Source organism: Lissotriton helveticus, chromosome 6 (assembly GCF_964261635.1).
Source record: "Lissotriton helveticus chromosome 6, aLisHel1.1, whole genome shotgun sequence".
Taxonomy (NCBI): Eukaryota; Metazoa; Chordata; class Amphibia; order Caudata; family Salamandridae; genus Lissotriton; species Lissotriton helveticus.
This window is the reverse complement of record NC_136067.1, coordinates 2,039,278,899-2,039,567,256: the sequence shown is the minus strand read 5'-3', so window position 1 is coordinate 2,039,567,256 and position 288,358 is coordinate 2,039,278,899. Positions and strand designations below refer to the sequence as shown.

The 288,358-nt window shown below is 47.0% G+C and overlaps 1 protein-coding gene across 1 annotated transcript; it reads right to left on the bottom strand.

The window, feature by feature from the left end:
* Positions 1 to 80,926: 80,926 nt before the first annotated feature.
* Positions 80,927 to 281,170, bottom strand: LOC144762974 (vomeronasal type-2 receptor 26-like). Its single transcript, XM_078648289.1, has 8 exons — positions 280,516 to 281,170; positions 183,196 to 183,323; positions 182,510 to 182,688; positions 172,672 to 172,963; positions 120,029 to 120,862; positions 115,589 to 115,816; positions 88,937 to 89,060; positions 80,927 to 81,846 (listed from the first exon to the last, which is right to left on the bottom strand). The coding sequence occupies exons 1-8, from the start codon at positions 281,168 to 281,170 to the stop codon at positions 80,927 to 80,929; spliced, it is 3,360 nt and encodes a 1,119-aa protein (XP_078504415.1).
* Positions 281,171 to 288,358: the final 7,188 nt, after the last annotated feature.

The window sequence follows — 288,358 nt, the reverse complement described above, 5'->3', positions numbered from 1 at the left end:
GCTGACTTGGCTGATTGCACGAGAAGATCGCTCGGCCCCCATCTCCGCTATACAGGCGGGCAATGGTAGTATACTATACTCCCAGCGTCAAATACACGAGGCATTCACGGCTTACTACTCGAGAATGTACCGTTCCCGAATAAGTGTCTCGCAGGCCGCCATAACAGAGTACCTCTCTGCTGTGCAGCTGCCCACCCTGACAACTGGACAACAAGAAGAACTCGGAGCGCCGCTGGACTCCGAGGAGCTCCGCGAGACCATCTTTCACCTCTCGAATGGCAAGTCTCCGGGACCGGATGGCTTGCCAGCTGAATTCTATAAAGCCGCCTCGGACATCCTTATTCCCCACCTGGTGAAGATGTATGCTGCGGCAACTGATGACTTCTCCTTGCCCCCGACGCTTGATGAAGCCACACTTATATCACTACTCAAACCCGACAGGGATGGGGAACAGATGGGCTCCTACCGGCCTCTAGCACTCCTCAACACTGACTATAAAATCCTTGCCTCCGCGCTGGCTCGCAGGTTGGCCCCTTTTGTTCCCACGCTGGTACATAGCGACCAGAACGGGTTTGTACCAACACGACGCACGTCACACAACATCCGCCGCTTATTCCGCATACAGGAATACGCCACACGAAGATGGCCGCGCGCCGGGTGCCTGGTTCTTGACCTGGAAAAGGCGTTTGACTCGGTGGAGTGGCCCTACCTGCAAGCAGTCTTGGACAAGTTTGAGCTAGGAGATGACTATCTGGCTATGGTTGGGCTGTTGTACCGCAGACCCATAGTTCGCGTCCGCACTGGAGCGCTGCTCTCTGACCCGATCCGTGTGCAGAGGGGCACCAGGCAGGGCTGCCCCCTCTCACCCTTGTTGTTCTCCCTGGCTATAGAACCCTTAGCGGCGATGCTACGGTCCCAGGGAACGGAGTGGGGAATACCGATGGCGGATGGACTTCATGTAGTGTCATTGTACGCCGATGACCTTCTTTTATATGTTAAAGACCTAAGTGAGGTTCCGGGGTCCCTGACTGACATATTCCGAACCTTTGAAGACATGTCGGGCCTAAAGGTGAATTGGACCAAATCAGGGGCCTACTCCTTTGACCCGAATGTTCCCGAGAGTGAGATACACATCGGGGGTGGGAGATTGCGGTGGTATCCCACGACGTTCAGATACCTTGGGATCCACATCTACCGTGACCCCGCAGATGTTTTAGATGGGAACCTGATGCGAGCGATCGCGTCTACCCGATCGCAGATTGGGTTTTGGAAAACGCTGCCACTGAACGTTCCTGGCCGTGTGGCCCTAACGAAGATGATAGTACTGCCACGGCTACTGTACTACTTCGCAAACATGCCGACCTATGTCCCAACCCGGGTGTTCCGAGACCTTGAGGTCCTACTTCGCGACCTGATTTGAAACAAGGGCCGGCCAAGGGTTGCGTTGGCGAAACTCTATATGCCTACTGAAGCGGGAGGACTGACTGTTCCCAACATGGAGTTATATTATCTAGCGGCGCAAATGCAGTGGGTATCGGGTTGGCTAGGTGGCAATAACCTAGGTGACACAGCCACAGACACCGCTGTCTGGTCCCAGATGCAGATCCATGTGTTGTTTCATCCGCTGACCCGCACTCCCCGTCCGCCACAACTGCTACTTGCAGTGGCGCGGAAGTGCTTCCTCCGCTGTTTGCGGATAACCCGAGCAACAACACCGTATGCTCCGACACTCCCATTATTGGGCACCCCGACCACCACGGGGGCCTTAACGGCTCTCCAACTGGATAATTGGACCTCTGCGGGGGTGGAAATCCTGGGAGATCTATACTCTGATGACGCCCTCCTCCCCTTTGTCACTCTAGCGGACGAGACGTCTCTATCGGCTGGACAATTCCTCTTACATGCATCACTCATCCATACGCTGACTGCCGCCTGGGGGGATTTGTCTGCCGAGTTGCCCACACACCATTTCATACAATATCTGCATGTCATGTGCAACAGCACACACGTAATTCATTGGCTAGCGCAAGCACTACTTCTTCATACCCACCCCACCACCGTGCAATTGAGAGAGAAATGGGCGACGGATAGAGGTAGGGAATGGACGGACAAGGAATGGGACATGGTCCTGGCAGGTCCAGTGAACGTCCCTCGTAACCCCCGCTTCAAGATTATACAACTATATATACTGCACAGCGCATACCTCACTCCAGACAAGATCAACAGATATTTTTCAGTCACCGACACTGCTTGCAGCCGCTGCTCCTTACTAGGAGCAGACCTTCTTCACATGCTCTGGCTCTGCCCTGCCCTCCAACAATACTGGGGAGATGTGACCACACTGCTCACACACTGCACTGCAGAGCAAGTGCCGAGAACATGGGAGGCCTGCATACTGGGACTGTACAAGCGTACACGGCTAAACAAAGTCCAGGCCCGCTTCTGGGACCTTGGACTGATCACGGCCAAGAGACTGCTTACCAAGCGATGGAAGGCCGATACTCCCCCGCATACCAAACACTGGACCCTGTCACTAGAGAATTGGGCGCGAGCAGAGAGCACTGTCCTGCGGCGAGAAGAGACAGCGGGACTTAGGAAATTCCCGATAGCGCAACACTGGGATGACATCCTACACTCCTTTCAGCAGAAATGCGTAGAGCAAGGGATCACGTGAAGCGACACATGCTGCCCCCCCCCCTCCCTGTACAGGTCGCACAGAGATATGTATATAGTTCTGTTCGCTGCCTGCACAGCCACGATGCTTTGCCTGACAGGTATTGATTGCTCGGCTGTCGCGTGATGGCGACTGCCTTACCCCTCCCACTCCTACACCACCAGACACGCTACAGCGAAGTGGGACCCGGTTACCGAGCTCCCCTCACGGGACATTGCATTGCACGGCCATAGCGGGCACGCCAGTGTAATGACGGCTCCCCCCTTGTGCACTTGGCATGCGGGTGCACTCCCCCTCCCTGCAGGCTCCCGCTACCCACTCACTAGACCACTACTGACACCTTGATACTACACTTCCCTCCTCGGACACATGGCTGTATCTACCCCCCTCCCTTCCCTCCCTGCTTCCCCCCTTACACTTTTTTGTTTAATGTTACAGTTTGTAGTTTGTTGACACTCCGATCCTAGCTCACTTTGGATCAAGACCTTGTAAGTTGATGATTGCACCAACTGCACCATGAGGCCTTCGGAAATGACGGTCATAGCCTAAGAGTTTCCACCTCAGGACCAACACAGGTATCAGACGCACATATCAGACTGGATGGGATGTGTGAATCCGCGCTCCCCGACGCATTCAGACACTGTACTGCCTCATCCCTAATCTATATCACTCCACGCCCACTGACAGACGATACCCGCAGACATTCTTTCGTGCACACCACACGTGTTATGGGAGGCGTTGCCACACCTGTATTCGCTGATGAGAGCCGGCCTAGCGCTGTGACGTTGAGCTCACATGCGAAATGAGAAATGGGGAGACTATGACACACAACAGAAAGGGGGGAAAAAAAGCAAAAACACCATAGACCAGTACCTTTCTCTTTTTACAGCATAGAATGATATTATGATTGTACGATATTGCCACACATTGATATACGCCGCCGAACCCCCGGGTTGTCGGCCTTCAGGCTGTGTTCTTCTGCTACACTATCAACACCGCTCATTACTGGCAGCTGGCCCGGTTGGGTTGTAAGCTAAATGCTGTGTACAATTCAAGGTAAACAATAAAGGTCTTTTGAAAGAAAAAAAAAAAAAAAAAAGAGAGATTTTCGCACGGCACACATCTGGAATGGATGTATTTCAATGTGCTCTCAAATGTGACAATGAAGGGAAACAAGGTGCTAGATGGAATGTTTGAATTAATCTCAGCCACTGCAAATTGTTTTGGGGCTGCATCCCATTCCATTGTTTTTCACTCACCACACTACCTCAGCCTAGACCCAGCCATATGCAAATCAGCCTTGACCCTGCTCCTCATTCATGGGAGCAGTCCAGTCCGAACTGCCAGGACAGGGCCTCCCTGAAACAGAATAGAAGCAAACCAGGGACAGTTTTGCACTTATTAGGGCTCGTCAGCCAGGTATAGCTTGGTTCCAGTGGCACTGGGAGCATGGGACCCATGTCTGGGCAGACCCGTTGCACTTAGGGCATTAACTGCAACAACAACAAGATGATGGATGGAATATTTAAACTAATCTCAGTCACTAGTAATCACTCGGGCATAGTGTGAAAAATCATTATTTTGCACACTATGCCACCTCAGTTTGGACCCAGCCACATGAAAATGAGTCTTGAACCTGCTCCAGTGGGAAAATCTAGCCCAAACCACCAGACCAGGTCCTCCCTGAGTCAGAATTCAAGCAACCCAGAACTGGTTCTGCTCTAGGTAGGGCTCATCAGCCAGGTAAAGCTCGGTTGCACTTTTTTGTACACTTTACTTTGATGAAGGAAAGTGAGACACAGTGAAATAAAGTAATTGCCTAGAATCACACAATTTGGTCAAGGGGGAAGCCCAAATTGATCCCAAGTTTCCTGCTTCCACATTGTGCAGTTCATTCTCAAAATGGGCCTCTCTTTTATGTCTCCTGTTTTACATCAAAAGTTAATGCTTTCTGTTTACAACATTGAGGAGCTACATCAGTAATCTGTGGTGAATAAATACAACTTATTAAATGCCATATGAAGCTGAAGCAAGATATGTTTCTTAGAACATCTGGAAAGTTAAGGGAAGGAAGGATATTGTGTTTTAATGATGTTGACACCAGCTTTTCATAACCTAATAAAGAGGCCAACTTTATGAAGCCAGGGACAGATGGTTCAACCCTTTTTTGTGGTCGCAAGCTGGAGATTGGCCCGTTTGCGACCCCAAAAAAGGTTTCAGGCATGTACAAATGCTATTTTGCGAGTCACTGACTTGCAAAATAGCATTTGCGACTCTCGCTATTAGGAAGGGGCGTACCTTCCTAATAGTGAGTCACAATGCTATGTACTGTTGTTTTGTGACCGCATTTGCGCTCGCAAAACACTTGCAGTGTACCACCTACTTCAAGTAGGTGGTAAACCACTTGCAAACGGGAGGGGTCCCCGAGGGACCCCTTTCCCTTTGTGAATGGGTTTGCAAATATGTTTAAAGAGCAGGCCGTGGTCCCAGAGACCACTGCCTGCCCTTAAAAAATTAAAGTGAAAAGTTTAATTTTTCTTTATAAAATGCATCCCGTTTTCCTTTACGGAAAATGGGATGCATTTAAAAAAAATGCTTTTAAAAACTGCTTTATTAAAAAAGCAAAACAACAGGACTGGGTCCTGACTCACACTCAACAAGGCTGAGCCAATAAGATAATGAAACAAAACAGTTGCCAATGCTGAGGCTTACTAACACTAAATTAGTGAAACTATCTCATGAACAAAAACATGAAATCAAGCTTTACAGATTGCTATTTATTTATATGCAAACTTTTTTCAAATCCTTGTTTGTTTTTTCAGATAGATTTATCGATAGTGCATTTAAATAGAAAATTGGACATACATACTACCAAGGGACAACAATATTTACAAATATAATACTTTTTCAACATAAATTACATACATTTGGCCAATAACACATTCCTAACACATTCATGCCACATCCATCCTACAAATCAAGAAAAGCAAAAGTTCCTTGCCACTTTCAAATTATATGTTAACACATTTGAAGCATCATAATCCTTTTGAATTTTCAATAAGTGAGAGATAAATTATTTTTCTTATATCAAAGGTCGGCTTCAAGAAGGCAAGGAAACAAGTCGGTCGAAGCGTTTCAAACCACTCTTATTTTACGGGTTCTCTTCAGGACCAGAAAAAACTCTCTACAAACAAAACAACAGAACAACAGTTTTAGATTCCCTATACTACAAAAGACCTTTGGCCTAAGGTCTGGGACCCATCCCTCCATACAGCGCTTCCCTACCTTCAGTGCTCCATATCAATTTGGAATCCTTGTCTCTCAAACTCATACGTCACAAATATCCAGTCACTGGAAAAGGAAAGAACAATACCATTCAAGAATAAATCAGACACAATTTCCATACTCAACAATTTTTCGTGTCCTTCGCGACGCTTACCGTGTATAGGACAGTTACCACTGGAGGAGGAATCACTCGTGGTATTGTCTCTTTCGGTCTGGTGCCCAAACAGACTCTAAGGGTGTACCCCACTTGCACCTAGAAGCAAAACGTGGGAAAAATACCACGCGTTCAATAACCTGTTCGTTTGTTAATCTACTTGCTTACATCCACTTAAACGGAGGCTTACCCCGTGTTGATGTAGTCGGGTGTGTGGGTTGTGCCGCAGCATCCGCTGCTTCCCTCGCGGGTCTTCCGTTTACCTATAAGATGGTCCCAACAATGCCAAATGTTAATTGCCAGTCCCGCTGAAAAGCTTATTCCAAAGATTCTAGCACGTTATTGTGCCATTCGTCTCACCTATTAATGGGGAAGATTCTTCTTACAAAAGTCACGGTGCATACATCCTTCTCATTCGAATTTCGGCGTTCGAGTGGTGTTGTTGTCTTGGAAGGGACTAATACTTCCTACTTGATCACGTGGTTGCCAATCGGAGTGCTGGGAGCTGTAGTCTTTTAGGTAGAAGTTGATCTACAAGTATCGTTACTCCGCGGGGGGCTACAAATCCAATTAGAAACAAACTACGGTTACCTCTCATTCTAACTAATGCGTCCACACGCACGAAAAAATTAATAATTGAGCTAGGCCTAACATGGTCCCGTCGGAACAAACTCCAACCTTGAGGACCATGTTAGGCCTAGCTCCAGTAACTGGCCACCATAAATGCGGAACGTGCACTTGCTGCGACCAAACTTTGGAAAACTCTATTTTTACATTCAAGGAGATACATTGGAAACACGAGGTGTTCACTAATTGCAAAAGCAGAAATGTAGTTTATGGAGTCTTATGCCCGTGCCCGAGTTTGTACATCGGCAAAACGACTCAGGAGATCAGACAGCGCATTACACAACACAAATCGCGGCTGCGAAGACAGGTTGAGAATGCACCGCTGGTGAACCACTGGATAACCAAAAAACACAAAGATAATGAGTTGAGATGGACTGTTCTATCTAAAATCGAAAAAGATCCTCGTGGAGGAGATTTTGAGGCACCTCTGAGCCAAAGAGAGGCTCTACTAATTATGAAATTCAACACTGCGACGGATGGCTTAAATGAGTTTTCCGAAATATTCGAACCTTTGTAAAGGTTTAAAAAAATTCCAGCTGTCCCCTCACCCTGCATCTGTAACCTTTGCTTTATTGGGGTGCCTTGGGTCTGCTGGTGTGGACGTTGGTTTGTTTAATTATTATTTTTTTCGTGCGTGTGGACGCATTAGTTAGAATGAGAGGTAACCGTAGTTTGTTTCTAATTGGATTTGTAGCCCCCCGCGGAGTAAGGATACTTGTAGATCAACTTCTACCTAAAAGACTACAGCTCCCAGCACTCCGATTGGCAACCACGTGATCAAGTAGGAAGTATCAGTCCCTTCCAAGACAACAACACCACTCGAACGCCGAAATTCGAATGAGAAGGATGTATGCGCCGTGACTTTTGTAAGAAGAATCTTCCCCATTAATAGGTGAGACGAATGGCACAATAACGCACTAGAATCTTTGGAATAAGCTTTTCAGCGGGACTGGCAATTAACACTTGGCATTGTTGGGACCATCTTATAGGTAAACGGAAGACCAGCGAGGGAAGCAGCGGATGCTGCGGCACAACCCACACACCCGACTACATCAACACGGGGTAAGCCTCCGTTTAAGTGGATGTAAGCAAGTAGATTAACAAACGAACAGGTTATTGAACGCGTGGTATTTTTCCCACGTTTTGCTTCTAGGTGCAAGTGGGGTACACCCTTAGAGTCTGTTTGGGCACCAGACCGAAAGAGACAATACCACGAGTGATTCCTCCTCCAGTGGTAACTGTCCTATACACGGTAAGCGTCGCGAAGGACACGAACAATTGTTGAGTATGGAAATTGTGTCTGGTTTATTCTTGAATGGTATTGTTCTTTCCTTTTCCAGTGACTGGATATTTGTGACGTATGAGTTTGAGAGACAAGGATTCCAAATTGATATGGAGCACTGAAGGTAGGGAAGCGCTGTATGGAGGGTTGGGTCCCAGACCTTAGGCCAAAGGTCTTTTGTAGTATAGGGAATTTAAAACTGTTGTTCTGTTGTTTTGTTTGTAGAGAGTTTTTTCTGGTCCTGAAGAGAACCCGTAAAATAAGAGTGGTTCGAAACGCGTCGACCGACTTGTTTCCTTGCCTTCTTGAAGCCGACCTTTGATATAAGAAAAATAATTTATCTCTCACTTATTGAAAATTCAAAAGGATTATGATGCTTCAAATGTGTTAACATATAATTTGAAAGTGGCAAGGAACTTTTGCTTTTCTTGATTTGTAGGATGGATGTGGCATGAATGTGTTAGGAATGTGTTATTGGCCAAATGTATGTAATTTATGTTGAAAAAGTATTATATTTGTAAATATTGTTGTCCCTTGGTAGTATGTATGTCCAATTTTCTATTTAAATGCACTATCGATAATTCTATCTGAAAAAACAAACGAGGATTTGAAAAAAGTTTGCATATAAATAAATAGCAATCTGTAAAGCTTGATTTCATGTTTTTGTTCATGAGATTGTTTCACAAATTTAGTGTTAGTAAGCCTCAGCATTGGCAACTGTTTTGTTTCATTATTAAACAAGCATTTACAATGCAATGGTTTCGCCTTTGGAAAAGTTAGAGCTATTGGCATTGTAAATGACAAAATTTGTATTTATGTGTTGGTTTTGAAAACAGATAAATAAATGGCATTGTCATTTACATTGCCATTAGCTTAATCTTTCGCAAATGTGAGGCCTATTGTAGGGCTTTAAGTGGGCCGGGTCTCACCAGGTCTGAGCAGCGACAGTTGCTACCAGACACCCTTGCCCCGTTAGATCTCCGTTGCAGATTCCTGCTTTCTCCCGTTGTGGTGGGGTTTCCGCCTTTCTCTTCCTTTCGCCATTGCGCGTTTTCCTTCGCTCACTCTTGGGTAGTGTCAGAGGAGAAAAAATAAATTGAAGTCCTAAACAAGCACCTACGAGGACACGGACAAATACACCATCTTCCAGCAGTGACTGTTTTTGCAGCTCACTATTACCAGATTCGATCGGCTGTGGCCAGAAAAGCTTCATGTGAACCACCCAGACAGGATGAAACATATAGCAACATTACTCCTTCAATAGCTTCAATAGAAGTCAAGAAATTGCATCTATTATAACTATGAAACTAAACAGCTTGGAATAGTTTGATATCTGAACAGCGACTGCACTGTCTTGCTGATTTTGAGAGGAACTCAGATATTCACAGAGTATAAAACTATTCTCAACCACAGCTTACCGATACTCTGTGTCACTCAAGTCAAGGCAACTACAGACAAAAACGCCTATGTCTTCCCAAGCTATCCCAGAAGCTCTGCCAATGGAATTAACGTCCAGTGGTACATTGAGTGGAATGTTAGTTATTACCCCTCACTGCCCGTGTACCTTTACTTGCGGCTCGAGCCAATAACTGGAGTGCAGGCCCCATAGTCAGTTATGCCACAACTTCAAGACATCTGACAAGGAGAAGCAGCACATAATACGAGCATAGCAATTAAAATGTAAATTATGTACCATATAAAACAAAATATGCACTACAAACACAACATCAGCAAACACTGAAACGTGATCAGTTATATTTGGTAATAACACTAAAACAAGCGAAATAAAGGCCATTGCAATTTTGTTGAAATTGAAAATGCAAGTGATACAGCTGACTAGTTCTACGCCATCACTCCCGGTTGTGAGTCTCAGATGCAGCAGGGAAGCAGAAAATGGGAAAAATCTGCCACTTTAACTCCAATGGTAACGTACAAGATATAAATATATGACTATGTACTATAAAAAAGGAATGCAATATGTGGGAGGATGCTAAGCAGGTGCTGTAAAGCAAAACAGCCTGCACTTCAAATCTTGGCTGTTGTCCTTGGGCGTGCAGTGAGAAGAGCCTGCCACAGGGCAGTGTTTATGCAAATTATGCTTGTACATTACAGAGAAACACAATCCCTGCGTACAATAACAACATCGTACAGTGACCACGCGAACCCTATGTCATGTGGCTGACGCACTTCCTATAGCTGTTGGGCATGCACCCTAGTTTTTCACCAAATCCTGTGTAAATATATTTTGAACAAAATGCTTTATGAAGAGCGGAGCAATGACTGAGTGAATTTTTTTTTCCAGTGTACTGGACTGGTCTTTAGGCGCTAGCCATGCTCCGTTACAAAGACCTTAGAGCGGGTCTTGGAGATAGGAGAACTGGAACCACTGGAGGCGGCTCCGCTACCCGGACACCAACGAGGTAGAAGGAGAGCACCGCACGGATAAAATGTTTTTTGCCAATATCAAAATTAAATAAATATGTGGGTTACAGGATTGGGGAGTTTCTTTTGGTGAAAAACAAACCAGCTAAATATTGACCCAATTTCTAATTTTCGCCTGAAATGGGAAATAAAAACGGTTCTGACGAAGAGTTTACTCAAAATACGAGTTAGATTAATATATTCGTCCAGGCCACAAGCAGCAAGGAACCCAGGCGCCTGAACGGAGTGTGCACGTATGTTCCTCGCTTGCATCACCCAGCAGAAGGATTTCACAAGTGCTGCAAAACCAGTAGGCATAGAAAACACAAGAAAGGCGTAACGAGGAAACCTTGTTCTCGACACTGACTCACAATCCGCAATCCCGCCAGACCCACACAGCATCTGCTTGCAGCCCTGGCCTCGGACACACGTATCAAATTGTAGGGATTGACTTACTTCTTAAACATACTGGCGGCCGCGAAATGGCCACAGGGGCTGAGTCAAGCATCTGGTACAATTGCAACAAGCAACGGAGAGTGGAAGGGGAGGGGGGGCGGGAACGGGCACACGGGGAGGGGGGCGGAACGGACACAAGGACAGCGGGATGGGGGGCGGGAACCTAAACTTACAAAGTGAAAACACATTTATAAACAAAATACTCCTTACCTGATCCCTGATCGCTTCGTGGGAACTCGAATCTTGAACTAACTCCAACAACAGACGCATGTAAAATGAAAAAAAAATGGCGACTCGAAAAAAAAAATAACACACACCCACCGCCGCGATGACGAACACAAGTGGGTGGAGAGGGAAAAAATTGCGGGAACGCCCCCGAATCTGGTCCGGCCTTGACGGACCGATCCGGCACCCAATGGCTAGCCTCCATTTATGGAGCTAACCAATGGGAGCCGGGGTACGGTCCCGAAGTCCTTATTGTAAACAAAGGATTTCGCCTGCGCCGAAAAGCTGCGCAGAGCGCAGCCTTCGGCAGGCGAAACCCAAAAAGCAGTCACAGCCATGGTGGTCTGCTGACCCCAGCAGGCCACCATCCCTGGGAGTGCCAGCCTTTCCCAATGGGGTCGCAAATTGCATGCCTCATTAAAATTAATGAGGCTGTCACAATTTGCGATTACATTGTGAATCGCAGTGTCTGAGACATTGCATTTTGCGACTCGCAAATTGCAAGTTGCAAAATGCAGTCGTCGTACATCTGGCCCTAAGTTACATGCATTAACAAAAGTCAGGCACAGCCCGTGGAATTGGCATTGCACGCGTGAAATGCACATATCAGCCGCCGGCAGGTTTTCATACCAAGGAGGCTTTTTGTACCTTTGATGACACCCTGGCGGTGCGGGCAGAGGGTCAGATGGGATGACCATCAATACCCTAAAGAATTCTGTGAATGTATTAACGTGCTTGAGGAGAGATGCAATGGAAGTGATTTTTCAAATCCTCTGCTTTGATAACAGACTATATCTAACATCATTAGTATAACATCCCTGTTCGAGCCCAGCTGCAAAACAGCCCCAACACTGTGCAGCACCGCGTCTGCCAATGGAGGGGCAAGAGGAGTCTTGTTTCCTGAAGATGGGGGCGGCAGAAGCCACACAAAGGCCTATTCCTTTCCGGCTCAAGATGTCAAGAGGAAGCCAATCGAAGCAGAACCCAGACACCTGGCTCAAGCCTTCGGTGTCCTGCCCACCTCTAGAAGAACGTCTAAGGATCTTCATGGCCAGAGATATCCAAGAGAACCTGGCATAGAATCATAACATTTTTGTGGTGTAATCAAGTGATAGCTCAGAAAAAATTAGGAAACAGTCTAGAAAGAACAACCTGAGCATTTTCCTCCAGTCGTGTAGATGTTGTTGGATTAGGCGAAAGCAACTCTGATGTTTTCTATTTACTAGAAGAAGTCGCCCGAGAGGCTATCACTGAGATTCTGTAATGCCTGTGTGGAAGCATTTTTACAAACCTATATTTTTGTGCAATAAATAATAATGAGTGGAAATAATTTAATGTTGGATCCAATATGCAAATGATGAGTTAACATGATTACAGTTGAAACAAGTTTAATATGATGTATGGATTTGTTTTGATTAATATGATTTAGTTATGCCGCATTTATGTGAAAACGCCATCTTGGATCAAATGGATGCTGTTTCTGTCTATCATTTCTGTATTCATCCCCTCCAATCTTTCTCTCCTGTGCATCCTCTCTCTTCACAAGTGTCGCATAGCGAAGACAGCTGATATAATGGTTTATTCCTTCTGTTACGAATACACAGCTTTCAATTAGTTTTCAAGCGTTCCTGTATGTTACGACTTCCAAGGCCTTTCCACTGTCGTTCTGCGGCATAGATGGGTCCTCTATTATGTGAAGTATGCATATGCATACGTTCTTGTAGGAAATGTGGGAGGGACGGGAGGAGTGGCTGGAAAATGGAGAACACTTACTACAAAATGGGAGATGTTTAGGGAGGGGTAAGGAGGGCTTAAGGGAGGGGTAGAGAGGGGTTTAGGGAGTGATAAATATCCACCCAATTGGAAGGCCATTGCTATTTACAAACTTCACTTACCACAGACAAAAAGGATCCAAAACAATAGTAAATCTACTCTAGCGCAGCTTTGGAGTAAGTCCAGCACCACTCATGATCACCCATAATAATATATACAAACAACAATAAATATGGAAATATATTGGAAACTAAGGGAACATAATTTATTTGTTTTATAAGCTTTTAAGGAAATCCTGTGCAATGTTTTTCAATGTTCTTAACATCTAATATTTTTTCATTGACACCTGTCCTGTTGATTTTTCTAACAAAACTTACAACACTTGCAACACACCTGTCATTGCAAGGAGTAACTGTTCTGAACTTCACCACCCCTCTACAGGTGAAAGGCATTTCAACAATAACCAATCACATCAAGGCTGACCGCAGAAGACGTTAACTCACACACCAAACAGCCAGCCCTGCCAAGTGCCACTCATCAGGGGTTAGACAAACACATTTTGGGCCAATCCTCCACATCACCGCTAGGATGTCACACAATTAGCTGAGCACTTAAGCCGATTCTTTTCCTGGCGCGTGGCCAATGCTGGGCCCAATTTGCTTTTCCTCAGTCAGGGTGTAGGCAATGACAAGCTCGAATTGGGCTGATTTGCTGTGCGGAACGATGGCAGGGGACCCTCATGGGGGCTGTTGCCTGCATGGAATGCATCTTGCATCTGGAAGGAAGCCCTCCACAGCAAGAAGTCACAGGTGGGACAGGAATGGTGGGAAAAGCAACCCAAGCCCTGCTGCTGAGAGTCTTGATTCCAAAGAGAGACACGCACTGAAGTAAGAACACGAAACACAAGTCTCTGATGACTATTTATTTAAGTTTAAGATCAAGCATCACCCGCAGTGGCCCCATGCCAAACTCAGCTGAACTTTGGTCTCATGGAATTGCATGTTGCTTTTAAATTGGCGCTTATCCTGTCTTGCTTGGTGTCCAAATCTTCTGTGAGCCCTCTCTCCCCTTGAGTGAACTGTGGCCGTTGTGCCTCGAAGGACAGTGCTCTTTTCTGTGCCATGGGTCAAGTCTGTTTCACATTATGTTGTATTTCCCTTGTTGCTGCTTGTTTTATCATGCTGTTGGTAACGCACAGTGAGCACCATTTCATGCATTTCTCCATTTATTTTAGCCCCCCACTCATCTTTCTATTCTGCCCCCTGTCTGACCTGGCCTGGGGAGTGGGTCTGTTCTTGGGTGGGGTCCCTGCTTCCAAAATTCTGCTTTCATTCGGGTGTCAGACACAGCCCCCATTTCTTTTTTTATGTTAAATAATTTTAATTGAGGATAATAACACAGGAATACAAATAAAGTCATTTGGTTCCTATGAAGGAAAAAAGTATATAGGTATACATACAAAGCATTAGTAGAATAAATAATATAAAATAGATTGTATAATTCTTATATTACTAGCCTTGAACATAAGACTTTGAAGCAAAATACATGAGAAGACTAGAACTAGGACATACACATTTGTATTAGTGAATTAAGAACCTGCATATAAATATGAAAAGGTAAACAGTATTTATGAAAAGCAATTACTTTTTTTATATAAATAAGGATAGAGGGGAAAAGAGAAGAGAGAATGGGGGGATAGAAAGAAAAGAAGGTAGAAAGAGAGAGAAATATTAGGCAATAAATATTATAAAAGAGAAAACTACAAAGAAGGTGAATCCGATGATAGAAAAGTAGTGAATGGTAGCCACTGTAAACCAGATTTAATTTGTAGATGAATTGAAGCAAGGGGCACCGAGGCAATTCTATGTTCATCACATATTAAATTCCACCAAAGTAGAAATTATAGTTTAGAGTTGTCTTTTCAGCATGTTAATATAACCTTAAAAGCTATGCCAATAAATCAAATAAAATTGATTTGGAGATAATTTGATCAAAGTCTGGGGACAAAGTACCTAAAAATACATTGTGAATATTACATTTAATTTTATAGGAAAAAATCGATACACATTTTTTTTTTGTTTAATAAAGTTTTATTGAAGATTTTTGCAAATAAAACAGAGTACATGCCATGAAGTGAAAACAATATGAACATGAATAGGGAACTACAATCAGGCATAGTAGTATACGATTGAATATATCAAAAAAGTATAGGCAGGGGATGAGGCAGGAGAAAAGAGAGGGAGAGAAAGGAAGAATAAAAGGAAAGAAAGAACGAGAAGGAGGAAAAAGGAAGAGGAGAGAAGAGAAAAAAGCAGATAAGACTCAGGTAGCTAGAGTAGTAGAGGAAAGATCGGAAGTAAAGGGGAGCCATAAAAGATCGGATTTTATTTTTTGAGGGATGGAGGAAGAGGAGACAGTAGCAATCCTATGTTCATCACAAATAAAGTTCCACCACATGAATAATGATAATTTGGAATTATCTTTCCAGGACGATAGAATGACCATAAAAGCTAGAGCGATAAAAAGGTCAAACAGTCTAGATTCAGATGAGGCTATATCAATATCAGGCGATAAGGATCCTAGAAACACATGTATAAATGATAAAGCGGTATTAAACTTAAAAATTGACATGCAAACCTTCCAAACTGAATTCCAAAAGGAAGAAACAGCAGCACATTCATATAATAAATGAATTAGTGTTCCTGTAGCATTAGAACAAGACCAACATAGGGGAGAGGAATTAGGAGAAAATTTGCAAATGCTAACTGGGGTAATAATAGCTCTATGATAAACAAAATATAAAGATTGAGTTATACGTGCAGCTGCAGAAACTTTATATAACTTAGACCAAAGTTTTTCCCACATAGTAATAGAAAAAGAAACAGATACATCATTTTCCCAAGTAACTTCAATAATGGATTTGGAACGAATTTGAGCATTAGATAACAATATGGTATAAACAAGAGCAGCCTTAGGTCTGTGGGTAGAGAATAAAGGATATAAAGGGTTCGAAGGTGTTATGGAGGGAAAGTCAGTTGGGAGTGTAAAAGTGGCTAAGTAGGATTGAATAGCTGTAGCAATAATAGTGTATTTGATGGAGCAAGAATTCGCACGTAGCGCGACTTGCTTGTACTCATGAACCTCGAATAACAATAATAGATTAATCCAATATGTTTGTCTTACTAATTTCCCCGTTATTCTGACATTTTGGGTGTCCCAGAGACGCTTGCCTATGTGTTTATTAACATTAACAACGCTTGTCATTAAAATGGCCGCTGCTTAGCGGGGTTTTCTTCTGCGCATGCGTTGGTCACACTCACGTGACGTGACGTACTCGCAGTTCTGGCGGGAAATGTTTGCTCATGCGCAATACAGCTAAAATGCCCGCTTTGTTTCTCATATGCTCCGTGCTTGCAAAGCTGCTTTCACAAAGTTGTTTGTTCCGCACTCACCCTAATGCTATAGTTATTATAAAGTATGGGGTATAGAGTAGCTATTCATGGTATACAGTGTATTCATTTTTTCTGTATTTCTAAATTGTTTTCGCTTACTTTTCATGTATCGTATTATTTGGGGCCCGAGGAACACTCGTGATTCCATATTGAACAGCCTTTCTGCGCATGACCGTCTTCTGCCAGTGACATTGAAACTGTGCCAATCCGAAGTCCCAGCCAAGATGTGCCTGGGAAGATGCACCTTCGCCTAGCAGAAGAAGCTGAACTGTTCTCAATGTATCATAATTCATAGATGCTCTATTGTAATATAGAAACTTAGGTCATGGGAACCCCAAATTCAATAGGCGGTCCCAGAGTATGCAAATGTGGTATTGTAGAACTTTGTCCTGGTTGGTGTGTTAACCTATCCTACTTGAGGACCAATCGAAATTGGGGATTCTGACACTTGCAACATTTGGGGGGTGGTACACTGACCCGAAAACAGTATAACTAGCCTAGGTTTAGCTAGAGAAATTATCCGACTTGTCCGAATAGCTGACCTGTCACTGACCCAACGCACTCAATAGGTGACTGATACAGACTGCTGCGGAGCACTCTGTCCGTAATTTCCAGAGACCCAAGCGGGGTTTTGGAAACCTTAAGTGCTGGCGGAGCACTTTGCTGGGGAATTCGATAACCCAATCGGGGTTCTGACTGATAGCTGCAGAAAGGGTGGAGCGCAGGCGTTGCTTCCGAACTGCGGGTGCTGGTCTTACCTTGGTGGTCCTGTCCTGATCCTAATCTGGTTTTCCTGTCCTGCCCTGGGGTGTCCCTTCTGCACCTGCTGGCCTACTGGCGACTGTCCTTCCTTGGGGTTCCTCCTGTGCTTAACTGACCCGTGGCCAGGGTTGGTCTTCACACCGTTCTAGGTAAATATAATTCTGAGGGAACCTGTCCATTTGCATTCTCTATTTCTTGCTTCGATTAAAATCGTACTTGCATATTGACCTTTTTCTTATCCTCCCGTTGCTGACAAATGTTAAAGTCCTACATTGTAGTTGTTATACTAGCATGTTCCAATTTTTCCCCATCCTATAAGCACTATTCTAAGTACTACTCAAACAATATATAGATGTTCTTTTTCTTTACCCATTCTTTACTCGGTTCAAGCAAATTGCACTGTTTTATTAGTATGGTCTATTCTTACTTTACCTATAGTTCCTCTTCATGGGGAAATAGTTCACTGTGAAATTCTAGTATTTTCCTTATTTTTCCCGTCCTTTAGACAGCATACTGAGTCTAAACCCTGAACTCTATATTAGCATGTTCCCTGTTCTTACCTTCCTTTAGACTTATAAATGGTTGGTCTCACTTACTTCCTTTATGGATACGTGCTCTTTGTAATCTTGGTTATTGATTGTTTACTTATTATAAATCTTATGCTTTCGGAATCTGATGAAGTTTAGATAAAGGTTTTAAAACTTCCCGTGTCTCTGGTTATTATATGAGTGCAAATAGAGTAAATAGTATTGTTGTATTTTGGCGTCTGCCTTTCTTTTCAGCTAGCTCCCTGATCCATTGTGATCATAGGTACCCGTAACGGTGGATTGGTAAGTCAGGTACAGCAGGAATAAATAGGAAGGAACAAGGGATACTGGTAGTAGAGTGTAAAGTCACCCGATTAATAAATATGGTAAATTGAAATATATGGGCCCGATACGTATGTGGTAAAATTGTTGGTCGGGTGACCTGCGCGCTCTATCAGTATTATTCTGGTAGCAGAGCTATGGTTAGGGACTAGTTAAAGTTAGGTAGGACTAGTTAAGATAGGTAGGTAGGTTATATGCTGCTAAAATTTATTTTGCTGATACGAAGATTGATCAATCGTATTGTTTTGAACTTGTTTTGAAATTGCTATGAAATGTTTTAAATTGTTTTTCTTGCTGCTATATTGATATATGTTCTAACAAACTCGTTAGTAAATTGTTATATGTTTGTCTGGGATCCCCAGGGAATTGAATAGCGAGTGGTGAGGAGAATCCACTTCGCTCTGAGGTCAGTGGCTCGAGGAAAATTAGTGCATGGTTAAGCAGAACTGGAAGCGCTAATTAGGGTTTCTGTATAAATAGTTGAATAAATGATAGCAACGAGTTCGCTAATGAAACTTCAGTTGTGATATAACCTAGTAAGGGTCACACGAGAAAGGAGTAGTAGGTTTATCGGAGCTTGGGTGATAGCAAAAGGGTTCGCTAGTGAAACTTTAGACTTAGTATATATCCCGGATAGAGTGGATGAGTCAAAGAAGTAGCAGGTTCTCTAATGCTTGAGTGAAGGGTAGGCGGAAGAGATCTATCCGTAGTATATGAAAAGTATATAGAAGAAGTTTACTTGCAGTGAAACAAATCTTTCCTTTCTAGACACTCGAGTACAGTGGTGAATGTGTTATGTTGTAAATTAATTAAAGCACTTGCACTTTAAGGGAGAAAGAAAGTTTCCGTTACCTTGTAAAGGAGGGAATCAGTTGCGAAGCTGCTCTGACGTCACTCTGTGCCGCACTGGGATTGGTAGAGACAGCGGGTGTGTAGCGGAGCTGGTATTGTAAAGGAGGGGTGAGCGCCAAAGCGTGAGAACTTGTCTCGCGAAAAGGCCGCGCACCCATTGGTCAGAGAATTTTTGCAACCACCGGGTTGATTGGTTGCTGAGGAAAAAAAAAAATAATAATAATAACAGACGCAATTGGATTGGAAGTGACTTGTAAACAAAGTTGCTTGCGGGAAAGTATATGTGGCATATAACTAACCCGGAGACTAGACCTGATCCAAAATATTTAGGGTTTGGAAAAGAAAAGTGGAAAGGTCGTAGATACGACATTATGTACGGAAACAAGAGGAAGATGACCTTAGTAAACAAGGTGAGGAATTATTTCAAAAAGGATAAGCCGATCAAAACTAGAGAAGGTGTTGTCATTCCACCGCCTAACACTCCAGCATCATTCATGATGTTTGATAAAGGGTACCACTCGTGTGTATGGTTGGAGAATTGGGTGGAATACACTAAAAATGACGGAATTTTGGCATTTCCGTTAGAAGGTACGTTTAAAGGCAGGATTCTGTTCAATTTGAGAACCAGAATGAACGATTTACATCCCAGACCCAGATTGACACAGTACGAAGCACTAGAGGAATGGGAGATAGAGGCTTTTGAGAGGGACAAACCCCAAATGGATAAAGGGTTAACCAAATGGTATCCTAAAGTGAAACCCGAAACTCGAGAGAAAAGAATGAAAGAGTGGAGGCATAATATGATAGTAGAAGGATTGTACCCTATGATGGCACCAGGAGACCCGGTGGGAGGGAAAAAGACAGAAAAAAACAAACATTGGGTAACCAGTGGAGATTCGGATGACGATTATTTGGAGGATTTGTTCATGAAGAATCCACCTCCTTATAATGAAGGACCCAGATCCTCAAGTGTAGGGGATGCTTGCCTGAGACCTCCTTAGCAGGAGGGATCTAGACCAGTAAATGTAAGAGACAACTGTCAAATACCTCCTTATCAGGAGATGCCGAGACCTTTAAGCACAGGAAATCCATTCATGAAACCTAATTATGGTGCGGGACCAAGTATGACACATCCAACCGCCCCAACTCTGACTCCGCAAATAGTACCTGAGATAAGCCTGGAAAGAATACTGCAGGAAAGAGAGCGAGAGGCTATAGCCAAACAGAGAACAGAATTAATTCTGAACATTTCCCAGTTAAACACAAGTCCTGAAGGCGTGGCTAAGCTAGCCAAGATGGCGGACGGACTCCCCTAGAGCTCCGGTCGGCTACCCGCCACGCCGACGATGAAAGCTACCGCCAAGCAACTCTATCGCTTCCAACTGCGGTAGGAGAATCCCGGGACCACCGGGGGAGCCTCGGAGAGTAACGGTGTGTCCGGGGCGCGCCCACACTGGCCCCTGACGACCCCGGCGGACCCTCCCCCAAAATGGCGGCGCCCAGGGACTGACACGAGAGGTCCCGGGTGGCCGGCGCGGTCCTCACCATCGCCAGGATCCGGAGCGCCCAGCACGCCTCGCCGGTCATCCGTCGCATCAGGAGTGCGCTACCACACGCAAGGTACAGCGGTATCCAGGGGGGAATCGTGGACCCCAGACCCACCACGGTAACATGGCGGACTGAGGGCTGTGCGTGATCCCGCCGTCGCGGGGAGCCTGGACGGGTGTGACCCCTGGTGACCCATCGCGGCAAACGCACGCGGAGACCGGCGCGGACCCGGCCGCTCAGGGCTGGACGCCGGAGAGGCCACCCGAGGATGATCCCAGGGGTTCCCCAACCCAAAATGGCGCCATCGGAGTGATTCTGCGAGGGAGACCTGCGGAGACCCTTGAACCTGGTGCCCGAAAGCCAACACCACAGAGTGCCGCCTTGGAGCCACGTGACGGAGGGTGCCAGGGAGCAATAACACGTGCACCCCAGGGGTGAGCTCCGATGCCCGACTCGGGCCCCCCGGCGCCAGATCCGAGGCCCTCTGGGGAACACTGACCTACTGTAGCTACACACGGCGGAGGGACCAGGAGTGGCGGTGGGGGAGCGCCCCAGCCGCCCCAGCAGCGCAATAAGGAAGCAGTAAGTGTGGGGTAATTCCACACGGAGAGCCTCCCACCTCCCCTATTGAGGACACAACACAGACCCCCCGCGGTCGGACGTCGGGGTGCCAGACTGGAAAAGCAACACTAAAACGGAGGAGACCCCGGAGGCCCGGTTTGCCCAGCGTCACTACAGTCAGGGGCTTGATTCACTCCGGGCAGGCCGGATCGGACCGATAGGTCACCCACGCCACCCATGGGGCGAACGCAGCGGACAGTGCCCGTGCCGCCGGCGCCAGCTCAGAGACGATCACCCTCCCCGGGCCCCTCACGCGGATCGAAGACCGGAGGACCTCCGCAGGAATCGGACATGTCCACGAAACTAGACAAAGTCCTGGCGGCCATCGAGCACTCCCGAGTCTCCATGGAAACTAAATTCGGGGAACTGGCCTCGGACATCACCCTACTACGCGACGATCATAGGAAGCTGGCAGATAAGGTGAAGCAAGAGAGTCACACGCTCCAGGAACTGAAACCTCAGGTCCAGCTCAATCGAAAAGCCATCAAGGACCTACAAGAGAAGGTCAATTTCCTGGAGCGCAAGACGGACGATTTAGAGGGACGCTCCCGTCGGAGCAACATACGTCTGATCAACCTACCGGAGGGAGTGGAGAAGGAAGAACCTATCCGATATATAGAGACCTGGATAAAAATGTTCACCCGGACCCAGGACCTAACGCCGTTCTTCTCAGTAGAAAGGGCACACAGGGTCCCGACTGGACGACCCCGAACTCGCCTCCTACCCAGACCATTCCTTCTGAAGCTGCTGCACTATCAGGACAGGGACACGATCCTACGGGCGGCCAGGCAAGCGAAAGTCCTCAGGGTGGAAGACAAAAACGTGATGGTGTTCCCGGACTATTCTCAAGCAGTACAACGCTAACGCGCCACATTCCTGGCAGTAAAGCAAGCCCTGCGCCAACATAAGATACAATATGCCCTCCTGTTCCCGGCCCGCCTCAAGATCATCTATGAAGATACAACACACTTCTTCACGGACCCCGCGGAGGTACGACACTGGTTGGATCATCGCAGTCAGCCCCGATCAGACCGCGAAGATACACCGTCGAGTTCTGTGTCCGACAAACGGCGGCGATTCCGTGCCAGAAAAGTCACTCTCACACAGATGAATCGACCACCGTCACCCAACGTCAAACGCGTCCCGGACTTGGAACAAATCATAGCAGACCGATGGAAAGCCATTCAGGCTGCGGCGGAGGTCAGGCAACTGGACGCCGAACAGGAGATGGATCGAGGCCCCCACATCTTTACATCCGAGGATGAGGGTCAGAGTGACGTCCGCACCTCCAGAGATGGTTCCGCCTCCCCGCCACTGGTGACCCCACAGACGGCGGATACACTCATCTGATGGCGACTGACACATCCAGCGGTAAGATTGGAACGATGGAGCACCCAACCGACGTGGGACACCGGGAAGACACGCCTAAGGTATGAGTGGTAGCATACACACACGCAGAGACACAATGCGGCGGGTGGCCTTGACCCGAGATCGGGGCTCCACCGCTTCACCACCATCTCACACCAAACGAACTAGAGACAGTACGAGATGTACAGTTTGGGCTCATCGTGCCTTGCAATGGGCCCCTTCAGTTGGGACTGTTTCCCATATGTTGTTTCCATGTTACGTCCCTTCCCTTTTAACCCTGATACCTACACGGGAGGTGGTACTCTGGTCACGGTGGAACCATATATGGAGGGAGGTCATGCGAGCGAGAGTGGCTCTGGATATGGCCGGGGGGTGACGGGTGCATCGCCCAACACGACTGACGTCCTCACATGACAAATCCCCCTAACACTGACTTTACCTTTATCACACTAAACGTCAGGGGGCTGCACACGGCAAGCAAACGGTATGCAGTCTATGCCTATTTAAAGAGACAGCAGGCGCATATAGCTCTCTTACAAGAGACTCACTTGACGACAGCGGAAGTCAGTAAGTTACAGAGAAAATGGAGGGGTATGATCTGTGCCACGGGGTATTCCGCATTTGCCAGGGGCACACTAATTTGGGTCAGACCAGGAGTCCCCTTCCGCGAACAATCCAGGGTGGTAGATAAGGAGGGGCGCTATGTATTACTGGAAGGACAATTGGATGGACAGTCTATCCTGATAGGCAGTATCTATGCCCCCAATGTGGAACAGAACGCCTTTTGGTCTCGCCTCACGAATACACTGGCACATCACACTCACACCCCTTGGCTACTGGGAGGGGATTATAACAGTATCTTAGACACAACCCTCGACCGGTCCCGCCCCCCGCCACCACGGTCACCAATATATAGACAGACGGAACTCTTTAATGAGTGGGTTCGACACTGGACACTGACGGACACGTGGAGAGCACTGAACCCCACGACGAGACTATACTCGTTTCACTCCATCCCACACGACCTTCACGTGAGACTTGATCGATTTCTTTGCTCACCTGCTATACACGCCAAAGCTAGACACACAGACTACCTAGGCAGAGTGCTATCGGATCATGACGCCCATGCCCTGACCCTCCGATGGACACCGCCCCACCCCCCAGTACCGACCTGGAAGCTCCCTCGGGAGTGCCTCACAGACCAAGCATTCACACATGATCACGGGGAACACCTGCAGGAACACTTCAGACTCAATGTGGGCTCGGCGTCCTCTAGTCTCGTGGAGTGGGGTGCACACAAAGTGACGGCGAGGGGACACTGCATTCAGCAAGTGCTAGGAGTGCGAAAGGTACTAGAACGCGCATTACACACTACAGAGCAGGAGCTAGCAACCATGCTGCAAGCGGATGACCGCGGCGAGGTGACCCAGCTGCAAATAGCAGAGGCTAAGACAAAATACGCTGAGACACTGCAGGACCTACGGAAATACAACTTCAGAAAATACGCCAGTAAGGTACACCGGGAGGGCAACAGGGGTGGCACACTCTTAGCATGGTTAGCTCGACAGGACCCCGACCTGAAACCTATCACGGAAATCACAGACCAGGCCGGTCACCTCCACACTTCCCAGGTAGCGATCATGCAGGTTTTCTACACATATTATTCGCACATATACCAGACTTCCAGCCGAGGCGACGCCCTCACGGTGTCCAACTTCCTACTCCTGTTGCCAATCCCCCAAGTCTCACCGGCGCTCCGGAAGGACGTAGACAGGAAATTAACACAGACCGAGATTAAGGCAGCGATAGGGACGCTTGCCAGGAACCAGGCCCCAGGCATGGACGGCTTCCCCCTCGAGTATTACCAAACTTTCTTAGCTCACCTAGCCCCACGGTTAACGACTATGTTCGAAGACGCCCTCAAAGCGGGAGTCCTCCCACGCTCCCTTAGGGAATCATTAATAGTGTCGTTCTTAAAACCACACAGGGACCCCCAGCTCCCATCATCCTACAGGCCGATCGCGTTACTTAACTCAGACTGTAAAATCCTAGGTAAACTGTTAGCGACGAGGTATGCCCAGGTCGTACCCCAATTGGTCCATCCCGACCAAAACGGATTCGTACCAAACCGCAACACATCCCAAAATCTCCGTAGGCTCTTCCACGTCCAAGACATAACTCGAACCCAGTTCCCGAATGCGGCTTGCCTCATACTAGACCTAGAGAAGGCATTTGACACCCTCCTATGGCCATATTTGTTCGAAGTCATCACCAAGAACAACTTTGGCCCCCGCCTAATCGCTTACACCAGGCTCCTGTACACACAACTCAAGTCCAGGGTCCGGATCGGCACCTATATCTCCTTGGAATTCACCGTAGATAGAGGGACTAGACAGGGATGCCCGTTGTCACCCCTCTTGTTCGCCTTGGCGGTTGAACCTCTGGCGATACGTCTAAGACGAGAGGGTGAAGACTGGGGTATCCCCATAGCGCACTCGTGGCACTGCGTATCTCTATATGCAGATGACCTCCTAATTTATGTTAGGGATGCCACGAGCGACCTGACGTGCGTCTGGGGGACGCTAGAGGAGTTTGCGACAGTGTCGGGCCTAAGGGTCAACTGGGGGAAATCATCCATATACCCGTTGAGCCCCAATATGGCCCCCTTCGAAATTCGAATGGGTACCCAATCACTCGCCTGGAATGCCGACGCCCCCGATACCTGGGAGTACGGTTGTACCACACCCCGGAAGACTTATACACAGGGAATCATCGTAGGACGCTCGCTGGTCTTCGATCAGCGGTCAACTTCTGGAAGACACTCCCACTGGCGCCTATAGGCCGAGTGGCACTGGCAAAAATGATTATGGTCCCCCGCCTGCTGTATAGCTTCGCGAATCTCCCGGTGATCCCACCTCGATCATTCTTCGGAGAACTGAACACTCTTCTGATAGAACTGATATGGGGAGGAGGTCGAAAACGGGTGGCGCTCTCCACACTCTACCTGCCTACCACGGAGGGGGGACTGGGAGCGCCGGCCTTTGAGGCATACTTTCTAGCGGCCCAGCTCCAGTGGCTGTCCTACTGGACACAGGGGAAACCATCACAGCTACTGGTCCTCTCCCGCAGGCCGCGATCGTCAGACTTTTGCTGCCAGGCACTAAAGCCCTGAGGACTCGACCCCTGCAGGTGTCAGTTGCCCGAACGTGCATGATGCGAATACACCGCATGTCAAAAACACAGCCGCCGTATTCACCGTTGTTGCCATTGGTGGGTTTCCCTCGCAGGGATTTGTATTATTCCCCGGGCACGCTTTGGGTCTGGACGGAGCTGGCGATCACGGAGGTCGGATCTCTGTTCGAAGACGGACAGTTGCAGACGTTCGAGCAGATGATGGATCGATACGACCTACCCCCGGGGCAGTTTTTGCTCCATAGGCAATTAGTAGATAGCAGCGGCACGCACTGGAACCCGGAGACCGGCGAACCCACGACACATCCAGTGATTCACGCGATCATGCACATGGGGGTGGGGAGACATTTAGTAACATGGCTCTACAGGGCGGTGCGTTCGTTACTCCTCCCATCCCTCCAGTCCCTACGCCAGAAGTGGGAGACAGACTTCGGTAGAGTGGTCCATGACGGGGAATGGAGGTCAGCCCTGGAATTTCCCAAAAAAGTCTCCAGAAACGCAAGGTTTCGCAACATACAATTCAACGTCCTCCACAGGGCCTATCTCACATCGAGCCGCCTCCAACGATTCTTCCCGGACACTCACTTCGAATGTCCCCGATGTCGAACCCCGGGAGCAGACTTCAGACACATGTTTTGGGATTGCCCCACTCTCCGCCGGGACTGGGACACGATCCACCGAACCCTAGAAGAGGTCACGACCATTGCCACCATGAACACATGGGAGGCATGCGCACTCGGAATTTTCCGCAAACGGAAAACTGAGAAAACGCAATACCGATTCCTATCACTAGCAATCCTCCTGGCGAAACGCAGTATAGCCATGCACTGGAGGGCCCCTACGGGACCACCAGAGGCAGCATGGATCGGCGCGGTACAAAAATGGGGTAAGGCGGAGGAAGAGATACTCCGGGAGGAGGAGGTACGGGGACACCGCAAACATCCCATATCCCTGGAGTGGGCTCAACTACTATATACCTTCACACAGGCGACACGTCCTCAGGAGTCACCGACAGCCTCACAATCCCAGGTACGACCGACGACACCGACCCCCATGCCTCCATAAACATATCATGGATTCTACATACCGGTCGTGAGTGACCACAATCAGCGACCTCCCGGCACCCAGACACGAATCACCGACGCTCGCTATAGGCCTACACCTAACGACCTGAGAATATGCACTCTGTGCTTGGACACGGAGACCTAGAAACCCCCCCTCCCGTCCTTCCCTCACTTCCACCCCTTCCCCAAGTTAATCGGTTCACCCCCATAGTTCCTGGGTATGAAGGTAAGCTTGATTTAGACAGAGTGCTACCAGTACATATTATTCGCTGATTGACTTCACACATAGAGACACCAAGATGCCGCATGTTATTGCGAATCACACCCACATACCTGATACCCATAGCAACACCCCCACAGTACCTGACACAACACGAGTTCACCCCCCCACGGGTGCAGTTGACAGACTAACAGGTTCGAGACGATCCCGCCCATGGGGGACGCATACGCTATGGTGGGATGCCACGTGATAGGTGCTACCAAAGCACACAGATAGGGACGATAGACAGATGATGACCCCGAACTGTGAAATACCTGACAGAATTCACGTCTCCAATTGTATCTCTATGACTTTAACTTTTGTAATGCTCGTTAATCTTGATTGATCGCTGTCGTATTGTTCATGTAAATGCAACCTAAAACCCAATAAACAAATTTAAACAAAAAAAAAAACACAAGTCCTGAAGCCTTGACAATCCCAGTAACTATTGGACCAGTGGTTCCATTGTACGGGGACAAACAGGGGTGTGCAAAGACTCCAATTATTACTCCAGCTGTAGTACAGCCGAGAAAAGAGCCCTTAATTGTAGATGACCAAGAAAGTGAATGTGAGTCTGTAATTTCCCTAATGAATTTACCGATAAGAGAACCAGAGAGGGGTTCCAGAAAGAAGAACACTCCTTTCAGTGCAGGAGAAGTACAGATAGAGTCAGCTTCCGGTACTAGAAGTGCTACCGTAGTGACTCCTGATAAAATTGAGAGATGGAGTCGAGAATTGGAGAAACAAAATCCCCAGACAAAACCCTTAGATATTTTCAAATTAAGAATAGAATTGGAAGAACTAATGGCTGGAAATGTGGGGTTAGACAGACTAAATACCTTTTCGGAAGAAGAACTGCTGTTTATCTGTAAGAGTATCACCCGTAATACCCGGGTGTTTCATGAGAAATTGATGGACACCGCGGCTAGTATTGGAATTGATATTGGGAAATCTAAATCATTGCAAAAACCCTATAGAGCAGAATTCTCGGATAAAGACTTAGAAATCATGAATGTGTCCGGGAAAAAGGTACAGATCAGGGAATTGTTAAACCTATTGCAGAAATGGGGAGAATTAGAAAAATGGATAGCCAGGTGGGCAAACAAAAAGGAGGAAATTAGATCAAAAGAGATGGCTTCAGAGTATGTCCTAAAGGAGGCAGACAAAGCAGAAAAATTATATCCTTTGCGAGAAGTGCCAGGTGGAAAATATGTACATGTTCCATGGTCCCGACAGGATATTGTGTCCTTTACCAATGACTTTCCCAAATTACGAGAAAAGCCTGTAGAGTGGTACAGACAGGTAGAAAGGTTTGTGAAAGTACAAAAATGCCTGTGGAAAGATCTGGATGGGTTTTTCGATATCGTAGTTCCTGTAGATTTGTGGACAGAATGTAAAATTGCTGTTGATTGGCCTAATAAGGAATACCCGAGGGACCCTCTCACAGCGGCTCCTTCTGATAATGTAATGGCAAAATACAACCAGGTAATGTTGCATCTGAAGGGAAAAGTGCCTGCAAAGGAAACTGACTGGACCCGAATAGATAGAACTACCCAGGATAGAGATGAAACTGTGCATTCCTATTATGAACGACTGTTACAGGTGTTCAAAACTTACAGCGGCATAGACAACATTGAGATAAAGGACATGACTCACTTCATTTACAGGTTTGTAAACGGTTTAAGACCTGAAATTTGCCAATGGATCAAAGACAACAAAATCTGCTGGCAATCTAAGAAAATTGATGAAGTTTTAAGGTATGCAAAATACTGCGAAGATGAGATGGCTGACAAACGAAAGGCTTTAAAGGAAAAGGTCATGTGGGCACAAGTAAAACTAGCTGAACAGCAGGAAAAGTAGTTGAGTAAAATGAATAACAATACCCAAAATCAAGGTTCTGGGGGTGGAGGGAAGCCCAAAGTAAAAATGAGCCGAGAAGAGGCCAAAAAGAAGTTCCCCTGTCACGGGTGCGGACAGATAGGGCACTGGAGAGACGAGGGTCCATACGCACAAAATGATAACTCCCAAATTAATTATTTAAATCCACAGACGCAGAATGAAAAGCCAAGAAAGACCCAGCAACAGGTAAAACAGAGTCAGTTGCCCCGTGCACCTAGACCGAATTTTAAGGGTAAAGCACAGCAGGGTGAAGACATCGAGGTATGGGGAGGAAAGGAGGTTAGAAATGCAGCAACTTCACAATTTTTGTTGAACGATACTTTCCTCTGTGATGAACCTTACTGACGGTGCCTGAGGGGGGGGACGAGGAGTGCGTACTTGGCGCCTCCTTGCCGGTAGACCAGTCAGGGCCATACATTGAAGGAAAGGTTGAAGGAAATGATGTCACCTTTCTGTTGGACACTGGGGCTACCCGTTCTACTGTAAGAACAGTAGACGTTCCAAACCTACCCCTCTCGGGAGAAGCGATCCAAGTAGTGGGTGTATCTAATCAACTGATTAGTACCCCAGTTACTGAGCCCATGGAGATTACAATAGGGAATTTCAAGGAAATGCATAGATTTGTTGTCTGTGATTCCAGTCCTGTAAATCTATTGGGACGTGATTTGTTGTGTAAAATGAACTGCACCATCTTTTGCACACCAAAGGGCGTCGAAATACAAACCCCAGACGAAGATGGAATATACAAATTAATATTAATAAGGCCTGACTCACAAATTAAAAGACTAACAATACAAGACTTACCTGAAGAACTTCAACAGACAGTGAAGCCAGAAGTATGAGACTTTACTGGAAAAGATGTAGGATTAATGGTAAATGTAGACCCAATTAAAATAGCCATAAAGGGAGATGCAGTTTACCCAAATACTAAACAATACAAAATGAGTGCAGAAGTGAAGGCAGGAGTTGCCATTGAAATAAAAAGATTGCTAGAAGCAAACATCATACAAGAAGTGTTGAGTAGTCCTTGTAACTCGCTCATAATCGGAATCAAGAAACCTAGTGGGAAGTACAGAGTAGTGCAGGACCTGCGCAAGGTAAATAAAATCGTTGTTCCTTGCTGTCCTATTGTTCCGAACCCAGCAGTGATTTTGTATCAAATTCCATGGAATGCTGAGTGGTTCACCGTAATTGATTTATGTCACTCATTCTTTTCGATCCCATTGCATCCAGACAGTAAATTTCTATTCTCATTTGAATTCGACAGTCACGTGTTCATTTGTAATCGCGTTCCTCAGGGGTATACAGAAAGCCCCTCAATCTCTAATCAGATTCTGAAAAAGTGCCTTGAATCCTTGATTTTACCTGGAGAATCAGTTTTGGTGCAATACATAGACAACCTCTTGGTGGCGTCTAAAAGTCAGAAAGACTGTGTCATTGACACCATTGCCTTACTGAACCACTTAGGGGAAGGAGGACACAAAGTATAACCTGACAAACTACAGCTCTGTACCACTTCAGTAAAATATCTGGGGCACCAGATAGAGAAGGGTATCAGGAAAGTTACTTCAGAAAGAATTAGAATAATTCGAAACATGCAATTACCAAATACTCAGAAAGAAATCAGAATGTTTCTTGGAGTTGTAGGATACTGCAGACAATGGATTGTGGGATTTGCAGTCCTAGCAAAGCCTTTGATAAAGATGACAAGGAAAGGAGCAAAGGACCCAGTAGAATGGGATGAAGAAAGCATGACAGCATTTACTAAATTACGAGAATGTCTATGTACAGCCCCCGCATTGGGAATGCCTGATTATTCGAAAGAATTTGCACTATTTTGTGATACACGAGACAATTGTGCACTGTCAGTCCTAACCCAAGAGCATGGTTTGACTAGACGTCCAGTAGCATACTTCTCTGCTACTTTGGATCCAGTGGCTGCTGGATTGCCTGGGTGTCTGAAAGCGGTAGCTGCAACTTGCATGAGTCTTGAACAGAGCGAATCCATCATAATGGGACATCCTGTAACTGTGTATGTTCCACATGCAGTTGTAATCTTACTGACCAGAACTAAAACCCAGTTTTTCACACCTAGTCGGCTGACTAAATATGAGAGGATTCTTGTGGGTGCGGCAAATGTAATCATTACTCGGTGTAACATATTGAATCCAGCTACCCTATTACCAGATTCACTGATTGCAGAAGCAAAGGGAGAGGTCGAGCATGACTGCATTGACCTGACTGAGTTTAGTACCAAACCACGCCCAGATATCAAGGAAATGCCCCTGCCTGTAGAAGATTACGAGCTGTTTGTAGATGGCTCATGTCTGAGACATGAGAAGGGAGGCCTAAGTGCTGCCTATGCTGTAGTCACAGTATCACGTGCTGTAGAAGCATCCTATCTATTTGGAATAAAGTCTGCACAAGTAGCCGAATTGATTGCATTGGCAAGAGCATGTAAAATTGGGAAAAATAAAAGAGTAACCATATATACTGACAGTCAGTATGGTTACGGGGTTGTGCATGACTTTGGCCAATTATGGCTGCAAAGAGAGTTCCTGACTTCTTCAGGTACTCCTATCCGAAATGGAAAAGTGGTACAGGAATTACTGGAAGCAATCCAGTTACCAAAAGAATTGGCAGTGGTCAAGTGTGCTGCTCACAAATCTGGTGATGACAATGTGACAGCCGGTAATCGATATGCTGACCAACTGGCCCAACATTGTGCAAGACATCAAATGTCAGTCAACATCAAATTGGGGGGATATGGAAACAGCTGCCAACTTATGGTGTTTGAGAATGTGCCGACCTGGGAGGAACTGAGAGATTTACAGAGTGCAGCAGGACCAAAGGAAAAGAGAAGATGGAGAAAGTTTGGTTGTCAACAGAGAAACGAGGATGGTGTCATTGTTTGCTCTGATGGTATGCCTGTGTTGCCTGACAGCTTGCTTGCTCCTATGACCCGGTTAATACATGGAGATGCACACATTGGTAGGGATGCCATGGTTCGTGTTTTCAAGCAGACATGGTTCAATTCGAAATTCAGGAAGATAGCAGAAAGACTCTGCCAGAGGTGCTTGACATGTCAGCAATACAATGCTGGGAAGAAAACAGTAGTTTCCCTTCGGAAAATTGGGAAAGCAGAAGGTCCTTTTATAAGGTTACAAATTGACTTCATTCAGTTACCCCCTTGTAGAGGAATGAGATACCTCCTTGTTTGCCTGTTTTCAAAATGGGTAGAGGCTTATCCGGCCAAGAAAAATGATGCCATCACTGTAGCCAAATTGTTACTGCGATAACTAATACCTAGGTACGGGGTTCCAGTCACAATTGAATCAGACAGAGGTGGGCATTTTCAGAATGAAATAATTGGTCAGATCTGTGAATCATTCAAAATTACTCAAAAACTGCACTGTGCATATCGTCCAGAGGCTTCTGGAGTGGTGGAACAACTAAATGGCACTATCAAGTCCAGACTAGGAAAGATGTGTGAATCTACTGGCATGAACTGGATAGAGGCTTTACCTCTTGTCCTGATGGGAATCAGAAGCATTCCAGACCGAGAAACAGGTCTGAGTCCCCATGAGATCCTGATGGGAAGAGTAATGCGACAAGCATGGGTACCAGGACACAAACTGATAAGCATTTCTGATGATTTGGTACTAGAGTACTGCAAGCAACTGGGTGACCAAGTGCGTTCTATCTCTCACCAGATTGGGGAAGACGCCGTCGCCAGCCCAGCAACTCCAGTCCATAATCTGAATCCAGGTGATTGGGTGGTCCTAAAGAAACACACCCGTTCAAGTTGCCTTGCACCGAAGTGGGGAAAACCAAGACAAGTGATTCTGGTGACCACAACAGCGGTGAAGTGTGCCGGTGTGCCAAAGTGCATCCATGCCAGCCATACGAAAAAGGTAACCGAAGACGAAGTAACTGACGCTGAAGGTTATCCAGCTGAGGGGTCTCCAGACGTTGGTCCTGAGGTAGCTGATGACGAACAACCGAGCACCAGTCAAGATGGATGGATACCTGTAATCGACCTGACATTTGATCCCATAAGAATCAGAAGCCAAACATACTCAGACAGAGAGTGGGATAGTGAGGAAGAGACAGGAATAGGAGGAGACAATCAGATTATCGAAGTCCATGTCAAATCTGATGAGGAAGAAGATCATATAGGGACAGAACAGGTGATCGACACACCTCCAAGAACTCCTGAGATTGAAAAGGGACAGGTAGAAATTAGGGCGAAAGTTCAAGCGGAAGAAAATCAAAGGTTCGAAGTGCTTGAACAGGATCAGATAGAATTAGACGAATGTGTTCAGGACACAGAAATTGAAACATCTAAAAGTCAAATCCAATCTACACCTGAACAAGGCCAGCTTAGCAACCAGGCAGAAGAAACTGAAATAAGACCTGGGACTAGTCAGATAGAAAGGGAGGAAACAGAAACAGAAGTGCCACAACAAAACGAAAATAAAAGAACATTAGAAGAAAGCCAAACCACAGTGCCAGTTAAAAGATTCAAGAAAAAGAATAGAGAACCAAGGTACATCAAAAGACTGAGACTAAGACTAAAAACAGTAGAAGAAAATATTGAGCAAAGAAAGCAAGGTTCCGGTAAAACAGAACGAACTGGTGAGAACTCCAAACGAAGAAGTGACAGAATAAAAGGACTGAACGAAAAGTATCGGGGTCCTGAATGGACTTACCTGGTGTTGGAGGAATTTGAGGATCTTGAGATAAGTGACGAAAGTGATGAAGAATTGACTGTTGACCAGTCTGCCGAAGAAGAAGAACCAACCTGAAGTTGCCCAGTGTAAGCAACTTGTGCAAAGTTACAAAGAGGGGTTGGAAAGCTTCTTTTGAGCGAAAATGTCTGATTCAAATGTGAATGAAAGACCGAGACGAAGTTGTTGTAAAACATGCTGCCAAGTATGTTTATGTAGCGTAGCAATAGTATTGATCCTTTGGATAGGACTAACAGTAACCCTTCCTTCTATGATGAGTAAGAACCCAAGTTTGTACCCAAATAATAATTTACCTGGCGACACTGTAGAATCACACACTAGAATTACACCACGAAGAGTAGACACTTTCGACAAACCACTTAGTCTGAAACGAAGACAGTTAGATTTAGAAGCACCAGATGAGGAAGTATTACACTTTAACAAGATTAAGAACAAGACTCATTTAAACGCTTTCGCAAACCTGTTATTGCATTATGTAGAAACTATGGAAATAGGCGACTGTTATGTCTGCATGAAGCTACCTACTTCTGTAGCTGAAGGCGTGACCTATCATCACTTGCCCTTAACCTATGGAATCTCCTGTAGTATACTAACTAGCTTATTTTACAAAAGAGGACCTTTACAGTATTACTATTCAAACTCTGACGTAACATTTTCTGAACTTCCTGTTCGAAGAAACCTGAACCCTGTACATACGACTAGAGATGTAGCTAAATTCAGGAGTGATTATTTTCTAACTGTAGGAAAAATTAATATAGATGATGCACATAAAAATAACTTGACCTGTTCTTTACATGAAAAGGAAAAATAATTCCTGGACATGGTAGAGAAGAGAAGAGAGAGTTTCCAAAAGAAGGCCAAAGACAAGAACCACAAGGTTCCTAAATGGGCAGAAAGTATAGGGAGCACCTCAAATGGTGGAGCAAATGCTGCTATGCTCCTTGATTTCGAAAAGAAGGGGAAGCTGTGTCTTAAAAGGGAAAAGACTAGTTATTATAACAATGTTTTCATTGGTTCCAGTGAATGCGAACATAATTACAAGGTAATTGGAGGTTGGGGTTTCAAAGATGGGACAGAGCCTGTGTTTCCTGGAATTTATTTTATTTGTGGGAACAAGGCTTACTTCAAATTGCCCGACCATTGGTACGGGAGTTGCTATTTTGGTATTGTCTTCCCAAAGATATACCATGTGGGGAAAATCACTGGAAGCACTGAAGAAACTAACCAATTAGTACGAAATAAAAGAGAAACTGCTGGAGAGATTGTAGGAGATATTTTTAGCGCAATAATACCTGCAGTGGGAGTGGTTCTGAACGCAAACAAAATTTGCAAATTGTCAACAGTAGTAGATCGGTTAATTACCGACACTGCTGGAGGTTTCCTGATGGTCAATACCGAAATGGTTGCGATCAGATCAATGGTTTTACAAAACAGACTTGCTCTTGATACTCTATTAGCAAAAGAGGGCGGAGTCTGCAGAATGTTGAAAGCGCAACATTGTTGCACTTACATACCTGATAAAAGCGTAGGAATCCAAAGGTATGTGAGGAACATTACAAATTTGGAAAAATAACTTAAACCACTGGAGGTTGACAGTGCCTGGAAGAGACTTAATGATGGTCTCTCTGCTGTAGGTCATTGGTTTGCAAATTTAGGTAGAGGTTTATTGTTTAAGGTACTGATGCCAATTGCAGGAATAGGTTTTATCATATTCCTCATATTTGTCTGTTGCAAATGTCGCAAACACCAAAAGAAATATACTGTGAACAAAAGAGGCGTGAAACGGAATGTGGATGAACTTGAATTAGAGGAACTGAGTAATCAGATTTACAAAAGGGTGAAGAATTCTCACCCTAACAAAGAAACTAAAGAGAAGTTGAATCAAATGTTGGAAGAGATTGAAATGGGCAAATTGTAAAAAAGTTGGCATCTGATTCTATTGTTTTGTGATGATAGTAAATATCATCAAAGAGGGGATTGATGGAGCAAGAATTAGCACGTAGCGCGACTTGCTTGTACTCATGAACCTCGAATAACAATAACAGATTAATCCAATATGTTTGTTTTACTAATTTCCCCGTTATTCTGACATTTTGGGTGTCCCAGAGACGCTTGCCTATGTGTTTATTAACATTAACAACGCTTGTCATTAAAATGGCCGCTGCTTAGCGGGGTTTTCTTCTGCGCATGCGTTGGTCACACTCACGTGACGTGACGTACTCGCAGTTCTGGTGGGAAATGTTTGCTCATGCGCAATACAGCTAAAATGCCCGCTTTGTTTCTCATATGCTCTGTGCTTGCAAAGCTGCTTTCGCAAAGTTGTTTGTTCCGCACTCACCCTAATGCTATAGTTATTATAAAGTAAGGGGTATAGAGTAGCTATTCATGGTATACAATGTATTCATTTTTTCTGTATTTCTAAATTGTTTTCGCTTACTTTTCATGTATCGTATTATTTGGGGCCCGAGGAACACTCGTGATTCCATATTGAACAGCCTTTCTGCGCATGACCGTCTTCTGCCAGTGACATTGAAACGGTGCCAATCCGAAGTCCCAGCCAAGATGTGCCTGGGAAGATGCACCTTCGCCTAGCAGAAGAAGCTGAACTGTTCTCAATGTATCATAGTTCATAGATGCTCTATTGTAATATAGAAACTTAGGTCATGGGAACCCCAAATTCAATAGGCGGTCCCAGAGTATGCAAATGTGGTATTGTAGAAGTTTGTCCTGGTTGGTGTGTTAACCTATCCTACTTGAGGACCAATCGAAATTGGGGATTCTGACACTTGCAACATTTGGGGGGTGGTACACTGCCCCGAAAACAGTATAACTAGCCTAGGTTTAGCTAGAGAAATTGTCCGACTTGTCCGAATAGCTGACCTGTCACTGACCCAACGCACTCAATAGGTAACTGATACAGACTGCTGCGGAGCACTCTGTCCGTAATTTCCAGAGACCCAAGCGGGGTTTTGGAAACCTTAAGTGCTGGCGGAGCACTTTGCTGGGGAATTCAATAACCCAATCGGGGTTCTGACTGATAGCTGCAGAGAGGGTGGAGCGCAGGCGTTGCTTCCGAACTGCGGGTGCTGGTCTTACCTTGGTGGTCCTGTCCTGATCCTAATCTGGTTTTCCTGTCCTCCCCTGGGGTGTCCCTTCTGCACCTGCTGGCCTACTGGCGACTGTCCTTCCTTGGGGTTCCTCCTGTCCTTAACTGACCCGTGGCCAGGGTTAGTCTTCACACCGTTCTAGGTAAATATAATTCCTGTCCATTTGCATTCTCTATTTCTTGCTTCGATGAAAATCGTACTTGCATATTGTTCCTTTTTCTTACCCTCCCGTTGCTGACAAATGTTAAAGTCCTACATTGTAGTTGTTATACTAGCATGTTCCAATTTTCCCCATCCTATAAGCACTATTCTAAGTACTACTCAAACAATATATAGATGTTCTTTTTCTTTACCCATTCTTTACTCGATTCAAGCACATTGCACTGTTTTATTAGTATGGTCTATTCTTACTTTACCTATAGTTCCTCTTCATGGGGAAATAGTTCACTGTGAAATTCTAGTATGTTCCTTATTTTCCCGTCCTTTAGACAGCATACTGAGTCTAAACCCTGAACTCTATATTAGCATGTTCCCTGTTCTTACCTTCCTTTAGACTTATAAATGGTTGGTCTCACTTACTTCCTTTATGGATATGTGCTCTTTGTAATCTTGGTTATTGATTGTTTACTTATTATAAATCTAATGCTTTCGGAATCTGATGAAGTTTAGATAAAGGTTTTAAAACTTCCCGTGTCTCTGGTTATTATATGAGTGCAAATAGAGTAAATAGTATTGTTGTATTTTGGTGTCTGCCTTTCTTTTCAGCTAGCTCCCTGATCCATTGTGATCATAGGTACCCGTAACGGTGGATTGGTAAGTCAGGTTTAGCAGGAATAAATAGGAAGGAACAAGGGATACTGGTAGTAGAGTGTAAAGTCACCCGATTAATAAATATGGTAAATTGAAATATATGGGCCCGATACGTATGTGGTAAAATTGTTGGTCGGGTGACCTGCGCGCTCTATCATATTCACCAAAAAGAGCATCAGGTAAGTGGTAGCGGAGTTGCAAATCATGGAAGGGAATAATAGTGAAGTTATGTAGGAATTAGTAAACAAAAGATATATCCTTCTCCTTCCAATACTTGTAGTAAAAAGATTTACCCTTATATTTGAGAAATTTATTATACCAAATAATGGAAGATAAAAAACAATGCAAGGGGTTTACATTATTAGAGAAGGTATCGAAGATGAGAGTTTGTGAGTATTTCAAAATGGGGTATTGGGATAAAAAGGAACAGTTGGACATAAATGCAACATGTTTGAAAGGAAAATCCTTCAAAAGTGAACGTTCAAAAAGAACCCATTTGGGGACCGGTATGTTTTGAAAGTCATAAGCTAACAAAAACGATTGTTTAAGCAGAAAAGCTGAATGGTAAGCTTTAAAAAGAGGAAATCGAACACCACCTTCAGTTTTAGGACGAGTAAGTTTAAGCAAAGCAATGCGAGGGTGTTTATTATTCCAAAGGAATTTTGTACATATAGAGTTTATTCGGGAAAAATACACATTGGGAATTTTGAGGGGAAGCATAGAGACGGTATACAACACATGGGGAGTAATCATCATTTTAATAGTGTCCAACCTACCCCACCAGGAAAGAAAAAGTGGGGACCACAGAAGGAGAAGGGCTTGTAGTTTCTGAATCAAATTATTAAAGGAAAATTTAAGAGTGTCGGGTAGGGTTGAAGAAAACCAAATGCCCAAATATTTAATTTTGGAGGGGCACCAGGTAAAGTCTGTATCACTGAACATAAATTGGGAGCAAATAGAGTTTAAGGGCAGGACTTCAGTTTTGGATAAATTGAGTTTATAGCCTGAGATAGAGGAGTAGAGTTGGACTTCAGTCTTAAAATGTGGCAACGAATCAGCGGGATTGGACATGTAAACTAAAATATCATCCGCATATGCAGAAATTTTTATGTCAACAGAGGAAAATGTAAAACCAGTAATCAGGTGATTATTGCGGATACGTTCTAAAAAAGGTTCAAGGCATAGGATAAATAATAAGGGAGAGAGGGGACAACCTTGCCTTTACCGCGGGATAAAGAAAAGTATTTGGAAAACTGATTATTGACAAAAATACTGGCACGGGGGCAGGAGTATAATAATTTAACATAGGAAATAAAAGAGGGTCCAAAACCAAACCATTGGAGGGTCTGAAACATAAATTGCCAATTAATTCGATCAAATGCTTTTTCTGCATCCAAAGAGACAGCATCAAAGGGGTCTTTAAATTTCTTACTAAGGGAAATAATGTTAGCAAACATACGAGCATTGTCCGATGCTAGCCGACCCTTCACAAAACCAACCTGATCTGTTTTAATCAAAAGGGGAATAATGTTGTCAAGGCAGCAAGCAAGGATCTTGGCAAAAATTTTGCAATCATAGTTGATTAGGGAAGGGGGGCGGAAATTTTTACAATGAGAGTGGTCCTTATCAGGTTTGGGGATAATAATGATTAACGCATCCATGAAGACCCTGAAGCTTTGGCCTCAGCAATAAAAGAATTGAAGAGTTGTAAAAGTTTAGGGGCAAAAATCGAGGAGAAAGTAGAATAAAATTCGACAGGAAGGCCATCAGGACCAGGAGCTTTAGATCTTTTCAAAGCATGGATAACAGTGATGACTTCTTGAAGGGTAATGTCTTTCTCTAACATAGCAAATTCATCAGGGAGGGTTGGAGGGGAGGGAAGACCTGGAAAAAAGGAATCAAGGTTCTGGGTAGAGGGGAAAGTGTCATCTGTATAAAGGGACCGATAATAGTCATGGAAGACATCCGCAATATCCTCATCAGATGACACTAGTTTGTTGGTGGATTCATTAAGAATGGGCCCAATAGTCTTGCGTTCAGATTTGATTTTCAAATAATTAGCCAACATCTTGCCAGCTTTGTTTTGCCCCCGTGGTATTTAGATTTGATTTTAAGCAAAATGTTACAAGCTTCAACAGGCGCCAATTTATTAAGTTCCGTTTTTGCAGCAATAAGGGCATGAAGGGCAGTAGGAGCTTTAGAAGTAAAATAAGTGTGTTCAAGTTGTTTAATAGTTTGCAATTGAACCTCATATTTAGCTTTAGCAACTTTTTTCTTCTTTGAGACAAAAGATATGACAAAGGCACGCAAGGCAGCCTTAAAAGCATCCCATGTGTTAAGAATAGATGTATCCGAGGGATCAATAAAAGCAAAAAATTTAGTAATGAAGGTGGTGACATTTTTAATAAAAAGGGGGTCAGATAAAAGGAAGGTATTACATTTCCAACGGCTAAATTTCGAGGTGGTAAGTGTAAAATCAAGGGTAGCATAAACAGGTCCGTGATCAGATATAAAAATGGAACCAATTTCTGATTTCTGAATAGAGGGGAGCAAGGATTTACTAACTAAAATGTTGTCAATTCTAGACCTGGTATGATGCATGTTAGAAAAAAAAGTATATTCAAAAGAATCAGGGTTACACGTTTTCCATACATCATAAAATGGACGAGAGGCAATGGCTGATTGAAAGGATTTGTGAGTTTTGTCAGGTTGGAATTTACATTTGGATAGTCTATCGGAGTAAGGATCCAACCACTGGTTAAAGTCCCCGGCCACAACAATATTAGGGCAATCGATAGAAGATAGGAGAATTTTAATATCTGACCAAAATTTAGGATCTGGGCGAACAGGGCCATAAATATTTAATAGAACTAACGTCTTATTCTGGACCACAATCTTAGCCATCACCCATCGTCCATCATCATCATGTGCAGTAGAAACAATTTGAACAGACAAAGCTTTGTGGAATAATATAGCGACACCACCTTTCTTATTAGAAGCAGGGGAAAAAAACAACGTGACCCACCCAATGTCGTTTTAACTTTAACGACTCCACATCAGAACAATGAGTCTCTTGAAGGAACGCAATTTGAGATTGAAGTTTAGATAAATGGGACAATACCTTTTGACGTTTGACAGGGTTTCCAAGACCACGGATGTTCCACGAGACAAGATTACACATAATGGAGGATTGGATGGACGGAAGACATATGAAGGGAAGACACTTCAGGAAGGAGACTACAAAGTAAAACACAACAAACAAAAATGTTACAAAAGGGTAAATCAACATGAGGAACTACATAAGCATAACATGTGAACTCAAAAGCAGCAAAATTAATAAAGGAGAAATAGAAAAACAAAATGACCAAGAAGAGAGAGTGAAGGAAGAAACAGAGAAAGAAAGAGAAGAGAAGAGGATATAGAAAGTGGGAAAGGAGAGAGGAAGAAACAGATCATGGCAACAGAGCCAGATCTGTAGAAAAACGAAAATACAATGAAGATGGAGCATGGTGACGAACGGCAAGGCAGACCACTGGCATAGAGAAAGAGAGAGAAAGAAATTTAACAGACACAGAAAGAAGGAAAGAGCATCTCAAGTAAGAATAAGCCAGGATTGAAGGGTATATAAGAGGGAAGACAGCAAAATAACAAAATTGAAAAGAAGGAATGGTTAGGGAAATACGAGGCAGATGTCTAAGAAAAGAGGGAGTAAAAGTGAAAGAGAAAGATAAAGAAAACACTCAAACACTTGTATCCATTCCGGTGGAAGGAAAACTTTGTAAGAATAACTTTAGTTTTACAGGATCATCAAAAGTACGTGAGCGCCCATCATGAGTAACCTTGCAGAGGCAAGGATGGAGGATGCCATACTGAAGATGAAGATGTCTCATTTGGGGACGCAACTCCAGGAACTCCTTACGGCGAGCATTCATTGCATTGGAAACATCCTGCGAGATATAGATGTTATGTCCCGACCAAATGAGATGACGTTTAAGCTTAGCAGCTTTCAGGACAGACATTAGTTCGGTGAATTCCAGGAAGAGCATAATGATGCCTCTAGGTCGAGCAGAATTAGTAGCAGGTCGACCCAGTCGGTGTGCTCTTTGAATATTTAGAGGAGTAGAGGAGGGTGAAAGACCTAGTAGCTCCGGTAGAAATTTCTGTAGAAACACAACCATATTAGACCCCTCAACGTTCTCCGGCAGACCATAAAGGCGTAGGTTATTTCTACGATTTCTATTTTCAAGGTCCTCCGTGTGCAATTTCTGTCTGTGAATTTCCTGCTCTAGCATCGGTATTTTAGCAGAGACATCTTGAATATTACTGACGCGTTGTTCTAGTTCCAGCACCTTGCCCTCCATAGCTATCCATCTTTCCTCCATTTGCTTCAATTTCTCATTAGTTGAGGACATGAAAGGTTGAAGACCACGCACTTCATCCAAAATTGAATCCAAGACGGGGTTAAGAGAAGCGTGGATTGGCGATGGAGGGTCATTTTTCTGTCTCTTTGGCTTGGTACCGGTAACAGATGATCGAACTGAGTGACAGTCATTAGCCATCTTAAAAGATGAGGAGAAATACACCAATGATACAGAAGAAGGTGGAGCAATACAAGAGTACCCCAAACGAAGCAATATTCAATATGGTTGCAGTGCCAAAAGATAGGAAAACATGTGCTCGGCGGCTTAAAGGAAAAAAAAGCTGCCGCACACATTCCCAATCAAAGAGGAGTTGGCATCAGATGAAAATGTGACGGAAAGTATCCAGCATAATCCATCAAATGAGGAGAAGATCCTTAATTCAAAAAGCACAGTAGAAAGAGATAACAAGGTGCATGGTAGACGTGAGGTAATGCAGAGGAAAGCAGGAGGCGGCAAAATAGAGAAAAAAGAGTCTAAAAAGACTGTGGCCGCAAGTAGGAGGCAATGAGGAATAAAAAGGGCGTAAAAAAGCAGTAAAACACACCTTTCAGGAGAGCAAGGGTATAAAAAGAAAATGAGCATCTATAAAAGAATATTACTAGAAGGACAACGGAACCCAAGTGGAGTACAGCATTGTGTCCATCAAAGTCGCGCTGCAGGAAACGGGCTCACCGCCGGGAGAGGCAGCCTAAAATGGCGGCCGCTCGCACCCGGTCTGAGGAGAATGCGACGTGGATCGAAACTATCGCTCCAGCGATAGACGGGAGAAGTAAGTGCTGTCAGGCAACTCACCGCATGATCCGGTTGTGGTTACCGACGTTTGCAGAGCAAAACGCGGTGCGGAAATGGCAAAAATTGGAAGGAGAGCCCCGCCGACTCGCGGAGCTCACGCCGGGTCCGTCATCATGCCGCGGCGTCCAAGCCACGCCCCATCGATACACATTTTGACCAAACAGCTTTCCAGAAATCATATACCTTAGGACAGGGTTCTCCAAACTGGTCCTGGAGGGCCGGATCCATGCCAGATTTTTTGCATATCCCCATTTAGATACATGTAGTTATTTTAAAAATCTGGCATGGATCCGGCCCTCCAGGACCGGTTTGGAGAACCCTGCCTTAGGACAATAGAACAGTAAATTCCTTAAAGACCCTTCAGCAGTAAGACATAACCAACAAGATGAAGAGACAGAATGGTTAATCTCATGTAAAAGAAGGGGAGTAATAACAACTCTATTATAAATAAAATATAAGGATTGTGTAATGTTTGCAGCTTTGGAAGTTTTGAAGAGTTTTTGCCAGAATTTGTCCCACTGAGATACATATAGTGTTTGAGAAAGATCCTGTTCCCATTCTAATTCAATAATCGATTTAACCCGTGAGCAGTTAGGGGTAGATAAAGTTTTATAAACAAAGGAGGCACTGGGAATGGTGTCAGATGAAATTTGATATAAGGGAGTATCAGGAATGACGGAAGTAGGAATTGGGTGGGAATTGAAGCTCTGTAAACAAACCTGGAGTTTTGGAGCTAAAATTGCCCCCATTTCTATACCCACAAGCTTGTAAAGATGCAGCCTCTTTTACTCTGGCCTCTGACACTTGCAGAGGGCTCTCTGATAATCGCCATACTCAAACGGCTGCTCACACCTCTGCACATGAGTTCCCAGGAGTGTGGGAAGAGAGAAACAAAGAAAAACAGAGGCAGAGGAATGGAAGAGAAGCGAGGGGAAGAGAAAGATAGACAAATGGGGGAGAGAGCGGGCCTGAAAGGAGGAAAGGGAGACAGGAGGAATATGGATGAGAGGGAAGGTAAGAGAAGAACATGGGAGGTAGAGACAAAGCTGGAGAAGGACAGTGGGTGATGGTCAAGAAATAAGAAGGGCAAAAGGAAACTTGAGACAGAGAGAGGTTAGGAAAGAAAGAGGCATGAAAGGATAGAGGTGCTACATCGTTCCACCTTTACGGGACGTGGTGCATGGACAAACTGCAGCCTGAAAATCACCACTAAAATTCGTCCCAAGTCCCAGTATGACCTCTACCTATTTCCCATTGCAGTCTTGGCCTCTGTGATAAACCTGTGTTTGCTTCCATGGACCACTGATCCCAGAATGCACTGCCCAGAGAGCAGGCACTCACTGTGCAGAGCTCTCAATGGGGGTAGTCCTGCTGTTCCTCAGCACTGGACTCTCTTCCAGGACTTGTGAGAGATGGGCATTGCATACACCTGCGACTAGTCTTGTGCTGCTCAACCAGGTGACTTGCCGCTGGGCTAGCTGCTGCCTGGAGCGGCTTAGAAGATGCCACTGCCTGAAGCTCCTTGTTTGTGCACTGAAGTTTGGTCCTCTGTGTACAGGACCTCTTGTTGCCTGTGTCCTGTCCAGGTACTGCCTTGCTTCAACCGGAGCCTGTGCCTTGTTTCTGTGCAGGCTGCTGTGGATTTTTCTCAGCCCTGCATTGATTTTGATTTAATCCCTTGTCTGCCTTTTTTCTACAATCTGATACAGCCACTGGGCTGCTCCATTTATAGTTGTTCCTTTTGTTGCTGTTAATTCACTTCACTTGTTCCTTTGTTTCTCACAGTTCTTTTATCTTCTCCCAGTCCCCTAGATTTTGTCCCTTGTTTATGTTCCCTTTGACAGTTCCTTGTTCTTGACTTGCTCATTTGTTCTCCAGTTTTCCATAAATTCCCGGTTCCTTACCATTTGCTACAGCTCTTAGGGTCCTTTCCAGTGCTTGCTCTGCATTCTCCTCTTGGGCTCCTGTGTCTGGTAAGCGTGCTATTGTATCCTCACCAGTGTACACGTATATATTCCTTTGTACAGGGGTTGGCTCCTGGTTTCCAGGAGGCCATACCTGCCCCATCCATGTTACATGAAGTCTTAAGTGCCTTAACTGTGACAGTGTAAATTACTATTTTTTTAGGAATCGCCACTGGTTCTAGGTACAGAATTACATCTGTTGCCTCGAACCTGAGGGATAGTATGCAATTCACCAGTGGAGTCCTTTTCAAGACAGGGATAGTTTAGCAGAGGAAATACAGTTGGTGGACTCCCATCTTCTGTCACTTTGGGTCAGCCCCCAACAGCCGGTGGCTTGATTACATCAGCCCCCTTCAGCTATTGTTTTTAGGTCTCGCCTAGACAGTGCAGTGCGCATGCGCTCTTCTAGGAAGGCCTTTAGCCATCGGTCTTCACTTTTCAAGCACTGTACTCGTGCTTATGGTGGCATCCACCTTGCGGGAGCGAGCAGTGGCGCGCCACAAGCATGAGTGCAGTGCTTGAAAAGTGAAGACTGCGAGTGCACACACGCACCACTCAAGAAAACAGCTGCTGCTTGTTAATTAATGAGGCGCGCGCGGCGCACACCACTCACGTGTTTGGATCACTCCTCCGACCCTCTGAGCATGAACACAGTTTCCCTCCCCCCAACGTATAGGAGCGCTTTACAAGTGCACCAGTTACGTTACAGATGGAAACATTAATTTTTGGTAGGCATGGGGACATTACTTGACATTTTTGGTATGCACAGAGTGATTACATGATGTTGAAACTGCCCGGCGCCGAACAGTATTTAACCATTGTTTTGTAAAACGCTTCGGAAGCTTGCTTGTTTTTATTCTATCCGCATTTACCTCTCTCCTGTCCCAGCCTCATATCCCCACCCCTCCTCCAATATCACTCACTTCTCTTGCCGTTCTCTCATTGGCGCCACTTGTTTGTGATAGCATGGACGAGGCCAGAGCCTGGGCTGCAGCAGCAGCAGAGGCTGTCCCTTTCTACCTCTCTCCTCCCCGCCTGCCATAAAGCACAACCCACCCTTCACCGATGGCCCTTTTATATGGAGTTAAGGGCCCGGCTACAGCTTCCCTTCTCGGCACAGCCTGGTACGGTGCAGATAAGATGCTTTCCTCACTGTAGTGTTTGGGTTCTGTGCAGTGTACACATTGTGCATTTTCACCATATTTCTTAAAGGGGTCTGATTTTTTTTGTGAAAACAAACTTTATTGAAAGATTGCACATATTCCGCAGAGCTCTGCACACCAGAGATATCTGCAGGACAAATATACCACAGCAATTGAGATGCAACCAACTTTGCCTTTGATAAACATGCAGAGACCAAGCAATGCTAAGCACCCCCCCTCCTGGATCCCACCCACCCGAGTCGCACCAGATCCGTCAGGCATCTCCTTCACCACAACCATCAAAATGGCTACATGCATGTCTCCTGTACCATGGCCCCTTCATGCCACTTCCGGAAGATCTTCTTGGTCTACCGGCGGCTCAAGCCACAGGCCCCTAAAGTCAGCCCATCGTTTCCAAATTCTATAGTGTTTTCTTGGGCATCCTCGGGCTACAAATATCGGCTTTTCCAACCCCATACAGAAGTCCAACCCTCTCTTCCACCCCATCACTGAAGGGGCTCGCGGATCCTTCCACGCTCAAGCCACGTTTTATTGGGCCAGAGTGAGGCCCAGAAGTAGTAGGTGTCTCTTGTGGACATTACCGCCCACCCCATCCATCACGTGCGGTAAGCCTAACTGTTGAGTACGGGGGAGCTCCCACCCCAGAACCTCAGACAAGCAATCCAGCACCCCCTTCCAGAACCGATCCAGGGAGCCGCATTCCCACACTGTGTGCATAAACGTCCCCACTTCCTGGCCACACCTGAGACAGTCCGGAGATGCAACTAGCTCCGCCCGCCATAACCGCTCCCTAGTGAAGTACACCCTGTGTAAATACTTGAATTGGATGAGCCGTAGGTGCATCGCTATGGCAGCTCCCCTGGGGGCTGCAAGTGCCTCCCTCCAATCCTCTTCCTCCAATTCTTCCACATCCCTTTCCCAGGTCTCCCAGAGCTGCTGCAATGTAGGGACAGAATGTGTTACTAGTGACTGGTATATGCGGGAAATCCTTTTCGCCTCTAGGTCTCCCATAAACACCTTTGCTTCCAATGGGCTAAACTCGGGGATGGACTCCAGACCCTCCAGGCTCGGGGCAAGGGCATGGCGGAACTGAAGATACTTAAAAAACTGAGAACGAGGCATACTAAATTCCCTACATAGATCCTGAAAGGACTTAAGCGTTAACCAGACAGCACATCCCCCAGTGTCAAGATTCCAATGCTGTCCCATCCCCGGAATCCCTGTAGTTTCGCAAGCCCAGGGAGCCGCCCGTTGTGCCACAGGGGGGTTTCACCTGTCAGGGTGTTCCACCACCCCATGCAACGCAGAGCTTGCCTCCAAATCTGGAACACAACCTGCGTGGCCGGTGGTAGTGTCTTCCGTAAGCGCGCAGCATAGAGAATGGTGTGGAGCGTATGAGACCCCATAAGGCTGCGCTCCAAGGCATATGCAGAGTCCCCCTGATCGCCATACCACCACTCATTTAACGCTAGGAGATGGGAGGCCTGATAATAAGAGAGAATATCAGAGGTCGCCAATCCCCCACAATAAGTAGATAAAAAACAGGTGCGCAGCGCCACCCGTATAGTGCCCCCCACCCAGAGGAACTGCCCCAGTACAGAATTCACCTGTTGGAACCATTGGGGCGGAATGGGGTATGGGTGGTTCTGCAGTTGATATAGTAGTCTGGGGAGGGCCACCATCTTAAAAATGGCCGACCTACCATATATGGTCAAAGGCATACGGGACCACGTCTTAATATCCCCCCCCCCGGACCCGTTCCCAGACCGGCGCAACATTCCGCTCCCAGGAGACCGCGGGCACCTCGGAGATAAACACCCCTAAGTACTTAATGCCACCCACCGCTACCTGAAGTGTAGACGCCCAGTCCCCCACTCCTGAGCGCTTCCCCAACACCCATAGAGTCGACTTACGAGGGTTCATATATAGCCCTGATGATTCTCCGAAGATTTGCATGATGTCTAGAAGGCGCTGCCCGACCTACTAAGGTCTGTAAGGAAAAAGAGGACATCATCCACGTAGAGCGTGATTCTGTCAGACAATCCCCGCTCTCACTCGAACCCTCGCAGTTGCGCGTCAATTCGCACCCATGCCGCCAACGGCTCCAAGGCTAGGGCAAAAAGATACGATGAAAGAGGGCAGCCCTGCCTGGTACCGCGCCCGATGGAAAATCTGGAGGATATGGCTCCCGCCACTCGAACCGAGGCTGTCAGATCTGTATATAGAAGTCGCAAATATGAAAGAAAGTGGGGCCCCAAGTTGCGCCGAGGCCGGAGCGCAAACAGATAGACCCAACTTGGCGAATCAAAGGCCCTGTCCATATCCGCTAATAAAAGTGCCGCCTGCTCCCCCGTGCGCTGACCGCTGCCACCGCTACATGCGCTCTCCGAATATTGTGTCTGGTCGCCCTATGGGGCATGAAGCCCACCTGGTCCGGGTGGATTAACGCTGTGATATGGGGCAAGAGCCGGTTGGCTAATGCTTTGGCCAAGATTTTGGCCTCCAAATTTAACATGGAGATCGGGCGGTAGGATGCCTGATGCTCTGGGGCCGGCCCGGCTTATGGAACACCACCACTTCAGCGTGTCTCCAGTCTGGGGGGAGGCTACCCCGCTCACTGGCCTCTTCCAGGGCTGCCCTATAACGCCCACCCAGCGGCAGGTGGTACTTCTTGAAGAATTCACTAGGAAATCCATTGGGTTCGGGGGCCTTTCCTGTGTTAAGTTCACCTAGAGCCGTGCCTAGCTCCTCCTCTGTCAGCGGGAGCTCAAGACGCTCTCGCACCTCATCCGATACCGCACGAGGCGGCAAGTCGGCAATGAACTTATCCACCACCTCTTCACTGAGACATTCGTGCGGGGCATACAAATCTGCGTAGTATGCAGCGAAGCCCTCCGCTATCTCTTTCGGATCCTTGACCAAGGACCCCGCTCCGTCCAGTATCCCTGGCAGGGCCTGCGCCTGGAACGTGCCCTGACACAACCGGTGCAGCATCGTTCCCGATTTGTCCCCCCACTGATAAATCCTGCTGCGCGTCGCAAGCCATATTTGCCGCGCCTCGTCTATCAACAGAGAGGCATAGGACTGCTGCGCCAGTAGTAATTGCCCCACCACTTAACCCTCGCCCTCAGCCCTGCCTCGACGCTCCAACGCCTCAATCTCGGCTTCAGCCCGAACCAACTCCGCCCTACGCCTCCTCCGGGCAGCCGCACACCAAGCTATGTCTACCCCCCGTAGTGTGGGTTTCAGAGCCTCCCACTCAGTCCCGGCACTGGCAATGGACCCCACGTTCTCAACTAAATATGCAGCTATGGCCTCGCCCATATGTTTTTGGTAGTCTTCGTGTTGCAGATGCCACACGGACAGGCGCCATCTAAACGGCTGCCGCCCCCTGTCTAGGCAAATGTCAACTGTAATGGGGGAATGATCTGAGAGCCCACGCGGTAGTATATCCGCCGACTCCACCCTACCGACCACTGCCCTGGGAACAAAGATATAATCCAGTCTGGAAAAGGATTTGTGGACAGCTGAAAGATACGTGTATTCCCGCCTGTTGCCATGCAAGTGCCTCCATGTGTCCACCCAGTCCAAGCCTCTAACCATGTCCCCCAGTTTGGTGGAATGGCCCACCACCTGGCCCCCCCGGGCCTATGCCTATCCTTGAGTCCATCCATGATGTCATTCCAATCCCCTCCTACTACCGCTGACACATCAGGGATGTCAGCCCACACCGGAAACAGCTTCTCCACCGTCGACCATTGTAGAGGGGGCGGGGCATACACACATCCCAGCACCAGAGGCTCCTCCCCAACCATACCCTTAATAAATACATAGCGTCCCTGTGTGTCAATCCATTGAGCCGAGTGAACATATGGAATTCTGCGATGCAATAATATGGCCACTCCCCTGCACCCCCTTGTGAAGCCTGCATGAAAAACCTGCTGGTAGCCATAGCGCTGTAAGCACAGTGTCTTAGTTCCTAATAGATGGGTTTCTTGTAGCATTAACACATCAGCCCCAGCCCTCTTTGCATGCCGTAACACTGCCCCCCTCTTGATCTTGTCTAGGACTCCCCTCACGTTCCAACTAAGGACCCGAAGAGAGCCCCTGGGCCCCAACGCCCTACCCACAGGATTCGTCATCAGGGAGCATGTAGTATAGAAGGCCAGACGCTGCGCCATGCATATTCATACACTACAACCAGTGAAACATTCATGTGACTGTACGACTCATACCCAACCAGAACAAGTCTCCCCCAAAAACCAACAAACCCCATTTCCCCCACCCCAACCCCCCACCCCATACCTCAAGAACATTAAGTACCTGTCGCGGCACAGCTGACTCTCGGCCCCCAACGCAGGACCTGAGGCCGTCTACACCAATGGATCCCCACCCAACAACCCATAGCCCTAAGCCACCCCCAACAAGCACTAAGCTAACAGGGGGAAGACAAGTCCGAAGACAAGTCCGCCCACAAAGCCGCTCCCTCCGCCCCACCACCGCCCACGTTCACTCACAGCCCTGCGGATATCCACACGCAAGCCCCCTCCTGTCCGCAAACAGCAACCTCAACCGTGTACATCAATACAGGGCTATGAAAAAATATAATGCAATCCAAATCCCCCATGCCCGCCAGTGTAAAAAGTTAAGGGTCTACTGTCTGACGTTCAGGGGCCTCCTTCCCCTTATCCGAGGCACCGCCGGATGCTGACCGCCGCCTGGATCTGGATCTCCAGTTTCCCCTTACCCGCGACCCCCGAGAGGTCTGCGACTGTGCCTCACTCAGGGATGAATCCGACTCCAGACCCGGCGGTGTGTGTACCCTCACCTTCACAGTTTCAGCAGTCCATTTAAACACCTCCTTGAGGGTATCAAAGAAGTGGGCGCGGGACTGAAACACCACCCGCAGACGGGCCGGGAAAAACAAGGCGTATTGGAGTTTAAGATCTCGGAGGCGAGGTTTGGCGGCCATAAAAGATTGCACCAAGCGTGTGTAGTCCGGAAAAATCAGGATGCGTTGGTTCTCGTAGAATAGGGGTTCCTTGGGCCTGGCCTGCTGCAGGATAGTGTCACGGTCATGATAGTTCAGCAGTTTAGCTATTACAGGCCGGGGGCGAGCCCCCACCGGCGGCTTCTGCATGAGAGCCCTATGCGCCCACTCTATCACAAAGCATCTTGAAAGGAAGTCTGGGGGGAGCCAACTTTCCAGCCACTGAATCGCAGCCTTCCAGGAGTCCGACAAAACGCAGATTGTTTCGCCGGGCCCGCCCTTCAGCATCCTCAGCCCTTAGCGCTAGTCCCTTCTGGATGCCCTTCATACCGGCCACCTTACGCTTCAGGACTGCGACATCATCCTCCACCCCCGAAATCCGGGTTTCGGCCTCCGTGATGCGGGACACAGCATTTCACAAGTCCTGGCGCAATAGCGTAACATCCAACCCAACTGCGTCAATTTTCACGTCTAGCATATCGCTGCACTGGGTTATGGCTGCCATCAAAGCTGCGTTATCCGGGCCAGAGTCCTGTTGACCGCCTGCAGCTCCTGCACTCCCACCAGGTCCCGTGAACTTGTCAATGGGCCCATGCTTCGCAGTTCTGCCTTCACCCTTGTCCCTAGTCGTGGCCGCCTGTTGTAAAAGTCCGTCCAAGGGGAGCCCAATCGGCGCACAATGACCACCACGATCGCAGATGTGCTCCCGGACTACTCCCAGCCGGATCACGGGCACACTCGGGCTAGATCCTGCCATCAAGCCCCGAGCCCCTGGTTCGTTGCGCCAAGCTCTAGGATTAAGGAGGGTCTGTCCCCACACCAGACCACGGGACACTGTCCAGGCTAATGCCACCAAAGCCGCCAGTAGACTCCCGGGCCTCTCCTGACAGGATCAGGGGCACCCTCGGTCCAGGGCCTGCCGTCCAGTCTCGTGCCCCCCTGTTGTTTCACTAGGCCCCAGGATAGGGGAAAGCCCGCTCCCACGCCAGACTACCGGACACTGCTCAGGTCTCTTCGCCGCTTCCTCCACCACTGCGGTCTGACCGCCATACGATGATCCACGGGCCCCCTCCAGCCTCTCACACCAGCAATGGCCCAGGCCCGTGCCTCTCCTCAGGAGCCGCTCTCCTCCCCTCAGTCTCGGGCTCACAACATCTGGGGGCTTCCAGCCCAAAAGGAAGGATAGGCCCAAGGACGAGGCGCCCAACCCCGGGACAGCCACACCTCCTCCGCGAACAGGACTCCCTATCCGGGGGCCGATATGCCCCCGAGTGCCCCCCGCAGGCTCCACCGACGGAGTCCGCCGCCCGGGCTGCGTCAAACTGGAGCCCCCGGCTCCTCCGCGCGGCACCAGGCCACACCGCACAGGAACCCCGGCGAAATATGCCCAGAGGGCCCCTCCCTCGGAGCTCGCTATCCAGCGGGAACTCCGGGGGGGCCAGCACTCACTGCAGAAACCAGTCATGGGTCCCGCCAACGAAGGCGCCTGCTCCTCTCCCGGCGGGCCGCAGCTCCACCACCGCACCAGCTGCTGGGACCCGCGAAAATCGAGGTCCGTGGTCCCGCCCTGCCTCACCAGGCTGCACACCGCTCACTTCCGCACTCCACTCGCCAGGCGCACCCGAGCGCTCAAAGTGTCACCGGAGGCTCGCCGCTGGTCACTGGTGCCAGCACAATCCCTCTGGGCCGCGGGGAAGCGTAGGGAGTCAGGATAATCGCCGGATAAGTGTCGGGCGAGACGGAGCTCAGTTAGGCTGCGTCCCCCCAAAGGGGTCTGATTTTAGGTTTTATGAAAACTGCATTTTTTTGTTTCAGAAGACTATGCTAACAGAGCAAGGTTCAACTACCGAAGGGGCATATTATCAAGAACGGCGTTAAAATTATCACCGCTTTAGCGGCAGGAAAATGTCGATAATGGGCTTGATAATATGCCCTAGTGAATTCCCATAGAAGCCCAGGTTCTGGTGTGAGCCCATTATCGCCGCTTTAGCGGCAGTTTCCTGCCGCTGAAACGGTGATAATTTTAACGCCGTGCTTGATAATATGACCCCACTTTTTTTGGGCATGTTTCATGTCTTATAATAACGTTAAATAACAGACAAGTTTCTAAACTGTATGTAGAAAAGCTTTTGAATATTTTCATTTGGACATTAAAAACTATCTGGACCATTTCTCCATATCATCTGTGTTAGACTTGGCATCGTTTGGCGTGTTTTCCCCGAGTTTTTGCGTTCTGCCCTCCCGGTTATGACTGGTATAACGGTACTGCACGCTTTTCGCACTGCTGAACAGTGGTAAAGCACTGGTGCTTCTGTGGTAAATTGTGTTATGATTGGATGTGTGACTTACTTGTCAGTCCCCAGTAAAGGGCACTGCGGGTGCCGGGGCTTGTGAGTCAACCGCTACTCTAAGGTCTGCAGCACGAATTGTGCCACCCACGTACGTAGCCCGAAAAAGGTATAAGTGAATGAAGTTTGATGTGCCTGAACTCAGCATCTTAAGATGCAGCCTTTAGCTAGGGTGCCCTTTTCATACTGAGTTCATAGAGGCCACTTTTAGAAAGTGGGTATTATTTTGCTCGGTCATCCCGTGTGCCTCTGTTGGAATGTGGATTGCCTGTCTGGTTTTTAGATGACAGATGGCTAGGAAGCAGGGTGGCTCCCGATAGTCTAGGTAGGTCAGGAAAGGGCTAAATAGTCTGGGTTACGATATGGGAAGAGAGAGGAGATTTCCTTGCACCTCAAAAAGCCTGGTCTGCCTCTGACAAAGCCGTCTCTACCTCCTGCCAGGAATTCACACCAGAGAAGGCCCAACTGGTTCTGGCCGGTCACCGACACCCTCTGCCTGGAAGTTCAAAGGATTTTTGTGTACAAATACTGGGTCCCAGACACCTGAACTTTAGAACTCATCTGGATCAAGAAGACTGCACAGAAGAAGAGCCGGAGAAGCTGCTAAAAGGAACTACCACTTTGCTGCGTGGTTTGCTGGGCTGACCTGCAGTGGCTGCTTCTGTCTTGGGCAGTGAAAGGCCTGGACTGGACTTTCTGCAACCGAATTGGTGAGACTCTCCAAGGGCTTGAGGTAGAGCTTGCACCCTGTTCACGAAGTCTCAGGAACAGCAAAGACTTCAGGTTCTTTGACCCGCAGCACTGGAGACTGTGTGTTTTGTGCTGCAACCCGAAGAACGCCACTCGAGGATGTCTACGACGACCCTGCCGAACCCGTGTCCTGAAGGCACCGCAGAGGGCACCGCCGCAACACCGCACCGTGACCCTGGTCTCACCAACGACGCCTGCTGATGCCATCACTGAGCTGCTGCTCGCACAGCGACCTATGGGCCCGCACTCTGCACCGCCTCGCTACACTACGACGCCGTGGCCTTCCTGACGCCGCCACTTCCTGCCAAAATTGACGTAGCTGATTGCACCGTAGTTCAGGGGCACCGCTCGTAAGTTTACACGACGCACCACTCTCATCCCACACCGCAGCCGTGGCCCACCGATAACCCTGGGAGTAGTACTACGCTACGCTCACGGAGCGTGCGTAGTTACGTCTACTACGCACTATGCGAATTGCACGTAGCACAGTGCTAAAACGTGTAGCGGGCTGTTAGAAGGTGGTTCTGACACTAGGGGCCGTCCCGATTTTTCGCTTTTTGAGAACTTAATTGTTGAGCTTTTACTGTGGGGGAGCCTCATAATCTGGAACTCACCCACAGTGAACTCATAATAAAGGAGACTGCATGGAGATTTTACTGGTGTCCCCCTGGCTTGACTAGGCCGCTGCGCAGCAGCTGGAGTATGGAGCACCACGCTGGTTACATGCAGACACATGTGTACCTGCGTGTGCACACGTGTAGGGGCTGCGCAGGGGAGATTCCTAGCGTGCGCAGTCCAGGAGCAGCTACAGAGTAAATGGTGTGGCAGGACTTAGGCAGAATTGGGTGGTGACATGGAATAGGCTTTATACACTGGAAGGAAATATGCCAGGGAAAGTCTGTGTGTTTTACTGTGTTTTTCACTTCATTATTCCCTTATGGGGAAGTGGAACCCATGGCTAGAGTAACTTCCACAAGTCCTACAGATTCCAGACGTGCACTAAAGTCCCTTGTAGGGGATGTGAAAATAAGTATTCTGCAGAGTCCAAAGTCATATTTGTACTGCTTTTGGGTCGTCCAGAAAGGTCATATTTCTCTGAGTCCCTGGCTGAGGTCTGACCCTGGCAGGTTAGATTAATGACCTTCCTTCCCAGAGCAAAGATCTTCCCTCCAAGTAGAAAAGATAGGTGGAGCTACAAGCCAATCCCTCAACTGCTGTCGCTTGGTGCCAGGCACCAAGCTGAACCACAGTGAAGGCAGCACTGGGGGAAGGAGTTGGGTTTCAGAGGCCATGTGGCCAGAGACACTGGACGTTGCCATTTTGAACAAACCCAGAGGCTGGACAAGAAGGAGGGAGCAGGGGCAGGGAAGTCATGTGTCGCTGTTTGATAGGACACACAGAGACTTCCTGCCAGCCCCCTACTCAACTTTTAAAAAGTACTTGCACAGGAAGAGAAGCTCTCTCTGGGGTGTGGTCTGCTGAGGCGGAGGTGCCTGTCAATGGGCAGTTGGAAGGAGGACACCCCTGACTGCCCCCCCCCGGCCCCTAACAGCACCAGAAGAAGCGCCCAGGACCGGTGCACAGAAGCAGGGGCCTCTGTGCAGGGAGTAGAGAGGCGCAGGGAGCCAGTGAAGAATGCAACCTCTTGGAGACCCGGAGGGCAAAGTGGAGTGCTCAAAGATGCCCCCAAGGTGGGTCAGGTCCCGGGGGCTGCCCCCCAAAGAAGTAAAGCCGGGGTGCGCCGTCGCATGCCCCGTTGAAGCTGCCCCCGTGGGGTGCCAGGAGCCCACCCTGGCCCCCACTAAACACTAAGCCGGGGAGTGCTGTCGCGCTCTCTTGAAAAGTTGCAGCGGGAGGGGCCTGGGAGCCCAACCCCGGGCCCCGTGTGAGGAGGCGGGAGTAGCCGTCACTGCACTGGGGGCAAGATGATGTGCATACATGGGAGTGGTGGTACTAGTCCCCACCCCTGCAGGAGGGGCGGAGATGTTACGCAATGTCACAAAGTAATTCCAACAGCTTATGCATATTTGTAAATTGGTGCATAGTATTGAGTAGTGTGTGTTTAATAAATGTACTCTTATTTTTATAAAGCTAAGTACAGACTGGACAATCAATTATAGAGTGTTATTTTTGCACACCTGCACATGGAGATTACTAGCCCACACCACCTCCCTTGTGTAAGCCTCAGACTGCTCTGCAACGCTACCCTCTGAGAGTCAGGTGATACAATTGGGTGTTTGGTTCCCAGTGAAGGACAAATGTAGTAATGTTATTTGTGCAGGCCTCACAGATGCTGCCTCGTATTCCAACACTGGCATTTTTTGCTTTCTCTGGGTCCTCAACGTCAAGTTGGCGACCGCAAGCGAGCAAAATCAATATCCCGGCGAGACTTTTTCCTCGTTCGCGATCAGCAACATCAAGTTGCCGAACGCGAGCGTGGGAAATAAACGTCCCGATGAGAGTCTCAACGCGGGGAGGTCAGGTTTCTCATTGCGAGCGGTCGCGTATGCTCTCGACCCCTCGCGATGGGAAACTACCAGTCCTCGTTGAGAAAGATGCCGCTCGAGTACAAATCTACTCGAGCGGTAGGAAACCACCGCTTGCACTGTGCAAGATCAGATGCCATTTGCAATGATTGCACAGTGCGGACAAGCATCCGGCACTGTGCAATCAGTGTGAACAGCATTTTCCCTACCGCACTATGCAGTTCGCGTAGCTACGAGTAGCGGGCATAGTGCGAAGTGCACTTCGCGTAGCTACGCGTAGCCCTACTACGCTAACTACGCCCAGGATTATCCACTGACACCACTGACACTAGTGTCATCGACTCTAGTTCGTCAGCCGACGACAGTGCTTCAGCAACGACAATGCTGCTTGCACCGTGACCTGCTAGCACTGTGATGAGCACCGCCTCCCTCTCGCACAGCGACCCTGGTCTCACCGACGATGTCATCTGATGTCGCGACCGAGCCGCTGCTCGCACCACGATGTGGGTGTACCGCACACCGCACCGCTGCACACCGCAGCACCCGATACCTGTTGGCGCCAGCGCTCTGGATCCCATCAGAAAGGAGCTCGACCTGCAATGCGTGACTTCAAGGGCCCCATCGCCCTGCATCTCTGAAAGGTACTGTTTGTGGGTCTTCCCGACACTGGGTTGGCCTGCGACCCCGCGGTCATCCAGAACTGTTTTTGAATTTGTGTGCTCACGACGCGTGGAAGCCCGAACGGAGCTATCCACACAAGAAACTCTTTTTAATCAATGTATTTTTGAACTGTGAACCTTTAAGTATAGCATTGTGGATTTTTCAATGTTTTTAGTTTTGTTTTAATTATATAAAAATATTGGATACATTTCTAAACTGGTGTTGTGTCCTTTTGTGGTGCGTACACTGTCTTACTGTTGGTTATGTGCAAATGTTTTACACACTGCCTCTAATATAAGCCTGGCTGCTCGTGCCAAGCTACCAAGGGGGTGGGCAGGGGTTACTTTAGACGTGTAACTCCCTTATCCTGACTAGAGTGGTGGTTTTTGCCTGACTTTGGCACATGCCCTAGCCTACCAAAAATCCTGTTTCTAACAGTCATCATTAATGCATCGCTTCTGTATAGTTCGCTCGTTGGACATCTTCGAAATTTTCCCTTTCAAGTATGGCTTACGGCTTCTTGTGAGCCCAGGATCGGTAGCAGACAGGGTCTTGAGAGCTGCCCATCTTCCATGTTAATGGCTTCTCCTGATGGGGTCAACGTACCACTATTTGTGCAGTTGACTCTCTTTCTAGGTCCCTGAAAGTGGACAGCGCAGAAAGGTGTGCTCTATATGAAACAGACTATTTTTTCTGTATTCTTTTGAACACCACACACAAGAGATATACAGGTAGATTCATCAAAGACCCGTTTTGCGAGTCTTTAATAGCGATTCATAGGAATCGCTATTAAGGACTTGCAAAACGGGATTCATGTAGGAATTGCAAAAAATATTGCGATTCCTACATGTTCCTTATTTGCGATTAGCAAATTGCTAATCGCAAATAAGGAATAACTCCCCATGCATTCCTATGGGCCTACAGGCTCATAGGAATGAATGGGGAGTTATTCCTTATTTGCGATTAGCAATTTGCTAATCGCAAATAAGGCTGCGATTTCAAGGGTGCCAGGGATGTCCAAAGGACACCCTGTAACACCCCTGAAATGCAACATTTCACAGATGTTGCGCACACACATGTCCAAAGGACATGTGTGTGTGTAACATGCAACAGAGAATAATGCACTAAAGTGCTTTTTTCTATTTTTTTCGCTATTTACCACGAAGTCTGACTTCGTGGTAAATAGCGGCCAAATATTGCGAATTCGCAATTTAAAATTGGTTAATGAATTGCATTTAAGGAATCTCAAATAGAGATTCCTTAAATGCAATTCCTCGCAAATGTGCGAATTCTTTATTAGCGAATTTTGCATTTGGGGTGATGAATCCCAAATGCAAAAATTGCACTCGCAAAGAGCCAGATTCTCAGAATCTGGCCCTTTGCGAGCGCAATTAAGCTTGATGAATCTGGCTGATAATACTGAACTTATGTAGTGCACAGAAATGTCTGTTGGGGTGCTTCATTGATATTACACGATTTAGCAGAACAGGGAAGATGAATGCCTGAATTATCCCTGCCAAATTTTGAATGTGTGACTGTTGCTGCCCCATGACCCCATATACACATGATACAGTAGGCAAAGTGCACGTTGAACTAGTGGATTTGTAATTTTGTGTCTAAAATGAATTACTGACTCACATGTACCGGTATTCGGAGGGCTGTTGGTTTAAAAACTAAAAATAAACACACGCACCTAACCTCCCACCCCAGTCGGCTTCATGTAGATTCAATTCAGATTCCTGCAACCGGCGCTTCGCTGTCTTTCACTAACAAAGTCCCAGAATGCATAGCTCTTTTTCCAACTTCTTCGGGGACAGTTTAGCTCTTGCAATTCGTTTAGTTAGACATCTTAAAGTGCATGAATTTCGTGTTGATCATGCCTTGTTATTACTATCCACTTACCTTCAGCAATGACCTCAAGGCCTCTATCATACAGCAATAGCTTATTTATGGTTTGGAGTGAAAGCTCGCTGGTTGCAAAAATCCTACTGTGAACTTAACCAGCCTGCAGGAACCGTTCTGGACTGTTCCCATGAGGCACAGGGTCAAGACTGATTTGCACATGGCCATGTCTGAACTGGGGTGGCTTGGTGAGCAAAATAACGATGGTTTAAACCCAGATCTGTGACTGGGGGTGAATGTTTTGCCAATGTGCAACATTCCGTCCATCATCTTGTGTGTTTTACCGTTCTGTAGGTACACTATAATGTGCCTGTCTACCTCGGATGAGAACATGGTAGATAATGTGATGAGCGCATTGTACAGCTGTTGATATTTTTACTAGGTCGAGCCTATAGGCAGATCGTGAAGGTAAATTATTGATGTCCATGTAATGTTGCTTCAGGCCTTTTTTATCAGTGCTGTACATATAAACGCAACTCGCATCTACTGTTTTGTCTCTGGTTCCTGAGCAAAGAGATAAGGGTCCTCTTTCCCACCAGGGATCTTTTCAATGACACTTACCCCAGCTCTCTCTTTCTTCCATTCTGTTCTAATCTCTTCCCATCTCAGCACCAGCACAGCACCACCTCACTACCATGCAGCACTACGTCAGCATCAGTGCAGCACCGCCACCTCTGCATCAGCGTAGCACCAGCTCAGCATCACTCAGAGCCACATCAGCACCGGCGTAGAATCTCCTCAGCATCACTCAAACCACCACAACAACACCTCCGTATCAGCACAGCACCACCTCCGCATCAGTGCACCACCACCAGTAAAGCACCAGCACAGCCCCATCACAGCATCAGCGCAGCACCATCACCTCAGGACCAATACAGCCTCACTTCAGCAATAGCGCAACATCAGCACAACACCAACTCAGCATCGCTGAGCACCACCTCTGCACAACCACACCACCACCTCAGCACCATGTCAGTATACCTCAGTATCACCTGAGCATCAGCACAGCATTACCTCAGCACCAGGATAGACAAACTGGAAGACATTGTATATTGCAATGTTTTTTTTTATAGGGTCGTTTGTTTGTACAGAATGTTTACTTTGTTATATATAGGGTAACAAAAATGCTTATTACACTTTATTATAACTTTTGAACATGTTGCACAGCAGGTACACTGCTCTACAACATAGCTTAAACACATTGGCAAAGCCACTTGCTTTGTCAAAACACGTAAGGTTTCAAAGGCGAGACCTATTGGCTATGCAAATGCTTGTTTGAAATGCCGTGCCGTAGCTAGCCCTTTGGCCGTCTGTGGTGGTCACTGCGTTTCCTGCCCCATGCGGCCGATTGAAGAGCAGTGGGGGAGAGGGGATTGCCACCCAATAAGGCAGGTCAGAGCAGGGGTAGGCTGCCGCCCCAAAATCTCGTGCCACCCGCCCCCCTCCCCTTGCTATGCCACTGTTGAAATGTCCTTCAAGTTTTAGTTCATAAGAGGATTGATATTTTGACTTTACGTTATGTACTGATGATTGGGCAACAAAGTAGTCCCTCTCTGGAATTGAACCTGCTCATAAAATAACACCGTGCTTGAATTGATAGAACAGGGGACACAGTTGCTCTTGGCTGCAAAAACCCACTGCTCTCGTGTCACACAAGTATGTGCAGGAATGCTGCGGCTGGTACTCTCACTTCAGCACAGTTTTTATCCTTCCAATATGAGGGGCTTGTGTAGTCTACCTGACCGCCCCCATGGTTTAGAGTATTAATTACTATTTGTGTAATAAAGAATGGAGTGCGATTAGCCAGACTATGACCCTCCCTGAAAGCTGCGGTAAGAAAAAAGAAATGTATGTTGTGGGGGCGTGGCTTGCGCGCCGGAGTCAGATGGCGGCTTCGGTGTGAGCTCCGCATCGATGCGCCATTTCGTTCCAGCAAGGAGCCTCGTTTTGTGGTCTTTTTTGCCTCCGAACGGCAGTCACGGCTCTTTGAAGATGCGGTGAGTCCCGGAACCGCTCGGCGAACGTTTCCCACTGCACTGTGAGCCCATGCACCACGGCGGTGTTTTCACCACAGAGACTCGCGGGCGCTCGCCAACATGAAATGCGGCGCTCGCGTTCCCTTTCTTCCTGCCGGATTTGTTGAGGTCTTGTCTCCGACTTCCCCCTAGAGCACTGCAACAGTTTTTTAGCCCTTCTTTTGGTGTCGGTCGGCATTCTGCTGTGCTGAGAAATATAATTGGAGGTATTTCTCAAGAACCTGATTGGATACTAATACCTCTATTGCAAGATGGTGTTCAAATTGGAATACAAGCCCCAATACATGCAGTATTGATTCTTTTTACTGCTTTTGCAAAGGGCATAATTATTACTATTGCAATGAGGATGGTTGTTTGCTTACAGTGACACATGTTTTATCTACTTTGTCAGACACGAGTAGTATGAGAGACCACATTTCTAGCAATGGTTGAAGTGGCAGCCTATATCAGAAGAAGCCTCACCACAGCATAACTACCATTGTTACTAACATTATCTAGTGCCCTCCCCAATTTATATTATAGCAGACTTTTCCTTTTCTGCCTACTTTCATCTACTCATCAGTGCTCTTTTATTTTAGAGATAATTGTCTGGCTCTTTCCTGGTGACTGCATCTGTGCATCAAATTGTGGCAAACATCTCAATACCATTGTTTACCTCATTTTTTTCTGGCCCTTTTCTATGCTATGGACTAGTTTCCACATTTTCTTTATGAGGAACCTTCTTGCAGTTTGACTGTTTTCTTTCACTTTTGGAGGATCATTTTGGATCACACTTTGACACATAACGACTTCTATTGGTACCAAGTCTGATTTGATCTACAGTGTCTTTCTGTGCATTCAAACATGGCCCATGATATTCATAATGCAAGATCATCAACATCAGGGACTAAACTAAAGAGTCATAAAAATGGCCCGCCTTCTCCTATTCATTCCTCTCAAAACCCTGTTCTAGACTCTATTTTGGATCAAGTCCGTGGGCTCCAACCTTTCATGTCCGCGACCAAGGAAAAACTGAAACAAATTGAGGAAAGATGGATGATTATGGAAGGCAAAGTTCTTGACCTTGAACAACGTGTTAGTGATCAACAGGACGTCTCTTTAAAAATTCCTCTACTAGAGCAGGAAATACATAACCTAAAGCTTCATACGGAGAACCTTGAAAATCAAAATCGCAGAAACAACCTACGCCTTTATGGTCTTCCGGAAAATGTTGAAGGTTCAGATATGGTATCCTTCTTAAAGAAATTCCTTACAGAACTTTTAGAGCTTCAACCAACGACAAATATCCTCAACATACAAAGAGCTCACCGCTTAGGTCGGCTAAACCCCAATGCTACTAAACCACGGGGCATCATAATGTTATTTCTAGAATTTACTGAGTTGATGCATGTTCTGAAGGCTGTCAAGCTTAAACGACGTCTCATCTGGTCTGGCCATAACATTTTCAATTCTCAGGATGTTTCAAATGCAACCAATGCACGTCGCAAATAATTCCTATCTCTACGTCCCCAAATGAGACGACTTAATATTCAATATGGAATCCTCCATACATGTCTCTGCAAGATTACCCACAATGGCCGCTCGCGTTCCTTTGATGACCCGGGGAAACCTCGAATATACCTGCAGAATGCTCTATCTACTGGGATGGACACTACTAATTGACTTTTCTTTTTCTAGGAATATTCCTCTAATATCCAATTCATATGTCTGCTTCATGATCGCCTATTCTTTTGTTTTTTTCCCTCACTTCATGAGGTTCTTTATAACTTCCTTTATACCTATCACTGAGATCCGTGTCTCTTTGGCGCCACTATGCTCCTACTGCTTCGACTTCTCTTCTCTTTACAGGCCTGGCTGCTATGCCTTGATCTGTTCACTTGCTTTTTTTCTTACTTCCTTTCTCTTTTCTATCTCTCCCTCTTTTTCCCTTCTTCTACTATATCTTATCCATTATTTTAGCCCTTGCTAATTATTGTCTTCCTCACATTTTTGATATCTGTTTTGTATTGTTAATTGTGTTTGCATTATTCTAGGTGTGTGTTGGCAAAGTGTGCTTTTGTGTACCATTTTTCACATATACATTTTGTATGTGGTGTGTTTTGTTTATTTGTAGATATACTTCTGCTGTGTGTTACCTCCGTTCGTTTATTACCCTCCTTTTCCATCAGTATGTGTAAGTTTGTTACGTGGAACGTCCGTGGTCTTGGGAATCCAGTCAAAAGGCAAAAGGTACTGTCCCATTTATCTAAACTTGGTTCTCAGATATCTTTTCTCCAAGAAACGCATTGTACTGAGGCAGAATCTATTAAGTTAAAAAGGCAATGGGTGGGTCAGGTAGTTTATTCTCCTGCTTCTAGTAAGAAGGGGGGTGTAGCTATTCTGTTTCATAAATCGTTATCAGTACAAATTTTATCTACACAAAGTGATGATGATGGACATTGGGTAATGGCAAAGATTGTGATGCAAAATAAAACTCTGGTTTTACTAAATATTTATGGCCCTGTAAAACCGGACCTTAAATTTTTGCACGACATTACAATTTTACTTTCTTCTGTAGATTGTCCAAATATTATTGTTGCTGGTGATTTTAACCAATGGTTGGATCCCTTTTATGATAGATTATACACATGCAAATTTAACCCTGATAAATCTCATAAAGCATTTCAGTCGACCATTGACTCTCGTTCCTTATATGATGTTTGGAAAACTTGTAACCCTGATTTGCTTGAATATATATTTTTTCCAATGTTTACCATACTAGATCCAGAATTGATTACATTTTGGTTAGTAAATTTCTACTTCCTTCTATTCAATCATCTGACATTGGTTCCATCTTTATATCCGATCACGCACCCGTTCATGCTGTATTAGATCTATCACTCACCTCATCTCAATTTGGTCGGTGGAAACTTAATAATTTTTTATTGTCTGACCCTATTTTTATTAAAGAGTCTACCTCCTTTATTAATGAATTTTTTAGTTTAAACAATCCAGCAGACACCTCTATCCCTAACAATTGGGATGCTTTTAAGGCCTCGTTTCGTGCCTTTACTATATCATATGTTTCGAAAAAAAAGAAAACTACAAGGAAAAAGTATGAAGATCAATTACAACACCGTAAACAATTAGAACATATATATTACACCTCTAAATCACCTTCTGCTCTTCACGATTTGATTAAGGCAAAATCCGACCTTAATAAATTAGCTACCATCGAAGCTTGCAATGTTTTACTTAAAATAAAATCTAAATATCATGGAGGTCAAAATAAATCGGGTAGGATGCTAGCCAACTATTTGAAAATTAAATCTGAACGTAAAAACGTTGGCCCCATCCTTAATGAATCTACTAACAAATTAGTATCCTCTGATGAAGATATTGCCGAGGTTTTTCATTCATATAATCAATCTCTGTATTCAGATGACACTTTTCCCACTAATCACAATTTGGATTCTTTTTTTTCTGGCCTCCCTTCCCCTCCCTCCCTACCTGATGAATTTAATGCATTAGAGAGAGACATCTCCCCTCAAGAGATAACTAACGCTATTAAATCCTTAAAAAAATCTAAAGCTCCGGGACCTGATGGTCTGTCTGTTGAATTTTACAATACCTTTATCTCCATTTTTGTTCCCAAACTTTTGATACTTTTTAATTCTTTTATTACAGATGCCAAAGCCTCCGGCTCCATCCTGGATCCCTTAATCATTATAATTCCTAAACCAGATAAGGACCACTCCCACTGTAAAAATTACCGTCCCATATCTTTAATAAATTATGATTGCAACATTTTTGCCAAAATTCTTGCGTCCCAACTTGAAACAGTAATCCCCTTATTGATTAAAACTGACTAAGTTGGTTTTGTGAAAGGCAGGTTAGCATCTGATAATACTCGGATGTTTGCTAACATTATCTCATATGGCAAAAAATACAAGTCACCTCTTGCAGCACTGTCTTTGGATGCCGAAAAGGCCTTTGACCGTATTAACTGGCAGTTTATGTTTACTACTCTCCACTGGTTTGGCTTTGGACCCTCTTTTATTTCTTTTATTAAACTATTATATTCTGGCCCTCGGGCTAGTATTTTTGTTAATAATCACTTTTCACATTTTTTTCCCTTTCCAGAGGTACAAGACAGGGATGTCCGCTTTCTCCTTTATTATTTATCCTATGCCTGGAACCATTCCTGGAGCGTATTCGTGTTAACTCACAGATTGCTGGCTTCAAATATAATTCTATAGAAACTAAAATATCTGCTTATGCAGATGATATATTGATTTATATGTCTAACCCTGTTGAATCACTCCCTCATTTTCTGAATGAAGTCCGCCTGTATTCTAGTATTTCTTGATATAAGTTAAACCTCTCTAAAACTGAAGTTTTACCCCTGAACTCTATATGTTATCAATTCATGTTTGATGATACTGATTTTGCCTGGTGCCCCTCGAAAATCAAGTACCTTGGTATTTGGTTTTCTTCATCTCTTAATGCTACACTTAAACACACATTTCATGCATTACTGACTAAAATTCAATCACTCCTCCTTATATGGTCCCCCTTATTCCTCTCCTGGTGGAGAACATTGGACACAATTAAAATGATGATAGTCCCTCTTGTTCTTTACACACTATCTATGTTACCTACTCGGATCCCCCTTTCTTATTTCTCTCAAATTAACTCAGCCTGTATAAAATATTTGTGGAATAAGAAACACCCACGAATTGCTCTTAATAAACTTATTCGCCCCAAAGGTGAGGGTGGTGTTCGCTTTCCAAATTTTAAAGCATATCACTCGGCTTTCTTGATTAAGCAATCTTTTGCTTTATCTTATGATTTTGCTGACACTCCAATCCCTAGATGGATTGTTTTCGAACAATCCTTACTAAAAGATTTTTCATTTCGAAATGTCATTTTTATGTCTAATAGTACTTTTTTGTCACATAACCCTATTCTAAAATATTCTTAAAATCTCTTATACAGCACATTTTCTAATGGATTTACTCCGTTTCAATGTTTTCTATCCTCTACTATATGGTATAACATATTTCTTATATATAAAGGTAAATCTTTCTATTACAAATATTGGAAGGAAAAGGGAATTAGTTATGTGCACCAACTACTGTCTCACAATACTATTATCCCTTTTTCTGACCTCCAAGTACAATACCACTTGTCTGACTCTTGCCTCAATAAATATACCCTAATCTCCAATGCCTTACAATCACATTTAGCTACTTTTGATCTTCCAGAGGATTCACAATCTCTTACTCCCATCACTCCGTTGTATCTTTTGTTTCCAACACACAGACCTAAAGCCGCTCTTGTATATAAGTTGTTATTATCTAGTGTTAATGAAAGACCTAAATCCCCTGTTGAAACTGTTTGGGAAGCTGACTTGTCGACTTATTTTTCTATTTCGACCTGGGATAGGGTCTGGTCTAAGTTATTCAAAGTTTCTACTGCTGCTCGAATTACTCAAGCTTTGTATTTTATTTATAATAGAGCTATTATTACACCTGTTTGTATTTCTAAATTTTCTTCCTCCTCATCTCCATTGTGCTGGTCCTGTTCCAATGCTACGGGCACATTGAAACACCAACTTTATGAGTGTTCTACTGTTTTATCTTTTTGGAAATCTGTTTGGACTATTTGCATGTCAGTTTTTAAATGCAACATTACATTATCGCTGCAAAATGTATTTCTAGTTCTTCCTCACCGGATGTTGCTGATTCATCACCTGTTTCTCTGTTATTTGACCTGTTCCTTGCATTAGTTTTTAAAATAATATTATCATCTTGGAAAGATATTTCTAAAATATCTTTATTACTTTGGTGGAATTTTTTAGGTGATGAACACAGGATTGCTACTGTTTCCTCTGTCTCCCTTTCTAAAAAAAACGAAATCTGATCTTTTATGGCTACCTTTTACGACTTATCTCTCTACTCATGCTCCTGTACACTAGTTTCTTTCTCTTTTTTCAATACTTCTTTCTTATACAATTTTGGATATTCTTTCCCCTTCTTTGCCTTCCTTTTTCTCTCTCTCTTCTTTCTTTCTTCATTCTTTTCTTCTTCCTCTCTTTTCTTGACGTTTGATTTTCATTATTTACGTTACATTTTGAATATTATTTGCTTACAGATTTTTGATGTATTATAATGTGTTTCTTTCATGATTGCTTTCTCCTTTGTATCGGTCTGTTTTGAAAAACGTAATAAAAATTTCTTAAACAAAAAAAAAAAGAATGTATGTTGTGTGTGTGTTTGCGGGTGAGGATGTGTTTACGTCAGAAAGTGTGCAAGTGTGAATGTGTAAGCATGTGTGGGTGAGTAAAATTGAAGGTCAAAGGGCGTGTGATGTCACTTCCGCTACCCTTGGCCTTTTGGTGGATTGATGTTCATGGTTTTCTCCACGGTGGTCCTCACCGTGCAGCCGCAGCGTGTATTGTGGCTGATACCCGGTTCTTAAATGTATGTGGCTAGTAGGTGCAATGTGGTGCAGTAGCCCCAGTGCCGCCTCCTACATGCTGTTGTGCTGTTGGTCCACAGCGCCCTCCCAAACAATTGACCCACACGAATACACACCACTTTCGATGTTTCAAGACTGCGCTTGATGTTCTTGTGGTCTGCCTTCTCTATAATAATGTTATGTCATGATTACAAATGGTCATTGCTTACAAGGATTGGTTTATTGTTTTTCTTTATTTCAGTTTCCAAGACATCATCTGGTTGTGTCCACTAGTGCAAGGCAGCCTAAGGTATTTTTTCTTTAATTACATTTTTATTTTCTATAGGACACATCGATAAGAATGGAGTTATCATATTGGGCGTATACCCCAAAGCAAAAGCCCGAACCTTGGAAATAGTGATTGCTAAATAACTCCCCCCACTCACCCCATTGACCTCCCATTTCCCAGACACACGTCAGATGACACATTTGCCATAAAGCAGGAAGGCATATCATCCATGACCACATGACACACCATCCCACAGCCACGTTTGGCTCACAATTTTGCCCCTGCATTTCCATGGCATTATGACGCTGCCATCTACTCCATACCTTACAAACCATTTGGGGCAGCCTCTGCTGCTGTAGGTGACCTATCTGCCGCCATAGACATGTCCATGCCCCTTTTCCAGTCTTGGAGCGTCGGGCTCCCAACCACTCCCCAGTACCGGGCTATGTCTCTCTTGGCCACCACCAGTCTGAGTTACAGAATATCATGTTTACCCATGGCAAGTTGACATTGTTAATGATCCCTATGAATTTCTAGATTTCTATTTTTTGCAATATGTCTCATCCATTTCACTGGCTGCTGTCGGTGGCAACAAGCTGTACTGTGAGGGATGCGGCTAGCTACTCCATTTGCACACCAGTGCTTTTCCTGTTTTGCCTTGCATTGTTTTTGTTGCTTTTAAATCTACACTCTGCTTCTTATGCCTGAATAACACCTGAGTACCTGGCGGCCACGGCGATGCAAGAGGCCACGAGAGCAACTGTGAGAGCCCTTGAGCCCTTGAACTCCCACAGTACTTCTTCTGTACTCTCTCTCATCCTCCGAGGTCTCTTGCTGTGGGTTGCCACCTGTCTTGAGCACTTCTCTTTCCGCCTACCGTTATCCATTTTATCCGTGAATTCCTTCACGCATTCAGGTAGTCGTCCATCCATCCACTCACTCCTTCATCCACGCACTCCATCAGTCATTCAATTGTTCATCCGTAAATTAATGCACTCACTCATGTATCCATTCTCAGATTCATCCACCCACACAACCACACATGCAACTAATAAATCGTAAAGCACTTTCATTTCAAACCAGGTTAATTGGTGTTGCCAATGCTTGTTCTTCCTCATGCTAAAGAGTGGCATCTGACTAAGTCTATTGAAATAGACTGTGCTGTAGGCGGACATCCTTCATTGTATTTCAAGACAGCAGTCCTTGCTGTGTAGTTGTGTTTTGATGACGCAATGATGCTGTCTAGCTTACGTCCAAGTTACCTGCATCCAGTGGCGGCTGGTAGCATTTTAAAGTGGTAGGGTGTAAACTTTTTGATGAGTGTTATGAGAATGAAGCGAGCAAGCCTGACTGACATTATTTTTTTTAAACAGCTTTATATTTCATTTGGAAACATCAGCCAGCACAGCGGCAGTGTAGTCTCATATGCGACAAATTTGACATTATTACCGATAAATACAACATTCAAGGATATAGAGGTTACATTGTGATAGTTTCTCGTTTGGCACCTCTCCCTCTCTTTAAATTAAGCATGACCCATACTCAATGCACATTTTGAGGGAACAAGATGGTCTTTCGTCAAGTTCTGGGTCCTGTGTGCTGGGGCTTACATTGTCCATTTCGGCCCCAGTCATCTCGAGGTTGTAATATCTTAACCATGGCTGCCAAATTTTCCTAAACTTTTTGGGACACCTTCTGGCAGCGTATATTGTTTTCTCAGGCCTGACTGACATTATTGAAGGGTTTGGGGGGGTCTCACCCCAATAAATTATTTAAAATAAAGAGTGGACAAATGCTGCATTATGAGCAAATTTGAGAAAGCATGAAGCTAAATAACATGTCTAGCTATATTTCATGGAAGCTTATTATTGGATCTTAGGCTCTTTGTGCATAGTGTCATCAAGAGGAAAAGGGGTGTGTGATGTCACTTCCTGTACTCCTGAAATGATGGTGAGTCAACACCTGTGCTTCTCGTTCCTCTCTTACTTGCTACTGATCCACAAGGACCCTAGTACCTGGTGATCAAACCTCACCTATCAGGCAGTCCCTATTCTGTATGCATCAGAGGTATCTCTCTTTCAGCCTTTCTCTTCTTTACCCCTTATACTTCTCCCTATTACCACACCCTCACACCAGTCACTTCTCAGTCATACTGAAATGAAATGAAAAATACATTTATAAAGCGTGAAACATTCACCCGGAGGTGTCAAGGCGCTAGCTCATCAGACGGGAAAAGCCGGACAGTCTTAAAACCACATCAGAGATTGAATAGCCACATCTTTAACGCCTTCCTGAAGGCCAACAAGTGTGTTTCATCTTTTAACTTCAGTGGGAGTGAGTTCCAGAGTCTGGTCGTACCGACCAGAAAGCTTCTTCTACCCCAGGAAGTCTTTTTAAACTTGGGGACTATCAGATTGTGAGCGTAAGCTGCGGTATACATCCTTTACAACGCAACTTTTACCACGCAGTGCCTTTACGATGCAACTTTTACAACGCAAACCATTACAACGCATTGCGCTGGGGGGCGCTCTAGGATAGGGAATAGGTTTAATGTACTATCCAACACCTTCCCTACTATCCACGGGGACTGGAGTTGGAATAGTAAATTAAACTATTCACTTTCCAGCGCCCAAAAGCACTATGCGTTGTAATGGTATGCGTTGTAAAGCTTGCAATGTAAAGGTAGGCGTTGTACAAGTATGCGTTGTAACGTCATACATCCTAAGCTGTGCGAAGATGGCGAGCAGGGATGTATGGCTGCAAATTCTGTTTGAAAGAGGCAGGTCCTATGCCATGAATTGCTTTAAAAGCTATACAAAGAGCCTTAAACTTGATCCGTCTCTTCACTGGTAGCCAGTGTAACTCTTTGAGCGCTGAGGAAGCAGATTTATGTTTAGGAATGTTCAGCAATAAAAGTGCTGCAGCATTTTGCACCATCTGCAACTTAGTCAAACATTTCTTCTGAAGATTAATGAAAAGACCATTACAATAGTCGGCTCTAGCTAAAACAAGGGCCGAGACCACTTACTACCGCAGATTTACCGGAATAAATAGAAGGATCTTTCAAAGTAATTTTAGTGTGTAGAAAGATGTGGATGTGACCTGGTTTACGTGGCCTTCAAAGGAAAGCATGGAGTCAGACGTGACTTACGGGAACAGTCCATCCCAAACTGCCAAGCCAGGTCTTCCCTGGACCAAAAACAAGCATCCTGGGACCCTCTTCAGCCAGGCTAGCTTAAATCCAGTAGCAAAGTGCACAAGGGACACATGTCTGGGCATAACCTGACAACTTAGGGCGAACAGAGCAAACACAATGGGATGATGGCTGGAGTGCTGAACGTTTCAGACACTCACCCCCAGTCACAGATCTAGGTTGAATCCATCATCGTTCTTTAGCTCACTTCGCCACCCCAGTTCAAACCTAGCCATATGCAAATCAGTCTTGACCCTGTGCCTCATGGGAACAGTCCAGCCTGAAAAGCCAAGCCAGTTCTTCCCTGGACCGGAAACAAGCATCCTGGGACAGGTTTTGGGGTGACACCCCTTATCAGCCAGGCTAGCTTGAATCCAGTGGCACAGTGAGCAAGGGGCCCATGTCTGGGAATACCGTGCCAACTTAGGGTTAACAAAGCAAACACAAGTAGATGATGGATGGAGTACTGAAACTCTGGCAGAGAATGATAAGAGCAGCCTGCAGCGACTGTCCAGTGTGCGCCATTTTTCAGTGGATAATTACAATGAGCATGATAAATGTGGTGATTAATGCACTTGATGAAGAGATCAATGATTTGTCTAGTCACAGTTTTGACACATTTATATCTAAAAAAAATCTTTTTATTGAACATTTGTACATCATATTTCATCCATGTATAGGGTACGTTGTATTCAATAAACAAAGCAACCTAGTGATATCGTGACTGCTTACATCGCAAGCATAATTGCCAGATTAAATAGTTCAGAGTTCTGCTGATCAGTCGAAAGCAGGTATACATGGATAATGGTGGCAGGACTGTATTACATGTACAACAAAAGATGTTATTTTCAGTACGTCAAACATGACAACCAGACCACACCCACATATAATGCAAGCAAAAGACAACTCGGCAGTAGAGCATGGACATGTTTATCCTGTGGTCTGGAAGGGGGAAAATCAACTGCGCTCAACATGTAATGCTCTAGATGAGCAGAGGGAAGTGTTGCCGGTAGGCAGTGGGCGGAGGCGCATCCAGTGGGGCGTCAAAGTTCCGCAGAGCCGCCTGGAACTCAGCCAGTGGCGTGTCCCAGCCAGCAACGAGGGGGTACTTGCACAGGCCCCTGATGTCTTCTCTGTGCAAGGCCACGCTCTCAGCCTGGGCCCAGGCACCCATGGAGTGTGCCCAGGCAGAGATCACGGGGGGAGTGGATCCATCAATCGATCAATCAGGATTTATAAAGCACGGCTAATCATCCGATAGGGTATCCTGGCACCTGTGGATGAATTCCATCTACGTGTGATCAAGCGCTCGGCAAGCAGAAGAGCCAGGTCAATGAACCGTGTACCGACTCTGTTTCTCTTGGTCTGGCGAAGCATTCCCAGTAGGCACACCTCCCATGTGTGTGATGAGGTATTCCCTGTGCATCCCGCTAAGTGGATGGTGACACCCAGCCAGTATTGGGCAAGAGAGGGCCATTCCGATGGAGTCGCAAGGAATAGTTACAGTTTCAACTCATGCAACTAAAGCAGCAAAGAAGGTTAATGTCCCCACTGCAAAGCATAGTGTGTGACATGCAGATCACGGATTAGTATTTTATGTTGGTTGTTGGGTGGGTTATTGCTTAGTCAAAGAGAGCCTTTTATTATTTGAATTTAATGTTACAATCATGGTAATGTAGCACATTGAGCTATGAACTGCCATCAAAGCGCTGCATTCAAATTTAAAGGTATGGGTTTTGAACCTTATTGTTTTTTCCCATAATCTTTCATTAAGCTAAGGTTGTTAAAAGGGTACCTTTGAGTAGTGTTAGACCTGGCACCATTGGCGTGGGTCTCCCTTCCATCTTTGCTGTTCCCTCATGTATTTTTGCTGGTGTTAGATGCTTTGGGCACTGTGCCACTGCTATTCAGTGCCACAGTTCAAGTATTCCCTATTGTAAATTGATGTATGGATTAGTGATTTCATGTTTGGCTACTTTGGTTTACTTGTCAGACCCTAGTCTAGTGCACTGAGCGTGCCAGGGCGTGTAATCCAAATACTGCTGGTGGGCCTGCAGCACTGGTTGTGCCACCCACAGAAGCAGCCTTGTAAAATGTGTCTAAGGTCTGCCATTGCAGAGCCTGCATGCAGTCTGGTACTGCCATGCTGACTGGGCAAGTGCACCCACTTCCCAGTCCCTAAACCTTCCCTTTTCTTCATATCAGTCACCTCTATGGTAGGCCCAAGGGCAGGGTGCATTGTAAGTATAAGGTAGGACAAGCCCTGATGTGTGTGGCATGTCCTAATAGTGAATTACAGCCGTTTTCGGTTTTCACTATTGCAAGGCTACCTGTTCTCCATAGCCAGAATGGGCTGGTAGAATTGTTACACTTTATAATCCTAACAGGCTCAGAGAACATGGTAGAAATTCGAGTTTAGTATGCCTGAACTCAGAATAATAAAATACATCTTTTAGTAAAGTTTATTTTAATATTCTGTGTTTGCAAATACCGCTTTTAGAAAGTAGGTATTTGCTTGTCTAACCATTCAAACCTACCTCTGCTAGTTTGTGTACTCCTATGTCTGGTTTCTGTGAGTGACAGAGCTGGGGAATTCAGGGAGACAGGCTGAGTCATCCAGTGGTGAATAGAGTGATCTGCATCCAGATGGGAGGGAGGAGTGCACCTGAACTCTGAATAGGGCTGTGCCTGCCTTCCGCAATGCTGGCTCACCCCCTGGGGAGTGGCTGATGTCTCTGCCTTGCACACTGAAAGAAGAGAAGGAGTCCTGTCAACAAAGTGCTCCAGGACTGTACTTGCCTTCCACAATGCTGGCTCCACCTCATATGGGACGTCTGATGTTTCTGCCCTGCACTGTGAAAGGAAAGGAGAGGTCTGGTAAACAGAGTGCTTCAGAACTGGTTTGGACTGGGCAAAGGCCCCTCTCCCCTCAGAGAACAAAGGATTTCTGGATATAAATATTGGGACCCTGATCCCATGAAATTAGATCACTTTGGACTACAAGAAGAAACCTTTACTGAGGAGAGGAACCTGAAGAAACTGAGGAGAGACTATTCCCAAGCTGAAGTGCTGCTTGGGGGATTGGCCTGCAGTGGTTGCCTTACTGCTGAAGGAAGGAGAAAGGAACTTTGTAACTTTGCTTTCAACTTGTGAAGGATCTCCAAGGGCTTGGAAAAGAGCTTGCCTCCTGCTGAAGTCTCAGGGACAACAGACTTCACCCCCCAGCTACCCAGAGTTCTTTTGGAAGTGCCTGCTGCTGTTTTGGGCCTTCTGAGGAACTGCGTGTCGCAAGGAGCTGGAAGCGCGACTCAATGAGAAGAAGCGCGTCGCCGTCGCTGTGCCTGCCGTCGCAACTCCGGGGAAAGGAGGGTGTCGCCGCTGGAACTGTCGCACTGCACCGCATCGGAGAGTAGCGTGCCGCAACGAAGAGGAAGCATGTCGCCGTCCCTGCTGCTGCCGTCGCAACTCCGAAGAAGGAGGGTGTCGCCGCTGACGCTGTCGCACTGCACTGCATCAGGAGAAGAATCTCACAACGTGGTCGGAGCGTGTCGCCGTCGCTGTGTCTGCCGTCGCAACTCGGGAGAAGGAGGGTGTCGCCACTGGAACTGTCACATTGCACCGCATCGACCAAGAGCACCTCGCATCCCCGAGAAGCGCGCCGCCGTCGGAGCGGCTGCCGTCGCATCTTGGATGTCGCCGCTGTAGTTGTCGCATCGAGCGGAAACTTCACGCATCGTGGAGAAGAGCGTCGCCGCTGGAGCTGTTGCCGTCGCATCGTAAGGGTGTCGCCGCTGCAGTCCACGCATCGAACCTAGAGGTTCTTGGATCCCCGAGAAGCGTGCCGCATCTGGAAGATCTTCACGTCTTTATTTCTTTGTATCGGAACTTTGCCGCATTTCCCATCGCTGCGACATTGCTTGTCGTGGAAGCACAACGCAACTTAAGGTACATTGACGCAGAGTGTCGCTTCTAAGAACTGAACTGAACTAAGCTTTATCTACCATCTTAAAGTAATCATAGTGTGTATTTTTGTCGTTTATGGTCTTGTGGTAACTCTATATAAAGTCTACTTATTTTTTTATATAAAACCTGTGTGGTGTCCATTTGTAGTGTTGTCACTGGGTTACTGAATGTTGTCACAACTGCTTAACTTACAACACCTCTGAAATAAGCCTTGACTGCTCACGAAACGCAACCTATAGGGTGAGCAGGAGTTATTTTAGGTGTGTATTCCCCTTTCCCTGACTAGAGGAGAGTGTCCCTGTTTGTCACAAGTACCTACCTGTGCCAACCAGAGACCCCCAAATCTAACAGGTAGTAATACAGTTTTTTTAACATGACAACCCAATCGCGTTACACCTGTAATCCTGAGTTTAAGGGGCAGATTTACTCACACTTTGCTCCTGGTTGACATGACAAAAATGATGCAAAACTGGTGCAAAGTGTGTTTCAGGTTTTCTGTCCAGCACAAATCCTGATTGGATTGGTAGGTAGCCCTAAAGTAACACAAAGTAGCACTATGTGCTACTGAAAGCCAGGGAGGCACACCATGGGTAGTACATGGTGATTCACATGAACTGACACATGGATTTTGACACTTATCCCTATATGCTAACTTTGGTAGAAAGGGATTTGCATTAAAAAATTATGTCTTCAGGCAGGCGTAAAGTTGGAAAAAAAAGCATAGAATGTTGTAACGGAAGGGTACCCTTCCAGTTAAAACCTTTGCTAGACATCATGCACACACCTTTGCACGGTGGTGTAAGGGTGTGTGCACTGGTGCAAGGCAGCCTAAGGTATGCCAACAACAGCCCTTTTTCTTTGTAGGTATGGCACTATTATGTTCTCGTTATTATCCCTGTATTGGATGTATGAGATTACAACGCATGCTTTTACCACGCATGCCTTTACAACGCGGTTTTTACAACGCAAACCTTTACAGCGCATAGCGCTTTGGGGTGCTGGATAGTGAATAGTTTAATTTACTATTCCAACTCCAGTCCCCGTAGACACTAGGGAAGGTGTTGGATAGTAAATTAAACGTATTCCCTATCCTGAGCGCCCCCCAGCGCAATACGTTGTAATGGTTTAAAGTTGTGTCGTAAAGGCACTGCGTGGTAAAAGTTGCGCTGTAAAGGATGTTTCCCCCTGTATAACATGTTTGTGATGTAAAGCGCTCTGACAGTCTACATTGAGATGAATAGCGCTATAAAATAAATAAACACAAGAGAGGGGCTGAGGAGCAGTGGCTTAACGCAAAAGGATGGGGCCCCCCGGCAGAAGGTGATGAGGGGCCCCTGAGTCTTCCATGTCTCACAGATGTACATTGACCTTGGCTGAATGCGGGCTCCCTGAAAATGTGCGGCCTCTTAAAGGTGGGGGATCCCCTGCACCGCTGGGAGTTCAGGGGCCTGTGTTACGTCACTGCTGAGGAGAGATGAGGGGTACCATTGGAGGATGGTAGCGAGGGAATCTGGGAAGAAGGAGGTCATTGGGGAAGGTGCAAACAAGGATTTTTGCAATGGGCCACACAACGCTTAGGAACATTAGAGATTGAACACATTGGGTGTGCTGATAGTTATATCCTATGATTCCTAGTCCTGGCCGCTCAGCCTGCATGAGTGTGATGTCATAGTATGTTGGGTGTGTGTGCATGCTTTGAATGAGTGATCGGTTAGATTGAGTGGGGCTAAGCAGCAGAATGCTGCTCCCGGTGGGGCACCCTGTGCCATCTTACATGAACCATTAAATCTACTTGACTACATCTCTGGCTCCTGGTCTATCTATGATGACAGCACTTCTTGAGTTACAAAAATGGCGACGATGTTAAAAAGAACCACGCATGAAGAGCCAAGAAATTACAGATGTAACTAAAAGAAGATGGCCAGAGTCTGGAAAGAAGCCTGAAAATTAAGCATGCGCAACGCCTGGGATGCCCCACCGGTGTCTTTTCCAACAGACAGTCCACAGAGGTATGTGTTGGGCGATGGACAGTATGTGGCTCGAGTGACTTGAAACCTGCCTTTCTACTGACTATCTACTATGTGCTTGGAAGTCGCTGCTAGTGTCTGGGACCTGTTCATGTAGGAAGCGCACCAAAGGTCAGTGACAGAGTGTATTGCAGCGAGTGTGCTCTGATTGCACCAGCGGCGGAGTACAGTGCACGGTAATTGCACAATGAAAGTGCTGTGATGGCACCGGCGGCTGAGTGTGAACAAAGTTGGTGTTAGTAGTACCGGCTGGAAGCGTGAAGGGGGAATTAGTGAAGCGTGAAGGGGGAATTAGTGAAGCGTGAAGGGAGAATTAGCGTTGAAGGCAAGCTTCACTTTAAAAGTAAACAAAGGCTGCTGGTCTTGAAGGTAAATCACCCTGCTGTGCACGTGTGTATCCAAGCGCGAGCGAGGATTAGCGCTGAAAGGAAGCTCTTCGTTAAAAGTAAACATAGCCTGCTAGTCTTTTAAAATAAATACAATTCGTTTTATTCTTATGGGAAACTGCTCTAAAATAAACGTGTTTTGGTGTGCAGTGAACTGTGTCCAGTTCCACTAGTTGGCAGCACACCTTGGATGAAGATTTACAGCCTATTGTGGTTCCAGAAAGTTAAAGTATGGATTTTCGTGCTGAATTAAGTTTGCCCTTGTGCACCAAATCCTACGTGTCATTTCTGCTGTGAAGGAAGCGGAGTTCTACTGAGAAGTAGCAGCACTTGAAGGAGGTTTATCTACACAAGATCAAAGCGCAACTAAAAAACTGTCAAGAGCATTTCAGATTGTGACTTGTAGCGATCGGGGGCAGGTTTCCAGCAAGATATGATTGTGCAGTAGTTTAAATTCTCATCAGTGAAAGGCAATTATGGGAGGCAACACTTTTAAGGCAGGGTTCCTGACAGTGATGTTGCAGAATCGGAGGTACATTTCTGTTTTTTTTGTCTTCGTGGTCATGCGCCCCTATTGCCTCTTCAACTGTCACACATCTTTTAAAAATGATGCACGAGTCATGGGGAGCGGGGAAACATCCTTTACAATGCAGTGTTTACACCGCGCGACCTTTACGACGCAGCCATTACAACGCAAGTCATTACTACGACTTGCGCTGGATGGCGCTCTTGCTTAAGGAATAGTTTGATTTTCTATTCCAACACCTTCCCTACTGTAACTGGTTGTGTTCTGTTGTATAGTGAAAACAACAATTGATGGACAGAAAGCAGAACAATGTCATACATTCACCCCAGTACAGGGATCTGGGCCTAACCGGTCCTAGGATGCTTGATTCCGGTCCAAGGAAGACATGGCTTGGCAGTTCGGGCTGGACTGTTCCCATGAGGCACAGGGTCAAGGCTGATTTGCATATGGCCATGTCTGAATTGGGGTGGTGTGGTGAGCAAAAAAACTATGGATTTAGGCCCATATCTTTGTACTGGGGTGAATGTATGACATTGTTCTGCATTCTGTCCATCAACTGTTGTTTTTGCATTTGTCACCCCGAGTGGGACGGGTATGCTCAGACGTGAGTCCTGTGCTCTCCACACCACTGGAGTCAAGCTATCCTGGCTGAAGACGTCTGATAGCCAGAAACCGGTCCTAGGATGCTTGTTCCGGTCCGAGGAAGACATGGCTTGGCAGTTCAGGCTGGACTGTTCCCATGAGGCACAGGGTCAAGGCTGATTTGCATATGGCCATGTCTGAATTGGGGTGGTGTGGTAAGCAAAAAAACGATGGATTTAGGCCCAGATCTCTGTACTGGGGTGAATGTATGACATTATTCTGCATTCTGTCCATCAACTGTTGTTTTTGCTGTTGTATAGTGAATCTTCAGTGTGGGCGTGTTCGCTCTGTTTAATAAGCGCATTTTTTTTGGTATGAGTAAGTATTACATTCCGGGTGCACAGCGATTTTGGTTATGTTTAGTACCTTGTTTATTTCTAGTTGTACCCCGTGCAGTATTTAGTTTTTGCTTTTCCCTTACACGTCAGGGTTGCGTTGGGAGTGTTCCTCACACGTCAGGGTTGTGTTGAAAATGTGCTTTGCCTCGTACGTCAAGGTTGCATTGACAGTGTCCCTCGCACATCATGGTTGCGTTGGGAGTGTTCCTCACAAGTCAGGGTTGTGTCGGAAATGTGCTTTGCCTCGCACGTCAAGGTTGTGTTGGCAATATCCCTTGCACGTCATGGTTGCGTTGGGAGTGTTTCTCACACGTCAGGGTTGTGTTGGAAATATGCTTTGCCTGGCACGTCAAGGTTGCGTTGGCAATATCCCTCGCACGTCAAGGTTGCATTGGGAGAGCGTTTTTTTTGTGCCTCGCACGTCAGGGTTGCGTTGGCAGAGTATTTAGGAGTAGTGCCCCGTAATGTCATTGTGCATTGCATTTTTGTGTTCTCCCTCGCACATCATTTATTGTGCGTTATTAGATCTATGCTGGAACATATGCAATTTTCTTTTCATGTTCCTTTGCAGAGGGAGATGGGTGTGTTGTGGTGATTGGTGGTGTTCTTCAGAGTGTACTGGGTAAGTGTTGTGATTGCATTTTCTCTGAAACATTTGCAATCTGTTTTGATTGCATCCTGCCTGAAACATGTGCAATCTTTTAAGTGTTACTTTACATGTGTCATTACCATTTTATATGAAGAATACAATTATTTATGCTACATGTTATTAAGTGAACTATAGAGGAATCATTTATCTCTTACCATCTTATTTGACCTTATTGACTTTAATATCCTAGAATGCTATTTGATTTTTGTTGTGAACTAAGAATACATTTACCTATCAGATATGATTTTTGTGACCTAATTGGATTTCATTTCCAAGGAACGGAATGTGATTATTTTCTTCACTTTGCTTCTTGTTGTTTTATTGTTTCTAAAGGAAGGAGATATGTTATATCCTATGATTCCTAGTCCTGGCTGCTCAGCCTGCATGAGTGTGATGTCATAGAATGTTGGCGTGTGTGCATGCTTTGAATGAGTGATCGGTTAGATTGTGTGGGGCTAAGCAGCAGGATACCGCTCCCGGTGGGGCACCCTGTACCCTCTTACATGAACTATTAAATCTACTTGACTACATCTCTGGCTCCTGGTCAACCTATGATGACAGTGCTTCTTCAGTTACTAAACCAATCATGGGAAGGGCGCAACGTCTCAGAGTTCTCTTCTGCCACAGATCCACGATTACTTTGCAAAATATTCTATTGTCGAGACGAGCTAGTGCCTTGAAGGTGGTTCATGCAGTTTCATATGCAAAACAGAGTCCATGTTCCATTCTGCATGTGACCACAGACAGCTCTGTATTTTGTCACATTTTAATAATATGTGTTGCGTTCTTCTTCTACAGTAGAATACCCTGGTGCTCCCTGAGATCTGATCCGACATACATTTATATTTTAAATAAGTGAAGCACTATGGGGCATATTAGCAAGAACCTCGTTAAAATTATCGCCGTTTTAGAGGCAGGAAACTGCAGCTAAAACGGCGATAATGTCCTTGATAATATGCGTTATAGAATTCCATTAGAAGCCCAGGTTAGATGACCTGCACATCTAACCTGGGCTTCTATTGGAATTCTATAACGCATATTAGCAAGCCCATTATCGCCGTTTTAGCGGCAGTTTCCTGCTGCTAAAACGACGATAATTTTAACGAGGTTCTTGCTCATATGCCTCTATGTTTTTATATTAAAACTTCTTTGGTGCAGTTTCTGTTCTTGCCACATGGAGTCGCAAGTTGCATTTGATACAGTACAAGGCACAAAAACAATACAACACTGCTCTACTGGCATGAGTTGACGTACAAGCATTGTCAAAGCTCAGTTGTGTATAACATTTCTTTGAACTTGATAAATGATCCATATATTACCTACTCAAAGAATAGAAAGAAGGAGAAATAAAGAGAGGGCATTTCTTCCCTGCTCTTTAGTCACTCCATACATTGTACAATAGTTTTACTGTCACTGGCGGAACAGTTTTTGCACAAGAAAGCTGTGTTAGCGGCTTCTTACAGCATGTCTCCTTGTTTTAAAGAGTGTATCTTCAAGAAGAGCAGTTTTCTAGGTCCCCCTTTTCTTCGCAATACGTTTTGTCATCAGCTGCCTTCTGTTGTTGCGCTCCGGCCTCAGTAGGATAATGTAGCATTTAGGACCAAAGATACAGCCCAATAGCCCAGAGCTGGAGGCCAAGATGGCGAACATCTCCACTGCCACCGAGTACTTCCCTTTCGTGCTGAGGTATGTGGGGATGAAGGAGAGCCAGACGCTGCAGAACACCAGCATGCTGAACGTGATGAACTTGGCCTCGTTGAAACTATCCGGAAGGTTTCTCGCGAGGAAGGCCAGCACAAAGCTGACTGTGGCCAGGAACCCCAAGTAGCCTATCACAGAGTAAAACGCCAGCACTGACCCCTCTTTGCAGTCAAGCACTATCTGCCCAAATTCAGCCTGCATGTCGTAGAAGGGGAACGGAGGAGACGTTGTGAGCCAAGCGCAGCACAAAGTAACCTGAGTGGTCGAACCAAAGACCACAACCGAGCTGGTCACTCGGCGACCCATCCACTTCCTCAGGTGGTGCCCAGGCTTGGCAGCCTGGAAGGCTAGGACAACAGTGATGGTTTTAGCCAGTATGGAAGAAATTGAAACGGAGAAGCTGACAACGAAGGCGACTTGTCGAAGCACGCAGCTCACCTTCCCGGGGCGTCCGATGAACATCAACGAGCAGAGGAAGGAGAGGAGGAGAGAGAGGAGGATGACGAAGCTCAGGTCGCGATTGTTGGCCTTCACGATGGGAGTGTGTCTGTAGCTGAAGATAACGACAAGGATGAGGATGGTGCCAAGTGAACACACAAGAGCGGTGGACATCAAGGCTATGCCCAAAGGCTCATCATGAGACAGGAAAACAATGACTTTTTGCACACACTGGATTTTCTTTTCATTTGGCCACTGATCGTCCGGGCACTTCATGCAGTCGTCCATATCTGGAAGTAAAGAAGGAATGTCGGTCAGTCAGTCCTGGGCACAAATTTAGAAAATTGTCCTCAATTAACTTTTACTTCTGTTACTCCTGATATGTGTCATAAGATCATTCAGAGCCCAATTTGCATTTACTTGGAGCAATGTGAGAGGTGCCCATTGGCATCTCAGATTGACACCAGCCCTTTTAAAACATACAAACACTTGTACTGGTGCAGCTCAACAGCTTCCTGCAGCATCTTTGAGATTCTTGAGTGCTGATGGAGTTCACATAGATTCGCTCAATAGCCTCTTGAAGGTACCTTATCTTTGTGAATGTGCAATAATGTATTTTATTTTATTTCACTGGGAGACGTTTTAAGGTATGGGCTTAGCCCCAGATGGCACCAGAGCTTTTTGTGTAGCAACGAGATATATAGCTAATATCTCAGAGGGAAGTAAAGGGGCGTGGATAATGTCTAGGATGTCTAGAAGATTTAGAAAATGTGGGTGTTTGAGATCTTTCCTGATTCAACCAATGAGGAAGAAAGTCTGAGGTGCTATAAAAAAGCAGGTGTAAATCTGACTTGCTCCAAGCATCTCCCATTTCACTCCAGATGAATCATTTTTGAGTCAAACTACAAGAGGAGAAAATAGCAAGGAAAGACATATTCCTGGACTACGTAACATGAGAATATTTTTCCTATGGATAAATCCATTTCTTTTTCAGCCCCAAAATATAGTCATGTCTGCGCCATTTTCACACTCAATTCCCACATTGACTTCAGCTCTTATGTCCTGAAATTAGGTGTAAAAAGCCATTGGGAATCTTATTGACTGAATTCTCACAAAGCTTTAGATTTTTAAGAGGTCACTACATTCCCAATGCCCTCCCAAATCGATAACCTCATATTTACAATAGCGGGAATCTGCTACGACAGTGTATTTTCTTACAGTGTAAATTATAACATGTTTATATATCTTATTTCTAATTTTCAATTTTTAAATATCTAAGCAATAAATCATGGATGTTACTTTTAGCTAATTTAACGATTGTCAGTTTGGTGACTTTAGAAGGATGGAAGGTTGATTTGGCCAAGTAGGCCTTTAACATGTGCACTTTACATCACCACATTTGTCAGCAGCAAGCGTTGAACATACCGAGCCATCCCGCCAACTTAATGGAATTAAAGGTCTGCAAATTCATCAGATCCTGATTCTGAAAATCAGAACTTTGGAATTCCGGCCACAAATCCAACTTTTGTGGATAAAAGCATATTTTACAGCCCGGAAACCTTTTGTGGCTCAGGGCCAGAGAGTTTAAAGTGCGTTGGGTGCCAATCACACTTCAGCATTAGAAGCCACAAAGTTGCACAATCGTTTTTTGAAAATTTGCATATAATAAATGTTTACTTGGGCCTTGATTGTGGGATAAATTCCCCCAGAATAGAGTCAGGGAACTCAGGGCCATATTATCAAGAAAAGGTGATACATTATCGCCGCTTTTATCGGCAGGGAACTGCCGCTAAAGTGGCGATAATGGGCTAGATAATATGCCCTTGTGAATTCCCATAGAAGCCCAGGTTAACACCAGAACCTGGGCTTCTATGGGAATTCACAAGGGCATATTATCAAGCCCATTATCGCCGCTTTAGCGGCAGTTTCCGATAAAAGCGGCGATGATGTATTGCCCTTTCTTGATAATATGGCCCCGAATATCCTGCTTGTATGGTTGAAAATGCACTGTGTTACCTCTACATTAAATTGGATGTTTTCTTCATGTTTTTGCTCACCATATCATTGAGGGTTTTTGTATATCTCTATGTAATTCATCACATGCTCTGAAATCCTGTAAGTAAGGAGGTTCGCTCTTTCCAAAATGTGAGAGATTACCTTTTGGATGTCTTTGTTTATGTTTATCATGGATTCTATTAGTTTTAACCTGTTGGCTGCTGCCGTCGGCCATTGGCCGACGGCAGCACTACCTCGCTGGTCCTGCCGTCGGCCAATGGCCAACGCGCCCGCGCCCGTTTTTTAAAACGGCCGCACTGCCGCAAAAAAGCGGAAGCAGCCAACGGGTTAAAGAGGTTCCCAGGTCATGAACATGATACAGGTGCCACCAAACCTTAAAACTTTCACAATTATCAAAAATGTACGTGTATTGCATTAATATTGATAGTAAATTTGTTTGACAACAGATTCACATTTAAAATTCAATCAATTATTCTTAGAACAGTGATCATTTTTAGCATGCCTCATTTCAATAATATCTTAACAGGCCGGCTCTACAAAAATGTCTACAGTCTTGCTATCGGACGGTTGAATCTGGACAAGACCTCCCAATATCTTCCAAGGTTTCTGAAATGAGTACCATGCACAAAGAATAGTAATGACACCGGCCATGTACAACATGTGGACGCTGACCGGCAGGGATGGTGTCATCTAACAGGTCTTTGTAAAGCCGTGAGTAAGTATCTAGTTCATATGCCAAACACGTTTCCACCCTATCTAGCTCCTGCCATCTCAGACTAGTGGCCAAAGCTCCCTAGCATAGCTTCACTCGAAGGTGGTAGGCAAGGAGCCTTATATTATTTATTTATTTTGTGTTTTATAGAGCGCGAACTTGACCCGTTAGGGTATCAGGGCGCTTTACAGGAATCAAGGAAATGTACAAAAGGCTTGGAAACAAAGGACTATACAGTCGATTAGGAGAGGGCGGGGTGCTGGATACATGGGGGATGAAAGGAACATGTATGTACAGTTTACATTTACAAATGCTCACAATAGGACCCCGTGCGGGGTACATTAGGGATAGAAAGTACGATTTGCATTTACAAATCTAATATAAGTAGTTACAAATGGGGGTGGGGTCGCACACTACTCACACACCGGCGGTGTCGCCCCTAAGGACTCTGGTCAATGTAGTAAAGTGTTCGCGATGCATCATCTTTCGATCTTCTGCTATCTTCGCTGTCTTCGCCATCCCTGGACACGTGTTTCGGGGTATCACCCCTCGTCAGCAGGGATAGGCCGTGTACTGGGGTTGCCGATGGCTGCCAATATCTGCCAGGTATAGTACCACTCAGGCGCGTAGGTGCGGGATCCCAGGTTCGTCAGCCCACTGCTCACGGGAGCTTTAAAGTTACAAATGGGGGTGGGGTCGCACACTACTCACACACCGGCGGTGTCGCCCCTAAGGACTCTGGTCAATGTAGTAAAGTGTTCGCGATGCATCATCTTTCGATCTTCTGCTATCTTCGCTGTCTTCGCCATCCCTGGACACGTGTTTCGGGGTATCACCCCTCGTCAGCAGGGATAGGCCGTGTACTGGGGTTGCCGATGGCTGCCAATATCTGCCAGGTATAGTACCACTCAGGCGCGTAGGTGCGGGATCCCAGGCTCGTCAGCCCACTGCTCACGGGAGCTTTAAAGTTACAAATGGGGGTGGGGTCGCACACTACTCACACACCGGCGGTGTCACCCCTAAGGACTCTGGTCAATGTAGTAAAGTGTTCGCGATGCATCATCTTTCGATCTTCTGCTATCTTCGCTGTCTTCGCCATCCCATGACACGTGTTTCGGGGTATCACCCCTCGTCAGCAGGGATAGGCCGTGTACTGGGGTTGCCGATGGCTGTCAATATCTGCCAGGTATAGTACCACTCAGGCGCGTAGGTGCGGGATCCCAGGCTCGTCAGCCCACTGCTCACGGGAGCTTTAAAGTTACAAATGGGGGTGGGGTCGCACACTACTCACACACCAGCGGTGTCACCCCTAAGGACTCTGGTCAATGTAGTAAAGTGTTCGCGATGCATCATCTTTCGATCTTCTGCTATCTTCGCTGTCTTCGCCATCCCTGGACACGTGTTTAGGGGTATCACCCCTCGTCAGCAGGGATAGGCCGTGTACTGGGGTTGCAGATGGCTGCCAATATCTGCCAGGTATAGTACCACTCAGGCGCGTAGGTGCGGGATCCCAGGCTCGTCAGCCCACTGCTCACGGGAGCTTTAAAGTTACAAATGGGGGTGGGGTCGCACACTACTCACACACCAGCGGTGTCGCCCCTAAGGACTCTGGTCAATGTAGTAAAGTGTTCGCGATGCATCATCTTTCGATTAATATTAGTAGTTATTATTAGTTTCAGTTCTATCACTGCACCAATTTGGCCACTATGCCCAGTTTTGGATTCCACCACCATGTGTTAAAGCACCCCTTTCCCTCTGTTATTCATGAACCGTTGCTCAATAAAATCACCTTAGCTTTGTAATCCAAAACCTCTTAAAATATATTTTGTGCATAATCCATGTAGCCCTTGATCGTAGTGGCACAACCAAGTGATCGCCTCTAGCTGGTGCCTGGACCCTTCTGTTCTGCCCTTTGTTCCAGCGGAATCCTATGCAAATGGATGTCGAACTCTTTTGTTCATGTACGCTTTACTGCATCTTTCGATGTACACTACTGATTCTACTGATACATCCATGTTGAGACCAAAGACTGCATTTCCTTGTCTGATGTCACAAGAACACCAACAAGGTTTCATCGATTCAGAAGTTCTCTCCACCTCATACCAACCTCCTGGTCTGGAGATAGTGGAGGTTTCAGCACCTGAGAGTTTCTGTGACTTGTCTCAGTGAGTCCAGGTGCATGCAGGTCCTCAGCTAAGACATCACTGGGAAGGCATCGCTCCTATCCTCTGTCCATTGAGGCGCTCTCAACTCTCCACATGAGCTTTCTATAAGAATTTGTCAATGGTGGTTGGACTACTCCAGTATCTAGGGACTGTTTTATAATTTTGGTTACACCATAGGCAAGTATTTAAGCAAATTATTTTGTCAGTGTGGGGGCTGGGATAAACCCTTAAGCAGACACGAATCAGATGCGACACCCACCATCTTAACGACGAAGAGTTCAACTGGTTGATAAAGGTTGATAAAGGATGTTTTCTTCAGATCTTGTATTTTGTCTTTTACATTTTTAATAAATAACTACTTAAAATAAAATTACAAAGGTCTCTGGAAGTTCTCTTACTCTTAGGCTTTACCTGGTTTTGTTTTGTTCCATTTTGTTTTTCTAAAATGACAGGACCTCCTAAGGCTGAGTAGAAAAGCAGTGAAATAACATACTGCATCAGTAAAAGAGGCTGTGGGAAGTTCCTGACAGGGCGTCACGTTGCAAGGAGTTTGGGTCAACCCCGGAAACACTACTTCTCCAGACACTGAAGTTCTCATTTTCAGCCCCTCTATCCTCTAAAGGTGAGTCTGTGTTAGTGGTCCCTGGTTTCATGGATCTCATGTAGACGTGTGAGCACTTTTGGCGTCTGCTTCAGATTGGATTACAGGAGTTGCAAAGTCCTTTCTAAGAGGAAGCCTACCTCTCAGAGTTGGTCCAGGGATATATTCAATATATGTATTTAAGAACATCAACACTTCTCTTTGTGCTGCTACAGTCTGCACAATTCCACTATAGACCCTTCTAGGGCATCTGTGTTTCCAACCTTTGATCGAGGTTGCATTAAAACTATTGTGGTCATTTTGTTTGCTGTTTTCAGTCCTGTTTACCATATCTGTCCACTTTGCATTATCACTAGGAGACCGCCTGGGTTTGTGTCTTTCTCCACATTTTATCACATTCTCACTTCCAACGAGGAGAACATCCTCAGCTTCCCTTAGAACCCAGTTGTCCTGTGCAGTTCTGTGACCCACCAGCCTCACTAACATATGTTGTCAAGAACTACCAAGGACAACCCCCCTTTCCTGCCCACAAACCACATGCAGGTGAAGCCGGCTTACTCTCGGGTGTCCGCTATCTCTTGACCTAGACCAAGAGCGTCCAGAGTTGATCAATGATGGCCGGGTACCAGTGATGGCCAGATCTATGGTGGGTTTTCTGGATGCCGGGGGCTAACACAAAAAATCTGTCATGGATCCAGACATTGTGGAGTAGATTTGACCAAACCCTTTACCTAAATTATTTAATTGTACAGGGGAATAAAGGGTCTCATCTCCAGTAGCCAAGCAGTGGGACTAACCCTGTGCAACCCTGGCAGTCTCTTGACCCTAATGCCAGAGCTTCTAATGTATCTCCCCAAGGGGAAACATACATCACAACGCGGGCACAAGAACGCACTACCATTACAACAAAACTTTTACAACGCAAAATCCATTACAGTGCATGCTATTACAACGCATGCCATTACAACGCAGATGCTATTACAACGCATGCCATTACAACGTATGTATGGGTACGTATTTAATTGAATTAATATCAATTTACTTTTAATTTAATTCACTTACAAAAAATATTATAATTTAATTAAATTAAATTTTAATTTAATTTAATATATATTAATTTAATTTGATTTAATGTTAACATAATTTATTTTAATTAAACCCCTACACTATCCAACACTTACCCTAGTATTACATCCCCCTGGAGTTAGAATAGTAATTTTAACACATCACTATCCAACACTTACCCTACTATTACACCCCCTTGGAGTTAGAATAGTAATTTTAACCCCTACACTATCCAACACTCACTCTACTATTACGCCCACCTGGAGGTAGAACAGTAATGTTAACCCCTACACTATCCAACACTTACCCTACTATTACATGCCCCTGGAGTTAGAATAGCAATTTAAATCCCTACACTATCCAACATTTACACTACTATTACATTCCCATTAAGAAAAATAAAAAAATAATTGCCCATACTTACGTTGTAATGGCATGCATTGTAATAGCACCTACGTTGTAATAGCATGCGTTGTAACGGCATGCGTTGTAATGGATCCTGCGTTGTAAAAGTTTTGTTGTAATGGTATGCGTTGTGAACCTTCTCACTTTCCGTAAACTGTTAAAAACTTGGCTCTTCAGCAAAATTTCAATTTAATTCTTCACTCAGCTTCTCTTATTCCAGCCTCTCCGGCTCAACTCATTCTTTTCTACAGCGCTGGGACGCCCCTGGGTAGGCATCGCGCTTTACAAATCCTCATTCCATTCCATTCCATACATCCCTCCCCAAGATGATACTCCATCCAATCACACTTTAGGAATTGCTCGCACTAGACCAGCTTTCAATCTAGGTTTTAGCAAACGATGTACACAACTCTTACCGCTTTTATTGGAAATCTCGCCGTGGGAGCATAGTACACAGTCATAGCAGCAGATGGCAGCTCCAGGCCGGATAACCTTTCTATAACCAGGTTGGCAGCTCTCACTGCACGTAGAGCGTGGTTCCTAAATAATAGAAAATAAATCAGGTTTCAATGAATAGATGTCCATACAGTAGTTAAATGTATGCAGTTGAGGCATGGTTGGTAAGATCTGTGAAACCAAAACATTGTTCAGTGGAACCAGCCTTATATTAAGTAATAGTGGGTCATTCCAAATGTGTAATTTCATGTTGATGAGTATTAGTATGGTTTATGAACAATGTGGAGTACTTTCGATGAAAAGCTATCCCGATTGTGTAGATGTGCCGTACAAAGTTTAGAAGTGTTGATAACAAATGTTATTATTCCCTGACTTAATTCTAGTCATTATGTCCGCCCCTTCAGGTTTCACAACTGGTACATTAATCTACGGGGCTGCCGCAACTGTATTATGCTGTATAACACTATGATGGACCATTCTTCCGACGGTTCCAAGTTCGGCCTTCAGACCTAAGGAGGCTTGGGAGAGGAAGCAGTAGCGGCTCCCCCATTGTTATCAGTGCTTCCCCGATGTCTGTACTGCAGCTGCCCCTAATGTGCCTGTTACCAGTGCTTGAGTGCCGTCTGCACTGCAGCTGTCCCTAATGTGCCTCTTAGTGCTCTTACCAGTGTTTGAGTGACATCTGCACTGCAGCTGCCCCTAATGTGCCTCTTAGTGCTCTTACCAGTGTTTGAGTGACATCTGCACTGCAGCTGCCCCTAATGTGCCTCTTAGTGCTCTTACCAGTGTTTGAGTGACATCTGCACTGCAGCTGCCCCTAATGTGCCTCTTAGTGCTCTTACCAGTGTTTGAGTGACATCTGCACTGCAGCTGCCCCTAATGTGCCTCTTAGTGCTCTTACCAGTGTTTGAGTGACATCTGCACTGCAGCTGTCCCTAATGTGCCTCTTAGTGCTCTTACCAGTGTTTGAGTGACATCTGCACTGCAGCTGCCCCTAATGTGCCTGTTACCAGTGCTTGAGTGCCGTCTGCACTGCAGCTGTCCCTAATGTGCCTCTTAGTGCTCTTACCAGTGTTTGAGTGACATCTGCACTGCAGCTGCCCCTAATGTGCCTCTTAGTGCTCTTACCAGTGTTTGAGTGACATCTGCACTGCAGCTGCCCCTAATGTGCCTCTTAGTGCTCTTACCAGTGTTTGAGTGACATCTGCACTGCAGCTGTCCCTAATGTGCCTCTTAGTGCTCTTACCAGTGTTTGAGTGACATCTGCACTGCAGCTGCCCCTAATGTGCCTCTTAGTGCTCTTACCAGTGTTTGAGTGACATCTGCACTGCAGCTGCCCCTAATGTGCCTCTTAGTGCTCTTACCAGTGTTTGAGTGACATCTGCACTGCAGCTGTCCCTAATGTGCCTGTTACCAGTGCTTGAGTGCCGTCTGCACTGCAGCTGTCCCTAATGTGCCTCTTAGTGCTCTTACCAGTGTTTGAGTGACATCTGCACTGCAGCTGCCCCTAATGTGCCTCTTAGTGCTCTTACCAGTGTTTGAGTGACATCTGCACTGCAGCTGCCCCTAATGTGCCTCTTAGTGCTCTTACCAGTGTTTGAGTGACATCTGCACTGCAGCTGCCCCTAATGTGCCTCTTAGTGCTCTTACCAGTGTTTGAGTGACATCTGCACTGCAGCTGTCCCTAATGTGCCTCTTAGTGCTCTTACCAGTGTTTGAGTGACATCTGCACTGCAGCTGCCCCTAATGTGCCTGTTACCAGTGCTTGAGTGCCGTCTGCACTGCAGCTGTCCCTAATGTGCCTCTTAGTGCTCTTACCAGTGTTTGAGTGACATCTGCACTGCAGCTGCCCCTAATGTGCCTCTTAGTGCTCTTACCAGTGTTTGAGTGACATCTGCACTGCAGCTGCCCCTAATGTGCCTCTTAGTGCTCTTACCAGTGTTTGAGTGACATCTGCACTGCAGCTGTCCCTAATGTGCCTCTTAGTGCTCTTACCAGTGTTTGAGTGACATCTGCACTGCAGCTGCCCCTAATGTGCCTGTTACCAGTGCTTGAGTGCCGTCTGCACTGCAGCTGTCCCTAATGTGCCTCTTAGTGCTCTTACCAGTGTTTGAGTGACATCTGCACTGCAGCTGCCCCTAATGTGCCTCTTAGTGCTCTTACCAGTGTTTGAGTGACATCTGCACTGCAGCTGCCCCTAATGTGCCTGTTACCAGTGCTTGAGTGACATCTGCACTGCAGCTGCCCCTAATGTGCCTCTTAGTGCTCTTACCAGTGTTTGAGTGACATCTGCACTGCAGCTGCCCCTAATGTGCCTCTTAGTGCTCTTACCAGTGTTTGAGTGACATCTGCACTGCAGCTGCCCCTAATGTGCCTCTTAGTGCTCTTACCAGTGTTTGAGTGACATCTGCACTGCAGCTGCCCCTAATGTGCCTCTTAGTGCTCTTACCAGTGTTTGAGTGACATCTGCACTGCAGCTGTCCCTAATGTGCCTCTTAGTGCTCTTACCAGTGTTTGAGTGACATCTGCACTGCAGCTGCCCCTAATGTGCCTGTTACCAGTGCTTGAGTGCCGTCTGCACTGCAGCTGTCCCTAATGTGCCTCTTAGTGCTCTTACCAGTGTTTGAGTGACATCTGCACTGCAGCTGCCCCTAATGTGCCTCTTAGTGCTCTTACCAGTGTTTGAGTGACATCTGCACTGCAGCTGCCCCTAATGTGCCTCTTAGTGCTCTTACCAGTGTTTGAGTGACATCTGCACTGCAGCTGTCCCTAATGTGCCTCTTAGTGCTCTTACCAGTGTTTGAGTGACATCTGCACTGCAGCTGCCCCTAATGTGCCTGTTACCAGTGCTTGAGTGCCGTCTGCACTGCAGCTGTCCCTAATGTGCCTCTTAGTGCTCTTACCAGTGTTTGAGTGACATCTGCACTGCAGCTGCCCCTAATGTGCCTCTTAGTGCTCTTACCAGTGTTTGAGTGACATCTGCACTGCAGCTGCCCCTAATGTGCCTGTTACCAGTGCTTGAGTGACATCTGCACTGCAGCTGCCCCTAATGTGCCTCTTAGTGCTCTTACCAGTGTTTGAGTGACATCTGCACTGCAGCTGCCCCTAATGTGCCTCTTAGTGCTCTTACCAGTGTTTGAGTGACATCTGCACTGCAGCTGCCCCTAATGTGCCTGTTACCAGTGCTTGAGTGACAAAGCAGAGGGTTGCATGCGGTTGCTGTACATTTAAAAGCAAAAGTAACAAATGATGAAGGGAATGCTGAAAAATGTAAACATTCACCCCCAGTCACAAAGATCTGAGTTAAATCCACCACACCACCCAGTTCAGACCCAGCCATATGCAAATCAGTCTTGACCCTGTGCCCCATAGGAACAGTCCAGCCCGAACTGCCGTGCCAGGTCCTCCATGGACCAGAAAGAAGCATCCTGGGACCTGTTTCGGGGTAACAGTCCTCATCAGCCAGGCTAGCTTGAATCCAGTGGCACAGAGATCCTTGTGTTACTTGCAGTTCAGAAGTTACAATCCTAACATAGGGCAGTGACCAATGAATTGTCACCAAAGAGCTGCAAACAAACATGAATGGTATAGTTAGAACTTCGCTTTTTTTGTTTTGTGATATAGTTATAACTTCCTCAGACTTTCATTATTCTAATGTTGCTAAAATGAGTATGTTTGGGCAGATATATATATTTATCATTAAAGCTGACCCCCATGGAATACTTTTTAAATCCTAAGGTTGTGTTTCCCCGGACCAAAGCCTTTTAAAATATCCTGCCCACCAGTATGGATGACGTGATTCCTACACCTTGTAATCCTCATTGGCTAATGTGACATTCCCTTCAGACTGATTTACATACTTCTATGATTCATTGTCTCTGTAAGTGTGTGCGTGGTGTAAAGTACTGACACACTACACTGATATGAGTAGCGCTATACAACAAATGAAATGCATATGAGAGAGGGGCTACGTAGAGATGAGGGCACTGGAGGAGGGTAGCAGTGAGGGAATCAGAGGAGGAGGTCCACGGGGGGCTACGGAGAGATGAGGGGTGCTGGTGGAGGGTGGCAGTGAGGGAATCCGAGGACGAGGTAGTGGGAGGGGCTATGGAGCGATGAGGTGCACTGGTGGAGGGTGGCAGTGAGGGAATCGGAGGAAGAGGTCATGGGGTGGAGGGGGGAGCTAGGGAGAGATGAGGGGCACTGTTGGAGGGTGGTAGTGAGGGAGTCTGAAGAGGAGATCACGAGGGGGAGGGGCTACAGAGAGATATGGGGCACTGGTGGATGGTGGAAATGAGGTAATCTGAGGAGGGGTTCATAAGGGGAGGGGTTATGGGGAGATGAGGGGCACTTGTGGCACGTGGCGTGGCAGTGAGGGAATCCGATGAGGAGGTCAATAGGGGGGGCATGGAGGGATGAGGGGCACTGTTGGATGGTGGTAGTAAAGGTATTTACGGAGAAAGAGGTCAGCGGTGGGGCGCCAAAAAAGACTTTCGCATCAGTGCTGAAACCAGACCTGTCATGGCCTTTCTGTTTTTGTTTATTTAATTAGCAGTCGGGTCATACGGGCTACTGTGGAACATACTTTAAAGTGCGTGCTAATTATATTTACTGCTATAGTCAAAGTTTTAAGTTTGAAGGTGATTTTAATAATGTTTTTACCGGGAAAAATGAAAGTGGAGCCCGATGGTGCCTGATATGGGGCTGGGGTTCAAGGTCAGCTGTGAGATAAGGTGCATTGGCGAGGAGTGGGTATAATCAAGCCTGTAAGGGAGTGTGTTGCAGAGTCCAGGGTCAGGTGGAGGAAGGTATGAAGAGAGATTCCCCCTGAAGGCTCCCACAGAGGAAGCCAGTGAAGTGTCACTTGCCTGATACTCCCACCTCAGAAACCTCCTCTTTCCATCAAATAAACATTACATGGAAAAAACACTTTTGAGAGTAATAATATTTAGAAAGAGATTTGGAAAAGAGTGCGATTTACTGAGCCTTGTAAGACTAGGAAGAAATAAGGGAGGTCCCTGAAGCAGGTCTGCCTAGAAATATATGCGACAAATTGAGCCCACAGTGGCCCACCCAAATGCACCCTTGGCCCACCCAAATAAAAATTCCTGGAGCCGGGCCTGCTTGGGATGCTTGTTTACGGTCCACGGAGGACCTGGCTTGACAGTTGAGGTTGGACTGTTTCCGTGAGGAACAGGGCCTATACTGATTTTGTTTGTTGGTTTTCCTGCTCCCATTGTCTCCTCTGGATCCTGTTACTTCTGCAAAGTTAACTGGTTGAATATATTTATTGTTCTCAATTCAGCTTCAAGTCTCCCGTTGAAGCTTGACTGCTCCACCCTCCCCCGCCCCATGTCCCCAGGGACTTTGTGTCCTCACTAATGCTTTAAACAGGGAGACCCCAGCTTCTAAGTACATTTTTTTTGTAAAACTGTTTTTATTGCAGGGATAGGTAAAACATTGAATTATACAGTGAGCACCATACAGTTCAGTGGCAATCTGTCATAGTCGTTTCCCAGTTCCATGATACACAGCCTTTCAGCCCACATCCCGGAGGCAGGGCGGCGTCATTTCTCCATACTGATCACTGTGTGGATCGAGAACGATCTTATTGTAAGCTCAACAGGAACTCCTTACTCTGCTTTTATGTATATAGTGTGTCACCACCCTATTGGGTTGATCGTGATGTATGTAGCCCACCCTAGAAACCCTGATCATAGATCCCTCCCCTCCCCCCAACCGTCCCTCCCTGTGTCTGCGTCAGTGATCGGTGCAATCGTGGTACCCATAGTGTGGGAAAAGGAAAAACAGAGTCAATGCTTCTTATTGTCTGTGTGCATCTGGTGAATTAGCCATCGGCGTGTCTAATCCCGGTCGGGGCGTCTCGTCCAGTGTCTCCTCCCCCTCCTCCTCCTCTGCCAGACCACCTCTCAGCGCCTGTACTAGCGTTTCCCATAGCATTGCAACTTCCTGCGCCTTGTCATTTGAGCTACGGCGGGCCAGCTGGTAAAGTAACGTGCCCTCCGCAGTCGCCCATTTCAGGAATTCATTCACCCATCGTCTATGTGTCGGTGCCACTTTCGATTTCCACCCTCTGGTCAGCTCCCTTTTGGCTATCAATAGTCCCATATCTATAAATTTACTAGTCAGCTTATTCTTCTTTGTGTGGGGGAACCAATGTAAGATGGACACTGCGCTATTATATTGTAACTGTCTGTCAGTGACTGTGTTCAGGGTCTCCTCAATTCCCGTCCAATATACCTGCAACCCCGGACAGCTCCGTAACATGTGGACCAGGTCAGCCCCTACAAGAGTACATCTGGGACACGCTGCATCCGTTACATGAAAATACTCTCCGATCTTGCATGGTGTGAGGTACGCACGATGGAGTATAAATAGGTGAATCAATTGGAAGCGCGCATTCCTAGTGCCTTTCTTGACTCGCCGTACTAATTGTGCCCATGTAGTGTCTGGGATCTCTAATTGGAGGTCAGCTTCCCACTTAGTTTTAAGTGTCGTGAGTGGATGTAGGGCGTCCGCATGCATTCTGCGATAAAGGCACGTAACAGCTTTAACCTTTCCCGCCGCCATCATGGTATACTGGCACGCTAGTGATGTAGTAGGTTCTATCAGTCCCTCACCCCAATGTGCCTGTATGGCTCTCACCACTGCTGCATGCAGTAGGTAGTCCCCCCTCGGGAGGTCATATCGTTCTTGCAGCGTCTGGTATGGGGATAGTTCCCCATCCTCATAGAGGTCACCTATCATCTGCAGCCCCGCCTCTTCCCACAGGTGTAGTCTCGACCAATCGCCGCCATGCGGGAGCGCCGTCACCATGCCCAGAGGAATTTCCGGAGCATACGGGTGCCCAGTACCGGTCCGCCTCTGCGATCTGTTCCAGCATTGGCGAAGGGTCCGCTCCTCCAGGGAGAGCTCTCGCAGAAGCAGTTTCTGCTGAAGAGTGATGTATGCAAGGACATAACGGGGTGTGCGGAACTCTCTCCCCTGTTCCGGGCCGCGATACACCCTTGCGACCTCCTGCGTGAAGAATTGTAACTGAGCCGCTAAATAATAGAGCTCAAAGTCCGGGACCGCGAGGCCCCCCTCGTCCTTTGGGCGGGTTAGCATCGTCAGAGCCACTCTACGTCTGCCAGCACCCCATAAGAAGGACACCATCGCTGATTTCAGTTGTTTAAAAATCGTGCCGGGGATCCATACCGGGAGGGATCGGAAAAAATATAGGAGACGCGGCAGAGCGACCATCTTCAGGAGAGCAACACAGCCTGCCGTTGAGAGTGGCAAGGTGGCCCAGAAGGACATACAACTCTTCAGTGAGCGGATACAGCGGCCCACGTTACCGTCCAGAAGGTCTTTCGGGTCGTGGTAAATGTGCACTCCGAGGTAGCCCAGGCATTGAGGTTCCCATCGCAGTGTCTGGCGGAGTGAGGGGCACGTCTCCTCCCTCCGCAGCGGGAAGAGGCAGGTTTTCGGCCAGTTCACCCGCAGCCCTGACATATTACCAAAGTGCTCCAGCAGACTCTCAGCGCCCGCTACTGCCTCTTCGGTGTTGTCTAGAAAGAGGAGGAGGTCGTCCGCGTATAGGGAGATATAATGGAGTTCCCCCCCCTGCGCCAGCCCGGCGTAATAAGCCCCCTTCCGAGCCTGAGCCGCAAGCGGTTCCATCGCGAGCGCAAACAGCAGCGGGGACAACGCACATCCTTGTCTGGTACCTCGGTGTATCTCGTATTGGTCTGATACCATCGATCCCACTCTCACTCTCGCTCTCGCCGAGGCGTAGAGTACCCTTGTCCACTGTATGTATCCCTCCCCTAGGCCGAAGTTGTGCATCACCGTATACAGGTAGTGCCATTCAAGGCTATCAAAGGCCTTTTCAATGTCGACCGCCAACACCACCGGGGACCGCGCCTCAGGCGGCGGAGCGTCCACTAATCGCAGTAACCTGCAAATGTTGTGTGTTGTGTTCCTCGTGGGAATAAAGCCAGATTGGTCTTTATGGACCAGCTCCTGCATATGAGTTAAGAGCCTGGTGGCCAGCACCGTGCTCAGTATTTTGTAGTCTGTTGTAAGCATTGACAGCGGTCTGTAGGACGCCGGGTCTGTGCTCTCCCTACGAGGCTTCAACAAGGGGATCATTATGGCTTCGCTCATCGACCGGGGGAGTCTGCCTGCTTCCTTGGCCTCATTATATACCGTCTGGAGTCTCGGAGCTAGTTGATCTAAGTATCTCCCGTAGAACTCTACGGGTAATCCGTCGATCCCTGGCGTTTTATTGCGCGCCATTCGTTTCACCGCTCCCCGTATTTCAGACAGGGCAATTGGGCCCCCCAGAGCATCCGCTTGTTCCCGCTCTAGGCGCGGTAGCTGCAGGTCGCTCAGGAAAACCTCCAACTCTGCAGCGCGATCACTCGGCTCCGCTCCGTATAATTTCTCATAGTACGCCCTAAAACAGCCCAGTATGTCCGATTGTGTGGTAAGGGTGTGGTACCCACTGTCCCGTAAGGCCAAGACCGGTTGGCTGCGCCTATTGGGGTTTGCCAGCCAAGCAAGGAGTGTCCCTGTCTTGTCCCCTTCAGCTAGGGCCCTCGTTAGGTATACCTTATGGTCGAAACTACGGAGGCGTTCCATCTCCACCGCTACCGCTTCCCGTGCTCCACTCATTGTCTCCTGTAGCTCAGGACGATTCGGTCGATCTAGTTCAACCTCTCGAAGAATACGCTCAGCCTTGTCTAAGTCATCTATTAATGTCTTGCGTACTCCCGCATATTTCCCGATGCAGTGTCCCCTCACCACTATCTTAAAGGCATCCCACTCTACCGCCCTGGAGGAAGCCGTACCCTCATTTTCCGCAAAATACCGGGTAATCCGCTCCTCGAGTTCAGCCCTGAATGGTGGATCATCTAGCGTGTCGGGTCGTAACTGCCATGTCGGAACCTTGGGGGGTTCAGTGACCCAGTCCAGTGTCAGGAGAAGCGGGTTGTGGTCAGACAATGTGCGTGTCAGGTATTCCGTTCGGGTCACCGCGGCAAGCACCAGGGGGGAGCATAGGAAAGAATCTAGTCGCAAGTGTAGGTCATGTATACTGGAGTAGAATGAATAATCGCGCTCAATGGGGTGCTGTGAGCGCCAACAGTCCGTCAGGGCCCATGTTTTCTGCCAGTCAGTCCTGCATCTCGCTAACCGGTGTACAGGGGAGGTGCGGAGCGGTGGGTGTGATCTATCTAGTGTAACATCTTCCACAGTATTGTAGTCCCCTCCCATCAGCACTGGCCCAGTAAGATAGCTGGCAAGCCCCCCGGAGAGACCTGTAAAGAAAGTCGCTTGTTCCGTATACGGTGCGTAAACGCTACAGAGCACTATGTGTCGTCCTCTCAGCAGTCCCTCAACAGCCACATACCTCCCATTGGGATCCACCGTGTGCCTAGTCACCTGAAGTGGGATTCCCGCCTTAATCCAAATGAGCACCCCCCTAGCAAACGCAGAGTACACAGTGTAAAACAAATGGCCTCTCCACCTGCGCTGGAGCGCCACCCCCTCCTTTTTGGTCAAGTGGGTCTCTTGCAGAAATGCTATATGCACCCCTCTACGAACCAGGTATGAATGGATCTTGTGTCTTTTCGCCATAGTGTGCAAACCCCGTACATTCCATGATACACATTTCAACAATCCCACATTAGCCATTGTCCCGAAGGAGAAAAGGAGAATTACTGGTGTGCAGCATCCTGATCACTGACTCGACCCCCCCCCCCACTCTTCCCCAAGTAGCCCCTAACTGCCCAACCCCAAGTCAACCCCAGAGCAACCCCAACCTCTCCAGGCCCACCCTCCCCCAGAACGGGATCCAATCTCAGAGGAATCGTTCCCATCCAAACAATCGAGCAACGTGCTTGCGTAGTGACTAATACACAGTCAGCGCTGTGTTGGCCTTATGGGCCGCGGGGTGTGCCAACAAGCCGCTGGGTCTATCAAGCGCTGTTCCCTGACCCCCCGCCCAGTCACACATAGTAAGTCCCAAAAAAACAATTTAGTCACATAACCTTCTGCTCCTAGGGCAATAATGATCTCAGCAAGCCCCCCTCAGTCCCATTCGGTACCTTGTCCAGAAGTTCAACCCTCTACGATTTCCCCCGATGTCTGTGGCGTGATCTTCGGGCCCCTGGCTCCTCCCAGTTCAGATAGAGCAGTGTCCGAGCCCGTGCCCTGGTCCTCCGAGCCCGTTCCCCTCTCCGAATGGGCCATCGCCGCCCCCGATACTTCTTTCACCGCTTGCAGCGCCGCCTTCCGTTCACCCACCGTTTGAGAGTTCGTCGGCCCCTTCAAGCCTCTTCCACGCCCTCTGTGGCGCCTCGAACGCCGAAGCGATTGTCCCTGGTGCTCCTCCTCCGCCCGGAACCGGGCCCCATCCGTACCAGCCTTGTAGGTGTCCCACCAGCCCCAAGCCTCCGAAGGCGTCGGGAAGAACAGGGTGTTCTCGTCAACGAGCACCCGGAGTCTGGCCGGGAATAGTAGTGAGTACTGTATGCCTTCCTTTCTGAGCTCCCGTTTCAGAGAAAGGAAAGAGGCGCGTTGTCTTTGGGTTTCGAATGTGTAGTCCGGAAATAGTGTCACCTTGCTGTTGTCGACCTGGAATGGACCCTTCTCTCTCGCCCGCTGCAATAGCAAGTCTCTGTCTTTGTAGTGGAGCAGTTTTATGACCACAGGTCGCGGGGGGAGTCCCGGCTTCGGAGGTCTCGCCGGCACCCGGTGCGCCCTCTCTAGCGTGAAGAAAGGGGATAGCCCCTCCGGGGCCACCACAGTTTGCAGCCATTCCTGTAGATAGCTCACCATGTCCGTCCCTTCTGTTTTTTCCGGAAGGCCCACGAGGCGCACGTTGTTCCGGCGACTGCGATTTTCCGCGTCCTCTGCTCTCCTCTCAAGCGCTTGAATCCGGTCGAGCGCGTCTGCTAGTTTTCCATCTATCACCTTCTGTGCTGGCGCCAGGTCCTTCAGGGTGGTCTCCGCCTCCTTGACCCTATCCGATAGCTTCGCGTGGTCAGCCCGCAGGAGCCCCAACCCCTCCGACACCTGCGCTATATCATGGTGCAGGGCGTCTTTTGTGGCTGCTATGGCTTCCAGGATCCTGTCCTGCATTTGCTGTAGATCCGTCGCAGGTTGCACGGGGTCCTCCGATGCGTCCGTAGTAGGGGGCCCATCCCCTTTGGGGCCCTTCGGCTTGCCCATATCGCACCCGTGGCGGCGGGCCGAACCCCCGGGGATCCACGGCGGGGGGAAAAACCCCTGTGTTGAGTCAGTCCTCGTGGCTCAGCTCCGGGCCGAGAAAGCAGCCCCTCGGGTCCCCAGTTGCGGTGCCAGTGCCCTAGTGCAGGGGACGCTCAGGATCCTCAGAGAAGGCCGATCCTCGGCGGGTAGGACACGGGGTGCAACCGTGAGCAGCCCACTCCCACAGGGGTCCCACCGGGAGGAGTGTCGTAGGTCCCCTCCAAGGTAATGTCTCTGCGTCTTTCACTGGGGAATTCCCAGTGCCAGCGCAGGAGGGAGCCGTCGGCCGACCCCCCAGTGTTCGGTGCGGGATCTGGGGGGGGTCGCGCCTCTCAGCTCAGGGCCGGTGGTGGGGAGGACGACCTCCCCACAGAGTGACCAAGGTCCCCGGTGCTCCCCGGATCAGGCAGGGCGAGTACGCTGCCAAGCTTCTCTCCCCCGTGGCACCACAGCAGACCCGGCGGTCCGATAGGGCTCCTGGCAGGGTCCTCTCTCTATGCTAGACCCCCTGCTCTCGGTCCAAGTGTCTTGTCCGCAGCGGCGGCGGCGCCGCCAAGATCCATGGGGCAGGCCTCGGAGCCGGGGCCTCTAGTTCGGTCCTCTGCGGGGGCGGAGCTCCGTTGTCTCTCTCCAGGGCCTGGCACCAAGGCGGCTCGCCCCCCTCCTCTCCCCGGGTCCCACCGCCACAGGTCTCACCGGTTCTCCTCTCTCTCTCGTCCGGATGGGCCGCCGGCGGCCGCTCCACAGGCCCCAAAGCCGGGGCCTGGAGTTATAGCAGCCCCGGGCGGGGGGCGGGGCCTCTCCGGACTCCTCCGCTGGTCGTCCCTCGCCGCACTTCGGTCCTCGGGCGGGGGTCGGCCGACCCTCGGGAACCGCCAGAACCCTCAGCCAGGGCCCGCCGGCCGCTCGCTCTGTCAGTGGTCGCCTGCAGGGGTGCCTCCAGAGACTCGAGGCGCCCGATCACTTGGGAGCCGCCATCTTGGCCGCCGTCGGCTCGGTCCTCTCCAGGCTCGCCGCCGCCTCTGCAGCAGACCCACCGGCCCGGGCGTCCCAGCGGAGCAGGTGCAGACACAGTACTCGGGATCCACCCAGGTGGAGCAGGGATCCCGAGTCTTGGGCAGGATTAATCAGCAGATAACCGGGCGGAGGGACGGGAGCCTCGCTAGGCTGCGTCCACTGCCATCGGCTGCTGGCCACTCCCCCCCAGCTTCTAAGTACATGCTAATGTTCCATATCTATAAGACCTGACATGTTATTGCCAAGTCTGGTTCTCGTAGCTCTATCTTCTTCATAAAGACAAAACACCCTCCCCCCCCCCTCCACAAAGGAAGGACCTCTCATCTACAAGACAGGGGGCAGAGCAGTGTCACACATGTGCTTGCAACTACTCGGCTTGAGCACATAGTACCTAAAGCGCCTACAATTGCGTGCCACTACATTTATTCAGAGATTTTGAAGATCCTGGTGGCTGTCTGCAAATCTTCCCTAGAACTCAGACCACGAGCAAGTGACTGAGGGTCTGTCACTGGGCATAGCAAAGAACATCCACCCAGTCACATTCTCGGTGGATGGTGTCACCTGCCTGCCACTGGCCTGCAGGTGGACACCTGCAAGACATGCACTCTGGCCACTGTGGCCTAGCCCAACATGCCAAGATAGTCCTTCATAGCCAACTGGGCCATCGGGAGATAAGAAATGGGCCTTGAGCATTTGTTTCCTCTGGTCAAATATCTCACTGACTCTTGGAACCTGAACTTGTTCCCAGCCAGGTTGATGCACACACCTTTTGAGCTAAGGGCTTCCTAGTACACTAAGCACTTCTTTCTTCGTAGCTACATCAGCCCAGTTCATAAGTGGGTTGCAAGCGCTCTACACCTTACAGCCATCACCGGTGGTCAGCAGCGTTCTACAGAGACAGAGTCCTTTCTGGACTCACTCTTCCTTCATTCCAAAGCAGCTTCAAAGTTCTACCCCAACAAATAGATATTTTCAGATAGATCTAACTCCTGACATTCTTCTTACATTCCCATGTTTCCGCAACACGGTATGGATGTGAGGTGGGTCTTTCGGCTTTCTCTGGACCGAACCAGTCTTCTGCATTTGTTGGATCTTCGTTTTGTGACTTTGGAGGAAATGACGCCAGCAGAGACTGATGGGTAACCTTACGCATTGGTCATTGTTACAATTTGCGTTGAGCCCAACTTCCATCCCATGTCAGATCCCACTCCACAAGGACTGAGACAGTCGGTCTCATTGGTCGGTGGCATGATCCTCTCGTATTCATGTACCGTGCGACTATGTGGGCTACTCCACATGGCTCTTAAAGCTCGTTTCTGGTGCAATGTAAGATTTGTCCAGTAAGTTTACCTTCTGGAAGTTATTTAACTAGGCCTTAGTTGTCCAGTGCTTTCTTCCTTCTCCATTTCTCATTCTCATTCGCCGTGGATTCTGTTCTCAGGCTGAGAATGGTGAATAACCAGCATGCAACAGCGAGATGCATTTCCCTCTGCAATGGCTCCTTTACGAGTGGTGCAAAATGTGGGGGTATTTTCAGCATCTGATAAATATTGTTACCGTGTTGGGTGTTTCTCTGTGCAGGAACTACCTTCTAGTTCATGTTTTTAAAGCTGGTGGGAAATATTATTCAGAGTCAGTATTTACTGTATGCATTACCACTGCATGTAATGTCTATTTCCAGGACATTCGGGGCCGGATGTATCAAAGGGTTTTACCCATTCTGTGTCTATGGGAAAATGTGTTCATACATATGGTCCTGATCAATTATGTCAGGTTTTTAGCGGCAAAATCTATCTGGGGATAATTGCGGGAGCGCAGTCATTACCACACAATTCAGATTTGCTTAGGGATTTAAGTTTTACATCCTTTATGAGCCTGGTGTCAGGGCCATCGGCACCAACTACTGCAGAAAATGGAATCAAAGTAAACAGCCATCCCACCCCATATACTGATACAAACAAATTCGCAATTTCGTAACCTGCATAAAATCTAGTCGACCATCCACCACAGACACTCTCAAACAAATATATCTGTGTATGCGGATTCATGTGTGAGAGGGGTTAGAAATATATGTGCCAATCGGCTACTTATGTAGAGAAACAAGTATTCACAGTAGCAGGTGGACAGTGCGGGACAATTAAAGCAGAGAGAAGCAGGCGAGGCAGTCAGTAAAGAGCCAAAAACAGAGAGGAGAAGTTGCCATGGAGTCAAACCCTGTTTTTCGAGTTTTAAAGAAAGTTGGCAATTAGAAGGTGGGACTGTGAGGCTGAGGGAGTTAACCCCTTCCCTGCAGGGCTAATTCCCCCGCAGTGCTGGGGGGAGGAGGGGCGCGCGCAGCGCCGCAGTGCTCGTGACGAGCTCAGCTTGTCACACAGCACGGTGGCGCTGTGCTCATGACGAGCTGAGCTCGTCATGACCACGCCCGTTTCTATAGAATGCTAAGCACAGCGGGGGAGTTAGCCCCGCGTGTGAGTGTCGCGCGTGTCATGACGAGCTCAACTCGTCATGAGCACAGCGCGACCGTGCCTCATGATGAGCTGAGCTCGTCATGAGCACGGGAGGGGTTAAAGAAAACACGTAGAAGAATAGTCAGGAAAAAACACAAATGCCAGTACTGTTGTTCAGTAATGATGACCATAGGGACACCTTTGAACAGAAAAAGGACAAGCTGGAGAGAGGAGAGGGTGACCTGGTGGGTGATGCACACCTTGAGATGGAGAAGGCAAGAAGACCAGAAGGAATGAATCTCAAGACAGGAAGTGCTTAAGAGGATGCGAGAAAAGGCAATAAAATTACCTCTCCAAAAAAGCAATTGCATGAAGGAAACTGGCAATTACAAACAATTTATTCTGACATTAGGGGGGGAGCAGCTGAATCAATCATAATGAACGTAGAAAATGAAGAAGGTCCACTCATGCCAATGCAGGCATCAGCATGAAGTCTTGTACAAATGTACGTATTAAAGGAGAAATACAGGCCTAAGTTGTCAGCAATAACAGAATAGAAAGGCAGCACAACATGGAGTCAGTTCCCAGGGGAAGAAAAGGAAGTAGACGAGCTTCAGTAGAATAGGGAAATATAATTAGACACAGTAGAAATAGGTCACAGGCCTGCATATACGAATACGACATTTAGAAAAATGTAGATAAGGTAGCACGGAGGCACAGAATAGGTGGGAGATTAGGCCTTGCAGAGCAGTAGTCATGTAGGGAGTAGGGCATTGCTAGATTTCAAAGCGACAAGTCAAGGACAACGGGTAGTACAAGCGGTGGTGTACATGCACAGCTAGCGAACACGTGCACATTAATCACATTCCTTAAGCACGTGATTTGCTGTTTTGATAGAAAGTAATACTTTTAATATAGTGTTGTGCTTGAGCAGATGTGTTATCAAATATGTAAAATGTGTGACGTACTTACGCTTTGAACAAATGTATAAAAGGAACTAGCCGCCTAATGTAAGCTGGAGCTCAAATTCCTGTTCCACAGAGGTGACTGACCTTCCGCATACCCTTACATTAAACTCTATACTATATTGCCAGCAGAAGTCGTGTCATCTTTTCTTTCATCCGGCAACAAATCGTTAGAAGGAAAACATAACTCTTAAATTATGGCCCTCAAGGAAATTGTCTTTACTGTGAGAGAATCATGGGAGACAAAGCTTTGAGAGTTCTTTGACTGGGTGACCAGGAAAAAAGAACTTTTTAGAATGCTACAAAACTTCCAAAATATTTTGGCCAAGTTTCATAGGTCCATGCTTGATGTGCTGCTCCAGTCCATGTTTTTTTGTTTAAAATCAGGCATGTGTAATTCTATTTTATGATGGAAAAAGCAAGACTACAAGTCCCAGAATCCAAAGACAAAGGGTGTTACCTGTGGCAGCACGTCACGCATGGACCTGGGACACCTTTGCGTGGCTGTAAATTAATTCACGCAGTGCAACCAGCAAGTAATTCCAGTGGCGGCTAGTGACCTTTGAAAGTGGAGGGGTATAATCCTTGGCTCGAATTCCAAAGAGCTTTTTCTTGATGGGTTCTTCACACTTTTTTGCACTAAGTTTACTGTCTCACTCTGGACTCACTCAGTCTCACTTGGCCTCACTAATTCACACAATCACACTCATTCTACTCTGACCCACTCTGTCATTCTCAGTCTCATTCATTTGAACTCATTCTGAATTACTCAATGTTATTTTATTTATTTATTTATTTATTCAAAGTTTTATATAGCGCGAACAAGATCTTTGCAGATATCAGAGCGCTTTACAGAAACAAGGGGTCGGGGCAACAAGAGGGTGATTAAACAAACTATTGGGTACAATATAGTAGTCGGTAGTAAGTGAGTAGCAAAATAGGATAGCAATCATGTAAAAAATATAATAACAATAAACAATCAGGTAACCAATAATACAAAAACGGTGCAAAGTCTTTGATCCAACAACCATAGAGTTCAGGTGAACTTGGCCATAAGGATGGCTTTTACCTCTTTCTTAAAAAATGCAGAGGAAGAAATAAGCCTGGTTTCAGGAGAGAGTGCATTCCAGATCCTGGGTGCCATTCCTGAGAAGGAGCGTTTGTATGTTTTTTCCTTCCGGAATCTTCGAGGTTTCAGGAGGAGATTTTTTGTACTTCTGTTGGATCTCGAGCCTCCTGATATAGTCAGCTTTTGAGTGAGGTAGTTGGGTGACTTGTGGTGTACGGCCGAGTGTGTCATACAGGCAATTTTCAGCTGTATTCTGGCTTCAAAAGGCAACCAGTTCAGGGATTTTAAGTCAGGGGATATATGCGAGTGTTTTCTTGACCCAGTGATGAGTCTCGCGGCAGCGTTCAAGGAGGCTCTTAGGGGTGCGGTTGTTGATAGGGGGAGTCCGCTGAGAGCCACAATTCCGAAGTCTATGCGAGGGATGACTAGGGCTTGTACAGCAGTTTGGAAGTCCTTAGCTGGGAAGAAGGGTTTAAGTTTCCTCAAAGTGTTGATTTGGAAATTAGCTCCTTTAGTTGCTTTGCTAATGTGCTGCTGCATGTTGAGGTTGGCGTCAAGTGTGATACCTAAGGATTTCGCGGAATCCACGATGGTGGGTTGGACATTGAGCGCAGTTAGGTGATTGAGCCAAATTTGGGTGTCGGCGATTTTCGCCGGAGGTGAGATCAGAAGGAACTCGGTTTTCAGAGCATTTAGTTTGAGGTGATTATCGGCCAACCATGATTGGGTGTTTCTGAGTGTGGAATTCAGAAGTTTGATGTCTTCCGGGGATTGTAGCTTGAGGTAAAGTTGAGTGTTATCAGCGTACATATGGAAGTGTGCATTAGATGCTTGAAGCAATGTGGTGAGTGGTTCCATGACGAGGTTGAACAATGTAGGGGATAGGGAAGATCCTTGTGGGACGCCTAAAGTTACAGGCACAGATGAGGACAGCACGTTGTTGATCTTGAACTTCTGAGACCGGTTATGTAGGAAGGAAGTGAACCATTTGAGAACAGTCCCAGATAAACCCATTCTGGTATTTAACAGCTCCAATAGGTTCTCATGTTTGACAGTATCAAATGCTGAGGAGAGATCAAGAAGGATGAGGAGGCAGGAATCATTGCGATCAAGGATTTGGAGGGCGTCATCAATTATGTGCGTCATAGCCGTTTCCGTACTGTGTTTTGCTCGGAAGCCTGATTGATGAGGGTTGAGGAGGTCAAACTGATCAATGTGTTTTGTCAGTTGGAGTTGTACGCATTTTTCCAGCAGTTTGGCCAAGGTGGGGATATTGGTGATAGTGCGGTAATTGTTTAGGTCAGCCGGGTCAGCTGTAGGTTTCTTGAGTATCGGCGTGACTTGCCCCACCTTGAGGGAGTCTGGGATGAGTCCTTGTTGAAGGGAGCTGTTAATGATTTTAGTCCAGAGTGGGAGGAGCAGTGGGGTGAAGTCTTTAACAGCATTAGCAGGTAGGGGGTCTGAGAGGTGATAAGAGGGCTTCAAGGTGCCGAGCAGTTTGTGAATTGTTTCTTCAGAGTAGGTGTCGAAGGACGTCCATGATGCGTTGTTTTTAGGTTGAGTGGTAGTCATGCTGATGGGGCTGGAGTATCGGCTTACATCATTGAGGAGATCACTTCTTATGTTGTTGGTCTTTAGCTTAAAGAAAGCAGAAAAGTCTTCACAGTGTGGAATATCGCTTGTTGTGCTGTTTGATTGTAGAGGTTGCATCTTGGTTTGAGTTTTGACTAGTTCGAACAGTTTTCTTGGTCGGTTTTTTGCTTGGTCCAGCTGGAGGCTAAAGAAGTCAGATTTCGAGCGCTTGATTTTCCTAAAGTCAGCATTTCTCTTGTTCTTAAGCGTTTTAAGGTGCGGTGCTGAGGGGTCAGATCTCCAGATGCGCTCTGCCATTCGCATAGCACGCCTGTCTTCATTGAGTCTACCATCATACCAAGGGTTCGAGTTCTTGGTGGAGACTCTCTTCAGTTGCAGGGGGGCAGCTTCGTTGATTATTGAGGTCATAGAGTCGAGGTAGAGGTCGGTCAGTGATTGAACATCAGAGGCGCCCGAAGGGGGAAGGAGGAAATTGCAGGTGTGGGAAGGCAAGGAGTTAGGGTTAAGATTCTTCATGTCCCTTTTCCAGATCTTGGATTTGGTGGGTTGAGCCGGGTTAAGTTTAACTTTTTCGTTGATGAAGAAAGTGATGATGTGGTGGTCTGACCAGTCACAGGGTTGGATTGCCCCCAGTTGGGTAGAGTCCTCTTTGGCGATGATAAGGTCGAGGATCGAGCCTTTGTCGTGTGTCGGGCTGTTGCAGATTTGGGTGAGATCAAGCGCATTAAGGAAAGTTTTGAGACTATTCACCACTGCGTCTTTCTGATCGTTCCAGTGGAGATTGAAGTCACCCAAGTAGATTTGAGTAATCTGCCGACCGGCGTTGGATGAGATCGTGTCCATGAGTTGCTGGGTGAAGGTGAGGTTGTCCCCGGGCGGGTGGTAGATGACATGTAAAGAGCATACAGGTTTGCCCTCGCTGGTGATATCGAGGCAAAAGAGTTCACAGGAGGTGAGGGAGGGGGAGGTGACTTTAGTAACAGCGAGGTTGCTCCTGAAAATGCAAGTAATTCCTCCACCCGTCTTGCCGGTCCTGTCGAGTCTAATGATGTGGTAGTTGGGGGGGACTAGTATGTCCATTATAGGTGTAGAAGCTTCAGTTAGCCACGTTTCAGTCAGAATGGCTAGGTCAAGATCCATTGTTATGATGAGATCCGCGATGTCGGAGGAGTGGCTCGGGGCCGACCTGCAGTTGAGTAGGATGCATTTGAGTCTGGGGGTGAGAAGGGTGGTCGAGTGTTCTAGAGAGAGGGGGACTTTTCTGAGATTATTGGGGACGGAACTTCTGTTGCTTAGTGTGGGGGGCCTAAGGGGATTTGTGAGAATCGTGGGTATGGGGAGGTGTGTGGTGGTTGTGTGTTTTAAGGGACCTGGGCCATATGAGCGAAGGAGGGTGTATAAGTCGTGGACCGAAAGGGTGTTGAGGGTGCAACGGGGGCGGTAGGTGTGATTGCGAGCGGGGATAGAGGGCCAACGCGGGGAGTAATGAGTGAGAGGGTCTGTGCGGAGGGTGGGGGACTTGTTGGGTGAGGAAGTGGTGGTGGGTAGGGGGTGTCTGGGGTGTGTGAAAAGAAGTTCTTTGATGGTGTGGAGATCTTCTTTGACTTGTAGGAGGGTGGATATAATCATGTCCAGAGTTGGATAGGGGATGGTGTTGGGGATGAGAGCCGTGGGCGAGTGGTTGAGTAGGGAACTGGAAAGGGAACTGGGGAAGGGGGGGAGGGATGTGCTAGCGTTAGTGCAGGGCTCTGCGGTAATAGTAAGTGGGGTGGCATTCGATGGGTGAGAGAAATTGTGGGTGAGGGGTGTGGATGAAGTAGGGGGGAGGTTGGAGGCATAGGTGAGGACGCTGGTGGGAGGCGGCGCAGGTGAGTTGAGGGATGAGTGTAGGCTGGAGATGGTGGGGGTGCAAGGAAGGTAGTGGGGGCTGAGAATGGGGGGGGAGAGAGGAGGAGGGGTTAAGGTAAGGGAGGTGGTGTGTTCTGTGAGTCTAGTTGGGAGAGTGGGGTAGTGGGGAGTGAGAGTGGGGGGGGGAGATAGGGTGGGAGATAGGCCTGCCGCGGGGCAGGGGAGATAAGTTCAGGGCGGTGTTGGGTTCTGCGAGACTCATAGGAGGTGTGAGGTGGGGGGTAGGGAGGGTGGGGGTATGGAGGATGTATGAGGGGGGGTGATCTTCGTCAGTGAATGAGGGGTGTGGCGAGGTTACATCGGGTGGGTGACTGACTACAGCGCTGGGGGGAGGGGAGAGGTGTGTGTCGTTCAGCTGTTGCGATAGGTTAGGCATGTTGGTTTGACGATTGGAAGTGGAGGGTGTTGCGTAGTCTGAGGTGTTAGGAATGGAGGTCCGCCGGTTGGAGATATGTTCTATGAAGGTGGGGAACAGGTTGTCAAGTAGGTCAAGGTTCCTATCTGTGGATTGGAATAGGATGGTCCCGTTGTTGTAGATGGTGATGGTGGCTCTGCCTGGGAAAACTTGGGATGGTGTGATAGAAAGCGTTAGACCATGAGCGGATTTTCTGGTGGTGGAGATAGTGAGGATGGAGAGGAACGCTTTCCTCCACTGTGCTCTACGTAGAGTGTAGAGGATGATATCGGTGCTCGTGGCTCCATTGATCAGTGAAAAGTAGGTGTCCACAAACGGTGTTTCAGGGTGGGCCTTCAGGAAGTTGTGTTTGAAGCGTTTGGCGTTTTTTTGGGTGAACTCAGCTGGGTAGTTAATTTTGTATGTGTGCTTGCCCATGCGTTCCATGGTGGAAGAGGTGTAGGTAGAAGAGGGGGGGGGTGTGCGTGGGTGAGTGTGTGAAGTTACAGGGCTGTAAGAATGAAAAGAAAAGAAAAATAGGGGATAGCCTTAGGTATGGGCAGATAACGAGGATGACTAGACTAAGATGGCCACCAAAGTGGAGGACTAGTCAAAGATGGCCGCCAAAATAGCATATAGAGAGACAAGGGTAGTAGTCCTTTGTCTGTTGTTGTTGTGATTTAGAGAATTTAGTTTCCTTTTCTACTCTGGGGCAAGTCGAGTTAGTCCAGCTTCTATGTTGCTTGGTGGGGAGGAGAGAGTCCAGCTTCTTGTTACTTGGTGGAGAGGAGAGAGACTTATCTCCGTTTTGATGACCCCTGACCGCGTTGGTATGCAGCCTCATGGTCATCTGGGAGCAGTGGAGGCGATTTATTGCTCCAGTTTATGGCCCTAGCCATTTTAGACAATGGAAAGTGGAAAGGACGCCATGTCCACGAAAATAGTTTGAATGCAGATACCACATTAAGATTCAGGGCAGAGAATGAAAAACCGGCATGAGTGTTCAAAATAATAATTTGCGTGCAGATACCTTATAAGACTTCAGGACATCGTGGTCATCATGGTCATCAGGCTGCACTGAGGCTGCTCAGATCAGGCACTTTAAAAGCAGAGCTGCACTGTAGCTGCCAGATCACGCAAGCAGGGCACACCGGAGACGCCCTGGTTGCCAAACTCGCCAGTGTATAAGCGGGCAGCTGGGGGGCAGTCTCTATTCTCGCTGTTCCTTTGGGGGGGGGCATCCGGCTGAAACGAAACGTATGTTCCGTGTTATTAAGAGAGTCTCCACGGGGGTGGGGTCGCCCTCGATCACTTGTGCTGGGTCGATCCGCGCTGTCTCTCTTCTGCTTGGCTCCCGCCCGGCGGTCCCATTGATATTGTTTGGGGGGGGGGGCGCCGATCTCTCCGTGGCAAGAGGACGCCACCTCCTCCGGGTGTCGCCGGGGTGTGAAGGATTCAGCCCAGGAACGAGCAGACGGCCCACAGATCGCAGGGTAGGGCAGGGTTATCACTCCCAACGTGACCGCGATGCATAGGTCCAGCCAGCCTGCTCTGGGGACCGTCGTATCAGAGATCTAGCCTCGCTAGTTTTTTGGGGGTCGCCATCTTAATGGTCAGCAGCAGCCACTGTCCAACGTAGGGTCTGGTTGTAACTGTCCGATGGACACCCGGGACCGCACTGTGTATCAGTAGGTAGCGGACCTCCGGCGGTAGATCATGCAATCTTCTTGGATCGACGATGACGAATCTCCCTCGTTGCGGCCCGAGCGACGTCCAGTCCGGGGTCCACAGGCAGGATGGGGGGTGATTAAGGCGGTGATTGCAGTCGGGCAGGACACCTCCGCACTCCCGTGGGCAGTGGGTTCCAGTCGTCGTCCGGAGCCTCTCGATGTCGGCCTCTCCGGTGGCTACTGCAGGAATCCAGGCTCGGGTCCACACCCACGAAGTCCGGTGCTAGTGGCGGTGATTTCATGCGGGTCGGACACCTCCGGTGGTCCGCAACAGCTCACTCGCAGGCAGTCACAATGTGTATCATCCGTCCATCTAGTGCTGCTAGAGCACAGCGGGCTCCAGGCAAAAAACGTCCGTACCGTGCTCCTCCCGATGGCCAGGGACAGCACAGGGTCCGAAGAAGAAGGTGGGGGTGACTTGGTCTTCTCCTGCGATGATCACAGCCTCCGGGCAGATCAGGGACCCTCAGAAGGTTCCAGCCACCGCCAAACAGGTAAGGGTGTTATTATTAAAATCCAGTTACTTGAGGTAGTTGCGTAGCACGAAATGCCGGAAATGCTGCGGGGTGCTAACAGGGATAAAGTCCAAAAATGGGATCCCAAGCACTTGGAGCTCTTACCAAGAGCTCCTACCCGGCGGCCATCTTGTGGAATCTTGTGACTCAATCTCACACACAGTTCCTCTCACTGCCATTCTCTCTCACTCACATTCATTTTCACACACACTAGTCCTTATGTCACTCATTCTCACTCACTCGGACTCATTCCTTCACCGACTCTCTCTCACTTTAACACGCCTAGTCACACAGACATGCTCACAGTGCTGGAATGGCGCAGACACCTTCATGCACCTGTGTCAGCAATTAAACAATGTCATGGCTGCCTCAGTTTGTTGCTGGACCCAAAGCGAGTCTTCATGTTATTTTTATTGTACCAAGAGTGAATAATTATTCACTCTTGATGCAATAAAAATGGACCACAAAACAAGGAGGGTGTAGTGTAACTGTGGAGCCCTAAAGGAGGGCTGCCACTGGTCCAGGGACACCCATCCACCAAACCAATCCATCTACTCAATCATCCATCCTTTCACTTCCCACCTCTTTTTCATTCATCCATCCTTTCAATCATCCATCCATCCTTTCAGTTATCCAGCCACCCTTTCACTTTATCTATCCACCCTTTCACTCAGCCATCCATCCTTACACCCATTCACCCATCTTCCCATCCATCCATCCATTCATTCCTCCCTCCATTTACCCTTTCACTCAGCCAGCCATCCTTTCACTCACTCATCTATCTATCCATCTATTCATCCATGCATCAATCCACCTTTTCACTCATTCAGCCATCCTTTCATCCAGACACCCATCTACCCTGCCTTTCCCTCATCGATCCATTGTTTTACTCATCCATTTTCACATATACCCTTTCACTCATCCAGCCGTTCACTCATCCATCCATACTTTCACGCCATCCATCCATTTAGCCACTCATCCACCCATTTACCCTTGTACTCATCCATCCATCCATACCTTTACTCATTCTACCATCCATTCTTTCTCTCATCATCCATAAATCCATCCTTTCACTCCATCCATCCACCATCTTTCACCCATACACCCTCCCTACTTTTCACTCTTCCATCCATCCTTTTACTCATTCATCCATGCAGCTATCCATCCACCATTCCATCCATCCACCCATCCATCCACCCATCCATCCACCCATCCTTCCTTTCACTCACTTAACCTTCCAAGTTAATTATGATCCTTTGTCTGCTGAGGTCCATACAGAAGAGGCCCATTAAGAACCTCCACCCCACTGTAGCTGCTAAAGCAAGGATTGGGGTGGGGGGGGGGGGGGGGGGGTTGGGGGGGGGAGTGATGATGCCCCTGATGCAGCCAGAAGCTTAAATGCACACTTATCTCTTAGTCCACTAGTGCAACTGTTGTCTGCAGCTGAGTACGTCCCTCTTTTGGGCCTCTATAGTCAAGATAAGGAGTACTCTGTCCTGCTCAGCTCCATAACGTTATTTTCAAAGTGAAACCAAATGCAGTACTGAGCACGTGTTACGGCCAGGAGAGCAGCCCCTGCACCCCTCCTACAGCCCGCCCCTCCGTGATGCCCAACGAATTGTTGCCACATACCACAAAGCTTTGGAACAACCTGCCTCCACATCAGATCTATGCCCACGATTATCTACTTTAGAAAGGAGTTAAAAAACATGGTTCTTTAACAACTAGGATCCTTTACTGTTCAGTAGTGGTCAGCAGCAAGACACCTCAGGGTATATGTGCACTTAACAAATTGCTGTAACATAACATAACACCCACTCCCTCCTTGTCCCATCGGCCTGCCCCACCCCCAGCCATTGACGTGGATGGAGTTTTGTAACTCTGGCCAGGGCCACTGTTTATGCGCCCCAAAAGCACTCTGATCACTTGCTTTCTAATTCAGCACTCCCTCTCCTGTGATGTCACTGCTGCAGCTTGTGCCTCCAGGCTAAAGAAAAACTCGACTGTCTGGCACCTGCGCAGTAGAACATCTGCAAAGTTCACTAGAGTTCACCCAAGAGATTCAGCACAGGATCTCAGAGCAGGGATTTATTTTCAGCTGCTCTGTATTTATTGCCCTGTTCTGCCTCCCCCAGAGGGTGGCAGGGCAACGCCCCTTTTGCCCATGAACACCAGACATCTCTGAGCATTTCCCACACAGACTGGATATTGGTTGGATGTGAGGAGCTGAGTAATAAAATAACAAAATACTCATGTTAAAAGTAGTGATAGATGAAGGTACCTGGCAACGGATGTAGGCCTTACTGCAAGTTCTCCTACAATTCATGGGGCCGATAACACGTTTTAGGCAGACATTTCAATGCTGAAGTCAAACGAAATGTCGGTGTAAAGCCCTGAAAAAATGATAAATTACCAGGAGAATCAGGTCAAATATTCTTCAGTGCTCTGGTAATTCCTCATTTCTCAGGGGACCCTCAGGATTAAACCTGTGACCCCCTGCTGCTCCTTCACACCCGAGTTACCAGTGACCCTAGTATCAATAATCCGGTGTAAGTGCAGAAATACACGATTAATTTAAGGCGATTTGATAATGAACCCAGAACTGGAGGAAAACACAATAAATTAGCCATAAGGGTTCAAGGACACATGTATGCAAGCAATGGCACTGAGGAGCCGTGGGTAATTCAGAAGACTTGTAGGGTCTCAGTATCAAGAGCAGGCAGGAAATGGGCAGACAGGATGAGCATGATGCTGGTTCTATATTGTCAAATTCTATATATTCACTCTCAATCTCGTTTCCATTTATTGAATGGTAATATTTTTATTTAAGTTTATCACCATCTTTAGGAAAAAGTTAAAAACCTGGCTTTTCCAGAACTGAGCTACTGGGAGGAAATACTGCAGTCAATAAGGCCAAGACACCCCCCGGGTATTCGTGCGCTCAATAAGTCCCATTAACATTAACATTCTGTTATACCTTGTGTATTTATCTATGTATCTTCCCTATTGCTTTGTCCCTCGCTGTTCAGCCAGTGTGAGTGTGAATGTGCTGTGTGGAATGTCGGGGTGGTGATGCGATGGAATGTTTGGGGCCTGTGCGGTGGGACAGTTGGGGTCTGGGAGGGGCAGCTAGGAGGCTGCTCCAGGTGGGGCTAACCTAAGCACCTGTGGTTTATACTATAGACGAAACCAAGAGCCTACTATGAATATTCTAATCTGCAACTAAGACTAATAAATTCATCTATAAACTACACCTCGGCGCCCTGATTTTTTTTCCAATTTTTTCTCTCAAAGTTTTATATAGCGCAAACTTGACACGAAATCAGGTATCAGAGCGCTACATGAGCACCAGTTGAGTTACATGAGGACACATTTTTGTAATGCACGGGAAGATTAAGTGATTTGCCCAGAATCACAGGATGTTGAGCGTCGTTGTCAAGACTCGAACCCGGTTCCCCAGATTTGAAGGCCACCGCCCTAACCGTTAGGCTACATCCTCTCTTCATTACAAAACTACAAAAAACTACAAAAAAATTACAAAACTTCAATATTTTTTCTTTTTCGATTAATTTTTCTTTTTAGTTTCCCTCTCTTTAAACATGACGCCCTGACAGTTATTATGGAAAAGTACATCACAAAATGGCGCCAACAATCAACGTAATGCTTTGAGACATGCGCCAACGGTACTCAGTCTAACCTGATGGAAGCGACTGGGCCATACGATGGCGCTTCTGTCGATGAGGAGGCGCTTCCCTTCGGGGGCTGACGCGTCGAAGGTCCCGACAGTGGTGGCCATGCGAGTCCCATCAGTTAATTCAATGTTATTGATGATGTCATAAACAGGAGGAGAGTTTCCTTTATCATCAAAAAATACCTCTTCGCCAACCGTGTTCTGGAAACGAATGTTCTTTATATAGGTAGGGAGCTGCAAACAAAAATGTGTCAGGAGAGGTTATTTATTTTTCCGATTCTTTGTAGAAAAATCGGATATAAAGCAGAAAATGTAGCCAGACACAGCACGGGCATTAGGAAATCACAATAAACTGCAGTGACAGAAGTATTCATTGATGAATCTTGAAAGTCCTACTCTGACCTGTCAAAGATACACTGGTTTAGGAAAGGACCAGGGGTGGACTGGCAATAGCAGGCACCGGGTGTTTCCCTGGTGGGCCGCCAGGGTGGGCGCTGGATTTGGGCCCCTTGTGGGCCTTTTTTGTTACACTGACATTTTTGCAGCATAGCTGCAATATCGGCCCTGTAACAAAATCGGTCGAAACCAGCCCTAGCAAACAGCTCGGCCACACCCTCAACCCCCCGGGGCACCGGCCGAGCACTTTGCCAGGGCCTGTTTTGGTTCCCAGTCCGGCCCTGGAAAGGAGGCTAAATAAGCTTGTGTGTTTCTTGATGGAATGGCTCCCAGGGGTACCTACATGATATAAACACATTAACCGCATGCGTGCGGGCGGAATTCCACTCGTACGCTGAGATTTTTCAAAGCGCACTTTACGTGACGAGCTGGGCTCGTCATCAGCGTAGCAGGAGGCTACCTCATGACGAGCCCAGCTCGTCATCAGCGTCGAAGGGGTTAAAAGAGGGGAGAAAAGTAGGGGCTTGTAGCACCTATGCCGAGGATGGGCGCACCATGTATCCTTTTCATATTCAAGATTTCAAGATCCGTACTGAGAGCTAATATCTGGTTGTGATTATATACTATGACGGTCATTTAGAGTTTATTGGAGTGGGTAAAACGCCAAAATCGCTGAACTCTTAATATCTCTTCCCCATTTAGAAGAATAGGAACCAGGGAGCGCTCCTCCGTTTGAGCAGAGGAGCTTCGCCTCACTAACCAAAACGCCCCAAAAAATCCCCAGGGAAGTAAAATAAAATGGTAAAAAAGTTAATTTATTACCATTTTATTTTTCATCCACCCGTCCTGAATTGAGCGTCAGGACAAGGTGGGCCTGCTGAGTGGCAGCAGCAGGGAGGAAGGTGGGCCAGGCGTATTGGCGACACCCAGCCAGAGATTCGCACTTTGAAATCTCTAAGCCAGCTGTCTTAAGACAGCTGGTATAGACCAAGCACAGGCCTCCAGTGCCCTTGGGAGTGCCAAAAAAAGGCCTCTACCACCAATCCTGGTGCCAATCTCATGCTGTTTAAGAGCATGGGAGCTGCCCCAGTATTGGCTAGGGGAGTTGTTGAGGGTCCCGCGCTGGAGGCAGAGCTGAGAACAAGAAACTGAACTGGAGTGAGGAGGGCATTCATTAGGTAAATGCCTATTTATTTATTTTATTTGTTTAGGGTGTGAAGTCACCCACCCACCATCTGTTTGCTTGTCCCACCACTATCTAATGCTGTCTGCCGCGACTGATAAAAACTGCAAAGTTTCCAACAGTAGAGCCTTAGAGCCTTAATAAGCTTCACCACCATTGAGTTGGCGACCGGCCACTGGGTTGCCAGATGATAGTAACAGTTGCCCGGCCGTATTTAAGGCTGGAGCAACCATCACTGGATTTCCATTTTCCCTTCCTGGTTCAAGGTAACCGTAACTAGATTTCCCTTCCTAGTTCCACTATACAAGGCATGTCGGCCTCAGGAAGGGAAATAAAACAATGACACAGACATGCAGGGAGAAACCTCCTTCGGCATCAGGGCCATTGTTTCACACTAAAATGTTTTGACAGATGGAGTCAAACCAGCACGGCTTCTTCTCTGCAAAGTCTTCTGCCTTCGAGGACGTCCTTGGGGCCAACTACCCCGATTGCTAAGAGGTCTTCGGAGGCCACACACCCCTTTCTCCACCACTCTTCAAACACGCCTCTTGGTGCACTACTGGTTGGGAGATGAAGTCCTGAGAGCTGGTCGGAGGCCCAGCCCCCTTTCTGCACCACTGTGCAAATACGATTACTACTTAAAAAAACTAAGAAATTCACAGAAAAAAACAAAGGTTACAGGGAGGTTATAGTTAAGAATTGGCATTTAAAAAACTTTAGAAATTCACAGAAAAAATAAAGGTTACAGGGACTTTATAGTTAGGCTGACATTTCACTTGTACAAAACCAGAGAAATTCAGCAATTATAGTTACCTGAGCTAACTATAACTCACGCCCCGCAATGCACTGCTTATGACCTCACATATTACATCACTCATGACATGGTCCTTGACATCATGGATGACATCAATGATGACATCTCAAATAACATCACTGATGACATGAGTGATTACATCATCCACAGCATCTCTGACGCACCCACTCACACCCCTATAGAATATTTTATACATTCACTGCCACTCCCACATAACCTTTCACAAACCCATTCACAGAGCCATACCAGTACTTACCCACCCACTCACTGATTAATTGATCTACACGCACATCCACTCGCTCACCCATACTGCCACTCATAAAACCACTCACTCACTAATACAGCCATTGACATATCCACTCATACAGCAATACAGGCGCTCTCACACTGAGTGAGTCACACATAGAACTACTCACACCTCTAGACACTCATCCATACAGTCAATCATACAGCCACTTACTCACCAAACAGTTACACACCCACCCACTTACTTACATACAAATAGTAACACATAGTCTCTCAGCTATAGTCACTGAAAGAAGCATGCATTCATCCATATAACCACTCTCACATTCACTCACTCACGTATACAGTCACTCATATACTCTGTCACTCACGTATACTGCCTTTTACAATCTCAGTTACTCAGCCATACTGACACATGCACCCAATCACCAAAACAGTCATACAGACACTCACTCACCCATACACCTTCTCACACACGAAACAGTACTCCATACAGCCACTGACTCACCCACTCACTGATCCATGTAGGCAGTTAGACACCTCCTCACCCACAAACACAGACACCCAAACAACCATAGACGTAGTCAGACAACCAACTAATCACCCATATAGCCATTCACTTACCCTCTAACACACTCATACACCCACTTAGACATCAACTGGCAGATACACACATTCACACAACGAGTCATTCACCCATACATTCACTGAGACACCTTATCACTCACTTATACAGTCAGTGATGCACCCACTTAGTCATCCATTCAGTCACTCATACATCCACTGATTCAACAATACACCATGGTATATATATTTAACTCTCATAAACTTTTAAAAAACACTCAGAGGCACTGGATGATGTCATCACTGATGTCATTTCAGATGTCATCAGTGATGTCACTGACTATGTCATGAATGATGTAATATGTGAGGTCATAAACAATGCATTGCAGGGACACGAGTTATAGTTAGTACAGCTAACTATAACAGCTGAATTTCTCTGGTTTTGTATGATATGTCAGGATAACTATAACGTCCCTGTAACCTTTATTTTTTTCAGTGAATAAAAAAATTATACATATATATATATATATATATATATATATATATATATATATACATATATATATATATATATATGTATATATATATATATATATATATATATATATACTCAAATTTGACCTTTGCATTGTAGCAATACATGTATGAATATGGGTCCCATATATATATATATATGGGATCGACATTCATACATTTTTTGATACAGTGAAAAGGTCGAATTCGAGTTAACCACCACAGTACAGCAAAAGCGACGGGAGAAAGCCTCTATTTACTGCCTTGCAGACTGCATGTAACATTTACTTTACACATGGAAATAACTCTGTAAATAGTGATGAGGGCTTCTCCGGGCAATCTTACCGTATTGTAGAAATGTAACCCCTTGAATACTGGGTTTAGTCAAATACTTTTTGTTCAATCAAATGCACACAAAAAAGGCCATGGCATATACCATATATGTAGATGCACAGAGTATTATATCTTGTTTATAATCTATCTCACTTCTATTGAATTCAGGTGGTACTCCTCACAATAAATACATTGTCTCCAAATGCTTTAGTGACTGGGCCAACAGGACAGGAACACATAACCATCTGCCACACATTAGCCACCCTATGTCAATTCTGATCAAGTTACATCCTCAGTATATGGGGAGGTCCTAGATAGGCTGGGGTAGATTGAGGGATGACACCCACACACAATGATCATCATTATCCTACACTATGGTAATGCAAAAGACAAGTACCTTCTTTTTCAGCTCATACTCCATATTACGCTCCGGTGGATCCATCTTAGAGCGCTTTCCATACATCTCATGTAAGGCATGGGCCATGGCATAGACTGCCTGGTATGTAGCGTAAGAAGTCCTAAAGTTATAGAGGTCATACTGAGAGGCGGGCAGGGTTTTCACATCCTCCTTCCCCGTGCAGTTAGAAAGTGGACCGTCAAAGAGGAGATCATACATTTCTTTCTTGAACCCACTCAGCGACAGAGGTGCACAGTGAAAGCTCATCACCCAGAAATCGCTAATGAAGATGTCCTCAGGGCGGTTGGAGATGTGTATGCCCTGGAGGAACTCCCTTAACCCGCGTATTTCACCGTGCCGGAATCCGAACAACAAACTTCCACTGAAGGGGGATGGGAATAGAGTGCCCAGACTTGCATATAGGTTCCATTTCTCAGGCATGATAAAGACTTTTCCAACATGAACAGGCACCAACTGAGTGTGAAGAAACAGAAAGAGAGCAGAGGATGAGCCACAGAGAACAATGATATTAGTGGATGATCTTGAGATAACCATTGCACTTTGCTCATTCTTTGTCACCATTTGGGGCATTGAAGACACCATCTCAGTGAATTCGACACATATTCCATACTTGGTCATCACAGCTTCAAGTTCTTCACTTTCTTGTTCGCCGTCGTCATCGTGGGATGCCACAATCCCCACCCAGGTCCAGCCCATATGGACAAGTAATTCAGCAATGCCGGCATGTTGGGAAAGTTCATCTGGGACACTGCGGAAAAATGTGGGAAACTGATTCCGATCACTTAGTAAAGGGTCTGTTGCACCATAACTGATCTGGGAAGAAAGATGCAAAGATGTCTTATAAAATTACCCCAAAGTATTGTTCTCTGTGGTGCAAAGCCCACTAAATGGAAAGTTAAACACTCAAATACATCAACTACAAGTATTCAGATATATACCCTTAGACACAAGTGATGGGCAACATTACCTACTATATCATCAACCATAGAAAACTGATCTTTAATACAAACAATGTTAATCAGTAAATATGATAGGGAGATATGTTCTCCTGGCACATTGCACTTTATGGTTACTAATTAATTTAGGAGGCTGGGTATCGGGATCTATTTATAAATTGCGTAGTGGGTTTTAATTTTTAAACTGTGTTTTAATGTATTACTGTTTTTATGTATATCTAAGTTTGTAACTTTTATGGTCTTCCTGTGTGAAACCGAATAAAGTTTATTTGATTTGATGTTAATTAGTTAAAACCAATACCTCACCACACAGGTTCTTAAATCATTAGTGACATCTTATATCTATATCTAACTAAAGTCTCAAACCATGCACTGGCTCATAGGTTCCGATTCATAGAATTAACTTAAGACAAAATCCTAAACTTACTACCGTTTTGGTATTCACAGAAGGCACTTACTTACTCATTTTGAATAACTTACTAATTTTGAGTAACTTACTCATTTTGGCCTTCACAGAAGGCATTTACTCATTAATGAGTAAGTGCCTTCTGTGAATACCAAAATGAGTAAGTTACTCCAAATGAGTAAGTTGCTCAAAATGAGTAAGTTGCTCAAAATGAGTAAGTTACTCATTTTGGTATTCACAGAAAAGGCACTACCTCATTAATGAATAAGTACCTTCTGTGAATACCAAATGAGTAAGTTACTCAAAATGAGTAAGTTGCTCAAAATGAGTAAGTTACTCAAAATGAGTGCCTTCTGTGAATACCAAAATAGTAGTAAGTTTAGGATTTTGTCTTAAGTTAGTTCTGTGAATCGGGCTCTTAATGTTTCAAGTCGAATGTGATCTCACTTCTACTCCAAAAACTGACGCTGACCAACCAACCCTGTTTTAATATTGTCCTAACTATTGTCTCTAAACTTATATTCTTCTCCAAAATGTCATACTATCTTGTTTTGAACCTCCTCACATTGCTCCTACCCTTACACAATCTAATAAACCTTTACTAAACATTTACTAAACATCCTACAGCATTCAATTCAATTCAATTGAAATTTTACTTTATTCGGTTAATCAGTAATAACCATAAAAGTATACAACATGAAAATTCATTCACAGTAAAGTAGTACACGAAATTTCTTATAAAAGAACCATTATCCATTTAAGAAACAATTAAAAATCATCCATACAAATTGATTTCCGTAATATAAATACTTTTTAAAAAAAACCCGAGACAGTTTCAACAGTTAATACTGTGTCTAATCTCTGCAGTTCTAAAAACGCTGGGCGGCATCGGTTTAAATTCATTTCCTTTAGGAATGGGATAATAAAATTCCTGCGTGGCAATGTATAGAATTTACAGAAGAATAATACGTGAATATCGGATTGCACTGAAGAGTCGTCACATTAATTAAATCATGGGACCAAGAGTTCATAACAGGGAAAGTCAGAAGTCTAAAAAGAATATTTAGCCTAAAACGTGTTAGGACAAACCTCTCATAATTGGTCATGTGTAAGGTTAAATAAGGCTGTAGTTTGTCCCGAGTTAATACCAGTTGATGTGAGCAGACAGTCTTTTTCTTTACTTCTACATTTGCCCTTTTCTCTTCGAGATATTCCATGCATTTTTTTTTCAGTATCTTCCTAGGGATATCGACCATTGTGAGTGGGTCATCATAGTATTTTAGGCAATCAATTTCAGCAAGGAAACATTTAACATAATCAAGCCATTTGATCCTGCTCACATTTTCTAAATTTAGAACATCCCTAAGAATAGCGTGATTCAATACGCACTCATTTGTTGTCCAAACCCTGTGACAAAGAACAATAGGCTGAATTTTAATTGTATCTACAATGTAAGGCAGGCCAAGTTCTGTGTGACAAATATAAGTTGAGACACTCTCAGGTACAGCTAAGATGTGCCTCAAAAACATATTTTCCACTATTTGAATTGTTTTAGTATTGGCATATCCCCAGAGTCCTGATCCGTAAAGAACAACTGATAAACAAGTGGCATTATAAATTGTTAAAATTTCCCTAATCGTTTTTTTCCCTAATTTTTTGATAACATTTTTTAGGGCCATTATTGATTTTGAGAACAAAAGGGTTCTCGCTTTTACCGCACTAGCCCATGTGCCAGTCTCATGAAACAGGATACCTACATTCTCCATCCTTCCCATAACGGACTGAAGCTGTGGCACCTGAACATAGTTCCCTTAGGAAACAAATAATAGTTTCATCCACCCCTAAGCTTTCTAATATTGTCCAAAGTTTGCTATGGGAGACACAGTCAAATGCCGACGTAAGGTCAACAAATGTAAAATATATGCGTTCCCCCTTTGCCCTAACATATTTTTGATGTATAATAAATAAATTTAGGCCCTGTTCGACTGTTCCTACTCCCTTCTGAAAACCATGTTGCAGGTCACTGATTATCCCATTAACCTCTGCCCAAATTTGAAGTCTCCCTAAAATAACCCTACCAAGGATCGTTATGGATGAATCAAGAAGAGAAATGGGTCGATAGCATGCACAATTTTGCCTATCTCCCTTCTTAAATATCGGCACAATTACAGAGGTAAACCATGAGGCATTTAAACCCCTTCCAAGGGCAGCATTAAAAAGTTGTACCAACATGGGCCCCCATAGCTCGCTATTATGTTTAAACAGGTCAGCTGGAATCCCGTCCGGGCCTGCCGCCTTTGTAAATGTAAATGTAAATGTGTTGGATTTGTAAAGCGCACGGCTGCCCGTAAGCGTCCCGGCGCTGGAGACTGCTGGGGAACCCGTCCTGGCTTTCCCTGTGAGATGGTCCCTTCTGGGTATCTCCAAGGTGAAACCAGGCATCCCCGGCGTCTGTGGGGGGCCGTTGTAGAGATGAGGCAAGCTTAATGCCCAGAGTTGCCGAGTGTGATCCCTGGTTAGAGTAGGCGCCGATGCGAGAATTGTCGAGTCCGCTGACCCTGGTCCACGACCCTGCCGCGTCGGCAATTGAACCCTGGTCCCGGGCCGTTCTCTGCTTCCGGGTCTGCCGCCTCTAACCAGTGAGCCACACCACGCCACACTTTCCGCCCTTGATTGATCTAAGGCTCGCCATAACTTCTTCCAGGGTTACAACCAATCTCAGGTCCATAGACCTATTTTTCCCTGGTATAACAGGTAATGGTTGATATATCCCTTGTGGACGGCTGTAGAGTTTAGAGAAATGGTCGACCCATTCGTCCTCAGCAATCGCTATTTCTATGCGAGCTTTTGTAGTGTCATAAAGAAAGGGTGCATTTACCGCTTTCCAAAAAGCAGATGGGTCTTTAGAAAGCGAAGCCTCGCAGAGGGATTCCCAAGCCTCCCTTTTTATTACATTTTTCCGATTTTTCAATGCCTCATTATAGGTTTTTCTTAACCCTCTAACCAGCAATAGATCACGAGGAATCCCGTGTAGGGCAGTTTTTAAGATCAGAGAGTGCCTTTGTGCATGCAGAATCGAACCATCTCTTATTACTTTTTCCCCGCTTCTTTGATTCACCCACAAACTATCCTTGATAGTGAATGCAATAAGATTAAAATGTTTAATAATACACTTACTGTCTGCGTGCTCGTCCAGACAGATCATAAAACTTTCTGAACATTCCTTCACCAATTTATGAAAAAATGTCTCTGGGGCCAATTTACTCCAATTAAGTGAGTAACCATTTTGCCTCCCAAGTATCACATCTGGGACTGTCTGCCTAATTAGCCCTTCCCTATCTAGATCCCAAAATGGGTTCTCAATCTCCAGAGTTAGCGGTCGGTGATCGCTCAGCACAACATCGAGGGCCTTAGACATTTTAATCTGGCAACCATACCTATTGGTGGATATAATAAAGTCAATTGTGGAGGATGCTCCCCCGCCAATAAAGGATGGGACAAAGGGGGATAATATTTGAGCGATTTCATTTACATATCCCAAATCATAAGTAAACAATATTTCATTTAGTAAGTCCCCACATAAGGTATGCTCAAAATGGGTGAGGCTAATATCCTGTTCTAGCATAAGGTCACAGATCCCTTGTCGACCCCGTTTGCAGAGAGCACAGTTAAAATCCCCCCCCATATGATCGTTACTTCTTTACTGTTTGTATCCATTTCATGTTTTAGATCAACACCCAACATTTTTATAGTCGTAACAATGTCACTTTTTGGGATGTTGTTGTAAAAATGTATAATAATAAAACTTGTTACCTTATTAGTATCTATCTTTACCAGCTGGTAATAACTATTTTTTGATAATAGTTGTACTCTCTCATATTTAAGTTGGTTAGACAGATACATGGTCAGGCCACCCTTAGCTCTCCCATATGTTCCCCCCACCGCAGGTGTAAACATGGTTTTATACCCGCTAATGTGTACTGGCTCTAATAGCCAGGTTTCCTGTAAACCCTTAATATCATACCTTTTTACAACAGCTTCCAAATAGGGTTTGTTATTTTAGTTTTTAAGCCTGCCACGTTTCAAAACATAATGGTGCATGTTTCTTTCTTTGCAATAATACTAATAGGAAACCTAGACCCAATACCCACAGCTGGGGGCCCAGCCCTGGCTACATCACTCATTTCAGCTGGACTTCCAGGTATTCCACAGTGTTCCACCATCGCTATTTCAGTATTACAGGTATTCTTAGTCCATTCCCCCTCTTGGGTGGTGGTGTTCTCTAAGGACAGAGGAACTATAAAATTTAAGTCAGCCATCCCCTCACAGAATGTAGGTGCTTACATATTTGCCTTCTCTGTTTCACTGTCTTGTTGAATACATTTCGCGTTACGGACAGAGGTATCTCCAATAAGTCAGTCAACCGATTCAAGGCCTGAAAGTAAATCAAACCGATTGAATGTTGATATATTGTAGTTATTTGAGGCAAAACCTGCACTACTCCCAAAATGGGTGTTTTCTGCTCGGGGTCTTACAGGGAACCAGTGTGGTGCTCTGGGATAGAAATCACCTAATTCCCATGTTACTACACCTCCATCTCCTATTTGAGGTTGCCAACTTTGGAGGTAAGGGATCACACGTTTATCCCTAAAATTCACTATGACCAAGTCTCCTGCTATATCCTTAGTCATATGCCCTAACCACCCCACCCTTCTGACGTTTAAAATTTTCCCGTTAATGTTCGGGGGGAGCGGTCTATTTTTACTTAGCCAAAAGGCTACTTTGTTTTTTAATTCCTGAAACCCTTCAGTTTTCCCATTCACAAGCTCAGGCACCCCTGAGAGAATACTCACAAAGGGTGCCGCCTCTGGCGGTAAGTCAATACAATTAGTGCTTCTACTTAACCTGCCCTGCTTGGTACCTTTCCCATCTGGAGTTGTATTTTTATTAATGAGCCCTTCTTTAGGCGCGACAGTCTTTAATAGGGTGGGTCTATGGATTGCTTTTGGGTTCATGGTATTGGGGAATGTTACTTTCGACTGGACCAGTTGACTTAGAGTACTTTGCGCCGCCCCATTTATTTTGGCCACATTATTTTCAGTCAAATTCTGAGTTTGTGCACCTTCTGCCAATTTCTTAATAAGTGCAGCATTTGCATTTGTTACTTCCTCTATGTTCCCCACCTTTTCTCCTATTCTCTTCACTCTTTCTACTAGCGGTAAAATCAAAGATTTCACTAAGTGTTCAAATTGCGCCAGTAGATCTAATGGTGGAGTTAGTACGGGCACTTGTGGTCCTAAGTAATCCTTCGTATTTCTGGGTGTGCTGTTACTCGCCTTCAGAGGGCTTAAATGCAATTTTGCTAATTTAGCCAGTCTCCCCCTATGCTTAGCTCCCTTACGCTTCCTTTTAGTAGATGGGGCCTGTCCAAATGCAGTAGATTGCAAATTATCTTTAAGTAATGGAGTAATAGAAGTTCCTAAAAGGCTCTCCTCCGATATAACTTGCGCACAGGACTCAACACTTATATTTAGGGTGGTTGAGTCGCGGCTAACAGCCCTAGTTGGTCCATATTACAGCTCTACAAGTGCTACAACAATATTACTAGGGTCATTAACATCCCCCGGTAGTGGTGAAGTTTGGGATGGATCAATTAGCCCCAGCATTCTACTTCTGATCTCTACGCCTCACTGAAACTGCTCTCTATCATGCTGCCAACTTCACTACCTCATCCAACCATAAGTCCATCTCCGCTACTGTTCTTTCCTTATACCTCTTGACACCCCAGCAGTGTTATTTACCATTCTTTGCTCCAATCTTCTGGACACCCTACTGCTCTTGGGATCATTGAAAAGGCAAGTTTCTCCTCCTCTCTTTCTAATAATTGCTTCTGACTTTCTGGGTGCTCCTCTTCTTTCTCCGCCAACTACCTTTCTCTTCATCCATTATCTCCTCATTGGCTTCGCCCATCATCTCTCTGTAGTTGATGAACAAATCTTCTTTCCTTTTCAAGATCTCAAACCCGTGCATTCAAGCTCTGGTATGTATCTGCCTTACAGGAATCCGGTTTGGGATGGAACTCCACCTCTCGTGCTGAGCTGGTCAATAATTACCAATGTCCCATCAAAACTAGCTCTCACTCCTCTCCGACAACCTATATTCTTTCCCCCACAAAATTCTCACTCTGATATCAACAGCCATAATTTTTGGAGTGTATTTTGACCAGACTAGGTATACAGAATCATCCATAAGAGGCAAATCTACCACCAGAAGATACCAAGTTTTAAACATTCGGAAAGTTCAACCTAACATCTTCTTCTGCACAAGCAAGACCATGATCTCAAATCCTGTCCACAGGAATTAGAGTTTAAGAAAAATGAGAGAGACCCATTGGACACCAAAGGACCATAGTTCACAGAAAAAAACACAAGGAATGTCCTTTGGCAAAAGAAGGCCTATTCACCAGCACATCATCATTCACCCAATAAATCTCATACCTCAGACATCCAGCCACTGTGCCACTGATCATTCCAACCTTTTCAATGTAGTAACACAAAATCCTATAAGGCTAAGCTTATGACAACACAGTTTATTAAAATATTTCTTTCCAAAATTTAAACATTTATTTCCTCATAATCATAGCGCAAAATTATCTTAAGAATTACAAGAGATTCATAAAATTAAAAAATCACAGTATTGAAAACACAAGAAGAAAGGGACGGACGTGAAGGTGCGCCGCCGGTTTCCTCGAATATTGTCACGGGGAGGCATACAATTCTGGGATCCAGAGAACCCTAACATACCGCTTCGTGCAGGCGAGGGGGCCTCCATTTTGTTAACAAACTTCTTCAATGTGGAATTAATCAAGGTGGTCTTAGTAATATTTAACGCAAGGCCAAGAGCTTTTTTAAACTTACGTATAGGACATTCTTTGTGCATTTCTCAGGAATTAGAGTACAGCAAAGGTGTAGTTTGTGGTGTGAACAAGGGTCATCATGGTTGCTGGACAAACTATAACAGTTTGCCATAAGAAGTCTCTTTCACTTACCCACATGTATTCTTACCTCATACTACCGCCACCAGGTTGGATCATTATCAACCAAAAACACAGAGCCGTGGGCCTCGTGTACTTAGACCTTATGTGATAGCAAACCCTGCGATTTGCGAAAATCCCAAGGTTTGTGAGGGCAAAATGGCTCTTCTTTACGGATAAAAGACCTATTACGAATTGGTTTTTTTTTCTGACTCGTAGGAAAGGGATCGAAAGAGCTGGGGAGAGATGCCTCAATGATTTGTGACCGCGATTGCAGGTGTAAACCGTTGATCAGATACTGACTCCTCAAAGGCGGTGGTATCACATTTGCAAAGGGAAGGGGCCCTTTATGAACCCTGTTCCCTTTGTGAAGATTGAAAAAGTTTCAGTGAAACTTCTTAAAAAGACAAGTCTTTTTTTAATGCATTATTGTTTCCTTGAAGAAAAAATGACTGCATTAAAAAAAAAAACATTCTTCATTTAAACACAATTGCAGACATGGTGGTCCGCGGACCCTTGTAGGCCACCATACCTGTGATTGTGGCCAATGGCAGGGAGTCTCAAATTGTAACATGCCAAATTAATATTCAATAAGCAGATCGTTCTGTGATCTTCTGTGGTTCTGTGTTTTTTGTCAGCCGATCTAGTTGTACATAAGTCGGTCCAGTCGGTTCAGTCGGGTCGGTGAGTTGTTACATAAAAGTATATTTCATACAGATTTATCGTGTGAATTTATGCCCAGGATATCTCGAGCAAGGTGATCTCTATGAGAGGGTGCTCGGACTGCGAGTTAGTGCGGGTCTAAAAGAACCTGAGGGCTGTGGTGGCAGAAGGATGGTCTCTACAGAGTTAGCCACTTGGGGAATGATCTTGGTATTGTTCAATGGTGCCATTCCTTGTGAGGATTTTGTTGGTCCTCCCCCCATCTGGAGTCTTGGAGCTTTCCTGGTTCGGCAGGACAGGCTCGCTGCGCCCGAAATGTTACATCAATATTACCCAAACGGACCACCTTGTTAATTGCAGTGTTCTAGGTTTTACATCCTGTTGAAGGTAGTTTAGTAAACCTGGTCAGATTACCTCTTCAGTTCGCTTGGGAGGCATCTTGATATCAACTCGTTAACGTTTCCTCTGCTCACATAGGTTGCTCTACCCTGCAGCGTGAGGTTCTCCAGGTAGATCCCTCAAGCTCTACCTTATCAGTGTTCTGGGTGTCTACACAGGGGCCATTTGATAGGTTTGACCTTTGTATGGATGTCTTGAGCCCTTAGAAACTTTGTAATTGATTACATTTGCCTCTATTGATCCTCCAGGGGTCTGTAGCAGTACTACACTTCACCACCTATTCCACTTATGTAAGCGGAGTCCTCCTGCTAAGATGGTTGGGTACATCAAACGTCCAGCCTCCTAACGAAGATCCTGAAGACATCTGTGATAGCCTCTATTTTTTCCCTGTGATGGAGCCCGGCAGTCGGCTGTCGCAATCGTCCTCTTCATCAATCCCCCTCCATGCGAAGAACTGGTGGATTAACTTTGACAGCCGCCCATGTTGTAGCCATCTAAAGTACAACAGCGCTCCCTTGCAGGACACTGGAATTTTTTCAGAGTCTGTATGGCTCAGTGTTTCAAAACCAGTATTACAGAAGATGGTTCATGTTAGACTTTCTTTTCCAGTTCATGGTATGCCTCAAAGGACCAAGTGCATCATCCTGCAGCTAACTTAAGGGTTGACAGTTTTACCTCACCGCAGGACCAGCTATCGAAAGTGGACTCGAATCCCACATGAAGAATTGGGATTCATCACCTGAACAAATAAATCACCTTAAATACATACAGTGATCGAAATTTCTTATCAACACATTAGGAAGGCTCTGTGCTGGGCCCATACTTTTCAACCAAATGGAAAAGTAGGACGTCTTCCTTTGCACGTGTCTTGCACTGATTTTCTACAAGCCCTGAAGAAGACCATCATCGATAAAGAGACAGACCCCATATGAAGGTCGAAACGCATCGGCGTACAAGTATAAGTGGCCAGGAGTCAATCAATAGTCAAGAAGAAAATAATTAATCCATCACAATGGCGAGGAGGGTATTGATATCTCCAGGATCTAGCCAATGATTTACGACCAAAAAAAGGGCCACAAAGTACTGCTTAGACTACATCATTTAGAGTTAAAACATGCACCCACAATCAATAAACATGTAACCTTCTTAGCGTTACAATATAAGACACTTCTGTTACTTATTCACAACGTTTTATGAAGCGCGAACTTGACCCATGAGGGTATCAGAGGGCATCACAGATAATCAGAACAAAAAGGAAAACAAAAAACGCAATTGACAACATAATAATGAGAGATAAAAACAGTTTAGGTTCACAGATTGAGGAAGGCCAAATCTCTAGGACAAGTTGACGGGACAATGAACACCATCCAACTGTCTAGTAGTAATCATGGGAGTAAATCAAAGGTCAGGTGATCCGGAAAGAAAAGAAAATAAGAAAGAGTAATAACAATCAAGCGTAGTACAAACTGTGAAAGTTCTCAAATTGGGGAAGGTAATATTTCTAGGACAGATCGACTGGATAATGGGCAAGGTCAACCAGACTAGTAGTAGTCATGGGTGTAGATCATGAGTCAAATTGAATGATCTAGTGAAGGAATTTGTTTATAAGTAATAATTTAACTTCTTTTTTTGAAGGATGCAGTTGAGGGAATTAATCTGATTTCGGGTGGGAAACTATGGGGAATATTAGCAACAAATAGCGATAATTATCGCTAAATGCGTTTAGCGCATTTTTTCTTTTGCCGGATATTATCGCAGAGATAACGTGCTATTCGCAACGTTTATCTCTAAAGCGATAAAATATCCGGCGATAGCGGATCAATGCGTAAATATCGCTGGAAATACAGCGATATTCAGGCATTATCGCTAATGGGGACTTAACCTGAATAGCCACCTCCCATTGGATATACAGGCTAAGTCATGGTCTGAGCAGGCGTTAGGTTGTGGTGATATTCACTCTTAGCGCGATTTTTTTAATCGCTTCCCCTGCCTTGCTAACAGGCGATAGCGACGTTAGCGACTGCTTTCAGTCGCTAACAGGTTGGGTACGCCCACTTTGCATGTCATTAGCGATAAATATCGCTGACATGCAAAGCAGGCCCCAAACCTGTAGCTATCGCCTATAAGCTGTCGCTAACTGCTGTTAGCGACAGCTTGCTAATAGGGCGATAAAAATATCGCTGCTTTAGCGGAAAAAAGTCCCGCTAAAGCGGTGATATCGCCCTTGCTAATATGCCCCTATGTTTTTGCAGAGACTTGACATGGCACAGAAATGACCAATGTGAATGTTGGTGTAATGTCTTTATAATCTGTCTGTATGTATCTTTCATGTTTTTGTTTATATAAGGATTTTTTCCAAATTGTATACCATTTAATTTTTATATATCAGTGAATGTACTATGGGTGGCACTGAAGAAGAAACAATAATATTCAAGTATAAATATATTTAGTCTTCTCTTGCTTTGGGGTTGTAACCCTACATTAATAACTGACATATAGTAGCGACAGTGTTCAGGATTCAAGCTAAGAAAATTGTATTTTTGTCACAGGTTAACAACTTGAGAAACGAATGAGACACGTTTCTATTTTGTAAGCATTAATGATCTATGGTACGAGGGTACCTTCCTACTCGTAAGTAGTTTACTGATCCCAGCCCCCCAGGTCCACAACAGGATCACTCTTCGCCCTGATAGATATATTAGAAACCTTTTTAGCGTAACATAACACGCAATACCTCCAGGTACAAAGTTCTCAATAGGGTCGGCCAGAGAAATGGCCAGTTACTGCATATATAATGTGCTGAAGGAAAAGACTACAGTCCTGTTAGGAGTGAACTCCATAGAGCAGACCCTCTGCCCACAATATTCTTCTGCAGTAGCACTCGAGTTTGTAGCTCAGGATCTCACACCCACAAGAAAGGTTTTCAAATCCAGCTTTATCCCCTACCACTATGAATAACTTGTATCAACTCCAAGGTTTTCTCAATCCCATAGTATCCTGTTACTGGGGCACCACTGTAAACGTAATCGTAGATGTGGACATTCAAGGATTCAAACCATATCCCGAAGATACAACAATCTGCCAGGATCCTTTTAAAGTATGAGAAATGTAGGGTTTTTACCATTGACTTAAGTGTGTAGGGGTGATTGGGAGAGCCACGTGGGCTTAGGCCGTAGCCAGGACTAGTAAAGAAGGGTCACACGCTCACTGCTGCCAGTATGGGCAGAAGACCCCGTGGCCCATGCAGTCTTGAGCCCTTTTAATTATATACTCAGGGTGCGGTGTAGCACATCCGGGTCATGGGTCAAGCAAGATAGTGGCCGAGTGGTTCACTACATTAAGATATTCAGAACGCTGCAGCCAGAGCCTTGGTATGTCTACCCAGGTTCTGTTCGGCCAAAGAAACCATTCGGAAACTTCATTGGCTACCTATGACATAAAGGAGTCAATTTAAGACATTATGTCTCTCCTTTAAAATTCTTAAACGCTCCTCCCCCCAGATTCTTGAGCACCTTCCCAGGCCTTCTGTCCCCTCCCGGCACTTGAGGTCTTTGGGACAAAATCTGGCCATAGTCCCACGATTTAAACGCAGTAGAGCGGGTGGACGCTCTTTCCGTGTTTTGGCGGCAAAGCTTTGGAACTCACTCCCTGCCCATATTCGTGCTCTGGACGAGTTACTTGTATTTAGGAGGGCCATTAAAACATTTCTTTTCCCTTCCGGTTCCCAATGACTGCCCTATTGTTAATTCATCTTTCCCGCTGTTAATTCCTTTTTTGCTTGCCTTCTTGGTTGTGTTCCTTCATCCAGATGTAGCGCCGGGACGCCCCTTTGCTGGGGCAGCCGTGCGCTCTAAAAGTTGAATTAACATAACATAACATAACATAACCGTCAGTGTTGCCAGATTGAGCTATTTCCCGCACAAATGGACAACATGTTTCCTATTTGTATGGGGGGAACCACACCTGGCAGGTGACAGGTTTTTGGGCTGGGTTGTGTCCTGTGTGCATCTTTTTTTCGGCTGAGGTGGTGCCGCATCAATGTCTCTGGCTGCACAGTGTTCTCACTATGATAGCCAATAGTGCGGATGATACCCAGTTGGTAGTAGGTCTCCCACAATTGACTCACCATCCCGACCGGTTGCACACATGCCTGGAGAAGATCTTTACATGGATGTGTAGCTCAGCCCTCAAGCTTAACGGCTCTAAGACGGAACTGATGCTGCTGGGGAATTCTTCCCCTTCTTTATCTCCTAGCAGCTGGCCCAGTTGTCTGGGACCTGTGCCCACCCCCAAGCAGGAGATCAAGAGCCTCGGGGTGTGGCTCGAGCAGGATCTTTCCTTTAAAACACACGCGAAAAAGATCTCAGGCGTGTGTTTTGGCCTGCTCCGTTCAGCCCGGAAGATCTTACCTCTCCTTCCAACAGCCTCTAGGAGGCTACTCATTCAGGGGCTTATCATCTCGCGGTTGGACTTTAATAATGCCCTATTTTTGGGTGCCCCGGAATGTACACTAAATAAACTGCAGCAAGTGCAGAATGCGGCCGCCAGGCTCCTGACGGATCTCCCTAGGCGTCAGTCTGCTCGCCCCGCACTAAAGGCGTTACATTGGCTCCCCGTCAGAGAGAGGGTCAAATTTAAGGCACTTTGCATAGCCCACAAACTTCTACAGGGGAAAGGGCCACCTATCCTTGAGGATATGGTCCAATCCTATAAGGCCCCCCGCTCTCTCCGCTCTGACCACCAACACCTGCTGCAGGTCATGAGGGTGAGGAAAGAAAGAACTGGCGGAAGACGATTTTCCATAAGGGTGGCCACCCTGTGGAATTCCCTCCCTCTGTACTTGCGCTCGGAAGCAAGTTTCTTACGGTTTCGTAAACTCTTGAAAACTTTTTTGTTTCCTGCCTGATTTCTTGTGCTGGTATGACGTTGCTCTGCTCTGGATGAGCGCGGGGATGCCTAATGGTAACCAGGCGCTATATTAAAATTCGTAATAATAATAATAATAATAATAATAATAATTGCTAACCCCTGAGCTCATTTGGCTCCTTTATCTGCCTGCAGGCTCAGACCCTCCTCAGCCTGCCCTCCCCTCTCCCAGGATAATCCCCTCCCAGACCCCAAACTCTGAGGCAGCAGCCTATCACAGGCGATCATAGCCGGGTCTGGTGGCTTAGTGGACTAACGCATCCATTGCATTAGCCTGTGTTCAACCTCATGGTCACAGGTTCAAACCCCAGCAGGTCCACTCACCCTTTCATCCATTTGAGGTCGATAAAATGAGTACCATTGAGTTGGGTACCAACAAAGGAGTAGTTTCTGTCCTGTAACTCCAGTTCTGTAGTAGGGGTATCTCTGTTATAGTCATAATCTAGTGAATAGTCCCGCCCATGTGCGCGGACCCCGGAGCAATCAAAAATAATCTCTTAAGTTGTCCAAACATGCAGAACTGCACAGACACTTAAGAGAGAATTTAAAGACAGATAATGCAGCCTATATCCACAGGCTACACTGTCCAGTACTTCGACCAGAAATTCCACCAAAAGTCCACAAACAGCACAGCCTGTCCAGGGTTTTCTTACAGAGAAAACCTTGCCTGTAACAGCAAAACCCTCTGGAATGATAGAGAGGAAGAAGTGGACAGACAAGCCCCATAGGCTGCCATTATGTGGCTCAAAACAGGATACTGTGCCTTTAAGAGAACTTCCCAGAAGCCTCACAGTATCCCAGAATGCACTGCAGGTCCCTTCCACCTTCAGTTCTTTTTGAAGGCGTAACACGCCAGACCTGTAGTATTTCTTACATGAATATCTCTCTCCACCGGGGAGGAGGGCGGGCGCTTATGACTATAACAGAGATACCCCTACTACAGAACTGGAGTTACAGGACAGAAACTACTCCTTCTGTAGTAGGGGATCTCTGTGTATAGTCATAATCTAGTGATTAGAATGGCAAGCCCATCCCCACACCAAAGCGGCGGTGGAGAAAAGAGAAATAACACCACTACTGTGCGAACAGATTTCGCAGCGAAGCCTGCCCAACCCGAGCATCTGCCCTGGCAACAGTGTCCAGACAGTAATGCTTAACAAAGGTATGGACCGACTTCCAAGTGGCTGCCCTGCAGATATCTGCAAGCGGAAAACTACGGAGCAAAGCAGTCGTGGCAGCTTTGCCCCTGGTGGAATGAGCCTTAGGTTTACCCCCTAAGGTCTTATCAGCCTTTTGGTAACACAATTGTATACAGGACACAATCCACCTCGAGATGGACTGTTTAGAGGTAACAAGACCGGTCCTGACTGATCCATAATTGATAAACAATTATTCTGACCTACGAATATCCTTGGTTTTATTCAGATAAAATTTCAACCCCCTCCTAACATCCAGGGAACGCAGAGACCGTTCCGCTGGAGATGAAGGACCCTGAAAACTCGTAGACAAAGTTATAGTCTGGTTAACATGGAAGTCAGATATAACCTTCGGAAGAACTTTTAGGGTGAGTACGCAGAACAACCTTAGCAGCATGAAATACAGTATAAGGTTCCTGGCCACACAACGCCTGAAATTCCCTCACCCTGCGGGCCGATGTAATGGCCACGAGGAACGCCGCCTTCCAGTACAGGTGCTGCAATGAAGCCTTATGAATAGGTTTAAAAAGCCCCTTCATCCATCAGGACAGCACCACGTTCAATTCCCATGAAGGCGAAGGAAGCCGGACAGCAGGGAACACCGTCTTCGAGCCTTCCCAAAAAACAGTTTGATCACAGGGACCTGAAAGAAGGAAGTCTGTAAAGGCCATGTCCTGTAGGCAGTCAGCGCAGCAAGATGAACCTCAATGCAATGGACATTAAGGCCAGATTGCGCCAGGTGTAGAAGATATGGAAGGATGACATCTTCCTTCTACGTCCATAGGTCATAGTCCTTGAACTTGCACCAGATGTAAAAACCTCTTCCACTTGTAAGCATAAGAAGTCCTAGTGGAAGGTCGCCTAGCCTCCTTCAGTATGTCCATACAAACTTCTGGTAGATTCAAATGGACATAACGCACTACTCAGGAGCCATGCCGCCAAACTCAAAGATGAGAGGTTGGGGTGCAACATCTGCCCCCCCTAACTTCGTGAGAAGATCCGGCCTGCACGGCAGCCGTATGTGAGGAAGGAGAGACCGGTGAAGCAGGTCTGTGAACCACCACTGCCTGGGCCATTCCAGGGCAATCAGGATCATCCGCGCCCTGGACTGGGACAGTTTGATGAGTACCGCCGGAATCAGGGGAATGGGCGGAAAAGCGTACAGAAAGCTGTTCGACCAGTTAATCCATAACGCATACCCCAGCATCCCCTGCTGGTAGTACCCGGAGGTGAAGTCTCAGCATTTGCTGCTTTCGGCGGTGGAGAACAGATCTACGTCTGGAGTCCCCCACCATGCAAAGACTTCTCCTAGTACTTCGTCGTTTATGACCCATTAGTGGTCTTCCTGAATCAGTCTGCACAGTGCGACTGTCCGAACCTTCTGCACACCTAGCAGATGGGTAACCATGATCGTCAGTCCTCCGGCTAGAAGCCAGCGCCAGATCGCCTGCGCCTCCTGCGACAGAGTGCGCAATCTCGAACCCCCCTACTTGGTGAGGCAATACATCGTGGGCGTATTGTCCGTCTGTACAAGCAGAGAGTTGGTCTGGAAGGACGTAAGAAACGCATTCAGTGCCAAGTGAACAGTTCTGAGTTCCAGGAGATAGATATGATACGTGGACTCCAACGGGGACCACGTTCCCTGTATCCGTAAGTCTCAAGCCGGTCTCCACGCCCCAAACCTACAGCCTTCCAAAAGTCTCGAGTCAGACTTATGCGGGCCACTCACTACCGCCATGGCAGCCCAAGGGTTGCCCAAAGAACGGGAGAGTAGAAGCACCCTGCTGAGCCGCAGGCTGCAGAGACGTCCGACGAAAACAAGTATGGCAAAGTAGGACAAACCCACAATACTTGGGGGTCGGCCGGAGAGAAAACTCTGCTCCGACACCGATGCTTAGAACTGAAACCATCAGGTTTCTTGTAAGGCTTCCCTTCTGTCTCTTGGCAGGGGAACCATAAATCGGTAAAGAAAACACCCCCACACAGGGATCCTACCACAACCGCCCAGCAACAGCGGGCCACAGCATGACGTCTACGTGCCGCCACCCCTGCGACCAAGTCAGAAGTACATTCGAAGCCAGAACCTCCTGGCAGGTGGTAGCGGACCAAAGCTAAGTACCGCCAACCAGTCAAGAGTCGGAGAGGGACTCCCCGTACTCGAGGAAGACGCATCCCCGGCATCAAGGCACGGGGATTCGCGAGTATGAGTAGGCATGCGAATACTCAAAACTAAGCAAAAAAGGACCAACGTCCCTCGCTTACACGTGGTGAGTAGCCACAGACTCCCCATCAGAAGGGTTCCTCGATGCCGATCAACTGCTCAGCGTCGTGAGTGGACGGTGCCGGGAACACAAAGTCCCCTCCTACGAAGAGGAGCTCAACACGGAGCAAGGCCTGGAACAAGACCCAGGCCGCAAGCACCGGTAAGTGTTCCGCGGCTGCAACCCATGACGTCGACTTCACTACGACGTCACCATCACTAAGACAGTGACTGTCTCTACGATAACCAACACTCCGACGTCAAAATGTCACCACGGTGTCAAACACCGAGACGCCGAGACATCCATAACCGTGACGTCTGGACCCAACGGAAGATAGCGGAGGCCAAGCGACCAACGCCCCAAAAGGAGCATCGCTGTCCCATGACGTCGAGCATCACTGCTCCATGATGCCGAGCATCACTGCTCCATGACGTCGAGCATCACTGCTCCATGACGTCGAGCCTCACTGCTCCATGACGTAGAGCCTCACCGCTCCATGAAGTCGAGCATCACCGCTCCATGACGTCGAGCATCACCGCTCCATAACGTCGAGCCGCACCGCGCCATGACGTCGAGCCTCACCGCTCCATGACGTCGAGCCTCACCGCTCCATGACGTCGAGCCTCACCGCTCCATGACGTCGAGCCTCACCGCTCCATGACGTCGAGCATCACTGCTCCATGACGTCGAGCATATCTGCTCCATGACGTCGAGCATCACTGCTCCATGACGTCGAGCATCACTGCTCCATGACGTTGAGTATCCCTGCTCCATCACCTCGAGCATCCCTGCTCCATGACGTCGAGCAGCACTGCCCCATGACGTCGAGCATCACTGCTCCGCGACGTCGAGCATCACTGCTCCGCGACGTCGAGCATCACTGCTCCGCGACGTCGAGCATCACTGCTCCATGACGTCGAGCATCACTGCTCCATGACGTCGAGCATCACTGCTCCATGACGTCGAGCATCACTGCCCCATCGACGTCGAGCATCACTGCCCCATCGACGTCGAGCATCACTGCCCCATCGACGTCGAGGCACTCCATCGACGTCGAGGCACTCCATCGACGTCGAGGCACTCCATCGACGTCGAGGCACTCCATCGACGTCGAGGCACTCTATCGACGTCGAGGCACTCTATCGACGTCGAGGCACTCCATCGACGTCGAGGCACTCCATCGACGTCGAGGTACTCCATCGACGTTGAGGTAATCCATCGACGTCGAGGTACTCCATCGACGTCGAGGCATCGAGGCATCTCCATGACGCCGAGGCATCTCCATGACGCTCCACGTCCCTCAGACGTGCCTTTACCGGGGAGAACCCCAGAGGTTACAGCATGGGACTCGGTAGAGGACCCACCCTCTCCTTACCCAGAGGCTGAAGATGCCTTCAAACTCCTCTGTTCTAAACCTGGGAGCCAAAGCTTCCCAGGAAAGAAGTCACAGAGAAGACAGGTGTCAAAAGACACCGGCAAACACAGAATACAAACCTGTGAGCTTCAGCTTTGGCCTTCAGTACAGCAGCAGACAAAGCACTTGTCAGACTAGAAGTAGTATAAGACAAGAATACTGCAGAAATTCTGCCAAAAAAACACAGCAGAATGTAGATAAAGGCCAAAGACGTCGAGTGAAGCTGTAAAAATCCAAATTTTAACACAAAAAAATATAGAGAAAGCTCAAAAAAGAAGAGCTAATGCTCCAGGGTCCTGCTAGCAGGAGCCGGAAAAAAGAACTGAAGGTGGAAGGGACCTGCAGTGCATTCTGGGATACTGTGAGGCTTCTGGGAAGTTCTCTTAAAGGCACAGTATCCTGTTTTGAGCCACATAATGGCAGCCTATGGGGCTTGTCTGTCCACTTCTTCCTCTCTATCATTCCAGAGGGTTTTGCTGTTACAGGCAAGGTTTTCTCTGTAAGAAAACCCTGGACAGGCTGTGCTGTTTGTGGACTTTTGGTGGAATTTCTGGTCGAAGTACTGGACAGTGTAGCCTGTGGATATAGGCTGCATTATCTGTCTTTAAATTCTCTCTTAAGTGTCTTTGCAGTTCTGCATGTTTGGACAACTTAAGAGATTATTTTTGATTGCTCCGGGGTCCGCGCACATGGGCGGGACTATTCACTAGATTATGACTATACACAGAGATCCCCTACTACAGAACATCTGTTATTCAGCGCCAAGATACCCCGTTTGGGGTGAACATGCGCTTTACAAATACACGTGTTATGTTATGTTACAATAATGAGACAAGTAGTTACATTAAGGTGTGAGAACACATTGTGCACCTTTATGTAATTGCTTGTGCCGTTATTGGCACTTTACTTTACTTTACTTGTGGATTTATATAGCGCAACAAATCATCCCCGAAGGGATCTCTCTGCACTACAGCTCAGTGATGTTTCGCGACAGGGCCGTCATTCTCATTCAGCGCCTGAGAACGCTTCTAATGATGGCCTGTTTGAAAGGACAGTGTGTGTCCAGTCCTCCAGTACAGAGTGACCTGTGCTTAGGAAAAGAGTCAAGCTTCACAGCGACCAGGCCTGAAATGAAAGAGAAGGAGAGGAGCCTTTCTACGTCACTCGTCATGCTTGAGGCCAGGTATGAGATAAAATAAGAATATTAATAATGGTAAGGTAAATGTGTGTGTTAATCCGCCTAGTGCAAAGATTTGTGTTTTGCCTAATAAAAGGTTTGACTCACTATAATGTAGCACATAGGGGTAACGTGCCTGCTGCAGAGCACACCTCTTTTTACTTCAAGTTTTTGGGTTACAATCCTGCTGATACATCACAGTGAGGTAAGAACCGGAATCCAGGAGCTGCATTCACGCTACAAGGCATAGGTGTGGAAACCTATAGGGCCCGATCGATTCACAGAACTAACTTAAGACAAAATCCTAAACTTACTACTATTTTGGTATTCACAGAAGGCGCTTACTCATTAATGAGAATACCAAAATGAGTAAGTGCCTTCTGTGAATACCAGAATGAGTAAGTGCCTTCTGTGAATACCAAAATGAGTAAGTGCCTTCTGTGAATACCAAAATGAGTAAGTGCCTTCTGTGAATACCAAAATGAGTAAATGGTAGTAAGTTTAGGATTTTATCTTGTTAGTTCTGTGAATCGGGCCCATAGTTTCTGCCGATCTTTTGTTATTCTTGGATTTCTAAAAAGGCTTAATTTGGATAGAAGTAACACCTTTTTGTATAGACATCCCCAACTGCTGTATTATGGGTTGAAGCCAGACTTTGTTCTTCTCCAAACCAAGCACTATTAACATACAACAGCTTCAGGATAAATGATGTGTGACTCCTACACCTTGTAACGCTCATTCTCTTTTGTAACATTCCTTGTACATTGATTTACACTCTTCTATGATTCCTTGTATAATATGTGTGTGATATAACGTGCTCTGACACGCTACATTACCCTTGGATAATTAGTGCTACAAAATAAATTTAATTAAAAAAGTACAATTTAATTTATTACTAAAGTAATTACCGATACAGAGAGACACATCAGACATTCTTATAGTGCCTGCACATCTCTCATACAGAAAGTCAAAATCCTGCCTCCAAATCGTAGCTTCTCTAAACACCTGTGAAGTGATATTAAAATGGATTTATTGGCATCTAGCTATTGGAGTCCAGATAGCTCCCAGTCTGGAATAGACACCAACAGGAGGAGGGCTAGTGGCCGTTTAAGTGAGGTCTTTGTGTTGGTCCCAGCTGGAAGTAAACATAAGAAACCATCCTTATAGTCTACAGGTTGTTTCTCAGAAAGGAAAGCAGATATGTTGTGGGTGCTTCTGAATGACCCCTCATGTCTTCAAACTACAGTGGGACAAATAGACCATATTCCACTATCCCACCCCCGATCTGGGTCAATAAATTCTACTGGCTGTGGCTGAGTTCGGATGTATGACGTTACAACGCATACCATTACAATGCCTACCTTTACAACGTGGTTTTTACCATGCATACCATTACAACGCATAGCGCTTTGGGGTGCTGGATAGTGAATAGTTTAATTTACTATTCCAACTCCAGTCCCCGTGGATAGTAGGGAAGGTTATTGGATAGTAAATTAACCTATTCCCTACCTTAGAGCGCCCCCCAGAGCAATGCGTTGTAATAGTTTGCGTTGTAAAAGTTGCATTGTAATGGTAGGTCGTTGTAAAAGTTGCGTTGTAAAGGTTGTATACCGCTGAGTTCCCATCAGATTCTGCACTGATAAAAGGGACATAAACAAGGAGAGAGGGAAAAGGAGAGCCATGACGTGAGATATGCAGATGGAGGATTTCAGAAAGATGTGGGGGGAAAAATGGCTCCATAGCCCGGGCCTCACCTTGCCCAGATGGGCATATGAAACTGGCCTTAACTCAGCTTCTGGCTACATGGGTACAATTTACATGTGACCATCATTTATGTGCTCTGGGGAGAGGGCAAGGATTGGATGTGTACGTAGTCTTAACCCCTTAATGACCCACTGGCTAGCACTGTGAGAAACTTAGACTGCTTTCAGCATAAGGACTTTCTATCATTCCCCACCATAAACATCCACCCACACCCTGAACTCACCCAGACACCTGGAGGTGACTCATTTCACAATATACACTAGACCAGTGACATACATTGTGCAGGAAGGTGTAGGATTATGTAGTGATTCTAGGTAGGCTTCACAATGCAAAACGTACACAAACCCCAAAGATGCTCCTTGTATGCACAACAATAAATCTTCAGCTCAGTCCAGTTAGGGTGGCAAAGAGCAGTTACACTTTACTGGAGGAGCATGTGTTAAGCATTTCAGAGTACCAACGAGGACGAAAAGTAATTGATACGGCTCAAAAGAAATCCAACACCAATTTCTAAAAATAAAAACAGATTTTTATATAAATGTAGACACCGAAAACGAAGTAAACCACATACGTACAATTGGAGTTATGGATTTTAGAAGGAATAATAAATCACTGCAAAACTTTAGCATTGCGGTCAATGGTAAAGAGCACTAATGACAATCGGTCATGTGCAGGTCAATTTGCGTTGAACCCAAGGAGGAGGAAGGTGGTGCGGGTCCTAGGACCAAGCCACATCAGTTAGTTTGATTTTACCTGGCTCAAGAAGCTCAGGTGCAGAGCTGCCCTGGCTGTCTCTGGCGCTGAAGCGGGAGTCTGTTTTTGCAGACTCTGCTTTCTTCTGTGTCCTTTGTTGCAAGTCAGATCAGAACTGAGGTTCTAGTGTCAGGGGTGTGCCTTAAATCCTAGAATTAGGGGTGTGCGTACAAGTGGCCAATGGGCTACCAGCCCCAGTGGCTAATCTGCCCCTGAGGTTGACCGCCTCTGAGGGTGTGTCACCTTTGCTACCAGAACACTCTATTCTACCACTTTACAAATAGAAGAAATCTTCCTTCGCTGTGCAGTCCATGTAGCCCATCCTAGAGGTGTGGGTAGCCTTCTGGGGGTATACACTTCTTGACTACATAATTTCCCTGCCACCTTCAAAGGTGCCTGGGGGCAGGTGGAAGGCTGTTTCCTCCTTTGGGAGGCAGCCTGGTTGCATATCCCAGGTGGTGTCATCTTTGAAGCTCTCTGCCTTCATGTGCCAGTTCACTAGGGGACATTAGGGATATTGGTTGATACCAAACAGGACATATTTCGGCGGTACCATAAGGCAGCTGACAACCTCGAGTTTGCCCGGGTGCCAACCCATGTTATCTTATGGACTGCTGATCACTTATACTAGCCTCTGGTGGAAAAGGGCTACTATAGGGACATATAAGCCTGCACGTATATGTCCTCACCTTTAATATAATGAACCCTGCCTCCTGGGCTCAGGAGGCCTTCCTTAGGGGTGACTGCCATATATTAAAAATAGTGCATTGAATTTGCCACACATGGTGAGGGCAAAGTAGAGTTCGAGCAGTTTGCACTGCTCCTGCAGTCTGCAGTGCTAGGACTGATGTCATCTATTTACTTTAGTCACCCAGGGTGGCACAAACAGTGCTCCAGGCCTTGGTGAACCCTTTAACACCCATGCCCTGGGTACCACTGGAACCATATATTAGGGCTTTATAAAGGGGTAAAAGTCCTTCCCAATTGGGGGTGCCAATTCACATGCATCAGTTTTAGAGAGAGAGCAATGGCACGGAGGCCTGGTTAGCAGACTTCAGTGCAATGTCAGAGTCGAAAACCAGCATCTAGCAGTCCAAATGGGGGCAAAAGTGGGGGAACATCTGCAAAAGGCCTGTTTCTCACACATTGCATGAAAACAAAACTGCAGAAACACATCTGGGAAAAGAAAATACTCTTAGGAAAAGAAAGGTGAAATGAAAATCAAAGTGAAATGTAAACAGGAACTTCGTTGGTGACATGGATTACCTTAGGGTTATTTGACAGTCTTTAATGAAAAATTGATCAATGCTTTTGACTTGAAATTTAAGGACATGAATATGGGGTCCCTTAGTGACCCATTTCAAAGTCAATTTTAGGACCTGCTCCGCCTAAAGTCGTGGGTGGGTGATAGGGTTAAAGAAGCTTCACTGCCCAATGAGACTGCACTAGTCAATGGTGGATATGCGAGACAGACAGTGCTAATGGTGACAGAGAATGGAATTGACTGGGACAAGTGGAGTGAAGATGGTGTCATGAGGCTTGAGGGAATGTTAGTGTTGAGATATTGGGGAGGGTATCATCTAAGGTTTTGGAAAGGGGTCTTTTTCTTTTCCATTCCAACAGTTTTCATTTGGTCCCCAAACAAACCCATCCGCTTCTTGCTAAAACTGGGATCTTTAATCTAGCCTTTACTGAAACACGAAGGCAATGACGCAGGCTCTGTTTAACTTTTAGGGCCCGATGTAGGTAGCCAAATACCGGTCGGTAACGGCGATTTCAGCCGTTACCGACCGGTATTTGAAGATGGAGATGTAGGGGCATGTTAAAATACAGAATCGGTAATTTTACCGATTCTGTAAAATACTGAATCGTAATTTTACCGTTTCTGTAAAATACCGAATCGGTAAAATTACCGATTCTGTATTTTGACATGTAGGTAGCACTTAAATCAGTGCTACAGGGGTTTAAGAAGTCGTTATTTACCACCAACTAGAAGTTGGTGGTAAATAATGAAAACCCTTTCAAAAGCAATTTTTTTGCTTTTAAAACGGTGCCATGTTGCAGACATAGGCACATAAGGGCATGTATGTGTGCAACATGTGCACCCATGCACAATTGAGGGGTGCAACAGGGTGTCAAAGTCAGGCCCGGACTGGCCATTGCGGGCACCGGGCAATCCCCCGGTCGGCCGCAAGGGTGGGGGCCGGTTTGGGGCCCTGGGGGCCGATTTTGTTACAGAGCCGTTTTTGCAGCATAGCTGCAAAATCGGCCCTGTAACAAAATCGGCCGAAAAGCGGCCCTGGCAAATCGTTCGCATCCCCCGAGGGGGGGCCGGCCGAGCACTTTGCCAGGGCCGGTTTTGGTTCCCAGTCCGGCCCTGGTCAAAGTGACACCCTGCCACCCTTCAATGTTTCCCCCAATTACCGAATCGGTATTTACCGATTCGGTAATTGACATTCATTCCTATGGGCCTATAGGCCCATAGGAATGACTGGCAATTACCGAATCGGTAAATACCGATTCGGTAATTACCGAAATTTACCGATTCGGTAATGAAATCGGTAGAATTACCTAAATCCCGATTGCCAGTTCTTAAATACCGAATCGGTATGATTCGGTATTTAAGAATCGGTAATCTGGGATTACCTACATCGGGCCCTTAGTGTCATAGTAGGTGGTCATGGTGAAGGGCTTTGGAGTGGAGGTCAGAGGACTATTCAGTGTAAGTGACTATCTCCTTTTTCGCCTTTTCACGCGAGGGAGTGGGCCTCCAGTCGCAGCTTGCCAAACAAGTTGAGCTGGAATTGCTTTAATGTGCATCATTGTGTAGTGGTAATCCTGTGACATCCATAAAATGTATTAAATGTCCTGATTGAGGAGCCACATTACTTACAGAGTTTCAACGTTTCCACACTTGGAATTCATTAGAATGGGTTATGGTCTGCTCTTCTAAAGTTTGTTCATCAATGCCAGGTTCAGGTTTGGATTTGTGGTGACTCAAGTAACACTTAGGCCCCAGGAGTTTGATCTTCAAAATTAGTAGTTACTAAAAGAATTGGGACATGATTACAGAAGTGCATAGGTGTCCATTGAACCTCCTCTCTTTATACGCATATTGAATAGAAATTACATTTATGCTTAGAATGTTTCCTAGAGGCTATTATTGCACATATTAAAGGTCGCAACTTTGGGCTGATTTCTGGGCCGAAACTGGTCTGCGCTGGGCTGAATTTGGGCTGGAACTTGGACAGCATTGGTCTTGGGAAGAGTCTGAAAATCTGGCAGCACTGATAACCTTCAGCATTGGAGCTTGTAAGCAGCCACATACCTGGGAGTATTTTTCTGTTTTGTTGTGTCTTTTACATAGAGTGGACCTTGCACCAATGGAGAGATGGCATCAGAGCTACTAACATACAAGTTAGAAAGCGTAGCCGGAAATTAATGGTGTAGAAAGTTTGAGTTCCTCTTTTCGACTTTCTTTCCTCGTGGACCTCAAATTTCATCACACCCGTGGTGCAATGGAGACAAGAAAGGGACTCGCCGTCCATTTAGCATGGTTTATTTTGCAAGATGATTTGTCGAGCGTAGGAAGAAGAGGTGCCTTTGGGGTGACTGTTTCCCTCGCACACTGGCTTTCCTTCTTAGGACATCAATAGAAATCCAGGGTAGAGAAAGAAACAGAACCGGAAGTAGTCCTTGTCATGTTTCCAGAGGAAAATCCTGGAAACCAGGAAACACACACAGAACTATTCAGAAACAGAGAGAGCAGTTATCTAGATATTTAACAACTGTAATGAAACAGGTAGAACAGCGACAGCAGGCCTGAAGAAAGAGAAACCAACAGTGTAATGATGGCGAGAGACCGGAATCCAAGGGTCCAGGAGCGAGCAGCAAGTCCAGGAGACATCAAGCCCAGCTGCAACGCACTGGGCCCTTCGAAAAAGTCTGTTTTAATACCAATGCCTGATTTTACCCGGAAGTTCAACGTGGCCATCTTGGATTGGGAAGAAAAAAGCCTTGGGGTTCCTGGAAAGATAGAGGGAAAAGATTCTGACACAGACAGTGAGTGACGGAGGGAGACAGTGAGAATGAGAGAGTATGTGGGGCAGATTTACAAGCCCCCTGCGCTGCTAGTACTTCACCTTTTGCGACGCACTGGCAGCACATTTCTTTGCCCCATATTTACAAGGACAGGAAAAGCCATCCTGCGTGGCATTTCCTGTCCTTGTAAATATGGCCCCTTCACACGCAGCACATTGCGTGGAAGGGGCGTTCCATGGGTGTTGCTGTGGGTGTTCCCAAGCAACGCCCATGGAACCAGACACATTTCCAGATTTACAAGAAATCGTAAACCTGGAAATGCGTCAGTTTGCTACGCCACCCTAGAGGTGGCGTAGCCAGGCACAACGAGAAGAATTGTTTTCATTTCTCCTCGTTTTTTCCTCTTTCAATGCCTGGTGCATTCTACAGCACACATTGAAAGAGGAAAATGCCTGTAGTGATTGTTTTTGTGCAGGAAGGTGGCCCTTCCTGCACAAAAACAATCTCCCCACGGCGCAGGCACCATGGTGCAAGGGCGCCTGTCCTGGCGCATGGCAGCTGTTTCTGCGCCAGCGCAGGGAGAGCACAGGAATGCGACATATCATTGTAGATATGTTGCATTCCTGTGATCTGAAAGTGCCGCAGCGTGGCGCAGCCAAAGGGCTTGTGGTGCCACGCTGCAGCACTTTCTTGTAGATCTGCCTCTGTGTGTGTAAATCGTTATTCACCATTCTCGTCAAACCAATTTCGACATTTATACCTATGAAAACTGTTCACACTAAAATCAATACTTATGAGTAAATATCGGCACTACCAAAACAGGGGGCTAATTAGAAACAATTACAATTAATTCTGCCGATGCTAATTAAATCTTGCTTTGACCTCTCTAAACATAGTATTTAAAAAAACGTTATTCCCCAGGCCCCATATGTTATTATTGTACCTTTGTGTCTCTCTTTAATTCTTTAATTCTAACAGGTGGGGTCATAAATTTGGTGCACTATGACCCGAACTGTAGGTTTTTGTCATTTATGATAAAGGAAGACAGTTTATACATGTGTGGATGTAATAATGGCAAAATATAATTTTTAGCAAAGATTGGTACATTGAGGGCCATTCCGGTCTAATGCACATCACAAGGGCCAATAGGCGACCTTGTGTCCTCTGTGCAATCTTCTAGCTCCCAACCCACCAATTTGCCCAAGATTTATTTCATATGCTCTGCTGTGAGAAGTGGTAATAGGATGCTGTGTTTGCCTAGCTGAGGGAGTTATTACATGTCTTTGTGGCGAACCTGGTTGAACACTGAATATCACATTCTAAGATGGCAGTTTTTTTACCCTCACACTACAATATGTCCAGCAAAACGATTACACCATCTGGGAATATAATCCTAATGACTAGATTTAATTTAGTAAGGAGTCCCTTTCTTTTATATAAAACCCTCTCTCGTGTTTCATGGCATTCCTCGTCATAGGATTAGTATTTTATCCCACTCAATTGCTGTTGACTGCGGTTGGACAGCTCTTATTAAAATCTACTGGGACTGAAATAGAGTAAGATTGTCTTTAGAATACCACACTGTTTTCATTAGGATACCTTCGACAAGATTAAACATGCACGTATAGCTGTAGCGGATCACAATTGACCCAACGTCTATTCAGTCAACATGTTTTGATCACATTTAAATGGCTCTTGGGGTCAGTGGCTTTCATCAGGACAACACAAGTTTTTTCCAAGCCTAAACTGACACTATTGAGATTAAATTCTGAATGAATGACAAATATTTGTATGCGAAAATATACACGCTTAGTACAGTAACCTGGAGGTGTTGACATAGGTTACTGGAAGTCCCAGTACTTTGAAGAATGGCTGACTGCAGGGAAATGTCTCCCCATCTGTCCCATTGGGTTCTCTTCAATATATGTAAGGAAAAGACGAGAATATCTGAAAAAAGACACCAAAAAAGGCAGTAAACTCAGTTTGACAAGAAAGCCCTCCAATCATGAAAGGGTTTCCCCTTCGTAGCACAACATACAATGAATGCTGTCTGCATTATATTGGTGGGGAATGCAAATCCAGTGTTTGCCGGTCGCTTTCCAAACCCACGTCACCCAAGGACTTTTGCAGGTATACACAGGCCAAGGTTTAGGTGAGCTTTTTCATGAAAAAGAATGTTGGTACATGATATGGCCTTGAGGGCTCTTTAATCTGCCTGTTGTAATCTAAAAACAATTTAAGGTATTGCGCCTTCAGTGAGACATACCGATACAGTCAAACTCTGAGCCTGTGTGTGCCTGCGCTGTGGGTTGACAATGGGGTGGGGGGCTTGGATGAGTTTAAATGGATATACTGTCTGTTGGTGAGAGAGGACTTGCAGACAGGTGAGAATTTGCATCAAGCCCTTGGTAGAACATGGTGCCAATGGCTCTGAAGGTTATTGACAGATCAACGAGGACCAGGAGGAAAGGGAGAGCATTGTCTGTGATGTTCAGGGTGCATTGGGCGGTGGCAGCTTGTCCCCTCAGGAGCTTGGGCTCTGCACCGTCTTTTAAGAAAAACTAAAAAGGCCCATTGCATGCATTTGTGAGCCCCACAACCGGTGTTCGCCTTATGACAACTGAGGGGCAGGCGTTGTCGGCAGCCCAATCCGCTGTGTGCATTGGACTGAGGATCTTATAGCGCTTCAAGGTGGATCTCTCTTAGCATCATCAATGGAGGTGCCCAGTGGTGCTGATGGAATCCCCTCTGATGCGTTACAGTCAACGAGAGCAAACCTGCAGTACTGACATGTACCATGCGTTAGCAACTAGAACTCCAAATCCAAAGCTTTTACCACATTTTTTATGAAAATGTTTAGCAAAGCACTTTTGAGCAAATTTACCATTACTTGCCACAATGCAGAGCAGCAACAAAAATGTGAAAGGGAGAGAGCTGGACAGAGCCATACAAATATATGGCATGTCTGCTTTCTTCACAAGTGGGAGGTGCAGTACAACACACACACACACACATTTGGGCCATAGTGCAAAATTGTCTGTTTGTGTGACTCTAGCATAGGTTTTGTGCTGGGAGGATATCCTTTCAGCACAAAATATTATGTTTAGACTTGGCAAACTTTTCCCTTTTTGTATGTGCCTTGTACAGTACAGCGCACATGCAAATTTAGGAACGTTTGGAGACAAGTACACTTTACTCCTTCTTGAGCCTAGCTCAAGGAGGTATAATTATTTGGCACAAATCCTTCATTACAAATGCTAGCAGAAAGGGTTTTGACTCAAAAACCAAAGTTAGACAGTGGCGGCTAGCACGGAGCTGGGGTGGTGAGGTGGGGGAGAGAGGGTAAGAAGGTGTGATTGTAAAAAAAAAAGAAAAATGCACTTACCTCCTCGCCTCTCTGCCCCACACCGTCTCTACTCTGTCGAACAGGGAGCAGTCAGGCTCCCCTGAGCCAATCACAACATTGCAATGCAGCATTGTGATTGGCTCCCCTAACCCGAAAACAGAGAGTTACCCTTATTTCGGTCAAAACGGACCTGGTAAGTAGATCAACTCAAAATGTTAGCAAACTTTCTCTTTTGTGCTCTCTATGTCTCAGCCCACCTTCAATCAATTAGAGTTGAATGACAACCTTGGAATTCAAAGGGACACATTGACGTGAAGAATATCCTGGATCATAGAAGACCAGGGGACGACTGTTGATTAAGAACAGGAATTGTGAGTACCCTAAAATACAAACTAGGACTACTCATTACTCATAAGAGATTAAATTATATGCAAGATTCTAGGGGTGATATATAGAAGGAACAAATACGCAAAGAATGTCTATTTTATAAACCAAGTACCTTGCTAAATAAATTTGAGATCCATTGAAAGTGATTTTGTTTCAAGCCAGAAATATCCCACCAATGACAAGACAAGAGCATAAAGAGTCAATGGACAGTTAACAATTGTTTTTACAAAAGACATAAGATTTTTTTTTAATTTGTCCTGAAGAAGGCAGGGATTTGATCCTAGGATCCGCCGAAACGCAGCGGCGACAGTTTCTTGGAATATAATAAGATGGCGACTGGGGGCCTTGGCATGTTCTCCATGCAGACTTTAATGCAGCCTGTATGGAGGACATGCTAAAATGCGCATGACTATTTGGCCAGCCTGAGAGGGCCGGTCAAAGCATCATGCCCACTTCAGTGGGCCCACTACTCCTCCCCGCCATCATGCTGCCGCAGCAGGTAAGAATAAAATCACATAACATTGCGTTATTATTTTATTTTTCCTTTCTTTTACTGCTGCACAGCAGATGTGGTGCGACAGTCTCCACTGTAGGTGGTTGTATAGGAAAGCACATGTACCACCTATTGAACGCCCCTTGACACAAACTTAACTTTTCACATAATGTTGGGCTTTTACATTCCAATACTAAAGCATTCCTGTCCGTGTAGTCATTTCCTTTCTCTAACTTTGATAAGGTGGCATCCTGGAGGTAGGACATTGTTACCAGTTGTTACCAGTTTCTTACAGATTCTCTGATGCACACACACTTTCCTTTTAAAAATTAAAAAAAATGTTTTAATGCCCATTTTCATTATATACGTTACATCAGTATATTACACACTGCATGGTACAGTAGTGTCATATGTGCGGTCGATCATGAGACCTGGCATGAAGCTCCACATGGCTAGTCTTTGGCGATTCTAATAGGACAATGACAACAATAAGAGGTTTTCGTTCAAGCAATAACAAATAGCAACAACTTCCAACTTATTCCTGGACCAATAGAGAAGGGTCATTTGTTGTGAGTGACTCAGATGTGCTGTGTGGGTTGGTGCTCGTCACCCATCTGGTCCTTACTTTGGAGGGTCGCACTGGATCCCGTCGTGAGTAGTGTCATGGAGTTTCCCAGTTACAGACCAAGGTCACCACTATATGGGTGCAGCGCGATTATGGCGTGGGTCTTCACAGTAGTCCGTAATTCGTTCCAGAGGTCCACCATTGGGTGTTTGCGGAGCCCTCTGCGTTCTTCAGCTAGGAGGGCCGTACCCTCAGCCTTTGCCCATCTACAGACCTCATCCCTCCAGTGGCAGTGGGGAGGTCCTTCAAGGGACTTCCAATGCAGCTCCACGGCCGGTTGGGCTGTGACCAACCCATAGTCGATGAACCTAGCCTGCACCTTTTGGGTCTGGCAACGAGGATAGAAACCCAGTAAGCAGGCCTGTATCGTTAGCTCGTGCGGGATTTCAGTCACTCTTAGATCCATGGCGACTCCCCCCCCACCACCCCGGAACCCCCCTGTGGTCAGACATGTCCACGTCATATGGAGAAAGTCCGCATCAGACATACTTTCCTTTGTCTCTATTCTGAGCCCTATTTCATTCCATGCACCCCAGTCTCCCTTCTTAGAGCTTCATTCTTCAGCTGAAGGTTGGATCTCCCACACCCGTCTAAATGTTCACCCCTGGCGCTGCCTGTTCCTGCGCCTCTTTCCTGAGCTGCCTCCTACATAATCTCTGTAAACTCAGAGCTCCTAGTTCTGGTAAATGGCTTCCAACTTATGCCCTGATTACAAGAGGGCACAATAATTCTGGCTCAAACACTTGTTTGCACAGGGATCAGGATTAGAAACTGTGCAAATTTTACCACTCTCTGCAATTACCAAGCATGATAAGATCCACCGGCTGCACATCAGCAGATTTGAGCTGGTGATATTTGCAGGTTTGACCTGCTGATATGGAGCTGGCGGTAAGTGAAGGGATGTGGACTTTATTGTTCTTGGGAGAAAGTGCCCAATAAACACCATGACTTGTGGCTTTTGTGCAGAAAGCACCAACATATGCATGTTGTGTCCCATATTTAGAGGGAGTATTAAAAATTTGAGATAAGTATCTTACCCAATAATTTACAAACTCCGTGGTATCGAATCTTGTGGGCGCAATCCTTATCTCACCCCCTCCGGGGAACTCATATTAAGGGGTTTAGTCTCAAGTCTAACTTATCCTTAGTTTTGGCTTTAAAACCAACTATTGGTTCCTGTTTGACCCCCTGTATGTCATTACAGCTTCACTGCCACTCCCATGGTAAGGCACTTGAGTAATCTGATGGTTTTTTTTATTTTTTATTTCTACTTACTTTGCATTTATCATTATCATTGGGTTTTCTTATTGTCTAAATTATTATCATTGTGTTTATTTACTTATTTGTAAATTTTGTTTTTGAAAATCTCAATCAAAATGACTTGGGAAAAAAAACAACTACTGGTTCCTGCTACTCAGATTTCTGATTCCTTTTTCTAAGTTCCTGTTTTTCTGTTTGTGAATCCTGCTTTGCTGCTATAGTCGCTTCTGTTCCTGTATCCTATTTAAATTCTATATTCTACTTCTAATCTGGAATTGTGTGCACATGTCTGGTGGATGGTCCTTTGCTCTTATTCTGGTTTGTATGCAGATTCCTTGTCTTATATTCCAGAGTTCCTTGCTTTTCGTTCCTACAGGTAATCATTGCTCCAGTCACGTGTCCGCTTTGCCTAGGTTTGTCTTGCATTCCCAGTCACTGATGTTTGTTGTGTCTTCTATTTCTGATTTCTGTCTTACTTATTCCTTTTCTTAGACTCTAGTCAGGCTTTTCCTGAGCCCTGTTTCTGTATTCTCACTTTGCTCTGTTTCCTTATTCTTTCCTCCCTTTCCATGAGTCCTGTTCCTCTTCGTGACCTGTGCCCTTTGCCCTCCCTTATCCATTGCAATAACTGTGTTATAGTCAGTCGCTGCCAGTGAGCTTTATGAGTTGGGCCCTCATCCACCAGAGCTTTTCTTTAATAAAGGTTTTGTCGGTGTCTCCAAAGACCCCTGTGATGGTAACTTTTATGTGCCTTATTGTGATTTATTTTGAGCGGCACATAGATAATTTGCCTCATCCCATTTGATTTATCCTAGTCAATTCTGCAACTTCCATTTTCTATCCCCAGGGCCGGACTGGTCTATTAGTCCACTGGGCATTTTCCCGGTAGGCTGCAGCCATTGGAGGCTGGCTGTAAAAACTGAACACTTTCTCCAGCTCCCTGAGATTAACTGAAAGAAGCACAGGGGAGTTCAAAGTGAGAGAAAGAAAGAGAGAGAGAGAGAGGGAGGTGGAGAGAGAGAGATTAGAGAGGGGGAGGAGAGCAGGCGAGAGAGAGAGAGAAAATGGGAGCGGAGAGCAGGAGAGAGAAAATTGACTAATGGAAAGAGAGAGAGAGCGAGAGAGAGAGGCAGGTAGAGAGAGCGAGATCAGAAAGGAGAGCAGGAGAGAGAGAGAGAGAATGGGTCGATGAAAAGAGTGATAGAGCTAGGAAAGGAAGGGGTGGCCTGGTTTGTGTGTTTTTTTCCAGGGCTTCCTTTGGTTCCCCAGCCTGGTCCTGACCAAACCTTGCAATGGCCAACTTACTTTGTCTCTGCAGGGAGCAACCTCTCCATATGAGCTATTACAGCTGTGCGTCAGTAACTGGTCACATCTGCCTGGCAGTCGCTGGGTCTATGAGGTGGTTCCTCATCAACTTCCGTAGAGTTAAAGACCTCTACAAGTACCTAATATTCAGGTGGTATCTACAGCTCCATCTCCACAACCATCCTTTCCATCTTAGATAATGTAGACAAGAGGTTAATACCTGCAGAGGGAGGAAGCTGAGATTCAGGTCCTGCAGAGACTCTAGACCACAGGTCTTCAATCTGTGGGCGTGACCCCCAGGGGGGCCCTGTAGTCCTGGGAAGGGGGTCGCGCATGCCCCAGGTTCACTTGTCCCTGCAATCTAAAACCTTTGTTTTCCTTTTGGAAAATCACAGCCGTCCTGGGACGTTCGTTATCAGCTGCTTGCCTGAATGAAATGCAAATGTGTCTATCAGGTAATCTACAAGTGTAAAAGATGCTTAAATTGATCAAATCACTCCAGATTTTGTGATGAATAATATTTGCTTTTTGAGTGGAAGTGTAAAGAGTTAAGAATTGGGCTGGGAAGTGCTTGCTTTTAATTTTAACTGCATTCACACAGTCCTTAGTATCCTTAAGGAGGTGTTGAAGGGACAGTTGTGTAAAACAATGAATTGCATTAAATACAATCTGGATGCAAGTATAAAATAGTGACTTACATAGTCACAGTGCTTTCTGTCACAGGCTGTGACCTCATAGCACTAAAAATAGACATCACTATTCTCCACTGCACCAATCAAGCTTTAATTCTGTGGCTTTCTTGTGACACACAGACCTTTGCAGTGCATTAACTAATAGAGGTTTAATAATGTACCACAGTGCATTTCCCAATGAGTAACAACTTTTTAGATTTATTTTTTATTTACGATGCCCACTATTTTATATGTAGATGCCTGATGGTGAAAAACCTAAAAAACCCACAGAATGTTTTGGGGCTTATTTATGAGGCTTGTATCGCCAGAGCATCACTTTTTTTGATGCTTCAGTGGCGCAAGCGTCTCAACCATACCTATGAGGCGGTGCAAAGTCACCCTGCATGGCTTTGCATGGCCTCATAGATATGGAGTAAGACAAAGCAGCGCAAAGCACTGCGTCGCCTTACTCTGCAGCTCACATAGAAAGAGGAAAGGTCTCTCTGGATTGTTTTTGTGAAGGAAGGTGCCACTTCCTGTACAAAAACAATCCTGCCTGTGCTGGTGATAGGCAGCAATTTGTGAGCCAACGCAAGGGAAAAGGACAGGAATGTACCGTATTTCATAAATACAGTGCATTTTTGCCCTTTCACATTGGAATAGGGCAGCGCAGCAAGAAGACTTGCGATGCTGCCCTATGCCAATTCCTCATAAATGAAGCCCTTTGTTTTTAGCCCCACCTTTGTCCACGCCCCCATGTTCACTGACCTTTGGTTTGCTAAACACAGTTTAATATTATTTCCCCACCGTACAATTTTTTTGCTGTTGGAATTGAGGGTGTGTATGGTTGTCGATAGTTGTTGATGATGAGGAGTGCCAGGTTGCAGAAAGTTTTGTCAGAAGGGGGTCCTTACACCTAAAAAAGTTTGACAAGTGGGTCTCGGCATCAAAATGTTTGAACATCTCTGCTCTAGGCAGTGGTGAGACTGTAACCACATCATATAAGCTTCCTTGTCGGCCTCAAGCATGGGCTCTGCCCTCCCTGCCAGGGCATTCCCAGAAGGAGTGAGAAATAGAAGCAGCAAGCACAGCATATGGCTTACTCTGGCAGAGGTTATGAGATACATACAAGGGAAAAGCTTACCACCTGCCCTGCCATCGCTGGTCAGGCTCATCATGAGCTGGCAACACATGGCATTCCTTTGGCAGGCCTGAGACAGTGGAAAGGCAGCATAGGCCCACCGCGCCCCTACAAACCACAACCCTTGTGGCATTCTAAATACGAGACAAGGGATGAGGATCGCCAGGGGGAAGGGGAATGGGAGAAGAAGAGGTGGCCATGGAAACCTGGGACCAAACTTTGCATCTTGCTCCTAAGAGAGACAGAGAGAGAGGCAATGAACGACAGATGTCAACAAAAAAGATCAAATACAAATATGAAATCACTCTTAACAACTACACACTGCCTTTGATTATGGGTTTCCTGCTTCTAAACTGTGTGTATGGTGAGTGTGGTAGTTTGCTAGTGTTGAGTGAGTTAGCAATAAGAAAGTCTCAGGCTGTCAGAACTGGGTGTTGGTTTGTTTCACTATTAGTTCACATGGTTTCAAGCCCTTCATCCACTGGTGACCTATGTGAATTAACATTTTCCAGGCATGGGTGGTAAAGTGGCTTGTCAGTTCTTCAAGGATAAAGTAATATTGCTTTTGGAAGTTCATTTAGCCTCTTCATCATGTGATGGAGAAGTGCGGGACACGTGGCACAGTGTCCTGTCTCTGTATTGATGGCGACATGCAGAACGAACCCTGCTCCCTGGGCTCTATACACCGCTTACATTGATTAGCCACGGGTAACCCTCCCCAGACATCTCTCCATCTTCACACACAACAGATAGAGAAATTGAAAAAGAAAGAATCTCCACAGCGGATCAAACGGCAAGCACCTCAAATTTCCAAAGTTCCATAAAATGTTCACTCTTATTGTGCTGTTCAACCTCCAAGACCTGCTGTGGTTCGGTCCCACTGGAATCCCAGATAGAACATTTGAAAAGCGTGGAGGCAGCACCAAAATAGATTTTTCTTTTTATTTTCGTTTTTTCAAAGTGCACTTTGAAAAAACGAAAAGAAAAAGAAAAATCTATTTTTGCACAATTCTGGCCTTTTGCGATTTACTTTACGATTGGTGCTGCCTCCACGCTTTTCAGATAGAGAAATTGATGGTACGGTGACTCCACTTGCCATAGAAAGCGGGGCTCCTGAATGCCAAGACCATGAGGTTGGAGGTGCTGTTCCCTGCAGTCAACTAGAAAAGAAGGTGCTTGGGGTGGAGGACTGCGAAGAGGACCTCGGTCGCAGAAGCACTGCCGGCATCCATGGAGGATGGAGAGACACCTTGAAACCACTGACAGGCTCTGGTGGAACTGGGACGAACACAAGCGTCTGCATTATGCTTGGTCCAGGAGCTGAAGGCTGAAGCAATGGAAGGAGCTCCCTTGGGAACCGCCAATAATAGCGGATCCGGGGAAGGATCCCGCTGCACTCCTGACAACAGAGTACAATACCTGAGGCAGCATCATTTCTGCAATCAATCTTGAGAAAAGAAACAAGCATTTGCAATGCAATAGGTCTCGCATTTACGCGAGTTTGAGCTGTTGGCATTGTAAATGCTTCAAAAACCAAAACATAAATAAAAGGTGCGGATAGCTCAAACTCGCGTAAATGCGAGACCTGTTGCATTGCAAATGCTTGTTATAAACTTGTATCTCAGCCCTGTCCTCCGTCTTTTGCAGACCGGGCCCCAGAATAGACCCCCGTAAACAAGATGACAAGGGGACTCGCTGGCTTCCCTGATTGGAAAGTGTGGCAGTCTGTCGGCTCGACTTGAGGGTGAGGGTCGTGTTGGGCGCGAGCGCTCCGGGGCCTCATTTATGAGGCCTTGCGTCAGTTTTGCGCTTCCAGGACCGCAGTTGCTGCAGCTGAGGGTGACGCAGAATGCCGAATCACAACCTCCATATATTCCCTTTTTCAGATGACGAGCACCAGCTCTTCGTTTTCCTTATTGACTTTGCGTAGCCAAGGTGCAGCTATACCCTCGTGGGATTAATAAAAGGAGCGTCTTGGCCATTTGTGGAAAACACGGGCCTTGGCAGCATAGCAGATTTATAATTGGTGTTTTGCAGCGTGCTACAGCGTGTAGAAACCTTATTAGACACGCGGGGACCTTGGCCCGCAGCAGGAAAGCCTTCGCGAGCATCTCGTCTCCACAGCTCTGCTTCTGCGCTGCTCCTTCCTTCTTACCCTAGCTTTAATTTGCTTGCCTGGTGAAGTATAACTTGTATATTATACAGAAAATTATGGGACTCTCTCCACGTCTAGGAACCCCCAGTAAACACACAGTACCCCAGTTTTTGTCGAATGTAGCAGAAGCACGAATGTACCTGCCCGTGGTTCTAACCTCCCTGTTTTCTGTTTGTTTTGTGTTGTATTAATCTATGCAGTCCTCAGCCCCTTCTCAGTGTCTGTGAAAAGAGGGCAGACTCCGCCATCCCTACCAAGCAGGATTCAGTGACCACCCGTCCTTTTTATGCGTTGTTGAAACCTATCCACGTGGGTGAAAAGATGGCAATTGATTGGCCCATATCGCGAGGCGTTGTGGTGGTACCATCAAATGCCTGGATATTAATAAATTCCTTTCTGCATACCCCTTTTAAAAAATGTGCCACGACTAGAGCAGTACTGGGGTATTTTACATCCTCCCTAGTCCACTCCATAGTTTCCCACTTAACACTGTGGTTGGGGGGTGGGGGGGTGCCTGATCTACAGCCTTGGCAAAAATGGGGTGTGTGGGAGGGGCAGCGACGTGAGGGCGGAGCGTGTGAGGCAAACTAGTGATGTTGGGAACTGTGGAGACTATTATATACATAATACACTACTACACAAATGCTGCATCTGGAAAGCACCTTGGAAAGGAAGACTGAAATGAGCACCACCTCAAACCAATTATGAAAGTGCAGTCCAAGCATCCGCCTCTCCCCTCTGCTTTACCTGTATAAAAGTGGGACGACTTGTAGTTCCAGTTATAAGTTCTCTTTATCCAAGGAAGTGGATGCTCCACAGAGTACTCTGAGGACTGCTGTGCAACCAGAGCTGGTGTCTCTAAGTTTGACAGCTTCCCAGAGGTAAGGGCACACCATCTGAATATAGAAGAAGTTTTTCATCTGACCCTAAGCACCTAAATGCCAGCCTGCCTGGGCCTCTGAGAGAAGGATGGGGATTCCTAACCCTGCAGAAGGCGTGACTGTCCAGAAGGAGCCAGGTGCAGCGATGCCCCAGTACAGGTGGTGTTTGCCAGGTGAAGGACTGAGGAAAGGGATGCGCATGACCCATGTGCTGGCAGGCACCAACCCTCCTATTTGTGGTTCCAGGTGGGAGCCACATCCTCAATTAATAAAAACAATTGCAATATGCGATCGAGTAGCGATCCAAAGAAAAGCATAAAAATAGAAAATAAAATTGAAAAGATAGACCAACTCTACAACTCTCGGCGGTTCAGTATTCAAAGAAAAATGTGTTAATTGTGGATTGTCACCTTCAAGTTAACCATGTCACTCACTTAGTCTCCTCTGGTTTTGTTCTTGTTTACCATAGACTCTTTAAGCCGGATAGGCACACCTCACTCATGGCGGTGTTGTCCACCATCCAGGATATGTGCACATTTAATGAATCTCTCAGCTGCACCTTCTTACCCTTCATAATGGTTCCTGTCAACCACACAACTTCAAAGCTCTATCTTACATTTACATTCTGCCTGATCTGTATCCGATAGAGAGCCCAACATAATCCAAGTTAGAATATCTCCAAAGCATCAATCACAAGCTCCCTGCTGCCCTGGGTGGTTAACAATTCCTCTTATTGGGTCTGATCCAGATAGACTTGAATTAGGTCTTTCTCCACCGACTGCAATAGAAGGTCCTTCGGGCACCTTCATTCTCCCACAATATCACCAAGGCCATGTTGTTGGCAAGGTGCATCCGTCTCAGTGGCACACCCTCTCCTGAGATTGAAATACAACCCTGAGCAAATTAGCTTCAGCATCCCATGACCTCCCATGCACAACACCGCATCTAAGCTGTGCAACAACAGACGTCTCCGGGTTGGCCCTGGACATGAGGGCACCCGAAGGGCTCAGAATAAACCGTGAGGTCCTTCAACACACACATCAATACTAGGGCTGGGCAAATTACAAACTGTTATGCTTGGATACAAGTAAATCAGTTATTATGCTACGTATACTTAGTGTAATTTTAGCTTTTGTTCCGCTCATGCTTTTTTCCACATTCGTGAACCCACTGGAGACAGATTTCCTTAGATATGTCTTCCTAAAACTGTGACACTAGTTATTTGCTACGGCCACATGCGAAGGGCGGGCCCTCTTCGCTGTGTGACTGAGGAATTTTAAGTAAACTACACTGAGCAGTTCCTTGTGACTTTTGTACTTGAGGACATATGTCAGACAGAATATTCATGCATAGGCCTGTCCAAGCATATTGAAAGTAATCAATCTTTCTGATGGATACTTCTAACTGCAGGTTCCACATCTAAGAATGCTCCCCAAATGCTAGACTCAATCCAGAAACTTTTTCCAGTAATGTTCCAGTGCCCCACTAGGTGGCTCCATGTGGCTCAGCGGTGAACAACACTTACAACGCAACTTTTACATCGCAGAGCCTTTACAACGCAACCATTACAACACAAACTATTACAACGCATTGCTCTGGGGGGCGCTCTAGGATAGGGAATAGGTTAATTTACTATCCAATAACCTTCCCTAGTGTCCACGGGGACTGGAGTTGGAATAGTAAATTAAACTATTCACTATCCAGCACCCCAAAGCACTATGCGTTGTAATGGACTGCGTTGTAATACTTGCGTTGTAAAGGCATGCGATGTAAAAGCATGCGTTGTAATGTCATACATCCGGCTCAGCAGTAGCTATGTACTTCCCCAAAAGTAAATTAGTGGAGCCGCGTATAGGCGCTATCCCTTCCCACTGATGCCGGCTCCTTCTTTTCCTGTGCACCTTTAAAAGCAGATCTGGAGCTCTGTTTCTAAATTAGTCGGCCCCCTGACTCCTCCTCAAATTAAATCCAGTGTGCTAGAAAACAGTGTCCCAGTTTGAGACTACAGATTTTAAACCATGCTGTGACCGTAGACAACAAATGTTGGTCACAGACCTGTACGAGGCGTGTCCCTGGTGTTTGGGCTCACAACATGACTTAATTGTGTGATCAGCGTGCACTTTCCGCACCCAAATGTAATCCGGGACAAAGAAGTGAAGCTACATGTATCCAAACCTAAGAAGTCACTGCCCCTGCTGCAGGGGCGGCTCTAGGCTCATGGCGGCCCTGGGCAGGGAGCGTAGGTAAGGGGCCCCGGAAGAGGGGGTCCGGGCAGGGCGGAGCGCGGAGGCCAGTGAAGAAGGGGGGATCAGGGTGTTTGGAAGTGGAACAGAGCGGGAGGCCGCCAAATCCCTGCCAGGGGCCACCAAGCAAATATGTATCCATCCTCAGAGGATTATTACATTAAGGATATATATTGGCGTGGCGGCCCCTGGGGTTTGGTGGTCCTGTGCAGGTGCACAGCTTGCACATGCCTAAGGCCGGCCCTGCTTGCTGCTGTTTCATGTCACAGGCGAGGACTAAACTTGCTCCCTCTGCTGCTCCTGCAATAGATTTGCTTCACGGTCAAAGTCATCCGGTAAGTCCCAATCGAAGCTCAAACACAAAAAGTGAAGCGGTAAGAGCAATACTGTCAGTCTATCTCTTCTGAGTTTCCGACTGTTTTGGTGCACCGTAGTTACCCAGGCCAACTGCAACGCCGCAGCAGGTTGAAGCCATCAAGGCGGCCATGCTGCAGAATATTTGGCTCCCTCTGACCTGCCCTTAGGCCCCAAAGAACCGCAGTAGCCTCCTTTCTGGATCCCGCAAGTGGATCCATCCCCGCACCATATGGCCCCTTGGCATCTATTTTGGACCTGTATCGACTCTGGTACAGATATCCAATCTGCTTCCAAGATCTGCACCGGGCTGGTCCTCAGACACTGGAATTGACGCGCCTGTGTCGGAAGAAGTCTCAGTGCTGATTCCGTTGTCTTATACGGAACCAACTTCAGCCCCATCTTGACCGATATCTTGCCAACATTACAAAAGTTGAGCCAGTCGTCGTACTGCCTGACTTGCCTTTAATATGGCCCTCACCCATACCTTGATGGGCACTTGGTCAAAGCCCTGTTACTTCCCTCCAGTGAATAGGCAGGTGGCTGCTGGTGTCAGACTGGGCCCTGGGGATCCGGATTTCCTCCCTAAATATCCAGTTCCAAAGAGCCTGGTTGTTCAGACTTCAACTAGCAAGGTGAATCCAAAATCAATCCCCATGACTTCTCCAGGTAGGGAGCCCAAGACGATTGAGGCCTTTGGAAAACACATGTTATCCTCTGTGAGCCCGGCATTGAGATCAGGATCAGTCAGTGTGGTTTTTGGGGTTGCAACATTCATACTCAGTGAGATATTGCACCAAGAATATCTTGGGGCTTTCTGGTACAGACAATGCATTTGCATGCCTAGGAAGGGTGGTACGATACCCAGGTCCATACCTTATGGACTACCCCATTTTCTTTAATGGCTAGGAAGGGTGGTAGGCATCAATGTTGTGTTCTGACATGCATGGATGAATTCCACAGGATTTTTGTAATCTGTTCAAGCCTTTAACTTGCAGATGTCCTTAGATGGTTCAAGCTCTTTTTGGGGAAAAAGCAGATTCTGCCTTCAAGCATTTTCTAAACACGGCACTCTCCTTGGGGATGGTGTTCCCGGCAAAGCAGTTGAGCAGCTGCTCAGAAAATTCAGAGACTACGCAAAGAAGCTGCCATATAGACAACAAAACTTCCCCAGCCTCTTTAGCAGCCACTTCTCTCCTTCCAATGCCTGGCACATGGGGTCTGGCAGCCTACGTGCAGGCCAAGAAGTGCCCAGTCCTCCCAGCTACTTACCCCTTGTGATGACAGCCACCAAGCCACTTTAGTTTGTCCTTATTGTTAGGGAAATAGATTCAGCCCTTCTCCCGGGGTAGTGATCCATCATGTATGACGGTGAACAACACTTACAACGCAACTTTTACATCGCAGAGCCTTTACAACGCAACCATTACAACGCAAACTATTACAACGCATTGCTCTGGGGGGCGCTCTAGGATAGGGAATAGGTTAATTTACTATCCAATAACCTTCCTTAGTGTCAACGGGGACTGGAGTTGGAATAGTAAATAAAACTATTCACTATCCAGCACCCCAAAGCACTATGCGTTGTAATGGACTGCGTTGTAATACTTACGTTGTAAAGGCATGCGATGTAAACGCATGCGTTGTAATGTCATACATCCTGTATGACAGATGGGTCTTACAAATTGTTTAGCATAGGTATGCCCTACCTTTTCTTTTTGCACTGGCAACTGTTTCTCCTTCTCCCCAACCTCATCTGATCGAATTTCAGAGGTCACAATCTGTTAGGTTACGAGAGGTACTCGTGTTACACTCCAAAGGTGCTAACCAGAGGGCTCCCGGGCCTTTCTCTGAAAGAGGAGTGGGATGTTACTTGTGATATATTTACTCGTGTTAAAGTAGGACGGAGGGGCTCTGAAATCTCTGGTCCATTTTGGGCTTTTTACCTCTGAACGCCGTCCTGGGGAAGGACACATTTACAATGTTCACACTGACCAGATCCTATCGGCTCTGGACCTGGGCGACTGGCTGATGTCTTTGGACCTGTAGGTCACCTATTTTCATATGCCTGTTCTGCAGACCCACAAACTTTATCTGTGGTTCAAGGTAGGCTAGAAGCATTTTCAGTTTGAGCGCCTCCCTTCAGCCTCACCAGTGCCCCTCTGGTCTCTGCGAAAATGATGGTGATGGTTGCTGCGCATATTCAGATGTTGGAGGGACCAGTTTTCCCCTACCTTGATTTCTGGCCGTTGAAAGCGGGCTCTCCACAGTCCATTTTAACCCGCCTGGAAACAACGGCCTACCTCCTGACATTTTTTTGTAATCACAATCAAGTTAAGGTGCACACAACTCCTTTGCAGAGGCTGTTATTCATTAGATCTCTACTGGATACAGTGCAGTCCAAGGCCTTCCTTTGTAGTGTAGTTCCTATATTCCCAATAAGCTCTGCGCATTGGAATAGTGTATCCTGTAGTTTAGACGTAGGACTGAAGTCGACTAGGTCTCTACTGAATATACTAGACTTAATTGTGTGTGCCAGCTAGCTCAGAGGTCACTAGAAACTTTCTCGAATGAACAAGAAGGGATTCGTTTCTGACAACCGCTTTAAACATGACAACTTTGTTCCCCAAGAATAAGAAATATATCTCTAGAGTCGCGAAAACAATAGATAGTTATTTCACTCAGTCAATCGTGCATGCTTAGTTTCACCAGAGGTGCAGAGAAATAGAGAGACAGGCGTTTTCAATAAAATATATTTATTGAACAGTCTTCTTTCTCAAGCATAAGAAATGAACTGCTGCAATCGTAATACTTGCGGTAAAGTACAAAGTGTACAGTACGAAGAGTATTATAAAATAATATTGTAAAAGCATGATATGGTTTGAAAGCCATAAAATACCCAAAATGCATAAAATACCACAGTGATAAATAATGACTAAAAGTACTCAACTGGTGCTTTTAAAATACGCCTACCCCGGTGTACCTAACCTAGGTCTAGTACAAGGGAAGAAGTAAGTAAGGTGTAGCCTAGTTTTAGTATTCTTTGCCAAAAATCTAATCCAAGAATTCTCTTAGGGTCTAATCAGCTCCGTACCTTGGTTTTTAGAATGTAGGAGGTCTGGTATCTCTCTCTCAGGACTCGATTTCCCAGCAACCCGCAAGGGTAGCCTGCAAACACTGGAGCTGGATTTCTTGGCAGGAGAAACTACAGCGTCTCTCAGTGTGTCAGCTGGTGGGTCGGCTTCCTTTGGCACTTGCTGCAGCAGGGCGCGTCGGGCAAGTAGATAGTCGAACTGCTCCAAACCACCGTGTGTTTGTTTGGACAAGTGTGAGCATACCCCCCTCATGACTTACCGCATGGACCACCTCTGTCGGAAATGTACGGTGCTAGGTACTGTCTTACTCCCTCTAGCTCCCTCTCTCTGTCTAGCTCCCTCTAGCTCCCTCTCTCTGTCTTACTCCCTTTAGCTCCCTCTGTCTCCCTCGCTCTCTGTCTTACTCCCTCTAGCTCCCTCTCTCTCTGCCTTACTCCCTCTAGCTCCCTTTCTCTCTGTCTTACTCCCTCTAGCTCCCTCTCTCTGTCTTGCTCCCTCTAGCTCCCTCTCTCCCTCTCTTACTCCTTCTAGCTCCCTCTCTCTCTGTCTTACTCCCTCTTGCTCCCTCTCTCTCTGTCTTACTCCCTCTAGCTCCCTCTCTCTGTCTTACTCTCTCTAGCTCCCACTCTCTCTCTTACTCCCTCTAGCTCCCGCTCTCTCTCTTACTCCCTCTAGCTCCCTCTCTCTCTCTCTTACTCCCTCTAGCTCCCTCTCTCTCTGTCTTGCTCCCTCTAGCTCCCTCTCTCTGTCTTACTCCCTCTAGCTTCCTCTCTCTCTGTCTTACTCCCTCTAGCCCCCTCTCTCTTACTCCCTCTAGCTCCCTCTCTCTCTCTTACTCCCTCTAGCCCCATCTCTCTCTGTCTTACTCCCTCTAGCTCCCTCTCACTCTGTCTTGCTCCCTCTAGCTCCCTCTCTCTCTTACTCCCTCTAGCTCCCTCTCTCTGTCAAGAGCCCTCTAGCTCACTCTCTCTCTGCCTTACTCCCTCTCTCTGTCTAGCTCCCTCTCTCTCTGTCTTGCTCCCTCTGGCTCCCTCTGTCTCCCTCTCTCTGTCTTACTCCCTCTAGCTCCCTCTCTCTCTGTCTTACTCCCTCTAGCTCCATCTCTCTGTCTAGCTCCCTCTAGCTCCCTCTCTCTCTCTTACTCCCTCTAGCTCATAATCCCTCTGTCTTGCTCCCTCTCTCTCTATCTTAATCCCTCTAGCTCCCTCTCTCTGTCTAGCTCCCTCTCCCCGTCTTGCTCCCTCTAGCTCCTTCTCTCTCTCTTACTCCCTCTAGCTCCCTCTCTCTCTGTCTTGCTCGCCCTAGCTCCCTGTAGCTCTCTCTCTCTCTCTTACTCCCTCTAGCTCCCTCTCTCTGTCTAGCTCCCTCTCTCGCTGTCTTACTCTCTCTAGCTCCCTCTCTCTCTGTCTTACTCCCTCTAGCTCCCTCTCTCTGTCTAGCTCCCTCTAGCTCCCTCTCTCTTGCTCCCTCTAGCTCCCTCTGTCTCCCTCTCTCTCGGTCTTACTCCCTCTAGCTCCCTCTCTCTCTGTCTTACTCCCTCTAGCTCCCTCTCTCTCTGTCTTACTCCCTTTAGCTCCCTCTCTCTCTATCTTACTCCCTCTCTCTGTCTAGCTCCCTCTCTCTCCGTCTTGCTCCCTCTAGCTCCCTCTGACTCCCTCTCTCTCTGTCTTACTCCCTCTAGCTCCCTCTCTCTGTCTAGCTCCCTCTAGCTCCCTCTCTCTCTGTCTTACTCCCTCTAGCTCCCTCTCTCTGTCTAGCTCCCTCGAGCTCCCTCTCTCTCTGTCTTACTCCCTCTAGCTCCCTCTGTCTCTGTCTAGCTCCCTCTCTCTCTCTGTCTTACTCCCTCTAGCTCCCTCTGTCTCCCTCTCTCTCTGTCTTACTCCCTCTAGCTCCCTCTCTCTCTGTCTTACTCCCTCTAGCGCCCTCTCTCTCTGTCTTGCTCCCTCTAGCTCCCTCTCTCTTATTCCCTCTAGCTCCCTCTCTCTCTGTCTTGCTCCCTCTCTCTCTGTCTTGCTCCCTCTAGCTCCCTCTCTCTCTATCGTACTCCCTCTAGCTCCCTCTCTCTGTCTAGCTCCCTCTCTCTCTCTCTCTCTCTGTCTTACTTCCTCTAGCTACCTCTGTCTCCCTCTCTCTGTCTTACTCCCTCTAGCTCCCTCTCTCTCTGTCTTTCTCACTCTAGCTCCCTCTCTCTCTGTCTTTCTCACTCTAACTCTCTCTCGCTCTCTCTCTCTGTCTTCTTACTCCCTCTAGCTCCCTCTCTCTCGCACATTAAACCCCGGGGGGGGGGGCAGGACCCCCCCCCTTTTACACTCTCTGCCGCTTTCATGTGGTTTCTCTTTTAAAGCTTTTCAAGATGCAAAAAGAAATCTGTGTACAAGGCACTAGCGAGTTTGTAGACGTGTAAAGTAAAAGCTAATTTCCAAGCGGTTAATACCCCCCCTCCCCGCCCCCCCTCTTTAGCACCGTGTCTTTTTCCATATAAATGGCGGGGGCCCCTCATTACTACACTTTTCAAACTTTAACTAATGAGAACATTTTAATTCGAATAGGGGAGAAAATATCTCGGTTCGCTGTTTTTAAAGCGGATCGAGTCTCTCCGAGGCCTTCGGGTGCGGTGCAGGGGGTGCCATGTACAGAGGCCTGCTGGGGAGGGGGGCGCAACCAGATGGTGTCACCCCCATGTGAGGGTGTCACCCGGTGCGGTCCGCACCCCCCTAGTGACGCCACTGCTCAAAATTCCTTAATTGGGACTCGCAAATTGCGAGTCGCAAATTGCGAGTCGCAATTAAGGAATACCTCCCCATTCATTCCTATGGGCCTTCTCAATTTGCAAATCGCAATTAGCGGATCGCAAATTGAGAATGCGATTTCAAGGGTGTCCAAAGGACACCCTGTTGCACCCCTGAAATTGATCTGTGCACATATGTTGCGCACTCACATGCCCTTAGGGCATGTGTGTGTGCAACATGAAACTTTGAAAAATGCACTTTAGTGCATTTTTCAAAGTTTTTTCAAATTACCATGAAGTTCAACTTCATGGTAATTTGCTCCCCCTATCAGCGAATTCGCTGTATTTTTTGCTTTAATGCATTGCATTTAAGGAATCGCAATTTGCGATTCCTTAAATGCAATCGCAATTTGAGAACTCGCAATTATTTGCGAATTCTCAAATTGCGAGGGCCTTGACCTTTGATGCATCGCAAAGGCTATTTTTGCGATCGCAAACGGTCGATTTTTGCGAATCACACCGTTTGCGATCGCAAAAAGCTCTCATGCATCTATGCAATGGTAATTTGCAAAAACTTTGAAAAATGCACTAAAGTGCATTTTTCAAAGTTTCATGTTGCGCACACACATGCCTTAAGGGCATGTGTGTGCGCAACATATGTGCACAGATCAATTTCAGGGGTGCAACAGGGTGTCCTTTGGACACCCCTGCATCCTTGAACTCGCAATCTCAATTTGCGATTCGCTAATTGCGATTCGCAAATTGAGAATGTCTTCCCATTCATTCCTATGGGCCTCGAGGCCTATAGGAATGAATGGGGAGGTATTCCTTAATTGCGGCTCGCAATTTGCGAGTCGCAATTAAGGAATTCTAAGAAATCGCTATTTTTTTAGTGATTTCTTCATGCATTGCATTTTGCTATTCCTTAATAGCGAATCGTTATTTTTTGCTATTAAGGAATAGCAAAATGGGTTCTTGATGCATCTGGGGGTTAGTCTCCAGTCTGATGGTGTCCTGGCTGCACGGGAGCCAAGAACAACCAGAGATGGTGAACTTGTCTGCAACATAAGTGACGTGCTGGTTGTGATGGTTTTGTATTGATGCAGCTGGTTTTAAAGATGACATAGGCTGGCAAGCGGTGCCAAAGGAGTTCCATCAAGATGGCAGTGATGCGATCATATTTCCCAGGTGCTAGATGAGACGTGCTACGGTGTCTGGGATGCCCCTAAGGGTTGCCAGTGTGGCATCTGGGAGGCTATGGAGTAGGGAATTACCACCATCAGCACTCGAGAGTACGAGGGATAGAACAGCAGTTCTCAAAGTCGCTCTCTGGAAGAAATTATTTGACTTTCTTTAAAGAGAGATCTGTCATTCCATTGAGTCAGGTTGGTACTGCATCTTGTGTGTTGTTGTTGGCAAAAAAACAGGAATTCTCTCTTTGTTGGGTTGAGCTTCAGGTAGGTGCTCGACAACCAGGTCTGGATGGCGTGCATGCAGTGTTTAGGGCTTTGAATGATCCCAATTTGGGTGGAAGAGGCAACATTAGAGGCCATTGCACCACCCCCTCAACATGTAGTAGAACCCACTCATATCCCTGAATTGTAAGGGTGAAAAATCTAAATGAAAATGAGCCGAATCCTTTTATAATAACATATTGTCTGTTATATTCATTTTCAACAGGTTGACTTGTAAGGGAAGCTGGTTCATAAAACTGTCTTATTCGCATCGTAGGACCATAAAACCATTTGCCACAGGCAAAGCAATCTTTACAATAAAAGGCTCATGAAAAGTGATATTCACAGTCAAGTCTATTCTATGCCTTTGCCTATGTCTTCATAATTCTTAGGTAAGCAAACTCCTCATGACACCTTGATTAGAAAATGTTTATAATTTCCCTCCAACAAAAAAAGCTGTAAATGTTCATCAAATTTTAAGGAATTTAGAAGAATACCATCCTGCCTCCAAAAGAAATTACTCATCGGGCAGGGGAAATGTTGCACAAGCTCATTTAAACATAGGTCTTTTAGGCAGTGGCCGCAACATGAGAAAGCGAACTATGGTCCAATCAATTTTATTAGAACAAACTGATTTGGGGATTATTATACAGAATATTCCATTTACATTGCTAAGTCCCAACGGGAAAGCCCCAATCTTATTCAGATGCGTACATTGCTAAAGGGGTATGGGCCTGTCAGCGGAGGATACTTTTCTATGGTGATACTTCTGCAACATTGAAGTTTCTCACACTTTCCTCTCAATCTGGGATATCATTATCAAAAAACATGTGGTCCTAAAGTTTTTGATAGTCCAGTGATGGTGTAACGAGGTAGGAAGGCGTGCCCCTCGGGAATGGTGGAGTCCTTGCCCTGCTGACCATATACCTTCTTTACAGACTGACCGGTGGAAGGACGATCCAATCGGCCAGGACGAAGAGGACAAACACAGCGGCCCCTTTAACTGGGCGTACGTAACCGAGGAGGAGGAACCGCCCCCGGAGGACGTCAGCGAGACCGGATTGGTAAAAAGACAGGAAGTGATGTACTCGGGGTGTGTGATCACACCGGAGGAGCAGAAGGCGGAAGCTGCCACGGAGCTGAGCGGAGGAAGCGGAGGAGAGGAAGAAAGAATCAACCCGAAGGAACATCGCGGAGAAGACGGAGAGGCGGAGAAGGGAGGAAAGCCAGGAGGCCAACGACCCCGTGAACCGCCGTGCCACACTCCCGAGGGAGGAGTGTGGCTGTCACAGGTACGGCGGCATTGGGCAGCCTGGGTGGGGAGCCGGAGTGCTCAAGTGTAAATACTGTATAAAGTCCCTGTTCGTCCCTCGTCCCTGTGGTACCTTCCTTCCCTTCCATTACCCTTTTCCTCCCCTGTACCTCACCTCCTAACCTCCCCCCATTTTTTGTTCACCGTGCACGGTACGAAGATAGCGCACTGTACACTGGGTCTACCCTCACATTCCCCGGTCCCTCTAGGTGCACTTCCTCTAGAGGACTCGAACTAACGGCCTCCCTCTTTGTTGGTCTCTTGCATGTCACGGAGCCGGCGTTTGTCCAGCGAGGCAACACCCCGAAGTCCACCAGCAGACAAGAGAAGACCAACGCCACGGATCCCAGCGCATATGCCCGTGACCGATTGACCCAGCGGAGGCGAAAGACTTTTGTGTATAAAAGTACTCTAAAAATAAAACCTTCTTTACCCGCACTACCTGGTGTCACGGTCGTCCCTACTCCCACGCCCACAGATGGGCACTACAAACATTTGTGAACCCGTGCAGTGCGGGAGATCCATCTATACCGAGCGACTCTCCTAAGGAATATGAGGTCTCCTTATAGTGTTAGCCCAAATATGGATGCACAACATCATAAATGTCAGTGCGATGCAGAGCGCGCTACCAAGTTCTCATAAATTGACACAGAGAGCCTCAGGTGGAGAGGATCACGTATTGTACAGTGATTTAAATAATTTGTTTTCTTTTGGAATTTCAGAGGTGAGATTAAAGAACACCCACTCTACCAAAACCTTGGCACCTTATCGAATTGCAGGGAAGACTTCGGACATGCAGAATTTGAAAGCGACAACAACACTGTCATGTACCCCAGAATTAGTGAATTTGCAGATTCCAGAGCCATGATGTGCCACCCACCAACCCACCCCTGTCTACACAGGAGGACCCTGAGAAAGCTACACGATTGTGCCATTAGATTATTTTAGCAATGGGTTCATGTTCACAGTCTCTAAAGCTATATGTCGGTTATACAAATTTCATTTGGTCAAAAACGATGACTTTTGCACTACTGAAAATAACAATGATCACATTTGTAAGCAATCATTCTCAAAAACTAAGAGCAGCAGCTATAGCAAAGGCTTTGCTATAAATTCAATCACATTCCTGAAGAGAAGAACTGGAGGACTGACTTTGCTGATGAACAGAAGAATGACATCCATGTCATCGATGACCATATTGAATAGACTGGGTGACAGGACAAAGCCTTGGCTGACCCTCCAAGCTACTGAAAAAGATCTGATGAACTTGGTTATAGTTATAAACATGGAGTCTCCGGATGGCCAGTGTTAGACTCTCTGAATTTTAAGCCCCCCTCCCTTCTTGTCCCCCTCAATCCACTGAAAGCAGCTTGCATGTCAACGTGTAGGACAAATGAACTTTTTTAGCTGTACATATTTCATGATGATGATGTAGACTACAAATCCCTCTCCAAGAGTACAAATTCCTTGAAGAGAAATCAGGAAGTCCTCGTCCTCCAGCTATTAATGCCTTTGCTAGGGGACACCTTTGCATTAGGTTTTAATGGGGAATATCAATCATTCAGCCAATCAATGAGGATTTATAAAGAGCTGCCAATTTTGTTGTTTGATTGACTTTTTTAGACAGATCATGCATATTATAAGCGTACATGTTACAAACCAGAGCACAAGTTACATTCAAAAACATATTGTAAAAAAAAAAATACAATTATGTTAGCAAATAGCATATGTGCAAATTTATATCTGTACATCTTTAAGTCTTGCAACAAATAGAACACACACAGGAATTATAGCTTGTAAAGGTAACAGGTAAACTTTTGTAATCAAGCAAGAGGTACCCGCCGGTATGTGCGCGTGTTTGATGTGGACACCGCTACTAATTCCTTCTAAATATGCTGCATCACCAAGGTTATTGATCAAACAGCTGCTAATAACCTGATACGGTATCCAAAGAAAATAGAGAAGGGAGATTGGCTTATTGTTGGTGGGCATCAGGGATAGATGACTGGCCCTGACTAGTAGACCTTTTATTAATATTATTAGTCTATTTTGCTATTTTTGTTTTGTTTGCTTGGGTACGATGGGGAACAAATTCACGACGATTCATTTGTGTACATTTTACAGTAGATTAAATTAATGTGTGCCTCTACTTATGCAGCAATGAAATGGGGCGTGTTGCATACCTGTGCGTACCCATAGATTCCCAACAGCTGTGCCATTGGGATAGATGTGATAGAACCGAGGTCTCCAATGACCCCAGCGAGCTGGGAGTTCTTCGCGCAGGTGTAGTTCGGAACGGGGTTGGTCGCCATCGACAGTATTCTGATGACACTCTCGGTTGCTTTATCTTCCTGCCTGCATGAATCATAAACGGTGAATCCCAATGTGATATTTGGCAAAAGATGTGGGTTGTTGTTGATCTCATTAATGGCAAATTGAAAAGCCAAGAAGTGCCTGTAGTATTTAGAAATGAGCCTAAAATGAGAGTAAGAGAAATCCAATCAGACAATAGTTGAAATATGCAACAAATTTTACAAGAACGACCAGCAGTTCTAGGCACATGTTCAGTGGAGGTTCCTTCTGTATTCATTAGATATAATGCATTGGACACATATGTGGCCACCTTCAAAGTCTGTCAAATAGTGATGAGGTGAGTTAATGTACATGGCGTTGAGGCTTGCAAATCAACAACTAACCAGTGCCCGAGTATACAAGAAGAAGACAACCTGGGAGGTGAATTAATAGACCGAAGGCAGGACTGAGACTTCAAATGACAGTAAACAAAGAGGTGATCTTGGGTGTAATTAAGGATATTATTACCTAGAAAGACAGAAGAAGAAATGGGCAATAGGGCTGTGGAAAACTGCTTCTGTATGTTCTGTCCGGACACCCCAAGACGCAGCAATCACCAGGTGGGTGATGTATTCAAAGATAAGGTGTTTCCTAAGAGAACCATGACACCTTCCTGCACAAAAACAATCCTCAGAGACACTTTCTTCTTCTATGTGTATTGCAGAATGCAGCACACGTACTAAAAGGAAATAAACAAAATAAAGCTATTTCTCCTCTTTACGCCTCCCCTGGTGTAGCATTTTGATGAATTCCCAGGTTTACTAATTTTAGGAAAACTGGAATGAACCAAAAACCATGGGTGGCTGCATGGAACACCCCCGATCTACTCATGGAATGCCTTCCCGATGCAGCGTAATGCAATGCAGCGACTTGTGCGATCTTGTGTTACTCCACACTTAGCAGGTGGCTCTCCGTGGCAAAGTAAATCTGGCTTATGGGCTTGCGTTGCCTTCTGGGCCTAGAATTTACTGCAGCATTCGTAGCCTTAAGGACAACAGCAGTGGAGGTACAACATCAGCACCAGCAAGCAATGAAAACATGAATGAAGAGAGTGGTTTGCGCACCCAGCTATTCACACAATTATGCTCATTGTAGTTGTGCAACAAGATTGCTTGCAGTGTATGTATACAAGTGCATTTAAAGGCAATGCCATTACAATGCGGTAGTTACAACGACCGCGTTGTTAGTATGCAATACCATTACATCACAAGTCATTACTATGACTTGCTGTAGGGAGCGCACTGGTCTTGGATTTAAAATTCAACACCTACCTTGCTGTTGCGCGAACTGGAGTAGGAATAGTAAATAATACTATTCCTAAGTCCAGCATGCCCCCTACTGCAAGTTGTTGTAATGACTTGCGATGTAATGGTATTGCGTACTAACAACGCGGTCGTTGTAACGACCGCGTTGTAATGGCATGCGATCAAATCACATGTGTTGTAAGGAGATATTTTCCATTTAAAGTTGCAGTGCAATACTATTTGATAACTACTATACCTCTGTAAATAAGATATTTACTTGACTTGAAGACGGGGCACATTTTAGGGGTCTGGAACACAGGCGTGTGCATCTGAACTATAGTAAACTGAATTGAAATTCACAAGAGTGTGGAGACCGCAGGGTCTACTGCATTTTTTTGTATATTTGGGACTTTCCTCAGAGGTGAAGAATATATTGAAACAGATTTTGTGAAAAAAAGTCTAAATGTTCTCTGATGATGCGAACACTTTATAAATGATTTGTGTATCAATTTAATTGTGTGCGATTTTCGTGTATGTTGCTAGCCCTCTGGGAAAGCTCACTACAAATGAACAAATATTGTCAAATTATGACACCACAAGTCCATGCATAAAATGGAGGTCCATTTAAGGTCATCTGGATCTTTCCCCATCACCGGGATAACTTGCATGCACATTATCCTTAGAACTATGCCACTGTATGCTCCCTGGCAACTATTTACCTCTTGCTATAGCGCTTACGTTCCTTTCTTCTCCTTGCTGAGTTGTGCTGGGCATCACCCAACACTCTGGAAACCTTGACTGCGAGTGTAAGCATGAGTTGAAACTGATATACATACTTTGACCCACTCTTAACAGCCTTCCATCATTAGTACATATATGCACTCTGTTCTACCTGTCCTTGATAATGTTCTGAAGAAAGCTGGTTTTGTGGATGTCCCTGACTTACGAGTCAGTGCCTCCAAAGTGGCAGAAATACTGGTCCTCTCCAGACAGTAGCCGCTCTTTGTCTGGACTCCAGAAGAAGGCTCATTGACCCACTGACAGAGGCCGAAACATGTTACTAATATTACTGTTTTCCTCTAGTCCAGGACGTAGAAGGCATCATTCTGCGACTATATTGGAAGATGTTGCACCGCCCAGTGGCGGAGAATAGCGGACCCCTAACCAAGAGAGCAAAGTCCAGCTGGAAGAAGCCCGCGTGGAGGACATCTCAAGGGTGTGAGCCACCAAGGGACTGCAGACCCGCTGGCCAGAGCTGACCCAAGAAGCCTTCTGTGGCTAAAGGACAAGGACCTGTGGGAATGGTGAGCGTCCATTGCTCCATCTTACCTGGTGCATTTAGTGCGACCACATCTCTGTTTTCAGCCACAAAAGGAAACATAAACATTTTATTCTTCATTCAAGTTATTGGTCCGTATTTTGTCAACCAAGGCCCCATCCTGAGCCCAGAACCATTCGATTTATAAGCGGTATCCCCGGGATGTCTTCATTTAAAGTTGCAGTTGGACCGTAACCAATGTTCCCTCTAATTGTATTACTTTGTGTGCGGCAATGAAGGGCCTCTGTGCCCCGCAGCCACGGGTATGTGCGCTAAAGACTAGGGGGCTTATTTACAAGCCCCTTGCGCCACCCGTACGTCACTTTTCCCGAGTTAAAAATGACGCAAAAGTGGCGCAAGAGGCTTGCAAATAAGCCCCTAGAATTCTTTAGGTAAATGAGTACAGTGGGTGGGCGAGCTCCTAAAATTACTGCTGTTTACTCCGATGTCTGTTTGTATGAAAATAAATGCAACATGGTTCATTAATCAATATGTAATCATCATTTTTGCGGCAAAGGATTTAATGCGATTTTATTGCAAACCAAAAGCGTCACATCAGCACCCTGTACTTTGCGCTCACCTGTGCCAAAAAGCCAAAGCACGGGTCGAGCCCTCAAAAATGGTCTCATCACCCTAACTTAATGTTTTTATAAATGTCTTTAACTGCATGTTACCTCTCTGTTGATGCAGACTGTGATAGGAAGGAATGCTAGATGTCAGTAGGGAGCCTGCTTCGGCCTCTTACACAAAATATAAAGAGGGTGATTTAGGGGTGTAACTACTTGGGTCATACAAACTCTAAATTCCAAACTGTTCAACACCTGAAGATGGGAACCTTCTATGCTCGACCTGCTTCTATTACAGGATAAAGTGCACAAAGATTATGTTATTAAAATGAACTAATAAGACCCTGGACTCAATAAACAACAATACTCTAAGGGCCATATGTATGAAGCAAATTCGCATTCGCAAAGGCCGAAATTCGCAGAATTTCGGCTTTTGCGAATGCGAATTAGCAAAATGATATGTATGAAGTAAAATCTGGTGCAAAATAAGGAATCGGAAAATTTGCGATTCCTTATTTTGCAATTGCATTTAAGGAATCGCAAATTTTGCGATTCCTTAAATGCAATGTATGAAGCCCAAAAAATATGCAAAATGCCCTTAAGGATTCGCAAATTACCACCAACTTCTAGTTGGTGGTGAGTTGCGATTTCCTTGAAAAATGCACATTTCAGCATTTTTCAAAGTGCCATGTGACGCACATACATGCCCTTAGGGCATATATGTGCGTCACATGTGTACCCATGGATATTTCAGGGGTGCAACAGGGTGTCCTTTGGACACCCCTGCACCCTTGAAATTATTCTTAATTTGCGATTTTCAAATTGCGAATCGCAAAATTGAGACTACCTTCCCATTCATTCCTATGGGCCTCCTGGCCCATAGAAATGAATGGGAAAGTATTCCTTAATTGCGATTCGCAATTAAGGAATACTAAGAATTTGCTAAAAAAAAGCAAATTTGTACATACATACCAATTTGCGATTCTGAAATAGCGATTTCTTAAAAATCGCTATTTCAGAATCGCAAATCAGTACCTTCATACATATGGCCCCAAGTGAGGAACCACTGAAACCCCCAGGACCCAGAGAAAAAGCCTCACACAGATTGATGGGTTCAGGGTGTGATAGTTACATAAAAAGGAGCTATCCAAATTCAGTGACAAAGTTGTGACAATGATCAAAAAAGGTTTTAGCACGAAAATGCGAGGCTTGTCCTGGTGATGTAATTTACAAGGGGTTATTATATAAAGACATGGAAGTGCTCGATGTTTGCTTTCACAGAGAGTAAAGCTCTGTAGCATTTGAGGCACTTTAGCAATTTCGGGAACAACATTTGCCATTAGAACCTGCTTGTCGTACAGCTGTCTGCGTCTCATAATCACGCGGAATGTTTCAGAGTTGAAATCTTGAAACCTGTACATAGGAAGATGCACTATGATATGACAGCTTTGGATTTCACTGGTTACTGGCCGTTGTGATCATTCTTCACCAGCCTTGGTTTTTCTCTGTTTCACAAGCACCGATTGAAGTTCCTTCTCAATTCTGTCGCTTGTATTCCTTCAAACTCCACCGGCTGCACAGCCACTTCCATGGTTAAATAATGTAGGCACTTTTAAGGTTTCTACCTAATGCTCAAGTCACACACCTTGCGCCTCGTTATCATTGAATGTAATTAAGACTGTCTGACATATGTAATTTACTTTCTTCCTAATTTTGTATGTCCACATTCCCCCCCCCCCCCTTCCTTCCAAAATCAATGATTGTCGTGTTTAAGTGTTGGATATGGCTTACAGATATTTGTTGTCCTGATGATGATCCCAGCTATTGAATGAAAGGGATTGAAACGCCGTCGACTTAATGTAACAGCGTACAGACATATAATTTCATTTTAGGTGTAACGCCGGTTTCTACATATTTAGCTTGCCACATTACGTATAATTCAGAGCAAGCACTTTCTCTGTTTCGCCTAAATGTTTCGTAATTTGTTTTGTTTTGAACTATGTGTTTAATTTGTCACCTTTTCACCAATGTCACACCTTCTACGTATTGTTTTGGATACAGGACTGTATCCTACTGGATATTATAACTGTCTCTAGACAGTTAATATAATACATTTTTTATAAATAAATTTCTACCCAGCTGGGTAGCCTATATAGACTCCATTGTGTTCTATATGTATTACTTTGACCTCATCCTTTCTCTTACAAGGACCACTGTTCAATATAATACTATGTTCCCCATGGTCCTTGGTTACTTTTAGGGTTCCCTTGTCTTCTCATAAGCAGCTTTGTGTAAGACATCAGTTCATTGGGATCACCTTTGGCACAAAGAGTTATGGGATTTGTAGTCTATTTATGGAATTCTGTGACTTCCACTGACTGCTCCAGGGCAGTATCATAGACAGTTTGTACATTTTAGCAAAACTTTTTAGTTATTTCAGTCAAGTGCCCTGAGGTTTGTACCACTGCCGTTCTCAGCACCACTTGCCTTTTAGCCTCTTCCTGCTTTGATACGTCCATCTTCTATTGCGTTAGCGCATTGGGTCTCCACACTCCTGGTGGACGATGCAATGCACGACAAAAACAAGATTAGATGGCTGGGTGATGATTGCGCTGAGTTATGGTGATAACAAATATCAAATAATCAGTAAGAGAAAGCTCAAAGGATAAGGTTTAGGCCATCCAACTAAAACCAGATAGGTATGAACGAGTCAATACCTTATGAACATGAAAACAAGATATATCCTGAGCTAATAAACAATAAAGTGTATATATGAACAAATGGCCTTATGGTGCTACCAATATACACTTGGTTGCACCTGCATGTTATAGCATATACCACATACGTGGTATTACAGTCAATGTGTGTCTTTATGTGAAAAGTCTTCGAACCATTATAGCTACAATGAGTTATATGTCAGGTCGTATAGGAATATAATATACTTTGTTACCTGTTGGTGATGGTTCTAGATATTCTCTCTTTCTTTTGATTTGATTTTCTCTTATAATTCCTTAAAACCCTTACTAACAATTTTTGAATGTGATTATTTACAAGTGGAATGATAATGTCATTCATGGACTCTCAATAAATGTAATAAATGGATGGTTCAAAGCGTCTGTAGTTACAAATTAATATTAGAAGGATTACTGCACAATAAAAGAAGAAAAGAAGAAACACTCGATTCGTCATTTGCTCATATAAACACTTTATTGTTTATTAGCTCAGGATATATCTTGGTTTCGATGCCTTGCACGTGCCGGATGGGGAGGGACCTGACTGCGCATGCTCTTCGGTCGGTCACTGGCGGTGACCCCCCTTCTGACTCTGTCTGATGGTGGGTACTGAGGACAAAGTCCTGGAATGGTTCTCTTCCTTTCTACGCAGATGTAAATAGTACTTTAAGGTAGGAATTTCGAGGATTAATGCCGAAATTGAACAATTTAGAGTCACTGGGGAGACCGGGCATCTCTTATTGGCTGATGAAGGTTGCTTCCTTGGGGTCGGCCAGAACTGAAAAAGCAATTCTGAATGTGTTACTGAATCTTCTCAGTATTTTGAGGTTCACTAAACTGACCAGGCTTGTGGACTGATTTATGAGGAACATACAGTGGAGTATTGGAGTTTAAATCATGTAAGTTCGACTGGACTAGCTTGAATGGCATCTGAAGTTTGATTTATAAACTGTAAATAAACTTTAAGTATTATTCCAGGAATTTACTGTGGCTTTCTAAACTTTGTGTATAGAAACGGTAAAAAAGAAATCATAGCTGAATAGTTATTTAATAGGTCGGGCTTGTCTTTATGTGTGCAGTGAACCCATGCCACTCGGGGATGCATTGAATTGTGGTAGGGATTATCGACGGCGTAATATCCATGGACGAAAATTTTGAGGGGCCAAATATTAAAGTGGGAAGTGCACAGAGGGACATATGAATTTACTATTCTTAACTCCACGTCGATCTAGTTTGAAAAAAAAAATATTTTTATATATATATATATATATATATATTAAGGTTCACAGTTTGTCCCAAGTTAAGCGCACTCCTCACCAGGAAAAATAAAGCCAAACATTTCAAAGCGGCAAGTTCCTTTCATCATATTACTCAGCCCAACGCGTTTCGGAAAACAATTCCTTGGTCACGGGCCAGCAGCAATAGTTACACATCACATGAAACTGCCAGCACTGCTTAAATCTCTTTAATAAGGCTCAGGTGAGTATGGCATCAACAAGCAGTGCATGCTGGTATTCGCAGTTCTATGCATCCATATAACTTTTCAATGCCGCTGTATTTTGTAAATTCATAGTCATTACCCCTGATAAGGTTGAAACAGAACACTGCTCCCTTTGAATGCAAAATACCGGCTCCTGGTGTACCGCATGGCCTCGACAATACGAAGCCGCAGACCCGCCTTGAGTGACAGGCAGCGGTGCGCTTTCCGGCTGGACGGCCGTATACATTAAGGTTCACAGTTTGTCCCAAGTTAAGCGCACTCCTCACCAGGAAAAATAAAGCCAAACATTTCAAAGCGGCAAGTTCCTTTCATCATATTACTCAGCCCAACGCGTTTCGGAAAACAATTCCTTGGTCACGGGCCAGCAGCAATAGTTACACATCACATGAAACTGCCAGCACTGCTTAAATCTCTTTAATAAGGCTCAGGTGAGTATGGCATCAACAAGCAGTGCATGCTGGTATTCACAGTTCTATGCATCCATATAACTTTTCAATGCCGCTGTATTTTGACTATGAATTTACAAAATACAGCGGCATTGAAAAGTTATATGGATGCATAGAACTGCGAATACCAGCATGCACTGCTTGTTGATGCCATACTCACCTGAGCCTTATTAAAGAGATTTAAGCAGTGCTGGCAGTTTCATGTGATGTGTAACTATTGCTGCTGGCCCGTGACCAAGGAATTGTTTTCCGAAACGCGTTGGGCTGAGTAATATGATGAAAGGAACTTGCCGCTTTGAAATGTTTGGCTTTATTTTTCCTGGTGAGGAGTGCGCTTAACTTGGGACAAACTGTGAACCTTAATGTATACGGCCGTCCAGCCGGAAAGCGCACCGCTGCCTGTCACTCAAGGCGGGTCTGCGGCTTCGTATTGTCGAGGCCATGCGGTACACCAGGAGCCGGTATTTTGCATTCAAAGGGAGCAGTGTTCTGTTTCAACCTTATCAGGGGTAATGACTATGAATTTACAAAATACAGCGGCATTGAAAAGTTATATGGATGCATAGAACTGCGAATACCAGCATGCACTGCTTGTTGATGCCATACTCACCTGAGCCTTATTAAAGAGATTTAAGCAGTGCTGGCAGTTTCATGTGATGTGTAACTATTGCTGCTGGCCCGTGACCAAGGAATTGTTTTCCGAAACGCGTTGGGCTGAGTAATATGATGAAAGGAACTTGCCGCTTTGAAATGTTTGGCTTTATTTTTCCTGGTGAGGAGTGCGCTTAACTTGGGACAAACTGTGAACCTTAATGTATACGGCCGTCCAGCCGGAAAGCGCACCGCTGCCTGTCACTCAAGGCGGGTCTGCGGCTTCGTATTGTCGAGGCCATGCGGTACACCAGGAGCCGGTATTTTGCATTCAAAGGGAGCAGTGTTCTGTTTCAACCTTATCAGGGGTAATGACTATGAATTTACAAAATACAGCGGCATTGAAAAGTTATATGGATGCATAGAACTGCGAATACCAGCATGCACTGCTTGTTGATGCCATACTCACCTGAGCCTTATTAAAGAGATTTAAGCAGTGCTGGCAGTTTCATGTGATGTGTAACTATTGCTGCTGGCCCGTGACCAAGGAATTGTTTTCCGAAACGCGTTGGGCTGAGTAATATGATGAAAGGAACTTGCCGCTTTGAAATGTTTGGCTTTATTTTTCCTGGTGAGGAGTGCGCTTAACTTGGGACAAACTGTGAACCTTAATATATATATATATATATATATATATATGAGAAACAGTATTTACATCGCATGCGATACATCGCATGCCATTACAATGTGGTCGTAAAAACGACTGCGTTGTTACATTGCAAGTCGATACGACAACTTGCAATAGGGGGCAGAAGGTGTTGGATTTACAATCTAACACCTTCCCTGCTGTTGCACTAACTGGAGTAGGAATAGTAAATTATACTATCCCTAAGTCCAGAGCGCCCCCTAGAACAAGTCGTTGTAGTGACTTGGGATGTAATGGTTCATGATGTAACAATGCAGTCATTGTAATGACTGCATTGCAATGGCACCCGATATATCACATGCGTAGTAAATACATATATTATATATATATATATCTCACCCAGGTATGTGTAGGTGGAGTTATGCATAGAATATCTATGCAAACTTACATTTTGATATTTTGTCTCTAGGTACTCTGGTCATGATATCGTGACTCTTTGATATTCTGTCTTCGATACTCTGCACCCGCACGCATGCTGTGTTTTAGTCTATCCCCCCATGATAAGCCAAGACTACTGCGACTGGTGGTGGATTTGTAACATGGCTGAACCTCAGTAAAAACTTACATCAGACAGACCTCCTTTGCTCTGTTTGGAGGCTCCATGAAGTTCTGTGGCTGAGACTCAAAATACTGGTTGACGGTGAAGACTCCACCGATCATGACGTCTCCTTCTTTCGCGTACTGCTCCTTTTCCCAGTGACCCCACTGGTCACATCGATTCGCTGCAGTCTGGCTCCACGTACACTGCAGTAGATGTATCATCATCACACGTACACAGAAGAAGCGGGTGGACTTGTCGCGTCCACTAGACTTCATAATGGGAAGCCTTATCTCAGAGTCCAACAGGTAAGATGTTTCGTTGAGACGATAGACGGGGAGTCTCCTGCGGAGACCTACTCGTGTTAGTACTTGTCTTTCAGCTGATGTTTGCATCTCCCTATTTCAAGCCACATCTGTTGGTTTGTTTCCAAATGTGTCTTTTCATAGCCCCAGGCCTTTTATATTATTTCTAGTTTCTCATATGCCTGTAATTAACAAAATGTTATTCAAAACATTAATACCTACCTTCCTAATCCCATGACAGGGCCTACAAGATAACAGCTTCTATTTTGATCATAACAAGGACTTTTTCTTACTTGCTCTCCCAGTGGACTGGTTATTTGTAATTCTATATAATTTGTGACGCCCAGCCATTACAGACCATCAGTGGAGGGAGCTGCTGAGTGCCTCTGGGCTGTGACTGATGATTACCATCTTCAGAAACATATGGATCACAGAGATTGACACTTGAGGACAGAAGTGCCCATCTGTCTGCCTTCTCTTCTGTCCCTCAAATGACCTGAGTGTCTTGGGATTCAACAACTGCTCCTCGGCCTCACCTGCAGGGTAAAGCCATGAAACTGGCCAAAATCACATTACTTGCTGATAAAACAAGCATTTGCAATGCAATAGGTCTCACATTTGGGAGAGTTTGAGCTATTGGCATTGTAAATAACCACCCACCTAATTTAGATGTGTGCATATATAGCAGTTTTTCAATGCCCGTCACTGGTAGTAAAAAGCTTGCTGTAAAGTGCATTGAAAAGTGTTGTACGTGAAGTGGTGATTTAGTGATAAAGTTGCAGCTTTACTAGAGAGGCCAAAGACCGAATGGGCATGAATGTAACCTTAACTATGAAGGTTGGCAATAAGATTTTGTAAACAATCCGAAAAGCTTCTGCAGGGAGGCTGTGTTGCTGTTTATCCTTCCTTTGTTTGGTTTTTGTATTCGGGTGGTACCAGGGCGACAAGATTGTGGAAACCACCAACTGGGACGTTCCACTATTAACAACTTTGCTGCGGCGGCTATTCCGCTGCAGCGCTAAGGGGGCGGGGGGCCGCGCGGCGCTCACACGCTGGTGACGGAACCGCTCCGTCACCAGCCTCGGGTGAGCTGTGCTGATGACGGAGCGGTTCCGTCATGGCCCCGCCCGTTCAATAGAACGTGCCGCGCAGGCGCGAAATCAGCGCTACGCAGGCGCATCGGGCGGGCCATGACGGAACCACTCCGTCCTCAGCACAGCGCCACCGCGGCCGATGACGGAGCGGTTCCGTCATCAGCGTCGAAAAGGTTGTAGGAGTAAGAATCCAGTTTCCTGTCCCCAAGCGGCACAGATTGAGGTGTCAGCGCAGACCAACTTGAGAAAAACAGAATACGAACCATTATGGGGCATTTTAAAGTAACTTTAGCTGTAATGATAAAGCGCAGACCAACATTAGGAAAACTGAACACGAACCATTAAGGGGCAATTGAAAGTAACTGAGCGCACAATGCTTTGTTGTCTGCACTACGCAGTATGGCCTGTTAGTAATCTCTTGCTTGTATTATATTTTAAATGAAATAGCGCACAGGAGTACTTTTATGAAATAGCCTCTGCTTTTTGTTCGCTTAATTGTGCAGTTTTGTGTGTGGTTCAAAAATTAAAGCCCGAGAAAAAGGAAGACGGTGCCCAAAACCCCGGAGATTGACAGCCAAGCGCTATAGGCTTTGCACCGGTTCTGGTGGAAGGGGCACACTTTCTGCGTTATATCTGCACATCATGAGGTGCTTGTATTTTATGTATTTATGTTTTACTTTTTTTGTCCCGCTTCATGATTTCCACTTTTCTCAATAAAGTGGTTTCTTCTAAAATGAAAAAATATAAATATTAAATGTGTCGTCCAGTATCGTCAACAGCAGCTGTTCCAGAATGGCCCGTTGTAAGGTGATGTCTGGCAGAGTTTTTGCATTGAAGAATTCTACTTCCCGGTAGTTGGCACTGAAGGATCTGGATGCTAATAAACTTCTTCTGCCACAAAAAAAAAAGAATTCTACTTTCCTTAATGATATCTGCTTGAGTTTGAGGGCTACTACGGCATCATTCAATGCACTCCTTTAAATACCAGGACACACAGATAACCTATTGTACAGGAGCCTCTTGGACCTGCCCTGCTCAGCCATGTCTTCAGACACCTAGCATGTTACTCTCGGGCATACCTTTCAGACACCCAGCGTCTTACTCTCAAGTATGTCTTCAAACACCTAGAATGTCACACTCGGGCAAGCCTTCAGACCCCCAGCATGTTACTCTCGAGCATTCCTTCAGACCCCCAGTGTGTCACACTCTGGCATAAGACGTTCGCCACCCAAGGTGATGCAGAGCAGCAAAGGGAGTTATGCGCTGAAAAGTTGCTCTTTCTTCAGCTCAAAAAGTGCTTTGCGCAGCTTTGCAGAATGTTGCCTCATGGGAGTGTTACTGGGGCAACTCCCAGACACACACAATAACACCCAAGCTGCAAACAGCGTGTAAGGCCATGCAATAACACAAAGAAAGGATGTGCACACCACTCCCAGACACACACAACAACATCCATGCTGCAAACAGCGTGTAAGGCCATGCAATAACACCAAAGGAAGGATGTGCACACAACTCCCAGACACACACAATAACACCCAAGCTGCAAACAGAGTGTAAGGCCATGCAATAACACCAAAGGAAGGATGTGCACACAACTCCCAGACACACACAATAACACCCAAGCTGCAAACAGAGTGTAAGGCCATGCAATAACACCAAAGGAAGGATGTGCACACCACTCCCAGACACACACAACAACATCCATGCTGCAAACAGCGTGAAAGGCCATGCAATAACACCAAAGGAAGGATGTGCACACAACTCCCAGACACACACAGTAACAACATTCATGCTGCAAACAGAGTGTAAGACCATGCAACAACACCAGAGGAAGGATGTGCACACAACTCCCAGACACACACAATAACACCCAAGCTGCAAACAGAGTGTAAGGCCATGCAACAACACCAGAGGAAGGATGTACACACCACTCCCAGACACACACAGTAACAACATCCATGTGGCAAACAGAGTGTAAGGCCATTCAACAACACCAGAGGAAGGATGTGCACACAACTCCCAGACACACACAGTAACAACATTCATGCTGCAAACAGAGTGTAAGACCATGCAACAACACCAGAGGAAGGATGTGCACACAACTCCCAGACACACACAATAACATCCATGCTGCAAACAGAGTGTAAGGCCATGCAATAACACCGTAGGAAGGATGTGCACACAACGACCAGACACACACAATAACACCCAAGCTGCAAACAGAGTGTAAGGCCATGCAATAACACCAAAGGAAGGATGTGCACACAACTCCCAGACACACACAATAACACCCAAGCTGCAAACAGAGTGTAAAGCCATGCAATAACACCAAAGGAAGGATGTGCACACAATTCCCAGACACACACAATAACACCCAAGCTGCAAACAGAGTGTAAGGCCATGCAATAACACCAAAGGAAGGATGTACACACCACTCCCAGACACACACAACAACATCCATGCTGCAAACAGAGTGTAAGGCCATGCAATAACACAAAAGGAAGGATGTGCACACCACTCCCAGACACACACAGTAACAACATCTGTGCGGCAAACAGAGTGTAAGACCATGCAATAACACCAAAGGAAGGATGTGCACTCAACTCCCAGACACACACAATAACACCCAAGCTGTAAACAGAGTGTAAGGCCATGCAACAACACCAGAGGAAGGATGTGCACACAACTCCTAGACACACACAGAAACAACATTCATGCTGCAAACAGAGTGTAAGACCATGCAATAACACCAAAGGAAGGATGTGCACACAACTCCCAGACACACACAGTAACAACATTCATGCTGCAAACAGAGTGTAAGGCCATGCAACAACACCAGAGGAAGGATGTGCAGACAACTCCCAGACACACACAGTAACAACATTCATGCTGCAAACAGAGTGTAAGACCATGCAACAACACCAGAGGAAGGATGTGCACACAACTCCCAGACACACACAATAACACCCAAGCTGCAAACAGAGTGTAAGGCCATGCAATAACACCATAGGAAGGATGTGCACACAACGACCAGACACACACAATAACACCCAAGCTGCAAATAGAGTGTAAGGCCATGCAATAACACCAAAGGAAGGATGTACACACCACTCCCAGACACACACAGTAACAACATTCATGCGGCAAACAGAGTGTAAGGCCATGCAACAACACCAGAGGAAGGATGGACACACCACTCCCAGACACACACAGTAACAACATTCATGCGGCAAACAGAGTGTAAGGCCATGCAACAACACCAGAGGAAGGATGTGCAGACAACTCCCAGACACACACAGTAACAACATTCATGCTGCAAACAGAGTGTAAGACCATGCAACAACACCAGAGGAAGGATGTGCACACAACTCCCAGACACACACAATAACACCCAAGCTGCAAACAGAGTGTAAGGCCATGCAATAACACCATAGGAAGGATGTGCACACAACGACCAGACACACACAATAACACCCAAGCTGCAAATAGAGTGTAAGGCCATGCAATAACACCAAAGGAAGGATGTACACACCACTCCCAGACACACACAGTAACAACATTCATGCGGCAAACAGAGTGTAAGACCATGCAACAACACCAGAGGAAGGATGTGCACACAACTCCCAGACACACACAATAACACCCAAGCTGCAAACAGAGTGTAAGGCCATGCAATAACACCATAGGAAGGATGTGCACACAACGACCAGACACACACAATAACACCCAAGCTGCAAATAGAGTGTAAGGCCATGCAATAACACCAAAGGAAGGATGTACACACCACTCCCAGACACACACAGTAACAACATTCATGCGGCAAACAGAGTGTAAGGCCATGCAACAACACCAGAGGAAGGATGGACACACCACTCCCAGACACACACAGTAACAACATTCATGCGGCAAACAGAGTGTAAGACCATGCAACAACACCAGAGGAAGGATGTGCACACAACTCCCAGACACACACAATAACACCCAAGCTGCAAACAGAGTGTAAGACCATGCAACAACACCAGAGGAAGGATGTGCACACAACTCCCAGACACACACAATAACACCCAAGCTGCAACCAGAGTGTAAGGCCATGCAATAACACCAAAGGAAGGATGTACACACCACTCCCAGACACACACAGTAACAACATTCATGCTGCAAACAGAGTGTAAGACCATGCAACAACACCAGAGGAAGGATGTGCACACAACTCCCAGACACACACAATAACACCCAAGCTGCAAACAGAGTGTAGGACCATGCAATAACACCAAAGGAAGGCTGTGCACTCAACTCCCAGACACACACAATAACACCCAAGCTGCAAACAGAGTGTAAGGCCATGCAATAACACCAAATGAAGGAGGTGCACACAACTCCCAGACACACACAGTAACAACATTCATGCTGCAAACAGAGTGTAAGACCATGCAATAACACCAAAGGAAGGTTGTGCACACAACTCCCAGACACACACAGTAACAACATCCGTGTGGCAAACAGAGTGTAAGACCATGCAATAACACCAAAGGAAGGATGTGCACACAACTCCCAGACACACACAGTAACAACATTCATGCTGCAAACAGAGTGTAAGACCATGCAACAACACCAGAGGAAGGATGTGCACACAACTCCCAGACACACACAATAACACCCAAGCTGCAAACAGAGTGTAAGGCCATGCAACAACACCAGAGGAAGGATGTGCACACAACTCCTAGACACACACAGAAACAACATTCATGCTGCAAACAGAGTGTAAGACCATGCAATAACACCAAAGGAAGGATGTGCACACAACTCCCAGACACACACAGTAACAACATCCGTGTGGCAAACAGAGTGTAAGGCCATTCAACAACACCAGAGGAAGGATGTGCACACAACTCCCAGACACACACAGTAACAACATTCATGCTGCAAACAGAGTGTAAGACCATGCAACAACACCAGAGGAAGGATGTGCACACAACTCCCAGACACACACAATAACACCCATGCTGCAAACAGAGTGTAAGGCCATGCAACAACACCAGAGAAAGGATGTGCAGACAACTCCCAGACACACACAGTAACAACATTCATGCTGCAAACAGAGTGTAAGACCATGCAACAACACCAGAGGAAGGATGTGCACACAACTCCCAGACACACACAGTAACAACATTCATGCTGCAAACAGAGTGTAAGACCATGCTACAACACCAGAGGAAGGATGTGCACACAACTCCCAGACACACACAATAACACCCAAGCTGCAAACAGAGTGTAAGGCCATGCAATAACACCGTAGGAAGGATGTACACACCACTCCCAGACACACACAGTAACAACATCCATGTGGCAAACAGAGTGTAAGGCCATTCAACAACACCAGAGGAAGGATGTGCACACAACTCCCAGACACACACAGTAGCAACATTCATGCTGCAAACAGAGTGTAAGACCATGCAACAACACCAGAGGAAGGATGTGCACACAACTCCCAGACACACACAATAACACCCATGCTGCAAACAGAGTGTAAGGCCATGCAATAACACCGTAGGAAGGATGTGCACACAACGACCAGACACACACAATAACACCCAAGCTGCAAACAGAGTGTAAGGCCATGCAATAACACCAAAGAAAGGATGTGCACACAACTCCCAGACACACACAATAACACCCAAGCTGCAAACAGAGTGTAAGGCCATGCAATAACACCAAAGGAAGGATGTACACACCACTCCCAGACACACACAACAACATCCATGCTGCAAACAGAGTGTAAGGCCATGCAATAACACAAAAGGAAGGATGTGCACACCACTCCCAGACATACACAGTAACAACATCCGTGCGGCAAACAGAGTGTAAGACCATGCAATAACACCAAAGGAAGGATGTGCACTCAACTCCCAGACACACACAATAACACCCAAGCTGCAAACAGAGTGTAAGGCCATGCAACAACACCAGAGGAAGGATGTGCACACAACTCCTAGACACACACAGAAACAACATTCATGCTGCAAACAGAGTGTAAGACCATGCAATAACATCAAAGGAAGGATGCGCACACAACTCCCAGACACACACAGTAACAACATTCATGCTGCAAACAGAGTGTAAGGCCATGCAACAACACCAGAGGAAGGATGTGCAGACAACTCCCAGACACACACATTAACAACATTCATGCTGCAAACAGAGTGTAAGACCATGCAACAACACCAGAGGAAGGATGTGCACACAACTCCCAGACACACACAATAACACCCAAGCTGCAAACAGAGTGTAAGGCCATGCAATAACACCATAGGAAGGATGTGCACACAACGACCAGACACACACAATAACACCCAAGCTGCAAATAGAGTGTAAGGCCATGCAATAACACCAAAGGAAGGATGTACACACCACTCCCAGACACACACAGTAACAACATTCATGCGGCAAACAGAGTGTAAGGCCATGCAACAACACCAGAGGAAGGATGGACACACCACTCCCAGACACACACAGTAACAACATTCATGCGGCAAACAGAGTGTAAGACCATGCAATAACACCAAAGGAAGGATGTGCACACAACTCCCAGACACACACAGTAACAACATTCATGCTGCAAACAGAGTGTAAGACCATGCAACAACACCAGAGGAAGGATGTGCACACAACTCCCAGACACACACAGTAACAACATTCATGCTGCAAACAGAGTGTAAGACCATGCAACAACACCAGAGGAAGGATGTGCACACAACTCCCAGACACACACAATAACACCCACGCTGCAACCAGAGTGTAAGGCCATGCAATAATATCCAAAGGAAGGATGTACACACCACTCCCAGACACACACAGTAACAACATTCATGCTGCAAACAGAGTGTAAGACCATGCAACAACACCAGAGGAAGGATGTGCACACAACTCCCAGACACACACAATAACACCGAAGCTACAAACAGAGTGTAAGGCCATGCAATAACACCAAAGGAAGGATGTGCACACAACTCCCAGACACACACAGTAACAACATTCATGCTGCAAACAGAGTGTAAGACCATGCAACAACACCAGAGGAAGGATGTGCACACAACTCCCAGACACACACAGTAACAACATTCATGCTGCAAACAGAGTGTAAGACCATGCAACAACACCAGAGGAAGGATGTGCACACAACTCCCAGACACACACAATAACACCCAAGCTGCAAACAGCGTGTAAGGCCATGCAATAACACCAAAGGAAGGATGTGCACACCACTCCCAGACACACACAACAACATCCATGCTGCAAACAGCGTGTAAGGCCATGCAATAACACCAAAGGAAGGATGTGCACACAACTCCCAGACACACACAATAACACCCAAGCTGCAAACAGAGTGTAAGGCCATGCAATAACACCAAAGGAAGGATGTGCACACAACTCCCAGACACACACAATAACACCCAAGCTGCAAACAGAGTGTAAGGCCATGCAATAACACCAAAGGAAGGATGTGCACACAACTCCCAGACACACACAATAACACCCAAGCTGCAAACAGAGTGTAAGACCATGCAATAACACCAAAGGAAGGATGTTCACACAACTCCCAGACACACACAGTAACAACATTCATGCTGCAAACAGAGTGTAAGACCATGCAACAACACCAGAGGAAGGATGTGCACACAACTCCCAGACACACACAATAACACCCAAGCTGCAAACAGAGTGTAAGGCCATGCAATAACACCATAGGAAGGATGTGCACACAACGACCAGACACACACAATAACACCCAAGCTGCAAATAGAGTGTAAGGCCATGCAATAACACCAAAGGAAGGATGTACACACCACTCCCAGACACACACAGTAACAACATTCATGCGGCAAACAGAGTGTAAGGCCATGCAACAACACCAGAGGAAGGATGGACACACCACTCCCAGACACACACAGTAACAACATTCATGCGGCAAACAGAGTGTAAGACCATGCAATAACACCAAAGGAAGGATGTGCACACAACTCCCAGACACACACAGTAACAACATTCATGCTGCAAACAGAGTGTAAGACCATGCAACAACACCAGAGGAAGGATGTGCACACAACTCCCAGACACACACAGTAACAACATTCATGCTGCAAAGAGAGTGTAAGACCATGCAACAACACCAGAGGAAGGATGTGCACACAACTCCCAGACACACACAATAACACCCAAGCTGCAACCAGAGTGTAAGGCCATGCAATAACACCAAAGGAAGGATGTACACACCACTCCCACACACACACAGTAACAACATTCATGCTGCAAACAGAGTGTAAGACCATGCAACAACACCAGAGGAAGGATGTGCACACAACTCCCAGACACACACAATAACACCCAAGCTGCAAACAGAGTGTAAGGCCATGCAATAACACCAAAGGAAGGATGTGCACACAACTCCCAGACACACACAGTAACAACATTCATGCTGCAAACAGAGTGTAAGACCATGCAACAACACCAGAGGAAGGATGTGCACACAACTCCCAGACACACACAGTAACAACATTCATGCTGCAAATAGAGTGTAAGACCATGCAACAACACCAGAGGAAGGATGTGCACACAACTCCCACACACACACAATAACACCCAAGCTGCAAACAGAGTGTAGGACCATGCAATAACACCAAAGGAAGGCTGTGAACTCAACTCCCAGACACACACAATAACACCCAAGCTGCAAACAGAGTGTAAGGCCATGCAATAACATCAAATGAAGGAGGTGCACACAACTCCCAGACACACACAGTAACAACATTCATGCTGCAAACAGAGTGTAAGACCATGCAATAACACCAAAGGAAGGTGTTGCACACAACTCCCAGACACACACAGTAACAACATCCGTGTGGCAAACAGAGTGTAAGACCATGCAATAACACCAAAGGAAGGATGTGCACACAACTCCCAGACACACACAGTAACAACATTCATGCTGCAAACAGAGTGTAAGACCATGCAACAACACCAGAGGAAGGATGTGCACACAACTCCCAGACACACACAATAACACCAAAGCTGCAAACAGAGTGTAAGGCCATGCAATAACACCGTAGGAAGGATGTGCACACAACTCCCAGACACACACAGAAACAACATTCATGCTGCAAACAGAGTGTAAGACCATGCAATAACACCAAAGGAAGGATGTGCACACAACTCCCAGACACACACAGTAACAACATTCATGCTGCAAACAGAGTGTAAGGCCATGCAACAAAACCAGAGGAAGGATGTGCAGACAACTCCCAGACACACACAGTAACAACATTCATGCTGCAAACAGAGTGTAAGACCATGCAACAACACCAGAGGAAGGATGTGCACACAACGACCAGACACACACAATAACACCCAAGCTGCAAACAGAGTGTAAGGCCATGCAATAACACCAAAGGAAGGATGTGCACACAACTCCCAGACACACACAATAACACCCAAGCTGCAAACAGAGTGTAAAGCCATGCAATAACACCAAAGGAAGGATGTGCACACAATTCCCAGACACACACAATAACACCCAAGCTGCAAACAGAGTGTAAGGCCATGCAATAACACCAAAGGAAGGATGTACACACCACTCCCAGACACACACAACAACATCCATGCTGCAAACAGAGTGTAAGGCCATGCAATAACACAAAAGGAAGGATGTGCACACCTCTCCCAGACACACACAGTAACAACATCCGTGCGGCAAACAGAGTGTAAGACCATGCAATAACACCAAAGGAAGGATGTGCACTCAACTCCCAGACACACACAATAACACCCAAGCTGCAAACAGAGTGTAAGGCCATGCAACAACACCAGAGGAAGGATGTGCACACAACTCCTAGACACACACAGAAACAACATTCATGCTGCAAACAGAGTGTAAGACCATGCAATAACACCAAAGGAAGGATGTGCACACAACTCCCAGACACACACAGTAACAACATTCATGCTGCAAACAGAGTGTAAGGCCATGCAACAAAACCAGAGGAAGGATGTGCAGACAACTCCCAGACACACACAGTAACAACATTCATGCTGCAAACAGAGTGTAAGACCATGCAACAACACCAGAGGAAGGATGTGCACAAAACTCCCAGACACACACAGTAACAACATTCATGCTGCAAACAGAGTGTAAGACCATGCAACAACACCAGAGGAAGGATGTGCACACAACTCCCAGACACACACAATAACACCCATGCTGCAAACAGAGTGTAAGGCCATGCAATAACACCGTAGGAAGGATGTGCACACAACTCCTAGACACACACAATAACACCCATGCTGCAAACAGAGTGTAAGGCCATGCAATAACACCGTAGGAAGGATGTGCACAAAACGACCAGACACACACAATAACACCCAAGCTGCAAACAGAGTGTAAGGCCATGCAATAACACCAAAGGAAGGATGTGCACACAATTCCCAGACACACACAATAACACCCAAGCTGCAAACAGAGTGTAAGGCCATGCAATAACACCAAAGGAAGGATGTACACACCACTCCCAGACACACACAACAACATCCATGCTGCAAACAGAGTGTAAGGCCATGCAATAACACAAAAGGAAGGATGTGCACACCACTCCCAGACATACACAGTAACAACATCCGTGCGGCAAACAGAGTGTAAGACCATGCAATAACACCAAAGGAAGGATGTGCACTCAACTCCCAGACACACACAATAACACCCAAGCTGCAAACAGAGTGTAAGGCCATGCAACAACACCAGAGGAAGGATGTGCACACAACTCCTAGACACACACAGAAACAACATTCATGCTGCAAACAGAGTGTAAGATCATGCAATAACACCAAAGGAAGGATGTGCACACAACTCCCAGACACACACAGTAACAACATTCATGCTGCAAACAGAGTGTAAGGCCATGCAACAACACCAGAGGAAGGATGTGCAGACAACTCCCAGACATACACAATAACACCCAAGCTGCAAACAGAGTGTAAGGCCATGCAATAACACCATAGGAAGGATGTGCACACAACGACCAGACACACACAATAACACCCAAGCTGCAAATAGAGTGTAAGGCCATGCAATAACACCAAAGGAAGGATGTACACACCACTCCCAGACACACACAGTAACAACATTCATGCGGCAAACAGAGTGTAAGACCATGCAATAACACCAAAGGAAGGATGTGCACACAACTCCCAGACACACACAGTAACAACATTCATGCTGCAAACAGAGTGTAAGGCCATGCAACAACACCAGAGGAAGGATGTGCACACAACTCCCAGACACACACAGTAACAACATTCATGCTGCAAACAGAGTGTAAGACCATGCAACAACACCAGAGGAAGGATGTGCACACAACTCCCAGACACACACAATAACACCCAAGCTGCAACCAGAGTGTAAGGCCATGCAATAACACCAAAGGAAGGATGTACACACCACTCCCAGACACACACAGTAACAACCTTCATGCTGCAAACAGAGTGTAAGACCATGCAACAACACCAGAGGAAGGATGTGCACACAACTCCCAGACACACACAATAACACCAAAGCTGCAAACAGAGTGTAAGGCCATGCAATAACACCGTAGGAAGGATGTGCACACAACTCCCAGACACACACAGTAACAACATTCATGCTGCAAACAGAGTGTAAGACCATGCAACAACACCAGAGGAAGGATGTGCACACAACGACCAGACACACACAATAACACCCAAGCTGCAAACAGAGTGTAAGGCCATGCAATAACACCAAAGGAAGGATGTGCACACAACTCCCAGACACACACAATAACACCCAAGCTGCAAACAGAGTGTAAAGCCATGCAATAACACCAAAGGAAGGATGTGCACACAATTCCCAGACACACACAATAACACCCAAGCTGCAAACAGAGTGTAAGGCCATGCAACAACACCAGAGGAAGGATGTGCACACAACTCCCAGATCCACACAATAACACCCAAGCTGCAACCAGAGTGTAAGGCCATGCAATAACACCAAAGGAAGGATGTACACATCACTCCCAGACACACACAGTAACAACATTCATGCTGCAAACAGAGTGTAAGACCATGCAACAACACCAGAGGAAGGATGTGCACACAACTCCCAGACACACACAATAACACCCAAGCTGCAAACAGAGTGTAGGACCATGCAATAACACCAAAGGAAGGCTGTGCACTCAACTCCCAGACACACACAATAACACCCAAGCTGCAAACAGAGTGTAAGGCCATGCAATAACACCAAATGAAGGAGGTTCACACAACTCCCAGACACACACAGTAACAACATTCATGCTGCAAACAGAGTGTAAGACCATGCAATAACACCAAAGGAAGGTTGTGCACACAACTCCCAGACACACACAGTAACAACATCCGTGTGGCAAACAGAGTGTAAGACCATGCAATAACACCAAAGGAAGGATGTGCACACAACTCCCAGACACACACAGTAACAACATTCATGCTGCAAACAGAGTGTAAGACCATGCAACAACACCAGAGGAAGGATGTGCACACAACTCCCAGACACACACAATAACACCAAAGCTGCAAACAGAGTGTAAGGCCATGCAATAACACCGTAGGAAGGATGTGCACACAACTCCCAGACACACACAGTAACAACATTCATGCTGCAAACAGAGTGTAAGACCATGCAACAACACCAGAGGAAGGATGGACACACCACTCCCCGACACACACAGTAACAACATCCATGTGGCAAACAGAGTGTAAGGCCATTCAACAACACCAGAGGAAGGATGTGCACACAACTCCCAGACACACACAGTAACAACATTCATGCTGCAAACAGAGTGTAAGACCATGCAACAACACCAGAGGAAGGATGTGCACACAACTCCCAGACACACACAATAACACCCATGCTGCAAACAGAGTGTAAGGCCATGCAATAACACCGTAGGAAGGATGTGCACACAACGACCAGACACACACAATAACACCCAAGCTGCAAACAGAGTGTAAGGCCATGCAATAACACCAAAGGAAGGATGTGCACACAACTCCCAGACACACACAATAACACCCAAGCTGCAAACAGAGTGTAAAGCCATGCAATAACACCAAAGGAAGGATGTGCACACAATTCCCAGACACACACAATAACACCCAAGCTGCAAACAGAGTGTAAGGCCATGCAATAACACCAAAGGAAGGATGTGCACACAACTCCCAGACACACACAATAACACCCAAGCTGCAAACAGAGTGTAAGGCCATGCAACAACACCAGAGGAAGGATGTGCACACAACTCCTAGACACACACAGAAACAACATTCATGCTGCAAACAGAGTGTAAGACCATGCAACAACACCAGAGGAAGGATGTGCACACAACTCCCAGACACACACAGTAACAACATTCATGCTGCAAACAGAGTGTAAGGCCATGCAACAACACCAGAGGAAGGATGTGCAGACAACTCCCAGACACACACAGTAACAACATTCATGCTGCAAACAGAGTGTAAGACCATGCAACAACACCAGAGGAAGGATGTGCACACAACTCCCAGACACACACAGTAACAACATCCATGCTGCAAACAGAGTGTAAGGCCATGCAATAACACAAAAGGAAGGATGTGCACACCACTCCCAGACACACACAGTAACAACATCCGTGCGGCAAACAGAGTGTAAGACCATGCAATAACACCAAAGGAAGGATGTGCACTCAACTCCCAGACACACACAATAACACCCAAGCTGCAAACAGAGTGTAAGGCCATGCAACAACACCAGAGGAAGGATGTGCACACAACTCCTAGACACACACAGAAACAACATTCATGCTGCAAACAGAGTGTAAGACCATGCAATAACACCAAAGGAAGGATGTGCACACAACTCCCAGACACACACAGTAACAACATTCATGCTGCAAACAGAGTGTAAGGCCATGCAACAACACCAGAGGAAGGATGTGCAGACAACTCCCAGACACACACAATAACACCCAAGCTGCAACCAGAGTGTAAGACCATGCAACAACACCAGAGGAAGGATGTGCACACAACTCCCAGACACACACAATAACACCCAAGCTGCAAACAGAGTGTAAGGCCATGCAATAACACCAAAGGAAGGATGTGCACACAACTCCCAGACACACACAATAACACCCAAGCTGCAACCAGAGTGTAAGGCCATGCAATAACACCAAAGGAAGGATGTACACACCACTCCCAGACACACACAGTAACAACATTCATGCTGCAAACAGAGTGTAAGACCATGCACCAACACCAGAGGAAGGATGTGCACACAACTCCCAGACACACACAATAACACCCAAGCTGCAAACAGAGTGTAGGACCATGCAATAACACCAGAGGAAGGCTGTGCACTCAACTCCCAGACACACACAATAACACCCAAGCTGCAAACAGAGTGTAAGGCCATGCAATAACACCAAATGAAGGAGGTGCACACAACCCCCAGACACACACAGTAACAACATTCATGCTGCAAACAGAGTGTAAGACCATGCAATAACACCAAAGGAAGGATGTGCACACAACTCCCAGACACACACAGTAACAACATTCATGCTGCAAACAGAGTGTAAGACCATGCAACAACACCAGAGGAAGGATGTGCACACAACTCCCAGACACACACAATAACACCCAAGCTGCAAACAGAGTGTAAGGCCATGCAATAACACCGTAGGAAGGATGTGCACACAACGACCAGACACACACAATAACACCAAAGCTGCAAACAGAGTGTAAGGCCATGCAATAACACCAAAGGAAGGATGTGCACACAACGCCCAGACACACACAATAACACCCAAGCTGCAAACAGAGTGTAAGGCCATGCAATAACACCAAAGGAAGGATGTGCACACAACTCCCAGACACACACAGTAACAACATTCATGCTGCAAACAGAGTGTATGGCCATGCAACAACACCAGAGGAAGGATGTGCAGACAACTCCCAGACACACACAGTAACAACATTCATGCTTCAAACAGAGTGTAAGACCATGCAACAACACCAGAGGAAGGATGTGCACACAACTCCCAGACACACACAATAACACCCAAGCTGCAAACAGAGTGTAAGGCCATGCAATAACACCATAGGAAGGATGTGCACACAACGGCCAGACACACACAATAACACCCAAGCTGCAAACAGAGTGTAAGACCATGCAATAACACCAAAGGAAGGATGTGCACACAACTCCCAGACACACACAATAACAACATTCATGCTGCAAACAGAGTGTAAGACCATGCAACAACACCAGAGGAAGGATGTGCACACAACTCCCAGACACACACAGTAACAACATTCATGCTGCAAACAGAGTGTAAGACCATGCAACAACACCAGAGGAAGGATGTGCACACAACTCCCAGACACACACAATAACACCCAAGCTGCAACCAGAGTGTAAGGCCATGCAATAACACCAAAGGAAGGATGTACACACCACTCCCAGACACACACAGTAACAACATTCATGCTGCAAACAGAGTGTAAGACCATGCAACAACACCAAAGGAAGGATGTGCACACAACTCCCAGACACACACAATAACACCCAAGCTGCAAACAGAGTGTAAGGCCATGCAATAACACCAATGGAAAGATGTACACACCACTTCCAGACACACACAGTAACAACATTCATGCGGCAAACAGAGTGTAAGGCCATGCAACAACACCAGAGGAAGGATGTGCACACAACTCCCAGACACACACAATAACACACAAGCTGCAAACAGAGTGTAGGGCCATGCAATAACACCAAAGTAAGGATGTACACACCACTCCCAGACATACACAGTAACAACATTCATGCGGCAAACAGAGTGTAAGTCCATGCAACAACACCAGAGGAAGGATGGACACACCACTCCCAGACACACACAGTAACAACATTCATGCGGCAAACAGAGTGTAAGGCCATGCAACAACACCAGAGGAAGGATGTGCACACAACCCCCAGACACACACAATAACACCCAAGCTGCAAACAGAGTGTAAGGCCATGCAACAACACCAAAGGAAGGATGTGCACACAACTCCCAGACACACCCAATAACACCCAAGGTGCAAACAGAGTGTAAGACCATGCAATAACACCAAAGGAAGGTTGTGCACACAACTCCCAGACACACACAGTAACAACATCCGTGCGGCAAACAGAGTGTAAGATCATGCAATGACACCAAAGGAAGGATGTGCACACAACTCCCAGACACACAGTAACAACATCTGTGCGGCAAACAGAGTGTAGGACCATGCAATAACACCAAAGGAAGGCTGTGCACTCAACTCCCAGACACACACAATAACACCCAAGCTGCAAACAGAGTGTAAGGCCATGCAATAACACCAAAGGAAGGATGTGCACACAACTCCCAGACACACACAGTAACAACATTCATGCTGCAAACAGAGTGTAAGGCCATGCAATACCACCAAATGAAAGATTTGCACACCACTCACTCCCAGACACACACAGTAACAACATTCATGCGGCAAACAGAGTGTAAGGCCATGCAGCAACACCAGAGGAAGGATGTGCACACAACTCCCAGACACACACAGTAACAACATTCATGCTGCAAACAGAGTGTAAGACCATGCAATAACACCACATGAAGGATGTGCACACCACTCCCAGACACACACAGTAACAACATTCATGCTGCAAACAGAGTGTAAGGCCATGCAACAACACCAGAGGAAGGATGTGCACACAACTCCCAGACACACACAGTGACAACATTCATGCTGCAAACAGAGTGTAAGACCATGCACCAACACCAGAGGAAGGATGTGCACACAACTCCCAGACACATACAATAACACCCAAGCTGCAAACAGAGTGTAAGGCCATGCAATAACACTAAAAGAAGGATGTGCACACAACTCCCAGACACACACAGTAACAGCATTCATGCTGCAAACAGAGTGTAAGGCCATGCAACAACACCAGAGGAAGGATGTGCACACAACTCCCAGACACACACAGTAACAACATTCATGCTGCAAACAGAGTGTAAGACCATGCAATAACACCACATGAAGGATGTGCACACCACTCCCAGACACACACAGTAACAACATTCATGCTGCAAACAGAGTGTAAGGCCATGCAACAACACCAGAGGAAGGATGTGCACACAACTCCCAGACACACACAGTGACAACATTCATGCTGCAAACAGAGTGTAAGACCATGCACCAACACCAGAGGAAGGATGTGCACACAACTCCCAGACACACACAATAACACCCAAGCTGCAAACAGAGTGTAAGGCCATGCAATAACACTAAAAGAAGGATGTGCACACAACTCCCAGACACACACAGTAACAGCATTCATGCTGCAAACAGAGTGTAAGGCCATGCAACAACACCAGAGGAAGGATGTGCACACAACTCCCAGACACACACAATAACACCCAAGCTGCAAACAGAGTGTAAGGCCATGCAATAACACCATAGGAAGGATGTGCACACAACGACCAGACACACACAATAACACCCAAGCTGCAAATAGAGTGTAAGGCCATGCAATAACACCAAAGGAAGGATGTACACACCACTCCCAGACACACACAGTAACAACATTCATGCGGCAAACAGAGTGTAAGGCCATGCAACAACACCAGAGGAAGGATGGACACACCACTCCCAGACACACACCGTAACAACATTCATGCGGCAAACAGAGTGTAAGACCATGCAACAACACCAGAGGAAGGATGTGCACACAACTCCCAGACACACACAATAACACCCAAGCTGCAAACAGAGTGTAAGACCATGCAACAACACCAGAGGAAGGATGTGCACACAACTCCCAGACACACACAATAACACCCAAGCTGCAACCAGAGTGTAAGGCCATGCAATAACACCAAAGGAAGGATGTACACACCACTCCCAGACACACACAGTAACAACATTCATGCTGCAAACAGAGTGTAAGACCATGCAACAACACCAGAGGAAGGATGTGCACACAACTCCCAGACACACACAATAACACCCAAGCTGCAAACAGAGTGTAGGACCATGCAATAACACCAAAGGAAGGCTGTGCACTCAACTCCCAGACACACACAATAACACCCAAGCTGCAAACAGAGTGTAAGGCCATGCAATAACACCAAATGAAGGAGGTGCACACAACTCCCAGACACACACAGTAACAACATTCATGCTGCAAACAGAGTGTAAGACCATGCAATAACACCAAAGGAAGGATGTGCACACAACTCCCAGACACACACAGTAACAACATTCATGCTGCAAACAGAGTGTAAGACCATGCAACAACACCAGAGGAAGGATGTGCACACAACTCCCAGACACACACAATAACACCCAAGCTGCAAACAGAGTGTAAGGCCATGGAATAACACCGTAGGAAGGATGTGCACACAACTCCCAGACACACACAGTAACAACATTCATGCTGCAAACAGAGTGTAAGACCATGCAACAACACCAGAGGAAGGATGGACACACCACTCCCAGACACACACAGTAACAACATCCGTGTGGCAAACAGAGTGTAAGGCCATTCAACAACACCAGAGGAAGGATGTACACACAACTCCCAGACACACACAGTAACAACATTCATGCTGCAAACAGAGTGTAAGACCATGCAACAACACCAGAGGAAGGATGTGCACACAACTCCCAGACACACACAATAACACCCATGCTGCAAACAGAGTGTAAGGCCATGCAACAACACCAGAGAAAGGATGTGCAGACAACTCCCAGACACACACAGTAACAACAATCATGCTGCAAACAGAGTGTAAGACCATGCAACAACACCAGAGGAAGGATGTGCACACAACTCCCAGACACACACAGTAACAACATTCATGCTGCAAACAGAGTGTAAGACCATGCTACAACACCAGAGGAAGGATGTGCACACAACTCCCAGACACACACAATAACACCCAAGCTGCAAACAGAGTGTAAGGCCATGCAATAACACCGTAGGAAGGATGTACACACCACTCCCAGACACACACAGTAACAACATCCATGTGGCAAACAGAGTGTAAGGCCATTCAACAACACCAGAGGAAGGATGTGCACACAACTCCCAGACACACACAGTAGCAACATTCATGCTGCAAACAGAGTGTAAGACCATGCAACAACACCAGAGGAAGGATGTGCACACAACTCGCAGACACACACAATAACACCCATGCTGCAAACAGAGTGTAAGGCCATGCAATAACACCGTAGGAAGGATGTGCACACAACGAACAGACACACACAATAACACCCAAGCTGCAAACAGAGTGTAAGGCCATGCAATAACACCAAAGGAAGGATGTGCACACAACTCCCAGACACACACAATAACACCCAAGCTGCAAACAGAGTGTAAAGCCATGCAATAACACCAAAGGAAGGATGTGCACACAATTCCCAGACACACACAATAACACCCAAGCTGCAAACAGAGTGTAAGGCCATGCAATAACACAAAAGGAAGGATGTGCACACCACTCCCAGACATACACAGTAACAACATCCGTGCGGCAAACAGAGTGTAAGACCATGCAATAACACCAAAGGAAGGATGTGCACTCAACTCCCAGACACACACAATAACACCCAAGCTGCAAACAGAGTGTAAGGCCATGCAACAACACCAGAGGAAGGATGTGCACACAACTCCTAGACACACACAGAAACAACATTCATGCTGCAAACAGAGTGTAAGACCATGCAATAACATCAAAGGAAGGATGCGCACACAACTCCCAGACAGACACAGTGACAACATTCATGCTGCAAACAGAGTGTAAGACCATGCACCAACACCAGAGGAAGGATGTGCACACAACTCCCAGACACACACAATAACACCCAAGCTGCAAACAGAGTGTAAGGCCATGCAATAACACTAAAAGAAGGATGTGCACACAACTCCCAGACACACACAGTAACAGCATTCATGCTGCAAACAGAGTGTAAGGCCATGCAACAACACCAGAGGAAGGATGTGCACACAACTCCCAGACACACACAATAACACCCAAGCTGCAAATAGAGTGTAAGGCCATGCAACAACACCAGAGGAAGGATGTGCACACAACTCCCAGACACACACAATAACACCCAAGCTGCAAACAGAGTGTAAGGCCATGGAATAACACCGTAGGAAGGATGTGCACACAACTCCCAGACACACACAGTAACAACATTCATGCTGCAAACAGAGTGTAAGACCATGCAACAACACCAGAGGAAGGATGGACACACCACTCCCAGACACACACAGTAACAACATCCGTGTGGCAAACAGAGTGTAAGGCCATTCAACAACACCAGAGGAAGGATGTACACACAACTCCCAGACACACACAGTAACAACATTCATGCTGCAAACAGAGTGTAAGACCATGCAACAACACCAGAGGAAGGATGTGCACACAACTCCCAGACACACACAATAACACCCATGCTGCAAACAGAGTGTAAGGCCATGCAACAACACCAGAGAAAGGATGTGCAGACAACTCCCAGACACACACAGTAACAACAATCATGCTGCAAACAGAGTGTAAGACCATGCAACAACACCAGAGGAAGGATGTGCACACAACTCCCAGACACACACAGTAACAACATTCATGCTGCAAACAGAGTGTAAGACCATGCTACAACACCAGAGGAAGGATGTGCACACAACTCCCAGACACACACAATAACACCCAAGCTGCAAACAGAGTGTAAGGCCATGCAATAACACCGTAGGAAGGATGTACACACCACTCCCAGACACACACAGTAACAACATCCATGTGGCAAACAGAGTGTAAGGCCATTCAACAACACCAGAGGAAGGATGTGCACACAACTCCCAGACACACACAGTAGCAACATTCATGCTGCAAACAGAGTGTAAGACCATGCAACAACACCAGAGGAAGGATGTGCACACAACTCGCAGACACACACAATAACACCCATGCTGCAAACAGAGTGTAAGGCCATGCAATAACACCGTAGGAAGGATGTGCACACAACGAACAGACACACACAATAACACCCAAGCTGCAAACAGAGTGTAAGGCCATGCAATAACACCAAAGGAAGGATGTGCACACAACTCCCAGACACACACAATAACACCCAAGCTGCAAACAGAGTGTAAAGCCATGCAATAACACCAAAGGAAGGATGTGCACACAATTCCCAGACACACACAATAACACCCAAGCTGCAAACAGAGTGTAAGGCCATGCAATAACACAAAAGGAAGGATGTGCACACCACTCCCAGACATACACAGTAACAACATCCGTGCGGCAAACAGAGTGTAAGACCATGCAATAACACCAAAGGAAGGATGTGCACTCAACTCCCAGACACACACAATAACACCCAAGCTGCAAACAGAGTGTAAGGCCATGCAACAACACCAGAGGAAGGATGTGCACACAACTCCTAGACACACACAGAAACAACATTCATGCTGCAAACAGAGTGTAAGACCATGCAATAACATCAAAGGAAGGATGCGCACACAACTCCCAGACAGACACAGTGACAACATTCATGCTGCAAACAGAGTGTAAGACCATGCACCAACACCAGAGGAAGGATGTGCACACAACTCCCAGACACACACAATAACACCCAAGCTGCAAACAGAGTGTAAGGCCATGCAATAACACTAAAAGAAGGATGTGCACACAACTCCCAGACACACACAGTAACAGCATTCATGCTGCAAACAGAGTGTAAGGCCATGCAACAACACCAGAGGAAGGATGTGCACACAACTCCCAGACACACACAATAACACCCAAGCTGCAAACAGAGTGTAAGGCCATGCAATAACACCATAGGAAGGATGTGCACACAACTCCCAGACACACACAATAACACCCAAGCTGCAAACAGAGTGTAAGGCCATGCAATAACACCATAGGAAGGATGTGCACACAACGACCAGACACACACAATAACACCCAAGCTGCAAATAGAGTGTAAGGCCATGCAATAACACCAAAGGAAGGATGTACACACCACTCCCAGACACACACAGTAACAACATTCATGCGGCAAACAGAGTGTAAGGCCATGCAACAACACCAGAGGAAGGATGGACACACCACTCCCAGACACACACAGTAACAACATTCATGCGGCAAACAGAGTGTAAGACCATGCAACAACACCAGAGGAAGGATGTGCACACAACTCCCAGACACACACAATAACACCCAAGCTGCAAACAGAGTGTAAGACCATGCAACAACACCAGAGGAAGGATGTGCACACAACTCCCAGACACACACAATAACACCCAAGCTGCAACCAGAGTGTAAGGCCATGCAATAACACCAAAGGAAGGATGTACACACCACTCCCAGACACACACAGTAACAACATTCATGCTGCAAACAGAGTGTAAGACCATGCAACAACACCAGAGGAAGGATGTGCACACAACTCCCAGACACACACAATAACACCCAAGCTGCAAACAGAGTGTAGGACCATGCAATAACACCAAAGGAAGGCTGTGCACTCAACTCCCAGACACACACAATAACACCCAAGCTGCAAACAGAGTGTAAGGCCATGCAATAACACCAAATGAAGGAGGTGCACACAACTCCCAGACACACACAGTAACAACATTCATGCTGCAAACAGAGTGTAAGACCATGCAATAACACCAAAGGAAGGATGTGCACACAACTCCCAGACACACACAGTAACAACATTCATGCTGCAAACAGAGTGTAAGACCATGCAACAACACCAGAGGAAGGATGTGCACACAACTCCCAGACACACACAATAACACCCAAGCTGCAAACAGAGTGTAAGGCCATGGAATAACACCGTAGGAAGGATGTGCACACAACTCCCAGACACACACAGTAACAACATTCATGCTGCAAACAGAGTGTAAGACCATGCAACAACACCAGAGGAAGGATGGACACACCACTCCCAGACACACACAGTAACAACATCCGTGTGGCAAACAGAGTGTAAGGCCATTCAACAACACCAGAGGAAGGATGTACACACAACTCCCAGACACACACAGTAACAACATTCATGCTGCAAACAGAGTGTAAGACCATGCAACAACACCAGAGGAAGGATGTGCACACAACTCCCAGACACACACAATAACACCCATGCTGCAAACAGAGTGTAAGGCCATGCAACAACACCAGAGAAAGGATGTGCAGACAACTCCCAGACACACACAGTAACAACAATCATGCTGCAAACAGAGTGTAAGACCATGCAACAACACCAGAGGAAGGATGTGCACACAACTCCCAGACACACACAGTAACAACATTCATGCTGCAAACAGAGTGTAAGACCATGCTACAACACCAGAGGAAGGATGTGCACACAACTCCCAGACACACACAATAACACCCAAGCTGCAAACAGAGTGTAAGGCCATGCAATAACACCGTAGGAAGGATGTACACACCACTCCCAGACACACACAGTAACAACATCCATGTGGCAAACAGAGTGTAAGGCCATTCAACAACACCAGAGGAAGGATGTGCACACAACTCCCAGACACACACAGTAGCAACATTCATGCTGCAAACAGAGTGTAAGACCATGCAACAACACCAGAGGAAGGATGTGCACACAACTCGCAGACACACACAATAACACCCATGCTGCAAACAGAGTGTAAGGCCATGCAATAACACCGTAGGAAGGATGTGCACACAACGAACAGACACACACAATAACACCCAAGCTGCAAACAGAGTGTAAGGCCATGCAATAACACCAAAGGAAGGATGTGCACACAACTCCCAGACACACACAATAACACCCAAGCTGCAAACAGAGTGTAAAGCCATGCAATAACACCAAAGGAAGGATGTGCACACAATTCCCAGACACACACAATAACACCCAAGCTGCAAACAGAGTGTAAGGCCATGCAATAACACAAAAGGAAGGATGTGCACACCACTCCCAGACATACACAGTAACAACATCCGTGCGGCAAACAGAGTGTAAGACCATGCAATAACACCAAAGGAAGGATGTGCACTCAACTCCCAGACACACACAATAACACCCAAGCTGCAAACAGAGTGTAAGGCCATGCAACAACACCAGAGGAAGGATGTGCACACAACTCCTAGACACACACAGAAACAACATTCATGCTGCAAACAGAGTGTAAGACCATGCAATAACATCAAAGGAAGGATGCGCACACAACTCCCAGACAGACACAGTAACAACATTCATGCTGCAAACAGAGTGTAAGGCCATGCAACAACACCAGAGGAAGGATGTGCAGACAACTCCCAGACACACACATTAACAACATTCATGCTGCAAACAGAGTGTAAGACCATGCAACAACACCAGAGGAAGGATGTGCACACAACTCCCAGACACACACAATAACACCCAAGCTGCAAACAGAGTGTAAGGCCATGCAATAACACCATAGGAAGGATGTGCACACAACGACCAGACACACACAATAACACCCAAGCTGCAAATAGAGTGTAAGGCCATGCAATAACACCAAAGGAAGGATGTACACACCACTCCCAGACACACACAGTAACAACATTCATGCGGCAAACAGAGTGTAAGGCCATGCAACAACACCAGAGGAAGGATGGACACACCACTCCCAGACACACACAGTAACAACATTCATGCGGCAAACAGAGTGTAAGACCATGCAATAACACCAAAGGAAGGATGTGCACACAACTCCCAGACACACACAGTAACAACATTCATGCTGCAAACAGAGTGTAAGACCATGCAACAACACCAAAGGAAGGATGTGCACTCAACTCCCAGACACACACAATAACACCCAAGCTGCAAACAGAGTGTAAGGCCATGCAACAACACCAGAGGAAGGATGTGCACACAACTCCCAGACACACACAATAACACCCAAGCTGCAACCAGAGTGTAAGGCCATGCAATAACACCAAAGGAAGGATGTACACACCACTCCCAGACACACACAGTAACAACATTCATGCTGCAAACAGAGTGTAAGACCATGCAACAACACCAGAGGAAGGATGTGCACACAACTCCCAGACACACACAATAACACTCAAGCTACAAACAGAGTGTAAGGCCATGCAATAACACCAAAGGAAGGATGTGCACACAACTCCCAGACACACACAGTAACAACATTCATGCTGCAAACACAGTGTAAGACCATGCAACAACACCAGAGGAAGGATGTGCACACAACTCCCAGACACACACAGTAACAACATTCATGCTGCAAACAGAGTGTAAGACCATGCAACAACACCAGAGGAAGGATGTGCACACAACTCCCTGACACACACAATAACACCCAAGCTGCAAACAGCGTGTAAGGCCATGCAATAACACCAAAGGAAGGATGTGCACACCACTCCCAGACACACACAACAACATCCATGCTGCAAACAGCGTGTAAGGCCATGCAATAACACCAAAGAAAGGATGTGCACACAACTCCCAGACACACACAATAACACCCAAGCTGCAAACAGAGTGTAAGGCCATGCAATAACACCAAAGGAAGGATGTGCACACAACTCCCAGACACACACAATAACACCCAAGCTGCAAACAGAGTGTAAGGCCATGCAATAACACCAAAGGAAGGATGTACACACCACTCCCAGACACACACAACAACATCCATGCTGCAAACAGAGTGTAAGGCCATGCAATAACACAAAAGGAAGGATGTGCACACCACTCCCAGACACACACAGTAACAACATCCGTGCGGCAAACAGAGTGTAAGACCATGCAATAACACCAAAGGAAGGATGTGCACTCAACTCCCAGACACACACAATAACACCCAAGCTGCAAACAGAGTGTAAGGCCATGCAACAACACCAGAGGAAGGATGTGCACACAACTCCTAGACACACACAGAAACAACATTCATGCTGCAAACAGAGTGTAAGACCATGCAATAACACCAAAGGAAGGATGTGCACACAACTCCCAGACACACACAGTAACAACATTCATGCTGCAAACAGAGTGTAAGGCCATGCAACAACACCAGAGGAAGGATGGGCAGACAACTCCCAGACACACACAGAAACAACATTCATGCTGCAAACAGAGTGTAAGACCATGCAACAACACCAGAGGAAGGATGTGCACACAACTCCCAGACACACACAATAACACCCAAGCTGCAAACAGAGTGTAAGGCCATGCAATAACACCATAGGAAGGATGTGCACACAACGACCAGACACACACAATAACACCCAAGCTGCAAATAGAGTGTAAGGCCATGCAATAACACCAAAGGAAGGATGTACACACCACTCCCAGACACACACAGTAACAACATTCATGCGGCAAACAGAGTGTAAGGCCATGCAACAACACCAGAGGAAGGATGGACACACCACTCCCAGACACACACAGTAACAACATTCATGCGGCAAACAGAGTGTAAGACCATGCAATAACACCAAAGGAAGGATGTTCACACAACTCCCAGACACACACAGTAACAACATTCATGCTGCAAACAGAGTGTAAGACCATGCAACAACACCAGAGGAAGGATGTGCACACAACTCCCAGACACACACAATAACACCCAAGCTGCAAACAGAGTGTAAGGCCATGCAATAACACCATAGGAAGGATGTGCACACAACGACCAGACACACACAATAACACCCAAGCTGCAAATAGAGTGTAAGGCCATGCAATAACACCAAAGGAAGGATGTACACACCACTCCCAGACACACACAGTAACAACATTCATGCGGCAAACAGAGTGTAAGGCCATGCAACAACACCAGAGGAAGGATGGACACACCACACCCAGACACACACAGTAACAACATTCATGCGGCAAACAGAGTGTAAGACCATGCAATAACACCAAAGGAAGGATGTGCACACAACTCCCAGACACACACAGTAACAACATTCATGCTGCAAACAGAGTGTAAGACCATGCAACAACACCAGAGGAAGGATGTGCACACAACTCCCAGACACACACAGTAACAACATTCATGCTGCAAAGAGAGTGTAAGACCATGCAACAACACCAGAGGAAGGATGTGCACACAACTCCCAGACACACACAATAACACCCAAGCTGCAACCAGAGTGTAAGGCCATGCAATAACACCAAAGGAAGGATGTACACACCACTCCCACACACACACAGTAACAACATTCATGCTGCAAACAGAGTGTAAGACCATGCAACATCACCAGAGGAAGGATGTGCACACAACTCCCAGACACACACAATAACACCCAAGCTGCAAACAGAGTGTAAGGCCATGCAATAACACCAAAGGAAGGATGTGCACACAACTCCCAGACACACACAGTAACAACATTCATGCTGCAAACAGAGTGTAAGACCATGCAACAACACCAGTGGAAGGATGTGCACACAACTCCCAGACACACACAGTAACAACATTCATGCTGCAAACAGAGTGTAAGACCATGCAACAACACCAGAGGAAGGATGTGCACACAACTCCCAGACACACACAATAACACCCAAGCTGCAACCAGAGTGTAAGGCCATGCAATAACACCAAAGGAAGGATGTACACACCACTCCCAGACACACACAGTAACAACATTCATGCTGCAAACAGAGTGTAAGACCATGCAACAACACCAGAGGAAGGATGTGCACACAACTCCCACACACACACAATAACACCCAAGCTGCAAACAGAGTGTAGGACCATGCAATAACACCAAAGGAAGGCTGTGAACTCAACTCCCAGACACACACAATAACACCCAAGCTGCAAACAGAGTGTAAGGCCATGCAATAACACCAAATGAAGGAGGTGCACACAACTCCCAGACACACACAGTAACAACATTCATGCTGCAAACAGAGTGTAAGACCATGCAATAACACCAAAGGAAGGTGTTGCACACAACTCCCAGACACACACAGTAACAACATCCGTGTGGCAAACAGAGTGTAAGACCATGCAATAACACCAAAGGAAGGATGTGCACACAACTCCCAGACACACACAGTAACAACATTCATGCTGCAAACAGAGTGTAAGACCATGCAACAACACCAGAGGAAGGATGTGCACACAACTCCCAGACACACACAATAACACCAAAGCTGCAAACAGAGTGTAAGGCCATGCAATAACACCGTAGGAAGGATGTGCACACAACTCCCAGACACACACAGTAACAACATTCATGCTGCAAACAGAGTGTAAGACCATGCAACAACACCAGAGGAAGGATGTGCACACAACGACCAGACACACACAATAACACCCAAGCTGCAAACAGAGTGTAAGGCCATGCAATAACACCAAAGGAAGGATGTGCACACAACTCCCAGACACACACAATAACACCCAAGCTGCAAACAGAGTGTAAAGCCATGCAATAACACCAAAGGAAGGATGTGCACACAATTCCCAGACACACACAATAACACCCAAGCTGCAAACAGAGTGTAAGGCCATGCAATAACACCAAAGGAAGGATGTACACACCACTCCCAGACACACACAACAACATCCATGCTGCAAACAGAGTGTAAGGCCATGCAATAACACAAAAGGAAGGATGTGCACACCACTCCCAGACACACACAGTAACAACATCCGTGCGGCAAACAGAGTGTAAGACCATGCAATAACACCAAAGGAAGGATGTGCACTCAACTCCCAGACACACACAATAACACCCAAGCTGCAAACAGAGTGTAAGGCCATGCAACAACACCAGAGGAAGGATGTGCACACAACTCCTAGACACACACAGAAACAACATTCATGCTGCAAACAGAGTGTAAGACCATGCAATAACACCAAAGGAAGGATGTGCACACAACTCCCAGACACACACAGTAACAACATTCATGCTGCAAACAGAGTGTAAGGCCATGCAACAAAACCAGAGGAAGGATGTGCAGACAACTCCCAGACACACACAGTAACAACATTCATGCTGCAAACAGAGTGTAAGACCATGCAACAACACCAGAGGAAGGATGTGCACACAACTCCCAGACACACACAGTAACAACATTCATGCTGCAAACAGAGTGTAAGACCATGCAACAACACCAGAGGAAGGATGTGCACACAACTCCCAGACACACACAATAACACCCATGCTGCAAACAGAGTGTAAGGCCATGCAATAACACCGTAGGAAGGATGTGCACACAACTCCCAGACACACACAATAACACCCATGCTGCAAACAGAGTGTAAGGCCATGCAATAACACCGTAGGAAGGATGTGCACACAACGACCAGACACACACAATAACACCCAAGCTGCAAACAGAGTGTAAGGCCATGCAATAACACCAAAGGAAGGATGTGCACACAATTCCCAGACACACACAATAACACCCAAGCTGCAAACAGAGTGTAAGGCCATGCAATAACACCAAAGGAAGGATGTACACACCACTCCCAGACACACACAACAACATCCATGCTGCAAACAGAGTGTAAGGCCATGCAATAACACAAAAGGAAGGATGTGCACACCACTCCCAGACATACACAGTAACAACATCCGTGCGGCAAACAGAGTGTAAGACCATGCAATAACACCAAAGGAAGGATGTGCACTCAACTCCCAGACACACACAATAACACCCAAGCTGCAAACAGAGTGTAAGGCCATGCAACAACACCAGAGGAAGGATGTGCACACAACTCCTAGACACACACAGAAACAACATTCATGCTGCAAACAGAGTGTAAGATCATGCAATAACACCAAAGGAAGGATGTGCACACAACTCCCAGACACACACAGTAACAACATTCATGCTGCAAACAGAGTGTAAGGCCATGCAACAACACCAGAGGAAGGATGTGCAGACAACTCCCAGACATACACAATAACACCCAAGCTGCAAACAGAGTGTAAGGCCATGCAATAACCCCATAGGAAGGATGTGCACACAACGACCAGACACACACAATAACACCCAAGCTGCAAATAGAGTGTAAGGCCATGCAATAACACCAAAGGAAGGATGTACACACCACTCCCAGACACACACAGTAACAACATTCATGCGGCAAACAGAGTGTAAGACCATGCAATAACACCAAAGGAAGGATGTGCACACAACTCCCAGACACACACAGTAACAACATTCATGCTGCAAACAGAGTGTAAGGCCATGCAACAACACCAGAGGAAGGATGTGCACACAACTCCCAGACACACACAGTAACAACATTCATGCTGCAAACAGAGTGTAAGACCATGCAACAACACCAGAGGAAGGATGTGCACACAACTCCCAGACACACACAATAACACCCAAGCTGCAACCAGAGTGTAAGGCCATGCAATAACACCAAAGGAAGGATGTACACACCACTCCCAGACACACACAGTAACAACATTCATGCTGCAAACAGCAAACAGAGTGTAAGACCATGCAACAACACCAGAGGAAGGATGTGCACACAACTCCCAGACACACACAATAACACCCAAGCTGCAAACAGAGTGTAAGGCCATGCAATAACACCAAAGGAAGGATGTGCACACAACTCCCAGACACACACAGTAACAACATTCATGCTGCAAACAGAGTGTAAGACCATGCAACAACACCAGAGGAAGGATGTGCACACAACTCCCAGACACACACAGTAACAACATTCATGCTGCAAACAGAGTGTAAGACCATGCAACAACACCAGAGGAAGGATGTGCACACAACTCCCAGACACATACAATAACACCCAAGCTGCAACCAGAGTGTAAGGCCATGCAATAACACCAAAGGAAGGATGTACACACCACTCCCAGACACACACAGTAACAACATTCATGCTGCAAACAGAGTGTAAGACCATGCAACAACACCAGAGGAAGGATGTGCACACAACTCCCAGACACATACAATAACACCCAAGCTGCAACCAGAGTGTAAGGCCATGCAATAACACAAAAGGAAGGATGTGCACACAACTCCCAGACACACACAATAACACCCAAGCTGCAAACAGAGTGTAAGGCCATGCAATAACACCAAATGAAGGAGGTGCACACAACTCCCAGACACACACAGTAACAACATTCATGCTGCAAACAGAGTGTAAGACCATGCAATAACACCATAGGAAGGTTGTGCACACAACTCCCAGACACACACAGTAACAACATCCGTGTGGCAAACAGAGTGTAAGACCATGCAATAACACCAAAGGAAGGATGTGCACACAACTCCCAGACACACACAGTAACAACATTCATGCTGCAAACAGAGTGTAAGACCATGCAACAACACCAGAGGAAGGATGTGCACACAACTCCCAGACACACACAATAACACCAAAGCTGCAAACAGAGTGTAAGGCCATGCAATAACACCGTAGGAAGGATGTGCACACAACTCCCAGACACACACAGTAACAACATTCATGCTGCAAACAGAGTGTAAGGCCATGCAACAACACCAGAGGAAGGATGTGCAGACAACTCCCAGACACACACAGTAACAACATTCATGCAGCAAACAGAGTGTAAGACCATGCAACAACACCAGAGGAAGGATGTGCACACAACTCCCAGACACACACAGTAACAACATTCATGCTGCAAACAGAGTGTAAGACCATGCTACAACACCAGAGGAAGGATGTGCACACAACTCCCAGACACACAGAATAACACCCAGGCTGCAAACAGAGTGTAAGGACATGCAATAACACCGTAGGAAGGATGTGCAGACAACTCCCAGACACACACAGTAACAACATCCGTGTGGCAAACAGAGTGTAAGACCATGCAATAACACCAAAGGAAGGATGTGCACACAACTCCCAGACACACACAGTAACAACATTCATGCTGCAAACAGAGTGTAAGACCATGCAACAACACCAGAGGAAGGATGTGCACACAACTCCCAGACACACACAATAACACCCATGCTGCAAACAGAGTGTAAGGCCATGCAATAACACCGTAGGAAGGATGTGCACACAACTCCCAGACACACACAATAACACCCATGCTGCAAACAGAGTGTAAGGCCATGCAATAACACCGTAGGAAGGATGTGCACACAACGACCAGACACACACAATAACACCCAAGCTGCAAACAGAGTGTAAGGCCATGCAATAACACCAAAGGAAGGATGTGCACACAATTCCCAGACACACACAATAACACCCAAGCTGCAAACAGAGTGTAAGGCCATGCAATAACACCAAAGGAAGGATGTACACACCACTCCCAGACACACACACAACAACATCCATGCTGCAAACAGAGTGTAAGGCCATGCAATAACACAAAAGGAAGGATGTGCACACCACTCCCAGACATACACAGTAACAACATCCGTGCGGCAAACAGAGTGTAAGACCATGCAATAACACCAAAGGAAGGATGTGCACTCAACTCCCAGACACACACAATAACACCCAAGCTGCAAACAGAGTGTAAGGCCATGCAACAACACCAGAGGAAGGATGTGCACACAACTCCTAGACACACACAGAAACAACATTCATGCTGCAAACAGAGTGTAAGATCATGCAATAACACCAAAGGAAGGATGTGCACACAACTCCCAGACACACACAGTAACAACATTCATGCTGCAAACAGAGTGTAAGGCCATGCAACAACACCAGAGGAAGGATGTGCAGACAACTCCCAGACATACACAATAACACCCAAGCTGCAAACAGAGTGTAAGGCCATGCAATAACACCATAGGAAGGATGTGCACACAACGACCAGACACACACAATAACACCCAAGCTGCAAATAGAGTGTAAGGCCATGCAATAACACCAAAGGAAGGATGTACACACCACTCCCAGACACACACAGTAACAACATTCATGCGGCAAACAGAGTGTAAGACCATGCAATAACACCAAAGGAAGGATGTGCACACAACTCCCAGACACACACAGTAACAACATTCATGCTGCAAACAGAGTGTAAGGCCATGCAACAACACCAGAGGAAGGATGTGCACACAACTCCCAGACACACACAGTAACAACATTCATGCTGCAAACAGAGTGTAAGACCATGCAACAACACCAGAGGAAGGATGTGCACACAACTCCCAGACACACACAATAACACCCAAGCTGCAACCAGAGTGTAAGGCCATGCAATAACACCAAAGGAAGGATGTACACACCACTCCCAGACACACACAGTAACAACATTCATGCTGCAAACAGCAAACAGAGTGTAAGACCATGCAACAACACCAGAGGAAGGATGTGCACACAACTCCCAGACACACACAATAACACCCAAGCTGCAACCAGAGTGTAAGGCCATGCAATAACACCAAAGGAAGGATGTGCACACAACTCCCAGACACACACAGTAACAACATTCATGCTGCAAACAGAGTGTAAGACCATGCAACAACACCAGAGGAAGGATGTGCACACAACTCCCAGACACACACAGTAACAACATTCATGCTGCAAACAGAGTGTAAGACCATGCAACAACACCAGAGGAAGGATGTGCACACAACTCCCAGACACACACAATAACACCCAAGCTGCAACCAGAGTGTAAGGCCATGCAATAACACCAAAGGAAGGATGTACACACCACTCCCAGACACACACAGTAACAACATTCCTGCTGCAAACAGAGTGTAAGACCATGCAACAACACCAGAGGAAGGATGTGCACACAACTCCCAGATCCACACAATAACACCCAAGCTGCAACCAGAGTGTAAGGCCATGCAATAACACCAAAGGAAGGATGTACACACCACTCCCAGACACACACAGTAACAACATTCATGCTGCAAACAGAGTGTAAGACCATGCAACAACACCAGAGGAAGGATGTGCACACAACTCCCAGACACACACAATAACACCCAAGCTGCAAACAGAGTGTAGGACCATGCAATAACACCAAAGGAAGGCTGTGCACTCAACTCCCAGACACACACAATAACACCCAAGCTGCAAACAGAGTGTAAGGCCATGCAATAACACCAAATGAAGGAGGTGCACACAACTCCCAGACACACACAGTAACAACATTCATGCTGCAAACAGAGTGTAAGACCATGCAATAACACCATAGGAAGGTTGTGCACACAACTCCCAGACACACACAGTAACAACATCCGTGTGGCAAACAGAGTGTAAGACCATGCAATAACACCAAAGGAAGGATGTGCACACAACTCCCAGACACACACAGTAACAACATTCATGCTGCAAACAGAGTGTAAGACCATGCAACAACACCAGAGGAAGGATGTGCACACAACTCCCAGACACACACAATAACACCAAAGCTGCAAACAGAGTGTAAGGCCATGCAATAACACCGTAGGAAGGATGTGCACACAACTCCCAGACACACACAGTAACAACATTCATGCTGCAAACAGAGTGTAAGGCCATGCAACAACACCAGAGGAAGGATGTGCAGACAACTCCTAGACACACACAGTAACAACATTCATGCAGCAAACAGAGTGTAAGACCATGCAACAACACCAGAGGAAGGATGTGCACACAACTCCCAGACACACACAGTAACAACATTCATGCTGCAAACAGAGTGTAAGACCATGCTACAACACCAGAGGAAGGATGTGCACACAACTCCCAGACACACAGAATAACACCCAAGCTGCAAACAGAGTGTAAGGACATGCAATAACACCGTAGGAAGGATGTGCACACAACTCCCAGACACACACAGTAACAACATTCATGCTGCAAGCAGAGTGTAAGACCATGCAACAACACCAGAGGAAGGATGTGCACACAACTCCCAGACACACACAATAACACCCAAGCTGCAACCAGAGTGTAAGGCCATGCAACAACACCAAAGGAAGGATGTACACACCACTCCCAGACACACACAGTAACAACATTCATGCTGCAAACAGAGTGTAAGAGCATGCAACAACACCAGAGGAAGGATGTGCACACAACTCCCAGACACACACAATAACACCCAAGCTGCAAACAGAGTGTAAGGCCATGCAATAACACCAAAGGAAGGATGTGCACACAACTCCCAGACACACACAGTAACAACATTCATGCTGCAAACAGAGTGTAAGACCATGCAACAACACCAGAGGAAGGATGTGCACACAACTCCCAGACACACACAGTAACAACATTCATGCTGCAAACAGAGTGTAAGACCATGCAACAACACCAGAGGAAGGATGTGCACACAATTCCCAGACACACACAATAACACCCAAGCTGCAACCAGAGTGTAAGGCCATGCAATAACACCAAAGGAAGGATGTACACACCACTCCCAGACACACACAGTAACAACATTCATGCTGCAAACAGAGTGTAAGACCATGCACCAACACCAGAGGAAGGATGTGCACACAACTCCCAGACAAACACAATAACACCCAAGCTGCAAACAGAGTGTAGGACCATGCAATAACACCAGAGGAAGGCTGTGCACTCAACTCCCAGACACACACAATAACACCCAAGCTGCAAACAGAGTGTAAGGCCATGCAATAACACCAAATGAAGGAGGTGCACACAACTCCCAGACACACACAGTAACAACATTCATGCTGCAAACAGAGTGTAAGACCATGCAATAACACCAAAGGAAGGATGTGCACACAACTCCCAGACACACACAGTAACAACATTCATGCTGCAAACAGAGTGTAAGACCATGCAACAACACCAGAGGAAGGATGTGCACACAACTCCCAGACACACACAATAACACCCAAGCTGCAAACAGAGTGTAAGGCCATGCAATAACACCGTAGGAAGGATGTGCACACAACGACCAGACACACACAATAACACCCAAGCTGCAAACAGAGTGTAAGGCCATGCAATAACACCAAAGGAAGGATGTGCACACAACGCCCAGACACACACAATAACACCCAAGCTGCAAACAGAGTGTAAGGCCATGCAATAACACCAAAGGAAGGATGTGCACACAACTCCCAGACACACACGGTAACAACATTCATGCTGCAAACAGAGTGTAAGACCATGCAGCAACACCAGAGGAAGGATGTGCACACAACTCCCAGACACACACAATAACACCCAAGCTGCAAACAGAGTGTAAGGCCATGCAATAACACCATAGGAAGGATGTGCACACAACGGCCAGACACACACAATAACACCCAAGCTGCAAACAGAGTGTAAGACCATGCAATAACACCAAAGGAAGGATGTGCACACAACTCCCAGACACACACAATAACAACATTCATGCTGCAAACAGAGTGTAAGACCATGCAACAACACCAGAGGAAGGATGTGCACACAACTCCCAGACACACACAGTAACAACATTCATGTTGCAAACAGAGTGTAAGACCATGCAACAACACCAGAGGAAGGATGTGCACAAAACTCCCAGACACACACAATAACACCCAAGCTGCAACCAGAGTGTAAGGCCATGCAATAACACCAAAGGAAGGATGTACACACCACTCCCAGAGACACACAGTAACAACATTCATGCTGCAAACAGAGTGTAAGACCATGCAACAACACCAAAGGAAGGATGTGCACACAACTCCCAGACACACACAATAACACCCAAGCTGCAAACAGAGTGTAAGGCCAAGCAATAACACCAATAGAAAGATGTACACACCACTCCCAGACACACACAGTAACAACATTCATGCGGCAAACAGAGTGTAAGGCCATGCAACAACACCAGAGGAAGGATGTGCACACAACTCCCAGACACACACAATAACACACAAGCTGCAAACAGAGTGTAGGGCCATGCAATAACACCAAAGTAAGGATGTACACACCACTCCCAGACATACACAGTAACAACATTCATGCGGCAAACAGAGTGTAAGTCCATGCAACAACACCAGAGGAAGGATGGACACACCACTCCCAGACACACACAGTAACAACATTCATGCGGCAAACAGAGTGTAAGGCCATGCAACAACACCAGAGGAAGGATGTGCACACAACCCCCAGACACACACAATAACACCCAAGCTGCAAACAGAGTGTAAGGCCATGCAATAACACCAAAGGAAGGATGTACACACCACTCCCAGACACACACAGTAACAACATTCATGCGGCAAACAGAGTGGAAGGCCATGCAACAACACCAGAGGAAGGATGTGCACACAACTCCCAGACACACACAATAACACCCAAGCTGCAAACAGAGTGTAAGGCCATGCAACAACACCAAAGGAAGGATGTGCACACAACTCCCAGACACACCCAATAACACCCAAGGTGCAAACAGAGTGTAAGACCATGCAATAACACCAAAGGAAGGTTGTGCACACAACTCCCAGACACACACAGTAACAACATCCGTGCGACAAACAGAGTGTAAGATCATGCAATGACACCAAAGGAAGGATGTGCACACAACTCCCAGACACACAGTAACAACATCTGTGCGGCAAACAGAGTGTAGGACCATGCAATAACACCAAAGGAAGGCTGTGCACTCAACTCCCAGACACACACAATAACACCCAAGCTGCAAACAGAGTGTAAGGCCATGCAATAACACCAAAGGAAGGATGTGCACACAACTCCCAGACACACACAGTAACAACATTCATGCTGCAAACAGAGTGTAAGGCCATGCAATACCACCAAATGAAAGATTTGCACACCACTCACTCCCAGACACACACAGTAACAACATTCATGCGGCAAACAGAGTGTAAGGCCATGCAGCAACACCAGAGGAAGGATGTGCACACAACTCCCAGACACACACAGTAACAACATTCATGCTGCAAACAGAGTGTAAGACCATGCAATAACACCACATGAAGGATGTGCACACCACTCCCAGACACACACAGTAACAACATTCATGCTGCAAACAGAGTGTAAGGCCATGCAACAACACCAGAGGAAGGATGTGCACACAACTCCCAGACACACACAGTGACAACATTCATGCTGCAAACAGAGTGTAAGACCATGCACCAACACCAGAGGAAGGATGTGCACACAACTCCCAGACACACACAATAACACCCAAGCTGCAAACAGAGTGTAAGGCCATGCAATAACACTAAAAGAAGGATGTGCACACAACTCCCAGACACACACAGTAACAGCATTCATGCTGCAAACAGAGTGTAAGGCCATGCAACAACACCAGAGGAAGGATGTGCACACAACTCCCAGACACACACAGTAACAACATTCATGCTGCAAACAGAGTGTAAGGCCATGCAACAACACCAGAGGAAGGATGTGCAGACAACTCCTAGACACACACAGTAACAACATTCATGCAGCAAACAGAGTGTAAGACCATGCAACAACACCAGAGGAAGGATGTGCACACAACTCCCAGACACACACAGTAACAACATTCATGCTGCAAACAGAGTGTAAGACCATGCTACAACACCAGAGGAAGGATGTGCACACAACTCCCAGACACACAGAATAACACCCAAGCTGCAAACAGAGTGTAAGGACATGCAATAACACCGTAGGAAGGATGTGCACACAACTCCCAGACACACACAGTAACAACATTCATGCTGCAAACAGAGTGTAAGACCATGCAACAACACCAGAGGAAGGATGTGCACACAACTCCCAGACACACACAATAACACCCAAGCTGCAACCAGAGTGTAAGGCCATGCAACAACACCAAAGGAAGGATGTACACACCACTCCCAGACACACACAGTAACAACATTCATGCTGCAAACAGAGTGTAAGAGCATGCAACAACACCAGAGGAAGGATGTGCACACAACTCCCAGACACACACAATAACACCCAAGCTGCAAACAGAGTGTAAGGCCATGCAATAACACCAAAGGAAGGATGTGCACACAACTCCCAGACACACACAGTAACAACATTCATGCTGCAAACAGAGTGTAAGACCATGCAACAACACCAGAGGAAGGATGTGCACACAACTCCCAGACACACACAGTAACAACATTCATGCTGCAAACAGAGTGTAAGACCATGCAACAACACCAGAGGAAGGATGTGCACACAATTCCCAGACACACACAATAACACCCAAGCTGCAACCAGAGTGTAAGGCCATGCAATAACACCAAAGGAAGGATGTACACACCACTCCCAGACACACACAGTAACAACATTCATGCTGCAAACAGAGTGTAAGACCATGCACCAACACCAGAGGAAGGATGTGCACACAACTCCCAGACAAACACAATAACACCCAAGCTGCAAACAGAGTGTAGGACCATGCAATAACACCAGAGGAAGGCTGTGCACTCAACTCCCAGACACACACAATAACACCCAAGCTGCAAACAGAGTGTAAGGCCATGCAATAACACCAAATGAAGGAGGTGCACACAACTCCCAGACACACACAGTAACAACATTCATGCTGCAAACAGAGTGTAAGACCATGCAATAACACCAAAGGAAGGATGTGCACACAACTCCCAGACACACACAGTAACAACATTCATGCTGCAAACAGAGTGTAAGACCATGCAACAACACCAGAGGAAGGATGTGCACACAACTCCCAGACACACACAATAACACCCAAGCTGCAAACAGAGTGTAAGGCCATGCAATAACACCGTAGGAAGGATGTGCACACAACGACCAGACACACACAATAACACCCAAGCTGCAAACAGAGTGTAAGGCCATGCAATAACACCAAAGGAAGGATGTGCACACAACGCCCAGACACACACAATAACACCCAAGCTGCAAACAGAGTGTAAGGCCATGCAATAACACCAAAGGAAGGATGTGCACACAACTCCCAGACACACACAGTAACAACATTCATGCTGCAAACAGAGTGTAAGACCATGCAGCAACACCAGAGGAAGGATGTGCACACAACTCCCAGACACACACAATAACACCCAAGCTGCAAACAGAGTGTAAGGCCATGCAATAACACCATAGGAAGGATGTGCACACAACGGCCAGACACACACAATAACACCCAAGCTGCAAACAGAGTGTAAGACCATGCAATAACACCAAAGGAAGGATGTGCACACAACTCCCAGACACACACAATAACAACATTCATGCTGCAAACAGAGTGTAAGACCATGCAACAACACCAGAGGAAGGATGTGCACACAACTCCCAGACACACACAGTAACAACATTCATGTTGCAAACAGAGTGTAAGACCATGCAACAACACCAGAGGAAGGATGTGCACACAACTCCCAGACACACACAATAACACCCAAGCTGCAACCAGAGTGTAAGGCCATGCAATAACACCAAAGGAAGGATGTACACACCACTCCCAGAGACACACAGTAACAACATTCATGCTGCAAACAGAGTGTAAGACCATGCAACAACACCAAAGGAAGGATGTGCACACAACTCCCAGACACACACAATAACACCCAAGCTGCAAACAGAGTGTAAGGCCAAGCAATAACACCAATAGAAAGATGTACACACCACTCCCAGACACACACAGTAACAACATTCATGCGGCAAACAGAGTGTAAGGCCATGCAACAACACCAGAGGAAGGATGTGCACACAACTCCCAGACACACACAATAACACACAAGCTGCAAACAGAGTGTAGGGCCATGCAATAACACCAAAGTAAGGATGTACACACCACTCCCAGACATACACAGTAACAACATTCATGCGGCAAACAGAGTGTAAGTCCATGCAACAACACCAGAGGAAGGATGGACACACCACTCCCAGACACACACAGTAACAACATTCATGCGGCAAACAGAGTGTAAGGCCATGCAACAACACCAGAGGAAGGATGTGCACACAACCCCCAGACACACACAATAACACCCAAGCTGCAAACAGAGTGTAAGGCCATGCAACAACACCAAAGGAAGGATGTGCACACAACTCCCAGACACACCCAATAACACCCAAGGTGCAAACAGAGTGTAAGACCATGCAATAACACCAAAGGAAGGTTGTGCACACAACTCCCAGACACACACAGTAACAACATCCGTGCGACAAACAGAGTGTAAGATCATGCAATGACACCAAAGGAAGGATGTGCACACAACTCCCAGACACACAGTAACAACATCTGTGCGGCAAACAGAGTGTAGGACCATGCAATAACACCAAAGGAAGGCTGTGCACTCAACTCCCAGACACACACAATAACACCCAAGCTGCAAACAGAGTGTAAGGCCATGCAATAACACCAAAGGAAGGATGTGCACACAACTCCCAGACACACACAGTAACAACATTCATGCTGCAAACAGAGTGTAAGGCCATGCAATACCACCAAATGAAAGATTTGCACACCACTCACTCCCAGACACACACAGTAACAACATTCATGCGGCAAACAGAGTGTAAGGCCATGCAGCAACACCAGAGGAAGGATGTGCACACAACTCCCAGACACACACAGTAACAACATTCATGCTGCAAACAGAGTGTAAGACCATGCAATAACACCACATGAAGGATGTGCACACCACTCCCAGACACACACAGTAACAACATTCATGCTGCAAACAGAGTGTAAGGCCATGCAACAACACCAGAGGAAGGATGTGCACACAACTCCCAGACACACACAGTGACAACATTCATGCTGCAAACAGAGTGTAAGACCATGCACCAACACCAGAGGAAGGATGTGCACACAACTCCCAGACACACACAATAACACCCAAGCTGCAAACAGAGTGTAAGGCCATGCAATAACACTAAAAGAAGGATGTGCACACAACTCCCAGACACACACAGTAACAGCATTCATGCTGCAAACAGAGTGTAAGGCCATGCAACAACACCAGAGGAAGGATGTGCACACAACTCCCAGACACACACAGTAACAACATTCATGCTGCAAACAGAGTGTAAGGCCATGCAACAACACCAGAGGAAGGATGTGCACACAACTCCTAGACACACACAGTAACAACATTCATGCAGCAAACAGAGTGTAAGACCATGCAACAACACCAGAGGAAGGATGTGCACACAACTCCCAGACACACACAGTAACAACATTCATGCTGCAAACAGAGTGTAAGACCATGCTACAACACCAGAGGAAGGATGTGCACACAACTCCCAGACACACAGAATAACACCCAAGCTGCAAACAGAGTGTAAGGACATGCAATAACACCGTAGGAAGGATGTGCACACAACTCCCAGACACACACAGTAACAACATTCATGCTGCAAACAGAGTGTAAGACCATGCAACAACACCAGAGGAAGGATGTGCACACAACTCCCAGACACACACAATAACACCCAAGCTGCAACCAGAGTGTAAGGCCATGCAACAACACCAAAGGAAGGATGTACACACCACTCCCAGACACACACAGTAACAACATTCATGCTGCAAACAGAGTGTAAGAGCATGCAACAACACCAGAGGAAGGATGTGCACACAACTCCCAGACACACACAATAACACCCAAGCTGCAAACAGAGTGTAAGGCCATGCAATAACACCAAAGGAAGGATGTGCACACAACTCCCAGACACACACAGTAACAACATTCATGCTGCAAACAGAGTGTAAGACCATGCAACAACACCAGAGGAAGGATGTGCACACAACTCCCAGACACACACAGTAACAACATTCATGCTGCAAACAGAGTGTAAGACCATGCAACAACACCAGAGGAAGGATGTGCACACAATTCCCAGACACACACAATAACACCCAAGCTGCAACCAGAGTGTAAGGCCATGCAATAACACCAAAGGAAGGATGTACACACCACTCCCAGACACACACAGTAACAACATTCATGCTGCAAACAGAGTGTAAGACCATGCACCAACACCAGAGGAAGGATGTGCACACAACTCCCAGACAAACACAATAACACCCAAGCTGCAAACAGAGTGTAGGACCATGCAATAACACCAGAGGAAGGCTGTGCACTCAACTCCCAGACACACACAATAACACCCAAGCTGCAAACAGAGTGTAAGGCCATGCAATAACACCAAATGAAGGAGGTGCACACAACTCCCAGACACACACAGTAACAACATTCATGCTGCAAACAGAGTGTAAGACCATGCAATAACACCAAAGGAAGGATGTGCACACAACTCCCAGACACACACAGTAACAACATTCATGCTGCAAACAGAGTGTAAGACCATGCAACAACACCAGAGGAAGGATGTGCACACAACTCCCAGACACACACAATAACACCCAAGCTGCAAACAGAGTGTAAGGCCATGCAATAACACCGTAGGAAGGATGTGCACACAACGACCAGACACACACAATAACACCCAAGCTGCCAACAGAGTGTAAGGTCATGCAATAACACCAAAGGAAGGATGTGCACACAACGCCCAGACACACACAATAACACCCAAGCTGCAAACAGAGTGTAAGGCCATGCAATAACACCAAAGGAAGGATGTGCACACAACTCCCAGACACACACAGTAACAACATTCATGCTGCAAACAGAGTGTAAGACCATGCAACAACACCAGAGGAAGGATGTGCACACAACTCCCAGACACACACAATAACACCCAAGCTGCAAACAGAGTGTAAGGCCATGCAATAACACCATAGGAAGGATGTGCACACAACGGCCAGACACACACAATAACACCCAAGCTGCAAACAGAGTGTAAGACCATGCAATAACACCAAAGGAAGGATGTGCACACAACTCCCAGACACACACAATAACAACATTCATGCTGCAAACAGAGTGTAAGACCATGCAACAACACCAGAGGAAGGATGTGCACACAACTCCCAGACACACACAGTAACAACATTCATGTTGCAAACAGAGTGTAAGACCATGCAACAACACCAGAGGAAGGATGTGCACACAACTCCCAGACACACACAATAACACCCAAGCTGCAACCAGAGTGTAAGGCCATGCAATAACACCAAAGGAAGGATGTACACACCACTCCCAGAGACACACAGTAACAACATTCATGGTGAAAACAGAGTGTAAGACCATGCAACAACACCAAAGGAAGGATGTGCACACAACTCCCAGACACACACAATAACACCCAAGCTGCAAACAGAGTGTAAGGCCAAGCAATAACACCAATAGAAAGATGTACACACCACTCCCAGACACACACAGTAACAACATTCATGCGGCAAACAGAGTGTAAGGCCATGCAACAACACCAGAGGAAGGATGTGCACACAACTCCCAGACACACACAATAACACACAAGCTGCAAACAGAGTGTAGGGCCATGCAATAACACCAAAGTAAGGATGTACACACCACTCCCAGACATACACAGTAACAACATTCATGCGGCAAACAGAGTGTAAGTCCATGCAACAACACCAGAGGAAGGATGGACACACCACTCCCAGACACACACAGTAACAACATTCATGCGGCAAACAGAGTGTAAGGCCATGCAACAACACCAGAGGAAGGATGTGCACACAACCCCCAGACACACACAATAACACCCAAGCTGCAAACAGAGTGTAAGGCCATGCAATAACACCAAAGGAAGGATGTACACACCACTCCCAGACACACACAGTAACAACATTCATGCGGCAAACAGAGTGGAAGGCCATGCAACAACACCAGAGGAAGGATGTGCACACAACTCCCAGACACACCCAATAACACCCAAGCTGCAAACAGAGTGTAAGGCCATGCAACAACACCAAAGGAAGGATGTGCACACAACTCCCAGACACACCCAATAACACCCAAGGTGCAAACAGAGTGTAAGACCATGCAATAACACCAAAGGAAGGTTGTGCACACAACTCCCAGACACACACAGTAACAACATCCGTGCGGCAAACAGAGTGTAAGATCATGCAATGACACCAAAGGAAGGATGTGCACACAACTCCCAGACACACAGTAACAACATCTGTGCGGCAAACAGAGTGTAGGACCATGCAATAACACCAAAGGAAGGCTGTGCACTCAACTCCCAGACACACACAATAACACCCAAGCTGCAAACAGAGTGTAAGGCCATGCAACAACACCAAAGGAAGGATGTGCACACAACTCCCAGACACACACAGTAACAACATTCATGCTGCAAACAGAGTGTAAGGCCATGCAATACCACCAAATGAAAGATTTGCACACCACTCACTCCCAGACACACACAGTAACAACATTCATGCGGCAAACAGAGTGTAAGGCCATGCAGCAACACCAGAGGAAGGATGTGCACACAACTCCCAGACACACACAGTAACAACATTCATGCTGCAAACAGAGTGTAAGACCATGCAATAACACCACATGAAGGATGTGCACACCACTCCCAGACACACACAGTAACAACATTCATGCTGCAAACAGAGTGTAAGGCCATGCAACAACACCAGAGGAAGGATGTGCACACAACTCCCAGACACACACAGTGACAACATTCATGCTGCAAACAGAGTGTAAGACCATGCACCAACACCAGAGGAAGGATGTGCACACAACTCCCAGACACACACAATAACACCCAAGCTGCAAACAGAGTGTAAGGCCATGCAATAACACTAAAAGAAGGATGTGCACACAACTCCCAGACACACACAGTAACAGCATTCATGCTGCAAACAGAGTGTAAGGCCATGCAACAACACCAGAGGAAGGATGTGCACACAACTCCCAGACACACACAGTAACAACATTCATGCTGCAAACAGAGTGTAAGACCATGCAATAACACCGTAGGAAGGATGTGCACACAACTCCCAGACACACACAGTAACAACATTCATGCTGCAAACAGAGTGTAAGACCATGCAACAACACCAGAGGAAGGATGTGCACACAACTCCCAGACACACACAATAACACCCAAGCTGCAACCAGAGTGTAAGGCCATGCAACAACACCAAAGGAAGGATGTACACACCACTCCCAGACACACACAGTAACAACATTCATGCTGCAAACAGAGTGTAAGACCATGCAACAACACCAGAGGAAGGATGTGCACACAACTCCCAGACACACACAATAACACCCAAGCTGCAAACAGAGTGTAAGGCCATGCAATAACACCAAAGGAAGGATGTGCACACAACTCCCAGACACACACAGTAACAACATTCATGCTGCAAACAGAGTGTAAGACCATGCAACAACACCAGAGGAAGGATGTGCACACAACTCCCAGACACACACAGTAACAACATTCATGCTGCAAACAGAGTGTAAGACCATGCAACAACACCAGAGGAAGGATGTGCACACAACTCCCAGACACACACAATAACACCCAAGCTGCAACCAGAGTGTAAGGCCATGCAATAACACCAAAGGAAGGATGTACACACCACTCCCAGACACACACAGTAACAACATTCATGCTGCAAACAGAGTGTAAGACCATGCACCAACACCAGAGGAAGGATGTGCACACAACTCCCAGACACACACAATAACACCCAAGCTGCAAACAGAGTGTAGGACCATGCAATAACACCAGAGGAAGGCTGTGCACTCAACTCCCAGACACACACAATAACACCCAAGCTGCAAACAGAGTGTAAGGCCATGCAATAACACCAAATGAAGGAGGTGCACACAACTCCCAGACACACACAGTAACAACATTCATGCTGCAAACAGAGTGTAAGACCATGCAATAACACCAAAGGAAGGATGTGCACACAACTCCCAGACACACACAGTAACAACATTCATGCTGCAAACAGAGTGTAAGACCATGCAACAACACCAGAGGAAGGATGTGCACACAACTCCCAGACACACACAATAACACCCAAGCTGCAAACAGAGTGTAAGGCCATGCAATAACACCGTAGGAAGGATGTGCACACAACGACCAGACACACACAATAACACCCAAGCTGCAAACAGAGTGTAAGGCCATGCAATAACACCAAAGGAAGGATGTGCACACACCGCCCAGACACACACAATAACACCCAAGCTGCAAACAGAGTGTAAGGCCATGCAATAACACCAAAGGAAGGATGTGCACACAACTCCCAGACACACACAGTAACAACATTCATGCTGCAAACAGAGTGTAAGACCATGCAACAACACCAGAGGAAGGATGTGCACACAACTCCCAGACACACACAATAACACCCAAGCTGCAAACAGAGTGTAAGGCCATGCAATAACACCATAGGAAGGATGTGCACACAACGGCCAGACACACACAATAACACCCAAGCTGCAAACAGAGTGTAAGACCATGCAATAACACCAAAGGAAGGATGTGCACACAACTCCCAGACACACACAATAACAACATTCATGCTGCAAACAGAGTGTAAGACCATGCAACAACACCAGAGGAAGGATGTGCACACAACTCCCAGACACACACAGTAACAACATTCATGCTGCAAACAGAGTGTAAGACCATGCAACAACACCAGAGGAAGGATGTGCACACAACTCCCAGACACACACAATAACACCCAAGCTGCAACCAGAGTGTAAGGCCATGCAATAACACCAAAGGAAGGATGTACACACCACTCCCAGACACACACAGTAACAACATTCATGCTGCAAACAGAGTGTAAGACCATGCAACAACACCAAAGGAAGGATGTGCACACAACTCCCAGACACACACAATAACACCCAAGCTGCAAACAGAGTGTAAGGCCATGCAATAACACCAATGGAAAGATGTACACACCACTCCCAGACACACACAGTAACAACATTCATGCGGCAAACAGAGTGTAAGGCCATGCAACAACACCAGAGGAAGGATGTGCACACAACTCCCAGACACACACAATAACACACAAGCTGCAAACAGAGTGTAGGGCCATGCAATAACACCAAAGTAAGGATGTACACACCACTCCCAGACATACACAGTAACAACATTCATGCGGCAAACAGAGTGTAAGTCCATGCAACAACACCAGAGGAAGGATGGACACACCACTCCCAGACACACACAGTAACAACATTCATGCGGCAAACAGAGTGTAAGGCCATGCAACAACACCAGAGGAAGGATGTGCACACAACCCCCAGACACACACAATAACACCCAAGCTGCAAACAGAGTGTAAGGCCATGCAATAACACCAAAGGAAGGATGTACACACCACTCCCAGACACACACAGTAACAACATTCATGCGGCAAACAGAGTGGAAGGCCATGCAACAACACCAGAGGAAGGATGTGCACACAACTCCCAGACACACACAATAACACCCAAGCTGCAAACAGAGTGTAAGGCCATGCAACAACACCAAAGGAAGGATGTGCACACAACTCCCAGACACACCCAATAACACCCAAGGTGCAAACAGAGTGTAAGACCATGCAATAACACCAAAGGAAGGTTGTGCACACAACTCCCAGACACACACAGTAACAACATCCGTGCGGCAAACAGAGTGTAAGATCATGCAATGACACCAAAGGAAGGATGTGCACACAACTCCCAGACACACAGTAACAACATCTGTGCGGCAAACAGAGTGTAGGACCATGCAATAACACCAAAGGAAGGCTGTGCACTCAACTCCCAGACACACACAATAACACCCAAGCTGCAAACAGAGTGTAAGGCCATGCAATAACACCAAAGGAAGGATGTGCACACAACTCCCAGACACACACAGTAACAACATTCATGCTGCAAACAGAGTGTAAGGCCATGCAATACCACCAAATGAAAGATTTGCACACCAGTCACTCCCAGACACACACAGTAACAACATTCATGCGGCAAACAGAGTGTAAGGCCATGCAGCAACACCAGAGGAAGGATGTGCACACAACTCCCAGACACACACAGTAACAACATTCATGCTGCAAACAGAGTGTAAGACCATGCAATAACACCACATGAAGGATGTGCACACCACTCCCAGACACACACAGTAACAACATTCATGCTGCAAACAGAGTGTAAGGCCATGCAACAACACCAGAGGAAGGATGTGCACACAACTCCCAGACACACACAGTGACAACATTCATGCTGCAAACAGAGTGTAAGACCATGCACCAACACCAGAGGAAGGATGTGCACACAACTCCCAGACACACACAATAACACCCAAGCTGCAAACAGAGTGTAAGGCCATGCAATAACACTAAAAGAAGGATGTGCACACAACTCCCAGACACACACAGTAACAGCATTCATGCTGCAAACAGAGTGTAAGGCCATGCAACAACACCAGAGGAAGGATGTGCACACAACTCCCAGACACACACAGTAACAACATTCATGCTGCAAACAGAGTGTAAGACCATGCAACAACACCAGAGGAAGGATGTGCACACAACTCCCAGACACACACAATAACACCCAAGCTGCAAACAGAGTGTAAGGCCATGCAATAACACCAAATGAAGGATGTGCACACAACTCCCAGACACACACAGTAACAACATTCATGTTGCAAACAGAGTGTAAGGCCATGCAATAACACCAAATGAAGGATGTGCACACCACTCCCAGACACACACAGTAACAACATTCATGCGGCAAACAGAGTGTAAGGCCATGCAATAACACCAAAGGAAAGATATAGCACACAACTCCCAGACACACACAAACACAATAACAATATCCATGCTGCAAGTAGTGTAGGGCCATGGAATACCACCAAATTAGAGGTGTTCACACTGCTCTGCCACACACTCACGCGCTCACAATAAGAGCATTCATGCTGCTAACACAGTAGAGTTCCATGCAATTACACCAAAGGGTAGATATACACACAGTAATCATTACAGACGAGCAGGTACGCACATTGCACAGAAGGCAAGGGTAGCAAATTGGACTATATAAACCAGGCTGAAAAAACTAGGGACACTGAATTGCAAGATGAAAATATAAATTGAAGGCATCAAAAACCACCAACCACTTTCTATCCTACATAGAATCATCTGCAATTTACTAAAAAAACAGCTCTCTGTACAAGTTTTAAATCACCTTGATCCCCATACGGGATCCAATATAAACTAACTGTAATTGACCAGCAAGTGGACAACAGTGTTTTGATCCCCAGTATGTGAGACATATTAAAATACTGAAACTCTGTTATCAACCATGTTTAGTTCAAGACATGATTGAAAAATGCAACTATACCCTCAAGCAAGAGATAAAAAGAATATCAGCCCAAGCTTACAGGTAGATACTTACACCAGATCTAAGATTTGTACTTTTCTCCAAAATACACACAGAGTGATGACTGAAGGGTGCTCCGTGACATCGCATGACACAACTAAGTCACTGGTCAGGACTGGGTGAACTGCACTTAAGTCACACTACCTCTTTTCGTAAAAGAGGGGTGGAAAATGCTGCACAATGTCAATTCAAAAACTCAGCATGCTTTTCTAAATTGCAATTCTAGTCTGAAAACCCTTTGTAGAAAGGGATGCGACAAGATGCAGAGTAGCTAAAATGTGTGCACTTTATTCTTTTAATACAGGAAGAGTTGACAGTGTTTGCACACTTAAATTAAGGTGCGACATGCTGCCTCCCCGGAGCAGTGCCCGCCGCAGTCGGCGCACAATTTACTGGTCTACGTGACAGCATCCATCTACGCTCCACTCAGCCCCCAGGGGCACCAGGTCCTGCTTCCCTGGTGGCCAGTGCAGAGAAGAGAGCTGGTCCTACCTACGCTCAGCTGCCTGCAGCACGCTGACCTCCAGCCCCTTGAAGGTCTTGATGGCCAGCTCCTTCAGGGTGCAGAGAGTCTGCGAGAGTAGCGCCCGGCCGGACAGGGCAAGGCCCGCGGGCAGGGGCTTCTCGGGGCCCAGGAGGTGCACGGCGCCCGCACAGGCCGTAGCTCCGCCGCACCAATGGCTTGCTCAGGATATCCTCGATGCTGAACGGCGTCAGGGGCTTGTTGGAGTTGGCCGGGGGTGGCAGGTGGTCCAGTGGGCTTCGCCGGTGCTAGTCCACCACAGAGGACTTGGACTCCTCCTTGGAAGTCATGCTCAACACTCACAGTCCGAACAAATATAAAAAAGCAAGCAATCCCCTTCTTGTTGTGTGAGAGCCGTTGCGCACCAGAAAAGTTCTTTCCGCTCCTAGGAGGGGACCCCCAGCCTCCTTCTTAAAACAGGCCCAGAGGCCACTCGGCCAGGTAACAGATATGTCCTAAGATGTGGGTGGGTTTGCCATGGAGGAGTCGAGCGATACGGGCATTACGGTACAAACAGCCATACTTTTTGCTGCAAAGCCAGATCGGCTAATATAGCCAGACTGAACTTTGTATCAAAAACTAACACAGTATTGAAGCATGGACAAACTAAGAGAAAGGATTTAATTAAAGAAAAGTAACACGCATTGCACGCTCGCTGAAGTTCACAGCACACCTCAGTCTTGCATCATATAACAAGTATGTCAAAAACACACACAAAAAATGTTATTAAGTAAATGTAGCACAAATACATATTCTAAACAAGTCAAGCATTGAAAAACTCACCGCTGCAGCCCTGCTTGGACAGGAAGCCAGGGAACCTGTGTTGGGATGGGGGCGGGGCCGCAAAAAGACAGGAGGCAGACGGGAGCCTACCCCGCGCTCCTGAAGCCAGACGGAAGTCAGCGTGTGAGCTAGCAGGGCTCCCGTGCTCGTGGAGACCCCCGCCTGCTGCCGAGACTGACCCGCTGCCGAGGGAGAGAGGGACACGCAGAAAGAGCCTGGTGATTGGAGGTGGGGAGGGGATGTGTGTGTGTGCGCGTGTGTGTGTCTGTGTGTGTGTGTGCGTGTGCGTGTGTGTGTGTGCGTCCTGATCCATTGTGCCTGTGAACAGCATGCCAGAATCGGAGCGCGTGTTCACGCGCGTGACCTGAGCCGATTCCGGCATGCTGTGCGTGCCCATCCCCTGTCTCCAGAACTGGTGACTATAGGTCTCGCAGACGAGACAGCGCTTTCGCACTGTAATCGCCAGGTGCGAGACCTAAAAATCAGGGTAATGTCGACAAAGCAATTTGCATAAACCATGAAGTGAGCAGGAAAATATAATTTGAAGCTCCTACTCCATTGGGTTACTAAATGTGCCACCCTAAGGAAAACTGCACCTACGCGGTAAACACCCTGGCTCCATCCTACCAGATAACCCCGCCCCACCCCAGAATGTACCAGCAATTTAGCTGGATGTCAATAACAAGCAGACTACTGAATGTCCAAGGATGGAAGAGGGATGGTGGTAATGTAAAAATAGGCCATGAGCTAAGACTATGCAGATTAAGATGTATGGCCCCTTTCTCATTCTCCATCATATTCAAATGGACAATTTTTGGGAAGCTGAATGTTAGAAAGTAGAAGGTTTAGGGGTGTTGGCTAAAGAACGGTGATGGATCAAACCCAGATCTTTTGACTGGGTGTGAGTGTTTGATTGGTTCAGATGCTCCGTCCATCACCACCCCCTTTTGTACCGCTTTGGCCGCCATAAGTGTGGCAGGGTATGCTGAGACGTGAGTCCCTTGCTCACTTTGCCACTGGATTCAAGCAAGCCGGGCTGAAGACGGCTGTAATGCCAGAAACCGGTCCTCGGAAGCTTGTTTCCGGTCCAGGGAAGGCATGGCTTGGCAGTTCGGGCTGGACTGTTCCCATGAGGCACATGGTCAGACTGATCTGCATATAGCCATGTCTGAACTGGGGTGGCAGAGTGGGCTAAAGAAAGGGGATGGATCAAACCCAGATCTTTTGACTGGGTGTGAGTGTTTGATTGGTTCAGATGCTCCGTCCATCACCACCCCCTTTTGTACCGCTTTGGCCGCCATAAGTGTGGCAGGGTATGCTCAGACGTGAGTCCCTTGCTCACTTTGCCACTGGATTCAAGCAAGCCGGGCTGAAGACGGCTGTAATGCCAGAAACCGGTCCTCGGAAGCTTGTTTCCGGTCCAGGGAAGGCATGGCTTGGCAGTTCGGGCTGGACTGTTCCCATGAGGCACAGGGTCAGACTGATTTGCATATAGCCATGTCTGAACTGGGGTGGCAGAGTGGGCTAAAGAACGGTGATGGATCAAACCCAGATCTTTTGACTGGGTGTGAGTGTTTGATTGGTTCAGATGCCCCGTCCATCACCACCCCCTTTTGTACCTCTTTGGCCGCCATAAGTGTGGCAGGGTATGCTCAGACGTGAGTCCCTTGCTCACTTTGCCACTGGATTCAAGCAAGCCGGGCTGAAGACGGCTGTAATGCCAGAAACCGGTCCTCGGAAGCTTGTTTCCGGTCCAGGGAAGGCATGGCTTGGCAGTTCGGGCTGGACTGTTCCCATGAGGCACAGGGTCAGACTGATTTGCATATAGCCATGTCTGAACTGGGGTGGCAGAGTGGGCTAAAGAACAGTGATGGATCAAACCCAGATCTTTTGACTGGGTGTGAGTGTTTGATTGGTTCAGATGCCCCGTCCATCACCACCCCCTTTTGTACCACTTTGGCCGCCATAAGTGTGGCAGGGTATGCTCAGACGTGAGTCCCTTGCTCACTTTGCCACTGGATTCAAGCAACCCGGGCTGAAGACGGCTGTAATGCCAGAAACCGGTCCTCGGAAGCTAGTTTCCGGTCCAGGGAAGGCATGGCTTGGCAGTTCGGGCAGGACTGTTCCCATGAGGCACAGGGTCAGACTGATTTGCATATAGCCATGTCTGAACTGGGGTGGCAGAGTGGGCTAAAGAACGGTGATGGATCAAACCCAGATCTTTTGACTGGGTGTGAGTGTTTGATTGGTTCAGATGCTCCGTCCATCACCACCCCCTTTTGTATGCAGATTAAGATGTATGGCCCCTTTCTCATTCTCCATCATAGTCAAATGGACAATTTTTGGGAAGCTGAATGTTAGAAAGTAGAAGGTTTAGGGGTGTTGGCAACTGAGATCAATTCCAGGCTTCAGAGGTGATCACTGCATTGACTTTTTTTGTGGGTACAGTCAGCTTTAATGCTTGTCTTCTCTGTAGTACTTGATCCATGCTGGGTGTTCTAGGTGGTGGGAGCCAGCACTCATTTTGATGGGCCAGAACTTTTTCAGCCCCAGACATTGAGCTAGAGAGTAAGGCCTTTAGCTCACCCATTACTAACCATTGGTTGACTTCACTGTCACTCTTATTTTCTTACTTTTCATTGGCGAGCACGTGCAGGTGAATGTGAGCTTCACTATGACTCTTTGAGCATTGACCAAGTACTGATTGATTTCTTGATCAGAGGTCTTCTGCTCTACTTGTGTTCAGATTGTGGTACCTTTTTTTTTAGTGTATATTGTTTGTTCGTTATATTTACATACTCTTATGCCCTCTAACTTGTTTTAGCTGCCTCTTAAGCTCCTTTGTCTTTGCTTTTTTGTCGTGGGCCCGCTGCTCTCCTCACTTGTTAGTTTGCTGTCCAGAGTTTTCAAAACTTCACTTTCCAGTAAGCAACTTTTCTCCGGCCAGTCTTGTCTGAGCAACAGAACTACACAATGTATTAAAATGTAATAAAGTTTTTACAAAAAAAAAAAAATGTAATAAAGTTACATGTTGCAGAATTTACTGACGGTGCATTTGTTCATGACTCGTCCTCGTTTTGGTAGCATCCCATCTAATGCCACCTTCCTTCCCAATTTGAGAAAGCAAACATAAATTACATGGTTTTTTTTTATTGTACCAACTGGTGATATCGGCACTTGGCTAAATGCACGTGTATGCATGCTGTAAGCAGTTTATAGGTTGTACTCCTCAATAACACCATACCATACTCATAGCATACTATTTAATAACACGCCATACCATACTCATACCATAATATACTAGACAACAACAGGCTGCGACACACCAAATAATGTCAGTACATATCATATCATACCAAACAATACAATACCAGGCCATACCCTTTTATACAAAAAAATCCAATGACATTCCATACCATATTATGCCATACAATACAATGACAGTCCATGTCATAATATACTATACAATAACAAGCCATACCCTCATATACTGTACAATAACACACCATACCATACCGTAATATACTATACAATGACAGGCCGTGCCATATCATACTATCCAATCACATCACTCTTATCTCCTTTTAACTCTGCATACCCCTGAATCCTCAATGCACCCTCACCTCCCTTTACCCCTACCCACCCAAGTGCCATCAAGTAATCCTCATCATATTTTACCTCTATCCACCTGTGAGGATATGCAGTTTTTTATATAGCAGGGAGCAAGTCAAGGGGGGGCCTGTAAGGCTTAGTCGGACAATCGCCTTGCAGTCAAAGCAGTCTTGTGTCCAGCCCGTCTCTTTTGGCAAGCCACTATAGACATCAACGGAGTGGTCCTGATGCAAGGGATAGAGGGTGCTGAGGATGCTGAGCCATTCAACGGGGGTATTCCTGGGACAACCCCTTGGTCCAGGAGTGCAGTGGGGCGACTTTGGCCACAAAAATCGATGTCCATCAAAGTCCAGGTGATGTCAAATCTGTGGCTAATGTTCATCCTGAGCGACCAAACTGCACTTTGACAACTTTCCCTGGTACATCAGACTCGGATGCAACTTTTTAGTGTTGATGTTCCGTTTCATGGGCTGCCCGCCGGTGGACAGTGGTGAACAAGTAAGCGTGGCTACCAACTTTGGCAAGGCGGTTTCTTCAGTTTTTGTGACCCTGGAGCTATAGTAGGGAAATCAGCCAACTGACTCTGGAGTTCACGTCTTCTGTCTGGTGCTACCCCTACCAATAGCTAAATCCTCAAGTCTCCCTCACCTCCCTTTACGTCTATCCACCCCTGAGTCCTCAGGTCACTCTCACCTCCATTTACCTCTATCCATCTCTGAGCCCTCAAGTCATCCTCACTTCCATTTACCCCTACCCATACCTAAATCCCCAAGTCACCCTCACCTCCTTTTACTTCTACGCACTCCTGAGCCCTCAAGTCACCCTCACCTCCTTTTACTTTTACGCACTCCTGAGCCCTCAAGTCACCCTCACCTCCTTTTACTTTTACGCACTCCTGGGCCCTCAAGTCACCCTCACCTCCTTTTACTTCTACCCACCCATGCACCCTCAAGTCACCCTCAACTACCTTAACCTCTATTCAACTCTGAGCCCAAGTCACCCTCATCTCCCTTTACTGCTCTACCCACTTAGTCCTCAAGTCCCTCTCACCTTCTTTAACCTCTACCCACACCTGAACCCTCGGGTCACTCTCACCTACCTTCACCTCTACCCACCCCTGAACCCTCAAGTCACCTTTCACTCCCTTTACCTCTAACCACCCATGAGTCCTCAAGTCACCTTCACCTCCCTTTATCTCCACTCACCTCTGAGCCCAAGTCACCCTCACCTCCCTTAACCTCTACCCACCCCATAACCCTCAGGTCACTCTCACCTACCTTCACCTCTACCCACCCCTGAACCCTCAAGTCACCTCACCTCCCTTAACCTCTACTCGCCTCTGAGCCCTCAAGTCACCATCACCTCCCTTTACAACCACCCACCCAGTCCTCAAGCCACCTTCACCTCCCTTCACCTTTACTCACACCACCTTTACTCACACCTGAACCCCCCCCCCCAAGCTACCCATACCTCCATTACCTCTACCAAACATGAACCCTTGTTACCCTCACCTCCCTTTACCTCTACCCACCCATGTACCCTCAAGTCACCCTCAACTACCTTAACCTCTACTCACCTCTGGGCCCAAGTCACCACACCTACTTTTACCTCTACCCACTGAGTCCTCAAGTCCCCCTCACCTCCTTTTACCTCTACCCACCCCTGAATCCTCAAGTCATCTTTCCCTCCCTTTAACTTTACCCACCCGAGTCGTCGTCACACTCACCCCCTTTACCTCTAAACACTCCTCAACCCTCATCACCTTCACCTCCCTTTACCTCCACACACCTCTGAGCCCAAGTCACCCTCAACTCCCTTAACCTCTCCTTACCTCTGAGCCCTCAAGTCACCCTCACTTTCCTTTACCTCTACCCACCCCTGAACCCTCAGGTCACCCTCACTTTCCGTAACCTCTACCAAACCCTGAACCCTCAAATCACCCCAGCTCCCTTAACCTCTACTCACCTCTGAGCCCTCAAGTCACCCTCACCTCTCTTTATGTCTACCCATCCCTGAACCCTCAAGTCACCCTCACCTCCTGTTTCCTCTCCCCTCTCCTGAGCCCTTGTCACCCTTACCTCCCTTTACCTATACCCACCCGTGAGCCCTCAAGTCACACTTCACTTTTCTTTACCCCTACCCAACACTAAGCCCTCAAATCGCTCTCACCTAAAACCCTGGTGAACAAGTTACTTACCTTCGGTAATGATGCATCTGTAAGAGACATATATTCGTTTCTTAGGAGTACCCCTGCGGTCGGTCCTGAACTGGAGTCCTATCCTTAGGAGTCATTTTGCAGAAGGGGGAGGATGGATGGGGCGGTAAGGAATCTATAATTAATATATGTCTCTTACAGATACATCATTACCGAAGGTAAGTAAGGAGTAGTTTCTGTCCTGTAACTCCAGTTCTGTAGTAGGGGTATCTCTGTTATAGTCATAATCTAGTGAATAGTCCCGCCCATGTGCGTGGACCCCGGAGCAATCAAAAATAATCTCTTATAGTGTCAAAAAATGCAGAAAAGCATAGACACTTAAGAGAGAATTTAAAGACAGATAATGCAGCCTAAAAAGGCTACACTGTCCAGTACTTCAACTAGAAATTCCACCATAAAATCCACAAAACAGCAAAAGCCTGTACAGATTTCCCTTGCTTTACCAGCAAAATCCCTCAGGAATGATAGAGAGAAGAACCTGGACAGACAAACCCCATAGGCTGCCATTATGTGGCTCAAAACAAGATACTGTGCCTTTAAGAGAATCTTCCAGAACCTTCTCCCAGTATCCCAGAATGCATAGCAGGTCCAACTTAGTTTCAGTTCTTTTTGAAGGCGTAACACGCCAGACCTGTAGCATTCCATAATGAATATGTCTCTCTCCACCGGGGAGGAGGGAGGGCGCTTATGACTATAACAGAGATACCCCTACTACAGAACTGGAGTTACAGGACAGAAACTACTCCTTCTGTAGTAGGGGATCTCTGTGTATAGTCATAATCTAGTGAATAGAATGGCAAGCCCATCCCCACACCAAAGCGGCGGTGGAGAAAAGAGAATTAACGCCACTACTGTGCGAACAGATTTCGCAGCGAAGCCTGCCCAACCTGAGCGTCTGCCCTGGCATCAGTGTCCAGGCAGTAATGCTTAGCAAAGGTATGAACCGACTTCCAAGTGGCCGCCTTGCAGATTTCTGCAATCGGAACATTACGGAGCAATGCTGTCGTGGCAGCCTTGCCCCTGGTGGAATGAGCCTTAGGCTTACCTCCTAAGGTCTTATTAGCTTTTTGGTAACACAGCTGTATGCAGGACACAATCCACCTAGAGATAGACTGCTTAGAGGTCGCAAGACCCGTCCTGACAGATCCATAATTGATGAACAATTGGTCTGACCTACGAATATCCCTGGTTTTATCCAGATAAAATTTCAGCACCCTCCTAACATCCAGGGAATGCAAAGACCTTTCCGCTGGAGATGAAGGATTCTGAAAGAACGTAGGTAAAGATATAGTCTGATTGATATGAAAATCAGAAACAACCTTGGGAAGAAACTTAGGGTGAGTACGCATAACAACCTTAGCAGCATGAAATACAGTATAAGGTTCTTGGCAACACAACGCCTGAATTTCACTCACCCTGCGGGCCGATGTAATGGCCACGAGGAATGCCGCCTTCCAGGACAGGTGCTGCAACGAAGCCTTATGAATAGGTTCAAAAGGCTCCTTCATCAACCTGGACAGCACCACATTCAAGTCCCATGAAGGCGAAGGAAGCCTGACAGGAGGGAATACTTTCTTCAAGCCTTCCAGAAAATCTTTGATCACAGGGATCTGAAAGAAGGAAGTCTGTGAAGGGCATTTCCTGTAGGCAGTCAAAGCAGCCAGATGAACCTTAATGGAATGAACATTAAGGCCAGACTGCGCCAGATGTAGCAGATATGGAAGGATGACATCTTCCTTGCATGTCGTAGGGTCATAGTTCTTAGACTTGCACCAGATGCAAAACCTCTTCCACTTGTAAGTATAAGAATTCCTAGTGGAAGGTCGCTTAGCCTCCTTCAGTATGTCCATACAATCCTCTGGGAGATTCAAATGGCCATATTGCACTATTTCAGGAGCCATGCCGCCAAACTCAAAGACGAGAGGTTGGGGTGCACCATCCGCCCCCCGAACTTCGTGAGAAGGTCCGGCCTGCACGGCAGCTTCATGTGAGGAAGGAGAGACCGGTGAAGCAGGTCCGTGAACCACCACTGTCTGGGCCATTCCGGGGCAATCAGAATCATCTTCGCCCCGGATTAGGAGAGCTTGATGAGAACCGTTGGAATCAGGGGAATGGGTGGAAAAGCGTACAGAAAGCTGTTCGACCAGTTGATCCATAACGCGTTCCCCAGCGTCCCTGGCTGGTAGTACCTGGAGGCGAAGTCTCGGCATTTGCTGTTTTCGGCGGTGGCGAACAGATCTACGTCTGGAGTTCCCCACCTTGCGAAGACTTCTCCTAGCACTTCGTCGTTTATGACCCATTCGTGGTTTTCCTGAATCAGTCTGCTTAGCTCGTCTGCCTGAACATTCTGCACACCTGGCAGATGAGTGGCTGTTATCGAGAGTCCTCGAGCCAGAAGCCAGTGCCAGATCGCCTGCGCCTCCTGAGACAGAGTGCGCGATCTCGAGCCCCCCTGCTTGTTGAGGTAATACATCGTGGTCGTATTGTCCGTTTGCACAAGCAGAGAGTCGGTCCGGAAGGACGGTTGAAACGCCTTCAGCGCCAAGTGAACAGCCCTGAGTTCCAGGAAATTGATGTGGTACGTGGACTCCGAAGGGGACCACGTCCCTTGAATCTGCAGGTCTCCGGGGTGCGCTCCCCATCCCAGGAGAGAAGCATCCGTCACGATCATCTGCGTGGGAATGTCCTTGTGGAAGGGAACCCCTCTGAGGAGATTCTCCGCCGAACACCACCACTTCAGAGACTGAAGAGCATGTAGAGACAGTCGTATCCTGTCGTCCCAAGATCCTCTCCTCTGGTCCCACTGGTCTTCCAAACACTCCTGCAGCGGTCTCATGTGCAGCCGCGCATGTGGCGTCAGGAAGATGCAAGAAGCCATCGATCCCAGCAGAGAAGACACCGTCCTCACTGTCGTGGATGGAGAGGACAGGAGAGCCTGAGCCTTCCGAAGGAGTGATAAACGTCGCTCTTCCGAAGGAGACACGCTTGCAGACAGCGTATTGATGGAGGCTCCCAAGTACTGGATGCACTGGACCGGAGTCGGAACAGACTTGGACATGTTGATGTGCAACCCCAGCTTGTTCAAGAGAACGCACGCCTTCTGGAAGTGTGCTTGAGCTTCCGAGAAGGAGGAGGCCTTGATCAACCAATCGTCCAGGTATGGGTAGACAAACACCTTGTTCTTCCTCAGGTGTGCCGCTACCACTGCCATGCATTTCGAGAATGTCCTGGGCGCAGACTTCAGCCCAAACGGAAGTACCGTGTACTGATAGTGATTGGCGCCGACTTGAAATCGCAGGAACTTCCTGTGTTTGTGTGCAATGGGCACATGGAAGTACGCATCCTGTAGGTCTATGGCACAAAGCCAGTCTCCCCGTTGCAGCTGAGGATAAATCTGATGCAACGACAGCATGCGTAACTTTTCTCTGCGAATCCACTTGTTTGCCTGTCGCAAGTCCAGAATGGGCCTGAACTCGTTCTTGTCCTTCTTGCGGACCAGAAAGAACCGAGAGTACAGACCTCTTCCTCTTTGAGACAGAGGTACAACTTCTATCGCCCTTTTCCTCAACAGGATGTCGGCCTCCGCCTGAAGCTCGCGCAGTTGATACTGCGAGCTGATCGGAGGAATCGATGGAGGAGGGCTGGTGAAACGAAGACTGTATCCATTGCAAACAATATTCAGCACCCACTTGTCCTGAGTAATTTTTCTCCACTCTGCCAGAAAAAATTGAATGCTTCCCCCCACCGGAGCGGGTAACGGACGAAGGGGAAGTAACTGCTCAGGGTCGAGACCCAGCCGGGCCCTTGGTCGCGGTAGAGGACTGCTGTGCACCTCTACCCCTCTGACGTTTCTGGAAGAGTCTTCTGTACTGCTGCTGTTGTTGCTGCTGCTGATGTTGCCCAGAAGACTGACCCCTTCCTCGACCCTGTGACCCAAAACGCCGTTGGAATTGGCGGAAGGGTTTCTTATCCTTGGGCTTCTCCAAGCCCACCGCCGTCAGGGTTTCCGCCTCGGCCTTCATCCTGGCCATCTCGTCATCTGCGTGTTTTCCGAAAAGGGTATCCCCGGGAAACGGCAGATTAGCCACACGTTGTTGCGCCTCAGGTTTAAGCGACGTCAACCGAAGCCAAGCATGGCGCCTCTGATTGATGCCGTGGCAGTATCCATGCGCGGACAGCAGGGAGATATCCGCGGCGGCGCTAATGGCCTGGTTAGAAACCAGCATCCCTTCCTGGACGACCTCCATGAAATCCTCTCTCCGGTCGCGCGGAACGAGGTCCGCAAACCGCTCCATGGAGTCCCACAGCGCACGGTCGTATCGTCCCAACAACGCCGAATCACTGGAGGCCTTCATCGTTGCAGAGGATGTCCCACACGCTTTTCGTCCAGCAGAGTCAATCCAGCGGCTCTCCTTATCGGGAGGCACGGTGGAGGCAGGAGAGGTGGCGTGGAGCTTCCGCGCTGCCGTCACAATCACCGAATCCGGCGTCGGATCCTTCCTCAAGAAAGCCGGGTCCGACTCAGGAGCCCTGTATTTCTTCAAGAGCCTGGAAGGCACAGCTTTCACCACCGCCGGCGTAAGGAAGAGTTGTTCCGCCGGCTCAAGTAGACCTGGCACCAGAGGCAGCAGGGGGCGAGACAAGTGTTTCTTATGCAATGTCTCAAAGATCACGGAAGTTGATGGCGTAGGAGCCTTAACCTCGATCCCCAACTTCGCCGCCCCGCGCAGGAGAACCTCCTGGAACGTGCCAATGTCATCAATCGGCGACACTCTCGTCTCCGGTGAGTCAGACAACGTAGGTGAGTAGGAACGGGTCCCCGAGGCAGAACTAGACCGGGACCTATGCCTCCTATGGCGATGCCTGGATCTCGAGGAGGATCCGCGTCCACTCCTCGACCTGTCCCTTCTACCTGAGCGTGACCTCGATCTCTTGGGTCCGGGACGCTCCGCCGGCCTCCCCGGGTCGGAAGTCTTGGGTTTATGAGGAACCTTCGACTTAGGAGTCTTCTTCGGAGGTGTCGGGAGGATGCGCATCGACACCGATCGCGGTGGAACCGGGGGAGGAGGAACCGTTGGAACAGGGGCCTGCGGCGCCGGTAAAGGAGGCAACGTAGGAGGGGGCGAAACCCTCGGAGGCGGGCCTTTAGGCAAAGGAGGCAACGAGGGCAGTGCGGCAGGCTTCCTCGGGGTATACACCTCGGAGTAATGCGTTCCTGGGGAGCCACCATCCTGTCCTGACTGCGGGGAGCCCCCCACAGTCCTGGGCCTGTCCTTACGACCTCCTGACGGCGAAGAGCGATGCTCAGACGGCGATCTTGTGTCCTTCGACGGCGAGCGGCCCTTCGGCGTCGACCGTTTCCCACTCCTCGGCGTCGACCGGCTTCTCCGCCTCGACGTCGACCCCGACCAGATGGACGAACCTCGGAATCTCGACGACGGGCGATGACGCCTCGACGTCGACCTCGAGCGCCTCGACGGCGACCTCTGCGAGCGCCTCGACGGCGACCTCTTCGATCGCCTCGACGACGACCTCTTCGATCGCCTCGACGTCGACCCCTTCGAACGTCTCGACGTCGACTTCTTCGGCGCCGGAGACCTCCTCCGTCTGGACGTCGACCTCGACGACGAGGATCCCCTCGACGACGATGATGTCCTTGCCTTCGACAGCGAACGGCGGTGTCGCCTCGACGGCGAGCGCCGACGCCGGGCCCTCCGATGTCGTCCACTCGACGCCGACGACGAGGAGATAGACACCGGGTTCGACGGCGGCCTGTAAACGTCCCTCGACGTCGACGGGCCACGTTTTCTCGACCCAGAGCCCTGGGGAGACCGGGAACTGGCCATGGACCTTCCTCTCGACGTCGTGGTCCTAGCAACTGAACCAGACGGAGATCTCGGACGCTTGCTGGACTTCCTGCCCCTGGGGAGCCCCCAGAGGCCTCAGCATGGGCAGCAGAAGCCCCTCCAGACCCACCTTGAGCCTTCAATCTTCTTTCTTCAAGTCCCTGAAGTCTGATTTTTCTCCTGTCCTTCAGGGTCCTGCCAGAGAAGCCTCTACAGATCACACACTCCTCTGGGATGTGGGAAGAAGGAAGGCAGAGGATGCATACCTCATGGGGGTCTGACTTGGCCTTCCTGGAGCACTCTGGGCATTTATCAAATAATGCAGGCATTATGAACAGCCAAAGAGAGCAAAAACCCAAGAAGAAAGTCACTAAAGTACTTTAAAAGTACACAAAAACGAAATTAGTGAAAAAACACCAACAAAACCCTTGAAAAGGGAGAGCTCAATGCTCCAGGGTCCTGCTTGCAGGAGCCGGAAAAAAGAACTGAAACCAAGTTGGACCTGCTATGCATTCTGGGATACTGGGAGAAGGTTCTGGAAGATTCTCTTAAAGGCACAGTATCCTGTTTTGAGCCACATAATGGCAGCCTATGGGGCTTGTCTGTCCAGGTTCTTCTCTCTATCATTCCTGAGGGATTTTGCTGGTAAAGCAAGGGAAATCTGTACAGGCTTTTGCTGTTTTGTGGATTTTATGGTGGAATTTCTAGTTGAAGTACTGGACAGTGTAGCCTTTTTAGGCTGCATTATCTGTCTTTAAATTCTCTCTTAAGTGTCTATGCTTTTCTGCATTTTTTGACACTATAAGAGATTATTTTTGATTGCTCCGGGGTCCACGCACATGGGCGGGACTATTCACTAGATTATGACTATACACAGAGATCCCCTACTACAGAACTTGATCATCTGAAAGAGACTATTAGTTATAGATTCCTTACCTTAGAATAGATACCTCAGCAATACCAACCCCAGAGGTGGCTCTGCGAACTAAGTTCACACCAGGAAGTCCTGGAGAGCAGAACGCCGAAAAAGCTGTCTCTCTGGACTTGGCTGTCCAGGCAGTAATGCTTAGTAATTGTGTGCAGGGATGCCCACGTGTTTGCCTGGCAGATGTCAACCAGCGGAACTCCTCGTCCCAAAGCAGTAGTGGCTGCCGTCACCCTGGTAGAGTGGGCGCGCAGCTCTACTGGAGGTTCCTTTTTAGCCAAAGAATAACAGATCTTAATGCACTGGATGACCCATCAAGAGATGGTACGTTTGTGCACTGCCCGACCTTTCTTGGCGCCCATATAACCCACAAAGAGTTGATCGCCCACCAGGAAGTCTTTAGTGCAGTCAAGGTAGAAAGACACCGTACGTTTTGGGTCCAGACGGTGGAATTTCTCCTCCTCTTTGAAAGAGTGCAGAGGCGAGAAGAAGGTGGGCAATATGATGGTCTGACCTATGTGAAGAGGTAACCACTTTGGGCAGAAAAGAGGGCCTAGTACAGAGGCCTACTTTGTCAGGGTGGACAGCAAGAAAGGGAGGTCTGGAAGATAAGGCCTGCAGCTCACTCACCCTGTGAGCAGAGGTGATGGCAAGCAAGAAAGCAGTCTTCAAAGTAAGGAGGCGAAGAGGACAATTATGTAGAGGCTCAAAGGGTGTACACATAAAATAAGTGAGGACAAGATTCAAGTCCCACTGGGGCATTACGAAAGGAGAAGGAGCAAAGAGATGAGTAATGCCGTTCAGAAATCTGGTAACAATAGGGAACTTGAAAAGAGAAGGCTGAACAGGAAGGCGAAGGAAAGCCGAAATGGCCGAGAGATATCCTTTAAGAGTGCCCAGAGAACAGCCCTGCTGGGCCAAAGAAAGAATGAAGAGGAGAACCTCTGAAAGAGGGGCAGAAAGGGGATCCACAGCCTTTGCTGTGCACCATGCCACAAATGTGTTCCATCTACAGGCATATACCGTTTTAGTGGTGGGACGCCTGGCTGTCAAGATGACATTACAGACTTTGGGATGAAGGTCAAAGGTGTCAACTGTCACTACTCACTCTCCATGCCAGGAGGTGGAGGTTGAACAGGTTCAGGACCGTCGACTGCTTCTGCAACAGAAGATCCTTCCGAAGAGGCAGTCTGATCTGAGGATCGATGGCCATTCTCAAGAGCTTGGGGTACCAGACACTTCATCCCCAGTCCAGCGCCACAAGAATGACTTGGGCCCAGTGGTGCTTGATCTTCTTCAGCACTCTGGGCAGAAGTGGTACAGGCAGAAAGGCGTACCAGAGGCTGCAACTCCACTCACGATGAAAAGCATCGCCGAGCAACAGCCGCCTTGGAAACTTGCAGAACTACTTACATTGTACATTCTCTTCGGTGGTGAATACATCTAACAAAGGATCTACCCACTGCTGAAAGAGACCTTGCACCACCTCCGAGTGAAGACGCCACTCTTGATCCATTATGCACCAGTGACTGAGTTCGTCCGCCCTGGAGCTCAGGGAACCTGCCAGGTGTTGAACCACCAGAGATATGCCCTGATGTTCCAGCCATGTCCAAAGGCAAAGAGCCTCTTGACATAGGGTCCCTGACCCCACCCCGCCATGTTTGTTGCAGTACCACATGTCAGTGGTATTGTCCGTGAACACCTATGCCACTTTCCTTTGACAGAAGGAATGCCTTCAGTGCAAGACGAATCGCCTGCAGCTCCAGAAGGTTGATGTGGAGTCAGGATTCCACCAGAGACCAGAGGCCTCTGACCTCCCCCTCTCCCACATCGCCTCCCCATCCCAGGAGTGACGCTTCCGTCACTACTGTGAACTCTGGTTGGGGAAGGGAGAGGGATCTGCCGTTGACCCAATCCTGGTTCGTGAACCACCACTGCAACTGACTTGCAGTCCCCTCCAAGATCTGAATGACATCGGAAAGATTCCCCTGGTGCTGCGCCCACTGGAACTTCAGGTCCCACTGCAGAGACTGCATTTGCCATCTGGCATGATCCACCAGCAGGATGCAGGAGGCCATGAGGCCCAGCAGCCTAAGGGTCATACTCACCGAAATCCGCGATAGAGGCTGAAACATTGGTATCCTAGCCGAATATCCCAGACTTGCCGCTCGGGAGCATAGACCCGAAACTGCGCTGTGTCCAGAACTGCTCAGAGGAAAAGGAGCTTCTGGGAAGGAATCAGGTGCGCCCAAGGGGCACGCTCTCTCTGGATCTGCGCTGGCTGGCGTGGAAAAAGAAAGAACTGACGACAGCGCGCAGGGGCAGTGTCTAAGTAGACACCGCGACATCATCCCAGTGACCACGACGCCAACAACTGACGTGGAGTCGACCGACGTTACCAACCGACGTGCAGGGGTACTGCTAAGAAAACAATTCTCCGGATCCAGTCTGACGCCTGGGGGTAATTCTAAGGGAAGGAATCTATAATTAATAGTCTCTTTCAGATACCCACATCATTGTATATGCGCCGTCCTACTGGATGACTCTGGCTCTGCCCCAGAATGGAACACTATCCTCTACACAGTGTTTTTGTGCATCAAGCACTTAGTATGAAAAAGCTAGTGTTCGGTCTTATAATGTGTTAAGTGTGCAAATGCAAAAACCATTCATTGATCTCTCTTCGTTTTTTGGAAAACAGGCATTAATACATGCTTCAATGATAGGCAAGTAAGCCTGTACTACTATGTCTTGATTCATGTTCTCTGTCTTGCATTGTCCTAGAGAGCCCTGGCTGGAGGACTAGAGAGTCAGGACTCGATGACGAACAGATTGTGGGGTACTAGCATTAGTCCTGACGAAAGTCGCAGACCCTAAGTGACCTCCAGATTGAGGGCTCAAACATGTCAACGAGAACGAGGGTGTGAGGACATTATATCCAACCTACAGCACCCACTAACTTTTACCTATACTAGGGACACCTTATATTAAAAGGATACTCGAGTGCACCCTAGGTATTTTTTATTTTAAAGCATCCAGAACCCCATCGGAGACAATATCTCAGATACTCCCTGAAATATGGTTTTAGGGACCAGGATGAGACACGATGAAGGAGCATGACACCAACAGGGTGAGTGAGGGTCACCAAAGAAAACACATTAGGGAATCAATTAACCTGGATTGATTTCCTACAAGGAGTAATGCTCCCCCCCTCCCCCACAAAGAGCCCAGGCCGTGGACCTAGAGATGGAATATGGCGACTGCGTCTGTACATGTGCACAAGGATGCAGCATTGAAGGGCCAGACCCAGCGGCTTTGCCAATGCTTGTTCTTCTTGTATATACATAAACTTTGTTGACTTCATGCACAAACGTATGCTGTTAACAGAGCTCTAACTCTCATAACTATTGCACAATATCAGATTTTTAAAAAGATTATTTATGTCTTTTCTAAAATGTATTAATATAAATGCATCGTGTGACCTCTGGGCAATAAAAATGATGCTGGATTTGTGCTTCAGATTAGGATTAGCCAACGGTCAGAGCGAGTTTAGTAACCCTATCGCTCAATGTGAAGGAATGATGAGAAGCCTTTATGTCTCTAATGATGGGATTCACAGTGTTGGCTGCAGAGACTGAGGCCACCATGCTGTCCCCTGGTGTCACTCTGCTGCAGGGCTCTGTTGGCTGTGACATGGCCCATCTGTAGACAAACAATCCTCCTGGGAAGCCAAGAACAACCTCAAACACTTCCTTGGCGGCGGCGTTTCAGGAACTTGAACCCTTCTATGCGACAGCAAAGGATCATTTGACGCTGGAAGGATGAACAGCTGTCTCTGCTTCTGCTGGGAGGGATGGCTTCCATCCAGCACTATATGCTTATTACGAAAGTCCAGTGGAATTTGGGTGCCAAACTTTGTACGAGTTCTAAGAAATGCTTTGATTTTGAATAACATCTTGACACGATTCTCTACACAAAACAACTTGGATTTCACTATTTTTAATAGTGTGAAAGACAAGGCTACAAACGTGGCTGTCTTCTAAGATGGCCAATGAATGCAGGGCAGCTCATAAATAAAAGCATTGCCACCATCAACCGGCCAGAACCATAAGCATCTCCCAAGCAGGGCCAGGCCTGGGCATTTATCCAATGCTATAACCAGCCCTTTGATGTGCCCTGCAAAACAAAAGGTAAACCTCCACCAGTCTTTAAGCTGACATAAAGCCCTTGAGCATGGATGGCACAAACTGGTCTGACTTTCCAGAAGCCTGGGAAGCTGTGCAACAACCAAACAATATTCCGCTCTCAGAGTATATACACCTCATAGAAAACCTCTGAGCGACCATGCAGATTGAGTGGAAATCCAGGGGCCAGTGCTTTGGAGTTGAGATAATAGGAAGCATCCAGAGCCTAGATAAGCGTGTAATGGAAGCATCCAGAGCCTAGATAAGCGTGTAATGGAAGCATCCAGAGCCTAGATAAGCGTGTAATGGACGCATCCCAAGCCTGGATAAGTGTGTAATGGAAGCATCCAGAGCCTAAATAAGCGTGTAATGGACGCATCCGATCCTAGATAAGCGTGTAATGGAGGCATCCAGAGCCTGGATCAATGTGTAATGGAAGCATCCAGAGCCTAGATAAGCGTGTAATGGACGCATCCCAAGCCTGGATAAGTGTGTAATGGAAGCATCCAGAGCCTAGATAAGCGTATAATGGACGCATCCGAGCCTAGATAAGCGTGTAATGGACGCATCCAGAGCCTAGATAAGCGTGTAATGGACGCATCCAGAGCCTAGATAAGCGTGTAATGGAGGCATCCAGAGCCTGGATCAATGTGTAATGGAAGCATCCAGAGCCTAGATAAGTGTGTAATGGAAGCATCCGAGCCTAGATAAGCATGTAATGGACGCAGCTTAATGTAAGCATCCAGAGCCTAGATAAGCGTGTAATGGACGCATCCGAGCCTAGATAAGCGTGTAATGGAGGCATCCAGAGCCTGGATCAATGTGTAATGGAAGCATCCAGAGCCTAGATAAGCGTGTAATGGAAGCATCCAAGCGTAGATAAGTGTGTAATGGAAGAATCCAGAGCCAGGATCAGCGTGTAATGGAAGCATCCAGAGCCTGGATAAGCGTGTAATGGAAGCATCCAAGCGTAGATAAGTGTGTAATGGAAGAATCCAGAGCCAGGATCAGCGTGTAATGGAAGCATCCAGAGCCTGGATCAGCGTGTAATGGAAACATCCAGAGCCTAGATCAGTGTGTAATGGACACATCCAGAGTCTACATAAGCGTGTAATGGATGCATCCGGAGCCTGGATCAGCGTGTAATGGAAGCATCCAGAGCCTGGATCAGCATGTAATGGAAGCATTCAGAGCCTAGATTAGTGTGTAATGGAAGCATCCCGAGCCTAGATAAGCGTGTAATGGAAGCATCCGAGCCTAGATAAGCGTGTAATGGACGCAGCTTAATGTAAGCATCCAGAGCCTAGATAAGTGTGTAATGGACGCATCCGAGCCTAGATAAGCGTGTAATGGAGGCATCCAGAGCCTGGATCAATGTGTAATGGAAGCATCCAGAGCCTAGATAAGCGTGTAATGGAAGCATCCAAGCGTAGAGAAGTGTGTAATGGAAGAATCCAGAGCCAGGATCAGCGTGTAATGGAAGCATCCAGAGCCAGGATAAGCGTGTAATGGAAGCATCCAAGCGTAGATAAGTGTGTAATGGAAGAATCCAGAGCCAGGATCAGCGTGTAATGGAAGCATCCAGAGCCTGGATCAGCGTGTAATGGAAGCATCCAGAGCCTAGATCAGTGTGTAATGGACACATCCAGAGTCTACATAAGCGTGTAATGGAAGCATCCGGAGCCTGGATCAGCGTGTAATGGAAGTATCCAGAGCCTGGATCAGCATGTAATGGAAGCATTCAGAGCCTAGATTAGTGTGCAATGGAAGCATCTCGAGCCAGGATCAGCGTGTAATGGAAGCATCCAGAGCCTGGATCAGCGGGTAATGGAAGCATCCCAAGCCTAGATAAGTGCGTAATAAAAGCATCCCGAGCCAGGATCAGCGTGTAATGGAAGCATCCAGAGCCTGGATCATCATGTAATGGAAGCATCCCAAGCCTAGATAAGTGTGTAATGGAAACATCCAGAGCCTAGATCAGTGTGTAATGGAAACATCCAGAGCCTACATAAGCGTGTAATGGAACCATCCGGAGCCTGGATCAGCGTGTAATGGAAGCATCACGAGCCTGGATCAGCGTGTAATGAAAACATCCCGAGCCTGGATCAGTGTGTAATGGAAGCATCCAGAGCCTGGATCTGTGTGTAATGAAAACATCCCGAGCCTGGATCAGTGTGTAATGGAAACATCCAGAGCCTGGATCAGCGTGTAATGGAAACACCCGGAGCCTAGATAAGCATGTAATGGAAGCATCCGGAGCCTGGATCAGCGTGTAATGGAAACACCCGGAGCCTAGATGAGCGTGTAATGGAAGCATCCGGAGCCTGGATCAGCGTGTAATGGAAACATCCAGAGGCTAGATGAGCGTGTAATGGAAGCATCCGGAGCCTGGATCAGCATGTAATGGAAGCATCCGGAGCCTGGATCAGTGTGTAATGGTAGCATCCCGAGCCTGGATCAGCATGTAATGGAAACATCCAGAGGCTAGATGAGCGTGTAATGGAAGCATCCGGAGCCTGGATCAGCGTGTATTAGAAGCATCCAGAGCCTAGATAAGTGTGTAATGGAACCATCCAGGGCCTGGATAAGTGTGTAATGGAAGCACCCTGAACCTAGATAAGTGTGTAATGGAAGCATCCGGAGCCTGGATCAGTGTGTAATGGAAACATCCAGTGCCTAGATAAGTGTGTAATGGAAGCATCCAGAGCCTGGATCAGCGTGTAATGGATGCATCCAGAGCCCAGATCAGCTTGTAATGGAAACATACAGAGCCTGGATCAGCGTGCATTGGAAGCATCCGCAGCCTGGATCAGCGTGTAATGGAAGCATCCGGAGCATAGATTAGCGTGTAATGGAAGCATCCGAGCCTGGATCAGCGTGTAATGGAAGCATCCGGAGCCTAGATCCGCATGTAATGGAAGCATCTCCAGCCTGGATGAGCGTGTAATGGAAGCATCCAGAGCCTAGAACAGCGTGTAATGGAAGCATCCAGAGCCTAGAACAGCATGTAATGGAAGCATCCAGAGCCTAGAACAGCGTGTAATGGAAGCATCCAGAGTCTAGATCAGCGTGTAATGAAAGCATCCAGAGCCTAGATAAATGTGTAATGGAAGCATCCAAGCCTGGATCAGCATGTAATGGAAGCATCTCCAGCCTGGATCAGCATGAAATTGAAACATCCAAAGCCTAGATCAGCATGTAATGGAAGCTTCCAGAGTCTAGAACAGCGTGTAAGGAGTAGTTTCTGTCCTGTAACTCCAGTTCTGTAGTAGGGGTATCTCTGTTATAGTCATAATCTAGTGAATAGTCCCGCCCATGTGCGAGGACCCCGGCAATCAAAAATAATCTCTTAAGTTGTCAAAAAATTGCAGAACTGCAAAGACACTTAAGAGAGAATTTAAAGACAAATAATGCAGCCTATATCCACAGGCTACACTGTCCAGTACTTCAACTAGAAATTCCACCAAAAATCCACAAACAGCAAAGCCTGTCCAGATTTCCCTTGCTTTAACAGCAAAACCCCTCTGGAATGATAGAGAGGAAGGCATGGACAGACAAGCCCCATAGGCTGCCATTATGTGGCTTAAATAGGGTACTGTGCCTTTAAGAGAACTTTCCAGAACTTCTCCCAGTATCCCAGAATGCATAGCAGGTCCCTCTCACTTTCAGTTCTTTTTGAAGGCGTAACACGCCAGACCTGTCGCATTTCTTAAATGAACATCTCTCTCCACCGGGGAGGCGGGAGGGCGCTTATGACTATAACAGAGATACCCCTAGTACAGAACTGGAGTTACAGGACAGAAACTACTCCTTCTGTAGTAGGGGATATCTGTGTATAGTCATAATCTAGTGAATAGAATGGCAAGCCCATCCCCACACCAAAGCGGCGGTGGAGATAAGAGAAATCACACCACTACTGTATGAACAGATTTCGCAGCGAAGCCTGCCCAACCTGAGCGTCTGCCCTGGCATCAGTGTCCAGGCAGTAATGCTTACCAAAGGTATGGACCGACTTCCAAGTGGCCGCCTTGCAAATTTCTGCAATCGGAACATTACGGAGCAATGCTGTCGTGGCAGCTTTGCCCCTGGTGTAATGAGCCTTAGGCTTACCTCCTAAGGTCTTATTAGCTTTTTGGTAACACAACTGTATGCAGGACACAATCCACCGAGAGATAGACTGCTTAGAGGTTGCAAGACCCGTCCTGACTGATCCATAATTGATATACAATTGGTCAGACCTACGAATATCTCTGGTCTTATCCAGATAAAATTTCAACACCCTCCTAACATCCAGGGAATGTAACGACCTTTCCGCTGGAGATGAAGGATTCTGAAAAAACGTAGGCAAAGTTATGGTCTGGTTGACATGAAAATCAGAAATAACCTTGGGAAGAAATTTAGGGTGAGTACGCATAACAACCTTAGCAGCATGAAATACAGTATAAGGTTCTTGGCAACACAGCGCCTGAATTTCACTCACCCTGCGGGCCGATGTAATGGCCACGAGGAACGCCGCCTTCCAGGACAGGTGCTGCAACGAAGCCTTATGAATAGGTTCAAAAGGCTCCTTCATCAACCTGGACAGCACCACATTCAATTACCATGAAGGCGAAGGAAGCCTGACATGAGGGAACACTTTCTTCAAGCCTTCCAAAAAATCTTTGATCACAGGGATCTGGAAGAAGGAAGTCTGCGAAGGGCATTTCCTGTAGGCAGTCAAAGCAGCAAGATGAACCTTAATAGAATGGACAGTAAGGCCAGACTGCGCCAACTGTAGAAGATAAGGAAGGATGACATCTTCCTTACAAGTCGTCGGATCATAGTTCTTAGACTTGCACCAGATACAAAATCTCTTCCACTTGTACGCATAGGAAGTCCTAGTGGAAGGTCTCTTAGACTCCTTCAGTATGTCCATACAATCTGCAGGGAGATTCAAATGACCATATTGCACTAACTCAGGAGCCATGCTGCCAAACTCAAAGACGAGAGGTTGGGGTGCAACATCAGCCCCCCGAACTTCGTGAGAAGGTCCGGCCACGGCAGCCGAATGTGAGGAAGGAGAGACCGGTGAAGCAGGTCCGTGAACCACCACTGTCTGGGCCATTCCGGGGCAATCAGTATCATCCGCGCCCTGGACTGGGACAGCTTGTTGAGAACCGTCGGAATCAGGGGAATGGGTGGAAAAGCGTACAGAAAGCTGTTCGACCAGTTGATCCATAACGCGTTCCCCAGCGTCCCCGGCTGGTAGTACCTGGAGGCGAAGCCTCGGCATTTGCTGTTTTCGGCGGTGGCGAACAGATCTACGTCTGGAGTCCCCTACCTTGCGAAGACTTCTCCTAGTACTTCGTTGTTTATGACCCATTCGTGGTTTTCCTGAATCAGTCTGCTCAGTGCGTCTGCCTGAACATTCTGCACACCTGGCAGGTGGGTAGCCGTTATCGTCAGTCCTCGAGCCAGAAGCCAGCGCCAGATCGCCTGCGCCTCCTGCGACAGGGTGCGTGACCTCGAGCCTCCCTGCTTGTTGAGGTAATACATTGTGGTCGTATTGTCCGTTTGCACAAGTAGAGAGTCGGTCTGGAAGGACGGGTGAAAGGCCTTCAGTGCCAAGTGAACAGCTCTGAGTTCCAGGAAATTGATGTGGTACGTGGACTCCGTCGGGGACCACGTCCCTTGAATCTGTAGGTCTCCGGAATGCGCTCCCCAGCCCTGGAGAGAAGCATCCGTCACGATAACCTGAGTGGGAATGTCCTTGTGGAAGGGAACCCCTCTGAGGAGATTCTCCGCTGAACACCACCACTTCAGAGACTGAAGAGCATGCAGAGATAGACGTATCTTGTCGTCCCAAGACCCTCTCCTCTGATCCCACTGATCCTCCAAGCACTCTTGCAACGGTCTCATGTGCAGCCGTGCATGTGGCGTCAGGAAGATACAAGAGGCCATCGATCCTAGTAGAGAAGACACCGTCCTCACTGTCGTGGATGGAGTGGTCATGAGAGCCCGAGCCTTCCGAAGCAGTGATAATCGTCGCTCCTCCGAAGGAGACATGCTTGCTGACAGCGTATCAATGGAGGCTCCCAAGTACTGAATGCACTGGACTGGAGTCGGAACCGACTTGGACATGTTGATGTGCAACCCCAGCTTGTTCAAGAGAACGCACGTCTTCTGGAAGTGCGCTTGCGCTTCCGTGAAGGAGGAGGCCTTGATCAACCAGTCGTCCAGGTATGGGTAGACAAACACCTTGTTCCTCCGTAGGTGTGCGGCTACCACTGCCATTCACTTTGAGAATGTCCTCGGCGCAGACTTCAGTCCGAATGGCAGTACTGTGTATTGATAGTGATTGGCGCCGACTTGGAACCGCAGGAACTTCCTGTGTTTGTGTGCAATGGGCACCTGGAAGTAAGCATCCTGGAGGTCTATGGCACACAGCCAGTCTCCCCGTTGCAGCTGAGGATAAATCTGATGCAACGACAGCATGCAAAACTTTTCTCTGCGAATCCACTTGTTTGCTTGTCGCAAATCCAGAATGGGCCTGAACTCGTTCTTGTCCTTTTTTCGAACCCGAAAGAACCGGGAGTACAGACCTCTTCCTCTTTGAGACAGAGGTACGACTTCTATCGCCCTTTTCCTTAACAGGATATCGGCCTCCGCCTGGAGCTCGCGCAGCTGATACTGCGAGCCGACCGGAGGAATTGATGGAGGCGGGCTGGTGAACCGAAGACTGTATCCATTACAAACAATATTCAGCACCCACTTGTCCCGAGTAATTTTTCTCCACTCTGCCAGAAAAGATTGAATGCTTCCCCCCACCGGAGCGGGTAACAGTTGTCGGGGAAGCAAGTGCAAAGGGCCGAGACCCGGCCTGGCCCTTAGTCGCTGGGGCCGACTGATGGCCGCCTCTGCCACTCTGGCGTTTCTGGAATGGTCTTCTGAACTGCTGCTGTTGTTGCTGCTGTTGTCCAGAAGACTGGCCACGCCCTCTGCCTTGACCACCGAACCGGCGTTGGAACGGACGGTACGTCTTCTTGGTCTCCTTGGGCTTCTCCAAACCCACCGCTGTGAGCGTTTCAGCTTCCGCCTTCATTCGGGCCATTTCATCATCAGCGTGCTTCCCGAACAGGGTTTCGCCAGAGAATGGCAGATTGGCAACCCTTTGCTGAGCGTCCGGTTTCAGAGACGTAAGGCGGAGCCATGCATGTCGTCGCTGGTTTATTCCGTGGCAGAAACCATGCGCCGCCAGTAGAGAAGAGTCGGCTGCAGCGCTGGTGACTTGATTCGCCACCAACATTCCTTCGTTTAGCACCTCTTGGAAGTCTTCCCGCTTGTCCCGCGGAAGGAGCTCCACAAATTGTTGAAGGGATTCCCAGAGGGCTCTGTCATACCAACCCAACAAGGCAGTGGCACTAGCTGCCTTCATTGAGGTCGCCGAGGTCCCACAAACTCTTCTCCCAGATGAATCCAACCACCTAGATTCCTTATCTGGTGGAACTGTGGATGAAGGCGTGGTGGCATGCTGTTTGCGCGCCGCCGTCACAATCACCGAGTCTGGAGGGGGCTCCAGCCTTAGAAAGGCCGGGTCCGAGTCCGGAGCCCGGTACTTCTTCTGCAGTCTGGAAGGTGCCGCCTTAGTCACCGCTGGAGTGAGGAAAAGATCCAGGGCCAGTTCTTCCAGGCCCGGCACCAGTGGCAGTAACGGCCGAGACAGATGCTTCTGATGGAGCGTCTCGAAGATGACCGATTTCTTGGGAGTGGGCACCGTCAAAGTAATGCCCAATTTCACCGCACCCCGTAACAGCACGTCCTGGAAGAACACCAGATCGTCGATCGGTCAAACCCTCGTGTCCGGCGAATCCGACAAGGTCGGGGAGTAGTCCCTGGTCCCAGACGACCGGGTCCGTGAACGAGACCTGTGTCTCCTGTGGCGCCGCCTAGATCCTGTGGAAGACCTGTGACGCGAACGTTCCCTTCTCCTGGAGCGTGGGCGCTCCACCGGTTTCCGTGGAGGCGTCTTCCGTGGCCTATCCTGGGGCTTCGGAGTAGGCGTACCCTTAGGAGGTGTCGGAAGCAGAGGCAGCGACACCGACCTCGGTGGCCTATGAGGAGGGACCGGCGGCGGAGGCTGCCCCGCAGGAGGCAGCGGAGGAAGGGAGGGGAGCGGCGGATTAGCCGGAGGAGCCTCCTTCGGTAGAGGCGGAGGGGTCGCAGGCCTAGGCGGTGTATATACCACAGAGTACACCGTGCCCGTTGACTTCTTCGAGGGAGGGGCCTGTGATCCAGACCCTCCAGAGCGTGAGCGACGCCTCCGACATCCATCACCAGATCCAGCGTGACTTTTGGCGCCAGAATCCCTCCTGCGCCTCTTAGAGGAGGTTGAGATCCTCGGTGACGCTGATCTCTTCCTGCTCGACATCGAGCGTTGTTTTTCAGGCGTGGAACGGCGATCCCTCGACTCTGGCGTTGAACGCCATCTCCTCGACGTCGAGTGTTTCTTCCTCGACGACGATCGTCGCTCCCTCGACGACGAGCGGTCAGACCTCGACGGCGAGCGTCGACTCTTCCTCCTCGATGACCGTTTCCTCGCGGTGTCGCTTCGACGGCGAGCGCCGGTGCCTTCGTCGACGGCGATTCCTCGACTTCGACGACGCCGTCGGCGGTGACCTCGACGGCGGCCTAGCCAGGCCTCTCGACGTCGATCTTCCACGCTGTCTCGACCCGGAGCCCCAGGGAGAAGGGGAACACACCGTCGTCATCCCTCTCGACGTCATCGTCGATGCTATCGACGTCGACGGAGACCGGGACCTTTTGCTGGTCTTCCTGCCTCTGGGGAGCCCCCCAGAGGCCTCAGCAGGGGCAGAGGGAGTCTTCCCAGCGTGCCCAGACCCACCTGCAGCCTGCAGTCGCCTCTCTTCCAAGCCTTGGAGCCTAATTTTCAGCCTTTCCCTCAGGGTCCTTGTAAAAAAGGTCTGGCAGATGTCACAATCTTCAGGGACATGTTCTTCAGGGAGGCAAAGAATGCAGACGTCGTGTGGATCAGTCTTGGCCTTCTCACTTCCACATGCTGGGCACTTGTCGAATAAAGCAGGCATTTTAGATCCCTAAAAGCCTGAACAAACACACAGAAGTGAAAAGGAAACACCAAGAATCAAATGAGAACACTTTTAAATCCAAAAAGTGTACAAACTCCAATAAACCCTTGAAAAAGGGAGAGCTCAATGCACAGGGTCCTGTAAGCAGGAGCCGGAAAAAAGAACTGAAAGTGAGAGGGACCTGCTATGCATTCTGGGATACTGGGAGAAGTTCTGGAAAGTTCTCTTAAAGGCACAGTACCCTATTTAAGCCACATAATGGCAGCCTATGGGGCTTGTCTGTCCATGCCTTCCTCTCTATCATTCCAGAGGGGTTTTGCTGTTAAAGCAAGGGAAATCTGGACAGGCTTTGCTGTTTGTGGATTTTTGGTGGAATTTCTAGTTGAAGTACTGGACAGTGTAGCCTGTGGATATAAGCTGCATTATTTGTCTTTAAATTCTCTCTTAAGTGACTTTGCAGTTCTGCAATTTTTTGACAACTTAAGAGATTATTTTTGATTGCCGGGGTCCTCGCACATGGGCGGGCCTATTCACTAGATTATGACTATACACAGAGATCCCCTACTACAGAATGGAAGCATCCACAGTCTAGACCAGCGTGTAATGGAAGCATTCAGAGCCTAGATAAGCGTGTAATGGAAGCACCCGGAGCCTGGATCAGCATGTAATGGAACTATCCAGAGCCTAGATAAGCATGTAATGGAACCATCCAGAGCCTAGATAAGCGTGTAATGGAAGCATCCGGAGCATAGATTAGCATGTATGGGAAGCATCCAGAGCCTAGAACAGCATGTAATGGAAGCATCCGGAGCATAGATTAGCATGTAATGGAAGCAAACAGAGTCTGAATCAGCGTGTGATGGAAGAGTCCCAAGCCTAGATCAACATATAATGGAAGCATCCAGAGCCTAGACCAGCGTGTAAAGAAAGCATCCGAGCCTAGATAAGTATGTAATGGCAGTATCCAGAGCCTAGATAAATGTGTAATGGAAGCATCCAGAGCCTGGATCAGCATGTAATGGAAGCATCCAGAGCCTAGAACAGCGTGTAATGGAAGCATCCAGAGCCTAGAACAGCGTGTAATTGAAGCATCCAGAGCCTAGAACAGCGTGTAAAGGAAGCCTTCGGAGCCTAGATAAGCATGTAATGGAAGCAACCAGAGCCTAGAACAGCGTGTAATGGAAGCATCCGGAGCATAGATTAGCATGTAATGGAAGCATCCAAGCCTGGATCAGCATGTAATGGAAGCATCCGGAGCCTAGATCAGCATGTAATGGAAACATCCAAAGCCTAGATCAACATGTAATGGAAGCATCCAGAGCCTGGAACAGCGTGTAATGGAAGCATCCGGAGCCTAGATCAGCATGTAATGGAAACATCCAAAGCCTAGATCAGCATGTAATGGAAGCATCCAGAGCCTAGAACAGCGTGTAATGGAAGCATCCAAGCCTGGATCAGCGTGTAATGGAAGCATCCGGAGCCTAGATCAGCATGTAATGGAAGCATCTCCAGCCTGGATCAGCGTGTAATGGAAGCATCCAGAGCCTAGATAAATGTGCAATGGAAGCATCCTGAGCCTAGATCAGCACGTAATGGAAGCCTCCAGAGCCTGGATCAGCGTGTAATGGAAGCATCCTGAGCCTAGATAAATGTGTAATGGAAGCATCCTGAGCCTAGATCAGCACGTAATGGAAGCATCCAGAGAGCCTAGAACAGCGTGTAATAGAAGCATCCAGAGCCTAGAACAGCATGTAATGGAAGTATTCAGAGTCTAGACCAGCATGTAAAGGAAGCATTCAGAGCCTAGATAAACGTGTAATGGAAGCATCCGGAGCCTGGATCAGCATGTAATGGAAGCATCCAGAGCCTAGACTAGCATGTAATGGAACCATCCAGAGCCTAGATAAGCGTGTAATGGAAACATACAGAGTCTGGCTCAGCGTGTGATGGAAGAGTCCCAAGCCTAGATCAACATATAATGGGAGCATACAGAGCCTAGACCAGCGTGTAATGGAAGCATCCGAGCCTGGATCAGCGTGTACTGGAAGCATCCAGAGCCTGGATCAGCGTGTGATGGAAGAGCCCCAAGCCTAGATCAGCATATAATGGGAGCATACAGAGCCTAGACCAGCGTGTAACGGAAGCATCCAGAGCCTAGATCAGCATGTCATGGAAGCATCCAGAGCCTAGACCAGCGTGTAATGGAACCATCCAGATCCTAGATAAGTGTCCAATGGAAGCATCCAGAGCCTGGATCAGCATGTAATGGAAACATCCAGAGCCTAGGTCAGCATGTAATGGAAGCATCCAGAGCCTAGATCAGCGTGTAATGGAAGCATCCAGAGCCTAGACCCGCATGTATTCGTAGCATCCCAAGCCTGGATCTGCGTGTAATGGAAACATCCAGAGCCTAGATCAGCGTGTAATGGAAGCATCCAGAGCCTAGATCAGCAGGTAATGGTAGCATCCAGAGCCTGGATCAGCGTGTAATGGAAGCCTCCAGAGCCTAGATCAGAGTGTAATGGAAGCATCCAGAGCATAGACCAGCGTATAATGGAACCATCCAGAACCTAGATAAGCGTGTAATGGGAGCATCCAGAGCCTGGATCAGCATGTAATGGAAGCATCCGACCCTGGCACAGCGTGTAATGGAAGCATCCAGAGCCTAGATCAGCGTGTATTGGAAGCATACAGAGCCTAGACCAGCGTGTAATGGAACCATCAAGCCTAGATAAGCAGGTAATGGAACCATCGAGCCTAGATAAGCGTGTAATGGAAGCATCCAGAGCCTGCATCAGCATGTATTAAAGCTCCTCATCCATCTAACGTTCTATGCCTGAACAATACATTTACATCTAAAAAAAAAAATACTACCTCACTTATATACTGCACTTCTCCCCATTTCAATTTAACACCAAAATAAATTTCTCCTATTATGTTGTTACAGTACAAATAAAGAGATCTTATCACATAACCTGGTTACCAAAATAGTGTATTCATGTGTATGCACTTTTACAAGAATTGAAGGAAACAAAATACAATACAATTAAACATAAACTTTGCTAAACGATTTGTACACTTAACCCCTTCGCTGCTAGGCCTTTTCCCCTCCGTGCTCCGCCTTTTTTTGGCTATTTGGGGCTTAGACCCCTGTAACTTTTTGACCACATAAGTTATCCACCCCAAATTTGCGTCCTTTTCTTCCAACATCATGGGGATTCTAAAGGTACCCAGGGTTTGTGGATTCCCCTGGAGGAGACCTAGAAATTAGCCAAAATACAGCTACATTTTGTTTTTTGTGTGAAAAATGGGGAAAAAAGTGCTGCAAATTAAAGCGTCTGGGTTTTCCCCTCCAAATGCTATTAACAAAGGGTTTGTGGGGCTGAAATCACCATTTTCCCAGCGTTTAGGGACTGGCAGACTTTTGTCAGAAAACCAAAAATGTTAACACAGTTTTGCCATTTTTCTGGGATATAGCCTATTTTTGTGCTTTCAACCTTCTTCCAGTTAATGGAAGAATGGGTATGAAAGCAATAATGGATCCTGGAAAGCTATATATTTTAGAAAAGTAGACAAAATTCTAAATTCAGCAAGGGGTCATTTGTGTAGAATCTTAAAGGTTTCTTTATGGAAACTAAAAGTTAAATATAGGAAAAATTCCGAATTAGTTGAAAAAAACAGACATTTGTGACGTTTTCACCTGCAACTTCTTCTAATTATGACAGATGTTTGAAAGCAATATATTGCTACATCTGCTGGACCTTTCTGGTTGTGGGGCTATATAGGACTTGTAGGCTCACCAAGAACCCGACAAACCCAGAGCCAATAACTGAGCAGCGTCTTGCAATTTTTTTTCATTATGTTCCGGGTATATAGCAATTCATTTTGGAATATATATGCATGGAAAAATCGGTATGAAAGACACCTATGTATTTCTGAAATTGGAACAAAATATAGAGTTTAGAAACAGTAGATATTTGCACATTTCTGAAATTGCGAGTACCCATACTAGCATGAGAATGATTGGTCGTTTTTCAAAATGACTTCTTTTTTACACATTGTCTTTCATTTGGAAGGAGAAATGTATCTAAAGTCAATAGGTAATAACAGTTGCTCTACAATTCTGTGTTACCCTAAGTCTACCGATAAAAATGGTACCTCACTTATGTGGGTAGGTCTAGTGCCCGTGACAGGAAACAGCCCAAAACGCAACGTGGACACACCACATTTTCACAGTGAAAACGGACCCTATTTTTGCAAAGTACCTAGCTGTAGATTTTGAACCCTAGTCTGCTGGCACCTAGGGAAACCTATCAAACCTATACATTATTGAAAACTAGACACCCAGGGGAATCTAGGATGGGGTGACTTGAATGGCGCTCACCAGGTTCTGGTACCCAGAATTCCTTGCAAACCTAAATATTTGTCCAAATAAACACATTTTCGTCACATTTCTGTGGTGGAAAGTTCTGGACTCTGGGTGGATCCACAAAACTCCACCCACCCCGAGTTCCCCAAAGTCTTCTGAGAAAAATGGTACCTCGCTTGTGTGGGTAGGCCTAGTGCCTGCAACAGGATTCGGCCCAAAACGCAACGTGAACACACCACATTTTCACAGTGAAACCTGACCCTTTTTAGGTCCCGCCTGAGCCAGCACAAGCGCTACCCTGCGAGACATTTAGTATGTGGGCTTTTAAAAGTCCTACCACAGCTTTTTGGCTGGCATAGAGCGTGCGGTTACGCGCACAATGACTAGCAGGGGTGCCATCTGGCTTTCCTCTCACGTTATGGTGCTCGCACATCGCATAGCTCGTGGCACCCTTACAGCGCGCAATCACTTTCGCTGCAGCTCATTTTAATTTTCTTCCCGCAGGAAAACGATAACATTTATGAGTATGTAAAAATCCTTTATTGGCTCAGATGCCGAAATTTGTTAGCGCACACTTGAAGCAAGACTACTTTCCAGTATCAGATATATTCAAATCTGGAACAACTACAGAATGTTGCAGTGAGAAACGAAATTAAGTTCTCCGAGGCAGTTCTAATAAATTAATGTTTTGATTTTTGGTGGCTATTTGAATTCAGAATCTTGCGAAAATCAGTCAGCTAGTGAATTTGGCCACCACAATTTCTCTTTTAAAGAGGACGATTCAATCTTCTGTTAATCAGAAGTTGTTTTTCTTCCACACACACATCACTGCAGCAAAATTTAGGCGACTCTTAATCTAGCTGTTACACGGTATTTGCGGAGTCATATACGTCGATACTCAAAACCCCTTTTGTCGAAGATAAACATAGTAGTTCCCTTCAAGTGTAAACTTGTAGCTATTTAAGGACTGCTCATGTTAATTGCCATTTATGTTTTTCTGATTATAAATATTGCGGTACACTTCTTTTCTATTTGGAAGATGTAAATTTCCAAACTTTTTATACACCAGGTGCTCCAGTCACTCCCTAGTGCAAAACAATTTACTGAAGGGTGGAACAATGGCCAAGATGATTTGTATAGGCCTTTATTTAGTAATCTAGCACCTACCCACCCCAATAAACTCCAGGCACTCAGCTGATTGTCCTTTGGTAGGACGTAAGCACATGTGTAAGAGCAGGACGTGGCCTCTTGATATATGGGTCTTACTATAGCGCCCAAATATTTGTAATTAGTATCTCATGCGGGTAAACGATTCTTTCTTTTATTTAAAAGCTTTTTGCAATAAGTAGACATAACGCAGCTATGACCTACACCCGTGTTTAAGTAGGGGGTTTATAATCTTTGAAACGTATATTCCTTGTATACTTCATTAATTTGGCACTAATCTACAGATCTAATTTGTTTTTCAAAACCAATTATGTGTCTATATCCAATGATATGATAGAGGTTTTTTCTTTAATTTAACATCACTCGCCGCGTCTTCAGCAGGATGCCAGATTCCTTTCTAAAACAATGAAATAATTCTCTGGAGCTGCACAAACACAAAGGGACCGATTTACAAGCCTTTTCGTGGCCTAAATGGCTGGATTTACTGCTACTTGATATCTACAAAGGATGTCTTGTGCCGGAAGTGACAGCATTTACTCCTCTATAATTGCAGAACTCTCCAATTACACAAGTCCACAAGCAACCACATAACTCGACCTTTTTTGCATGGCAGCTTGGGGGTTGAGGCTCTTAAGGATGTCTCCCCAAACTATTTTTAACAAAGTATGACCCTCTTTTACCTGTCGGCCATCTCTTTTCACCCTCTGATTATAACCTCAGTGGCTATACAAGGGTTACCCAGGCCTGTCTGGTGTTTAATTTGCAAACAAAGACATGCCAGGGCCAAAGCTCTGCTCTGCAGCCCACGGCTGGCGCTACTGAATGTCAGGGTGTCAATCAAACACAAAAGGCGGTTCCACCTCGTGCACTTTGACCCAGCACCAGCCGCTCCCTGCCCTATAGCTCACTCTTGCAGGCTCATGAGTTCCCCTTTGCTGTTGATTTTGCGTTTTTCTCTTCCTAGTTCCTTGTGTTTGCATCTCTCTTCCTTGGTGTCAAAGTCTGATAAGGAAAACTATGTCCCGGTCCCCATAGATAAGTAGCAGCGGGCCCCACCTGCAGCCACCACCTCAAATTAAGCACAGCTATGTCAACTGTAGAATATTGCTGTTAATTGTGACCAGTCTCTGTCTGCTACTCTTTGCTCCCAGCTGTGAAACTGCAGTATTCAGGAGTGGATAAATGACATGGCACTTTGGAAAGCATTCCCACACCCTCCCTAAAGTCGCAATACATCTGTTTTACTTCATGTTATGTACAGGGCAAGGTATTGGAGTCAGTGGCGCCCATCAGCAAGGCGGATATGGAGGGGATGCTGGTGGGTGCAAGGTCCCAGGGTAGGTGAGTTGAGAGGCGTGTGTGAGCAAGTCATCCACTGCATGCCATTTGCTTTGCGGTTTCTGACTCGTAGCCTGATGCTACGGTTGCTGAGCTTGCGGTTACTCGCGCAGTTGCGTGCTTACGAGCAGAGGCGCCATCTGGCTTTCCTCTCTCGTCAGCAGCGCATGTCTTGTTGATGTTATCTGAGGGGACGTGCCTGGCGTCTTCAACCACAGGAGTTTTACAATCTGCGCAGTGCCGAGAGCTTGTTGTTTACAGACAACACCCCAGCTGCTTTTGACCCACCACGTCCTTCACTCTGCTCTGTTGTTTTACCCACCCCCCCTGCTTCAGCCATGTCCTGCGCCCTCACTTATGTACCCGAAGGCATTGAAGTGCTTTACATAAGCACCATGTATATTACACTGACACTTTTTCCCCATTTTTTTCAATTACACTGGGGAGATTAAGTGATTTGCCCAGGATCACGGCATATCGAGCCAACGCCGAGAGTTGAACCCAGTTCCAGGGTCAGCAGCTCTACCTAAGACGTGCATTTGTTGTGCTAACCCACTAGCCCCTGACCCGCTTGCCGCCATGGTTTTTAACAAGCCCCCCTGCTGTTTAAAGACACCACCTCATCCTGCTCCCTGCAGTGGCATAACGAAATTTGAGCCCCCCTTGCAAACTACGGGGTCAGTGGGGGCTTATTTTCCTATCGTGTCAGCGCGTTAGGTTTCACTTTTGTTTTTAATTATCGTGTCAGCGCATTAGGTTTCACTTTCACCGCCGCTAGTCATCCAGTAACCCTCACAAGGGACACACACGGGTTCTCATTCCAGCCGCTCCATGTTAAATCTGCATTCCTTGGTTCCTCCCAACGTGCGCAGCCGGGCCAGGGGTTTTACAATTTGCGCACTGCCGAGAGCTTGTTGTTTACAGACAACACCCCAGCTGCTTTTGACCCACCACGTCCTTCTCCCCGCTCTGTTGTTTTACCCACCTCCCTGCTTCAGCCAGGCCGCGCTTGTTCTTTTTAAGTCTTCCCGCTCAGAAGGTGAGTGTTTCAGCTTGTGTGCGCTTGTTCTTGTGAACATGTGAGTGGAGAACATTCATAAAACGCCTACAACTAAACCAACAGCATCTTGTGACCCTGCTGCGTGTTGTCTGTCTGTGCTTGTTCATTTTGCACCTGTGTTTATGTTGCTTATTGGTGTGTCCTTGAATGCTCATGTATGAAAGGTGTCATCCCTCTGCCCACTTGTCATTTGCAAGTGCGCTGCCCGTGCTCTGGCCGCATGTTTTGTTTTTAATTAATGATGTTGATAAGCGTGGCTCAAATCCACCCGAGTGACTTACCGCACTCACCTATAATTACCAAGTAAATAAGTCAGCCGGACAGTGGAGAAGAATAAACAGGATATTTTATTAGGCCACAAACTCCCATATGAGAGGGCCCTGTTGGACCTCACCCCTAAGAGTGCGCCGAGAGGACTGCCTCATCTCATCACCGCAATACATTATAACATGGTACAGTGGAATAAAACACGCCCATACTGGAAAAGTACTGGACCCCAGAGAGAGCGAACAATGGCCTCACACAAGAAGCATCTGCACCTGCGATAGCAACATTTGTTATCTCGGCCCAAGGCCGCGGAGCCAGGCCTCGGCATCTCCAGCACATGGGAACATCACAGATTAGAAGTTTTGCTATAGTTTCGATCACAGTTAGCCAAGAAACGAAAACTGCTGCGTTCAGGGTTTTTTTCTATTCCTACGGGAGGGGTGAGCAAGTGCGACTCGCACGTAGAGAGAAGCACTCCAAAATGGTGGCACACAAGCTAAGCTAAGAGAACTTAATAATATCACACGCATAAATGAATAACGAAGTGGAGAATATAAACGTAAATGCATAAATGAATATATCATTAGTTAGACACATTATGCTAACTCATAAACGTAAGTGTAAGTGGGCGGAGCATCGGAAAATGAAACCCATCAGAACCTCCTTTTAGCATGATGTGGCTAACATGGGTGCAGCCTTTATTAGCTAAAATAGACAAAATGGTCCCAGCTACATACACAATTAACTTAACTATAACATCAATAAATTACATACACAAATATTCATAACAGCATTGTTTTTAATCACAACGTGTATCGTAGATTCATTCATGGGAAGATACACAAAATATATAAAATATATAAAATATGTAATGCCCCTGAAGATTGGAATAGGGAAGGGTAGTGAAGAGATGGTGAAAGTAAAGAATGAGTCACAAAGAACCGAATACAGCAAAAATAATACTAAATTAACACAATGGAACAAATAATTCGTCAATTAATTGGACGATCATGCCTCAGATCATGCCTCAATCTTCAGGGGCATTACATATTTTATATATTTTGTGTATCTTCTCATGAATGAATCTACGATACACGTTGTGATTAAAAACAATGCTGTTATGAATATTTGTGTATGTAATTTATTGATGTTATAGTTGAGTTAATTGTGTATGTAGCTGGGACCATTTTGTCTATATCAACCTTTTGCCCAGGTCCCAGTGACTTCTTGGGTTAACCCGTGTTTTACAGCACATTTATTAGCTAAAAGGTAGGAGCTTTACACAAAATGCTAGGGACGGGGCAACATATTAATCGAAAATATCATCATCAATAAGCATCAACCAGTGAATATCATGGAGCTCTACATCATTTGAAACAGGATATTGGCGTGTTGGTCTCTTAGGGGCTCGCAAATTGCTGGCACACATGGAGCAACAAGGGGGAAGGCAATAAACACATAGGCAACAGGTCAGCAATATACCAACAACTCCTACAACACCCATCAAAATCTTCCAGCCCCAAGAGGAGAAAACACTCCATAACCATGACTTTAGTGACCAAGTACCAGTATCCTGATGAAGTTCAGCCGCCAATCTATGGAGTTTCTGTACTGCTAAGTTAACAGTCGGGGCCGAGTAAGGAATATATACACAACAAGACGTCCCGATGACGCGGCAGGCTCCACCCCTATCTGCAAGGATGACGTCGAGCACCACTGTGCCCTCGGCCTGGTTGCCCCCTCGCTCCCCGCCTGCTGCCTGCCACTTACCTGCTGCCTGCCTGCCTGCTGCCGATCCATCCCGGCGCCCCAGCCGCCGCAGGGCCGCCCGCCTTGATCGCCGATCCAGCCCGGCGCCCCAGCCGCCGCAGGGCCGGCCGCCTGGATTTCGCGCCGGTTTTTGACGTGCCCCCCCGCCTACCGATAGGCCCACGCGCTCCCCGCCTCCCGCCTGACCCGCCCTCCCGGATCCCTTCTTATGACGCCCCCTCAGCGACCGCGCAGCGGACGCGCGCAGCGGGAGCACCGATTGAACGCCGAAGGTGCGCCAAAGGTAAGCCCGTCCGCGCCTGGACCGCGCCCAGTGCCAGGACCCCTGGCCCCCGCAGATCCCAGCCCACCCGCCGGACGTACGACGCCGCCACCCTCATCGCACTCAACGACGGACGAGCCCCGGGATGCTACCGTGCCACCCCGAGGCGCTCCCACGGACCCTTCTGCTGCACCGCCTGCAAGTTCACCTGCATCCGGACCTGCCTCGCACCAGCACCCGCCAAGACGAACACCAGCACCAACCACCTCAAGTGCATCCTGCTCAACACCCGCTCAGTCCACAGACACGCCATCGAACTCTGGAACCTCATCGACACCACAGCTCCTGACGTTGCCTTCCTCACGGAGACCTGGATGAACGCCTCTTCAGCGCCCGACATCGCCATCGCCATCCCGGACGGCTACAAGATCATCCGGAGGGACCGCACCGCCAACCAGATGGGAGGAGGCATCGCCATCATCCACAGGGACACCATCCGCATCACGACCCACACCGACGACATCCTGACTACCGCCGAAAACCTACACTTCCAGATCCACACCGACCCGAAGACCACCCTCAGAGGCACCCTGATCTACCGACCCCCGGGACCACGCACACAATTCAGCGAGGACATCGCCGACTTCGTCAGCCCGCATGCCCTCCCCTCCGCTGACTACATCCTCCTGGTGGACCTCAACTTCCACCTGGAGAACAACAACGACCGCAACACCACCACCCTGCTCAACAACCTCGCCAACCTCGGACTCAAGCAGCTGGTGACCACCCCCACCCACCTCGCCGGACACACACTCGACGCCGTCTTCTCATCCTGCAAAGACATCGCCTTCAGCCACGCCACAGGACTCCACTGGACGGACCACAGCTGCGTCCACTTCACCTTCAGAAGAACGACGATCCACCACCACCAGCAACAGGTCGCCCGCAGAAACTGGAGCAAGATCACAGTCGACCAGCTCGCCGCTTCCCTGAGTCAGCACCCTCCCGCCAGCTCAGCGAACCCCAGCCAGGCCGCCGACAACCTCACGAAGTGGATCAGCAACTGCGCGGACGAACTCGCCCCACTGAAGACCCCGCCCAGCAGACCCGGCAGCAAGAAGGCCCCATGGTTCACCGACGAACTCAAGAGCTCCAAGAAGAACTGCCGAGCCCTCGAGAAAGCCTGGAGAAGGGAGCCAACACCGGACAACATGACCACCCTCAAGCTTGCCACCCGGAAGCACCACCAGCTGATCCGCGAAACCAAGAAAACTGCATTCAAGGACCGACTGGACAACAACGCACACAACTGCAAGGAACTCTTCAACATCGTGAAAGAGCTCTCCAACCCCAACGCCGGAAACAACGACATCACCCCATCGCAAGAACTCTGCAACTCCCTCGCCTCCTACTTCCACAACAAGATCGCGGACATACACAACAGCTTCAGCACACAACCGACGAACGCAACGTCCGACTCAACCGAACCACCGCCCCCCACCACCACCCTCCGCGCCTGGACTACCATCAGCACCGAAGACACCGTCCGCACGATGAACTCCATCCACTCCGGATCTCCGACCGACCCTTGCCCTCACCACGTCTTCAACAAGGCCGACGCTGTCATCGCACCCCACCTGCGGGACATCATCAACACCTCATTCGACACCGCCACCTTCCCTGAGAGCTGGAAGCACGCCGAACTCAGCGCTCTACTCAAGAAACCAACAGCGGACCCCACCGAACTGAAGAATTACCGCCCCATCTCGCTCCTCCCGTTTCCAGCCAAAGTCATCGAGAAGACCGTCAACAAGCAACTGGCCGCCTTCCTCGAGACGAACGGATCCCTCGACCCCTCACAGTCTGGCTTCCGAGCCAACCACAGCACCGAGACCGCCCTCATCGCTGCCACCGATGACATCCGAACCCTGATGGATAACGGAGAAACAGCGGCCCTCATCCTCCTAGACCTCTCCGCGGCCTTCGACACCGTCTGCCACCGCACCCTAGTGCAGCGCCTCTACAACGTCGGAATCCAGGAGAAGGCACTGGAATGGATCATCTCCTTCCTCGACGGAAGAACCCAGAGAGTCCGCCTACCTCCGTACAAATCAAAGGCCACCGAAGTCATCTGCGGCGTACCCCAAGGATCCTCGCTGAGCCCAACCCTCTTCAACGTCTACATGAGCCCCCTCGCGGCCATCGCACGCCAACACAACCTGAACATCATCTCCTACGCCGACGATACCCAGCTGATCCTCTCCCTCACCAACGACCCCGCCGCCGCCAGAGCCAACCTTCACGAAGGAATGAAAGAAGTAGCCGAGTGGATGTCGACCAGCCGCCTGAAGCTGAACTCGGACAAGACGGAAGTCCTCATCCTGGGATCCTCGCCCTCCGCCTGGGACGACTCCTGGTGGCCCCCCGCCCTGGGAACTGCACCCAAACCGACAGACCACGCACGCAACCTGGGCTTCATCCTGGACTCCTCCCTCTCCATGACCAAGCAAGTCAACGCAGTCTCCTCGTCGTGCTTCAACATCCTGCGCATGCTACGGAAAATCTTCCGGTGGATCCCCACCGAGACCAGGAAGACTGTCACCCAGGCCCTCGTCACCAGCCGACTGGACTACGGCAACGCCCTCTACGCCGGAACCACCGCCAAGCTCCAGAAGAGACTCCAACGGATCCAGAACGCCTCGGCCAGACTCATCCTCGACATCCCACGACACCGCCACATCTCCGGACACCTAAGAGACCTGCACTGGCTCCCGGTCAACAAGAGAATCACCTTCCGTCTCCTCACCCACGCACACAAAGCCCTACACGATCAAGGCCCGAGCTACCTCAACAACCGCATCAACTTCTACGCTCCCAAACGACACCTCCGTTCAGCCAGCCACGCCCTCGCCACCGTCCCCCGCATCCGAAGAACGACAACAGGAGGAAGGTCCTTCTCCTACCTGGCTGCCAAGACCTGGAACTCCCTCCCGACCGACCTGCGCCTGACCCAAGACCACCTCGCCTTCAGGAAGAAGCTCAAGACCTGGCTGTTCGGGCAGTAGCAGCACCCCCCCCCCCCCTAGCGCCTTGAGACCCTCCGGGTAAGTAGAGCACTCTATAAATGTCTATGATTGATTGATTGATCCTATTCTGGATCGTAAATAATCTCATAGCCTGCATCTCAATAGACATATTGGCTGCAATGTCTGCCTCCGTATTCAATACCTTTTCCATCACCCTTGACAGTCTCCGAATAGCTCTACTGTTAAATATGGGACCCCAGAACGGCAGTAAACCTTTAGAGAAATCTGTCCATTGCTGCAAAGAAGTGTCTGTCTGATCTACATTCTCAACTTGAAGTGCCCTCCTTTTATGCTGTGCAGGCATTATAGCAAACCGTCGATGGGTCTTATGATAATCTGAGGGTGCTACATAAACAGGGGGAAGTAAATAAGCCAGATAGCAGACCCCACCCCAACCCTCGGGCAACCACAAGTATCCATTGCCCCCGCATACAAAGTAAATATTCGGGGGAGTCACCAAAGAAGGACTAAGGGGCAGACGAATCGAAGCGGTCACATTGCATGAGCTGTCCCCAACCTTAATAGGACCCCTCCCTAGGATACAGAAAAATGGTGAAGGCCCAACAACTGCCAGTGGTACCAAAGAACGACCACTACTATTTGTCGAAGGGGGATGTCTATAGGCTAGAGAAGAGTTCAACTGTAGAAAACTCTCCCTCACTTTGTCAGTGTCGTTGGGTGTCACAAATCGTTCTACTTTCCTCGAGCATGTTTCCAGAAATGTCTGATCAAAACGTTTGTCAGTAAACAACTGTCCAAGGGAAGAGGTGGGCATAGGGCGTACTCGCATCGTCAACGTCGATCCTGTGCCAGGCAATCGAGGGTCCATAAAATCAGGTTGCTGAAAGAATTTCACCATGCCAATTAAAGTGTACCAACCCACACAACTATTCACAGGTGTTAAAGGGAGTGCCAGCAATCTATCCTTTTTATATGCAGCAGAGGGGAGCAACCCACAAACCCAACAATCTGTCACATTATACACGGCATGGGCATGATGTAGAGTCTTGATAAAAACATTATCCCGATAGCCCTTTCGCATACATTGTTCACCATAATCAACAGTAACCATATTGTGTTCGGGAAGGGCGGAAGGGGTAGGGAAGAACTTGTGAACAGGATAAGCTTCATCTAGGAAAAACAGTATGCCGAGAATTATCAGAAATACAATGACCAATATCACTATGACCACCACTTTCCCTTTCCGTGATAGAGCAAGCCATGGAGAATCTGGTTCTGATCAACGAGGAGCTGCAAAGGGTTGCTCCTCCTCAGGGACGGGACGGCCAAAGGGATACATATTCCCTGACTAAAAGTTCAAAACGAAACTAAAAGGTACTCAAAACAGTTCCAGTCACTCTGAAGCCGGCCAGAGGGGTTCTTCACCCTCAAAAGGGATCTTCTCCCTGTGTCCGTTAAAGCCTCACAGGCAGGCTTCTATTGTTCATTCCCTAATCCCACAACGGAGTCGCACAGCCTTTGCAACTCAGGAGCACCGAATCTGGGCCCAGGCGCAATCCTAGTGTCCCATTTAACAATGTCTCGACATTGCACCAGGGATCTTACCAGCAGTCCATCCCTAACACTTAGCTATTCTCCAACACAGTTCTCATATATTCCCTATCTGAGCCCTTCTTCCAGTGCTCAGTTCTTCTTGTCCTTCCTTCTGGGCCGCAGATTATAGCGGGTGCTCCCTCGCACCTCTGGATCTGTGAACAGAATGGGGGGCTCAATGGCAGGAGACGTATCCTCTGATGTTTGCTCACTGTGACCAAGAGAGGCCTCACCACTTGCAATCAGAGTTGGCCTCTTTGTTCTTTGATCCGGCTCCTCACCCCTCAACGAAGCATCCGAGAAGGGTATATACACCAAGGAACCACTTCACATTCTTGATCAGCGACGCCGTCTCTCACCCATTCGTCATATGGCAACGGTAAGGGGACGCGTTTAACATGAGATGCATGCGTCCATACTTTGCGGCCCTGGATCCGAAGTGCAGTGCGGGTGGTCAGGAGCACCTGCCTCGGCTCCGACCACCTGGGTTCCAAGCAGGACTTCCTTTGGTACTTCTTCACGACAACCCAGTCCCCAGGTTGTATGGTGTGGCCTGGCCCCTCCGGCAGCGGTTTCAGGGTGTCTGCTACCTGCTGATGAATAGAACGGAGATCTTTAGTCAAAGCATACAGGTAATCTATCAACAAAGGGTATTCAATTTCAGAGAAACATTTTGGTCTAGGGACACCCCACACGTTGGCGGGGCGTCCAAAAATAACCTCGTGGGGTGAGACACCTGTCTTGGAATGGACTGTCACTAGTGGAAAGCAACGCTAGGGGAAGTGCATCTGGCCAACGTAACCCTGTACTCTCTTGTATCTTGGCCATTTTCAGTTTGAGTGTCCCATTGAACCTCTCTACCAAACCCGCAGCCTGGGGGTGCTGTGCTGCATGGAACTTTTGAGATATCTGCAGTCCCTTACATATCTGTTTCATCAATTCAGCATTAAAAGATGTGCCGTTATCGCTCCAGATCACCCGGGGCAAGCCATAACGGGAGAAATACTCCTTGATCAACATCTTAGCTGTTGAGATAGCTGTACAATCCTTAGTTGGGAAAGCCTCCACCCACCTGCTAAAGGAGCATACCACAACTAGGACATATTTGAGGTTGCTGACCCTCTCCATTTCAATATAATCCATCTGAATCACTTCAAAAGGAAAAGAAGGAGGGGCAAAGTTGCCAACTGGCACAGGTGTTCCTTTTCCCGGATTATGTCTTAAACAAACCATGCACTGCTGCACCAAATGGGTTGACACCTTGGAAATGTTCTTATTGCTCCACACTGGATCTAGCAATTTACATATCCCCTTTGCACTAATGTGAGCTGGCCCATGAGCCATTGTCACCACCGGGAGGACATATGCATCCGGGAGTAACCATCGTCTTTTGTCTGTCACATCCGTCCAACACTCATCCGAGTCCAACCGTCCCCCCACCATTCTTCCATGTTCTCAACTCATCGTCAGTTGCTTTTTCTTGTATGTTCCGCACACTTTGTACAGTATTCGCAAACATATTAACATCCGGTACCCACCTAGCTGGTCCTGCCACAAACATTCGTGGGAGTTTTGTCCTAGCCGTCTCCTTAGCTGTCTGATCTGCAAATGCATTTCCCTGTCCTACGTCATCCACTACCACTTTGTGTGCACTACATTTGATCACAGCCAGTCGTCTGGGAAGCGTCAATGCTGTCAATAGTCGTAATATCAATGGACCATTCTGAATCCTTTGTCCGTGTGATGTCAAAAATCCCCTTTCCGCCCACAGTCGCCCATAACTATGAGCCACGCCGAAGGCGTATTGGCTGTCAGTGTAAATATTCACGTCCAGTCCTTCACTCAATTCACACGCTCGCATCAATGCTATTATTTCTGCAGCTTGGGCTGAGTAGTACGGGACCCTAGAAGTCTCCACCACTGTTTTCAATGTTGTGACTGCATATGCTGCAGTTGAGGTACCATCCGCAAGTTTAAAACAAGAACCATCAACATACAGCTCCCCGTCGGGATCATCTAGGGGGGTGTCCGTTAAATCCATCCTTTCCTTTGTCTCCTCCTCTGTCCAAAACAAACAATCATGGGCTTCATCATCCTTTTCATCTGAAGGGATGGGTATCAGCGTGGCCGGGTTCAGAGTGGCACATCTTTTAATCGTAACATGGGGTGCAAATAATGTCATCTCATAACCAGTAAGACGAGCACTTGTTAAATGCTGCGTCTGCGTCCCGTTCAGTAAAATATCCACAGCATGTGGTACCATCACTGTGAGTTCTGAACCCAACACGAGCCCCGCCGATTGTCTTATTGAGACCGCAGCAGCCGCTGTAGCCCTTAGACAGCTCGGCAACGCTCTCGCCACATTATCAAGCATAGCAGAAAAGTAAGCGCAAGGTCTCTGTTTCCCTCCAAAACATTGGGTTAGGACAGACAACGCGCAACCTTCCGCCTCATGTACATAAAGCACAAAAGGCTTCTGGTAATCAGGAGTTCCCAAAACAGGCACAGAACACAAAGCAGTTTTTAGTAACTCAAACGCTTCTTGACATGCTGGAGTCCAGGGTAGGGGTTCACGCACCTCTTTAGTAGTCAAATACAGAAGGGTAATTGTTAGTAAGGCATAATTAGGTATCCACTGGCGACAATACGATGTTATGCCTAGAAATACGCGCACCTCTCGCTGCGTGTTAGGTACAGCCATGTTAGTTATCGCCTTGATGCGCTCCGGTGTCAACCTCCTCCCCTCCTTCGATAGGAGATGACCTAGGTAGGTAACCTCCTGTCGACAGTATTGGAATTTAGGAAGAGACACCTTATGTCCCTTGCGAGCCAAATGATGCAGTAATTTAACCGTGGCTTCTCGACACCTCTCCTCGGTGTCAGATGCTATAAGAAGATCATCTACATATTGCAAAAGAACATTGCCCTTGGGGAGCTCTAAGTCGTCCAATTGAGCCTTCAAAGCCTGGCTATAAATGCTGGGACTCTCGGTATAGCCTTGGGGAATTCTACAAAATCTGAAACTTCGGCCAGCCAATGAGAATCCGAAAAGAAAACTGCTATCAGGATTTATTTTATTATTTTATTTTTTCCATTTGTAGGGCGCAACAGCTACCCAAAAAGGGTTTCCCGGCGCCTAGACACAGCTAGTTAGAAAGACAGGAGAAGGATATTGGCTATTGAGATTTATTGTTCAAATAGCCAGGTCTTGACATACCTTCTGAACCTGGCATAATTTTCCTCCTTTCGAATGAAGAGAGGGAGTGTGTTCCAGAGGGATGGTCCCAGATGAGCAAAAGATCTGCCACCTATTCTTGCCAGTTTGAATCTCGGCACACAGAAGTTGGCCGCCGATTGCGACCGAAGGTTTCGCTTGGGAGTGTAGGGATGGGCTAGATCTAGAAGGTATTTCGGTGCCGAGCCTGCTTTAATTCTGAACATATAGTTCAGGGCTTTAAAGCGGATTCTGTTTTCAACCCTGAGCCAATGGAGTTCCCGGCGGTGACTCGAGACTCCGGAGTCTTTGGGAACATTGCACAATAGACGGACTGCTGCGTTCTGGATCATTTGTAGCCGGCCGACTACTGATTTATTGGCACCCAGATACAGAATATTGCCATAGTCAAGCCGCGATGTTATAAGGGCATTGACTACGGTCTTTTGCGTGGGAAGAGGCAGCATCCAGAGGATTTTCCTCAGCCATTTGACTATGGTGAGGCAAAGACCGGTAACTTTACTGGCCTGTTGATTCATGGAAAGAGAGTTGTCCAGAATGAATCCCAGATTTCGAGCATGGGTTACCGGGGTGGGAAAAGCGCCCATCTGATCAGGCCAGTGTAGGGGATTCCACAAATCTCGATGTTTTCCTAGAACCAAAATCTCTGTCTTCTCACCGTTGAGTTTTAATTGGTTTCTTGTCATCCACTTAAGGATGTTTTGGAGTCCTACTTTAAGTGGAGAAGGGGAATTTGGACAGGATTCGGATAGGGAGAAAATGATTTGGGAGTCGTCGGCATAGGTCATAAGGGTAAGACCAGATTGCTCGACAAGGTCGGCCAGGGGTCTAAGATATAAGTTAAAAAATAGGGGACTGAGAATAGATCCCTGAGGCACTCCATGGGGGGCTGACAGGGTGTCCGAAAAGGCTCGTGAAGAAGTAATTTGGAAGGTTCGTTCCGCCAGAAAAGACCGAATCCATTCTAGTGCCTTTCCACGTATGCCATTTTTGTACAATTCCTTAATGAGAGTTTCGTGGGAAATGGTATCGAAGGCCGCGCTCAGATCTAATAGCACGAGCGCGACAGTCTGACCTTGATCAAGAAGCTTACGAATGTATTCGGTGACTCCAAGCAGGGCGGTCTCCGTGGAAAAACCAGCCCTGAAACCTGACTGAGAGGGGTGTAGAAGTGAGTTATCTTCTGCAAAAGTGGATAGAACTGAATGAACATGTCTCTCCAAACATTTGGAGAAGGCAGGGAGCAGAGATATGGGTCTGTAGTTGGCGAGGATTTCCGGGTTTGCCGTAGGTTTTTTTAGGAGAGGCGCAACCATGGCGTGTTTCCATAAGGTTGGGACAGTGGCAAGGTCAAGCGAGGAGTTCAAAAGGTTTGCAATAATTTCCAAGGAGCTATCGTCAAGTAGCTTAATGATTTTGATTGGAATGGGGTCCCTGGGGGAGCCGGATTTGATAGTTTTAAGAATCACTTTCAGTTTGTCTGCTGAGAGGGCAGGCCAAGAATCCAGTATATTGGCACAGGAGAGAGTTAATTCTGAGTCAGAGGAAGGGGAAAGTTCTTCATAGTTGGCGTTTATGTCTAGGATGATTTTGTCAATTTTGTCCGTGAAAAAGCATGCCAAAGCCTGGCATTGTTGAGTGTTTAGTGGGGGAGCTACCGCTAAAGTGTGAGCACCAGCCAATTCTTTCACTTTATTGAATAAGGTTTTTGGCATATTAGTGGCTTCCATGATGGTTTTTGAGAGGATGCTAAAGAAAGCATTTTTTAAGTCCAGAACAAAAAATATTTGGCCGTGGGCGGTATCATGGTCAAAATCGTGGTAATGTCACAGACAACCGGATATTGGGGCTCGACCACCTTATTAATGTGGCGCAAATCACTCACAAATCGATAGACATCAGGTGTACCATAGCTGGCATCGGCTGAGTGTCTTTTAAGGATCGGGAGAATAGGACTATTACAACTGTTAGAGTCTGTCTCCTCCACTACACCTAATCGTATCAAATCCTGTGTTATCTGTATCAAAGCCTTCTCTCTATCCCTAGATAATTTGTACTGGGGTATTCTTGGCAGTCGGGCTCCCACCTTAACCTTGATGGACACGGGGGCAATATCCATTTTTCCCACATCAGTATCACTACTGGCCCATAGAGTCTCTGGGATCCCCACAAACGCAGCCGGGAGAGGCTCGTCTTTTGAAAAACACTGCTGCGCATGCGCAACAGTAGGACCCAACGTGAGGTACACACCGTCTGGAGAACAGTAAATGGTAGCATTTAATCTCTTCAACAAATCCAAACCCAGTAAATTTTCGCCACAATTCGAAGTCTGAAGGAAGGGAGAGTCAACAGTGAAAGGACCAATCGTAAGAGCAAGAGGCTTAGAAATGGGGCTAATTACCGGAGTACCTGAGAACCCTACGGAAATATTATTCTTGCCAGACAGAGCCGCCCCTGGGACCTGAGACCGTGCCACAGAGCTTTTCATAGCACCCGTGTCCACCAAAAATTTCTGAGAAGACCCCAACAAATCCGCAGTCACATAGGGTCCTTGTTGATCAACATCCACAGAAACCGGTCCCATGCTCTGTCCTACGCTGTCCTAGTTATGAGAGAATCCAGTCAAGTCGTCCATTGCATATGCGTCATTGTAGTATTGTCTATCTTTACCGTTGTCGCCCTCCATTTGGAAGTGTTGTCTATCCTTCTCTCTGTCAAAATAATTTCTTCCCGGTCGCCTGCCTTCATCAAACTGTCTGTCATCCCGACGAAATTCACCACGACCTCTACCTCTGCCTGGCCCAACATTGGACCGAAGCTCCGGACAATATCTCCACCAGTGCCCCTCCTTTTTGCAGTTCGCACACTGATTCTTCCCTAAACGCTCTCTCTTCTCTCCCCTTCCGTAATTACTTCCACCTCGACCCGCTACCATAGGTGGGGCTCCGCGTCCCCGACCCTTCGACACCTGCTGCAGCAACACCCTCGTCTTCAAATCTTTGGCTTTCTTTTCCTGTCTGTCTTTGTTCTCGTTCTCTCTATGCTCATAGTACTGAGCCATACTCAGAATGCCAGAGGGGGTGGATGTCGTCCACGTACTCTCCGACGCCTGCAATCTAGCCGATATTTCCGGTAACAAATTTGTTACGAATCTATTAACGAAAAGTCGTAAGCCTCCATCCTGAGATAGATCCTGACCACTGAAGTCCATGAAAGCCTCCTCAAAACGAGTGAAAAAATCTGAAACTGCTTCATCCTTCTTCTGCCTACATGCAGTCAACCTATCCCAATCCACTTTCTTTGGAGGAATAAGGGAGTGCATATATTTTATTATTCGCCCTGGTAATGCTAAAATCTCAGCCTTCGGCTTCTCCCCTGGCTTCCGCTCCTTGTCCCAATCCTTAATTTCCTCCCAAGTACCGCCCAATTCCTCCGCATGATCTGTCCCCTTTACCTGTCTCCACACATCCACCGGAACCAGTAGTCCAAAGAACAATTCTATGTCAGCTAAAGTCATGACCGTCGAGGAAGCTGCTTCCGTCAGCTCTTTGTAGTAAGCAGTCGGATTTTTCCTTGAATCAGGCAACTGAGCCTTCAACGCTAACACCTCGCTCCTTTTCCAAGGCGTGTATACCCACTGTTCTTGGAAATGAGCATCCACACGAGCCCTAGTGACATTATGAGTTACTGGGTCTACCACTTCAGGCACTTCAGGATGGAAAATAGGATGTACTTCACGCATTGGATGCACCCCAGGAAAATGGGGCTCTCCTGCCGACGGCAACTCATTTCGGTATTCCAACAAGGACCAGAAACTCTTCAACACATCCTTTATTCCAGTATTAGCCCTATAGGCTCTGTTCTTAATATCATGAAGAACCACAGGCGCCGCCCCGCCATAGCCCTGCTCCCACAACACTATTAGTGTCGTTGACATATGCCATAAAGCATGCTGCTGCATCAGGGGCTCATAATCTTTCATTGTGGACCAAATGTCTTCGAGTGAGTAAATATTATTCCTGGCCCACTGACAAACCTGATTAGCCACTACTGTTTTCTCATCCAACCCAACAGTGGAACGCGTAAGCAATTTTCGTACCTGAGTAAGTAGCCCACTTCCCGCACCTCGAGCCGGAGTCAACAATCCACCTTGAGGGGTAGCGCTAGCAGAAACAGTGGGAAGTGCAGGAGAGACCACAGTGAGGGCAGGCGAGCTCACCGCAAAGAGAGAGACCAAGGGCGTAGTCAATGAAGAGGTGACAGAAGACAAAGCTTGTTCGACATCTGTCAACAAAGTAGGGGCTGAAACAGAGGAAGTGGGGGTGCCAGACAAGGGAGGGGCACCCGTTTGTGAAACTGAAACCACCGCAACAGAAGCAGAACCCGTCAACACGGGGTACAACGATTGCGGAGCATACGGGGGAGGGGGCCGAGCATTCAAAATGTCCTCCATCTCATCCTGTTCTTCCTCTCTTACTACATAACTTTTATTGTCTTGTAACCTATAAAGTCTGTCTGCGCGCTCAATCCGCTTCTCATTCTCTTTCTTAGTATGTTCTCTCGCCTTCTGCGCCATCGTCTGCGCCGCTCTCTTCTGAGCTACCTTCTCCTCTCTTAGCTGTCGTTCCTTCACTTCCTTTTGCCACATCCTCAGGGAGTCAAACATACTCTGGCGACTGCGCCTAGCAAATAATATGTCTTGTAAATAATCTAGTTTTGCCACATCGAAAGAAACAGTTAAGGGCCACTGCAGATCCACGTTTTCTTTAGTATATCTGTGCCACAAAGTGTTAAACAAAATCAATTCATGCTTAACATACATCTCGAAATTAGGGGAGCCCTCCACTGGGGTGGGTTGGCTCTCGGCCAATCTAGTGTCTGAGGTGCCGCAGCAGCACCCGAGACACCGTAGCTTACTGAAACACGGCATCTCTACTCACTCAATCTCACAACACAAAAATTTTCGCTCACCCTCTCACCGACTCCCAGACCGCACAATCACGACTAAACACACACACATGTATTCGCACTTCTTATACGTCAAATCCCTACCAAACATGTGTTACCAAAATGGGACAAGGCCCGTCGACCAAGTCCTGGGGAACCTGGACCCTACCGCAGACCGAACAGTACACACACAGTTCCAAAATTGGGGAACACATCCGCCTCCCGGGCGGCACTACAGATCGTTGCGCACTACACCACGCGAGACCCGGGACCCTTTCCCAACGAACCACTCACCCTAGGGGTTCGGGTAAGTCCCAGAATCTACCCGCAGTGAACCACGCCTCGACCGCAGTACCATCCGATCGGATGACCAAAACAAACGTCCCCAATCTCCACCAAGTCTGTCAGGGGGCCATTCGCACCCTGAGTTCCCCGGAGCACACTAGCCCCAGGAGCACACCGGCTCCTCCAATCTCCAGAGACACACCGGTCTCAGAGACACACCGGTCTCATGGAGCAACCCAGCTCCCTCAATCAACAGTCGGACCACTCACCTTCTATGCGCGGTACCGACCTCTACCATTCTCCACCGCCGGCTGCCGGGACCAACACAGTCAGCTCCAAAGTTCCGCCTTCCGGACCCCGGCGCAGGATCACGAACCGGGACCTCTACCGATCAGCAGGGTGGGGCAGCGCTGCGAGAACCAAGCTCGGCATCAAAGTGGGTACCCAGACCCACCGTGCCGACCAGAGGGTCCCCGGCCTTCTGCTACCCACTTACGGGTGAGAAAGATCCTTATCGCAGAGTCCCTGTTCAGGTGCCATCTGATAAGTGTGGCTCAAATCCACCCGAGTGACTTACCGCACTAACCTATAATTACCAAGTAAATAAGTCAGCCAGACAGTGGAGAAGAATAAACAGGATATTTTATTAGGCCACAAACTCCCATATGAGAGGGCCCTGTCCGACCTCACCCCTAAGAGTGCGCCGAGAGGACTGCCTCATCTCATCACCGCAATACATTATAACATAGTACAGTGGAATAAAACACGCCCATACTGGAAAAGTACTGGACCCCAGAGAGAGCGAACAATGGCCTCACACAAGAAGCATCTGCACCTGCGATAGCAAAATTTGTTATCTCGGCCCAAGGCCGCGGAGCCAGGGCTCGGCATCTCCAGCACATGGGAACATCACAGATTACAAGTTTTGCTATAGTTTCGATCACAGTTAGCCAAGAAACGAAAACTGCTGCGTTCAGGGTTTTTTTTTCTATTCCTACGGGAGGGGTGAGCAAGTGCGACTCGCACGTAGAGAGAAACACTCCAAAATGGTGGCACACAAGCTAAGCTAAGAGAACTGAATAATATCACATACATAAATGAATAACGAAGTGGAGAATATAAACGTAAATGCATAAATGAATATATCATTAGTTAGACACATTATGCTAACTCATAAACGTAAGTGTAAGTGGGCGGGGCATCGGAAAATGAAACCTATCAGTGTGTTTATCTTAATCTGGACTCACAGTGTTGTGTGTGTGTCTGGTTGTCGTGGTGTATGTACGCTTCCCTGTATGTATGTTGGTTGTGGGTGTCTGCATGTATGATCTGTTTTGATGTGCCTGTAGAGTCGCCACCCTACACATGTGCCTATCAGTCAGTATATGTCAGCTAGGCCCCTTGACTTTGCCAGTGCTCATTCTTCATATCATCCATCCCCAGCCCCGCAAGCCTCACCGTCGATGGGCACTGGGCTGAGCCACAAGTACGCGCAGTGCACGTGATCCTCAACGGATCCCTTGCCTCAAACCCCAGGGAGGCCAGGCAGCACACGCCCTCCTCTATGTCTGTGGTCCCACGCGTGAAGGAGGGGTCTGTGATGCTGACGAGGGCTCGTGCTATACATCCCAAAGCAGCTGATGCTGCGAGCTAGAGCAGGGGGTGGCTGCTACTCATTTGCGCCGAGAAATGGAATTAACCCTTCCGATCTCTATGCTCAGCCGAAGCACTGGTTTTGGATGTCAGCGGGTACCATTTGTATAGCCCCTGCAGCAGAGACTGCTACAGAAGGAGCACATAAGGGGGGACCTATCTTAGCATAGCTGCCCTTGGCTGCGTGCTCTCAGTGGGGGCAGAACTGCTCCAGTGACAGGGGAGCAACTTTTAAGTTACTGCCCTCAGTTGCATAACTCAAATGATGGGGCTCCCCTGCAAAATCCAATGAAGGGCCACATAAACTTCTGTATTCCACCCAGTGCTAAAAGTAGTATAACGTGTAAATCTTAAGCACCCAGAATAATGTGCTGCATGGCTAAAAATGTATACGGTCCCAAAGGCGAGACCTATTGGCTATGCCTCCGTCTGTAGGAAAGTTACTACGAGTGCTGATGTATTCTTTTTGTAAATCAGACAGACCCAATGTCCGCGTATTTCCTTCCTACATGGACACCCTAAGGGTTAGCAGGAGTTATCCCAGCGAGTACGATTCAGGAAGTGTGAGTCTCGGGTTTCGTGAGGACCGCTGGCGGTCCAAATGAAAATGGTGTTATAATGGTGACGTGGCCGGAAGGACGTCAGGCTTACACATTTTTAATGATTCACACACGACTGTCATGACATAATTCATCCTGTCTGATAACCCAAGCAGTTTCACATAGAAATGATAACAGAACATCGAGACAGTTCCCTGAGTCAGCCACGGCATTCAATAAACTGTTTTATTGAAGGCAGGAGTTGGTAAAGCAGTAAGAGTGGCAGACACCCTTGTACATGCAGACAAAATGGACACCCACTCTGCTAGTGGGCTATAAAAATAAAACCACCATAAATGCAGTTCAGGTGTCGCCTAAGACTCCTGCTACCCGGTGCAACTGCAACTGATGCACCAAATATAGCTCCGCCCCGGCACGTATGCACTCTCTCTCTCCCTCTAAATCTCACTCTTTAAATCTCTCTCTAAATCTCTCTCTCTCACTCTGGTCGGTTGACATGCTAGCTGTCTATTTGGGAGTAGGACGTAGCTGATACTCAACAGTTACTATGTAAATAAGCATTGGCATAGCCAATAGGTCTCGCTTTTGGGACCTTATGAGTGTTTACCCATGCAACAGTTGATGTTGTTGCACCAAGGATATTGTGCTGCATAATTAAATACTTATAAGGTCCCAAAAGCGAGACCTATTGGCTATGCTAATGCTTGTTTTGCATAGTGCCTAGCTGTAGATTTTGAACCCTAGCTCTGGCAGCACCTAGGGAAACCTAGCAAACCTATACATTTTGTAAAACTAGCCACCCAGGGAAATCCAGGATGGGGTGACTTGACTGGCTCTCACCAGGTTCTGTTACCCAGAATCCCTTGCAAACCTCAACATTTGTTAAACAAATATCACATTTTCCTCACATTTCTGTGGTAGAAAGTTCTGGAATCTGCGTGGATCCACAAAATTCCACCCAACCCGCGTTCCTCAAAGTCTTCCGAGAAAAATGGTACCTCACTTGTATGGGTAGGCCTAGTGCCCGCAACAGGAAATGGCCCAAAACGCAATGTGGACACCCCACATTTTCACAGTGAAAACTGACCTTTTTTTTTGCAAAGTGCCTAGCTGTAGATTTTGAACCCTAGATCTGCCAGCAACTAGGGAAACCCAGCAAACCTATACATTTTTTAAAACTAGTCACCCAGGGGAATCTAGGATGGGGTGATTTGACTGGCTTTCACCAGGTTCTGTTACCCAGAATCCCTTGCAAACCTCAAAATGTGTAAAAAAAAATACACATTTTCCTCACTTTTCTGAGGTGGAAAGTTCTGGAATCTGCGTGGGTCCACAAAATTCCACCCATCTCACGTTCCCCAAAGCCGTCCGAGAAAAATGGCACCTCACGTGCGTGGGTAAGCCTAGTGCCCTTGACAGGCAAGGGCCCAAAATCTATTGAGGCAACATCAAAATTACCTATCACAAACAAAC

Excerpts from the sequence above, each read along its gene's own strand:
- LOC144762974 (XM_078648289.1), bottom strand. The coding sequence starts at position 281,170 with ATGGAAGCCACTAATATGCCAAAAACCTTATTCAATAAAGTGAAAGAA. Across the intron at positions 182,689-183,195 it reads TCCATATGTTTCTGAAGATG|TGTACGTGGAGCCAGACTGC; the intron begins GTAATCATCAGT and ends CATCTACTGCAG. Across the intron at positions 89,061-115,588 it reads GGCCCAGTCGCTTCCATCAG|GAACCACGCTCTACGTGCAG; the intron begins GTTAGACTGAGT and ends TCTATTATTTAG.